This window comes from Podarcis liolepis (assembly GCF_965112155.1).
Source record: "Podarcis liolepis genome assembly, chromosome: 18".
NCBI lineage: Eukaryota > Metazoa > Chordata > Lepidosauria > Squamata > Lacertidae > Podarcis > Podarcis liolepis.
The window spans coordinates 4,866,419-5,150,309 of NC_139572.1; the positions used below are offsets into that span (position 1 = coordinate 4,866,419).

General features: G+C 49.6%; 6 protein-coding genes and 1 long non-coding RNA gene across 13 annotated transcripts in view; 1 reads left to right on the forward strand and 6 right to left on the reverse strand.

Annotated features, from left to right (window-relative positions):
* The first annotated feature begins 23,872 nt into the window (after window positions 1–23,872).
* FBN3 (fibrillin 3) lies at window positions 23,873–178,093 on the forward strand. 5 transcript variants are annotated; one of them, XM_083483535.1, is made up of 65 exons: window positions 23,873–23,961; window positions 38,609–38,877; window positions 42,709–42,791; window positions 46,244–46,342; window positions 48,550–48,645; window positions 57,360–57,455; window positions 82,107–82,304; window positions 83,502–83,627; window positions 88,638–88,763; window positions 95,548–95,700; window positions 96,172–96,369; window positions 97,743–97,886; window positions 98,570–98,689; window positions 100,553–100,678; window positions 101,837–101,959; window positions 103,552–103,827; window positions 104,881–104,934; window positions 105,507–105,632; window positions 106,524–106,649; window positions 106,911–107,030; window positions 108,282–108,419; window positions 109,666–109,716; window positions 110,961–111,086; window positions 112,554–112,781; window positions 113,765–113,890; window positions 114,527–114,655; window positions 114,966–115,091; window positions 116,491–116,616; window positions 118,341–118,463; window positions 119,761–119,886; window positions 121,046–121,171; window positions 122,814–122,936; window positions 125,083–125,205; window positions 127,134–127,259; window positions 128,527–128,649; window positions 131,682–131,804; window positions 132,506–132,667; window positions 133,299–133,367; window positions 134,489–134,614; window positions 135,129–135,254; window positions 136,331–136,480; window positions 137,981–138,052; window positions 139,542–139,667; window positions 140,915–141,040; window positions 142,282–142,407; window positions 143,522–143,638; window positions 146,205–146,333; window positions 148,722–148,841; window positions 150,669–150,794; window positions 151,407–151,559; window positions 153,785–153,850; window positions 154,212–154,337; window positions 155,758–155,877; window positions 156,547–156,669; window positions 157,598–157,729; window positions 159,282–159,407; window positions 161,001–161,207; window positions 162,384–162,509; window positions 164,715–164,837; window positions 168,247–168,363; window positions 169,738–169,866; window positions 170,715–170,834; window positions 172,301–172,532; window positions 175,281–175,452; window positions 176,122–178,093. In XM_083483535.1, exons 2-65 carry the CDS (start codon window positions 38,702–38,704, stop codon window positions 176,494–176,496), a joined length of 8,631 nt encoding a protein of 2,876 aa, XP_083339661.1. In that variant the 5' UTR covers window positions 23,873–23,961; window positions 38,609–38,701; the 3' UTR covers window positions 176,497–178,093. The 5 variants fall into 5 exon arrangements, with proteins under 5 accessions (XP_083339661.1, XP_083339665.1, XP_083339662.1 ...); XM_083483536.1 differs by lacking the exons at window positions 23,873–23,961; window positions 38,609–38,877; window positions 42,709–42,791 and adding an exon at window positions 43,709–43,723; XM_083483537.1 differs by lacking the exons at window positions 23,873–23,961; window positions 38,609–38,877; window positions 42,709–42,791 and adding an exon at window positions 43,847–43,854.
* A 7,700-nt stretch (window positions 178,094–185,793) lies between these two features.
* On the reverse strand, window positions 185,794–186,212 carry CTXN1 (cortexin 1). The gene has a single exon (XM_083484281.1). The coding sequence runs from the start codon at window positions 186,199–186,201 to the stop codon at window positions 185,881–185,883; it is 321 nt and encodes a 106-aa protein (XP_083340407.1). The 5' UTR covers window positions 186,202–186,212; the 3' UTR covers window positions 185,794–185,880.
* Window positions 186,213–186,234: 22 nt separating this feature from the next.
* LOC310697589 lies at window positions 186,235–197,137 on the reverse strand. The gene is made up of 3 exons (XR_014521061.1): window positions 196,764–197,137; window positions 187,791–187,900; window positions 186,235–186,319 (listed from the first exon to the last, which is right to left on the reverse strand). It is a non-coding gene; the product is annotated as an uncharacterized lncRNA (long non-coding RNA).
* Window positions 197,138–216,181: 19,044 nt separating this feature from the next.
* TIMM44 (translocase of inner mitochondrial membrane 44) lies at window positions 216,182–235,320 on the reverse strand. The gene is made up of 13 exons (XM_083483976.1): window positions 235,186–235,320; window positions 233,584–233,688; window positions 232,705–232,878; window positions 230,615–230,695; window positions 228,400–228,549; window positions 227,570–227,709; window positions 225,822–225,907; window positions 224,867–224,959; window positions 223,829–223,953; window positions 223,247–223,297; window positions 220,453–220,542; window positions 218,732–218,842; window positions 216,182–217,042 (listed from the first exon to the last, which is right to left on the reverse strand). Exons 1-13 carry the CDS (start codon window positions 235,213–235,215, stop codon window positions 216,923–216,925), a joined length of 1,356 nt encoding a protein of 451 aa, XP_083340102.1. The 5' UTR covers window positions 235,216–235,320; the 3' UTR covers window positions 216,182–216,922.
* Window positions 235,321–237,639: 2,319 nt separating this feature from the next.
* HNRNPM (heterogeneous nuclear ribonucleoprotein M) lies at window positions 237,640–262,801 on the reverse strand. Of its 2 annotated transcripts, XM_083483837.1 has the most exons (15): window positions 262,599–262,801; window positions 260,798–260,970; window positions 257,535–257,587; window positions 256,140–256,241; window positions 254,973–255,173; window positions 252,964–253,117; window positions 251,394–251,443; window positions 250,295–250,355; window positions 248,815–248,916; window positions 246,601–246,645; window positions 245,798–245,872; window positions 243,079–243,177; window positions 240,939–241,741; window positions 240,348–240,399; window positions 237,640–238,321 (listed from the first exon to the last, which is right to left on the reverse strand). In XM_083483837.1, exons 1-15 carry the CDS (start codon window positions 262,760–262,762, stop codon window positions 238,158–238,160), a joined length of 2,298 nt encoding a protein of 765 aa, XP_083339963.1. In that variant the 5' UTR covers window positions 262,763–262,801; the 3' UTR covers window positions 237,640–238,157. The 2 variants fall into 2 exon arrangements, with proteins under 2 accessions (XP_083339963.1, XP_083339962.1); XM_083483836.1 differs by lacking the exons at window positions 260,798–260,970; window positions 262,599–262,801 and having other exon boundaries at window positions 256,140–256,233; window positions 256,704–257,587.
* A 3,086-nt stretch (window positions 262,802–265,887) lies between these two features.
* On the reverse strand, window positions 265,888–280,354 carry MARCHF2 (membrane associated ring-CH-type finger 2). 2 transcript variants are annotated; one of them, XM_083484180.1, is made up of 5 exons: window positions 280,135–280,354; window positions 274,252–274,480; window positions 269,515–269,710; window positions 267,750–267,959; window positions 265,888–267,207 (listed from the first exon to the last, which is right to left on the reverse strand). In XM_083484180.1, exons 2-5 carry the CDS (start codon window positions 274,425–274,427, stop codon window positions 267,049–267,051), a joined length of 741 nt encoding a protein of 246 aa, XP_083340306.1. In that variant the 5' UTR covers window positions 274,428–274,480; window positions 280,135–280,354; the 3' UTR covers window positions 265,888–267,048. The 2 variants fall into 2 exon arrangements, with proteins under 2 accessions (XP_083340306.1, XP_083340307.1); XM_083484181.1 differs by lacking the exon at window positions 280,135–280,354 and adding an exon at window positions 279,987–280,108.
* A 3,271-nt stretch (window positions 280,355–283,625) lies between these two features.
* The window catches only part of RAB11B (RAB11B, member RAS oncogene family), a 28,912-nt gene continuing 28,646 nt past the window's right edge, over window positions 283,626–283,891 (reverse strand). The window contains exon 6 of the mRNA XM_083484215.1: window positions 283,626–283,891. This exon is cut by the window's right edge and continues 4,849 nt beyond it. The gene's annotated coding sequence lies outside the window, so the exon portion shown is untranslated.

Below are 283,891 nucleotides of genomic sequence, written 5' to 3' on the forward strand. Positions count from 1 at the left end.
CGACCTGACTGGAAGAATCCGCGGTCAGGAAGAAGAGGAGATACAAGAGGATTGCAAGAAATTTAAAGAATATTTAGCTAAATATTGTGATGTAAGAGAAATAGAAAATTCTTGGAAGTAATAAATAGGCTTAGGGGTAGAATAAGAATGTTGTTGCTTAGTCGTTTCGTCGTGTCCGCCTCTTCGTGACCCCACGGACCAGAGCATGCCAAGCACTCCTGTCTTCCACTGCCTCCCACAGTTTGGTCAAACTCAGGCTGGAAGCTTCGAGAACACTGTCCCACCATCTCGTCCTCTGTCGTCCCCTTCTCCTTGTGCCCTCCATCTTTCCCAACATCAGGGTCTTTTCCAGGGAGTCTTCTCATGAGGTGGCCAAAGTCTTGGAGCCTCAGCTTCAGGATATGTCCTTCCAGTGAGCACTCAGGGCTGATTTCCTTCAGAATGGAGAGGTTTGATCTTCTTGCAGTCCATGGGACTCTCAAGAGTCTCCTCCAGCACCAGAATTCAAAAGCATCAGTTCTTCGGTGATCAGCCTTCTTTATGGTCCAGCTCTCACTTCCATACATCACTACTGGGAAAACCATAGCTTTAACTACACGGACCTTTGTTGGCAAGGTGAAAAATCAGACAGCAGAGAATAAAAATATGTGGTAGTAAATATTAAGGATCAGAATATTAATAAAGGAGAAAGGTAAAGGTACCCCTTCCCGTTTGGGCCAGTCTTGCCAGACTCTAGGGTTGTGCGCTCATCTCACTCTATAGGCCGGGAGCCAGCGCTGTCCGCAGACACTTCCGGGTCATGTGGCCAGCGTGATGAAGCTGCATCTGGCGAGCCAGTGCAGCACACGGAACGCCGTTTACCTTCCCGCTGGTAAGCGGTCCCTATTTATCTACTTGCACCCGGGGGTGCTTTCAAACTGCTAGGTTGGCAGGCGCTGGGACCGAACGACGGGAGCGCACCCCGCTGTGGCGATTCGAACCACCGACCATGCAATCGGCAAGTCCTAGGCGCTGAGGTTTTACCCACAGCGCCACCCGCGTCCCCCAATAAAGGAGAAGAGGTTAGTAAATGAAAGGAATCCATATACTGTAATTAGAAATATGAATTTGGAGAACTATTATATAGGTGATATAATGAAATTCAGTTAGAGGGGTTTTTAGGAAGTCTGTTAGCAATGTAGTGAGAATTAGGTATTTGAAGAAATAATGTTTCTTTGCCTTTAGTTTATTGTTGTAATGTGTGTTTTTCTTTGTCGTGTGTTTTGGTACGTTTTTTCTGTGATAAATGTTGAAAATCATTAAAAAAATGGGGGGGGGAGTAATTTCCCGCGGAATGGGGGTGAGAAATGGCTCCTGCTGCCCCTGAGGTCTGCTGAGATATCACGGCGCACCTCCAGGTGGAATTGCAGAATCGTAGAAACGTAGAACTGGGAAGGAACCCAATGGCCACTGGGCAATGCAGGTGTGATGGCCTGGGATTCGGACTCGGAGGCTGAACCTGAGGAATCCCCGCCTGCACAGGAGTCCCCGCCTCCAGAACCAGCAGAGCCGGGGCTGGGGCTTGAGCCTGAAGGGTCCTCACCTGTGCTGGGTCCTCAGGTGAGTCTGCTCTGGCCCCTGAGGTGATGGAGGACCCATTGCCTGCAGGTGCTCCACTCTCAGCCCCGTCAGGGGAAGGTGAGGTTGCCTCTGGGTCCGGGAACCCTCCAGCCTCTCCTGAGCTGCAGAGACTCAGGGCAGAGAGGCAGAGGGAACTAAGTTCCCGCAGGAGGAGTGCTCGCCTCCAGGCCAGGAGAAGCGATTCACCTGTGGACCGGGGCCGCCCTATGCCTCAGGGCAGATAAAAGCCGGCCAGCCCCAGCCCCAGGTTGCGGGAGCAACATTGTTGGTTGCTAGTTCCTGCCTGAACCCTGTCTCGCTCTTCTGCCAGAGTTCCTGACCTCACCGGACTCCCTGCCTTGGACCCAGCTACAGCTTTGATGGACAGCCTCCATACCGCAGTCTCAACCTCGGACTGGATTTGGACCTTGCCGCACGGTTAGCCCCTGCGACCAGCACAGCAGGAATCGCAACTTGGGCATCCATGACGGATGGCCAGCCACGGTCTTTCTGTCTGACCTGCCCTAGAGGGTTGTTGTGAGAGAGGAACGTAGGAAGGGCAGAACCATGTTGCCTCCTTGAGCTCCTGGGAGGAACAGCAGAACTTGCAAGTGTCCGTCTTTTCCAGGGACAGTCGCAGATTTACAGAAGTTGTCCCGGTTTCTGATTGGATCCTGGAATGTCCCACTTTTTCTTGGGGAAATGTTGGAGGGTATGGAATAGGATGTCCCTATTTTCATGTGAGAAATGTTGGAGGGGATGGAATGGGATGTCCCTATTTTCATCAGAGAAATGTTGGAGGGGATGGAATAGGACGTCCCTATTTTCATCGGGGAAATGTTGGAGGGGATGGAATGGGATGTCCCTATTTTCATGGGAGAAATGTTGGAGGGGATGGAATAGGACGTCCCTATTTTCATGGGAGAAATGTTGGAGGGGATGGAATAGGACGTCCCTATTTTCACGGGAGAAATGTTGGAGGGGTGGAATACGACGCTCCAATACTTTGGCTACCTCATGAGAAGAGAAGACTCCCTGGAAAAGACCCTGATGTTGGGAAAGATGGAGGGCACAAGGAGAAGGGGACGGCAGAGGACAAGATGGTTGGATAGTGTTCTTGAAGCTACCAGCATGAGTTTGACCAAACTGCGGGAGGCAGTGGAAGACAGGAGTGCCTGGCATGCTCTGGTCCAGGGGGTCACAAAGAGGCGGACACGACTAAATGACTAAACAACAACAACATTTTCACGGGAGAAATGTTGGAGGAGGTGGAATAGAATGTCCCTATTTTCGCGGGAGAAATGTTGGAGGGGGTGGAATGGGACAGGGGCCAGCAAACCTTTTTAGCCGTGGGCCGGTCCACTGTCGCTCAGATCTTGTGGGGGGCCAGACCATATTTTGAAAAAAAATAATGAACGAATTCCTATGCCCCACAAATAACCCAGAGTTACATTTTAAATAAAAATACACATTCTACTCATGTAAAAACATGCTGATTCCCAGACCGTCCACAGGCCGAATTGAGAAGGTGATTGGGCCGGATCCGGCCCCCAGGCCTTAGTTTGCCTACCCATGAAAGAGGACGTCCCTATTTTCATCAGGGAAATGTTGGAGGGGATGGAAGAGCGATATAGAAATGTAATAATAATAATAATAATAATAATAATAATAATAATAATTTGGAAAACTTTAATTCACTCATGATGTGAAATCATACATATAATTAAGTACGTGGATGGATTAACAGTATGTAATTGTTTATTGCCGTAATAAGTGCCATTATCAGGGGTTAAGGTCCTCCTGACCTGTCTGGCGCAGCCTTGATCTGAAGCCAGGACATACCCATTAAATCTCTTCTCAAACAATAAAAGTTTATAGGACTCTGTTTACCAGGCCAGACGCTCTTCTCACCAGAGTTTGCTTTTGAGCGGAGAGACAGTTTACAAAAGGCTTCTTAGGTGTTTCTCGGAGCTAAAGGGCGGAGATACGGAATCTGTTAAATAAATAACGCTCATGAATAAATAAGGAGAGATTATTATTGGATAGCTTCCAGGAACACCATTGTCTTGGCTGCGAGAGAGAGGCGAAATCGCTGGTGAGCAAACTTATCCCGGGGAAGCAGCTGAAGGTTGTGTCTGCTACTGATTGAATCGAGACTGATAACAGAAGCTGCAGCGTTCCAGCTCTGTTTTTTTCATTCAAGGATGATTTAAGTGGATGCAAGGTTTTGTCTCGTTTGAGCATCCACTACAACATTTCTCCGATGAAAATAGGGACACCCTATTCTCTCTATAGGGACATGGGTGGCGCTGTGGGTTAAACCACAGAGCCTAGGACTTTCCAATCAGAAGGTTGGCGGTTCGAATCCCCGCCACGGGGTGAGCTCCCGTTGCTCGGTCCCTGCTCCTGCCAACCTAGCAGTTCGAAAGCACGTCAAAGCGCAAGTAGATAAATAGGTACCGCTCCGGCGGGAAGGTAAACGGCATTTCTGTGCACTGCTCTGGTTCACCAGAAGCGGCTTCGTCATGCTGGCCACATGACCCAGAAGCTGTACGCCGGCTCCCTCGGCCAATAAAGCGAGATGAACGCCGCAAGCCCAGAGTCGGCCACGACTGGACCTAATGGTCAGGGGTCCCTTTACCTTTACCTTATTCTCTCTATAGTTCTGGTTTTCCCAGTAGTGATGTATGGAAGTGAGAGCTGGACCATCAAGAAGGCTGATCGCTGAAGAATGGATGCTTCTGAATTCTGGTGCTGGAGGAGACTCTTGAGAGTCCCATGGACTGCAAGAAGTTCAAACCTCTCCATTCAGAAGGAAATCAGCCCTGAGTGCTCACTGGAAGGACAGATCCTGAAGCTGAGGCTCCAAGACTTTGGCCACCTCATGAGAAGAGAAGACTCCCTGGAAAAGACCCTGATGCTGGGAAAGATGGAGGGCACAAGGAGAAGGGGACGACAGAGGACGAGGTGGTGGGACAGTGTTCTCGAAGCGACCAGCATGAGTTTGATCAAACTGCGGGAGGCCGTGGAAGACAGGAGGGCCTGGCGTGCTCTGGTCCAGGGGGTCACGAAGAGGCGGACACGACTAAATGACTAAACAACAACAGCTATATATTCCACACCTCTTCACACCATTCTTGTATTTTATATTCTGCTGGCCCCTTCTACTTCCTAGCTATCATAATTCGTGAAGCTGTCAATAAATTTGTGAGCAAGCCCTTCATGGGGTGAAGGTTCTCCACTTGGTCGCTAGAGGGCAACCCAAGCCCTCGGCTAAATTCTTGCAGTCCAGGTGAAAGAATTTGAGGACTGGAAATGGGATTTAAGAAGGCTTTTAAGTGGTTTAAATCCATTGCCTCATTTACACCTGGTATTGCCTCAGGTTCAACAGGCTGTGCACAGGGCCAGATTTAGGATTGATGAGGCCCTAAGCTACTGAAGGTAATGGGGCCCTTTATATGTCCAGCTGTCAACAACAAATTGTCGTTGTTTGGTTGTGTTGAATATAACCACTGTGGCACTTGGGCTTGCCGATCGAAAGGTCGGCGGTTCGAATCCCCACGACGCGGTGAGCTCTCATTGCTCACTTCCTGCTCCTGCCAACCTAGCAGTTCGAAAGCACGTCAAAGTGCAAGTAGATAAATAGGTACCGCTCCGGCGGGAAGGTAAAAGGCGTTTCCATGCGCTGCTCTGGTTCGCCAGAAGCGGCTTAGTCCTGCTGGCCACATGACCCGGAAGCTGTACGCCGGCTCCCTCGGCCAATAAAGTGAGATGAGCGCCGCAACCCCAGAGTCGGTCATGACTGGACCTAACGGTCAGGGGTCCCTTTACCTTTTTAAAGGCATTTGCACATAACAAAATAACCAGTCCATGCAGAATGTAGGCACCCTATATATAGAAAGGAGCAGATCAGTGATATTTTAGGGAGCAGGCGAGCAGGCGGGCCCATGACTTACATCAAAGGAGCCTACACAACACAACACACTGTTGCTGTATGTAGGTTTTATTGTGTTTGTTTTTTATCTTATATTTTGGAAATGTATATCCAGGTTTTTTTTCCTTTAATTTTTTTGGGGCCCCCAAGGGAGCAGGGCCCTAAGCTATAGCTTGTTTAACTTATAAGTGAATCTGGCAATGGCTGTGCAGCAGTGTGTTCCAAAAATTGGGTCTCCAACTTTTGGGGGGGACTACAAATCCCATCATCCCGAGCTAGAGAGAAATGTTGGAGGGGATGGAATAGGACGTCCTATGGTGCTGGAGGAGACTCTTGAGAGTCCCATGGACTGCAAGAAGATCAAACCTCTCCATTCTGAAGGAAATCAGCCCTGAGTGCTCACTGGAAGGACAGATCCTGAAGCTGAGGCTCCAAGACTTTGGCCACCTCATGAGAAGAGAAGACTCCCCGGAAAAGACCCTGATGTTGGGAAAGATGGAGGGCACAAGGAGAAGGGGATGACGGAGGACGAGATGGTGGGACAGTGTTCTTGAAGCTACCAGCATGAGTCGGACCAAACTGCGGGAGGCAGTGGAAGACAGGAGGACCTGGCGTGCTCTGGTCCAGGGGGTCACGAAGAGTCGGACACGGCTAAACGACTAAACAACAACAATTTTCATCAGAGAAATGTTGGAGGGGGTGGAATAGGACGCACCTATTTTCATCGGACAAATGTTGGAGGGGATAGAGTTATCCGACCCCCGAGCCATCTGAACATAGGCCTGTGTGGGGAAGTTTTAAAATGTTTTATCATGATTTTATATATGTAGGAAGCCATCAGAGTGGCTGGGGCAACCCAGTATAAATAGTAGAAGTATTATTATGGAATCAGACGTTTTCGTCAGGGAAATGTTGAAGGACATGCCTTCACAAACAGTGCAACTTCTAGGATGCTGTTTCAAAGTGCTACGATCCTGCCTTAAATGTATGGTGTTGTGGTGCGGTCTCAATTCTGGACTCCCTTGACTGAAAAAGAGCCTTACAGTTGGCCAGAAAAAGACCCCCCTTCCTTTACTGACCCCCTTCATCCCTCTCCCCATCCTGTCCCAGGGAGCTAGGCTTGCAGGAATTTTTATTTTATTTTATTTTTTTGCGGAAATCCTGCTGGAGTTTCCAGCGGGTCTTCACCTCTCCGGGTCACAGGGAATTCATTACTGGAGGATTATAAGGGTGAAACCCCCCCGCCTTACAAAAAAACAACCTCCGTCCAAAGAAAATCCTAGAGATTATTCTGAGGCTGCGCTTGAGGCCCCACATTTCAGGAGGGGCTGAATTCTGATCCACAGCTGGCTGAGAGAACGGCACACGTGGGGCATTTTCTATGGGGCAGAACGGCCGATACATTCGCCCCATCGAGGGAAGTCGGGGGATTCCGCCAGGAACCAAGACAGAGGCAGGAAAATGGCCACCGTTCCCATTCAAGGCCAGGAACAGAAATCACACCAGGATGATTTGCTGTCGCTGTTCCTTTCCGCCCGCAAATGCTACCTAAATTATTTTCGTGACTTCTCACAACCCACCAAAAAGATCCGCACTCCACACCTTCAAAAAAACCCCCGGATTCTGCAACAGACAGGTTGCAGAAAAAAAGAAACGGGAGGAAAATTACCGTATTTTTCGCTCTATAACACGCACTCGACCATAACACGCACGTAGTTTTTAGAGGAGGAAAATCTGTAGGCATGCCACCCGTAGGCATTCCCTCCATAACAAGCACAGACATTTCCCCTTACTTTTTAGGAGGAAAAAAGTGAGTGTTATGGTGCAAAAAATACGAAAATATGTCGCAAAGATGCTATTATGGGGTGTTTAATAACATGTTGCCAAAGGGCTGTGAACACTTCTTTGCTGTTTGGTGGGTTTTATGATACAGGGCTCAGCAAACTTTTTCAGCAGGGGGCCGGTCCACTGTCCCTCAGACCTTGTGGGGGGGCCGGACTATATTTTGGAAAGAAAAAAAAAGAACGAACTCCTATGCCCCACAAATAACCCAGAGATGCATTTTAAATAAAAGGACACATTCTACTCATGTGAAAACACGTTGATTCCCGGACGGTCCGCGGGCCAGATTGAGAAGGCGATTGGGCCGGATCCGGCCCCCGGGCCTTAGTTTGCCTACCCATGGTTTTATCTAATATACAGCAAAGGACTCCACACACACACACACACACACACACACCGAAGTCCAATATGAAATTTGGCTTTCCAGATGGTCTTAAGCACTTTACTGACCTAATATTCTCTCCTGGATAGAGGGTGCTGGGTTTTTGGTATTTCTGTTATTTGTGTTTTATTGTTTGATTTGTTTCAATAAAGAAATGGGTGGCGGGGACATAAAAAACCCCAAATACATATAAGGAAATATAGGAAATGGCTCTGCGATTTCCTGAACTGATATATTAGTACAGTCGTACCTTGGTTTTCGAACAGCTTAGTTCCCAAACGTTTTGGCTCCTGAATGCCGCAAACCCGGAAGTGACGGTTCCGGTTTGCAAACTAATTTTGGAAGTCGAACGTCCGACGGGGCTTCCGTGGCTTCCAATTGGCTGCAGGAGCTTCCTGCAGCCAATCGGAAGCCGCGCTTTGGTTTCCGAACGTTTTGGAACTCGAACGGACTGCTGGAATGGATTCCGTTCGACTTCCGAGGTACGACTGTCAATGGGAATCTGAATGGGATGGCTCCAACAAAATATTAAAAACACAATTAAAAAAACCCCATCATTAAAAGCTGCCTTTTAAAAGCCAGATAGTTATACAGTGGTACCTCTGGTTATGTACTTAATTCGTTCCGGAGGTCCGTTCTTAACCTGAAGCTGTTCTTAACCTGAAGCACCACTTTAACTAATGGGGCCTCCTCCTGCTGCTGTGCCGCTGGAGCACGATTTCTGTTCTCATCCTGAAGCAAAGATCTTAACCTGAAGCACTATTTCTGGGTTAGTGGAGTCTGTAACCTGAGGCGCATGTAACCTGAAGCGTATGTAACCTGAGGTACCACTGTAAATATATGAGATATATATAAAGGACTGAACTGAAATTAAAACTGAATTGAATTAAAAACCACCCACGTTCTCCTGCAAAATAAACTTAATTCACATACAGTTCACCCAGAAATGATCACTACTTTCATGTGCAATTCAGAAGGCATTTTTTAAAATAACAGTAAGAAGGCTGATCGCCGAAGAATGGATGCTTTTGAATTCTGGTGCTGGAGGAGACTCTTGAGAGTCCCATGGACTGCAAGATGATCAAACCTCTCCATTCTGAAGGAAATCAGCCCTGAGTGCTCCCTGGAAGGACAGATCCTGAAGCTGAGGCTCCAAGACTTTGGCCACCTCATGAGAAGAGAAGACTCCCTGGAAAAGACCCTGATGTTGGGAAAGATGGAGGGTGCAAGGAGAAGGGGACGACAGAGGACGAGATGGTGGGACAGTGTTCTCGAAGCTCCCAGCATGAGTTTGACCAAACTGCGGCAGTGGAAGACAGGAGTGCCTGGCGTGCTCTGGTCCAGGGGGTCACAAAGAGTCGGACACGACCAAACGACTCAACAACAACAAAATCATCATGATAATAATAATTCAGCGAATGTGTTGTTTTGTGATGGCCCGGTTGCGAAGAAACGTGTTTGCTCTGCGGCAGCGACCGTCTGCAAGCATCCTCCATCCCTTCGCTTTTGAAGCACCTGAACCTAACTTGAGCTTCTAACCGGACAGCAAAGGACAGCAAACCATGGCAGGAGCGATGGGGTGGAAGGCGTTTACTCGAGAAACTGTAAGCCAGTGTTCCAGCTCCCCATGAGCCCATGACTCATATGTACCCCCCTCCTCATAAGTTATTTCCTGAATTCGGGGAGGGGTCCTTCCCCTCGAAATCCCGCCGGAGGGGGGAAGAGACGCCTGGCTAAGTTCACCCCGACGACGTCGGCCCCTTCTGGCACGGTGTGTTCTAAAGAAAACAGCCCCACGGTCCTCTCCGCCCGGGAACAGACACAACAGGAAAAGACTATGGGGTAAGCCAGGTGCCAGAAGACCTCCTTTAGTTGGGGGGGTGTGGAAGGGGGGGAAGCACCGTGCGGCCCACACCCCTCATTGGGCTGAGCGAAAGCTGGCTGGGGAAAGAGAGGCGTTTTTCACTTCCATGGCGTGCCCAGCACCTGGAAACATGGTTCCAATCAGTCTCCGGAGGGCCAGACAGGAAGTGATGTCATCTGCCTCTTCCACCCACACCTCTCCCTCGGCGTATGACATCACTCCCCAGCGCTGGGGTTTCATGAAATGCTCCTTTGATCTCTCTTAGTATCTCCGCCTCCAGAAATCTCGGGTTGCAACTGCCGTGAGTCCCATTCCGTCGGGGAAGTTCAAACCTCAGCATTTCGGTGCCAGAGGGGCAAACGTATATCCAGTGCCGGTCCTAACGTTTGTTGTTGTTGAGTCGTTTAGTCGTGTCCGACTCTTCGTGACCCCCTGGACCAGAGCACGCCAGGCCCTCCTGTCTTCCACTGCCTCCCGCAGTTTGGTCAAACTCATGCTGGTAGCTTCAAGAACACTGTCCCACCATCTCATCCTCTGTCGTCCCCTTCTCCTTGTGCCCTCCATCTTTCCCAACATCAGGGTCTTTTCCAGGGAGTCTTCTCTTCTCATGAGTTGGCCAAAGTATTGGAGCCTCAGCTTCAGGATCTGTCCTTCCAGTGAGCACTCAGGGCTGATCTCCTTCCGAATGGAGAGGTTTGATCTTCTTGCAGTCCATGGGACTCTCAAGAGTCTCCTCCAGCACCAGAATTCAAAAGCATCCATTCTTCGGCGATCAGCCTTCTTTATGGTCCAGCTCTCACTTCCATACATCACTACTGGGAAAACCATAGCTTTTACTATATGGACCTTTGTTGGCAAGGCGATATCTCTACTAACGTTAGGGCGAGGCAATTGTAGAAGCCGCCGGGCCACTTTTGCACCTGAGCCTTCTGGTCGTTCACCTCTGCTGGAGATCTGAGCGATGGGTTGCATGCTAGTGTACTGGAAGAAGCAAAGATCACCCGTGTCGAAGCGATGATTCTTCAACATCGACTTTGTTGGACCAGTTATGATGTGGGGATGCCTATCGTCTTCCAAAGCAACTCCTCTATTCTGAACTTAAAACTGGAAAACATAATGCTGGTGGTCAACAAAAGAGGTTCAAAGACTCTCTCAAGACAAATCTTAAAAAATGTAGTGTAAACACCAACAATTGGGAAACACTGGCCTGCGAGCGCTCCAGTTGGAGAACAGCCTTTACCAAAGGGGTCGTGGGCTTGGAAGATGCTCGAACTCAGGACGCAAGGGAGAAATGTGCTAAGAGGAAGGCACGCTTGGCAAATCCGCACTGGATCAACTCCTGCCCAGAAACCTTTGTCCCCACTGTGGAAGGATGTGGGGATCCAGAATCGGCCTCCACAGTCACTTACGGACTCATTGTTAAAACTGTGCTTATGGAAGACATTCTTACTTGGCTACGAGGGATCGCCAAAGAAGAATATCCTACAACATTTCTCCTGGGAAAATAGGGATTTCCTATTCAATAGTAGGGGATGCAGGTGGCGCTGTGGTCTAAACCACAGAGCCTAGGGCTTGCCGATCAGAAGGTCAGCGGTTCGAATCCCCACAACGGGGTGAGCTCCCGTTGCTCGGTCCCTGCTCCTGCCAACCTAGCAGTTTGAAAGCACATCAAAGTGCAAGTAGATAAATAGGTACCACTCCGGCAGGAAGGTAAAAGGCGTTTCCCTGCGCTGCTCTGGTCCACCAGAAGCGGCTTCATCATGCTGGCCACATGACCCGGAAGCTGTACACCGGCTCCCTTGGCCAATAAAGCGAGATGAGCACCGCAACCCCAGAGTCAGACACGACTGGACCTAATGGTCAGGGGTCCCTTTACCTATTCAATAGTAGTAGTATTAGTAGTAATAATAATGATATTTATACATCACCCATCTGACTGGGTTACTCCAGCCACTCTGGGCAGCTTCCAACATATATAAAAACATAATAAAACATTAAACATTTAAAAACCTACCCATCCAGGGCTACTTTCAGATGTCTTCTAAAGGTTGTATAGTGACATCTCCTTGGCTCAGGGCTCGCATAACTCTAGGCCCTCCAACATTTCCCTGATGGAAATAGGGATGTCCTAAGGGAAAGTGGGACATTTCAGGATCAAATCAGAAACTGAGACGGCTTCTGTACATATGGGGCGTTTCCTGGAATATAGGGACACTTGGAGGGTTTGTTGTAGGGAATGTTAGTCGAACTAAGACGAAACCCATCAAAATTAATGGGCGTGGTCTGCCTTAGGTCAATCAATGGTTCTACTGGGAGTAGAATTTACAACCCTGCTGATCCGTGTCTGTTATGTACTGCAGCAGTCTGATTGGTCCTAGAACAATAGGATTCAGAATGCAGCAGTCTGATTGGTCCTAGAAGAATGCAGCAGTCTGATTGGTCCACAGGAGCCACCCAATCCAGCTCCAGGTGGAAGTGAATCCACAACATGATTGGACTATAGGAGAATCCTGGAATTAGCCAATCCCGTGCAGCCCATTGTGTAAATAATGTACAGTGGTGCCCCGCGAGACGAATGCCTCGCAAGACGAAAAACTCGCTAGACGAAAGGGTTTTGCGGTTTTTGAGCTGCTTCGCAAGACGAATTTCCCTATGGGCTTGCTTCGCAAGACGAAAACGTCTTGCGTTTTTTGCAAGTTTGTTTCCTTTTTCTTAACACCCTTAATACAGTTGCGACTTGACTTCGAGGAGCAACTCATAGAACGCGGTGTGGTAGCCTTTTTTGAGGTTCCAAAACTTTTCCGACACCGTGTTTCGCAAGACGAAAAAGTCGCAAGGCGAAAAATTCGCAAGACGAAAAAACTTGCGGAACGAATTAATTTTGTCTTGCGAGGCACCACTGTATATAATGCAGATATTGTGGGGGAACTTCCATTCCTCCTCACCACTATGAGCTGAATAAAGAGTATGAAATCCACTCTCGACTCCAAGTATATTTCAGTGTCAATGAATAACCCCCACAAAATTCCAGTGCCGCTGTAGACATGGAAGATTGGGATGACCTGGTTCACGTGGTGGAGAAGGAAACAAACTTATTCCCAGAGGGATTGCAGAGGACAAGGCAGGACTAATAAGGGGGTGGGAATGGGCAGCAAGCGGCAGAAAACTCACAAATTAATGCGTGCAATTTGCATAATTGGCAGCAGATTTGCATAATATGCAAACCAGGCTTCCCTTTTCTTTTTTTTTTGCAAGGATACAGGACTTTCGCTTGCTGACCTTGCAATCCGTTCCTGCCCGGAGTTCAAGGCCAAAGTCAATTGTGATAAAAACTAGGAGCCGGGCTGGCTCAAAACCAAGTTTAGAAAGGCCCGATGGATGAGAAGAGAGTTTATTGGTGGCCTTTCTCACAGTTTCTTTCCCTTTCCCCCCTTGTTTTGACATCCAGCAGTTCAACCAGCCTCGGTCCTCTCCCTCACCCCTTCTTCGTACTTTGACTCATTCCCTCTCGCATAATACACCAGGGTTCCTTCCAACTCCTCACTTCTATACTGCTCTTCTATAGATAGCTTGATAGCTTCTATGGATGCTTCTGAATTCTGGTGCTGGAGGAGACTCTTGAGAGTCCCATGGACTGCAAGAAGATCAAACCTCTCCATTCTGAATGAAATCAGCCCTGAGTGCTCACTGGAAGGACAGATCCTGAAGCTGAGGCTCCAAGACTTTGGCTACCTCATAAGAAGAGAAGACTACCTCGAAAAGACCCTGATGTTGGGAAAGATGGAGGGCACAAGGAGAAGGGGACGACAGAGGACGAGATGGTTGGGCAGTGGTCTTGAAGAAACCAGCATGAGTTTGACCAAACTGCGGGAGGCAGTGGAAGACAGGAGTGCCTGGCGTGCTCTGGTCCAGGGGGTCACGAAGAAGCGGACACGACTAAACGACTCAACAACAACAACACGGACACGGGTGGCGCTGTGGGTTAAACCACAGAGCCTAGGACTTGCCAATCAGAAGGTCGGCAGTTCGAATCCCCGCGACGGGGTGAGCTCCCGTTGCTCACTCCCTGCTCCTGCCAACCTAGCAGTTCAAAAGCATGTCAAAGTGCAAGTAGATAAATAGGTACCGCTCTGGTGGGAAGGTAAACGGCGTTTCCGTGTGCTGCTCTGGTTCACCAGAAGCGGCTTAGTCCTGCTGGCCACATGACCCGGAAGCTGTACGCCGGCTCCCTCGGCCAATAAAGCGAGATGAGCGCCACAACCCCAGAGTCGGTCACGACTGGACCTAATGGTCAGGGGTCCCTTGACCTTTAAACGACTCAACAGCAACAATAGATAGCCAGGGCACATCAGAGTCTGTCCTGAGCTCCGGCAGATGACTTTGCCCACTGAGCTGCAGGTTGCCGGCTCAAGAGGAAGGCAGAGGATTCCATGAGTTGAAAGCAGAGGACTTCAGAATTAAGACAATACACCACACCACCCATGCGCCTGTCAAGCGCAACATTTGCAGGTCGCGGCATGTTTCGAGAAACTCCGCCGACTCAAACCAGAGAAAACCACAGCTCTGTTTACATAGCAGCAATCAAAGACACATTAGATTTAATCGCATCGCAGGGGTTTGGCTGATAGGCAAATACCAATAAAATTGTCCGTTGGCATCATGAAAGGCACTTGGGAGGAGGAAGAGGAGAAAACCCCCATGTTTGCCAGACATGTTTTGACCCGCAGGGCCCTTTTAAAGGGCCACATTCCCCATCTTCCCGGCTGGAAAGCACAGGCCGTAATTAGCCTGGCGGTGTTAGAGCTGAGCCAAAAATTCTCAGAAGAGATATTCCAACCCACCACCCCCAGGAATTTCCCCTCCATCTCAGGGCCCGAATCTTCTCTCCTCCCTTGACCCTCTTCAAGCACAGCCATGCTGCGAAATTCCCAGAAAACAGATGGCTGTCTGCTCCAGCTGCCCTGAGGCTGGCATTCCTCAGACCAAGGAAGAGAGACTTGTTTTTAGCTGAAGGGCTTCAGTTCCACACCCTCCAAGTAGCCCGGTTTTCCAGGGGCAGCCCCAGAATCACAGAAGCCGTCCCAGTTTCTGATTTGATCACGGCATGCCCTGCTTTTCCTCCCCTCCATGTTTCTGAAAACAATTAAAACGGGTGTAGGTGTGGGCTAAACCACAGAGCCTAGGACTTCCCGATCAGAAGGTCGGCGGTTCGAATCCCCGCAATGACGGGGTGAGCTCCTGTTGCTCTGTCCCTGCTCGTGCCCACCTAGCAGTTCGAAAGCACAAAGTGCAAGTAGATAAAGAGGTACCGCTCCAGCGGGAAGGTAAACGGCGTTTCCATGCGCTGCTCTGGTTCGCCAGAAGCGGCTTAGTCCTCCTGGCCACATGACCCGGAAGCTGTACGCCGGCTCCCTCGGCCAGTAAAGCGAGATGAGCGCCGCAACCCCAGAGTTAGCCACGACTGGACCTAATGGTCAGGGGTCACCGTACTTGCACTTTGACGTGCTTTCGAACTGCTAGGTTGGCAGGAGCAGGGACCGAGCAATGGGAGCTCACCCCGTTGCGGGAATCTGAACCACCGACCTTCCACTTCGCAAGCCCTAGGCTCTGTGGTTTAGACCACAGCGCCACCCGCGTCCCTGATGGAGAGTAGAATGGTCCTATATTCCTCAGAGAATCTTTTGGACATCCTTTAGCTGTGATTCCGAAACATTCCAGAGGGTTGGACTAGATGAACGTTGGGGGTCCCTTCTGTGATTTTATGTTTCGGTGGGCCTGCTCCGAGTTTGGCTCCTGCTTCCACCATGTGGTACAGCCCCACCCGCTTGCAGGCTCGTCTCTCTCCTGAAGAACCACGTTGCGACATCACATTCCTTTTGTTTTCTAGGAATCTGACTCCGGCACGGAGGGGAAACCACAGCGAAACGATTTCAGTCTGGGGCTCTGATTGAACAAACTGAAAGTATGAGGGCGGTTGTGGGGGGGGGGGGAGAAAGAGAGAGAGAACGAGAAAGAATGATGGATAACTCGCAGCAGCAGCAGCCAGCCAGCTCTTTCATTCCAAACTTCTCCCCCCCCTCCTTCCCCTCCCCTCCTTTTTCCACACTTGGTTTGGCACAGACACCAGATCCCATGTCCAGATCAAAGCCAAGTGGGGGAAGGATCCAGACCGGTCCATTTGGCTGTGATCTGGTTCGTTTAAAAAACACACAACAGCTTGGGAGATGCAGATTAAATCGCGGTGGGGGGGAAAGGAGCCCTCCCTCTACGAAACAAAAGCAAAGTCTTGCTTTCTTTTAATAAATAATATCACCCAACGTCTGTCTGTGATTAATTCAGCTCAGCACGCTTTGGAGAAAAGCTTTGAATGGATTGTCCGTGGGCATGTGCCCAATTCTCCGTTGGGTCTGAATTTGCCTGTTTCCAAATCTCCCATTCTTGAGACCACAACAGATGTCTTCCTAGGCAAACCCAAACACATGCGCCTGAAAGTTAGCCAACTCCTGGAGGATGTGCACAATTTGACCCCTTCCAATCGGGTTTCAGGCCTTGCCGTGGGACTGAAACCGCCTTGGTCACGCTAGTCGATGATCTCCGGCCGGCTAGGGATGAAAACGGTTTCCTGGTCCTGCTGAATCTTTTGATCCTGTCGACCACGGTATCCTTCTGGACCGTTCTAGGAGGGCTGGGAGTTGGGGGTACTGTTATGCAGCGGTCCCGCTCCTTCCTCCTGGGTCGTGTCCAGAAATTTGTGGTGGGGGATAAATGTTCGGACCACAATGTACACATGTTACGTCACATGGCAGTAGGAAGAAGTGAGGTCAGCCGCAGCTGCAGGGACACCCAGCAGGGCCTGGTGGAACTCGCTGCAGCCATGGGATGGCCAGATGGGGCCTGCCACAGTGAGGCCCCCCAAGGCCCAGTCCCTCAAGATTGGGGGGCCTCAACCCCATCCCAAGACCAGTTCTCCAATCTGCTGAGATGGGGCTCGCTTTGCACTCTAGTACTTGCCCATGGGTGCCGCTGTGGGTTGAACCACAGAGCCTAGGCCTTGCCAATCAGAAGGTCGGCAGTTCGAATCCCGTTGCTCAGTCCCTGCTCCTGCCAACCTAGCACATTGAAAGCTTCCGGGTCATGTGGCCAGCAGGACTAAGCTGCTTCTGGCGAACCAGAGCAGAGCACGGAAACGCCGTTTACCTTCCCACCGGAGCGGTACCTATTTATCTCCTTGCGCTTTGACGTGCTTTCGAACTGCTAGGTTGGCAGGAGCAGGGACCGAGCAACGGGAGCTCACTCCGCTGCAGGGATTCAAACCGCTGACCTTCTGATCGGCAAGTCCTAGGCTCTGTGGTTTAACCCACAGCGCCACCCGGGTCCCCTACCCGTTTTTCATTAGGATGTCCCTATTTTCATCGGAGAAATGTTGGAGGGGATGGAATAGGATATCCCCAATTTCCTTGGAGAAATGTTGGAGGAGATAATAATAATAATAATAATAATAATAATAATAATAATAATAATAATTCCTTTGTACCCCACCCATCTGGCTGGGTTTCCCCAGCCACTCTGGGCGGCTTCCACAAAGACCAAAAATACACTAAGATGTCACACATTAAAAACTTCCCTGAACAGGGCTGCCCTAAGATGTCTCCTGAATGTCAGGTAGTTGTTTGTCAGGTAGTTGTGGGAGGGAGTTGTTTGTCAGGTAGTTGTGGGAGGGAGTTCCACAGGGCGGGTGCCACCACCAAGAAGGCCCTCTGCCTGGTTCCCTGAAGCTTTGCTTCTCGCAATGAGGGAACCGCCAGAAGGCCCTCAGCGCTGTATCTCAGCGTCCGGGCAAAACGATGGGGGTGGAGACGCTCCTTCAGGTATGGCATAGGACGTCTCTATTTCCATCGAAGAAATGTTGGAGGGTATGAAAAATGCGGGCAAAGGTTACTAAATGCATCAACCGCTAAGTAATTAAACCGTTTCCCCCATCAACAGATGGAGAAGAATCTTCCTGTTTCAAAATTCAGGGCGTGTAGCCGGTGCCAACGATCTCGTGGATGAAACGAGGCTCCCCCCCCCCCCGCAATCCCCAGGGAAGTCCTGAATTAAGCCTCACGTCCAGTTCCAAGCCCAGGAATCGAGGATCGTCACCGCTTCCTCCTTCCAGGCTGGGGCAGGCGGTTAGAGACGAGAGCATAACGAAATCCAGATTATTTCTGGCCAGCCCGAGGCAAACTGACATTGGGAGAAGTTCCAGGGCAGAGGCTCACTGGGTTCCGGGGCAGCCGGCCAAACACAAATGTTCTTAACTGGCTGCAGAATGCGAGGAAAGCGGGGAAAGGTTTTGAGGGGGGGAAACACACACACACAAAAAACATGAAAGCCAAGTTTGGAAAGGCAGAATCAAGTGCTCGAATTGTAGCAGAAGGAGGGCTTTGTTGCTGAGTCGTTTAGTCGTGTCCGCCTCTTCATGACCCCCTGGACCAGAGCACGCCAGGCCCTCCTGTCTTCCACTGCCTCCCGCAGTTTGGTCAAACTCATGCTGGTAGCTTTGAGAACACTGTCCAGCCATCTCGTCCTCTGTCGTCCCCTTCTCCTTGTGCCCTCCATCTTTCCCAGCATCAGGGTCTTTTCCAGGGAGTCTTCTCTTCTCATGATGCGGCCAAAGTCTTGGAGCCTCAGCTTCAGGATCTGTCCTTCCAGTGAGCACTCAGGGCTGATTTCCTTCAGAATGGAGAGGTTTGATCTTCTTGCAGTCCATGGGACTCTCAAGAGTCTCCTCCAGCACCAGAATTCAAAAGCATCCATTCTTCGGCCATCAGCCTTCTTTATGGTCCAGCTCTCGCTTCCATACATCACTACTGGGAAAACCATGGCTTTTACAATACGGACCTTTGTTGGCAAAGAAGGAGGGCAGGGATATCCTATAGTTCCCCCTTAGGGTATGACTTTTTTGGGGGGGTCGTAGGCTGGGTTTGAGGGATTTCACGCACACACCCCGTGAATTTAAGCAGCAGCAAAATCTGGACCCCTTCAGAAATGCCTCTCACACGAGGCTATGGAAAACATACCTGAAATTTACGGCATGTTCCTCAATGAAAGGAAACTACGGAGGTACCTTGGCTCTCAAACTTAATCCGTCCCGGAAGTGCGTTCCAAAACCAAAGCGTTCCAAAACCAAGGTGTGCTTTCCCATAGGAAGCCATGCAAAATGGATTAATCCGTTCCAGACTTTTATAAAGAACCCCTAAAACAGCCATTGAACATGAATTTTACTATCGAACGAGACCATCGATCCATGAAATGAAAGCAATAAACAATGTACTGCAGTCACACAATCAGTCAGTCGGTAGCTGAACTGGGTTCCACACAGTCACAAAACAAAACGAAAAAGCCGCAGAAACAAAAATGCAAAATAAATAGCAAAAGCAGACAGACCTCAGCGTAACACTCAAATCGGAAGTGTGACACTCAGAATGGAGCACATTTGGCTTCTGAAAAATGTCCGCAAACCGAAACACTTATTTCCGGTTTTGCAGTGTTACACTACAGTGGTACCTCGGGTTACAGACGCTTCAGGTTACAGACTCCGCTAACCCAGAAATAGTACGTCGGGTTAAGAACTTTGCTCAGGATGAGAACAGAAATCGTGCTCCAGTGGCAGCGGGAGGCCCCATTAGCTAAAGTGTTGCTTCAGGTTAAGAACAGTTTCAGGTTAAGAGCGGACCTCCGGAACGAATTAAGTACTTAACCTGAGGTACCACTGTATTTACCACTGTAAAGTAGAGACAGCACCTTGCCAACAAAGGTCCATATAGTAAAAGCTATGGTTTTCCCAGTAGTGATGTATGGAAGCGAGAGCTGGACCATAAAGAAGGCTGATCGCAGAAGAATTGATGCTTTTGAATTCTGGTGCTGGAGGAGACTCTTGAGAGTCCCATGGACTGCAAGAAGATCAAACCTCTCCATTCTGAAGGAAATCAGCCCTGAGTGCTCACTGGAAGGACAGATCGTGAAGCTGAGGCTCCAAGACTTTGGCCACCCCATAAGAAGACAAGACTCCCTGGAAAAGACCCTGATGCTGGGAAAGATGGAGGGCGCAAGGAGAAGGGGACGACAGAGGACGAGATGGTGGGGTAGTGTTCTCAAAGCTACCAGCATGAGCTTGACCAAACTGAGGGAGGCAGTGGAAGACAGGAGGGCCTGGCGTGCTCTGGTCCAGGGGGTCACAAAGAGGCAGACACAACTAAACGACTCAACAACAACAACCACTGTATTTGCACAGATGCTGATGCCCTTCATCTTCGGGCTCGCAACGTCTTGGAAGATCCGTGGGCAGAACTTAGACCCATCCCTGCTTCACGGGGCGGCAGACCGGATCCCGACCGAATGTTGCTGCTCCCTCTCCAGCTCAGTGGAATCCGACTTCCTGTGAGCACCAGGCAAAGTCTCTCCTTGTGTCCAACAGGAAAAGCAAAAGACCCCGAAAGCGACAGGCTGCGCAGACAGGCTCCCTCCGACTCTCCAAGCAGTGACCTCATGCTAGATTAATGTGGAACAGCCTGGATTGATGGTGCTTGATGGAGGAGGCCAGGGGGAGAGGAGAAGGAGGGGGAGATTTTGCAGCTGAGATGTTCATCGTCCCGTTCCCCCCTGCATTGTGCAACACTCGGGGCCTTGCAGGATCTTGGTCCCAGGATCTGGTCTGAAGGCACCGCCTAAGCAGGTCCCAGATGGGTTGGTTCCTGGATGGGAAACCTGGGAACCACGTGTTTGCTGCCCTGGGGTGTCCCGCGACGGAGGAATGGGGTAATAAAATTATTGGCCGTGTTGCAATGTTGATTGAGTTAAACAGACGTACACAGGAGAGGGAAACTCACCTTTGGTACCCTGTGTCTTGGTTGTAGGGTGATCCTTTTCGTGTGGAGGTTAACCACAGTGCATCGATGTGCATGCGTAAAACAAACGCAACACAAGATTCTTGACACCAGCACATGGATGGTCCCCAGAAGCAACAGACTATCACACCAAGGTGGGACGTGGGTGGCGCTGTGGGTTAAACCACAGAGCCTAGGGCTTGCCGATCAGAAGGTTAGCGATTCGAATCCCCGCAATGACGGGGTGAGCTCCTGTTGCTCGGTCCCTGCTCCTGCCAACCTAGCAGTTCGAAAGCACGTCCAAGTGCAAGTAGATAAATAGGTACCGCTCCGGCGGGAAGGTAAACGGCGTTTCCGTGCGCTGCTCTGGTTCGCCAGAAGCGGCTCAGTCATGCTGGCCACATGACCCGGAAGCTGTACGCCGGCTCCCTCGGCCAATAAAGCGAGATGAGCGCCGCAACCCCAGAGTCGGCCACGACTGGACCTAATGGTCAGGGGTCCCTTTACCTTTACCCCTGACCGTTAGGTCCAGCCGTTTGTTAAAGGTACTGGGAATTGTAGCTCGGTAAGGGGCAAACTACAGTTCCCAGCGTTATTTGGTAGGAAGTGATGTGCTTCAGATGTTCAACCCCTGTCTGTCGGCTCCTTAGACTGCACCCATGGCTTTCTGTGTGCAACTCGTTCTGCGTCACCCCTACCTGCTCCCCCCTCAAATAAGGTTTTTATTTGAGGCTTGTTGCACCCAGGACTACCTCCTTGCAATGCTGTTTGCATCGAGGGAAATGAGTCTTAATTCCTGATTTTTTCAGGAAGCAGGGGATTTGGGGCTGCGGCAGAGAGCACGCAGGAGCCTGCCTTCCATCTGCCCAACTGCGTCTAGCAAAGAGAGAAGGAGCCTGAACACAAACTTTTCCTTTGCTTCAATCTTCCCCCCCCCCAAAACCAACTCTTTCTCCCCATAAAAAAATTCCTTCCAGTAGCACCTTAAAGACCAACTAAGTTAGTTCTTGGTATGAGCTTTCGTGTGCATGCACACTTCTTCAGATACTCTTTCTCCCCATGTGGCAGAGCAGCCAATCGTACCATTCTGCCACCTACATGTGCAGGCAAATATGTCCATTTCAGGATTTCTCCCAGGGATTCTGGCCTCGGCATTCCCACATCTTTCTGCAAATTAGGGACCCACGGGTTGGCTTTGAGACCTGAATTGCAAAATTCGGGAAAGGCGGAATTAGGAAAAAAACCATGGCTGAATTTTTGTTTGCATTGGGTTTTAGAAAATGCAACCAAACTGTAAAAAGGTAAAGGGACCCCTGACCATTACGTCCAGTCGTGGCCGACTCTGGGGTTGCAGCGCTCATCTCGCTTTACTGGCCGAGGGAGCTGGCATACAGCTTCTGGGTCATGTGGCCAGCATGACTGAGCCGCTTCTAGCGAACCAGAGAGGTGCACGGAAACGCCGTTTACCTTCCCGCTGGAGTGGTACCTATTTATCTACTTGCGCTTTTGACGTACTTTCGAATTGCTAGGTCGGCAGGAGCAGGGACTGAGCAACGGGAGCTCACCCCGTCACGAGGATTCGAACCGCCAACCTTCTGATCGGCAAGTCCTAGGCTCTGTGGTTTAACCCAGAGCGCTACCCGCGTCCCAGTGCTACCCGCGTGCTGTATGGGATGCAAATTGTATCAGATTTCCCTCCTGTCATAGAATCGCGGAGGTGAAAGGGGCATCCAAGAGTTCTCTAGTCCAAACCCCCCGGAATGGCGGAATCTCAGCCAAATCTGCCTCCTGGGCACTGGCAACCCACGCTATGTCAACCCAACAGGCACTGGCAACCCACGCTATGCCACTGGCAATGCCGGTGACTGCATGCAAACCACGGCAGACTTTGGACAGCTAAAGTTTGGGGTTCCCCACAGCCTCTAACACTCAATCCTACAGCAGTTGTCGTAGACAAGGGTGTCCCAAACTTGGGGGTCTAGTTGTTTTTGGGAACTACAAGTCCCATCATCCCTAGCTAGCAGAACCAGGGACCAAGGATGCTGGGAACTGTGGTCCGAAAACAGCTGAGACCCAGGTTTGGAAAACCCTCTTAGACAAGTTTGGGAAACCCTCGTAGACAGTACTGGAGCCAGTGACCCAACTTAGCATACTGTTCCCATTTAGGCCCTTCGATTCAGAACCATGGGGACTAGAAAATTGCTTTGTTTTTAGGGAACACAAATCATAGCTCATAGGGAGAGCTCCTCCTCCTCGTTCCGCCAGGCATCGTTTAATACCAGTCTATGTAGGTCGACGGCAGAGTGCGCAAACTTAAGGGACGGGGGTGTTGGTGTGGGTTAAACCACAGAGCCTAGGACTTGCCGATCAGAAGGTTGGCAGTTCGAATCCCCGTGACAGGGTGAGCTCCCGTTGCTCGGTCCCTGCTCCTGCCAACCTAGCAGTTCGAAAGCACGTCAAAGTGCAAGTAGATAAATAGGTACCACTCCGGCGGGAAGGTAAACGGCGTTTCCGTGCGCTGCTCTGATTCGCCAGAAGCAGCTTAGTCCTGCTGGCCACATGACCCGGAAGCTGTACACCGGCTCCCTCGGCCAACAAAGCGAGATGAGCACCGCAACCCCAGAGTCGGTCACGACTGGACCTAATGGTCAGGGCTCCCTTTACCTTTTTTATGTAGGTCGGCGGCAGAGTGCACAAACTTCCCAGTTTCACAAAACGCTTCCGCCTGATGAAGAGCTTTGTGGAACCCTGAGGCTGGCGCCCACGAAAAGTTCCCAACTATTTAGAAAAACCTCCTCTCCGGCCTCGGGAGCGCAGGCAGGCGGGGGTTTCGCCACCGCCCACCAGACTTTCCCTGTACCCATTTAAGGGGAACAATAGACAGGCCAAATTGGCTTTCTCTCGTCTTTCATTCATTCCTCTCTCCTTCTTCCCACTGCAAGGCCCTTTGAAGTCGAGGGATGTGTTATTAATTTCCCCCCTCTGCCACCCACAGCCTTTCACGCCTGGGAGTCGAGGAGCTGTCATGGGGAGGGGAAATTGGGGGGGGGTGAAGGAGGGAAGGAGGCAGGCGTCTGTCCGGGGGTCTCCAGACCCAACAGAACCAGGGTGCCAAGGAGACATTAGGGAGATGGCAGTCCCTGCTTTTGAAAGCCCACCACCACTGGCTAAACCCCTCCACCTTATGCCCCCCCCCCCGACTGCCTTCAACCAAGCCTTGAAGTTAAAAACTTTTGGCTGAAGAATGCAGCCTTCCTCCCTCTCTGCCCCCTCCTCTTCTCCCTCCTCCCCACCCAGCACCCCTTCTCAAGCTGCAAGGACCTCCCCTTGCCCGATTTGGAGGTCTCTCTCTTCCTTTTCTCCAAAAAGGCTGCGATTTCCCCCCCCCTCTTTCTCCACCCCCCCTCCTGCCCGGCTCAGAACTTAAACAAAGAAATCCACGGCTCATCTTTGGAATTCTAGGACCAAGAAGGTATCTGTAAAACTTCTATCTATTCTTTTTGTTTAAAACATCGCTCCAGATTATTGCAATGGTTTTGGGTTGGGGGGGGTTGTTGGCGGCGGAGGGGGGACGGGACGGACACCCGCCAGGAAAACTATTCCAGTGACTTTTGCAAATGGTGCGTGTGGGTTTTCCTTCGCAGCTCTTTGCTGCGCCGTCCTTTGTCGCCCCTCTCCCTTCTCTCTGCCCCCCCCCCGTTTTCTTTGTTCACTTCTGACATTCCTTAGCCCATGGTCTTTCTTCCCCGATCCCACCCAGGAGAAGGCTAGCAACCTAAGTGCTCCCACCCCCGTTCTCTCCACTTTTGGGGGATGAGTTGGGGTGCTTTTGGGAATGACAAGAAAGCGCCATTCTCTCATCCCCCCCCGCAACTACTCAAAACTTTCTAAGGGGGCTAGGAAAGAGTTTCCCACGGACACCAAAAAAAAGAAACCTCGCGCTCGCGGCGGGATTTTCCGTCTTCTTGTCCCGGATCGCAGGAGTGAGTCTGTCTGCTTTCAAAAAAAAATTAATTTTATTTTTTTTAAAGCCAGCCTCCCTCTCTCCCGTCCTCTCCCTCCCCGCACCATTGGCAAGGAGGTTAGATTCGGTTCTCTCTCTTCCGGGCGTGATCGCGGAGACCTAAGCTGAGATTTCGAATGGGGATGTGGCGGGACACAACCGCTTCCCCCGTGCAAGTCCATCTGGATGCGCGTCGTGCGCCCTGGCGCACGGCTCCCATTCATTGCGCGGGGAACTCTTGTGCCGGCGTGTGTGTGTGGTTGTGTTGCTCGCTTGCGTGGAGTTGCTGCATGCCCTGCCTACCTTAGATTGCTCTGGGGGTGCCGCACCCACACCCCCATTCCCCGTGGTGGCCCCGGATCGCGCGCCACCCCCGAGCCCTGGAGCATAGCGGGGCAAGGCAGATCCAGAGGGGTCTCTTTGTTCCTCTTCACGCTCCCTCCCCCTGCTAATTTTTAGGAGGGGGGGTGGGTTAAGCTTTCTCACATGTTGCTCCGAGAGCCTCTGGCATGCCTACCCCCCCCCGGTGCTGCTGGGAGAGGTTTGCAAAATGGGTGACACCTCCCCCGGTTCCCTGGGAGTTGTATATGCGGGAACTGTTCTGTTTGCAACTTGAATAAAATATTTTTTTCGGGGGGCAATTAAGCCCCGCCCTGCATGATATGGTGCACGCACACCATTGGAACGGCAATGCCCACTAACTTTGGGGGTCCCAGCACCCTCAAATATTTTATTGGGGAGGGCCGAGGCGTTGCCTTCTATGGTTTGCGACATCGACTAGTTTTGTTTCGGGGGCGCGTTCTTGGTGAGTTGGGGGGGGGAGAGGAGAGGTTGGGGGTTTGATGGGGATGGTGGGGGTTCCATGCTTCTGATGGGTTGCACATCAGGAGCAAAGTTTGTGGGGGAAGAAAGGAGCTCCGAGGACATTCCTGCGCTCCTGCTCTGCCCGCCAACCGCCCCACATGTCCAGGGTGTGGGGAGATTCTCACATGACGAGGCTCCCATGCGTGGAGTACCCTTGTGGATCAAACTGGAAGAGGGGCATAGCCCAGTGTGTGTGTGTGTGTGTGTGTGTGTGTGTGTGTGTGTGTGTGTGACTGAGGAGGTATTGATTTTCATCACAGCATCTCTGGACCAACAATCTGACTCAGTCTAAGACAGCTTCTGAATCACTCATGAGGACTGGAACACAGGTAGGCAAACTAAGGCCTGGGGGCCGGATCCGGCCCAGTCGCCTTCTCAATCCGGCCCACGGATGATCCGGGAATCAGTGTGTTTTTACATGAGTAGAATGTGTCCTTTTATTTAAAATGCATCTCTGGGTTATTTGTGGGCCATAGGAATTCGTTCATCCCCCCCCTCCAAAAAAAATATAGTCTGGCCCCCCCACAAAGCCTGAGGGACAGTGGACTGGCCCCCTGCTGAAAAAGTTTGCTGACCCCTGGACTAGAAGCTTAGGTCACTCCTGGGCGATCTGTTCCATGAGCATACAGCCTGATAAAATAATAACATGACATAACAACAACAACAACAACAACAACAATAATTTATAAAAAAAAACTCATCTGGCTGGGCTTCCCCAGCCACTCTGGGCGGCTTCCAACAAAATATTTAAATACAGTAATCCATCAAACATTAAAAACTTCCCTAAACAGGGCTGCCTTCAGATGTCTTCTAGTATCGTTCACCTTCCTCCGTTGCCTTCTGGTTGGGCTCATCACCAGCTCTGCCTCCTGCAGCCAATCGGAAGCCGTGCCTTGGTTTCCGAACATTTTGGAAGTCGAATGGAATTCCGAAGCGGATTCTGTTTGACTTCCAAGGTACCACTGTAGTCCAATCATTTTAAAGTCCTCTTTCATTGCAACTACTTCCCATTTCTGTGTGTACAGAATTCTGGCTGCAGTGGCAGCAATACGTAAACAATATAACCAGCTTTTTGGGGGACCACGTGACCTTCGTCTTGGCAAAGGCGATCCCATCCTTTCACCTTCCTTTAGCATAGGCTTTGGCTCACTTCCTTGAGCAACCTTGGATTTACCGTATTTTTCGCTCTATAAGACGCACCAGACGACAAGACGCACCTAGTTTTTGGAGGAGGAAAACAAGAAAAAAATATATTCTGAATCTCAGAAGCCAGAACAGCAAGAGGGATCTCTGCGCAGCGAAAGCCGCAATCCCTCTTGCTGTTCTGGCTTCTGGGATAGCTGCGCAGCCTGCATTCGCTCCATAAGACGCACACACATTTCCCCTTACTTTTTAGAAGGGAAAAAGTGAGGCTTATAGAGCAAAAAATACGGTACTCGGATTACTATGCACTGTCTCAGACAGTCGTTAGGGCAGTAGGCCAGGGCCTCGGTTCAAATCTTCATGTAGGTATGAAGATCCCTTCGCTAGGTGATCTTGGCTGAGTCAGGCTCTCAAAGGAATCTAATCTGCCCTGTAATATGGCTTCTCTCCCCCCTAAAAAATTAGTTTTTTGTCTGGGCAATTAGTGTCGGAAAAAAATCAACTTGCACCTAGACATTTTCTGATGCCCTAGAGAGCCATCTAATTTAGCATGTTTACTTTACTTGCATTTTGTAAACAAAGCTAAAAGCTACGGGGAGGGGGATAAAAGGCTTTGTGTATGATTGTTTGTGCAGTTGGAACCCATTCTTTGTTAATTATGACATTGATTCCTCCCTCCTCCACTGGAAAAATTAACGGCTTGGGGAAATGTCCGGAAAATTCTCAGTTTGGGAAAAGCGACCACCCTGCAGAATGAAGCCTAGCTCACAAGTGATGAAAAAACATACTTTTTTTTGTTTGCAAGAGAAACTATAGTCTGTTTTATCATTGCAAACAAACAAAGCAGACTGCCGTCTTCTATGGGTACAGAGTCAAGCCATTGGGCTGTCTATACCACACTGAGGCTGACTGATCTTTCTCTCTCTCTCTTGGCTTAGGAGAGACCCCAATTGGTCTCTAGCACAAGGCGGGTGGCGCCGTGGGTTAAACCACAGAGCCTAGGACTTGCTGATCAGAAGGTCGGCGGTTCAAATCCTCGCGACGGGGTGAGCTCCTGTTGCTCGGTCCCAGCTCCTGCCAACCTAGCAGTTCGAAAGCACATCAAAGTGCAAGTAGATCAATAGGTACCGCTCTGGCGGGAAGGTAAACGACGTTTCCGTGCGCTGCTCTGGTTCGCCAGAAGCGGCTTAGTCCTGCTGGCCACATGACCTGGAAGCTGTACACCGGCTCCCTCGGTCAATAAAGCGAGATGAGCACCGTAACCCCAGAGTCGGTCACGACTGGACCTAATGGTCAGGGGTCCCTTTACCTTTACCTTTACATGTCTCATTTAGTACAACCTGCAAAGCATAAACCTCCATCTTCCACCATCTTCCGAGGATGTCCGTTCCACTGTTGAACAGCTCTTGCCATCAGAAAGTTCTTCCTGGAATCTTATTCCATGTAACTTGAAGCTACGGGTTCGAGTCCTCCCCTCCAGACCAGGAGGAAACAAGCTTGCTCCATCTTCCATGTGGCAGCCCTGTAGATACTTGAAGATGGGTCTCATATCTCCTCTTTTCCAGGCTAAACATTCCCAGCTCCTTCAACTGTTCCTCATCAGGCTTGGTTTCCAGACCCTTGATCACCTCAGTAACCCTCCTCTGCCCACCTTCCAGCTTGTCAACATCCTTCTTAAATTGTGGTGCCCAGAATTGGACACAGTATCCCAGGTGTGGTCTGACCAAGGCAGAATAGAGGAGGACTATGACTTCCCTTGATCTGGACCCTAGACTTATGTTGATGCCCCCTAGAATAACATTAGGGTTTTTTTGCTGCTGCATCACACTGTGGACTCATGTTAAAGTCATGGTCCACTAAGGCCCCCAGATCCTTTCAACATGTACTGCTAGAACGCCAGGTGTCACCAATTTTATATCTATGCAACTGGTTTTTTTCTGTTTAAGTGTAGACTCTGACATTTGTCGCTCTTGAAGGTCACCTTGAATTCTGATTCTGTCTCCTGTGGCATCAGCTACCCTTCCCAGTTTAATAGTAGTAATAATAATAATAATAATAATAATAATAATAATAATAATAATAAATTTTATTTATACCCCGCCCTCCCCAACCAAGACCGGGCTCAGGGCGGCTAACACCAGATATAAAACAATTGATTGAAATACAGTGGTACCTTGGGTTAGGTACTTAATTCGTTCCGGAGGTCCGTTCTTAACCTGAAACTGTTCTTAACCTGAAGCACCACTTTAGCTAATGGGGTCTCCTGCTGCTGCCGCACCGCCGGAGCACGATTTCTGTTCTCATCCTGAAGCAAAGTTCTTAACCCGAGGTACTATTTATGGGTTAGCGGAGTCTGTAACCTGAAGCGTATGTAACCTGAAGCGTCTGTAACCCGAAGCACCACTGTACAACTTAAAAATCAAGATTAAAATACAACATTAAAATGCAGCTTCATTTCAGCAGAAACTCAAGTACCTTTTTGGGGATGAAAATGTCAAGTCTTCACCAAGGCTAACTATCCAGACTGGTCCTACGTGGGCCAGAAAAAAGCCAGGGAAGTCCCCAAGTAGGAGTTCCATCACAGAAGGAAAAAGGAAAAAAGAAAGAGGGAGAGGGAATCAAATTGACTCCAAGCCAAAGGCCAGGCGGAACAACTCTTACAGGCCCTGTGGAAAGAAATCAGATCCTGCAGGGCCCTGGTCTCATGAGGCAGAGCATTCCACCAGGCCGGAGCCAGTGCTGAAAAGGCCCTGGCTCTGGTTGAGGCTAATCTGACTTCCTTAGGGCCCGGGACCACTGTTGTTGTTTAGTCATTTAGTCGTGTCCGCCTCTTCGTGACCCCCTGGACCAGAGCACGCCAGGCACTCCTGTCTTCCACTGCCTCCCGCAGTTTGGTCAAACTCATGCTGGAAGCTTCGAGAACACTGTCCCACCATCTCGTCCTCTGTCGTCCCCTTCTCCTTGCGCCCTCCATCTTTCCCAACATCAGGATCATTTCCAGGGAGTCTTCTCTTCCCATGAGGTGGCCAAAGTCTTGGAGCCTCAGCTTCAGGATCTGTCCTTCCAGTGAGCACTCAGGGCTGATTTCCTTCAGAATGGAGAGGTTGGATCTTCTTGCAGTCCATGGGACTCTCAAGAGTCTCCTCCGGCACCAGAATTCAAAAGCATCCATTCTTCGGCGACCAGCCTTCTTGATGGTCCAGCTCTCACTTCCATACATCACTACTGGGAACCGGGACCTCTAGGGTGTTGCTCTTTATGGATCTTAAGGTCCTCTGTGAAAGTGAGCCAATCTAAAATCAGCTGAGGAGGGTATCCTGATCGGTGCCCCCCAGGTCAGATCTGTGCTGTTCTGCCTTCACAGGAAAGCGACTTCCCCATGCCTCACACCATCTCTGTCGGGGTCTCCGTCTCGCTGAGGTCTGGGAGCTAAGCCCCTCTCAGATTTCCTTTCCTTGGGAATCCAACCTAGCCAGAGCTACGATGATTGACTGGAATGGCCATTCGTTTTTCGTTTCCTTTCTTCTTAAATGCACTCTTCCATGCTCCCTGTCACGTTAATCCCAATTCAGAGAGGCGCGTCTTGAGCTCAAAGGGATTCCACAGCAAGATAAACCGGGGAAGAGTAGTGGAGATGTTTACTACGGTTGCCCAAATTGGGAAGAGGGAACGGACAGGCATGTCTAGAGCAGATAACCAGAGCTTCTCAAAAATGCGTTTGACTGTGATAGTGGCCCCACGTGACCGAGAGCGGCTGATGAGATCCATTTAAGAGGGGGACGCGGGTGGCGCTGTGGTCTAAACCCCTGAGCCTCTTAGGCTTGCCGTTTGGAAGGTCGGCAGTTCCCGTTGCTCTGTTCCAGCTCCTGCTAACCCAGCAGGTCGAAAGCACGCCAGGGCAAGTAGATAAATAGGTACCACTGCGGCGGGAAGGTAAACGGCGTTTCCATGCGCTTTGGTTTCCGTCACAGTGTTCTGTTGCACCAGAAACGGTTTAGTCCTGCTGGCCACACAACCCGGAAAGCTGTCTGCGGACAAACGCTGGCTCCCTCAGCCTGAAAGTGAGATTAGCGCCGCAACCCCATAGTCACCTTTGACTGGACTGAACCATCCAGGGGTCCTTTACCTTTTACCTTACCTTTTAAGAGAGAGAAAGAGAGAGACTTTTGATCTTCCAGTAGCACAGGGCAGAAAACTATATATAGTGGTACCTCAGGTTACAGACGCTTCAGGTTGCAGACGCTTCAGATTAGATACTCCACTAACCCAGAAATAGTACTTCGGGTTAAGAACTTTGCTTCAGGGTGAGAACAGAAATCGTGCGGCAGCAGCAGCAGGAGGCCCCATTAGCTAAAGTGGTACCTCAGGTTAAGAACAGTCTCAGGTTAAGAACGGACCTCCGGAACGAATTAAGTTCTTAACCCAAGGTACCGCTGTATTATTATTATTATTATTATTATTATTAATTTCATATATATATATGAACACACACACACACACACACACACACACACACACACACACACACACACACACAGAGTGGTACCTCAGGTTACATACGCTTCAGGTTACAGACTCCACTAACCCAGAAATAGTGCTTCAGGTTAAGAACTTTGCTTCAGGATGAGAACAGAAATCATGCGGCAGCAGCAGGAGGCCCCATTAGCAAAAGTGGTACCTCAGGTTAAGAACAGTCTCAGGTTAAGAATGGACCTCCGGAACGAATTAAGTTCTTAACCCAAGGTACCGCTGTATTATTATTATTATTATTATTATTATTAATTTCATATATATATATGAACACACACACACACACACACACACACACACACAGAGTGGTACCTCAGGTTACATACGCTTCAGGTTACAGACTCCACTAACCCAGAAATAGTGCTTCAGGTTAAGAACTTTGCTTCAGGATGAGAACAGAAATCATGCGGCAGCAGCAGGAGGCCCCATTAGCAAAAGTGGTACCTCAGGTTAAGAACAGTCTCAGGTTAAGAATGGACCTCCGGAACGAATTAAGTTCTTAACCCAAGATACCACTTTATATGGAGAATTGTAGAATTGTAGAGTCGGAAGGGACCTCGTGAGTCATCTAGTCTGACCTCTGCAATGCTGGCGTCTTTTGCCGAAGGTGATTCTTGAACCCATGGGCCTAAGAGCCTCATGCTCGACCAACAGAGCTAAATAATGATATGTGACTTAGAGCTCCTGATGAGATCAATTTACGAGAGAGAGAGAGAGAGAGAGAGAGAGAGAGAGAGAGAGAGAACCTCTGAGGAAGGAGACTCCATCACTTTCCGAGACAGCACATAGAATCATAGAATCATAGAGTTGGAAGAGACCACAAGGGCCATCGAGTCCAACCCCCTGCCAAGCAGGAAACACCATCAGAGCACTCCTGACATATGGTTGTCAAGCCTCTGCTTAAAGACCTCCAAAGTAGGAGACTCCACCACACTCCTTGGCAGCAAATTCCACTGTCAAACAGCTCTTCCTGTCAGGAAGTTCTTCCTAATGTTTAGGTGGAATCTTCTTTCTTGTCGTTTGGATCCATTGCTGTCTTCTTCGGTTATCAGGGATGCTTTAACTGAGATTCCTTCCTTGCAAGTGGTTGGACTAGATGCAGACCCTCCAAGTATCCCTATTTTCCAGGGACAGTCTTGGATTTACAGAAGCTGACCTGGTTTCTGATTGGAGTGCCCTGCTTTTCCTTAAAGGTAAAGGGACCCCTGACCATTAGGTCCAGTCGTGGCCAACTCTGGGCTTGCGGCGCTCATCTCGCTTTACTGGCCAAGGGAGCCGGCGTACAGCTTCCGGATCATGTGGCCAGCATGACTAAGCCGCTTCTGGCGAGCCAGAGCAGCGCACGGAAACGCCGTTTACCTTCCCTCCGGAGTGGTACCTATTTATCTACTTGCACTTTGATGTGCTTTCGAACTGCTAGGTTGGCAGGAGCAGGGACCGAGCAACAGGAGCTCACCCCGTCGCGGGGATTCGAACCGCCAACCTTCTGATCGGCAAGTCCTAGGCTCTGTGGTTTAACCCCCAGCGCCACCCGTGTTTTCCTTAGGACGTCCCTATTTTCATTAGAGAAATGTTGGCAGGTAGGGAGTTTTGCAACCCCTGAAACGAGGAGATGGAGTAACTATACAACCACTGCTTTTTAATTGGGGCTTGCTCCCAGGGAGGAATGGGCGAATCTCTCAATTTCTGATTTTCTCTGTTTCTCATTTCTCCACACTTTAAGTTAGAGCTGTCCTACATTCGGATTTTCTTGGACACAGCCAGTGGCGTAGCGTGGGTTGTCAGCACCCGGGGCAAGGCAAGTAATTTGCGCCCCCTAACCCGTGGATTTGCGCCCGCTAACCCTAACCCCCAGGTGTTGCGCCCGGTGCGGCCAGCCCCCCCTGCACCCCCCACGCTACGCCACTGGACACAGCCAGAATATGGCAGTCAGAAACAGTCTCTGGGTGGAAATCACTGAAATGTCCAGGAAAATCCGGACGTATGGCAACCCGTGTTGGAAATCTAGACTTTTGTGTCCAGATTTTCCCTTTTTTTGAAATGTGGCAACCCTGCTTTAATTTTGCTTCTCCGTTTTTCCACATCAGTCTGCAAACTTCTTTTTTTAAAGTCCCCATAAAAACCCAGCACTCCTCTAGCAACAGTGCTACTGAAAATGCACGCTTTTGCAAAGAAATTTCTCCTGGTTATAGTGCGTTATTGCAATAAGGTTATGAATGCAAGTAGGCGCATTTCTAAGCATGGCTGTACACATTTACTTGACTGGAGATGTGCATTGCAAAATTCAGGAAACTGCGAATTGTCGAAGGCTAGCAATGTTTGTGCATTGTTGCGGAGAGACAAATTATAGTCTGTTTGCTTGTAATTGCAATCTGAATTGAGTTTCTCAGCCATCTCGCCATGCACAGAATTGCAGGCGAAGACTCTAAGGGGCTTGAGACGCCTTTGTTTCGGATGCCATCCAGGTTGTAAACTCGTTGGGTGGTCTTCAGGTGGAATAACAAAGCGTCTTCCAGCTGGAATGTAAGCTAAGGAGGGGTTGGGCCATATGGCAGGAAAACACTAGGCTGGGTGCTTTAACCCAGGCACATAGGGAGTTGCTTTAGAGCAGCTCGAAGTATTTGTCCAACTAGCCCCTACTGCAACTCGCTCTACGTGGGGCTACCTTTGAAGGTGACCCGGAAACTGCAATTAATCCAGAATGCAGCAGCCAGACTGGTGACTGGGAGCGGCCGCTGAGACCATATAACACTGGTCCTGAGAGATCTGCATTGGCTCCCAGTACGTTTCCGAGCACAATTCAAAATGTTGGTGCTGACCTTCAAAGCCCTAAATGGCCCAGTATACCTGAAGGAGCGTCTCCACCCCCATCGTCCAGCCCGGACACTGAGGTCCAGCACTGAGGGCCTTCTGGCGGTTCCCTCCCTGCGAGAAGTGAGGTTGCAGGGAACCAGACAGAGGGCCTTCTCTGTGGTGGCGCCCGCCCTGTGGAACGCCCTCCCTTCAGATGTGAAGGAAATAAGCAGATATCCTATTTTTAAAAGACATCTGAAGGCAGCCCTGTTCAGGGAAGTTTTTAATATTTAACGCTGTATTGTTTTTAATACTTGATTGGGAGCCGCCCAGAGTGGCTGGGGAAACTCAGCCAGGTGGGCAGGGTATAAATAAATTATTATTATTATTATTATTATTATTATTATTATTATTATTATTATTACATATTGTCTGCTCTGACTGGCAGCCGCTCTCCAGGGATGCAAATGGGGGACATTCTGTATTTGGAAATGCCAGGGATCTTCTAAACCCTAAACCCAGGCACATAGCGAGTTGCTTTAGAATAGCTCGAAGTATTTGTCCATCTAGCCCCCATATTGTCTGATCTGACTGGCAACCGCTCTCCGGGGATGCAAACAGGGGATATTTTGCACTTGGAAATGCCAGACATCTTCTGTACGCAAAGCTGGGCTGCAGCCTATTCCAGATAGCAATAATTCACAACAAAAATGTTGATGAGTTTTCATGAGGATGTCAATAATAATAATAGAAAAATAAACCATCAACTAATGGGGCGCTGCAAGTAGATAAATAGGTACCACTCTGGCGGGAAGGTAAACGGCGTTTCCGTGCGCTGCTCTGGTTTGCCAGAAGCGGCTTAGTCCTGCTGGCCACATGACCCGGAAGCTGTACGCCGGCTCCCTCGGCCAGATGAAGCGAGATGAGTGCCGCAACCCCAGAGTCGGCCACGACTGGACCTAATGGTCAGGGGTCCCTTTACCTAATGTAGAGATGTAGAAATCTAAACTGAATTTAAGGCTGGGTGAATGAGAAACAGAACGAAACCCAAGCTGGCAGATCTGCAAAATTCCCTAGTTAGGGTCTTTCCCCCTGAACATGGCTCCCTCTTGCACCACCTGATTTCAATGTCAAAAGTTAATTTGACAATCAGAGTGTGGGTTGCTTGCCACAGGCTTCTGTTCCTTTGCTTCTTTCCCCTTCCACATGGCTGATGTGCAGTCATGCGCATTGATGTGCTCCTATGTGCAGCGGGTTGGACTAGATGACCCCGGGGTCCCTTCCAACTCGTCTATGACTCTTTTTCTGATTGCAATGAGACCCCTTTGTGCGGCATTGAGCTGGTGTGTATACAGTGGTACCTCGGGTTACAGACGCTTCAGGTTACATACGCTTCAGGTTACACACTCCGCTAACCCAGAAATAGTGCTTCAGGTTAAGAACTTTGCTTCAGGATGAGAACAGAAATTGTGCTCCAGCAGTGTGGCAGCAGCGGGAGGCCCCATTAGCTAAAGTGGTGCTTCAGGTTAAGAACAGTTTTAGGTTAAGAATGGACCTCCGGAATGAATTAAGTACTTAAGCCGAGGTACCAAAATGGTCAAAGGCCTGGAAACGATGCCTTATGAGGAACGGCTAAGGGAGCTGGGCATGTTTAGCCTGGAGAAGAGGAGGTTAAGGGGTGATATGATAGCCATGTTCAAATATATAAAATGATGTCACATAGAGGAGGGAGAAAGGTTGTTTTCTGCTGCTCCAGAGAAGCGGACACGGAGCAATGGATCCAAACTACAAGAAAGAAGATTCCACCTAAACATTAGGAAGAACTTCCTGACAGTAAGAGCTGTTTGACAGTAGAATTTGCTGCCAAGGAGTGTGGTGGAGTCTCCTCCTTTGGAGGTCTTTAAGCAGAGGCTTGACAACCATATGTCAGGAGTGCTCTGATGGTGTTTCCTGCTTGGCAGGGGGTTGGACTCGATGGCCCTTGGGGTCTCTTCCAACTCTATGATTCTATGATTCTACCACTGTATATGCTCCCACACTCTGGCAAAACACCACACCCCAAAATCATCTTGTTACAACCATATTTGTTGTTGTTGAGTCATTTAGTCGTGTCTGACTCTTCATGACCCCCTGGACCAGAGCACGCCAGGCACTCCAGTCTTCCACTGCCTCCCACAGTTTGGTCAAACTCATGCTGGTCTCTTTGAGAACACTGTCCCACCATCTTGTCCTCTGTCCTCCCCTTCTCCTTGTGCCCTCCATCTTTCCCAACATCAGGGTCTTTTCCAGGGAGTCTTCTCTTCTCATGAGGTGGCCAAAGTCTTGGAGCCTCAGCTTCAGGATCTGTCCTTCCAGTGAGCACTCAGGGCTGATTTCCTTCAGAATGGAGAGGTCTGATCTTCTTGCAGTCCATGGGACTCTCAAGAGTCTCCTCCAGCACCAGAATTCAGAAGCATCCATTCTTCAGCGATCAGCCTTCTTTATGGTCCAGCTCTCACTTCCATACATCACTACTGGGAAAACCATAGCTTGAACTATATGGACCTTTGTTGGCAAGGTGATGTCTCTGCTTTTTAAGATGCTGTTTAGGTTTGTCATTGCTTTTCTCGCAAGAAGCAGGCGTCTTTTAATTTTGTGACTGCTGTCACCATCTGCATTGATCATGGAACCCAAGAAAGTAAAATCTTTCACTGCCTCCATTTCTTCACCTTCTATTTGCCAGGAGGAGATGGGACCAGCAGCCACGATCTTAGTTATTTTGATGTTGAGCTTCAGATCTTTGTTCAAAAAACCCTACGTTAGCCAGGACTTGTTGCACACCACACAGCCAAGGATGCGCCCCATGCACCCCAGGATGTGCGCCACACACCCTGCGGGTTGTGCGCCATTCCCCCTGGGACATGTGCCATGCCTCCACGGACGCGCGCCAGCTATGTCCCCAGATGTACGCCGCTCCTGGTGCTGGAGCAGGTAGCTTCGCCACTGGTTTACAGCAAGGGTTTTAAACCATTGTGCAGTGGCACCCTGGGGTACCTCTAAGGAAGAAAGATCTTCATCGGCTCCCAGTACGTTTCCAAGCACAATTCAAAGTGTTGGTGTTGACCTTTAAAGCCCTAAACGGCCTCCGTCCCCTATACCTGAAGGAGCGTCTCCACCCCCATCGTTCAGCTACTGAGGTCCAGCTCCAAGGGCCTTCTGGTGGTTCCCTCCATGCGAGAAATGAGGTTACAGGGAATCAGGCAGAGGGCCTTCTCGGTGGTGGCACCTGCCCTGTGGAACGCCCTCCCGCCAGATGCCAAGGCAATAAACAACTATTTTACTTTTAAACGACAAGTGAAGGCGGCTCTGTTTAGGGAAGTTTTTAATGTCTGACGCTGTACAGTGGTACCTCGGGTTAAGTGCTTAATTCGTTCCGGAGGTCTGTTCTTAACCTGAAATTGTTCTTAACCTGAAGCACCACTTTAGCTAATGGGGCCTCCTGCTGCCGCTGTGCCGCTGCTGCACGATTTCTGTTCTCATCCTGAAGCAAAGGTCTTAACCTGAGGTACTATTTCTGGGTTAGCGGAGTCTGTAACCTGAAGCATATGTAACCCGAGGTACCACTGTATTGTTTTTAATATTCGGTTGGAAGCCGCCCAGAGTAGCTGGGGAAACCCAGCCAGATGGGCAGGGTGCCCCCGATGGCACCCGAGGCGAACCGCTCCCCCGCCCCCTTCGTCCGCCAGTGCCCCAAACCGTGGTTTATTAAACCATAATGAACCAGGCTGTTGTGTGTTTTTGCCAGCGATTTTATCAACACAGAACCAAATTGTATATTGATTCACGTCAACATTCCTCTCTCTGTTAGACGGTGTGTTTATCGATGCGCAGATGTGCATGATTAAGGAACTGCCGAGAGGGAAATACATGCATTGTACAAGATTTGGAATATATATATATATGCAACGGGGTGGATTCCTCTTCTATGAGCTCCACTTCCAAAGCAAAACCAGTTATTTAGATAAGGCAAAGTCCACAGCAACACCACATATTTAAAGCACTAAAAGGTCACTTTAAGGGACGCGGGTGGCGCTGTGGGTTAAACCACAGAGCCTAGGACTTGCCGATCAGAAGGTCGGCGGCTCGAATCCCCGCAATGACGGGGTGAGCTCCCGTTGCTCGGTCCCTGCTCCTGCCAACCTAGCAGTTCGAAAGCACGTCAAAGTGCAAGGAGATAAATAGGTACCGCTCCGGCGGGAAGGTAAATGCGTTTCCGTGCGCTGCTCTGGTTCGCCAGAAGCGGCTTAGTCCTGCTGGCCACATGACCCGGAAGCTGTACGCTGGCTCCCTCAGCCAATAAATATATATATACTACTGCTTTAGGTCCAGTAACTTGAGTGGGTCTCCTCGGAACAGAACTCAATTTTTGGAACCATCAAGCCAAATGTAGTTATGATTTTGTAAGAGCTGTGCAACTGCAAAGAGAACACACATACAGTGTTACCTCGGGTTAAGTACTTAATTCGTTCCGGAGGTCTGTTCTCAACCTGAAACTGTTCTTAACCTGAAGCACCACTTTAGCTAATGGGGCCTCCTGCTGCTGCCACGCCGCCGGAGCACGATTTCTGTGCTCATCCTGAAGCAAAGTTCTTAACCTGAGGTACTATTTCTGGGTTAGTGGAGTCTGTAACCTGAAGCGTATGTGACCTGAAGTGTATGTAACCCGAGGTACCACTGTATAAAGAAATCATGGACCATGAAGCCCTCGAGAAGTTTGGGACCTTATCTGATTTCTTTTCCCTTCCAGCTCAGAAAAGGAAGCTCCGATTTCCTGCTGTTGAGCTGCAGAGACCCTCCTGCTGGACCCAAGGTGTTGGTGGCCTGATTTCTTGCACCCATTATGGGACCCCTGTGGGTGACCCGCTTCCTCCTGGGGTGCACGTCCCTCGCCTTCTACCAAGAGTTCGCCAGCGGACAGCATGACGGAGACCTCCAGCCCGACAGATTTGCAAGCAGCTACGAGAGCAAGCAGCCCCCTAGCCGAGTGAGGCGAAGAGGCCATGACACTTTGAGAGGGTAAGCGATTGGTAGGCAAACTAAGGGCCGGGGGCCGGATCCGACCCAATCGCCTTCTCAATCCGGCTTTTAGCGGCTTATCATTTTATCGGATCAGCTGATAAGCGGCTTAGCGGCTTAGAAAAAGGGGGGGAGGGGAAAAAAACCCCACAGGAACTCGCAAGACATTTTCGTCTTGCGAAGCAAGCCCATAGGAGATTCGTTTTGCGAAGCACCTCCGAAACGGAAAACTCTTTCGTCTAGCGAGTTTTCCGTCTTGCGAGGCATTCGTCTTGCGGGGCACTACTGTATTTTAAGCATTCGTGGAATCATAGAATTGCCCCTTGGCTGAGAAAGCTGGGCAGAGTGCGTTAAAAGCATTAAAGGAAGACCAGCTGTTAGATGGAGGCATCAGAATCCATTAATAAACTTGACAGACAGGGTCGTGGGTGGCTTATCCTTTGCAACAAAAGGTGGCTGTTTTTCCTTCCATGTGGTGCTGCAGCTGGCGAGGTGTCGTGTGATCTGCTCTCTTCTTCCCCCAAATGCGCTTAAATTGGTTTGCTTGAGAATTTCCTGCCTCGGGTGTCTTGTTCCCCCTGCATTCTGTCGCATTTACGGATTGCTCCCTGCAAAACACACTGGGACCTCGGTTCTCAAACAGTACTGGAAGTCCGTTCCATAACCAAATCATTCCAAAGCCAAGGTGCGCTTTCCGATAGAAAGCAATGCGAAACGGATTAATCTGTTCCAATTTTTTAAAAACAAGCCCCCAAACAGCAGTTTAACATGAATTTTACTATCTAACAAGACCACTGATCCATTAAATGAAAGCAATAATCAATGTAAGGCAAAGGTAAAGGGACCCCTGACCATTAGGTCCAGTTGTGGCCGACTCTGGGGTTGCGGCGCTCATCTCGCTTTATTGGCTGAGGGAGCCGGCGTACAGCTTCCGGGTCCTGTGGCCAGCAGGACTAAGCCGCTTCTGGCAAACCAGAGCAGCACACAGAAACGCCGTTTACCTTCCCGCCGGAGTGGTACCTATTTATCTACTTGCACTTTGACATGCTTTCGAACTGCTAGGTTGGCAGGAGCTGGGACCGAGCAACGGGAGCTTACCCCGTCATTGCGGGGATTCGAACCGCCGACCTTCTGATCGGCAAGTCCTAGGCTCTGTGGTTTAATCCACAGCGCCACCCACGTCCCATATATTTCATTTAAACAACCTTAAATCAATGACTTCCCTTCTTCTCTTTCCGTACTTCCTTTTGCATACCATCCATCCCTGCATATTTTAAATAAACTAAACCATTCCGTGTTCCATTGTTACATCCATCAAAACTTATCTGCACTGTTGAATTTATCTTAATGCTACAAGCGTTTTGAAATGTGCACCATTTTCACCCATATAATCAGTAAACATTCTCCAGTCTTTTTTTAAACATACGTCCTTCTCGTTCTCTTGTTCCATATGTTAAATCTGCAAGCTGCACGTATTCCATTAGTTCAAATTCTTTGGCTGGGACCTCTTTGGTTTTCCATTTTGGGGGCTAACAAATCACGGGTGTCAAAAAAGACTATTTATTTCTGCTACTGCTGCGGCCCGTGTTTTGATGAATTCTGCTTCCTTGTAGGTTTTTAAGCAGAGGTTTACAAGCCATCTGTCATGGATGCTTTAGCTGAGATTCTGGCATTGCAGGAGTTGGACTAGATGACCGCTGGTGTCCCTTCCAACTCTACAATTCTACACTTTTACATAAATCACATAACTCGTATTCATTTGATAAACGTCAAAGCAATGGCTTTGCATCCGTTAGTCCTTCACTATAAGCATGTTCTGTCGTTCTTGGATGTGCGTGTTTGTGAGAGAGAAACCCCCCCTCCTAACCCCCACCTCCATCCCATAATGTAAACATATAGCAGATGTATTGATACAAGAACTCTGAGCAAAGGTATGTCTGAGGCTGAGGTCCAGCCCACACACATCTTGGGACGAAGCCTCGCTGGAACTGGCGCTGCTCACTCCGCAGCAAGCTTTTCCAGGGTCGTGCTGCTGTGCAATGACTCGTTCCCAGGCTTTTTCTTGGCTTGGAGGTTAATCCACGTTGAGTTTGAGGAGGTTTAAAAAAGTAAAGGGACCCCTGACCATTAGGTCCAGTCGTGGCCGACTCTGGGGTTGAGGCGCTCATCTCGCTTTACTGGCCGAGAGAGCCGGCGTACAGCTTCTGGGTCATGTGGCCAGCAGGACTAAGCCGCTTCTGGCGAACCAGAGCAGCGCACGGAAACGCCGTTTACCTTCCCGCCGGAGCGGTACCTATTTATCTACCTGCACTTTGACGTGCTTTCGAACTGCTAGGTGGGCAGGAGCAGGGACCGAGCAACGGGAGCTCACCCGTCGCGGGGATTCGAACCGCGAACCTTCTGATCGGCAAGTCCGAGGCTCTGAGGTTTAACCCACAGCGCCACCCGTGTCCCTCTCAAGGAGGTTTACTCCCAGGTAAATGCGGGCAGTGGGGGGCCTTGCTGTCAGGGGAGTCTGCACAGCATCGTGAGCTAAGTCAGACGATCACAGCTAGGGATGCAAGAGGAATTTGATTCCAATTGCATCTGAAGGCCTGGTTTACTCTTCCCAGAACAATACAGGGAACTGAAGCGCAGGAAAGATGGAAGGAGATGGGTATGTTCGGTCTGGAAAAGAGGAGGGAAGCTTTTAATGTTTGATGAATCCTTTTTAGGGAAGCTTTTAATGTTTGATGTATCACAGTATTTTAATATTCTTTTGGAAGCCGCCCAGAGTGGCTGGGGAAACCCAGCCAGATGGGCGGGGTATAAATAATAAATTATTATTATTATTATTATTATTATTATTATTAGAGAGCCATCTTCAAATATCTAAAGGACTCTCACATAGAGGATGCAGCGAGCTTGTTTTCTCCTGCTCTGGAAGGGCAGGACTCGAACCCGTGGCTTCAAGTGACAGGAAACTCAAGATCAGGAAGAACTTTCTGACAGTGAGAGCTGTTCGACAGTGGCACGGTCTCCCTTGGGATGTGGCGGACTGCCTTGGCCATTTGTCGTGGGTGCTTGAGTTGAGCTTTCTTGCATTGCAGGGGGTTGGATTAGATGACCTCTGGGTTGCCTTCCGACTCTACGGTTTTATGATTCTGTCTTCCCGAAATTCACACTTATTTCTTATCATCTTTTTAAACTTTTCAAAAACAAATAAATTAACACATACGTTTCAATACATAGTAAAACCGTTATTTTTGTTGACTTCCCACCCCCTTTTCCATTCTGTTTTTATTTCTCTCCCTCTGCTGAACCCTGTCCTCCCTCTCTGATGTCTCAACAGTGCTGCTATAATCTTTAAGTTCTTCTGTTGCTCATAGAACGGAAGGGACCCAAAGGTCATCCAGTCCAACCCGCTGCAATGCCACGAATCACAGCTGACCAATCCCTGGCAATGGGTTCAATGGCATGCAACAGGTCCTAGGGTCCCATCTCCAGGTCAGAGTCGGAAATTGCCTTTGCCTGAAATCCCAGGAAGTCACTGCCAATCAGATCAGCCTCCGCATGAATCCAGCTCCACAAGGATCTCAGCTGCAAGTTTGGGAAAGCCCACAATCTGCCTTGAGACTTCAAAGAGCTCTTGCTGATCAGTGTAAGTGATGCTAAAGTGGACGGTGGTCTCACTCAGCGTCAGGGAGTTTCAGGTGTTTTGCAGTTGCTCCAAACAACCCCAGAGACAGGGAGCATCCAGGTAAACGCCATAATCTGCCCCATCTACAGGTTTGTTGGCCGTTGCAAGCAGGGAGCAAATGTTCAGCTTGTGACTCTCTCGTTGACTTTCAGGCCCAACGTCTGCGGATCCCGGTTCCACTCGTACTGCTGCCCCGGATGGAAGACCCTCCCCGGTGGGAACCAGTGCATTGTCCGTGAGTATGAGCCAGGGTTATGTCTCCCAGTGCATTGTCCGTGAGCATGAGCCAGGGTTATGTCTCCCCGGTGGGAACCAGTGCATTGTCCATGAGTATGAGCCAGGGTTATGTCTCCCAGTGCATTGTCCGTGAGTATGAGCCAGGGTTATGTCTCCCCGGTGGGATCCAGTGCTTTGTCCGTGAGTATGAGCCAGGGTTATGTCTCCCAGAGCATTGTCCGTGAGTATGAGCCAGGGTTATGTCTCCCTGGTGGGATCCAGTGCATTGTCCATGAGTATGAGCCAGGGTTATGTCTCCCAGTGCATTGTCCGTGAGCATGAGCCAGGGTTATGTCTCCCCGGTGGGAACCAGTGCATTGTCCATGAGTATGAGCCAGGGTTATGTCTCCCAGTGCATTGTCCGTGAGTATGAGCCAGGGTTATGTCTCCCCTGTGGGAACCAGTGCATTGTCCGTGAGTATGAGCCAGGGTTATGTCTCCCAGTGCATTGTCCGTGAGTATGAGCCAGGGTTATGTCTCCCAGTGCATTGTCCATGAGTATGAGCCAGGGTTATGTCTCCCAGTGCATTGTCCGTGAGTATGAGCCAGGGTTATGTCTCCCCTGTGGGAACCAGTGCGTTTTCCATGAGTATGAGCCAGGGTTATGTCTCCCTGGTGGGATCCAGTGCATTGTCCATCAGTATGAGCCAGGTTTATGTCTCCCTGGTGGGAAACAGTGCAATGTCTGTGAGTATTGGCCAGGGTTATGTCTCCCCGGTGGGAACCAGTGCAATGTCTGTGAGTATGAGTCAGGGTTATGTCTCCCCTGTGGGAACCAGTGCGTTGTCCATGAGTATGAGCCCGGGTTATGTCTCCCCTGTGGGAACCAGTGCATTGTCCGTGAGTATGAGCCCGGGTTATGTCTCCCCTGTGGGAACCAGTGCATTGTCCGTGAGTATGAGCCAGGGTTATGTCTCCCAGTGCATTGTCCGTGAGTATGAACCAGGGTTATGTCTCCCTGGTGGGAACCAGTGCATTGTCCATGAGTATGAGCCAGGGTTATGTCTCCCAGTGCATTGTCCGTGAGTATGAGCCAGGGTTATGTCTCCCCTGTGGGAACCAGTGCGTTGTCCATGAGTATGAGCCAGGGTTATGTCTCCCTGGTGGGATCCAGTGCATTGTCCATCAGTATGAGCCAGGTTTATGTCTCCCTGGTGGGAAACAGTGCAATGTCTGTGAGTATGAGCCAGGGTTATGTCTCCCTGGTGGGATCCAGTGGCCAATAAACCGAGAGGAGCTCCATCGGCCAATAAACCGAGAGGAGCACCGCAAGCCCAGAGTCGGCCACGACTGGACCGAATGGTCAGGGGTCCCTTTACCTTTACCTTATACCTCTGCTTTCTAAAACGTTCCATATTAAGTTGGTTTTGCACAAGCAGCGTTAACTCTGGGGCATGAAATGGTCTTAAAATTGCCGTTTTCACGGCTTTGCTTTATTGGGGTGAAACGTTTCGGTTTGATGTTTCTACCTACAAGTGTGAGCTGTCCTTGGGATCAAAACAAGCACTCAAACAAATGAAAAGCTCCATCTAGATTTGTCCCCGCCCCCCATGAGGATCCTCAAATTACACAACCAGAAAAGTTGGTTTTGCAAGAGCTCTTTCGTTTCAGCTGCTTGAAAGCTCCTTCCAGGGCTAAATTATAAAGAAGTTTAACAATTGGTTTGCAAGCCTGGTATACCTCCCACTTAACACAGCGTTATGGCCTTTTAAACAGTCGCGGCTCCACCCAGTGAGTTCTGGAAATTGTAGTTTCCTAGGAGTGCTGGGCGGACGCGGGTGGCGCTGGGGGTTAAACCACAGAGCCTAGGACTTGCCGACCAGAAGGTCGGCAGTTCGAATCCCCGCGACAGGGTGAGCTCCTGTTGCTCGGTCCCTGCTCCTGCCAACCTAGCAGTTCGAAAGCACATCAAAGTGCAAGTAGATAAATAGGTACCGCTCTGGCGGGAAGGTAAACGGCGTTTCCGTGCGCTGCTCTGGTTCGCCAGAAGTGGCTTGGTCATGCTGGCCACATGACCTGGAAGCTGTACGCCGGCTCCCTCGGCCAATAAAGCAAGATGAGCGCCGCAACCCCAGAGTCGGCCACGACTGGACCTGTGGTTTAGACCACAGCGCCACCCGCGTCCCTACTGATGGTGAAGGTAAAGGGACCTCTGACCATTAGGTCCAGTCATGACTGACTTTGCGGTTGCGGCGCTCATCTCGCTTTACTGGCCGAGGGAGCCGGCGTATAGCTTCCAGGTCATGTGGCCAGCAGGACTAAGCCGCTTCTGGCGAACCAGAGCAGCGCACGGAAACACTGTTTACCTTCCCGCCGGAGCGGTACCTACTGATCTACTTGCACTTTGATGTGCTTTTGAACTGCTAGGTTGGCAGGAGCTGGGACCGAGCAATGGGAGCTTACCCCGTTGCGGGGATTCGAACCGCCGACCTTCTGATCAGCAAGCCCTAGGCTCCGTGGTTTAGACCACAGCGCCACCCGCGTCCCTACTGAAGGTGAAGGTAAAGGGACCTCTGACCATTAGGTCCAGTCATGACCGACTTTGGGGTTGCGGCGCTCATCTCGCTTTACTGGCGGAGGAGCTGGAGTACAGCTTCCAGGTCATGTGGCCAGCATGACTAAGCCGCTTCTGGCAAACCAGAGCAGCGCACGGAAACACCATTTACCTTCCCGCCAGAGTGGTACCTATTTATCTTCTTGCACTTTGACATGCTTTCGAACTGCTAGGTTGGCAGGAGCTGGGGCCGACCAATGGGAGCTTACCCCATTGCGGGGATTCGAACCGCCGACCTTCTGATCAGCAAGTCCTAGGCTCCGTGGTTTAGACCACAGCGCCACCCGCGTCCCTACTGAAGGCGAAGGTAAAGGGATCTCTGACCATTAGGTCCAGTCATGACCGACTTTGGGGTTGCGGCACTCATCTCACTTTACTGGCCGAGGGAGCTGGTGTATAGCTTCCAGGTCATGTGGCCAGCATGACTAAGCCGCTTCTGGCGAACCAGAGCAGTGCACGGAAACGCTGTTTACCTTCCTGCCGGAGTGGTACCTATTTATCTACTTGCACTTTGATTTGCTTTTGAACTGCTAGGTTGGCAGGAGCTGGGGCCGAGCGACGGGAGCTCACCCCGTCGCGGGGATTTGAACCGCCGACCTTCTGATCGGCAAGTCCTAGGCTCTGTGGTTTAACCCACAGCGCCACCCGCGTCCCTTGCCTTCAGTGGCTTAGGGCCTCATCAAACCTAAATTCAGCCCTGGTGACCTTGTGAGCTCCCAGGCCAGCCCACCTCACAGGGTTATTGTGAGGCCAGAATGGAGAGGAAGAGAGCCTCATTGGAGGAACGTTAGGGGAGGGATGAAAGGTCATGGCCTTTAAACTCCTTTTCTCTTTCTCTCCCCCCTTTCCCCCAACAGCCATTTGCCGGAACTCCTGCGGAGATGGGTTCTGTTCCCGACCCAATATGTGCACCTGTTCCAATGGGCAGCTGTCTCCAAACTGCGGCTCCGGAGGAGGTGAGGAGACAGGGGGACTTTGTGTGAGATGCGCATGTGTGGTAGGATGCTCCTTCAGGTATACTGGACCGAGGCCGTTTAGTTTCCGGGCCCAATTCAAAGTGTTGGTTCTGACCTATAAAGCCTTAAACGGCTCACGACCGCAAAACCCTCTTTTTTTTTTTTTTTTTGGTGCAATGCGCTTTTTACAGCATCTCTCCCCCCCCCCACCTTAATATGTTGTTGTTTAGTCGTGTCCGCCTCTTCGTGACCCCCTGGACCAGAGCACACCAGGCCCTCCTGTCTTCCACTGCCTCCCGCAGTTTGGTCAAACTCATGTTAGCAGCTTTGAGAACACTGTCCCACCATCTCGTCCTCGGTCGTCCCCTTCTCCTTGTGCCCTCCATCTTTCCCAACATCAGGGTCTTTTCCAGGGAGTCTTCTCTTCTCATGAGGTGGCCAAAGTCTTGGAGCCTCAGCTTCACGATCTGTCCTTCCATTGAGCACTCAGGGCTGATTTCCTTCAGAATGGAGAGGTTTGATCTTCTTGCAGTCCATGGGACTCTCAAGAGTCTCCTCCAGCACCAGAATTCAAAAGCATCCATTCTTTGGCAATCAGCCTTCTTTATGGTCCAGCTTTCACTTCCATACATCACCACCTTAATATACATGAAGCCCCTTCTGCTCTCAATTTCACTGTGATGGAGACCCCAGATGTTAGCAATCTCCTCAGCTATGTAAGGAATTCAGGCTTGGGGAGGGGCTTTGGGAAAGGGGCTACATTGCCTGCATTCCGGTGGTCCCTGGGGGGTCGCTGGGGGAGGGAGGCGGGGGGGGGGAGTTAAGATTTCACAAGGCATTTTTTGGGGGGGGGGCTGCCTCCACAACAGGGTGTGAGGCCAGATGGAGAGAGCAAAGTGGATGTCGGTTTCCTATGGCTGAACTTTGGAGAGGTTCAAAGCTTTTTGGAAAGCAGTAAGGGGCACAAAAGGATGTGGGTGGCGCTGTGGGTTAAACCACAGATCCTAGGACTTGCCGATCAGAAGGTTGGCGGTTCGAATCCCCGCAATAACGGGGTGAGCTCCCGTTGCTCGGTCCCTGCTCCTGCCCACCTACCAGTTCGAAAGCACGTCAAAGTGCAAGTAGATAAATAGGTACCGCTCCAGCGGGAAGGTAAACGGCGTTTCCGTGCGCTGCTCTGGTTTGCCAGAAGCGGCTTAGTCCTGCTGGCCACATGACCCGGAAGCTGTACGCCGGTTCCCTCGGCCAATAAAGCGAGATGAGCGCCGCAACCCCAGAGTCGGCCATGACTGGACCTAATGGTCAGGGGTCCCTTTACCTTTATTAGGGGACACAAAGGTCTTCTCTGCTGTGTTGTATCAGTGGGGAAATTATTGTCAGGTGTGGAAACAGCTGGGGCAGTTTTTCTCTCCCCCCCTCCCAATAATATTTATTAAGTTTCATATAAAAACATATCTTTAACATAACCGAAAAAGAAAAAAACAATAATGAGAAAAAAGAAAGAAAAGAAAAGAAAAACCAAAGAAGTACCAACCCCACATAATACCACCACATATATAAATACAATAAAGCTTAATTAATTAAAATTCAACTTCATAAACATATTACTTGACTTCCTCTAATCTCTTCCATCTGAATTTCTTTGTCATTGAATGTAGCAGTTTCCAATATCGTTATTTCTTAGAACAATCATCCTGTCACAATCATATTTCCTAACTTTCCTTATGGTATTGTTTCTTATTTATTTATTTAGTCCTGATTTAATCCTCAGCCTAATTAATTCTTTCAAGTACAGTGGTACCTCGGGTTAAGTACTTAATTTGTTCCGGAGGTCCGTTCTTAACCTGAAACTGTTCTTAACCTGAAGCACCACTTTAGCTAATGGGGCCTCGCGCTGCTGCCACGCTGCCGGAGCACGATTTCTGTTCTCATCCTGAAGCAAAGTGCTTAACCTGAAGCACTATTTCTGGGTTAGTGGAGTCTGTAACCTGAAGCGTATGTAACCCGAGGTACCACTGTAGTTACCAATCTTTAATATTACAATATTCAAATAGTCTTTAAATTTCTTGCATTCTTCTTGATATTCCTCTTCTTTCTGGTCGCGGATATTATTAGCTTCACCGTTAAACTCTCCGCCGTTGCATCTCTCCATTCTCCTTCTGCTCCTCGGCTGCCTCCATAAACCTGCCTCCTTCTTCCTCCCCCAGTTCAGTCCTGCAACGTGAGATGTATGAATGGCGGGAGCTGCAACGAAGAAGCTTGTCTGTGCCAGAAGGGATACACTGGGACCTACTGTGGCCAGCGTGAGTACCGGGGTGTGCATGCTGTGAGCATGGAAAAAGGCAAAAGAGCAGCCCTGAGCTGAGATTTAGAAGGCGATTGGGCTGGATCCGGCTCCTGGGTCTTAGTTTGCCTACCTATGCTCTTGGGCTTACCGATCAAAAGGTCAGTGGTTCGAATCCCCGTGACGGGGTGAGCTCCCGTTGCTCTGTCCCAGCTCCTGCCAACCTAGCAGTTCGAAAGCACACCAGCGCAAGTAGATAAATAGGCACCACTGCGGCGGGAAGGTAAATGGCATTTCTGTGTGCTCTGGTTTCCGTCACGATGTCCCATTGCACCAGAAGCGGTTTAGTCCTGCTGGCCACATGACCTGGAAAGCTATCTGTGGACAAACGCCAGCTCCCTCCGCCTGAAAGCGAGATGAGCGCCGCAACCCCATAGTCGCCTTTGACTGAACTTAACCGCCCAGGGGCATAGCTGTCAATGTTTTCCTTTTTTTAAAGGGAAATTCCCTTATTCCGAATAGGATTCCTCGCAAGAAAAGGGAAAAGTTGACAGCTATGGCAGGGGGAGCCAATGCCAGGCCTTGCTAGCATGGCCCGTAGTTGGGAAAGATGGGAGACAAACTAACAGAGTCAAATGATTAAGGCAGGCGATTCTGACTCAACATCAGGAAGAACTTTCTGATTTTGTATGCCGAAAATGCATAAACCAGGAGAAACGCACATGGAAATTCTCCCGATTCCCTGTGCCTTTCCTTCCTATATACATAGAAACGTAAGGCTGTCGACACGGTGCAATACACAAGGCCACCAAAAGGCGGCTACTGCAACTCCCGTGTGAAGGCAGATTCTCAGGAGGTTTTTTTTTTTTTATAATAATTTTTATTGCGTCTTTTTCCAGATTACAAATATAACAGTAACAAAGAATAAAAGAGCACAAAAAAGAAAATAGAGAAAAAAAGAAATAAAAAGAAACAAGCACAGCAAAACCAGACCATTTCATCAACTTATTTCAGATTTCTATCGGACTTCCCCACATCTCCCCGTAATGCATTCTTGGCAATAAAATTATCAGCAAGTTATAACCTTGTTTCACGTGTTTTTTGTACTTTCAATTGCTATTTAAGTTTAAGTTTAAATCTCTTATATTCCAATTAGTTTAAAAGTCTTACAATATTTCTTTTTACCCATTTAAACTTTGATTCTTTCATAGGTAATTCAGCTTTCATAAATGATCCACTTATATTGCTGGGGCTGACATTTCAAATCATGCGACATCTTAAGATTCATATAGTTTATAATACTTTTGCAAATAGTCCTTAAACTTTTTCCAGTCCTCCTCCATCGCTTCTTCTCCCAGATCTCGGATCCTTGCAGTCATCTCGGCTAATTCCATGTAGTTCATCAATTGCGTCTGCCACTCCTCCAGTGTGGGCAAATCTTGAGTCTTCCAATGTTTAGCGATAAGAATTCTTGCTGCTGTTGTAGCATACATAAAAAAAGTTCTATCCTTCTTTGACACCTTCTGGCCGACAATGCCCAGAAGGAATGCCTCTGGTTTCTTAGGAAAGGTGTATCTAAACACCTTTTTTAACTCGTTATAGATCATCTCCCAGTAGGCCTTCAATCTTGGGCAGGTCCACCAGAGGTGAAAGAATGTCCCCTCAGCTTCCTTACACTTCCAACATTTGTTATCGGACAAATGGTATATCTTAGCCAGCTTGACCGGGGTCATGTACCACCTGTATACCATTTTCATAATGTTTTCTTTCAAAGCATTACATGCAGTGAACTTCATACCGGTGGTCCATAACCTCTCCCAGTCTTCAGACATGATATTGTAACCAATGTCCTGAGCCCATTTTATCATAGCTGATTTAACTGTCTCATCCTGAGTGTTCCATTTAAGCAGCAAGTTATACATTCTCGATAGTAATTTGGTCTTTGGTTCTAACAACTCTGTCTCAAGTTTCAATTTTTCCACCTGGAATCCTATTTTTTTATCTAACTTAAAAACCTCATTGATTTGGGCATAATGTAACCAACCTTGCACCATACTTTGTAATTTTTCAAGGCTCTGCAGCCTCCATTTACCTCCAACATTTTCTATTATTTCCCAATATTTCGGCCAGTAGGCCTCCATATTGGGTTTTTTCCGAGCTTTGGCCTCTATTGGTGATAGCCACCTCGGAGTTTTACTCTCCAATAAGTCTTTGTATTTTTCCCAGACCATAAATATTGCTTTTCTGACAATATGGTTTTTGAACATTCCAAATGTTTTTGCCTTGTCATACCACAGGTACGCATGCCACCCTAACGAATTGTTAAAGCCTTCCAGATCTAAGACATCGGTGTTTTCTAACAAAAACCAGTCTTTCATCCAACAGAAAGCCGCAGCTTCGTAATATAACCTTAAGTCCGGCAGGGCAAACCCCCCTCTCTCTTTTGCATCAGTTAGTATTTTAAACTTTATTCGGGGCTTTTTGCCCTGCCAGACAAACTTAGAAATATCCTTCTGCCACTTTCCAAAACAATCCACTCTGTCCACAACCTGCAAGGCCTGAAACAAAAACAACATCTTTGGCAATACGTTCATTTTTATAGCTGCAATTCGACCTAACAAGGATAATTTCAATCGTGACCAAATTTCTAAGTCTTTTTTCACTTCTGTCCAACATTTCTCATAATTATCTTTAAATAAATTCAAGTTCTTGGAAGAAAGATTGACCCCCAGGTATTTCACTTTTTTAACAACGTTTAGTTCTGTTTCCTTCTGAAACCCTTCTGTTTCGTCAACTGTCAAGTTTTTCCCTAACACCTTGGTTTTTTGTTTATTCAACTTGAAGCCCGCCACCCGACCAAATTTCTGAATCAATTCCAAAACTCTTTTTGTACTAGATTCTGGCTCCTGTAATGTTAGAACCAAGTCGTCTGCAAATGCTTTCAGTTTATATTGTTTCGCTCCGACCCGAATTCCTTGTACCTGCTGATCCCTCCTTATCATGTTCAGCAGCACCTCCAGGACCGAAATAAACAACAAAGGGGAAAGGGGGCACCCCTGACGTGTCCCTTTTTCAATATGAAGTTCTTCTGTCACCACATTGTTCACTATCAACTTAGCTTTTTGTTCTGAATAGATTGCCTCTATTCCATTCTCAAACCCCTTTCCCACTCCCATCCCTTCCAAATTTTTCTTCATAAATTTCCAAGAAATATTGTCAAAGGCCTTTTCCGCGTCAATAAAAATTAACACAGCTTTAGTGTTAATATTTGTTTGTAAAAGTTCCAAAATGTCAATGATATTCCTAGTATTATCAAACAAATGTCTACCTGGGAGAGAGCCCGCTTGGTCCTTATGAATTACTTCGTTTAATACTTTTTTGAATCTATTAGCCAAAATATCTGCAAATATTTTGTAATCCACGTTTAGGAGTGAGATGGGACGATAGTTCTTAAGTTGAGTCTTTTCAGTTTCCACTTTGGGTATCAGTGTGATGAATGCTTCTTTCCACGTATCTGGTGCTCTCCCTCCCTCCATAACCTGGTTACAAACCTCCAGTAATGGTTGTAACAAGCAGTCTTTTAATGTCCTGTAATATTTGGAGGTAAGTCCATCCGGGCCTGGAGATTTGCCTAACTGCATATTTTGAATGGCATCCTCAATTTCCTGTTGTGTTATTTTACAATTCAAGATTGACCTCTTCTCTTGAGACAGTTCTGGTAGGCCATTGTCTTTCAAGAATTGTTCAATCTCATTTGCTTCCTCGGGTTCTTGTGTATACAGTTTTTTAAAATATTTCTGGAAGCACTTCCTAATTTCCCCCGGTTTCTGGATACTTTTCCCTTCAACTTCTAGATTGGTAACATAATTTAATTTTTGTCTCTTTTTCAACTGCCAAGCTAGCAGTTTCCCACATTTGTTCGCAGATTCAAAAGATCTTTGTTTCATTTGTTTGATTTTCCATTCCACTTCTTGGTTTATCAATTTCGTATATTGCGATTGGTGGAATTTGATTTCTCTTAAAATCTCTTTTGATTTTGGATTCGATCTTAATTTTTTCTCTCCTTCTCTTATCTTCTCTAATATCTTATCCTTTTTCCCGTTCCAGAGTTTTTTCTTAATCGTATTCTGTTGTATCAGAAACCCTCTCATAACCGCTTTACTTGCATCCCAGATTATTCTTTTTTCCACCGAGGTATTCAAATTAATTTCAAAGTAGTCCTTTATAGCTTTTTGGGCCTTCTTTACAGTCTCTTGATCTCTTAGCAGGTTGTCATTCATTTTCCATCTAAAGGAATCAGCAGTAGTAAATCTCATTTCCATTTTCAAAGCATTATGGTCGGAGCAAGTCTTTGGGCAGATTTCTACTCTTGTAGTCTTAGGTGCCAGCCCTCTAGATGTCCAGATTTGGTCGATTCTTGTCCATGACAGGTGGGCCTCAGAAAAGAAAGTTCCTTCTTTACCTAAGGGGTTTCTTGTCCTCCATAGATCAATCAAATCCATATTGTCAGTCAGTTCAAAAAAGGTTTTTGGTAGTCTTCCATCTTTAGTCAAGTTCTGGTTCTGTGACTTATCCATAAGAGTAGAGACAACCCCATTCATATCTCCCATCATAATGATATTAGAATAGTCCAGATAGTCCAGTAATGTCTCATGTAGCTTCTTGTAAAATTCTGATTTCCCCTCATTCGGTGCATAAATTCCTAAAATCAAAACTTTTTCTCCTTGGGTTTGTATTTCAATTGCCAGGATTCTTCCTTGTTCATCTTTGAACAAAAATTTTGGTGATAAATTCTCCTTTGCATAGATCACCACGCCTCTCTTTTTAACTCTGTCTGATGAAACAAATTCTTGGCCTAGTCTTTTATTTATTAACACCTTCCTGTGAAGCCTGGTCACATGTGTTTCTTGCAAGCATATTATGTCCAAATTTTCTTTCTTTAAAATATGAAATATCCTTTTGCGTTTTTCCGGGGAATTTGCGCCATTAATGTTCCAACTATATAGCTGCAGAGACATCCTGTATCAATCTGTTGTTGCTCTTATGGGGCGTCTTCTTTTTTATCCAAATCCGAGGGTGCTGGTTCTTTTCCAGACTCTGGTGGAGGCCAAAGAGTTGCTGTTCCTTTCTGCAGGTCTTCTCCGTGGTCGTGTAGAAACTTCTGGCAGTCCTCTTTCGTTTTGATTTTAATCTTCTTTCCTTTGTAGTTGAATGATATACCTTGTGGAAACTCCCACCTGTACGATATTCCGTTACCTCTCAAAGATCCAGCTAGGTCAGAATAGTTAGATCTGAGATCCAATAATTGTTTAGGAATATCTTTGTAAATTTGTGCTCTTCTGTCCTGGATCTCAAGTGCTTTGTTAAAATGTAGGTCCAGTAGCTTGTCTCTCTCCTGCTTGGCCCTTAAAATGATCAAACAGTCTCTGGGCCTGTCTTTCCTGGTGACTCTTCCCAATCTAAATGCAGTTGTTATCTTGAAGTCTGTATCTTCCTTTATACCCCAGAATTTAGAAAATTCTGCTGTCAAGAAGCCAATCAAGTCCTCTTTCTCAATCTCTGGGATAGAACGTAATCTTAAATTATTTTCCCTGTTTCTCAGTTCCGCTAAAGCCAGGTAGGCCTGCTGGTCACTAATCTGTTTGTGCAACGGCCTTACCTCTCCTTTCAATTCCTCCACTTTCTGAATTGCTTCACCTGCTTTTTCATTCGCAGCCTCGGCCAATTTCCGATTTTCAGATGTGGCGTCCTTTAAATTTCCAATATCTTGTGAATGCTTGGCCACCTGTTCAGAAAGTTTAGTAATTGAAGATATGGCTAAGTCAACTTTTGCCGATTGGTCGTCAACCTTTTTATTCAAAATTGCAAATTGTTGTAACATTTCCTCTAGAAGGGTATTAGAACTCCCTGCTGCCATGTCCTCCGCTGTTGGCTGTTCAGCTTCCTTGGAAGAGGCTGCTGTTGTTAGTGCAGTTCCCTGTAAAACAGCAGGGACTGAAGATCTACGAGCCTGAGAAATCAAAGTTGTTTGTACCAATTGTCCTTTCCCTGCTTTCGATGCAGCTCTTGTTTTTGGTGGGCCACTCATTCCACACCTGTCTTTAGATTCAAGGTCAAGCTGTCAAAAGTTCCATGGGAAAGACAAGCTTCAAAGTAAACAACCAAGCCACAGAGAGTCAAAACAAAGTTGGTTCCCAGCAAGTTGTAAATCCCAAAGCCCACTAGAGGGAGTATTGTTGCAATTCAGGAAAGAAGGAACAAAGTTTCAGTCGCCATTAAAGTTCCTGCAGTTAAATAAGTAAACAATATTCCTTAGAGAAGACTTTCTCCCCTCTGGCAGAGCCCTCTCAATATTGCCACAAGGTTTATCTTGAGGTGCAAGATACAGTCATTAATTTGTATCCACCAGTGCTGCCTCTATGTATCCAGTTCAACTTTGTATTTGTATCCGCAAAAAAGCCTTTTTCCCCCTGCAAGTCCGAGACTGGGGTTCTCGACGTTTTAAAAGTCCAATAAAGAGGATAGTCCCCACATAAAATAAACACAATGACAGAAAGAGTAAAAGTCACTTGCCTTTCCCTTCAATTGCTAACTTCAGCAGACGCATGTATATCCCGATTTAAAGCCTTTTTCTATTGCTTCCAGCTTGACAGTTCCTTTGCCTTTGATCACTAAGCACCACCGGGAGACGGACTTCCTTTTTCTCGTCTCCCGCTTTCAGCCAAATTCACAGATTTGTAATCCAATTTCGAGTAAATCTTACTCACGAGTAGTCGATTTGTAATCCAATGTTAAGGAAGAAAGGTCGGCGCTCATCAGTAACAGCCGCGCGGCTTCACTCCCGCAGAAAGAGCGATGAATCCACAGCACCGCTTCCCCTCCGCGCTTCCGGAGCCCCTTACGGGGTCCCTTCTTCGGTTTGGGGGTCGCTCTTGGTGCCCGCCGGATCCCACGGCCACGAGCTCGCTCTGCTCGTGGTTTTTCTTAGTGGGTCGTCGCTTTGCCGCAGCGAACGACCCTTTCCTGCGGAGCCCCTCTTCGCAGCGCAAAGAGGACCGCCATTACTTGTTTCGCGCCGCCTCCGGAAGTCGATTCTCAGGAGGTTTTTAATCAGATCTGCCATGGATGCTTTAGCTGAGATTCCTGCATTTCAGGGGGTTGGACTAGATGACCCGCGGGGTCCCTTTCCAACTTTCCGATTCTACAGTTCTACGGTTCTCTAATTCGCACACAGACCCCCCTCCCAGCCCCTTGAACAACCAATGCAGATGACCAAAAGGTGGGCGTTTTTAGATTGGAAGAAGTTTAAGGAATATTTGAAAAAATACGTTAATATTTAAATCTTAGAATTGCTTTGGAAGTGGATATAGGCGGTAGGGTGAGAAGTAGAAGACAGTGTATTTTATAAGTGATAAAAGGTGAAGTTTTTATGGTTGAAGTAAGTGGAGGGGGAAGATGGTTAGACATTATGATATATGTAAACTGCTAAAGAGGACGCTGGTGGCGCTGTGGGTTAAACCACAGAGACTAGGACTTGCCAATCAGGAGGTCGGTGGTTCGAATCCCCGCCACGGGGTGAGCTCCCGTTGCTCGGTCCCTGCTCCTGCCAACCTAGCAGTTCGAAAGCACCTCAAAGTGCAAGTAGATAAATAGGTACCGCTCCGGCGGGAAGGTAAATGGCATTTCTGTGTGCTGCTCTGGTTCGCCAGAAGCGGCTTAGTCCTGCTGGCCACATGACCCGGAAGCTGTACGCCGGCTCCCTCGGCCAATAAAGCGAGATGAGCGCCACAACCCCAGAGTCGGCCACGACTGGACCTAATGGTTAGGGGCTCCTTTACCCCATTACCTTTTTAAACTGCTAAACATGAAGTAAAATGGAAAACAGATAGGTAGGACTTGGGGAGGCTCACTTAACAATGTTTAGAAAAATAAGGATACAAGAATTTGTTTGTCTTTTCTGTTTGTGTTTTTTATTTGTGTTACAAAAAAAATGGGGGGGGGAGGTGGGCATTTTTCTCCTCATCACATCACAGCGCTGGACTGAGCGGAACGGTTTAAATCCCTTTTCCTGCCGTAGCGCCACTCTGGGAAAGGAAAGCCAGACCGTCTCTGCTCTTCAGATGATTGATATTACCGTATTTTTCCCTCTATAAGGCGCACCAGACCACAAGGCGTACCTAGTTTTTGGAGGAGGAAAACAAGAAAAGAAATATTCTGAATCCTAGAAGCCAGAACAGCAAGAGGGATCGCTGCGCAGTGAAAGCAGCAATCCCTCTTGCTGTTCTGGCTTCTGGGATAGCTGCGCAGCCTGCATTCGCTCCATAAGACGCACACACATTTCCCCTTACTTTTAAGGAGGAAAAAAGTGAGTCTTCTAGGGCAAAAAATACGGTACCTATTGCTGACAATTTGCTTGGCGTTGGGGTCAGACATGGCCTCTGGAACGCTTCACCATGTCTCCTTTAAGCCCCCCGAAGACCCTGCCTCTCAGGCAAGGCTCACCGCGTCTCATGCAGGATTTTACCCCATTTGGATGACTTCCCGCCCCACCGAAACAGCCTCCCATCGCTTTTGGCTCTTCGAATGTCCCGAGCGGCAGAAAGGAGGAGCGGAGACGTTGGCTGGGCTCCCGATTCCCCACCGTACGACGGCATTTCCTGGAGAGATCTACTTGATTCCTGGCCAATTCAAACTCTGTCTTTCTCTCTCTCTCTCTCTCTGCTCCCCGCACAGCTGTCTGCGAAAGCGGCTGCCAGAACGGAGGTCGATGCATTGGGCCAAATCGCTGCGCTTGCGTGTACGGATTCACGGGGCCCCAGTGCGAGAGAGGTAAGTTGTGGCTGCTTATGCATCTTGCATGTCGTCCGTGAAGACGGAGGCCCTTCGTACTTATGTGGGACTGTACCCAACATCCTCTGCCCGCCAAAGCTCTTGCGCTAGCAGACAGGTGAGTTTTAATACAGTGGTACCTATGGGACGCGGGTGGCACTGTGGGTTAAACCACAGAGCATAGGACTTGCCAATCAGAAGGTTGGCGGTTCAAATCCCCGCAACAGGGTGAGCTCCCGTTGCTCGGTCCCTGCTCCTGCCAACCTAGCAGTTCGAAAGCACATCAAAGTGCAAGTAGATAAATAGGTACCACTCTGGCGGGAAGGTAAACGGTGTTTCAGTGCGCTGCTCTGGTTCGCCAGAAGCGGCTTAGTCCTGCTGGCCACATGACCCGAAAGCTGTATGCCGGCTCCCTCGGCCTATAAAGCGAGATGAGCGCCGCAACCCCAGAGTCGGTCACGACTGGACCTAATGGTCAGGGGTCCCTTTACCTTTACCTCGGGTTAAGTACTTAATTTGTTCCAGAGGTCCGTACTTAACCTGAAACTGTTCTTAACCTGAAGCACCACTTTAGCTAATGGGGCCTCCTGCTGTCGCCACGCTGCCGGAGTACGATTTATGTTCTCATCCTGAAGCAAAGTTCTTAACCTGAAGCACTATTTCTGGGTTAGCGGAGTCTGTAACCTGAAGCGTACGTAACCTGAAGCGTCTGCAACCCGAGGTACCACTGTATTCTGCAACCACGGAATCCAATGCTAGAATGAACAAATGAATTTTCATATTTCGGTCACAGACCAGTTCCACCCCACATACAATATCAAGGAAGTCATAAAACGCGATAGGGATACATTTGAATTTGCAATTAGGTATAACAGGGACAAGTGACGCGGGTGGCGCTATGGGTTAAACCACAGAGCCTAGGGCTTGCCGATCAGAAGGTCGGCGGCTCGAATCCCCGCAACAGGGTGAGCTCCCGTTGCTCGGTCCCTGCTCCTGCCAACCTAGCAGTTCGAAAGCACATCAAAGTGCAAGTAGATCAATAGGCAACATTTATTTATATCTCTCCACATATTATTAGCCTTCATGTCTTTCTTCGGTTACTCGCATTTCAAATCCAGCTTGCGTTTTCATGCAACTATAATAGTTCTTTATAGTTCGACTTCCAAAACGTTCGGAAACAAAGGCACAGTTTCTGATTGGCTGCAGGAAGCTCCTGCAGCCAATCAGAAGCCCCGTTGGACGTTCGGCTTCCAAAAATAGTTCGCAAACCGGAACACTCACTTCCGGGTTTCGATCGTTCGGGAGCCGATTTGTCCGGGAGCTGAGGCATTTGAGATCCAAGGTACGACTATATCTGCTCTGAGGAGCTGTCAAGGAGTTGGGAGGTTTTGCCTGTTTCTTAGAAAGGGACGCTGGTGGCGCTGTGGGTTAAACCACAGAGCCTAGGACTTGCCGATCAGAAGGTCGGCAGTTCGAATCCCCGTGACGGGGTGAGCCCCCGTTGCTCGGTCCCTGCTCCTGCCAACCTAGCAGTTCAAAAGCACGTCAAAGTGCAAGTAGATAAATAGGTACCGCTCCGGCGGGAAGGTAAACGGCGTTTCTGTGCACTGCTCTGGTTCGCCAGAAGTGGCTTGCCGGCTACATGACCTGAAAGCTGTACGCCGGCTCCCTCGGCCAATAAAGTGAGATGAGCACTGCAACCCCAGAGTCAGTCACAAATGAACCTAATGGTCAGGGGTCCCTTTACCTTTATGTCAAGACAGAGGCCCTTTGCACTTGTGTGGGACTGTACCCAACGTCCTCTGTCCGCCAAGGCTCTTGCACTAGCAGACAGGTGAGTTTCAATATTGTGCAATCAAGGAATCCAATGCTAGAGTAATTCACTGGATTTCGGCTGTGCCACAAAGTTCCCAGCAACTTCCTCACACGTTCTTTTCTGCGCAAACATGCCCTTCGGCGCAAACCATTTTGCCAGCGGAGCAAGGGTGGCGTTGACTGGCTACGACTTAGCTCTACGGTGGCTACAGCCCAAAAACCTTCCGAAGCCATCACTCAAAGTCAGAACCTGGACAGCACTGAACATCGTCTCTGGGACAGAATCAAGAATATACGCTTTCAGGTTCCCGAAATAGCATCAACGCTGAGTTTGGCTGCAGCCGTCGGGGTTGAAGCCAGCTAAATTCTTCTCCGAATCAGTCCGCTGAAATTTAACAGGCACGTCTCATTTAGGCAATTAATTTCCGCGGGGTCTACTCTGGTGTAGTCCAATTCTGTGCACCACAGTTTAAGAAGGATGTGGACAACCTGGAGGGTGACCAGGATGATCAAGGGTCTAGAAGCCACGCCTGATGAGGAACAGTCGAGGGAGTTGGGTATATTTAGCCTGGAAAAGGTGGAGATGTGATAGCCATCTTCAAATATCTCAAGGGCTGTCCCATGGAAGAAGGAACATGCTTGTATTCTGCTCTGGTCAGACCTCACCTGGAGTACTGTGTCCAGTTCTGGGCACCACAATTCAAGAAGGACACTGACCAACTGGAACGTGTCCAGAGGAGGGCAACCAAAATGGTCAAAGGCCTGGAAACGATGCCTTATGAGGAACGGCTAAGGGAGCTGGGCATGTTTAGCCTGGAGAAGAGGAGGTTAAGGGGTGATATGATAGCCATGTTCAAATATATAAAAGGATGTCACATAGAGGAGGGAGAAGGGTTGTTTTCTGCTGCTCCAGAGAAGCGGACACGGAGCAATGGATCCAAACTACAAGAAAGAAGATTCCCCCTAAACATTAGGAAGAACTTCCTGACAGTAAGAGCTGTTTGACAGTGGAATTTGCTGCCAAGGAGTGTGGTGGAGTCTCCTACTTTGGAGGTCTTTAAGCAGAGGCTTGACAACCATATGTCAGGAGTGCTCTGATGGTGTTTCCTGCTTGGCAGGGGGTTGGACTCGATGGCCCTCGTGGTCTCTTCCAACTCTATGATTCTATGATTCTAAGGTTCTGACAGTAAGAGCTGTTTGACACTGGAGATGACTGTGGACTCTCCTTCCTTCAAGGTTTTTAAGCAGAGGTTGGATGGGCATCTGTCATGGATGCTTTAGCTGAGATTCCTGCACTGCAGGGGGTTGGACTAGATGACCGTTGGGTCCCTTCCAATTGTACTATTCCATGCTTATGTGGCTGTAACTTAGCTCTGCGCTGGCTATGCTACCCTAAGTTCTTCTGAAGACATCACTTGTCAGAACCCGGATAGCACTGAACATTGTATCTGGGACGGAATCAAGCATATAGTTCCAAAAATATCATAAACACTGCCTTGGCTACGATCGTCGGGGCTGAATCCAGCTAAATCCTTCTCTGAATTGTCCCGCTGAAATTAACAGGCACGACTAATGTAGTCCATCGATTTCAGCGGGTCTGCTCAAACCTAGACAGCACCTTAAAAAGCAGAGACATCACCTTGCCAACAAAGGTCCGTATAGTTAAAGTTACGCTTTTCCCAGTAGTGATGTATGGAAGTGAGAGCTGGACCATAAAGAAGGCTGACCGCCGAAGAATGGATGCTTTTGAATTCTGGTGCTGGAGGAGACTCTTGAGAGTCCCATGGACTGCAAGAAGATCAAACCTCTCCATTCTGAAGGAAATCAGCCCTGAGTGCTCACGGGAAGGACAGATCCTAAAGCTGAGGATCCAAGACTTTGGCCACCTCATGAGAAGAGAAGACTCCCTGGAAAAGACCCTGATGTGGGGAAAGATGGAGGGCACAAGGAGAAGGGGACGACAGAGGGCGAGATGGTGGGACAGGGCTCTCAAAGCTACCAGCATGAGTTTGACCAAACTGCGGGAGGCAGTGGAAGACAGGAGGGCCTGGCGTGCTCTGGTCCAGGGGGTCATGAAGAGGCGGACACGACTAAACAACTCAACAACACTCTGAGTACAACTTTGTTAGCTGCAACCCAACTTTCAAGACTGCGTCATGGAATTCTCCTCTGAGTTTGCAAGCAGAGAAAAACTGAGACACACACACACACAATTTTACCTGATTTTCTTCAGAGAGGAGAAATCCCCCAACAGTTTCTCAGGGGTGGAGCTCAGGCTTAGGTTTTTTTAAAGCACCGTCGTACGTATTGCGAGTTGCATTTAATGTTAGTCATGTTCAGTGTTGACCCGTTGACACAGGTGGCACTGTGGTCTAAACCACTGAGCCTCTTGGGCTTGCCGATTGGAAAGTCGGCGGTTCGAATCCCTGCGACGGGGTGAGCTCCCGTTGCTCGGTCCCAGCTCTTGCCAACCTAGCAGTTTGAAAGCACACCTGTGCAAGTAGATAAATAGGTACCGCTGCAGCGGGAAGGTAAATGGCGTTTCTATGCACTCTGGTTTCCGTCACGGTGTCCTGTTGCACCAGAAGCGGTTAAGTCCTGCTAGCCGCAGGACCTGGAAAGCTGTCTGTGGAGAAATGCCGGCTCCCTCGTCCTGAAAGCAAGATGAGCGCTGCAACCCAGTAGTCACCTTTGACTGGACTTAACCATCCAGGGGTCCTTTACCTTTTTACCTTTTGACCAGTTGAAATCAAAGGTTGTGACTTGCATTCCGGGATCAAATCAGAAATCAGGATGGCTTCTGTTAATCCAGGACTGGCCCTGGAAAATAGGGACGCTGCCAGAAACCATCTACAAAGGTCTTCACATCCTTTCTTCTCTAATTTTTATTAAAACATTTAATAAAAGGCTCTACAACCTGAAAAGAGAGACGATTCACGTACTTTTGCAAAGCTTTAATAAAAACCTATTTAAAAAAAATAAGAGGAGAAAATATTTATTATTTTATTTATTGAATTTAGATACCGCCCTATACCCAGGGGTCTTCAGGGTGATTCACAGAATAAAATCAAAACCACGAAATACATAATAAAAAATAAAAACAGCAACCCAATACCACCCCTCCTTAAAAAACCCCACATTTTAAAAGGGCATAGGATGTATATCAGATCAACCAAAGGCCTGGTTAAAAAGGAACGTTTTTGCCTGGCGTCTAAAGGTGTATAATGACGGCGCCAGGTGAACTTCCCTGGGGAGAGCATTCCACAGACGGGGAGCCACTGCAGAGAAGGCCCCGTTCTCGTGTTGCCACCCTCCGGACCTCTCGAGGAGGGGACACACGAAGGAGGGCTTCAGAAGATGATCTCAGGGTCTGGGTAGGTTTATTTATTCAAATAAGATCTGATGCGTAGCAACATGTTGAAAGAAGGCAGCCTGAGATGTATTCAAGTTGTGACATTTAAACCGGATCGAGAGGCTCATAGATTTGATCCCGGAGTGGATCCTAAGCGCATGGCAATCGTCGTTGCTCTGCACCTGTTCCCTGCCTCGGGCCAACTTTGGAGGGATCTTGTACATAGCTGTCAACCATCCCTTATTTGGCGGGAAAGTCCCTTATCCCAGCGCCATGTCCCGCTGCTGTCCCTTATTGATGATGTCCCTTAAATTTCCCGGGTTTCAAAGGAAGCAGCTCCTCTCCCTCCCTCCCTGCCGGCCAGGGAGGAGGGAGGCTCCAACTGTGTTGCTTGGCTGCGTTGCTCACCCAATAAGGAGTCTAAGAACGACTGGGGGGTGGAGCTTGCATGCCTTGTGCCGATCAGATCGGCCGCGTTGCCTGGGGACTCGCCTTTGCTCAGCGCTTCCCAGCGGAGAGGTGACGGTGGTTTTCCTTGCTGCATCCCCTTTGCTGGGTTGCTGCGCTGTGGGAACCACCGCTTGAGGCTTCGTTTGGCTGCTGGCTGGGCTTTCTGCCTTTGGCTCGGAGGGGCTCAGAAGTTGAACATACCTGTGCTTGGAAAATCCCTTATTTTGGCTGCTGGTCCCTTATTTTTGAGGCTGCTTGTCCCTTATTTTCAAATCTGTAAGTTGACAGCTATGATCTTGTAAGGTAGAAAAGCCTTGAATCAAACGCTCCTCCCTCCCTCTTTCGCTTTGTGGTGAATGGATTTGGCTCAGAGCTGGGGATGAAACAAGCTTCGCAGCTGTGTCTACACACCGACTCGCCCCGGCCAAGACAAACAGAGGGCTTGCTGTGTGTGCAGCAGAGATAGGATAGAGTTTCAAAGCGCCCTCTCCCTGCCAGCCTTGCTCTCGGCTTCCAGCAACGAAGAACCAACAGTCCCCCACAGATTTCCCCCTCCCGGGGGTATGGTCCGCTCCCTTTGTTGTGGATTCCTCCAAAACCCATATCCCCAGAGTGATGCTCACCTGTCAATCAGCTGTCAATCCCTGGGTTCTGTAAACTGGTGCATAATGATGTACAGTTCTGTGTAGACTGCGTCTGTTATTCTTTTATTTATTAAGTATTTATGTATTTATTGAGGGTTTCCCCCCAAAAAAGAAAATGTTTACAGTGGTACCTCGGGTTAAGAACTTAAATTGTTCCGGAGGTCCGTACTTAACCTGAAACTGTTCTTAACCTGAAGCACCACTTTAGCTAATGGGGCCTCCTGCTGCCGTGCCGCTGGAGACGATTTCTGTTCTCAACCTGAAGCAAAGTTCTTAACCTGAAGCACTATTTCTGGGTTAGTAGAGTATGTAGCCTGAAGCGTATGCAACCTGAAGCGTATGTAATCTGAGGTACCACTGTATTTGGTTATCAGAAGCTTACATTCTGCGCCATCAACAATACCTTTACTTTATTCATCGACTTCCCATCTCGCTCCCACCCCCCACGGTGTTCTGTGTTTAATGTTGTGTATTTTAATTTATATCTCTCCACATATTATTAGCCTTCATGTCTTTCTTCGTTTACTCGCATTTCAAATCCAGCTTGCGTTTTCATGCAACTATAATAGTTCTTTAGATAGTCTACGACGTTTCGTCATTTTGATCTCAAAATTCTCAGGTTTTTGATTGGCGCTTGGACAAATTCTTTTCCGCGGGAGACGTTAAAGGAGAAGAGTACAGTTGTGCCTCGGAAGTCAAACGGAATCCGTTCCGGAAGTCCGTTCGACTTCCAAAACGTTCGGAAACCAAGGCGCAGCTTCTGATTGGCTGCAGGAAGCTCCTGCAGCCAATCAGAAGCCCTGTTGGACGTTTGGCTTCCAAAAATAGTTCGCAAACCGGAACACTCACTTCCGGGTTTCGATCGTTCGGGAGCCGATTTGTTTGGGAGCTGAGGCATTTGACATCCAAGGTACGACTATATCTGCTCTGAGGAGCTCTCAAGGAGTTGGGAAGTTTTGCCCGTTTCTCAGAAAGGGACGCTGGTGCCGCTGTGGGTTAAACCACAGAGCCTAGGACTTGCCGATCAGAAGGTCAGCGGTTCGAATCCCCGCGACGGGGTGAGCTCCCGTTGCTCGGTCCCTGCTCCTGCCAACATAGCAGTTCGAAAGCACGTCAAAGTGCAAGTAGATAAATAGGTACCGCTCCAGCAGGAAGGTAAACGGCGTTTCTGTGTGCTGCTCTGGTTCGCCAGGAGCGGCTTAGTCCTGCTGGCCACATGACCCAGAAGCTGTACGCCGGCTCCCTCGGCCAGTAAAGCGAGATGAGCGCCGCAACCCCAAAGTCGATCACGACTGGACCAAATGGTCAGGGGTCCCATTACCTAGAAAGGAAAATAAATTTCTGGACTGGGCATTTGGTGCACACACACACACACACACACACACACACACACACCACTCCTCCGCTCCTGTTTGTGTGCTTTTTAAAAAGGCAAAAGCAAATGACTGCCAAATTTCCCCTCCCGCGGACCCTACATGCCAAACCCACAAAGACCCTCACAGTGGGGGATAGACAGAGAGACAGAGAGAGACGTCTTTGTTAAGAGAGGAACTTGGCACTCTGATTGCGGTACCCACTTCAGAGGCAAATCGCTTAATGAGGAGGGTTGTGTCAATTCCCACTTGGATCATTTCCTGCCCCTAACAGACACCTTTTTTGTGTAGTGGGGGAGCTGGAAGAAGGGGGCTGGCTTGCACATCCGTATCGAAGCTGCTCCAGCCACATTTGGGAACCTACCGTATTTTCCACTCTATAAGACGCACCAGACCACAAGACGCACCTAGTTTTTGGAGGAGGAAAACAAGAAAAAAAAAATTCTGAATCTCAGAAGCCAGAACAGCAAGAGGGATCGCTGCGCAGCGAAAGCAGCAATCCCTCTTGCTGTTCCGGCTTCTGGGATAGCTGCGCAGCCTGCATTCGCTCCATAAGACGCACACACATTTCCCCTTATTTTTTAGGAGGGAAAAAGCGAGTCTTATAGAGCAAAAAATACGGTAACTGCTTGAGAGCGCAAGGGATCTGGAAGGCAAGGAAGTGGGTCTTGAGGACCAAAGGATCCTGGGAATTGTAGTTTGTTAGGGCTTCTGGGATTTGTAGGTCTGGGAGGAGGAGGAGAAGAAGAAAAGGAGTTTGGATTTGATATCCCGCTTTATCACTACCCGAAGGAGTCTCAAAACGGCCAACATTCTCCTTTCCCTTCCTCCCCCACAACAAACACTCTGTGAGGTGAGCGAGGCTGAGAGACTTCAGAGAAGTGTGACTGGCCCAAGGTCACCCAGCAGCTGCAGGTGGAGGAGCAGGGAAGCGAACCTGGTTCCCCAGATTACGAGTCCACCGCTCTTAACCACTACACGACACTGGCTCAAATGGCAAATGAAGGCATCATAGCCTCAAGTCTCCGTCATCACTAATGGGGTTTGGTTGAGGTTCTTTGGAGAGTTGTGGGGAGAAATTTCCTCCATTCAATTTGTACTTCCTGAACCAGTGCTTCCCTTCGAAAACCCACATCCCTCCGAATTTTTTTGCTTCCCCAAGAAGCACATGACTTCCCCAGGAACGAATGGATGAATCTTTATTTGTGTCAGCCATCGGACATAGCAATAAAATAACGATGCGATATACAGTGGTACCTCAGGTTAAGAACTTAATTCGTTCTGGAAGTCTGTTCTTAACCTGAAGCACCACTTTAGCTAATGGGGCCTCCTGTTGCTGCTGTGCCGCCGGAGCACAATTTCTGTTCCTATCCTGAAGCAAAGTTCTTAACCCGAGGTAATATTTCTGGGTTAGCCGAGTCTGTAACCTGAAGCGTATGCAACCCATGGTACCACTGCACAAAGAATACAATTTTTTGTTATTTAGACGTTTAGTCGTGTCCGCCTCTTCGTGACCCCCTGGACCAGAGCACGCCAGGCCCTCCTGTCTTCCACTGCCTCCCGCAGTTTGGTCAAACTCATGCTGGTCGCTTCGAGAACACTGTCCCACCATCTCGTCCTCTGTCGTCCCCTTCTCCTTGTGCCCTCCATCTTTCCCAGCATCAGGGTCTTTTCCAGGGAGTCTTCTCTTCTCCTGAGGTGGCCAAAGTACAGGAGCCTCAGCTTCAGGATCTGTCCTTCCAGTGAGCACTCAGGGCTGATTTCCTTCCGAACGGAGAGGTTTGATCTTCTTGCAGTCCATGGGACTCTCAAGAGTCTCCTCCAGCACCTGAATTCAAAAGCATCCATTCTTCGGCGACCAGCCTTCTTTATGGTCCAGCTTTCACTAAGAATAGAAGTAAAAAGTCAATTATCTAAAATACATTTCAGGGTATTGAATCAATAGTCAAATAGTGGATCTTATTCTGATTGCCCCAGCTAAAAACCTTGCCACCTTTGCTGTTGCCTTCTCATCTTGATCTGCCAAGAGAAAGGACGCTGTGGCAGTGGTTGGGCGACCCGGAATGGGCAATAAAAGAAGGGTGATAATCTCATTCCTCAAGTCTTTATAAAGAATGCAAGCCAGAAGGGCATGCGCCACCAATTCACGACTGCCATCTCCACAGGAGAGAAGCGTTTTTCGTGTGGAATTTGTTGGAATCACATCTGAGGTCATATCATAGTGCTTTTAATGTCTGAGGCAGAGACCTGGCCGTAGTACAGGGGTCAGCAAACTTTTTCAGCAGGGGGCCGGTCCACCGCCCTTCAGAACTTGTCGGGGGCCGGACTATATTTTGGAAAAAAATAATGAACGAATTCCTATGCCCCACAAATAACCCAGAGATGTGTTTTAAAGATAAGCACACATTCTACTCATGTAAAAACACGCTGATAACTGGACCATCCGCGGGCCGGATTGAGAAGGCGATTGGGCTGGATCCGGCCCCCGGACCTTAGTTTGCCGACCCATGCCATAGCATGACTAACTCTTCATCCAAGCCTTGTTTGTTAGCATGCAACAAAGGAGAAATTCTTTACCGGCTGCTTCCTAACACAAGGGTTCATTGTTCTTTCTCGGAGTCAAGTGTTATTGTTCAGAAATAGGCGATGCAAATGAGCCCATAAGTGTATCAGCTGAAGGAGCAGATGTGTCAGGCGCTTTGAGAAGTGACTGCAAACGCAAACAGGCACTTCAGGAAGTTCATTAAGAGTGCAATTCTGTGAGCTCATAAGTCCGTCTTTACTGCGTTTGATCAGAGCGAACCCAATGTGAATGATGGAGATGACTAGCTTGGGTCCGTTAACTTCAGTGGGGGTTATTCAGTGAAGCACTTCTGCTAGTGGAGATACTCACATAGCAGAAGTTAATAATAATAATAATAATAATAATAATAATAATAATAATAATAATTATTATTATTATTATTATTATTATTATTATTATTATTATTATTTCCTTCCCTCCCTCCCTTTCTTATTTTCTCCTTCCTTCCTTCCTTCCTTCCTTCCTTCCTTCCTTCCTTCCTTCCTTCCTTCCTTCCTTCCTTCCTTCCTTATTTTCTTCTTTCTTTCCTTCATTCCTTCCTATTTTCTTCTTTCTTTCTTTCTTTCTTTCTTTCTTTCTTTCTTTCTTTCTTTGCATACATAAAACACAACACAACATCACACATTTAAAAACAGAGTCTCCTATACAGGCATCAAACCAACCAATAAATCAATGGAAACTAATAATAATAATAATAATGATGATGATGATGATGATGTCCCCAGAATTGCTGCAGAAATGTGGATAAGTGAATCCAGGGCAGGGAACCAGAGGGACAGAGAAACATGAAATTTGTTCATCTCCTGCTAAGGCTGAGACGCGCGCACAGGCCACCTCTCCGCTCCCTTACCTCATTGCTCAGGGAATCACATTCCCGTGTTTTGGTTATTTGTAGAAAGGGAAAATCTGGCCGGCTTCCCTTTGCAGGGCCAGACATTCCAAGGGCTGAAAAAACACCCAAGAGGAAATCGAAGAGCGAGACGCAATCTTGCTGGCTTTTCGGCCGGCTGGATTTACAGTTTCCTGATGGCAAACGGGCACTACCATGAAACCCAAGCTCCGGCCATGTGGACAGCTTTTCTGTCGCTGCAGCATTTAAATTTTCGGGGAGTGCGGGGACTAAACGCAATTCCTTACGTCTTTATTATTATTATTGTTTAATTTATTTAATCGTTTTTTTCAGTACATACAGCAGCCACCAAAAACACATACAACGAAAACCACAATAACACTCATAACACAATTTAACAATTCAGATTTGAGTACTGATATGCCTATAACTACACCCTTTTAACAATATTTCCAGACCTCTCGTCCCCCTACTTCCCACCACTGTCCGCCTTATCGCTTACGTATTCCTTCCAGATTTCTTCATATTTATCCATTCTTAATTTGCGTCGATATGCAATTCGTTCATATGTAACTGTAGTGGATCTAGGGGTTGCTCGTGCGTAAGCCGGTGCAAAAACCTGGCTGAGTTGCCTGAGTGAACCTTTTCTGTCCGGACAGCCACTCACCCGTGGCTGTCTCAATCGGTGGCAGAATCCGTCAGTGGGCGTTTCTTAAACTTCTTCCAGCAAAGAAGCTCTTTGACGCCTAGTCTCCTCCTACTCTCTCTGCGCGAAAGCCTTCTGCGCAAGGAGGGCGTAGGCAGCGGAGGACCCTTACTCTCCCTGATGGTCCCAGGCAAGGAGTCATGGGACCGCCTCGCCGCTTCCCCCATCTGCCCCCCTTCTCCACTGGTGCTACGCTGATTCTCTTCCCCAGAAGATGGGCTGCCTCTCCCAATCCCGGGACGCTCTCTGGAATCCCTCTGGATCTTGCTCTCTCCCTCCGGCACTGATGGCAGTTCCCTGACAGTAACTTTGTTGTTGTTGAGTCGTTTAGTCGTGTCCGACTCTTTGTGACCCCCTGGACCAGAGCACGCCAGGCACTCCTGTCTTCCACTGCCTCCCGCAGTTTGGTCAAACTCATGCTGGTAGCTTCGAGAACACTGTCCCACCATCTCGTCCTCTGTCGTCCCCTTCTCCTTGTGCCCTCCATCTTTCCTGACATCAGGGTCTTTTCCAGAGAGTCTTCTCTTCTCATAAGGTGGCCAGAGTATTGGAGCCTCAGCTTCAGGATCTGTCCTTCCAGTGAGCACTCAGGGCTGATTTCCTTCAGAATGGAGAGGTTTGATCTTCTTGCAGTCCATGGGACTCTCCAGAGTCTCCTGGTCCAGGGGGTCACAAAGAGGCGGACACGACTAAACAACAACAACAAGAGACCTGATTTGCAGCCGGTTGGGCTGGATGACCCTCAGGGTCACTTCCAACGCTGCGATTCCCTGGTTCCTGGAAAGCGGGGAGTATGGGTTAATTCTGAAGAGAGCCAGTGTGGTGTAGTGGTTAAGAGCGGTCGACTCGTAATCTGGTGAACCAGGTTCGCTTCCCCGCTCCTCCACCTGCAGCTGCTGGGTGACCTTGGGCCAGTCACACTTCTCTGAAGCCTCTCGGCCCCACTCACCTCACAGAGTGTTTGTTGTGGGGCAGGAAGGGAAAGGAGAATGTTAGCCGCTTTGAGACTCCTTTGGGTAGTGATAAAGCGGGATATCAAATCCAAACTCTTCTTCTTCTGCAGTGGCAAGGTGGGTTCCGGGTTGGGACGCTCCTTGCCAAGAGGGCAGTCTTCCCACAACGGCCTCGGACGGGCCTTCAAGGGCGGCCTGTACCCCACTGACCTCCTTTCTGCCGGCCGGAGAGCCTGCCAGCCGCATTCCCCCGCTCTGTTTGGAGAGGAAAACCTCCCAGCGCTGTTGTGGGAAAGGAATCCGATTTGAGGGAGGTTTGGCTGGCCGGCCTGCTTGTTTGTTTAAGGAAGGAAGGGAAGAAATCCTTTGGACCTCTCTCCTTCTCTCTCGTGCTCTCTCTTTCTCTGAAAAAATAAAACCTGGCCAAATGGCATGCAAGGAGGAACAGGCTGAGCCCCAGGCAAGCTGGAGCGGCAGAGATCTGTGCCATGAAGGGAACGAGTGCCAATCTCCACCGCGGGCATCCGTCTAAACGTAGCTCGGTCTTTATTATTATTATTATTATTCATTTATTTGATTTAGATCCCTCCCGGCATCAGAGGATCCCGGGGCGGTCCGCGAGATAGAAACGCGACTTAAAAGCACAAATAAATAACATGGAAAAAGAAGACGTTCTTGCCAAAGAGGAACGGATAAGTAAGATAATGGACAGGGCAGAACTGGGGGGAATTAACAGCAGAATTAAGGCCATCTAATAAGGAGCGTTTTATGGAAGAATGGATGCTTTTTTCCGGACCATCTAGAGCAGGCGTCCCCAAACTCGGCCCTCCAGATGTTTTGGGATTACAACTCCCATCATCCCTGGCTAACAGGACGATCATGAAAACATGCAGAACTGGACTTAAGACCGGAAGAATGATAACCAACATCGATGGATCTTCCCATCCCTGCCATAGACTTGATGGTGTTTATAGAAGAAGAAGAAGAAGAAGAAGAAGAAGAAGAAGAAGAAGAAGAAGAAGAAGAAGAAGAAGAAGAAGAAGAGTAGTAGTAGTAGTAGTAGTAGTAGTAGTTTGGATTTGATATCCCACTTTATCAGTACCCTAAGGAGTCTCAAGAAAGGGACGCGGGTGGCGCTGTGGGTTAAACCACAGAGCCTAGGACTTGCCGATCAGAAGGTCGCGGTTTGAATCCCCGTGACGGGGTGAGCTCCCGTTGCTCAGTCCCTGCTCCTGCCAACCCAGCAATTCGAAAGCACGTCAAAGTGCAAGTAGATAAATAGGTACCAATCTGGCGGGAAGGTAAATGGCGTTTCCGTGCGTTGCTCTTGCTCGCCAGAAGCGGCTTAGTTCTGCTGGCCACATGACCCGGAAGCTGTACGCCGGCTCCCTCGGCCAATAAAGCGAGATGAGCGCCGCAACCCCAGAGTCGGCCACGACTGGACATAATGGTCAGAGGTCCCTTTACCTTTACCTTTACCTTTACCTTTACAGAGTCTCAAAGCAGCTAACAATCTCATTTCCCTTCCTCCCCCACAACAAACACTCTGTGAGGTGAGTGGGGCTGAGAGACTTCAGAGAAGTGTGACTGGCCCAAGGTCACCCAGCAGCTGCATGTGGAGGAGCGGGGAAGCGAACCCTGTTCACCAGATTACGAGTCCACCGCTCTTAACCACTACACTGGTTTAACTCTTAACCACTACACTGTGTTTTGATTCGGAAATCTAGCCAGCCATTCCTGCTGGAATTGGGGAGTCCGTTCCTCTCATTCTACGGCATGGGGCGCTTCTCCCTCAAACGGCGCTACAGTTCCCAGAACGGTTGAACCAGTCGGCTCACTCTTCCCAGGCAATTTTGGGAACTGAGAGAGCTTTCCTGGCAACTCTCAGCACCCTTTGCGGACTGAAGTTCCTAGGAGTCTTCAGCGGAGAAGCCGCGACGGTTTAAAGCGGTATGGAACTCCTTTCCATGTGAGGACGGCGCCTTGAGACGCGTCCGGATCCAGCGCCCGGTTTCCTCAGGAGTAAAGCTTCCCTTGTTCCCTGGGGCAAACCCAGTGGGTCGACTTTGGACAGACGAGACCTTCAGAAAGGCGAATTTCGGAGTCGACATGCAAGAATGTGGGGAGGCGGTTCCTTGGGTCCTTCCCACAGCTGTTGGGGAGGTGGACTGCGCTCCAAACATACCTGGGGTCAGAGCCCAGCCCCCCCCTTGGGCACAGAAGTGGGGTGGGTGCGCAGGAATCACGTCCCCGAGCCTTAATAAAGTTTGATTGGAGCCTCATTAAATCTTTAATCATATGACCCATTAAAATCAGGCCCAGATGCTTCCTGGCAAAAAGCCAACCTGCCCTGGCCTGTCTGCTTCAAACTCACAAGCTGCTTTGGCGCTGTTCCCTTCCTAGGCTTGGAAACGAAATCCGAAAAAATCTATTTTTGGCGATTCCCGGCCCCCCTCCCTCCTTCGCACGAGTCTGCTTCTCCCCCGCCCTCCGTCTCTCGCACACTCTGTCTTTCTCTTTTGCACTACTGCGGAGACGTTTTCCTTGCAGTGTGGGGGCTTTCTTTGTGATTGGAGGTGGGGTTGGTTCAAATGGTGAGGGCGCTGAATGAATGGTTGTGTGTGTGTGTGTGTGTGTGTGTGTGTGTGAACGAACATAAAAATGGAAAGCGTAATGCTGGTGGTCAACAAAAGAGGTTCAAAGACACTTTCAAGGCAAATCTTAAAAAATGTAGTACAGTGGTGCCTCGCAAGACGAAAAGAATCCGTTCTGAGATTCTCTTCGTCTAGCGGTTTTTTCGTCTTGCGAAGCAAGCCCATTGACGGATTAGCGCTATTAGCGGCTTTTAGCGGCTTATCTGCTGATCGGATCAGCTGATAAGCGGCTTAGCGGCTTAGAAAAAGGGGGGAGGGGAAAAACCCCCACAGGAACTCGCAAGACATTGTCGTCTTGCGAAGCAAGCCCATAGGAAATTCGTTTTGCGAAGCACCTCCAAAACGGAAAACTCTTTCGTCTAGCGAGTTTTCCGTCTTGCGAGGCATTCGTCTTGCGGGGCACCACTGTTTACAGTGGTACCTCAGGTTACAGACACTTCAGGTTACATACGCTTCAGGTTACAGACTCCGCTAACCAAGAAATAGTACCTTGGGTTAAGAACTTTGCTTCAGGATGAGAACAGAAATCGGCCTCCGGCAGCAGCGGGAGGCCCCATTAGCTAAAGTGGTGCTTCAGGTTTAGAACAGTTTCAGGTTAAGAACGGAACTCTGGAACAAATTACAGTGGTACCTCGGGTTAAGTACTTAATTCCCAGCAATTAGTAATAATAATACATTTATATTGTTATGATTAAATATTTTTATTAGGTTTTCAAATACATAAAGCAGAGTGAGTTATTGTTGGAAGTAAGCAGATATAATTATGCTTCCCTCAGTCAGTAAACAAACATACACAGAACTACTATAACAAATAAACGAATTCACTGAAAACAACCTAAATCCCACCCACAAACTAAAGACCCTTTGGTTCTAAGTACAGTGGTACTTTGGGTTAAGAACTTAATTCGTTCCAGAGGTCCATTCTTAACCTGAAACCATTCTTAACCTGAGGTACCACTTTAGCTAATGGGGCCTCCTGCTGCTGCCGCGCTGGCAGGGCACGATTTCTGTTCTCATCCTGAAGCAAAGTTCTTAACCTTTCTGGGTTAGAGGAGTCTGTAACCTGAAGCGTCTGTAACCTGAAGCATATGTAACCTGAGGTACCACTGTACACACTGACAACTGGGAAACACTGGCCTGCAAGCGCTCCAGTTGGAGAACAGCCTTTACCAAAGGCGTCGTGGGCTTTGAAGACACTCGAACTCAGGATGCAAGAGAGAAACATGCTAAGAGGAAGGCATGCTTGGCAAACCCTCACCGGGATCAACTGCCGCCTGGAAACATAGATGTCACATAGAGGAGGGAGAAAGGTTGTTTTCTGCTGCTCCAGAGAAGCGGACACGGAGCAATGGATCCAAACTACAAGAAAGAAGATTCCACCTAAACATTAGGAAGAACTTCCTGACAGTAAGAGCTGTTTGACAGTGGAATTTGCTGCCAAGGAGTGTGGTGGAGTCTCCTACTTTGGAGGTCTTTAAGCAGAGGCTTGACAACCATATGTCAGGAGTGCTCTGATGGTGTTTCCTGCTTGGCAGGGGGTTGGACTCGATGGCCCTTGTGGTCTCTTCCAACTCTATGATTCTATGATTCTAACCTAGGTCCCCACTGTGGAAGAACGTGTGGATCCAGAATTGGCCTCCGCAGTCACTTATGGACTCACTGTTAAAACCGTGTTCATGGAAGGCAATCTTACTCGGCTATGCAGAGTAAGGAGAAGGGGACGACACAAGGAGAAGGGGACAACAGAGGACGAGATGGTGGGACAGTGTTCTCGAAGCTACCAGCAGGAGTTTGACCAAACTGCGGGAGGCAGTGGAAGACAGGAGGGCCTGGCGTGCTCTGGTCCATGGGGTCACGAAGAGTCGGGCACGACTAAATGACAACAATAATCAGTACTGTTTATGTGCCCTTCACTCCAGAGTCCCTGGGCAAGGACAGATCCTGAAGCTGAGGCTCCAGGACTTTGGCCACCTCATGAGAAGAGAAGACTTCCTGGAAAAGACCCTGATGTTGGGAAGGATGGAGGGCACAAGGAGAAGGGGACGACACGAGGATGAGATGGTGGGACAGTGTTCTCGAAGCTACCAGCAGGAGTTTGACCAAACTGCGGGAGGCAGTGGAAGACAGGAGTGCCTGGCATGCTCTGGTCCAGGGGGTCACGAAGAGGCGGACACGACTAAACAACAACAAATCCTTCCTGGTAGCTATTCTACCATTTCCTCTCAGACCCTTTTCCTCAACCATTTCTAAGCCTGCGGTAGAAGAGACACGCTATCAGGGTATGTCAAAGCCCAGAAGAGGCATCCCTCTGGAACATCTGCCTCGATTGCTCCAGATTCCAAAGCACAGACTCTCTCGCCCAGCACAGGACATTTCACGATGGATGGATAATTCCACCCCCCTGCTAGTTTTAATTACGTTTTCTGTTTGGAAGGAGGGGGAGACCAACTGTTCCACATTATGAAAAGATTCCGTTTTAACCTCTCTCTTTTTTGGTAGAATGAGCTAAACGGTTACACATGACGTTTGGGTCCTAATGAGCTGTAGAGACGTCGCGGGGCTGCAAAATAGGGAAGAGAACCACGTCCCGCAATCTGTTTCCGATCACCCGGCAATCCCCTGTAGAAAATATTTGGCCTTGTTTGGGTTGTGTGGAAATACATGAGGCCTTTGGAGGAAAAAAGCAGTCGCTCTCATCCCAGCTACGCTTTTGGGTTTCCTCGGGAGAGCTCATACCCTCCGATGTTTCTCCGGCGGAAGTAGGGACGTCCTAAGGAAAAGTCGCGAAATTCAGAGACGCCTGCTTCTTGTGAGAAAAGCGATGGCAAACCTAGACAGCATCTTAAAAAGCAGAGACATCACCTTGCCGACAAAGGTCCGTCTTGTTAAAGTTAATACTAATAATAATAATAATAGCAAAGACATCACCTTGCCAACAAAGATGCGCATAGTTAAAGCTATGGTTTTCCCAGTAGTGATGTATGGAAGTGAGAGCTGGACCATAAAGAAGGCTGATGGCCGAAGAATGGGTGCTTCTGAATTCTGGTGCTGGAGGAGACTCTTGAGAGTCCCATGGACTGCAAGAAGATCAAACCTCTCCATTCGGAAGGAAATCAGCCCTGAGTGCTCACGGGAAGGACAGATCCTGAAGCAGAGGTTCCAAGACTTTGGCCACCTCCTGAGAAGAGAAGACTCCCTGGAAAAGACCCTGATGCTGGTAAAGATGGAGGGCACAAGGAGAAGGGGAGGACAGAGGACGAGATGGTGGGACAGTGTTCTCGAAGCTACCAGCATGAGTTTGACCAAACTGCGGGAGGCAGTGGAAGACAGGAGTGCCTGGCGTGCTGTGGTCGAGGGGGTCACGAAGAGTCGGATACGACTAAACGACTAAACAACAACAAAAAGGAAAAGCGGGATGTTCTGAGATCGAATCGGAAACCGAGACGGCCTCTGGGAATCTGGGACTGTCCCTGCAAAATAGGGACACTTAGAAAGTTTTGACATCTCTCTCTTTTACGCTTGTATCGCCTGCTGAAGTTGAAATTGCCTACCTTTGGAATTCATTCACACACCCCCCCCCCAAGATTTTATTAATTTTCCAAATTTATAACAAACAGATAAGAAAAAGAAAATCAAAACAAACCAACAAACATTTATGCTGAATATAATAATTCCACTTTTGTTAACATTGTTAGGTGACTTTCTTTAATCCCCCTGGCTGAGTTTCCATATAAATCTTTTTAACAGTTTTCCAAAACTATTTCCCCATAAAATTTACTTGGCCAATTAATATCTTACTTTCTTTTCATTTTTAACCTTAACATAATATTTTACACATCACATTTTCAAATCCGAGGCCTATTTGGTACTTGCAAGTAATTCTAATTATATTATCTTAAGATATTTAGCTAAATAGTCTTTGAATTTCTTCCACTCCTCTTCCTCATCCCTCTGGTCACGTACTTTTCTGGTCAGGTTGGCTAGCTCCGAAATTCCATCATCTGCCTACCTGTGGAAGCAGGTAGAAAGCAGGAAGGAAACATGATTTAAGGGAGCTGGGCATGTTTAGCCTGGAGAAGAGGAGGTTAAGGGGTGATATGATAGCCATGTTCAAATATATAAAAGGAGGTCACATAGAGGAGGGAGAAAGGTTGTTTTCTGCTGCTCCAGAGAAGCGGACACGGAGCAATGGATCCAAACTACAAGAAAGAAGATTCCACCTAAACATTAGGAAGAACTTCCTGACAGTAAGAGCTGTTCGACAGTGGAATTTGCTGCCAAGGAGTGTGGTGGAGTCTCCTACTTTGGAGGTCTTTAAGCAGAGGCTTGACAACCATATGTCAGGAGTGCTCTGATGGTGTTTCCTGCTTGGCAGGGGGTTGGACTCGATGGCCCTTGTGGTCTCTTCCAACTCTAGGATTCTATGATTCTTCTATGATTCTATGATTCTATGATCTACGGCAAAGTAGGTTGACCAGGTTGGAAGCTGATAGACGATGGGTTCTATTCAGTGTTAGCCGTACTCTGAGGAGATGGACTGAAATCAACGGACTACTGCTTTAGGCCCAGTAATTTGAGTGGGTCTCCTCAGAACAGAACTCCATTTTTGGAACCGTCAAGCCGAATGTGGATATGATTTTGTAAGAGCTGTCCAACTGCACAGAGAACACACATACAGCGGTACCTCAGGCTAAGTACCGTATTTTTTGCTCTATAAGACGCACCAGACCACAAGACACACCTAGTTTTTGGAGGAGGAAAACAAGAAAGAAAATATTCTGAATCTCAGAAGCCAGAACAGCAAGAGGGATCGCTGCGCAGCGAAAGCAGCGATCCCTCTTGCTGTTCTGGCTTCTGTGATAGCTGCGCAGCCTGCATTCGCTCCATAAGACGCACACACATTTCCCCTTACTTTTTAGGAGGGAAAAAGTCTTATAAAGCAAAAAAATACGGTACTTAATTCGTTCCGGAGGTCCGCACTTAACCTGAAACTGTTCTTAACCTGAAGCACCACTTTAGCTAATGGGGCCTCCTGCTGCTGCCGTGCCGCCGGAGCACGATTTCTGTTCTCATCCTGAAGCAAAGTTCTTAACCTGAAGCACTATTTCTGGGTTAGCGGAGTCTGTAACCTGAAGTGTATGTAACCCGAGGTACCGCTGTACAGTCATACCTCGGGTCGAATGTGCTTCGGGATGAGCGCATTCTGCAGCAACCCGGAAGTAATGGAGCGCGTTACTTACGGGTTTCACCGCTTGCACATGCGCAGACGCTCAAAATGACGTCATGCACATGCGCAGAAGCACCGAAACATGACCCACGCATGCGCAGAAGCGCAGACACGGGTTACGTTTGCTTCTAGGTGTGAACGGGGCTCCGGAACGGATGTTTGTACATGTTTTGTAGCTTGGGGGTTGTCCTGAATCCTTTGCTGGCTTGGTGTGCCTTCCATTGGTCTGGAGTGCCTTCCATTGGTCTGGAGTGCCTTCCATTGGCTTGGTGTGCCTTCCATTGGTCTGGAGTGCCTTCCATTGGCTTGGTGTGCCTTCCATTGGTCTGGAGTGCCTTCCATTGGCCTGGAGTGCCTTCCATTGGCCTGGTGTGCCTTCCATTGGCCTGGAGTGCCTTCCATTGGCTTGGAGTGCCTTCCATTGGCCTGGAGTGCCTTCCATTGGCTTGGTGTGGCTTCCATTGGCCTGGTGTGCCTTCCATTGGCCTGGAGTGCCTTCCATTGGCCTGGAGTGCCTTCCATTGGCCTGGAGTGCCTTCCATTGTCCTGGAGTGCCTTCCATTGGCCTGGAGTGCCTTCCATTGGCCTGGAGTGCCTTCCATTGGCCCGGAGTGCCTTCCATTGGCTTGGTGTGCCTTCCATTGGCCTGGAGTGCCTTCCATTGGCTTGGTGTGCCTTCCATTGGCTTGGTGTGCCTTCCATTGGTCTGGAGTGCCTTCCATTGGCTTGGTGTGCCTTCCATTGGTCTGGAGTGCCTTCCATTGGCTTGGTGTGCCTTCCATTGGTCTGGAGTGCCTTCCATTGGCTTGGTGTGCCTTCCATTGGCCTGGAGTGCCTTCCATTGGCCTGGAGTGCCTTCCATTGGCCTGGTGTGCCTTCCATTGGCCTGGAGTGCCTTCCATTGGCCTGGAGTGCCTTCCATTGGCCTGGTGTGCCTTCCATTGGCCTGGTGTGCCTTCCATTGGCCTGGAGTGCCTTCCATTGGCCTGGTGTGCCTTCCATTGGCCTGGAGTGCCTTCCATTGGCTTGGAGTGCCTTCCATTGGCCTGGAGTGCCTTCCATTGGCTTGGTGTGCCTTCCATTGGCCTGGAGTGCCTTCCATTGGCCTGGAGTGCCTTCCATTGGCCTGGTGTGCCTTCCATTGGCCTGGAGTGCCTTCCATTGGCCTGGAGTGCCTTCCATTGGCTTGGTGTGCCTTCCATTGGCTTGGTGTGCCTTCCATTGGCCTGGAGTGCCTTCCATTGGCTTGGTGTGCCTTCCATTGGCTTGGTGTGCCTTCCATTGGTCTGGAGTGCCTTCCATTGGCTTGGTGTGCCTTCCATTGGTCTGGAGTGCCTTCCATTGGCTTGGTGTGCCTTCCATTGGTCTGGAGTGCCTTCCATTGGCTTGGTGTGCCTTCCATTGGCCTGGAGTGCCTTCCATTGGCCTGGAGTGCCTTCCATTGGCCTGGTGTGCCTTCCATTGGCCTGGAGTGCCTTCCATTGGCCTGGAGTGCCTTCCATTGGCCTGGAGTGCCTTCCATTGGCCTGGTGTGCCTTCCATTGGCCTGGAGTGCCTTCCATTGGCTTGGAGTGCCTTCCATTGGCCTGGTGTGCCTTCCATTGGCCTGGAGTGCCTTCCATTGGCCTGGAGTGCCTTCCATTGGCCTGGTGTGCCTTCCATTGGCCTGGAGTGCCTTCCATTGGCTTGGAGTGCCTTCCATTGGCCTGGAGTGCCTTCCATTGGCTTGGTGTGGCTTCCATTGGCCTGGTGTGCCTTCCATTGGCCTGGAGTGCCTTCCATTGGCCTGGAGTGCCTTCCATTGGCCTGGAGTGCCTTCCATTGTCCTGGAGTGCCTTCCATTGTCCTGGAGTGCCTTCCATTGTCCTGGAGTGCCTTCCATTGGCCTGGAGTGCCTTCCATTGGCCTGCAGTGCCTTCCATTGGCCCGGAGTGCCTTCCATTGGCTTGGTGTGCCTTCCATTGGCCTGGAGTGCCTTCCATTGGCTTGGTGTGCCTTCCATTGGCTTGGTGTGCCTTCCATTGGTCTGGAGTGCCTTCCATTGGCTTGGTGTGCCTTCCATTGGTCTGGAGTGCCTTCCATTGGCTTGGTGTGCCTTCCATTGGTCTGGAGTGCCTTCCATTGGCTTGGTGTGCCTTCCATTGGCCTGGAGTGCCTTCCATTGGCCTGGAGTGCCTTCCATTGGCCTGGTGTGCCTTCCATTGGCCTGGAGTGCCTTCCATTGGCCTGGAGTGCCTTCCATTGGCCTGGTGTGCCTTCCATTGGCCTGGAGTGCCTTCCATTGGCCTGGAGTGCCTTCCATTGGCCTGGTGTGCCTTCCATTGGCCTGGAGTGCCTTCCATTGGCTTGGAGTGCCTTCCATTGGCCTGGAGTGCCTTCCATTGGCTTGGTGTGCCTTCCATTGGCCTGGAGTGCCTTCCATTGGCCTGGAGTGCCTTCCATTGGCCTGGTGTGCCTTCCATTGGCCTGGAGTGCCTTCCATTGGCCTGGAGTGCCTTCCATTGGCTTGGTGTGCCTTCCATTGGCTTGGTGTGCCTTCCATTGGCCTGGAGTGCCTTCCATTGGCTTGGTGTGCCTTCCATTGGCTTGGTGTGCCTTCCATTGGTCTGGAGTGCCTTCCATTGGCTTGGTGTGCCTTCCATTGGTCTGGAGTGCCTTCCATTGGCTTGGTGTGCCTTCCATTGGTCTGGAGTGCCTTCCATTGGCTTGGTGTGCCTTCCATTGGCCTGGAGTGCCTTCCATTGGCCTGGAGTGCCTTCCATTGGCCTGGTGTGCCTTCCATTGGCCTGGAGTGCCTTCCATTGGCCTGGAGTGCCTTCCATTGGCCTGGTGTGCCTTCCATTGGCCTGGAGTGCCTTCCATTGGCCTGGAGTGCCTTCCATTGGCCTGGTGTGCCTTCCATTGGCCTGGAGTGCCTTCCATTGGCTTGGAGTGCCTTCCATTGGCCTGGAGTGCCTTCCATTGGCTTGGTGTGCCTTCCATTGGCCTGGAGTGCCTTCCATTGGCCTGGAGTGCCTTCCATTGGCCTGGTGTGCCTTCCATTGGCCTGGAGTGCCTTCCATTGGCCTGGAGTGCCTTCCATTGGCCTGGTGTGCCTTCCATTGGCCTGGAGTGCCTTCCATTGGCTTGGAGTGCCTTCCATTGGCCTGGAGTGCCTTCCATTGGCTTGGTGTGGCTTCCATTGGCCTGGTGTGCCTTCCATTGGCCTGGAGTGCCTTCCATTGGCCTGGAGTGCCTTCCATTGGCCTGGAGTGCCTTCCATTGTCCTGGAGTGCCTTCCATTGTCCTGGAGTGCCTTCCATTGGCCTGGAGTGCCTTCCATTGGCCCGGAGTGCCTTCCATTGGCTTGGTGTGCCTTCCATTGGCCTGGAGTGCCTTCCATTGGCTTGGTGTGCCTTCCATTGGCCTGGAGTGCCTTCCATTGGCCTGGAGTGCCTTCCATTGGCTTGGTGTGCCTTCCATTGGCCTGGAGTGCCTTCCATTGGCCTGGAGTGCCTTCCATTGGTCTGGAGTGCCTTCCATTGGCTTGGTGTGCCTTCCATCGGCTTGGTGTGCCTTCCATTGGCCTGGAGTGCCTTCCATCGGCTTGGTGTGCCTTCCATTGGCCTGGAGTGCCTTCCATTGGCCTGGAGTGCCTTCCATCGGCCTGGAGTGCCTTCCATTGGCTTGGTGTGCCTTCCATTGGCTTGGTGTGCCTTCCATTGGCTTGGTGTGCCTTCCATTGGTCTGGAGTGCCTTCCATTGGTCTGGAGTGCCTTCCATTGGTTTGGTGTGCCTTCCATTGGCCTGGAGTGCCTTCCATTGGCCTGGAGTGCCTTCCATTGGCTTGGTGTGCCTTCCATTGGCCTGGAGTGCCTTCCATTGGTCTGGAGTGCCTTCCATTGGCTTGGTGTGCCTTCCATTGGCCTGGAGTGCCTTCCATTGGCCTGGAGTGCCTTCCATTGGCCTGGAGTGCCTTCCATTGGCTTGGTGTGCCTTCCACTGGCTTTTCAAGATTTTGATTCAAAATCATAAACATACCCCCTTTCTTGTTCCTCTTCTAGATTACCGCACGGGCCCCTGCTTCAGCCAAGTCAGCAACCAGATGTGCCAAGGGCAACTCAGTGGCATCGTTTGCACCAAGACCATGTGCTGCGCCACCATCGGGCGGGCATGGGGCCACCCTTGCGAGATGTGCCCCGCCCAGCCCCACCCCTGCCGCCGTGGCTTCATCCCTAACATACGCACCGGCGCTTGCCAAGGTAAGTTCCTTCACGACTCACCCAGCCCCTACTGGAAGCTCAGAACCAGTGCCATGATTGACGGGGCCTTTTCGGTGGCGGCATCAAAGCTGCTGGACGCTGCCCTTTCGGAAAGAGTCCTGCTCAAACGGGCCTTTCATAGCCGTTGATGTTTCGAGCGGCTTTAAGCGCTGCTTTTCAAGGGAGATGGAATCAAAAGGACGTCCGATAAAATACGTTTCTCTCCCTTGAGCCCAAGAGAGGGTTTTCTTCCTTCTAAAACTCCTTTGAAGCAGTCAAACTAGGAGTCCCCAAACAGAAAAAAATGGGGTTGTTGGTTTTTTTGCTGATTTGATGTCACACAAAAGCAGATGAGCAGCTACAAAGCACAGTTTCTCTCAGAGCAGGGACTGGCAAGTATTACCTCGCTTGGGCCGGTCCACTCCAGCGGAGATTCCTCCGTGGGCTGGATTCAGCGTGCACACCTGTGATTTCTGGCTTCTGCACAGATGTGACTTCTGGCACCTGCGCAGGCACGATTTCCGGTGCTGTGGGTTAAACCACTGAGCCTAGGACTTGCCGATCAGAAGGTCGGCGGTTCGCAACGGGGTGAGCTCCCATTGCTAGGTCCCTGCTCCTGCCAACCTAGCAGTTCGAAAGCACGTCAAAGTGCAAGTAGATAAATAGGTATCGCTCCGGCGGGAAGGGAAACGGCGTTTCCGTGCGCTGCTCTGGTTCGCCAGAAGCGGCTTAGTCCTGCTGGCCACATGACCCGGAAGCTGTACGCCGGATCCCTTGGCCAATAAAGTGAGATGAGCGGCACAACCCCAGAGTCGGTCACGACTGGACCTAATGGTCAGGGGTCCCTTTACCTTTAAGGAGTCTCAAAGTGGCTAACATTCTCCTTTCCCTTCCTCCCCCACAACAAACACACTGTGAGGTGAGTGGGGCTGAGAGACTGCAGAGAAGTGTGACTACCCCAAGGTCACCCAGCAGCTGCAGGTGGAGGAGCGGAGACGCAAACCCAGTTTGCCAGATTACGAATCTACTCCTCTTAACCACTACACCACACTGGGAGGTCCGGTGTAGATAGCGTTCCGAACAATGGTTTGTGCAAACCAGGGTTTACTGTGCCGCAGACCTGGCAAAATGAAGGTGACCTTCACCTTCAGCATTCTCAGCTGTCTTCATTTGTGTCTCCTCACTTCCTCCCTGCAGATGTGGACGAATGCCAGGCGATCCCCGGGCTTTGCCAAGGAGGAAACTGCCTCAACACGGTGGGGTCCTACGAGTGCAAGTGCCCAGTGGGCCACAAGCAGAGTGAGACGAGCCACAAGTGCGAAGGTGAGCGGGGGAGAGAAAGGGGCCAGAAATTTCCAATGGAGAAACATGTGGGAATGTTCAGGGTGGCAGGAGAGGATATATTGCTTATTAATGTCCTTCCTAACTTGTGGCGCTGTGGGTTAAACCACAGAGCCTAGGACTTGCCGATCAGAAGGTCGGCAGTTCGAATCCCCGCAATGACGGGGTGAGCTCCCGTTGCTCGGTCCCTGCTCCTGCCCACCTAGCAGTTCGAAAGCACGTCAAAGTGCAAGTAGATAAATAGGTACCGCTCCGGCAGGAAGGTAAACGGCGTTTCCGTGCGCTGCTCTGGTTCGCCAGAAGCGGCTTAGTCCTGCTGGCCACATGACCCGGAAGCTGTACGCCGGCTCCCTCGGCCAATAAAGCGAGATGAGCGCCGCAACCCCAGAGTCAGCCACGACTGGACCTAATGGTCTGGGGTCCCTTTACCTTTACCTTTTTAATATCCTTCCTAACTTGTGCTAGCAAGTTCCTTTACTTAGCAGAGTTTACATTCCCCTTCTCACGCACAGCAGATAGCTGGTCGCAGGCTCGTGTTAGCCTCTCACTATGATACAACTAAGCCTGTCCCAGACTGAATTGTATGTTCCTGGTAAATTCCCTTTAAAAATGTAACAGTAAAGGACCCCTGATAGTTAAGTCCAGTCACAGACGACTCTGGGGTTGCGGCGCTCATCTCACATTACAGGCCGAGGGAGGTGGCGTTTGTCCGCAGACAGAGGGGCCTAAAAAAAAAAATTGGTTGTAATAAAAAAAAAGGGGTTGTAATCCAAAAAAAAGGGACATGCACTTCTGGGTTTGACGTGGTTGTAATCCAAAACAGTTGTAATCCAAAGCGGTTTCAAACCAGTGGTACCTTGGCTCTCAAACTTAATCCATTCCAAAAGCAAAGCGTTCCAAAACCAAGGTGCGCTTTCCCATAGAAAGTCATGCAAAACGGATTAATCCGTTCCAGACTACCCCTAAAACAGCAATTTAACATGAATTTTACTATCTAACGAGACTATTGATCCATAAAATGAAAGCAATAATCAATGCACTGCAGTCACACAATCAGTCAGTAGCTGAACTGGGTTCCACACAGTCACAAAAACAAAAAGAGCCGCAAAAAACAGAAAAGCAAAATAAATAGCAAGAACAGACAGACCTCAGCGTAACACTCAAAACGGAGCATGTTCGGCTTCCGAAAAAGGTTCGCAAACCGGCTCACTTAGAGTGGTACCTCAGGGTAAGTACCCAATTCGTTCCGGAGATCCGTTCTTAACCTGAAACTGTTCTTAAAGCACCACTTTAGCTAATGGGGCCTCCTGCTGCCGCTGCTCCGCCGGAGCCCGATTTCTGTTCTCATCCTGAAGCAAAGTTCTTAACCTGAAGCACTATTTCTGGGTTAGCGGAGTCTGTAACCTGAAGCGTATGTAACCCGAGGTACCACTGTACTTCCGGGTTTTTGCGGTGTTTGGCTTCTAAGTTGTTTGAGTGCCAAGGCGTTTGAGAACCAAGGTACCGCTGTACTGGAGTGAATATTTCCAGCCTTCCGCAAAGCTCATATCCACCCCGTCTCTCTCCTCTTTATGAGAAAAGGCTTTCCAGGGTGTGTTGAGAGCGGGGGGGAATGTCGCACATTCCCAGATGTGCTGCGGTTGAAATGCTTTCCCCATCAGGTTCAGCTGCGGCGTCTCTCTCAGAAAAACGCATTTTCCCTCCCCCAAAGGGCTTGTTTAACGCTCTGGAATGTGTCAGCGAAAAGAATATTCGTTCCAGAGGTTCGTTCTTAACCTGAAACTGTTCTTAACCTGAAGCACCACTTTAGCTCATGGGGCCTCCCGCTGCTGCTGCGCCGCCGGAGCACGATTTCTGTTCTCATCCTGAAGCAAAGTTCTTAACCTGAATCACTATTTCTGGGTTAGCGGAGTCTGTAACCTGAAGCGTATGTAACCTGAAGCGTATGTAACCCGAGGTACCACTGTACAGTGGGTGCTCGGGTTGCGAACCTGATCCATGCGTGATGCGCCTTCGCAACCCACAGCGGCGCGTCTGCGCACGCGCGGGTTGCGATTTGGTGCTTCTGTGCAAGCGCCAAGCGCGATTTAGCACTTCTGTGCATGTGTGACCCCCAAAAATAGTGCTTCAGGTTAAGAACTTTGCTTCAGGATGAGAACAGAAATCATGCTCCGGCGATGCGGCAGCAGCAGGAGGCCCCATTAGCTAAAGTGGTGCTTCAGGTTAAGAACAGTCTCCGGTTAAGAACGGACCTCCGGAACGAATTAAGTACTTAACCCGAGGTAGCACTGTAGCTTGGTTCTCAAATTTAATCCATTCCGGGAGTCCGTTTGACTCCTGAAACAGTTCAAAAACCAAGGTGCGGCTTCCGATTGGAGTTTCCTGCAGCCAATCGGAAGCTGCGCCGGACGTTCAGCTTCCAAAAAACGTTCGCAAACCGGAACACTCACTTCCGGGTTTGCGGATTCCGGGAGCCGATTTGTGCGGCAACTAAGGCGTTTGACTACCGAGGTACAGTGGTGCCTCGCAAGACGAAATTAATTCGTTCCGCAAGTCTCTTCGTCTTGCGAGTTTTTCGTCTTGCGATGCACGGTTTCCCATAGGAATGCATTGAAAATCAATTAATGCGTTCCTAGGGAAACCGCCTTCAGACCAGGTCCGGGGGACAGTCTGTCCCCGGACCTCTTCTGAAGGCTGGGGGGGGGGACAAGGGCTTTTCTTCCCACCCCCAGCATTTTAAAAAACCCCGGGACAGCGGAGGACTTCTCCGCTGTCCGGGCGATCTTAAAATGCTGGTGGGCGGCATTTTAAAATCGCCCCGGGACAGCGGAGGACTTCTCCGCTGTCCGGGGCGATTTAAAAGCCCCTGGGAAGGCAGGCAGGGGGGACAAAGACTTTTGCCCCCCGCCAGCCTTCAGAAGAGGTCCTGGACCTCTTCTGAAGGCGGGCGGGGGGTGAAAGTCTTTGCTCCCCCCCCGCCTGCCTTCAAAAGCCCTCCGGGACAGGCAGGCAGGGGGGAGCAAAGACTTTCGCCCCCCCGCCCGCCTTCAGAAGGTGTTCCCGCCCCACCGCCCGGCTTCGGAGGAGCCTTCCGAAGCCCGGCGGCGGCGGGAGGAGGTGTCCCCGCCCCGCCGCCAGGCTTCGGAGGAGGTCCGAGGACAGTGGGGAAGACGCGCTGCGCTTCCCCGCTGTCCCGGAGATTTCCCTATGGGCTGTCATCTTGCGAAGCAAGCCCATAGGGAAATTCGTTTTGCGAAGCGCCTCCAAAACGGAAAACCCTTTCGTCTAGCAGGTTTTCTGTCTTGCGAGGCGTTCGTCTTGCGGGGTACCACTGTACGACTGTGCATATGAAATCGTCAGAAAGCAGCAGCAGAAGACAATATTTGCCAAAGCAGAAGTCTGGGGAGGGATTGTTCGGTTTTCTAGGGAAACAAACTCACCCATTCAGGGAGCCCACTAAACCCAGTATAGCCTTGGAACTGGGGTTGGAGAGACCGGCTGATTGCTGAATGGGATACAGCTGCAAGCAGCCTGGGGGAACCTCAACATCCACCATGGGGCTTGCCCGTAAAAAGGGAGTTTGCGGTGATCTCAGAGGTTTCCAGGAACCCTCTTCTTCGCGGGGGTTTGTGGGCGAGGTGTGAGTTTCGCTGGGAGCTGGGCGAGAGCCAAGATGGACGGGTGGAGCCCTGGGCGAGAGCCAGGAGGCCGTGAGGGGTGTCTGGAGGAGAAGGAGCTGAATCGAGTCTATCAAAGAATTGAAAGAGTTGGAAGGGACCATGTCAAGGAGTGAGAAGTGAAGCTACAGGGGACCAGGCAGACGTCCACACCTGCCTTGCGTAACAGCCCTCCCATCAGATGACAAGGAGATAAAGAACTACAGTGGTACCTCGGGTTAAGAACTTAATTCGTTCCGGAGGTCTGTTCTTAAGCTGAAGCTGTTCTTAACCTGAAGCACCACTTTAGCTAATGGGGCCTCCTGCTGTTGCCACGCCGCCGGAGCACGATTTCTGTTCTCATCCTGAAACAAAGTTCTTAACCCGAGGTACTATTTCTGGGTTAGCGGAGTCTGCAACCTGAAGCATATGTAACCGGAGGTACCACTGTATACAACTTCTAGAAGACATCTGAAGGCAGCCCAGTATTAGGAAGTTGTTGTTTTTTAATTAAAGTTCTTATATCACATATGTATACATTATCATATTACATTACAGGGCATATTATAATATAATTTCCAACATGTACACAAAGTTTATATACCAAATTAATGTACCTAAAGCAAGAAAAAAGAAAGAAAAAGACATAAAGCCATTTCAAAATAATTTTTTCTACCAACACTACAGACTCAATCTCGTTGTGTATTCTTTTTTTACAAATGAATGTACTCCTATTATTGTATATTTCTTTACAGTTTATCTAATACATTCCTATATCAATATGTACCCGTATCAGGAAGCTTTTAACCCTTCTCAACCCCCCCCAATTTGGCCCTTCTCAACCCCCCAATTTTGCCACACACACACACCCTCTGCCTGGTTCCCTGTAGCTTCACGTCTTGCGTTGAGGGAACCGCCAGAAGACCCTCGGAGCGGGACCTCAGTGTCCAGGCTGGACGATGGGAGTGGAGATGCTTCTTCAGGGATAAAGGGCTGAGACAATTTAGGGCTTGAATAGGCAACCTTAGGCCCGGGGGCCAAATCCGGCCCAATCGCCTTCTCAATCCGGCCCGCGGACGGTCTGGAAATCAGCGTGTTTTTACATGAGTAGAATGTGTCCTTTTATTTAAAATGCACCTCTGGGTTATTTGTGGGGCATAGGAATTTGTTCATATTTCCCCCCCAAAAAAAATATAGTCCGGCCCCCCACAAGGTCTGAGGGACAGTGGACCGGCCCCCTGCTGAAAAAGTTTGCTGACCCCTGGGCTACAACACTCAGGTTACTACATCACCAAACCAGTCCACTCTCACGGTTCTTGCAATTGCTCTTTCCTAGATGTTGACGAATGTACCAGCGTCTCAGGAGTTTGCGACGGCGGCGAGTGCACCAACACGGCCGGGAGCTACGTCTGTGCCTGTCCCCGGGGTTTCATGACGAGTCCGGATGGCTCCCGTTGTGTGGGTAAGATGGAGAATCGGTTGCTCAATTCGCCATTGCCGCTGTGGACCTACTGGGTTGTTTCTTTTCAAACCATAGCTGTCAAGCGTCCCTTATTTGGCGGGACAGTCCCTTATCCCAGCGCCGTGTCCCGCTGCTGTCCCTTATATTTCCTGGGTTTCAAAGGAAGCAGCTCCTCTCCCTCCCTCCCTGCTGGCCAGGGAGGAGGGAGGCTCCAACTGTGTTGCTTGGCTGCCCGGCCCGCCCCCCTCCGGCCTCCTCTCACCAGCCTCGGCCCCCGGGAACCCCTCCCCGCCGGGACTGGTGGGAGCCTCGGGCCCTTCTGCCTCCATCCTCCTTGCGGCTGCCGAACTGAGCGACTCTGCCTGGGGCCTCCCCTCTGCCCGTCACCGCCGCTCCCACTAGGCCATACTGCAGCTGCGCCACCAAAGGAACCAGATGAGATGGTCAGCCTGGCATGCAAGCGCTTCTCCCGTAGATTTGTAGTGGTAGACTAGCATAGATGGTCTGATCTGCGGGTTTACTTTGGTTCGCCAGAAGCGGCTTAGTCCTGCTGGCCACATGACCCGGAAGCTGTACGCCGGCTCCCTCGGCCAATAAAGCGAGATGAGCGCCGCAACCCCAGAGTCGGCCACGACTGGACCTAATGGTCAGGGGTCCCTTTACCTTTACCTGTACAGTGTTTTGTGTTGTGTAGGCTCCTATGATGTAAATCATGGGTTTAACCCACAGCGCCACCCACGTCCCTTACTGTTGCTGTATGTAGACTTTATTTGTTCTTTATCTTATATTTTGGAAATGTACATCCAGGGTTTTCCCCCCCTTTACATTTTTGGGGGGGGGCCCAAGCGAGTGGGGCCCTAAGCTATAGCTTGTTTAGCTTATATGTAAATCCTGTACTGCGGGGTTTACAAGATGGGGGGGAGGGGGGGAGAGAGAAAGAAGTCGCTTTCTTTTTTAGGATGGCACATATGGACGCTAGCATCCTTTTGAGGCTGCCAGAAAAGACCGAGCAAATTTAATTAAAGATCCTGGTTGTTGTTCTTTAAGAAAAATAGCTCGCCTCTCCCAGTGGGAACACTTGCAGTGCTGGCTGGTTCTTACCTTGGCTATGTCATGCGTTGGGGCTTCTTTTTCCCTGCCTCCCCCCCACACCACCCAGAGTGAACATGTGCCGTAAATGTGCCGTCACTCGCTGAGAGGAACAATATTTTCTCTGGCCGGGGAGGCCTGCGTCCCAGTGGGTCCTCAAATTACGTCCTGCTTTCTGAAAGGTTCCTTTGTTCCACCGGACGGGATGAGAATTCCTCGCAAGGCGGAGCGCGCTGGACGTTCCCAAGGCTTCCCTTCCACCCCGTAGACGAGCGGCGATTATGTATTTATTTTTAAAACACAACCCAGCTATGAATAGTTCAAAACATCCCAGCATTGCTAGGAGTTATTCGCGATCTGCCAGACATGGCCAAAGCAGTTTCCCAACACTCGGAGCAGGAAATAACTCCATTTACTTTTTAAGTGTTTTTCTTTTTTCCCTTTCCTTTTTTGAATAGCTGCAGTCATTTCTCCTCTCTGCGCATTGCGGATTGGGTTGTAGCCAGCCCTGTTTTTCCTCAAGAGTAGACCCACTGAAACGAACGGACCTGTTTTAGCTGCGTTTATCCATTTCAGCCGGTAATGCTTAGTTGAACCAAACCCAATATTGGTCCTGCGCAAAGTAGGCCCTTTGAAATGGCTTAACTAAGAGCAATTACCGTATTTTTCGCTCTATAAGACGCACCAGACCACAAGACGCACCTAGTTTTTGGAGGAGGAAAACAAGAAAAAAAATATTCTGAATCTCAGAAGTCAGAACAGCAAGAGAGATCGCTGCGCAGTGAAAGCAGCAATCCCTCTTGCTGTTCTGGCTTCTGGGATAGCTGCGCAGCCTGCATTCGCTCCATAAGACGCACACACATTTCCCCTTACTTTTTAGGAGGGAAAAAGCGAGTCTTATAGAGCAAAAAATACGGTAATCCGTCTGAGTAGAATTCAGTTGGATACAACCCATAAACTATCATCACCATCATCATTATTATTAATTAAATTTTTATAACGCCTGCTTCTTGGGAGAAAAGCAATGACAAACCTAGACAGCATCTTAAAAAGCAGAGACATCACCTTGCCAACAAAGGTCCGTATAGTTAAAGCTATGGTTTTCCCAGTAGTGATGTATGGAAGTAAGAGCTGGACCATAAAGAAGGCTGATCACCGAAGAATGGATGCTTTTGAATTCTGGTGCTGGAGGAGACTCTTGAGAGTCCCATGGACTGCAAGAAGATCAAACTTCTCCATTCTGAAGGAAATCATTTCTGAGTGCTCACTGTAAGGACAGATCCTGAAGCTGAGGCTCCAAGACTTTGGCCACCTCATGAGAAGAGAAGACTCCCTGGAAAAGACCCTGATGTTGGGAAAGATGGAGGGCACAAGGAGAAGGGGACGACAGAGGACGAGATGGTGGGACAGTGTTCTCGAAGCTACCAGCATGAGTTTGACCAAACTGCAGGAGGCAGTGGAAGACAGGAGGGCCTGGCGTGCTCTGGTCCAGGGGGTCACGAAGAGTCGGACACGACTAAACGACTAAACAACAACAACAAGAAGGCCCTATAACTGCGAACCCACCACCAGTAACAATAGTTCTCTGGGTGATGTACATTTCTCCAATGAAAATAGGGACATCCCAACATTTCTCCAATGAAAATAGGGACGCCTTAGGAAAAGTGGGACATTCCGGGATCAAAACAGGATTGTCCCTGGAAAATATGGTCCCTTTCACAGAGCTACGATTCCCAGAGCAGTTTAACAATCAATCCCTCTTCGCAGGGAACTCTGGGAATGGTAGTTCAGAGGGTGGGATATAGAGGCCTCCTAAGAGGTCTTGGAGGGACGCGGGTGGCGCTGTGGGTTAAACCACAGAGCTTAGGACCTGCCGATCAGAAGGTCAGCGGTTCGAATCCCCGCAATGACGGGGTGAGCTCCCGTTGCTCGGTCCCTGCTCCTGCCATCCTAGCAGTTCAAAAGTACATCAAGTACAAGTAGATAAATAGGTACCGCTCCGGCGGGAAGGTAAACGGCGTTTCCGTGCACTGCTCTGGTTCACCAGAAGCGGCTCAGTCCTGCTGGCCACATGACCCGGAAACTGTACGCCGGCTCCCTCGGCCAATAAGCGAGATGAGCGGTGCAACCCCAGAGTCGGCCACGACTGGACCTAATGGTCAGGGGTCCCTTTACCTAAGAGGTCTTGGAGCTCTGGACAAACAGCTCCCAGAATTCTTTGGGAGAAGTCCTGGTTGTGAATGTAGTCCACTTGCTACCCAGAAAGCCTCCTTGCCATTTCCAGATCTTCCTTTTGAAGGAGCATCTCTGGGACCAAGCTCTCAGGGGTTGGTTTGGGGGCCTTTATAGTGGGGAAAGGCCCAAAGGGTTTGGGGGTCAGCAGAAATGTGGTCCACGGCTGCTGCCCCCTCCGTGCCAACGCTTTTGCAGGCAATCTGCTCTGTGTACCTGCCGTGAAAGCAATAAGTTCAGCCAAGAGATGGGGGGCGGGCGGGGGGTGCTGAGAGGGAGGGAGCTACAAGCTGAAAGAGCCCCCTGTTTTTTCCCAGCCGCCTCACGGCGAGGTTCGTGTCAGATCAACCGAGCCGCCGGCAGAAATGGAAGTTTGTGACCTTAATTCTGAGAGGAGAGTCAACAAGCGGCCTCAGGAATTTGCGGGAAGCATCTGAGTTTAATCAAAAGGAGATGTCAAAGTTAATGAGGACCAAGAGGCACATCGCCCCTCCCTCTCTCTTCCCCCCTGCAGACCCGGTTGCGCAAAGGCATATTTATCGCACGCAGCATAGAACATTACAGTATGGCCACAGCGTCAGGGCCTGTCCATTTAACTGTTTCTTCCCAACGAATCTTGGCTTTGCGCTCCCATCCATCAATATCTCTGTTATGTACTGAGTTGAATAGGATCCGAATGCAGCATTCTGATTGGTCCTAGAACAATAGGATCCGAATGCAGCATTCTGATTGGTCCTAGAACAATAGGATTCAGAATGCAGCAGTCTGATTGGTCCTAGAACAATAGGATCCGAATGCAGCAATCTGATTGGTCCTAGGACAATAGGATCCAAAATGCAGCAGTCTGATTGGTCCTAGGACAATAGGATCCAGAATGCAGCAGTCTGATTGGTCCTAGAACAATAGGATCCAGAATGCAGCAGTCTGATTGGTCCTAGAACAATAGGATCCAAAATGCAGCAGTCTGATTGGTCCTAGAACAATAGGATCCAAAATGCAGCAGTCTGATTGGTCCTAGGACAATAGGATCCAAAATGCAGCAGTCTGATTGGTCCTAGGACAATAGGATCCAAAATGCAGCAGTCTGATTGGTCCTAGGACAATAGGATCCAAAATGCAGCAGTCTGATTGGTCCTAGAACAATGCAGCAGTAATGACTGGTCCGCAGGAGCCACCCAATCCAGCTCCAGATGGAAGTGAATCCACAACCTGATTGGCCTACAGGAGAATCCAGGAATTAGCCAATCACGTGCGGCCCATTGTGTAAATATGGATATACAGCAGATATTTTGGGGGAACTTGCATTCCTCCTCACCACTATGAGCTGAATAAAGAGCATGAAATCCACTCTCAACTCCAAGTATATTTCAATCTCTTTGGCCTGCAAGTAATATTGCCAACTTATCATGACTATCTGTGCTCCTCTGCCTTTAACAGCTCCTTGACATGCAGAAATTCGGCAAGTCAAGTTTTCATGGAGCGGCTAATCGCGAAGGCCTGAACTTTGGCAGCCCCGAGTTCAAATCCCGTTTACCTTCCCGCCGGAGTGGTACCTATTTATCTACTTGCACTTTGACATGCTTTCGAACTGCTAGGTTGGCAGGAGCAGGGACTGAGCAATGGGAGCTCACCCCGTCGCAGGGATTCAAACCGCTGACCTTCTGATCGGCAAGTCCTAGGCTCTGGGGTTTAACCCACAGCGCCACTCGCGTCCCTTTGAGACATGCAGAGGTACCACTGTATAATTATTTGTCCCCCTCAAAAAGTTCCGTTCCCAAATAGGGCGGGGGATTTGGAGAGAGACCACCCATCCTTTGCTCGAGGTTCGGGCTTGCTCAGATATGGCGGTCTTCGCCACAGAGGGAACTTTCTGTAGAGAGGAGCATTCCAGTTCCCTGCATGTAGAAGATCAATAATAATAATAATAATAATAATAATAATAATTTATAATTTATACCCCGCCCATTTGGCTGGGCTTCCCCAGCCACTCTGGGCGGCTTCCAAAAAAATATTAAAATACTGTAATACATCAAACATTAAAAGCTTCCCTAAACAGGGCTGCCTTCAGACGTCTTCTAAAAGCCTGGTAGTTGTTGTTCTCTTTGACATCTGGTGGGAGGGCGTTCCACAGGGAGGGAGCCACTACCAAGAAGGCCCTCTGCCTGGTTTCCTGTAACTTGGCTTCTCACAGTGAGGGAACCGCCAGAAGGCCCTTGGAGCTGAACCTCAGTGTCCGGGCAGAACGATGGGGGTGGAGACGCTCCTTCAGGTATACTGGACTGAGGCCATTTAGGGCTTTCAAGGTCAGCACCAACACTTTGAATTGTGCTCGGAAACGTACTGGGATCCAATCTAGTATGTCAGGGGGCTTCCTGGCACGCTGGTTGTCTAAGTGCAGGGTTTGGTTGCCCAACTCCCCTTCCCTGCCGCGGCGCCTCCCTCAAAGGGTTCCCGCTGAGCTCTGTGTTTGTGAACCAGGCCTCAGCATGGGGGAAGGAAAGCTGGAAAGGTTCCTCGTGAAACGTCCCGGGAATGGTGGATTTCTTGGGCTGTGACTCACGGCCATCTGGGAGGTGGCTGCGAGGAAATTCCCTCGCAGCCAGAGTCCCACCCAAGGCTTCATTAGCCTTTTGACGTTTGCATCCCGGGCTGTTAATTGCGAGCTTTTCCAATGGAGGGGTTGCGAGAGCGGATGATGAAAGACGGCGTTTCCAGGGCTGGCCAAACGGTGCAATTAACAGCAAGCACTTTGCAGGGGGGGCCTCATCATCCACCTCTCCTTTGGCGCACAGGCACCCCAGACGAATGAGTCATCCAGGGTTGTATATCCTCCTCCCCTTTCCTCAATTTCTTTGCCAGTGGGGAGTTTTGTATCTGATTTCTCGCAAGAAATCCGTTTTTCTTGCCATGCTTTCTAGGACTTCGCCGCTGGTGTCTTTGCGGGTGGGGAATGTGGATTTGGAATTCCCCCTTCCTAGGGAAGCTGGTTAAAAGCCAGAGCGAAATGCGCTTGGATATGCTGTTTTACCTATCTATACCTGCAAGGGAAGCGGGTGGCGCTGTGGGTTAAACCACAGAGCCTAGGGCTTGCCGATCGGAAAGTCGGCGGTTCGAATCCCCGCGACGAAGTGAGCTCCCGTTGCTCAGTCCCTGCTCCTGCCAACCTAGCAGTTCGAAAGCACGTCAAAGTGCAAGTAGATCAATAGGTACCACTCCGGCGGGAAGGTAAACAGCATTTCCATGCGCTGCTCTGGTTCGCCAGAAGCGGCTTAGTCATGCTGGCCACATGACCCAGAAAAACTGTCTGCGGACAAACGCCAGCTCCCTTGGCCAGTAAAGCAAGAGGAGCGGCGCAACCCCAGAGTCGTCCGCGACTGGACTTAACTGTCAGGGGTCCCTTTCTCTGATCTCATGCACAAAGCAGGCTCTGCGCATCAGTGACACCTCTCATTTCTCATTCCAGACCAGCGAATCGGCACTTGCTTCTCGGCACTCATCGGCGGTCGGTGCGCTGGGGAGCTACCCGGGCAATACACGAAAATGCAGTGCTGCTGTGATTCTGGGAGATGTTGGGCCATTGGTCAAACTCCGGAAATGTGCCCTGTGAGGGGGTCAGGTGAGTGAGCCGGAGGCAGGGGGAAGACTAAGGGGACTCAGCGTCAGAAGAGTCTAGGAAGGGCGAGACCCCAGCTGACAGGCGGAACCAGAGGAGGAAGGAGCAAAGGAAGAGGTGGAGCAAGGCTAGAGTCTTAAACTGGTGTCTGGGGGGGAGGAGATTCAGACGGAGCTTCGGCGGTCTAGAGTTTCAGACGTAGAGCTGCACGCTACGGCTGTGGAAGTGAAACTGAACTTCAATAAAGACTTTTGTATATCACAACGAACTGGCGTTGGTCCTTTGTGAGCTGGGACCTCGGGCAGCTCTGACAGAAATGATTTTGGAATGTTGCATTATTTTATTGTTGTTAGCCACCCTGAGCCTGACTTCGGCTGGGGAGGGCGGGATATAAATCAAATTTATTATTATTATTATTATCCTTCCACCTTAAGCGGGAAATGACGATTTGGTTCTCTGCTTTGCCCTCCCCAGATGAATATCGCCGGCTGTGCATCGAAGGCCTCCCAGTGGTTCCGGGCTTCCCTGGATCATTTCCCGGGGTTCCTGGCTTCGGCCCCAACGGCGTTGGACCAGGAATTAGTGGTCCCGGTGCCTTTGGCCCAAATGGCGCAAACGGTCAAGGTGGGATCCCCGGACTGCCTGGAATGGGGCCCGGAAGTTCAAGCATCGGTAAGTGAGGAAAACGCACAACACACAAGTTTCTAGACCTCATGGTTGAGTGGGAAAGGCCTGCCTTATAGCCCGAGAGACGCTGGAGATTTAACCTGGGATTTTCCACCAGGCAAAGCAGTACCGTGGTACCAAGGCGCGCTTTCCCATAGAAAGTACAGTGGTGCATCGGTTTAAGAACAGTGCGGTCTAAGAACGATTCAGTTTACGAACGCTGCAAAACCGGAAGTAGTGTCCCAGTTTGCGAACTTTACCTCTTTAACAGAATAGAACAGAGGGACAAGGGTGGTGCTGTGGGTTAAACCACAGAGCCTAGGACTTGCCGGTCAAAAGGTCGGCGGTTCGAATCCCCGCAATGACGGGGTGAGCTCCCATTGATTGGTCCCTGCTCCTGCCAACCTAGCAGTTTCCCCAGCCACTCTGGGCAGCTCCCAACAGAATATTAAAATACAATAACCTATTAAACATTTAAAGCTTCCCTAATCAAGGCTGCCTTCAGATGTCTTCTAAAAGTCTGGTAGTTGTTGTTCTCTTTGACATCTGGTGGGAGGGCGTTCCATAGGGTGGGCGCCACCACCGAGAAGGCCCTCTGCCTGGTTCTCTGTAACCTCGCTTCTCGCAGGGAGGGAACCGCCAGAAGGCCCTCGGAGCTGGACCTCAGTGTCTGGGCTGAACGATGGAGGTGGAGACGCTCCTTCAGGTCTACTGGTCCGAGGCCGCTTAGGGCTTTAAAGTTCAGTACCAACATAGAATCATAGAATCATAGAGTTGGAAGAGACCACAAGGGCCATCGAGTCCAACCCCCTGCCAAGCAGGAAACACCATCAGAGCACTCCTGACATATGGTTGTCAAGCCTCTGCTTAAAGACCTCCAAAGTAGGAGACTCCACCACACTCCTTGGCAGCAAATTCCACTGTCAAACAGCTCATACTGTCAGGAAGTTCTTCCTAATGTTTAGGTGGAATCTTCTTTCTTGTGGTTTGGATCCATTGCTCCGTGTCCGCTTCTCTGGAGCAGCAGAAAACAACCTTTCTCCCTCCTCTATATGACACTTTGAATTGTGCTCGGAAACGTACTGGGAGCCAGTGTAGTTCTTTCAAGACCGGTGTTATATGGCCTTGGCGGCCGCTCCCAGTCACCAGTCTAGCTGCCGCATTCTGGATTAGTTGTAGTTTCCAGATCACCTTCAAAGGCAACACCACATAGAGCGCATTGCGGTAGTCCAAGAATGGACCTGCGCCTCCATGGACAGCTGTTGAGCAAAAGATCCCTCCGTTGGAGGGGGTCAGATTAAATGACCCACAGATGTCCCCCCCCAACTCTTCCCCGCTCGCAGCAGCAGCAGCAGTAACCACCCCTGGTGTTTTTGCAGGAACAGCCACCCTCAACCAGACCATAGACATCTGCAAGCATTTCACCAACCTCTGCTTGAACGGGCGCTGCATTCCCACCCCATCCAGCTACCGCTGCGAATGCAACATGGGCTACAAGCAAGACATGCGGGGAGAATGCATTGGTGAGTTGGGGGGTCCCGGGACCAAGGGTGCATGCATGCGCAGCCTTGGCTGACGGAGCAAAGCTCACGCTAAGAGAATTCTTGCCGCAATTGTTGCCATAGCTGTCAACCGTCCCTTATTTGGCGGGACAGTCCCTTATCCCAGCGCCGTGTCCCGCTGCTGTCCCTTATTGATGATGTCCCTTAAATTTCCCGGGTTTCAAAGGAAGCAGCTCCTCTCCCTCCCTCCCTGCCGGCCAGGGAGAAGGGAGGCTCCAACTGTGTTGCTTGGCTGCGTTGCTCACCCAATAAGGAGTCTAAGAACGACTGGGGGGTGGAGCTTGCATGCCTTTGCCAATCAAATCGGCCGCGTTGCCTGGGGACTCGCCTTTGCTCAGCGCTTCCCAGCGGAGAGGTGATGGTGGTTTTCCTTGCTGCGTCCCCTTTGCCGGGTTGCTGCGCTGTGGGAACCACCGCTTGAGGCTTCGTTTGGCTGCTGGCTGGGCTTTCTGCCTTTGGCTCGGAGGGGCTCAGAAGTTGAACATACCTGTGCTTGGAAAATCCCTTATTTTGGCTGCTGGTCCCTTATTTTCGAGGCTGCTGGTCCCTTATTTTCAAATCTGTAAGTTGACAGCTATGGTTGTTGCATACATGAACGGTCTTCTATCTTCCCTTGGTATCTCTCTCCACCTTTCCTTGCCAAGACATGGACGAGTGTTCGAGTAGCCCCTGCCTCCACGGCGATTGTGTGAACACGCCCGGCTCGTACCACTGCAAGTGCCACGAGGGATTTCAGAGCACCCCTACCAAGCAGGCTTGCATTGGTAAGTTCGGGGAGAAGCTGAGTGCCATCTTGGGGAACCAGGGCAAAAAAATCCCCCTTTCGGATTGGTGATTATTGTTATAATAAAAAAAATTGCTCCTTTATCCCTTATGGGTAGCCAAGAGCCTGTATAGAGTCCTTAAGTAGGTTTTCTATCGGTAGGAGAAATTAAGAGAGGCCTTTAAGTAAAAGAAAAGAATAAGGGAAAATTAGATAAAAACAAGGGAGAGGATTTGCTGAAACAAATTTGGAAATTGGGATGCAGAAAGGGGAGTTACGGGGAAGTCGGTGAAGTAAGGTTTAAGAAAAAAGGATTTGAAATTATACATGTTTGTTTATGTGTTTGTTTGTTTGTATTGTGCATTGTTTGTGTTTATACAAATTGTGAAAAACCAATAAAAATTTTATTTAAAAAAAAAAGAAATTAAGAGAGGCCTTTCAGAATTGCGTTCGACCGAGCGACTCCTCCAGTTGAGTCGCCTCCGACATGATTAACGACCTGAGCCTTTGATCAGACTCCAAGCACGTTCCCCATTCCGCAGAGTATCCTGCACAGGGAAGAGACGAGAAGTTTGAGCTACATGGCTAAAGAGCGTTTTATTCCTAACTACGCAGACAGAAAAGAAACATACATGCTCTCTCTGCGAGAGCAGAGAGCAACTGAACAACAAAGTAACATCACATCCGTCTCCTATCTTCTGTGAGACTTCCGACAGCCTGGAATCTCTGGAATGTAAACAGAGTTTTGCGACTCAAAACCACTGCACAGTGGGAACACACAGAAACCAACATCCTCCCCCTTTCTGTGAATACCACTGGGCAGTGTGTCATGTACAATCTCAGTACAAGCCCAGTTTCTGTACATAGGTACAGGGTTGATCCTTCGGAACAACCTTGGACAATAAAGGCCCACCAGAGAATATTGAGAAGCAAAGCAGCTAGTAAGCCTGATCTTTATTCAAGGAGCTGTTGCAACAGGGTCCTCCGCTCATCGCACGCAGGAGAGAGGAGAACCCTGAACAATGGTGTGCAAGCCCTTATATAGACTTTTGAAATTGCCTGCCCTGTAGCTCAAGACCAGCCCCCAAATGAGCAAAATGGTCACAAATCCAGTACTTTATGGATTGGCGCAGTCCATAAAAATCCAGTTACAGGCAGGTAGCTGTGTTGGTCTGCCGTAGTCGAAACAAAATAAATTAATTTAAATTAAAAAATTCCTTCCCGTAGCACCTTAGAGACCAACTAAGTTAGTTATTGGTATGAGCTTTGGTGTGAATGCACGCTTCTTCAGTTGCAGTACTTACAACTTTAACATTATGGGATAGAGTGGTACCTCGGGTTACATACGCTTCAGGTTACAGACTCCACTAACCCAGAAATAGTACCTCGGGTTAAGAACTTTGCTTCAGGATGAGAACAGAAATCGTGCTCCGGCAGCATGGCAGCAGCAGGAGGCCCCATTAGCTAAAGTGGTGCTTCAGGCTAAGAACAGTTTCAGGTTAAGAAGGGACCTCCGGAACGAATTAAGTACTTAACCCGAGGTACCACTGTATAGAACACCACACCAGAACAAAGTGAGGAGAAGAGAAAGTAAGACCCAGATTCCTTCTGGCCTATTATAGTCAGTATGTCCTTGACAGACAGATAGGAGAACCCGTTAAAACCAGCTGTACGCCACTTCCCGGAAGGAATAACCCAAACAACAGAAACCTCCGGCCTGTTTCTTTCACGTAGAAAGAAACCTTCCAGAACCCTCTTGAATTAATCAGAACAGGAGAGATCTCTACACATCAGATCAATACTTTCTGTACTAAGAAATGCAATCGGACAGTTCTGACTTAACGCCTTTTTGGTTCCCCGCTAGACATCGACGAGTGCATCATGAACGGACTGATGTGCCGGAACGGGCGTTGTGTCAATACCGACGGCAGCTTCCAGTGCATCTGCAACGCCGGCTTTGAAATCACTCCGGACGGGAAGAACTGTGCTGGTAAGGATTAGGCCCTTTTTGTCATGGGGTGGGGGTGAGGGGTGGGGCATGCGAGGCCCTCTGTCTGGTTCCGTCAGGGCAAAGGGAGCCCAGAGAGGAGGAGGAGGAGGAAGGGTGAGGGAAGAACAAGATGGAGTAGAGAGCCAAAATGGATGGGTCTGTAGGGGTGGGGGAGCAATCAGTTGAAGCCTCTGGGAAGACCTAGCGAGGGAGGAAAAGGTGAGGGGGAGAAGGGAAAAGGAAGGAAGGAAGGAAGGAAGGAAGGAAGGAAGGAAGGAAGGAAGGAAAGAGAGAGAGAGAGAAAGAGAGGGAGGGAGGGAGGGAGGGAGGGAGGAAGGAAGGAAGGAAGGAAGGAAGGAAGGAAGGAAGGAAGGAAGGAAAGGGGAAATACAGAAAGAGGAAGGAAGGAAGGAAGGAAGGAAGGAAGGAAGGAAGGAAGGAAGGAAGGAAGGAAGGGGAAAATACAGAAAGAAGAAGGGAGGGAGGGAGGGAAGGAGGGAGGAAGGAAGGAAGGAAGGAAAGAAAGAAAGAAGGAAGATGAAAATGAAGAAGGAAGGATGGATGGATGGATGGAAGGAAGGAAGGAAGGAAGGAAGGAAGGAAGGAAGGAAGGAAGGGGGAAATACAGAAAGAAGAAGGGAGGGAGGAAAGAAGGAAGGGGAAAATAAAGAAAGAAGAAGGAAGGAAGGAAGGAAGGAAGGAAGGAAGGAAGGAAGGAAGGAAGGAAGGAAGGAAAGAAGGGCAAGTGGGGGAGAAAGAGAGCCCCCTTTTGGCTCTCGCCTTTCCCATCACTATTTTCATCTGCCTGTGCTACAAAGGAACCTAGACAGCTGCTGTTGACTGTCAGGCCATTGGTCCATCTATCTCAGTCTACACTGACTGGCAGCTGCCCTCCAGAGATTCAGGGGGGAGCCTCTCCCAACTCGTGGGGCAGACGCTCCACCGCTGAGCTATGGCCCTTCCCCAGATAAGCTCCCGGGAGATTTTTCTCAGCTGGAGAAAGGAAGGGGGGGAGGTTCCCTGCTCCAGTTTCCGCAAATCCTCTGCCCCCCCCCCACCTTGGGAAGGGGCTTCCCCGAGCCAGTGATGCCAGGGGAGGCCGTGGCGGGTAGGGGGAGAAATCCCCATGGTAAATTGCTCCCTCCCTTCCTCCCGCAGATCACGACGAATGCGCCACCACCAACATGTGCCTCAATGGGATGTGCATCAACGAAGACGGTAGCTTCAAGTGTATCTGCAAGCTGGGCTTCATCCTGGCTCCCAATGGGCGATATTGTGTCGGTGGGTAGACTGCGGAAAAACTCTACCAGGGATCGCGAGCGGGGGAAGTTTTTTTTTTTTTTTTAAGATATTTATTAGAGTTTCCAATTTTTTACAAACAAAAGAAAAGACAAACATAAAAATATTAAAAACACTTAAATTTCACAACTTATTTTCTTGTAACTTATTCCCCCGACCTCCTCATACCTCCCCTTCTTGTATACCCAGTTTAAGTTGTTTGTACAGCAAATCCTTATCTCAACATCTTAAATTATTGTAGCTTTAAATTCTTGCTTACAGAAAGAGAGTCGTTTTATCGTAGTTACAGCTTGAAACCACTTAATTTCAATCCAGCATCATTCAACATTCCTTAATTTTACAATATTTTTGTAAATAGTCCTTAAATTTTCTCCAATCTTCTTCTGCCGACTCTTCTACCTGGTCCCGGATTCTGCCAGTCCCATACAATCAATCAGCTTCATCTGCCAGCGAGCGGGGGAAGTTTACATTTCCAAAAACATGAGCAAAGTCTTTGCCCTCCGCTTGCAACAACCCTGATCAGGTGTTCTCCCGATGGTTTTCCGGTTTGTTAAATCTGCACACGGCTTTATTGCGGTCCGTAGACCCACAATACAGAGTGCGGCATAGTATACCGTATTTTTCGCTCTATAGGACGCACCCGACCATAGGACGCACCTTGTTTTAAGGGGGAGAACAAGAAAAAAATAATTCTCCCCCTCTCTGCTCAGCGCCCCTTCAGCGAAGCGGCAGGAGAAACGGAGCCCCTTCCATTTCTCCTCCCGCTTAGCAGAAGGGGCGCTGCGCAGAGAGGGAAAGATGTGCGGCGCTTCTCCAGCGAAGCGAAGCCAGGAGAGCAGGAGGGATCGGTGCACACTGACCCCTCTCGCTCTCCAGGCTTCAGCGAAGCAACCCGAAGACTCCAGAGCATGGGGGGAGCGCTCCCTATGCGCTTCGGAGGCTTCACGTTGCTATCACCGAAGCCAAGGAGCCGGCATTCGCTCCATAAGATGCACACACATTTCCCCTTAATTTTGGGAGGGGGGGAGTGCATCTTATAGAGCGAAAAATACGGTATATATCAACATTAAAGTTATTAGTCACCAGAGGAGCTTTAGCCTGTACTAGGGCTGACAAACGTCCAGAATTTCCCAGACATAGCCAGGATTTGCCTGCCAAAAATGGCACATGGCAGCTAATAATAATAATTTACTATTTCTACCCCGCCCTGGGATGCGGGGGGCGCTGTGGGTTAAACCATAGAGCCTAGGACTTGCTGATCAGAAGGTCGGCGGTTCAAATCCCTTGAAGGGGTGAGCTCCCATTGCTCGGTCCCTGCTCCTGCCCACCTAGCAGTTTGAAAGCACGTCAAAGTGCAAGTAGATAAATAGGTACCGCTCCAGCGGGAAGGTAAACGGCATTTCCGTGAGCTGCTCTGGTTCGCCAGAAGCGGCTTAGTCCTGCTGGCCACATGACCCGGAAGCTGTATGCCGGCTCCTTCGGCCAGTAAAGCGAGATGAGCGCCGCAACCCCAGAGTCGGCCACGACTGGACATAATGGTCAGGGGTCCCTTTACCTTTACCTTTCCCTGGCAGACATCGACGAGTGCGAGACCCCTGGAATCTGCATGAACGGCTGGTGTATCAACACAGAGGGCTCCTTCCGCTGCGAGTGCCTGGGGGGGCTGGCCATCGGCGTGGACGGGCGGGTCTGCGTCGACACCCATGTCCGCAGCACTTGCTATGGCGGCATCAAGAAGGGCACCTGCGCCAGGCCTTTCCCCGGCGCCGTCACCAAGTCCGAGTGCTGCTGTGCCAACCCGGACCACGGGTTCGGGGAGCCTTGCCAGCCTTGCCCGGCCAAGAACTCAGGTGAGTTGAAGAAAAGCAATTTGTACGTGCCGATAAGGATTCTGGGAATCAGGTTCCTCCTTGCCCCCATGGCAGTAGATAAGAAGTCCAACGAAAGGAAGAAGAAGAGTTTGGATTTTATATCCCGCTTTATCACTACCCTAAGGTGTCTCAAGATGGGACGTGGGTGGTGCTGTGGGTTAAACCACAGAGCCTAGGGCTTGCCGGTCAGAAGGTTGGCGGTTCGAATCCCCACGACGGGGTGAGCTCCCGTGGCTCGGTCCCTGCTCCTGCCAACCTAGCAGTTCGAAAGCACGTCAAAGTACAAGTAGATAAATAGGTACCGCTCCAGCGGGAAGGTAAACGACGTTTCCGTGCCCTGCTCTGGTTCACCATAAGCGGCTTAGTCATGCTGGCCACATGACCTGGAAGCTGTACGTCGGCTCCCATGGCCGATAAAGCGAGATGAGGGCCGCAACCCCAGAGTGGGTCACGACTGGTCCTAATGGTTAGGGGTTCCTTTACCTTTACCTTTAAGGAGTCTCAAAGCGGCTAACAATCTCCTTTCCCTTCCTCCCCCACAACAAACACTCTGTGAGGTGAGTGGGGCTGGGAGACTTCAGACTAGCCCAATGTCACCCAGCAGCTGCATGTGGAGGAGTGGGGAATCGAACCCGGTTCACCAGATTACGAGTCCACCGCTCTTAACCACTACACCACGCTGGCTCATTTCTAACTGGAATGTCTTACCACATTCCAGCGCCACAGACCACAGCACCACCCGCGTCCCACAAGGACAATAAGGACCATAAGGTCTGAGCATTCTCAGTGTCCATGGAATACAGCCAGTGGCGTAGCGTGGGGGGTGCAGGGGGGGCCGGCCGCACCGAGCGCAACATCTGGGGGTTAGGGTTAGGGGGCGCAAATCCACGGGTTAGGGGGCACAAATTACTTGCCTTGCCCCGGGTGCTGACAACCCACGCTACGCCACTGAATACAGCGACTCTTTCAGCACATGAATCTAAAAAGCCTTAGAATCGCTGAGTTGACAAAGACTTGTGTGTTTTTTTGCAGCTGAATTCCAAGCTCTCTGCAGCAGTGGCATCGGCATCACAGCTGACGGAAGAGGTAAGTTTCGAGGAAAGTGACCCCCACCCCACCCTTCAGCAGCTTGTGGGGGGTTGTGAAAGGCTGGGGCCTCTGCAGAAACTCAGTCCTGATGGTGTTAAATGTTAAAAACTTCCCTAAACAGGGCTGCCTTCAGATGTCTTTTAAAGATAGGATAGCTGCTTATTTCCACATCTGAAGGGAGGGCGTTCCACAGGGCGGGCGCCACCACCAAGAAGGCCCTCTGTCTGGTTCCCTGTAACCTCACTTCTCGCAATGAGGGAACCGGCAGAAGGCCCTCGGCGCTGGATCTCAGTGTCCGGGCAGAACGATTGGGGTGGGGAAGCTCCTTCCGGGATACAGGACTGAGGCTGTTTAGGGCTTTAAAGCTCAACACCAACACTTTGAATTGTGCTCGGAAACGTCCTGGGAGCCAATGAAGATCTTTCAGGACCGGTGTTATATGGTCTTGGCGGCCGCTCCCAGTCACCAGTCTAGTTGCCGCATTCTGGATTAGTTGCAGTTTCCAGATCACCTTCAAAGGTAGCCCCACGTAGAATTATTAATTCCCAAATCCCCCCTCTTGTGTCCAGATATCAACGAGTGTGCTTTGAACCCGGACATCTGCCCCAACGGGATGTGCGAGAATCTACGGGGAAGTTATCGCTGCATCTGCAACCTGGGCTACGAGTCAGACCCCACGGGCAAAAACTGTGTGGGTGAGTGATTTCGCGGGGTCGCGGAGGGCTCTCAGGGGGCCGTCTAGAGATCGACGTAACCTCGAAACACATGCGCAGACAAGCCTGTGGCATGCGCAGTTTGAGCTGTGAAACGGAACCGCTGTGGAGCTAGTTTACAGCAACAATGTTTTGTGTTGTGTAGGCTCCTAGGATGTAAGTCCAGGGCCCCGTCTGCTCCCTAAAACATCCCTGGTTTGCTCCTTTCTATATATATAGGGTGGGTCCCTTCTATATAAAGGCACACAGGTGGCGCTGTGGGTTAAACCACAGAGCCTAGGACTTGCTGATCAGAAGGTCGGCGGTTCGAATCCCCGCGATGGGGTGAGCTCCCGTTGCTCGGTCCCTGCTCCTGCCTACCTAGCAGTTCGAAAGCACCTCAAAGTGCAAGTAGATCAATAGGTACCACTCCGGCAGGAAGGTAAACGGCGTTTCCATGCACTGCTCTGGTTCGCCAGAAGTGTCTCAGTCCTGCTGGCCACATGACCCGGAAGCTGTACGCCAGCTCCCTAGGCCAATAAAGCGAGATGAGCGCCGCAACCCCAGAGTCGGTCGCGACTGGACCTAATGGTCAGGGGTCCTTTTACCCTTTACCTATATATAGGGTGCCTACATTCTGCATAGACCTGCTGCATGGCAACATGGGCAAATGGCTTGAGATACCTATTAGGTCCATAAATGACCATATAGCATATATTCAACACAAAAAACAGTGGCAATTTGTTGTTGAGAAAGGACAGCTGGACATAGAAAGGGCCCCATTACCTTCAATGGCTTAGGGCCTCATCCAACCTGAATCCGGCCCTGGGCGCTGGGTGCTGTAACCCGGCCGGCCTCCATGCGCAGCTCACGCTCGTGCGACTCTCTCTCCAGATGTGGACGAGTGTGCCGTCAACCGGCTGCTGTGTGACAACGGCCTGTGCCGCAACACTCCAGGGAGCTACAGCTGCAGCTGTCCCAAGGGGTTTGTCTTCCGGACTGAGACGGACACCTGCGAGGGTAAGTGTTTGTGCCCGGTGCCGGCAAGAAAGGGAGCGGATCTCTGTTGTCGGCGAAACTGGCTCTTTAATTAAGGTTTTAGCGCCAGCCAAGCTGGCACCTTTGCCTGTCCTTTGAGAAGTTGGGATGTTGGCGAACGTCCCGTGGCTTCCCACGAGGGAGAGGCGACACAGGTAGGACTAAGAAGGCTGGTTTCAGGATCTGTGCGGGATAAATTCAGCAAGGTTCTAGCCGCGGCGACTGAATTATCTCTCCTTCCAGATATCAACGAGTGCACCTCCAACCCGTGTATTAACGGCATATGCAGGAATAATGCTGGCTCTTTCGCCTGCGAATGCTCCCCGGGAAGCAAGTTGGATTCCAGCGGCACCATCTGTGTTGGTAAAGAGCCTCTCTTTTTTCGTAATTTTTAAAAATTGATTTCCATACCGTTTAACAAATTCAATTCAGTTTCAGTGTGATACGCCCTTTGCCTTTCTCCTTCCTATACTTACTTCCATGATGTTTCTCTTCTGCTTCTGTTCAAATCCCTTTATCCTTACATGTCCTTAAATTCCTTAAAGTGGGAGGGATACACAGGGAAATGCAAAAAAATAATAACAGCAAAAAGCAAATTGGAAGAGGAGGAATAGCAAAAAAAAAAATGCATTATAATGGGGAAATTCACACTGAAATGCAAAGAATAAATATAATAGTGAAATACAAATTATTATTATTATTATTACAACATTTATTTATTTATTTATTTACTTACTTACTTACTTACTTACTTACTTACTTATTTACTTATTTACTTATTTACTTATTTACTTATTTACTTATTTATTTATTTATACATACCCTGCTCATAGAATCATAGAATCATAGAGTTGGAAGAGACCACAAGGGCCATCGAGTCCAACCCCCTGCCAAGCAGGAAACACCATCAGAGCACTCCTGACATATGGTTGTCAAGCCTCTGCTTAAAGACCTCCAAAGTAGGAGACTCCACCACACTCCTTGGCAGCAAATTCCACTGTCAAACAGCTCTTACTGTCAGGAAGTTCTTCCTAATGTTTAGGTGGAATCTTCTTTCTTGTAGTTTGAATCCGTTGCTCCGTGTCCGCTTCTCTGGAGCAGCAGAAAACAACCTTTCTCCCTCCTCTATATGACATCCTTTTATATATTTGACCATGGCTATCATATCACCCCTTAACCTCCTCTTCTCCAGGCTAAACATGCCCAGCTCCCTTAGCTGTTCCTCATAAGGCATCATTTCCAGGCCTTTGACCATTTGCTCATTTGGCTGGGTTTCCCAACAGACTATTAAAAACATGACAAAACAGGTTTCCGGGTCACCTTCAAAGGTAGCCCCACATAGAGCGCAAAGTACATTATATTGAGGAAATTCACACTGAAATGTAAATATATATATAATCGTAAAATGCAATCTGTCTATCCATCTGTCATATGTCTATCTATCTATCTATATCTACCTATCTACCTATCTATCTATCTATCTATCTATCTATCTATCTATCTATCTCTATCTATCTATCATCTACCTACCTACCTACCTACCTACCTATCATAGCAACAACAACAACAACAACAAACGCCATCTGACTCAGCTGTTCTGCTTTCCTCCCCTAGACAGCATGAAAGGGACTTGCTGGCTGAACATCCAGGAAGGCCGCTGCGAAGTCAACATCAATGGCGCCACGCTGAAGTCCGAGTGCTGTGCCACCCTGGGCGCTGCCTGGGGCAGTCCGTGTGAACGCTGCGAGATTGGTAAATGTCTGTCCGAACGCCCTGCTTTGGAACTGGCCAGATTGCAGCATGCAAGGGGGTGTTGGTCTCCAAAGCACCTTTGGGTCTCCAAGTTTACTCAAATTGCAGTTTACTCCGAGTTTACTCAAAACTGTGTGAAATACTTGATTTAATAAGCCAAGATAAGAACAATATATAATTGGCTGAACCAGCTCACTGTATCAAGTTTGTGTGTATAGGTAGAACGACACAAACCCTCAAATTTAAAATAAAAAAATTCCTTCCAGTAGCACCTTAAAGACCAACTAAGTTTTGTCTAACTTCATCTGCTGGGTATTTTAGTTCTAAAAAGGTTTGCTGTAGATCTCTTAGGTGAGAGTCTCTGTCTGTAGAATTGGAACAGATGCGGCTGTAACGTAGTGCCTGGCTATATACAATGGACTGTTTGGTATGTTTGGGATGGTAGCTAGAGGCATGTAGATATGTTTGTCGGTCAGTTGGTTTACGGTATAAGGTGGTGTCTATGCGCCCATCCTGTATTTTTATAGTAGTGTCCAAAAAATGTATTTCTATAGTAGTGTCCAAAAAATGTATTTCTTGCATAGATTGATTCATTGTTTAAGGTGCTACTGGAAGGAATTTTTTTATTTTGACTATGGCAGACCAACACGGCTACCTATCTGTACCTCAAATTTAAGGAAGTCAATTAAAAAACAAAGCTGGTAATTCTGGCATCAAGTGCAAATAGAAATGTGCTTGCACAAAAAGTCATCAGATATTAATGGCAAAACTGACAGAACTGCTGTTGATCTGTTTGCCAATTTATTTATTGGAATACTGCCCTTAAGTACCCATGGCACTTATAAACAAAATTATAAACAAAACAATGCAAAATCACAACAAAAAATAAAAATAAGCAATTTATTAGTTCCACATGGAGAAGTTGGGTTCACTGTTCACACAGCTTGTGATATTTTGGCATCTGAAGTAACAACCTCTGGTAAAAAAACAAAACACTTTGGCTGCAATCAGCTTATAATTTAAGTCAACAGGGAATAACTCAAGTTAATAAAAGTAGAGTTTATTCCACTGTAGTAAATTATTAGTTGCTAGAGCATTTGCTTCTTTTATCGGGGCTTCATTCCTCATCTCTGTGTTAGTGGTGAACTGGCCAAATTGCAGTGTGCAAGGGGTCTTGGTCTGTCTCCGAGTTTGGCAAAGTCTCGTGGTTCTCAGGCTGCTATCTCACTTTCTTTTTTTGCCACAGACACCACCTGTCCGAGGGGTTACGCCAGGATGAAGGGGGTCTCCTGCGAAGGTATGGGGCGCTCTGACAGCTTGTATCCTTGGGGGGGCCTACCAAGGAAACCCCAATCCCCTCCCCACGAAACAGGAGCGCCCTTGTGTCTTTGATAGCTCCTCCCTTGAATTTGCCCTGCTCAGGGGCAACATACCGTATTTTTTGCTCTATAAGACTCACTTTTCCCCTCCTAAAAAGTAGGGGGAAATGTGTGTGCGTCTTATGGGGCGAATGCAGGCTGCGCAGCTATCCCAGAAGCCAGAACAGCAAGAGGGATTGCTGCTTTCGCTGCACAGCGATCCCTCATGCTGTTCCAGCTTCTGAGATTCAGAATATTTGTTTTCTTGTTTTCCTCCTCCAAAAACTAGGAACGTCTTGTGGTCTAATGCGTCTTATAGAGTGAAAAATACGGTAATTTTGGACAAGGCAATGTAAGCCTGCCTGCCTCAACACAGCAGCCAGGTCTTTAGACTTGCCACTTTGCCATCTGCGGGTGGCGCGGGTGGCGCTGTGATCTAAATCACCAAGAGGGCAGGGGTCAGCAAACTTTTTCAGCAGGGGGCCGGTCCACTGTCCCTCAGACCTTGTGGGGGGCCGGACTATATTCTGGAAAAAAATATATATGAATGAATTCCTATGCCCCACAAATAACCCAGAGATGCGATGGGGTGAGCTCCTGTTGCTCTGTCCCAGCTCTTGCCAACCTAACAGAAAGCACGCGAGTGCAAGTAGATAAATAGGTACCACTGCAGCGGGAAGATAAACGGCGTTTCCATGCGCTCTGGTTTCCGTCACGGTGTCTCGTTGTGCCGGAAGCAGTTTAGTCCTGCTGTCCACATGACCCGGAAAGCTGTCTGCAGACAAATGCCAGCTCCCTCAGCCCGAAAGCGAGATGAGCGCCACAACCCCATAGTCGCCTTTGGCTGGACTTAACCGCCCAGGGGCATAGCTGTCAACGTTTCCCTTTTTTAAAGGGAAATTCCCTTATTCCGAATAGGATTCCTCGCAAGAAAAGGGAAAAGTTGAGAGCTATACCCCTTTACCTTACCATCTGTGAAATGGGTGTTCGGAGGAACTGTGTGTTTCCAAAGGAGGGTTTTTGTGCTTTGAGGGTGCAGAACCCACCTGTGTTTTGTGCTCAGGATCTGCTGGCCTTTTCTTAGACCCCAAAATGGATATTTTGCCGCTAATCCCCCCTTCCAGTCCCCACCTGCTGACTAACAGACCCTGCAATGACCCTCACGACGTTTTTCTGTTCCCAGATGTGAACGAGTGCGAGGTTTTCCCGGGGGTCTGTTCCAACGGCCATTGCGTGAACACAGTTGGGTCCTTCCGTTGCGATTGTCCCGAAGGCTTGACTCTGGACGGCTCTGGCAGGACGTGCGTTGGTGAGGATGGAGAAGAGGAATGAGCCATGCGGGCTCCCGGTTCCCCTTTCCCCGCGTTCCCCATGACATCCTAATTTCTCATCTTCCATGGGAAGGACCTTGCTACGTCTCGGGGGTGGGGAGAGCCCCCGTGCTGGAGGCAAAGCGAAACACGGAGGCAAAGCGATACACTTTAAAGCCCTAAATGGCCTCGGTCCAGTATACCTGAGGGAGCGTCTCCACCCCCATCGTTCAGCCCGGACACTGAGGTCCAGCTCTGAGGGCCTTCTGGTGGTTCCCTCGCTGAGAGAAGCCAAGCTACAGGGAACCAGGCAGAGGGCCTTCTCGGTGGTGGCGCCCGCCCTGTGGAATGCCCTCCTGTCAGATGTCAAGGAAATAAACAACTATCTGAGTTCTAGAAGACATCTGAAGGAAGCCCTGTTTAGGGAAGCTTTTAATGTTTAATAGACCATTGTATCTTAATATTCTGTTGAAAGCTGCCCAGAGTGGCTGGGGAAACCCAGCCAGATGAGCGGGGTATGTATAAATAAATACAGTGGTACCTCGATTTAAGTACTTAATTCGTTCTGGAGGTCTGTTCTTAACCTGAAACTGCTCTTAACCTGAAGCAGCACTTTAGCTAATGGGGCCTCCTGCTGCCGCTGCGCCGCCGGAGCATGATTTCTGTTCTCATCCTGAAGCAAAGTTCTTAACCCAAGGTACTATTTCTGGGTTAGCGGAGTCTGTAACCTGAAGCGTCTGTAACCTGAAGCGTACGTAACCTGAGGTACCACTGTACTACTAATTTATTATTTATACCCCGCCCATCTGGCTGGGTTCCCCAGAGATTCTGGGAGGCTCCCAATAGAATATTAAAAACATGATTAAAAAAATAATCAAGCATAAATAACTTCCCTAAACAGGACTTCCTTCAGATGTCTTCTAAAAGTCAGATATAGCTGTTTATTCCCTTGACATCTGATGGGAGGGCGTTCCACAGGGCGGGCGCTACCACCGAGAAGGCCCTCTGCCTTCTAACAACTTTTAAAAAGCTCTGCAACTTTGCCAAAAAAATCCAAACTCATAACTGTTGTGTCTTGATTTTCACACGTGTGTGTGTGTGTGTGTGTGTGTGTGTGTGTGTGTGTGTGTGTAGAGAGAGAGAACCTCTTAGAGGTTTCATTTATCATTTTAAACAGCATACGAATTTTGTTACGCTGAATCAATCAATCAATCAATCAATCAATCAATCAATCAATCAATCAATGTCTCCTCTTAATCTTCTCAAGAGGAGCCCAGTCTCGGGGTTGAACCCAGCTAAATTCTGCTCAGAGTAGACCAGCAGACCTCCGCCAGCCATGTCCCTTAATTTTGATGGCTCTGTTTGGGCTACGATTAGCGTGGCACGCAGCCGCCAGCCGCTAGCAAAACCTTCGAGATGGCGTCTTCCTCACTGCCCCCCGCTGACCTTCGCCTTTCCTCCCCCAGACGTGCGACTGGAGCAGTGCTACATGAAGTGGGCCGAAGACGAGTGCACGGCGCCGCTGCCGGGAAAATACCGCATCGACCTTTGCTGCTGCTCTGTCGGTGCGGCTTGGGGTTTTGACTGCGAGGAGTGCCCCAAGCCGGGCTCCGCTGAATACAAAGCCATCTGCCCAAGAGGACCTGGTTTTGCCAATCGGGGAGATGTCTTATCCGGACGGCCTTTTTACAAAGGTGAGTTGGGGTGTGTGTGATGGAGAACATCGTCCCCAGGTGTGCAGAGGAGAGGGGCAAATCACAGTCTGGAACCCCTGGGCAGATGGTCCCCAAATAGACAACTTACTGGCATTCATTGCCGTTGCACCAGAGAAGCCTGTGATGGAATGTAATTCCCAAATATTTGAATTTGAATACCTAGTGGATGGGTTTACCACCAAATACCCCTGGATGCGGGTGGCGCTGTGGGTTAAACCACAGAGCCTAGGACTTGCCGATCAGAAGGTCGGCGGTTCGAATCCCCGCAATGACGGGGTGAGCTCCCATTGATTGGTCCCTGCTCCTGCCAACCTAGCAGTTTGAAAGCACGTCAAAGTGCAAGTAGATAAATAGGTACCGCTCCGGTGTTTCCGTGCGCTGCTCTGGTTCGCCACAAGCGGCTTAGTCATGCTGGCCACATGACCTGGGAGCTAGCTGCGGACAAACTCCCTTGGCCAATAAAGCGAGATGAGCGCCACAACCCCAGAGTCGGTCACGACTGGACCTAATGGTCAGGGGTCCCTTTACCTTTACTACAATCCACGGCTCCAGCCCTTCCCAGATTTAAAGCTGGCTGTCATATTGTCTCTTACAAGTACAAGTAGATAAATAGGTACCACTCCAGCGGGAAGGTAAACAGCGTTTCCGTGCGCTGCTCTGGTTCGCCAGAAGCGGCTTAGTCCTGCTGGCCACATGACCCGGAAGCTGTACGCCGGCTCCCTCAGCCAATAAAGCGAGATGAGCGCCGCAACCCCAGAGTCAGTCACGACTGGACCTAATGGTCAGGGGTCCCTTTATCTTTAACACAAGGCTGAGGAACCTGTGGCCCTGTAGATGTTTCTGAGATCCGTTCATCTTCCAGCCGTCAAGGATGACGAGAGCTGGGCCTTAGGTTCCCACTTCTGCCACCAATCAACTTCTCGGCAGGCTGCAATGAGAGCTTTTCCTTTTCGACCCTCTAGATGTGAATGAGTGCAAGGTATTCTCCGGCCTCTGCACGCACGGGACCTGCCGCAACACCATCGGCAGCTTCCGGTGTCTCTGTGGCAATGGCTTTGCCCTGGACGCTGAGGAGAGAAACTGTACAGGTAAGCGGCATAGCTATCAACCGTCCCTTATTTGGCGGGAAAGTCCCTTATCCCAGCGCTGTGTCTCGCTGCTGTCCCTTATTGATGATGTCCCTTAAATTTCCCGGGTTTCAAAGGAAGCAGCTCCTCTCCCTCCCTCCCTCCCTCTCCGCCGGCCAGGGAGGAGGGAGGCTCCAGCTGTGTTGCTTGGCTGCGTTGCTCACCCAATAAGGAGTCTGAGAACGACTGGGGGGTGGAGCTTGCATGCCTTGTGCCGAGCAAATCGGCCGCGTTGCCTGGGGACTCGCCTTTGCTCAGCGCTTCCCAGCGGAGAGGTGACGGTGGTTTTCCTTGCTGCATCCCCTTTGCCGGGTTGCTGCGCTGTGGGAACCACCGCTTGAGGCTTCGTTTGGCTGCTGGCTGGGCTTTCTGCCTTTGGCTCGGAGGGGCTCAGAAGTTGAACATACCTGTGCTTGGAAAATCCCTTATTTTGGCTGCTGGTCCCTTATTTTCAAATCTGTAAGTTGACAGCTATGGTAAGCGGGCCAGCGTAAACACCCTTCTCAGAAGCCAGTCCCACTCTCGGACAGGGCTTCCCCCCCAGGGAGACTCGCTGTGCCCATGGTGTGACCTGAACCTCTCTTCCGCCCCTCGCAGATATCGACGAGTGCCGGATCTCGCCCGACCTGTGCGGCCACGGCTCCTGCGTCAACACACCTGGCAGCTTTGAATGTGAATGCTTTGAGGGCTACGAGAGCGGGTTCATGATGATGAAGAACTGCATGGGTGAGACGGATTTGGGAAAGGGGTTGGGCCAAATGTGTTTTATCTGGAGCTCAGGAGGAGGCGATGCTCGTCCGTAACGAGGCCGCGAGGGAGCCGTTGCCTCTCCACGACCGCCGCTGCTCTCTTGGAGAAAGAAGAAAAGCGGGGTTTTGGGTCCCATTTCAAACTGACTGCACAGGAACCCATTCCTTCAAAGGGAGCCGTGGACTCGAAAGAGGTTGAAAACCACAAGGCGATGCGTTTATAGAGTCATTCGCTGCATACGGTGCGCTGAACTTCTGGGTCTTTTTTCCTTCTTCCTTCTTTTCAGACATCGATGAATGCGAGAGGGACCCTCTGCTGTGCCGAGGAGGAGTCTGCGTCAACACCGATGGCAGCTTCGAGTGCCTTTGCCCCCCAGGGCACGAGCTCACCTCAGAGGGCAATGCCTGTGTGGGTAAGTTCACCAATCGGGGACTTCTGGACCCCCAAACTGAATTCCTTCTTAAAGCATTCTCCTTGGCCTATGGCCATTATCCGTGATTGAGGCTGATGGCTGCTGGAGCTCAAATAACAACAACAACAATTTATTATTTATACCCTGCCCATCTGGCTGGTTTTCCCCAGCCACTCTGGGTGGCTCCCAACAGAATTTTTGTTGATGTTTAGTCATTTAGTCGCGTCCAACTCTTCGTGACCCCCTGGACCAGAGCACGCCAGGCCCTGCTGTCTTCCACTGCCTCCCGCAGTTTGGTCAAACTCATGCTAGTAGCTTCGAGAACACTGTCCCACCATCTTGCCCTCTGTCGTCCCCTTCTCCTTGCACCCTCCATCTTTCCCAGCATCAGGGTCTTTTCCAGGGAGTCTTCCAGGGAGTTAACAGAATGTTAAAAATAATAATAAAGCGATAAGACATCAAACATGAAAAATTTCCCTAAACGGGGTTGCCTTCTGATGTCTTCTAAAAGTCAGATAGTTATGTATTTCCTTGACATCTAACAGAAAGGCGTTCGACAGGGCAGGTGCCATCACCGAGAAGGCCCTCTGCCTGGTTCCCTGTAACCTCACTTCTCGCAATGAGGGAACCACCAAAAGGCCCTCGGAGCTGAACCTCAGTGTCCGGGCAGAACGATGGGGGTGGAAACACTTCTTCAGGTATACTGAGCCATTTAGGGGTTTAAAGGTCAGCACCAACACTTTGAATTGTGCTTGGAAATGTACTGGGAGCCAATGTAGGTCTTTCAGGACTGGTGTTATATGGTCTCAGTGGTGGCTCCCAGTCACCAGTCTAGCTGCCGCATTCTGGATTAGTTGTAGTTTCCGGGTCACCTTCCAAGGGAGCCCCATGGAGTGCGCATGGCAGTAGTCCAAGCGGGAGATAACCAGAGCATGCACCACTCTGGCAAGATAGTCCATGGGCAGGTAGGGTCTCATCCTGCATACCAGATGGAGCTGGTAAACAGCTGCCCTGGACGCAGAATTGACCTGTACCTCCATGGACAGCTGTGAGTCCAAAATGACTTCAGGGGCACAGTTGCCCCATTCATGGAGTCCTGCCTGCCCTCTGGAAGACTATATCCCCAGTTTCAGAAAAGGCAATCCCCCTTTCAATTAAAACTTTCCAGTTTCCAGACTCAGGGGAGGTGGTTGATAGCTCTGTCAGTGGAGAGGGAGACTCGAGTTCCACATTTGGCCAAAGATTCCTTCGTTGCAGGGTATTAACAACCCTAGGCCGTCCCTTCCAACTCTATGTCCTCGCATGCCCAGCTGCCCTCGTACGATCTGCACAGCAATGTTATGAGACTGCTTCTTTTCTGGTTGATTCCTTCCTTGAACTTTCTCTTCCTTCTCCTCAGATATCAACGAATGCTCACTCAGCGACAATTTGTGCCGCAACGGACGCTGCGTCAACGTTATCGGGACCTACCAGTGCCTGTGTGACTCCGGGTTCCAGGCCACGCCGGACCGCCAAGGCTGTGTCGGTGAGTTTCATGGTCGCTCGTCTCTGATACCCTAAGTCTTGGTCTTAAATGATGGGCATATTAGTGGGAGAGAGTTCAAATCTTTCTCAAGGAACAGGGGTGGCCTTGCGTGTGCTATCATGTTGCGTTCTGAGGCCAAAGGAAGGACTGGACCCTGATTAAAATAAGACATGAGGCTTTGACCAACAAGGCTCTCTGAGAAAGTGCGTACCAGGCGAAGGTTTCAGTTTTGGAATAGTCAATTTTCAGAGTAGTTTTTATAGTTATATATATCAAAAATTACTGATTTGGTTATACTGTTAGAAATACACATTTTTATTTTTCCAATTCATCAGGATCGGGTTTTTTGCCCTGGTCAGGGCGTCACATAGAGTCCACTTGTATTGTCTTTTTCGTAAAGTTCCACATGCTGGGTGTATATAATTCAAGAGGATATTTTGCTCTGTAATTGTAAGGTTGTTCCGTACAGTTCTGGGGATAATTCATTAATATTTTTTTTGAGAAGCAATAAGAATTAATTGGCAAGGGGGGGAAACGGGTTTAACCCCTTGCAAATCAGCTGGAGATAGAAATGGGGTATTCTGGAGGGAGACATGCCTGGCTGGCTGGCTGCCTGGCTCCGTATGTGGCGGACTCCCCATGTCCTGGCAGCTGCTCTGTGCCTTCTAGCCTCCCTCTCAGCCTCCCCGGGTGCCCAGCCACTGATTATTCTTCCCTTGCAGCTGGAGATGGAATGGAGTGTTCTGGAGGGAGACATGGCTGGCTGGTTGGAGTCCTCTACTGTATGTGACGGACTCCCCATGTCCTGGCAGCTGCTCTGTACCTTCTAGTCTCCCTCTCAGCCTCCCCAGGTGCCCAGCCCCTGATTATTCTTCCCCTTGGAGCTGGAGATGGAACAGAGTGTTCTGGAGGGAGACGTGGCTGGCTGGCTCGCTGGTTGGAGTCCTCTACTGTATGCGGCAGTCTCCTCATGTCCTGGCAGCTGCTCTGTGCCTTCTAGCCTCCCTCTCAGCCTCCCCGGGTGCCCAGCCCCTGATTATTCTTCCCCTTGCACTTGGAGATGGAATGGAGTGTTCTGGAGGGAGACGTGGCTGGCTGGCTGCCTGGAGTGCTCTACTGTATGTGGCAGACTCCCCGTGTCCTGGCAGCTGCTCTGTGCCTTCTAGCCTCCCTCTCAGCCTCCCCGGGTGCTCAGCCCCTGATTATTCCTCCCCTTGCAGTTGGAGATGGAATGGAGTGTTCTGGAGGGAGACGTGGCTGGCTGGCTGGCTGGCTGGCTCGCTGGTTGGAGTCCTCTACTGTATGTGGCAATCTCCTCATGTCCTGTCAGCTGCTCTGTGCCTTCTACCCTCCCTCTCAGCCTCCCCGGGTGCCCAGCCCCTGATTATTCTTCCCTTGCAGCTGGAGATGGAATGGAGTGTTCTGGAGGGAGACATGGCTGGCTGGTTAGAGTCCTCTACTGTATATGGTGGACTCCCCGTGTCCTGGCAGCTGCTCTGTGCCTTCTAGCCTCCCTCTCAGCCTCCCCGGGTGCTCAACCCCTGATTATTCTTCCCCTTGCAGTTGGAGATGGAATGGAGTGTTCTGGAGGGAGACATGGCTGTCTGGTTAGAGTCCTCTACTGTATGTGGCGGACTTCCCAATTCCTGGCAGCTGTTCTGTGCCTTTTAGCCATCCTTTCAGCCTCCCCGGGTGCTCAGCCCCTGATTATTCTTCCCTTGCAGATATTGACGAGTGCACCATCATGAACGGGGGCTGCGACACCCACTGCGCCAACTCAGAAGGCAGCTATCAGTGCAGCTGCAGCGAGGGTTATGCGCTGATGCCCGACAAGCGGTCCTGCACAGGTGAGCAGAGCATCTTTTTGCCCCCCCCCTCCGCCCATCATCCTCAAAGTAGCATTGCTGTGCAGCCGGCAGGTCCTTAGCTGTGATTCCCACATTCCAGAGGGTGGGACCAGGCAACCCTTTGGGCCCCTCTCAACTCTACGGTTCTGTGAATCTAAGATCGGAAGAACGAGGAAATTGTAGCGTTGGAAGGGCCCCCCCCATGGTTATCTAGTCCTACCCCCCTGCAATGCAGAAATCTCAGCACGCGGTCTCCCATCCAATTTGAAACCGCACCGGACCCTGCTTAGCTTCTCACACATGCTATCCGTTTTATTGACAGGCTGTCCCTTCCCTTGTCTGGATATTGTTTCATTTCAAATAATTTTATAAGTTGTGTGTCTTTGTTTCTTAATCTAATCCTTTTAAATTATGTTTTCTACGATTTGTGGCATTTTATATATTGCGATTTGCAGCTGTTTATTATTATAGATGAGCAATTCTTTATTGCAATAAGTGTGAACTGTCTCATTATTACTTGTCGGTGTTTAATTTCAGTGTTTACTATTGGATTCGAATGCATTATTGCGTATTTCTTTATTTGGTATAAGTTGTTTATTTTATTTTAAAGTTATTGTGACTTTTTTTTATATAGGATCTGATTGTCACTATTAATGTTTGATGTTTTATTATTGATTTTTTTTGTGTTGGAAGCCGCCCAGAGTTGCTGGGGCAACTCAGCCAGATGGGCGGAGTATAATAATAATAATAATAATAATAATAATAATAATAATAATAATAGTATGGTGCCTCTCCACTTCTGAGTGCTGCTTCCCCGAGGGCTTGTGCCTAGCAGGTGGGTCAAATAACCCACCCCCTGCAATTCAAGGTGTTGGTGCTGACCTTTAAAGCCCTAAACGGCCTCGGTCCAGTAGACCTGAAGGAGCGTCTCCACCCCCATCGTTTTGCCCGGACACTGAGGTCCAGCTCCAAGGGCCTTCTGGCGGTTCCCTCACTGCGAGAAGCCAAGTTACAGGGAACCAGGCAGAGGGCCTTCTTGGTGGTGGCGCCCGCCCTGTGGAACGCCCTCCCGTCAGATGTCAAAGAGAAAAACAACTACCAGACTTTTAGAAGACACCTGAAGACAGACCTGTTTAGGGAAGCTTTTAATATTTGATGTATTACAGTATTTTAATATTTGTTTTGGAAGCCGCCCAGAGTGGCTGGGGAAGCCCTGCCAGATGGGCGGGGTATAAAGAATAAATTATTATTATTATTGGGAAGGAGGAAAATCTGTTTCTCCATGCCTCCTCTCCAGATATCGACGAATGCGAGGACAACCCAGATATCTGCGATGGCGGACAATGCACCAACATTCCGGGGGAATACCGCTGCCTTTGCTTTGACGGATTCATGGCGTCTTTGGACATGAAAACTTGCATCGGTAAGACCAGGGCCATTCGCCCATCCATCCCAATATTGTCTGCTCTGACCGGCAGTAGCTGTCTGGGGTTCCAGGTGACAGCCTCTCCCAGACTTACCTGAATATGCCAGAAGCTGGGACCTTTTGCTTACAGAACATGTGCTCCACCTCTGACCGACATCCTTCCCCTAAAAGAAAAATAAAATGAGATTATAATCCTCATATCTCTGGAGCAGAAACAGGAGAAGCATATTCCCTAAGTTTTTGCATCCGTTCTTCTTTCGCTGGGGCTTTCACGGTTTCCTCGCCGAAGATCCAGGACAAACCTTCCTACATGACAAAGTTTGTAAGGGGGGAAAGGAATAAAATAAATAAAAATATCTACAAAATGAAACACGACAACAATAAAGATAAGAGTGTAAAATAAGTTCAAGCATCGACGGAAGTCATATTTTAGTTAAAAATTTGTTATAAGTCAAGGTGGTGGGTGGGAAAGGGGGGGATGTTTGGTTTGGTCTGTGATTTATATATATATATATATTTCTGTATTTTTATTTTTAATTCTGTTTTTACTTCTTGTTTCTTCTGTTTTTTTGTGGGGGGGGGGTTGGTTTTTGGAAAATTAAAAAATAATAATAATTAACTTCCGGAATTTCCCCCCAGATGTCACTTCCGCCTTTGATATCCCAGTAATGTCCGGGGAAATCGCAGGTGTATGGCAGCCCTACAGTGATGGATTTAAGCATTTCCAATTTCTGTTCATTAAATCATTATACAGTGGATGCTCAGGTTGCGAACGTGATCCGTGCGGGATGCATGTTCGCAACCCGCAGTGGTGCGTCTGCGCATGTGTGGGTTGCGATTTGGCGCTTCTGCGCATGTGCGACCGCCGAAACCCAGAAGTAACCCATTCTGGTACTTCCGGCTTTCGGCAGTCCGTAACCCAAAAAAAAAACGCAATATGACTGTACTTAACATAGCAGCGGCCTTTAGAGGTCTTTCCCTGCCGTACTCAAAGGTACTGGGGATTGAATCCTGAACCTTTTGCACACCGATTGTGCTCTGACAGGGAGGTTACAACCTCCCTGCTTCCTAGACAAAGGGCTGCTTGAAGTTTGGGGTGAGCACAGGCTTTGGAAGAGGGGTGTTCTGAATACTTCCCTCCCTCTTCCCCCTGCAGATGTGAACGAGTGCGACCTGAACCCCAACATCTGTCTTCACGGAGAGTGCGAGAACACCAAAGGATCGTTCATTTGCCATTGCCAGCTGGGCTACTTTGTCAAGAAGGGCACCACCGGTTGCACAGGTACGTCACCAGGTGTTCCCGGCTAAGCCCTGCTCTGCTTCTCCTTTGCCTCGGCAGGTGAGGCAGTGGAAGTGCTGGACCAGTGCCTTGCGTCCGTAACGGACTGGATGAGAGTGTTGTTTTGATCAACGTTGAATAAAGCTGTAAATATGCCCTCCTGGCTGAATTTTCCGTTGTGGAAACTCTGGAGGTCTTGAAATCTTTGCAGATGCTAGTTTTGGAAGTGACACCACGGATGCTGCAAGCACTTCTGGAGTATGCTACATGTACAACCACTGTCTGTTTGACTGGTTGTGCAAAAAGCGGACGACAGTAAGCCTAAGTTCCTGTGAGGCAGAACTCAATGCTCTGTCATTTTCACTCATGGATTGTGACTGGTTGATGCAACTGTTTCAGGACATCAGAGTTTCTGTGAAATGTCCTATACAGTGGTGCCTCGCAAGACGAAAAGAATCCGTTCTGTGATTCTCTTCGTCTAGCGGTTTTTTCGTCTTGCGAAGCAAGCCCATTAACGGATTAGCGGATTAGCGCTATTAGCGGCTTTTAGCGGCTTATCTGCTGATCGGATCAGCTGATAAGCGGCTTAGTGGCTTAGAAAAAGGGGGGAAAGGGAAAAAACCCAGCAGGAACTCGCAAGACATTGTCGTCTTGCGAAGCAAGCCCATAGGAGATTCGTTTTGCGAAGCACCTCCAAAACGGAAAACTCTTTCGTCTAGCGAGTTTTCCATCTTGCAAGGCATTCATCTTGCAGGGCACCACTGTACAAGTGTATCACGACAATAGATCATGTTTGGCTTTGCTCAACTCAGAGAGTTGCAAGCAAAGAACCAAATACTTGCAGATTAAGTTACATTGCGCAAGAGAGTGTGTTCAGAAAGGACTCATGCAGGTGTCCTGCATGCCAGGAAATGAAATTCCTGCTGATCTGTTGTCTAAGGTTGTTAACAAAGAATAACTTAAGGTTTATGTACAGAGGTTGCAATGGGGTTGAACCACAGGTACTACAGGTTACATGGAAAGGGGGAGGATGTTAGGATATAGTTCCGTTGAACCTTAAATAGTCAGGCATGATTGTTGTGTATCACATGCCAGTTTACTTCCTGCTCACTGGGAGTTTCCGTTTTGTATATACCGTATTTTTCGCCCTATAGGGCGCACCGGCCCATAGGGCGCACCTAGTTTGGGGGGAGGGAAAATAAAGAAAAAAATTATTTCCCCCCCAGGCACAGGGCTGGGGCGGGGGAACCCCGAGCTTCCCCCGACCTGCGCTCCCCGGGTTTCGGGCTGCAGGCTGCTGTCCACAAGCCTTGGGAGCCCGGCGGGAAGTCACGCCGGGCTCCCAAGGCTTGCGGAGAGCTGCCTGAAGCCTGGAGAGCCTGCATTCACCCCATAGGACGCACACACATTTCCCCTTCATTTTTGGAGGGGGGGGAAGTGCATCTTATAGGGCAAAAAATACGGTACAGTGGTGCCTCACAAGACGAAAAGAATCCGTTCTGTGATTCTCTTCGTCTAGCGGTTTTTCGTCTTGCGAAGCAAGCCCATTGACGGATTTTTAGGCACCAGGCAAAAACGTTGCTCTTCAACCAGACTTTTTAAAAAATAAATAAAATCCACCCTTTCCCTCCTCGCCCCCTTGCAGATATTGACGAGTGTGAAATTGGAGCTCACAATTGCGACATGCACGCCTCATGCATCAACATCCCCGGAAGTTTTCGGTGTAAGTGCCGGACAGGCTGGCTCGGTGATGGGCTGAAATGCAACGGTGAGTTTCGCCATTTCTGCATATTCCATACATTTTTGTATCCATTCTTCCTTCGATGGGACTTCTGCTTCTTTACACATACATACATACATACATACATACATACATACATACATATATACATCATGCGAAAGGCTGGACTGGATGAATCCCTAGCCTGAATTAAGATTGCCGGAAGAAATATCAACAACCTCAGATATGCAGATGACACAAAATTGATGGCAGAAAGTGAGGAGGAATTAAAGAACCTTTTAATGAGGGTGAAAGAAGAGAGCGCAAAATATGGTTTGAAGCTCAACATAAAAAAAAAATGAAGATCATGGCCACTGGTCCCATCACCTCCTGGCAAATATAAGGGGAAGAAATGGAGGCAGTGAGAGATTTTACTTTCTTGGGCTCCATGATCACTGCAGATGGTGACAGCAGTCATGAGATTAAAAGACGCCTGCTTCTTGGGAGAAAAGCAATGACAAACCTAGACATCTTAAAAAGCAGAGACATCACCTTGCCAACAAAGGTCTGTATAGTTAAAGCTATGGTTTTCCCAGTAGTGATGTATGGAATAGTGAGAGCTGGACCATAAAGAAGGCTGATCACCGAAGAATTGATGCTTTTGAATTCTGGTGCTGGAGGAGAGTCCCATGGACTGCAAGAAGATCAAACCTCTTCATTCTGAAGGAAATCAGCCCTGAGTGCTCTCTGGAAGGACAGATCCTGAAGCTGAGACTCCCATACTTTGGCCACCTCATGAGAAGAGAAGACTCCTTGGAAAAGACCCTGATGTTGGGAAAGATGGAGGGCACAAGGACGACAGAGGACGAGATAGTTGGACAGTGTTCTCGAAGCTACCAGCATGAGTTTGACCAAACTGCGGGAGGCAGTGGAAGACAGGAGTGCCTGGCGTGCTCTGGTCCAGGGGGTCACGAATACATTACAAACTCCAAATATTTAGCCAATTTTAAATTTTTGTTGGGGGTTCCCATGTTTTGAGTTCAGAAAGGGTCCAATCATCTCATATTTCTGCTGCTTTGATGTTCACAAGTCCCATCTTTCCATCTCTTTGTTGTTATCCTTTACAAATCCCGTCTTCCAATCTTCTTGTTGTTATCATTTTTTCTTCCTTTATAACCTCTGGGAATATCTCCACAAGTGAGTTGAAGCAAACATTATTATAGTCCTGTGTGGATTTTCATGCTGATCCAAAAGTTCTATTCAAACGGCAGGCGCCATTTCAGCAGTTCCCGTAAGATACAGTCTAAGCGTCTGCTCATTAACTTTCCTAGACCAGTTGCTCCATAAATCAGCCTTTTCAGGGGAGTTCTTGCCAAATCAAACGTAGAATTCAGATATGATAACAGAACCGTGGCTCCGTCCCCCTTTGACTGTAAATCTTGCAACAAAGCCTGTCTCATAATGGCAGTTCCTTTTCCTGTGATTTCGGCAGTTATGCCAGAAAACAATTATTCGAGGCCCTAAAATTTAATAGACAGATTTTCACACAACCAACTGTTCAGGACCTGCTGGCGGACAGCGATGATCAAATTACATTAATAGCGGCTGAATTTTTAAGTGCTGTCCATGAAGAAAGAATGGGCCATGGTAAAGAGACTTAGTGGTTTTTTAATAGTAGGTGATGTTGCTGTGTTGTATTATATTATCTTTGTACATCGATTCATTTCTTGGAGTTAAGAATAGGGCTAGGATAAATTGTGTTCGTTGACCCCGTATTTTATACAGTCTGTATATGATGTTTGTTTGTTAATGTGTGGTGTGTTATGCCTAATAAAGGATTTTGAATTGAATTGAATAATGGCGGTTCCCAATTAGAACTGCGTCATCCAAAAGCCTTTCGTTTCCTTTCCAGATCTTCCGCACAACAGAGCCTTTAGTTAATCATTTTATTTCCACACAGTTTATTTTCCTATCTCACTTGCTATCAGTCGTGTGGCGGTTCTTCTTGGGGAGGGGTTGTTAGGTAAATCATATTGAAAAAGAGAAAAGTCCCCCCCCCTTTCCAATCCGTTTCAACATACCAACATAGCTGTGATTCTTTGATGTAGTCTTCTGTTCAGTCCAACCCGTCACTCAGCTTCTCAGAGGTCGATTTCATTAGCAATCAGTACAACACTGTCTCTTTCCTTCCCAGACCTGGACGAATGTGCCACAGAGGCGCATAGCTGCAACCTCAACGCCAACTGCCTGAACACACCGGGGTCTTATCGGTGCGCATGCCGAGACGGTTTCAACGGCGATGGTTTCTCGTGCTCTGGTAAGACGGCTGGGCTGGGTTGTGAAGGAGCCTTGGAGCCCGGGTTTTTGCAGGATCCGTTCCCGCAGCGGCCAGACCGGGGCTTGCGGGAAAGGACTTGGCTGGAGTGTGTGGGACGAGCAATTCTCTCTTTTTTCATATATAATAATTTTTATTACGTTTTCCATTTTAACAATCCAATCCGATCACATTACGTATTCCAAATTATACAAATACATATCATAAAGTCCAAATATTTTGCCAAATTATAAATTTTTGTTGGGGCTTCCCGTGCTTCAAGTTCAGTGGGGTTCTAATCATCTTATGTTTCTACTACCTTGAGTTTCCAATAGTTCCTTCTTTAAATCTTCCTGTTTTTATCCTTCCTTCTTTCATGGCCTCTGAGTTGTTTCCACAGGCAAGTTGAAGTGAGCAATAATATACTTTTTTGCAGCTGGTAAGTCTATTATTAGCAGTATATCCTCACACGCTGGTGTTTATGCCGAATCAATCCAAAAGTCCTCCTCTGGTGGCAGACGCCATCTTCTCTCAGTTCCGATGAAATAAAATCTAAGCGTTTGCTCATTAATTTTCTCAGGCGGGTTGCATCAAACATTAGTGTTTCCAGGGGAGTGTAATGTACTGAACTTCTCACCCTGGGCCAGCAGGGGGATACTGTAGATAGTTATGCAAATGAAGGATCGGAGGTGACGTTCAGTGATTGGATAGTTTGTATGCAAATGAAGGATCGAAAGTGACATTCAGTGATTGGATAGTTTCAGAAAGTTGCCACAGTTACGTTGTACTGGAGCTCTATATAAGCAGGCTGGCTGAGCCCTTCAGTTCAGTTCTGTCCTGGCCTTTGAATAAACAAGAGCTGTTTGAAGAATCGCTGTGTCGTCTGATATGTTCGCCCACAACTTAAGAGGGAGGTTTGCCAAATCGGACTTGAAGTACAGATATAATAACAAATTAAGAGCTTGCCTCCCCCTATGACTATTTATCTCTGCAGTACATGTGAAGCAGTACATGTGAGCATGAGAGCAGTACACGTGAAAAGGATCTAGGAGTCTTGGTTGACCACAAACTTGACATGAGCCAACAGTGTGACGCGGCAGCTAAAAAAGCCAATGCAATTCTGGGCTGCATCAATAGGAGTATAGCATCTAGATCAAGGGAAGTAATAGTGCCACTGTATTCTGCTCTGGTCAGACCTCACCTGGAGTACTGTGTCCAGTTCTGGGCACCCCAGTTCAAGAAGGACACTGACAAACTGGAACGTGTCCAGAGGAGGGCAACCCAAATGGTCAAAGGCCTGGAAACGATGCCTTATGAGGAACGGCTAAGGGAGCTGGGCATCTTTAGCCTGGAGAAGAGGAGGTTAAGGGGTGATATGATAGCCATGTTCAAATATATAAAAGGATGTCACATAGAGGAGGGAGAAAGGTTGTTTTCTGCTGCTCCAGAGAAGCGGACACGGAGCAATGGATCCAAACTACAAGAAAGAAGATTCCACCTAAACATTAGGAAGAACTTCCTGACAGTAAGAGCTATTCGACAGTGGGATTTGCTGCCAAGGAGTGTGGTGGAGTCTCCTCCTTTGGAGGTCTTTAAGCAGAGGCTTGACAACCATATGTCAGGAGTGCTCTGATGGTGTTTCCTGCTTGGCAGGGGGTTGGACTCGATGGCCCTTGTGGTCTCTTCCAACTCTATGATTCTATTCTATGATTCTAACTCGGTCTATCCCATAATGGTGGATCCCAATTAAATAGTGCGCCACAGGAGAGTCTTTTATCTTCTTCCAAATATTTCAAAGGCTTTAGTTAGTATTATTATGTCCACACAGTTTATATTTTCCGATCTCACTTGTTGTAAGTAATGTCGACGGTTCTGGGACGAGCGATTCTCAGCCCAAGAAAAACGCCTGACCTCTCCTTGCCTCTCCCCAGATGTGGACGAGTGCGCCGACAACGTCAACCTCTGCGAGAACGGGCAGTGCCTCAACGCCCCCGGCGGTTATCGTTGCGAGTGCGAAATGGGCTTCAACCCCACCGAGGACAGCAGGGCATGTCAAGGTAAGCGGGGGAGAGAAGTTATCTCCGCTTGCAGCCTAGCAGAGCAGCCTGGCTGGAGCCAAACACTTTGCAAGACCTCAGTTCCTCGCCGGCTGGTGCTGGAGAGGCGATTCCCAGCTGAGGTGAGATTTGAACCCAAGACTCGCCAGCAGAGTCTTAGGTTTGGCTCTGTGAGAGTTCATCTGAGAGATAACACCGGTTCTGAGAGATCTGCATTGGCTCCCAGTACGTTTCCGAGCACAATTCAAAGTGTTGGTGCTGACCTTGAAAGCCCTAAACGGCCTCAGTCCAGTAGACCTGAAGGAGCGTCTCCACCCCCATCGTTCTGCCCGGACACTGAGGTCCAGCTCCGAGGGCCTTCTGGCGGTTCCCTCCCTGCAAGAAGTGAGGTTACAGGGAACCAGGCAGAGGGCCTTCTCGGTGGTGGCACCCACTCTGTGGAACACCCTCCCTTCAGATGTGAAGGAAATAAGCAGTTATCCTATCTTTAAAAGACATCTGAAGGCAGCCCTGTTCAGGGAAGTTTTTAATATGTAATGCTGTACTGTTTTTAATACTTGATTGGGAGCCGCCCAGAGTGGCTGGGGAGACTCAGCCAGATGGGCGGGGTATAAATAATAAATTATTATTATTATTATTATTATTATTATTATTATTATTATTATTATTATCCACACATCTGTTTGCCTCATTGTTTACCTCCAGGAAAATCCTAATAATAATAATAATAATAATAATAATAATAATAATAATAATAATAATTCGCCCTATCTGAGAATTTCCCTAATCTCCATTTAGAGCCGTCCGACTCGGCGCCTGTCGCTACCATTTATGGGAGCATGTCCTCTTTTTCGTCTGCTATGAATCATCCGACTTTCAGCTTCCTTCGGATAATAATAATAATCATAATAATTCATAATAATAATTTCTCATTTATACCCCGCCCATCTGGCTGGGTTTCCCCAGCCACTCTGGGCAGCTCCCAACAAAATATTGAAAGCGCAATAAAACAACGAACATTAAAAACTTCCCTAAACAGGGCTGCCTTCAGATGTCTTCTAAAAGTCAGGTAGTCGTTTTATAGTAATAATGCCCCATCATTCTCATATAAGATGAGAGCGAGGCCAGCTTTTCTCTTCCTGCTTTCTCCACGCCCCTTAATGGCTCACAGATTTATCATGGGCGATGTTTTTGTGGAAGAGCCATCGGGTACTTGACTCACCCCAAAGAGTGTTGATTTCATTTGTGATTCTCTCACGCCCCACAGATATCGATGAGTGCACCTTCCAGAACATCTGCGTGTTTGGCAGCTGCCAGAACCTTCCAGGGATGTTCCGCTGTGCGTGCGATGATGGATATGAGCTGGACAGGAGTGGAGGGAACTGTACAGGTGAGTTGGGAGGGGAAAGACCAGCAAGGGCACACAGTGCATTATTATTAATTCTTCTTCCTCTTCCCCTTCTTCTTCCTCTTCTTCTTTCTCCTCTTCCTCTTCCTCTTCCTCTTCTTCTTCCTCTTCCTCTTCCTACTCCTTCTTCTTCTTCTTCCTCTTCCTTTTCCTCTTCTTCCTCCTCTTCTTCTTCCTCCTCCTCTTCCTCTTCTTCTTCATCGTCTTCTTCTTCCTCTTCTTCTTCTTCCTCTTCTTCTTCTTCTTCTTCCTCTTCTTCTTCCTCCTCTTCTTCCTCTTCCTCTTCCTCTTCTTCTTCCTCTTCGTTTTCTTCTTCTTCCTCTTCTTCTTCCTCCTCTTCTTCTTCCTCCTCTTCTTCCTCTTCCTCTTCCTCTTCTTCTTCCTCTTCCTCTTCCTCTTCTTCTTCCTCTTCTTCGTCTTCGTTTTCTTCTTCCTCCTCTTCTTCCTCTTCCTCTTCTTCTTCCTCTTCCTCTTCCTCTTCTTCTTCCTCTTCTTCTTCTTCGGCGGCGATCCCTCGTAGCCGAGTAAGATTGTCTTCCATAAACACGGTTTTAACATTGAGTCCGTAAGTGACTGTGGAGGCCAATTCTGGATCCCCACATCCTTCCACAGTGGGGACATCAGTTTCCGGGTGGGTGTTGATCCCAGTGAGGGTTTGCCAAGCATGCCGTCCTCTTAGCAAGTTTCTCCCTCTCGTCCTGAGTTTGAGTGTCTTCAAAGCCTACGACACCTTTGGCAAAGGCTGTTCTCCAACTGGAACACTCACAGGCCAGTGTTTGCTAGTTGCTGGTGTTGATACTACATTTTTTTAGCTTTGCTTTGAGACAGTCTTTGAACCTCTTTTGTTGACCACCAGCATCACGCTTTCCATTTTTAAGTTTGGAATAGAGTGGTTGCTTTGGAAGATGATAATCAGGCATCTGAACGACATGACCAGTCCAACGAAGTTGATGTTGAAGAATCATCACTTCGACACTGGTGATCTTTGCTTCTTCCAGTACACTGGCATCAGTTCACCTGTCTTCCCAAGTGATGTGTAAAATTTTATGGTGCATGTACCACCCTGGCGAGACAGTGCGCAGGCAGGGAGGGTCTCAGGCAGGGCACCAAATGGACACAGAACTGACCTGCACCTCCATGGACGGCTGTGGGTCCAAAATGACCCCCAGGCTGCGCACCTGGTCCTTCAGGGCCACAGTTACCACATTCAAGAGCACCATTCCTCTATCACCATGGAGGCAATTAGTTAAATTATTATGCAGTCTCTTCTTCTTCTTCTTCTTTGGTGATCACTCATAGCTGAGTAAGTCTATGCTTGGTCCTGTTATAAGCAAAAACTGCTCCCTTTCCCTTATGGGGTATTCTGGAGCCCATATAGAGTCCTTAAGTGGGTTCCCTATCTGTAGGAGAAAATAAGAGAGGCCAACCAGAGAATATTGAGAAGCAAAGCGGCTAGTAAGCCTGATCTTTATTGAACTGTTGCAACAGGGTCTCCACTCACCACTCGCAGGAGGGAGGAGGAACCCTGAACAATGGTGCGCAAGCCCCTATATAGACTTTTGAAATTGCCCACCCAAAAGCCCAAGACCACCCCCCTAAACATCATACATACATCACAGAAGGAGACAGACTGCAGCAGAAATCCTGCCTGCCAGGATACCTGATAACGGTCACTGATTGCATTTCCTGGGCAGCCTGGTCATTCTTTTTTTAGCTCCTGAGTCCAGGTCACAGGCTCACCCTATCCATACACAAATACGCCCTTAAGACAGGATTTGCAAGTGGAAAAGACAATAGGAAGGCTTTCCCCATTTGCCTCCCTTTCTGCAAAGGAATATTTGGGAGAGTCAGAATGGCTTCAGGATCACTCTCCCATACAATTTCAGACACATGGTTCATATATTTAGATATGTGTGCATATATAATACAGTGGTACCTCAGGTTAAGTACTTAATTCGTTCCGGAGGTCCGTTTTTAACCTGAAACTGTTCTTAACCTGAAGCACCACTTTAGCTAATGGGGCCTCCCGCTGCCGCCGCGCGATTTCTGTTCTCAACCTGAAGCAAAGTTCTTAACCTGAAGCACTATTTCTGGGTTAGCGGAGTCTGTAACCTGAAGTGTATGTAACCTGAAGCGTATGTAACCCGAGGTACCACTGTAATAATAATAATAAATTTTTATTTATACCCCGCCCTTCCCGGTTCAAAAACTGGGCTCAGGGCGGCTAACAACAAATTTAAAACACTTAATTGTAAAAGCAGCATAAAATACAGTATAAAAACATGAAGAACAATAAAAATCAAAAATCAATTTAGGGGAAATTTATGAATGTTTCTACTATACAGTGGTACCTCAGGTTAAGTACTTCATTCGTTCCGGAGGTCTCTTCTTCACCTGAAACTGTTCTTAACCTGAAGCACCACTTTAGCTAATGGGGCCTCCTGCTGCTGCCACACAATTTCTGTTCTCATCCTGAAGCAAAGTTCTTAACCTGAAGCACTATTTCTGGGTTAGCGGAGTGTGTAACCTGAAGCGTATGTAACCTGAAGCGTATGTAACCCGAGGTACCACTGTAATAATAATAATAAATTTTTATTTATACCCCGCCCTTCCCGGTTCAAAAACCGGGCTCAGGGCGGCTAACAACAAATTTAAAACACTTAATTATAAAAGCAGCATAAAATACAGTATAAAAACATGAAGAACAATAAAAATCAAAAATCAATTTAGGGGAAATTTATGAATGTTTCTACTATACAGTGGTACCTCAGGTTAAGTACTTCATTCGTTCCGGAGGTCTCTTCTTCACCTGAAACTGTTCTTAACCTGAAGCACCACTTTAGCTAATGGGGCCTCCTGCTGCTGCCACACAATTTCTGTTCTCATCCTGAAGCAAAGTTCTTAACCTGAAGCACTATTTCTGGGTTAGCGGAGTCTGTAACCTGAAGCGTATGTAACCCGAGGTACCACTGTATTTGAGACCTTAAAATTCTTATAACGCTTTCACCTTTCAGACATCAACGAGTGCGCCGATCCGGTGAACTGCATCAACGGGCTTTGTGTCAACACACCTGGAAGTTACCTGTGCAACTGTCCCCAAGACTTTGAGCTCAACCCCACGGGAGTGGGCTGTGTAGGTAAGTCTGACCCCCGACATTCGGAGCCTCTCCTCTTCCAGGTTTCGCCCGGCAACCAGATAGCACCGTTTCCGTTGGGGTTTGGTCACTGTTGGCAAATAAGTCCGCTCAACGGGATCATATTTCTTTTGTGTGAAATATTTTTATTTGCTTTCATTATTTCAAATTTACATCCAAACAGCTTGTATAATCGTTTTGTGAGATTCTCCGAATCTCATAGCTTCTCCCCATCCCGTACATGGGTCCTTAAATTAGAATTTAAAGCTACATATCAGTACATTCTCCACAATGTCCATTTTTCCAAATTATCCATAGTCTTTGTTACTTTACAAGTGTTTCTTAAAGTCCAGCTAAAGTTTTAATTTACTAACAGTGGTCTCCTAGGTAAATTATACATTTTCCCCATTTATTTATTTTTAAGCCCTTGTCGTCTTAATTCCTCTTTCTTTCTTTCTTTCTTTGTTTTTTTGCTATTATTTAAAAAAATTATTCACATAACATACATTCTTTACAACAAACAACTCCAAAATAAGCAGACAACTCCAAAATAAAATTATATGTAACTATTAAAACTCTCGTCTTTCCCTACAATCCCTAACAGAAATGCTTCAGGTTTTTCAACAAATGTTAAATGGAACATTTTCTTCAATTGGTTGTAAATCATTTCCCCAAATTTTTCCTCTTCATCCTTCATGTTCCAGATACTCGCGTCGGGAACTGCTTCCTGGACACGCAAGATCGGGGCGACGGCGGGATCTCTTGCAGCGCGGAAATCGGTGTGGGGGTCACCCGGGCTTCATGTTGCTGCTCGCTCGGCCGGGCATGGGGCAATCCTTGCGAGCTCTGCCCGCCAGCCAATACCAGTGAGCAGAGTCCATCTATGTTGTATTGTTTTAATGTGTCGTAAACCACTTTGGAAGGGACGCGGGTGGCACTGTGGGTTAAACTACAGAGCCTAGGACTTGCTGATCAGAAGGTCGGCGGTTCGAATCCCCACGACGCAGTGAGCGCCCGTTGCTCTGCCCCAGCTCCTGCCAACCTAGCAGTTCGAAAGCATGAAGTGCAAGTAGATAAATAGGTACCACTCTGGCGGGAAGGTAAACGGTGTTTCCGTGCGCTGCTCTGGTTTGCCAGAAGTGGCTTACTCCTGCTGGCCCCATGACCCGGAAGCTGTACGCCGGCTCCCTCAGCCAGTAAAGCGAGATGAGCGCCGCAACCCCAGAGTCGGCCATGACTGGGCCTAATGGTCAGGGGTCCCTTTACCCTTTACCTTTAAACCACTTTGAGGTTTTTCCCATTAAACTATAAAGTGGTATAGAAATAATAATAATAATATATGTCACTTGTACAACTTGGGGGAAAAGGTGTCATATAAATGTAATCAATATGCAAAATATAATCAATATGCAAGAAAGGGGAGCGGGACGGACAAGGCCTGCAAGCCCTCTCGGCTTTCCAGAATCAAATCTCAGTAATGTGCATCTTCCTCTACAGCGGAATACAAGACTCTCTGTCCCGGCGGCGAAGGATTCCGTCCAAACCCCATAACAGTCATTCTGGAAGGTAAGGACAGCCAAGATCCTTGCTCACGGCTGGGTTATTCTTCCAGGTTCAAATCCCTGCGATGGGGTGAGCTCTTGCTGCTCTGCCCAGCTCCTGCCAACCTAGCAGTTCGAAAGCACACTGGCGCAAGTAGATAAATAGGTACCACTGCAGTGGGAAGGTAAACAGTGTTTCTGTGCGCTCTGGCTTCCATCAGTGTCCCGTTGCACCAGAAGCAGTTTTGTCCTGCTGGACACATGACCCGGAAAGCCATCTACGTACAAACGCCGGCTTCCTCGGCCTGAAAGCGAGATGAGCGCAACAACCCCATAGTCGCCTTTGACTGGACTTAACCATCCAGGGGTCCTTTACCTTTTACCAGTGTACAGTGGTACCTCGGGTTAAGAACTTAATTCATTCTGGAGGTCCGTTCTTAACCTGAAACTGTTCTTAAATGTTCTTATTTTAAATTGCAAAACAGAAAATTTAGGGACGTGGGTGGCGCTGTGGGTTAAACCACAGAGCCTAGGACTCACTGATCAGAAGGTCAGCGGTTCGAATCCCCAAGACGGGGTCAGATCCCATTGCTCGGTCCCTGCTCCTGCCCACCTAGCAGTTTGAAAGCACGTCAAAGTGCAAGTAGATAAATAGGTACCACTCCAGCGGGAAGGTAAACGGCGTTTCCGTGCGCTGCTCTGGTTCGCCAGAAGCGGCTTAGTCCTGCTGGCCACATGACCCGGAAGCTGTACGCCGGCTCCCTTGGCCAGTAAAGCGAGATGTGCCCTGCAACCCCAGATTCGACCACAACTGGACCTAATGGTCAGGGGTCCCTTTACCTTTACCTATATATATGGACATGGCTGAGTTGGGTCCATTCACTTCAATGGGCCTACTCTTCCTCAATTTTGGCAATGCCCCTGGTTTCTACCCCACCAGTCGCAACAGGCACTAGCCACCACTGGTCAGGTGGGTAGCTTAGGGGGCAAAAGATAAGCCACACCCAGCTCTGCCCTCTGGCACGCTTGCCACCACTCCCCACCCTCCGGTTTTGACCACCAGAGGCAGCTGCCCCACTCTGCCAAACGACAGGGCCGGCCGTAACCATCGACACCCTTTTTTTGTTCCTTTTCTCTCCCACACAGATATCGACGAATGTCAGGAGTTGCCGGGCCTCTGCCAAGGCGGAAACTGTGTCAACACCTTTGGAAGTTTCCAGTGTGAATGCCCCTTGGGCTACTACCTGAATGAAGACACACGCATTTGTGAAGGTACACCCCCAGAGCAAACGGTGCCGAAGGAGTGACTGTTGTGGCTGGGCTTGTGGAGAAAACAAATAATAATTCCCTTGTTAAAATGGGAAGCTGAGGTGTTCCCTCAAACTTCGGGGCACTCCACTGTCTGTCTGTGGAGAAGCTAATAATAATAATAACAACAACAACAACAACAACAACAATAATAATAATTTATTATTTACCGTATTTTTCGCTCTATAGGACGCACCAGACCGCAAGACTCTCCTGGCTTCAGCAGAGAGGGAGAGCTGCGCAGCGCCCCTTCAGCGAGGCGGGAGGAGAAATGGAAGGGGCTCCGTTTCTCCTGCCGCTTTGCTGAAGGGGCGCTGAGCAGAGAGGGGGAGAATTTGTTTTTCTTGTTCTCCCCCTCTAAAACAAGGTGCGCCCTATGGTCGGGTGCATCCTATAGAGCGAAAAATACAGTATTTAAACATCGGGACCCTCCCATTGGCTTTCTCCCTCTCACCTCTCTCTCTCTCTCTCTCTCCAGACATTGACGAATGTTCGGCTCACATTGGAATCTGCGGTCCGGGGACCTGTTACAACACCCTGGGGAATTACACCTGCGTTTGCCCACCAGAGTACATGCAAGTCAATGGAGGAAACAACTGCATGGGTAAGAAGGAAGGGATTGCCTACCACAGAGGGGAAGGGAGGTGGGTGGCGCTGCGGTCTAAACCCCGGAGCCTCTTGGGCTTGCCGATCGGAAGGTCAGCGGTTCGAATCCCCGCAACGGAGCGAGCTCCCATTGCTCTATCCCAGCTCCTGCCAGCCTAGCAGTTCGAAAGCACGTCAAAGTGCAAGTAGATCAATAGGTACCACTGCGGCGGGAAGGTAAACGGCATTTCCATGCGCTCTGGGGCTGCAGGGAAAAGGGAAATAGGACGCAGCGCTTAAAAGAATTGAGGACTCGGTCGCAAGGACGTCCGGAGACCCTATCGGGCTAAGGGGCATTCACCTTTGGGTTTATAAATCATTTAATGTGTCAAGAGGAATGGATGTCATTAATATTGCCGTTACAGTGGTACCTCGGGACTCTCAAGACTCTCCTCCAGCACCAGAATTCAAAAGCATCCATTCTTCGGCGATCAGCCTTCTTGATGGTCCAGCTTTCACTTCCATACATCACATTGTGGTTGCTTGGACACCCACAATGGTGTGATTGCGGGGGCCAAGCACCCACAAAGTCAATAAGAGACAGGCAGCCTCTGCAGTGCTGCCTCAGAGAGGAAAGCGGTTCAGCTCTGCAGCCAGCCAGCGAGGCATCCTTTTTCGGAGCGGGGGCGGCTCAGATGCCGAGGCAAGTGTCTCCCTGCTTCCGAGTCTGAGATCATATCCGTGGAAAAGGGTGCCTTGCTGGCTGTGGAGAGAAGGAGGGAGAAAAGGTGCCACCAAAATGCAGACTTGCGCCAGCCTGAACGAGTGTTGGATGAGCCAGTGTGGTGTAGTGGTTAAGAGCGGTAGTCTCGTAACCTGGGGAACCGGGTTCGATTCCCCGCTCCTCCACCTGCAGCTGCTGGGTGACCTTGGGCCAGTCACACTTCTCTGAAGTCTCTCAGCCCCACTCACCTCACAGAGTGTTTGTTGTGGGGGAGGAAGGGAAAGGAGAATGTTAGCCGCTTTGAGACTCCTTAAAGGGAGTGAAAGGCGGGATATCAAATCCAAACTCTTCTTCTTCTTCCGCCTCTCCAGATATGAGGAAAAGCCTCTGCTACCGGAACTACAATGACACCTGCGAGAACGAGTTGTCTTTCAACATGACCAAGAAGATGTGCTGCTGTTCATACAACATCGGGAAGGCCTGGAACAAGCCCTGCGAGCCCTGCCCCACACCAGCCAGCTGTAAGCCAGCAGCCCCACACGACATGTTCTCGAAAACCACACACCAAGTTTTCCGTGGCTTCCCCGGTCACCGAAATCTCCCATAGCGTCTTGCTTAGAGTTACCGGTCATCTCTCACACCTAGCACTGCAAGAAGTAACTTTGTCCTTGCAGCTAGTCACAGCGGGGAGACATGGATAATCCATTGGGGGACAGGGGGTGGGCGGGTGTGGGGGACTCCCTTGTCCTGACTGGGGTAACCGTGCCCCCGAAGGACCGGGTGTGCAGCCTGGGAGTCATTTTGGACTCACAGCTGTCCATGGAGGCACAGGTCAGTTCTGTGTCCAGGGCGGCTGTCTACCAGCTCCATCTGATACGCAGGCTGAGACCCTACATGCCTGTAGACTGTCTCGCCAGAGTGGTGCATGCTCTGGTTATCTCCCGCTTGGACTACTGCAATGCGCTCTATGTGGGGCTACCTTTGAAGGTGACCCGGAAAGTGCAATTAATCCAGAATGCGGCAGCTAGACTGGTGACTGGGAGTGGCCGCCGGGACCACATAACACCGGTCCTGAGAGATCTGCATTGGCTCCCAGTACGTTTCCAAGCACAATTCAAAGTGTTGGTGCTGACCTTTAAAGCCCTAAATGGCCTCGGCCCAGTAGACCTGAAGGAGCGTCTCCACCCCCATCGTTCAGCCACTGAGGTCCAGCTCCAAGGGCCTTCTGGTGGTTCCCTCCCTGCGAGAAGGTTACAGGGAACCAGACACTACCGAGAAGGCCCTCTGCCTGGATCCCTGTAACTTGGCTTCTCACAATGAGGGAACTGCCAGAAGGCCCTCGGTGCTGGACCTCAGTGTCCGGATAGAACCATGCGGGATAGTCCAAGCAGGAGATAACCAGAGCATGCACCACTCTGGTGAGACAGTCTGCGGGCAGATAGGGTCTCAGCCTACATACCAAATGGAGCTGGTAGACAGCCGCCCTGGACACAGAACTGACCTGTGCCTCCATGGACAGCTGTGAGTCCAAAATGATTCCCAGGCCGCGCACCTGGTCCTTCAGGGGCACAGTCACCCCATTCAGGACCAGGGAATCCTCGACACCTGCCCGCCTCCCGTCCCCCCAAAACAGTACTTCTGTCTTGTCAGGATTCAACCTCAATCTGTTAGCCACCATCCATCCTCCAACTGCCTCCAGACACTCACACAGGACCTTCACCGCCTTCACTGGTTCTGATTTGAAAGAGGTAGAGCTGGGTATCATCTGCATACTGATGGATACCCAGCCCAAACCCCCTGATGATCTCTCCCAGCAGCTGCATGTAGATGTTGAAAAGCATGGGGGAGAGGACAGAACCCTGAGGCACCCCACAAGTGAGAGCCCAGGGGTCTGAACACTCATCCCCCCCCCACCACTTTCTGAACATGGCCCAGGAGGAAGGAGTGGAACCACTGTATGACAGTGGTTGTAATGTAATGAGGTGTATGAGCAAATCTTTCTTTACCGCTTCCTCTTGTAGCTGAATACCAGATCCTATGTGGCAATCAAGCCCCTGGATTCATCATTGATATTCACACTGGGAAACCAATTGGTAAGTCAACCCCAAACCCCAGCCTCCTCTGTTCATATTTTCTGCTGATAACATTCTCCTTTGGGCTTTTAAATGTGCGAATCTTGTCTCTTTGCCAAAACGGAGCTAGCAGGAAAAGCAGATCTTGCGTCATCAACTCTCGAAAAGTGTGCTTTTGCAGGGGGGAAAGTCAAAGGCAATACCTATATATATATATATATATATATATATATATATATATATATATATATATTTGCTTTCGTAGATTTTCACGGGTACAGGAATGCAGGTTTTGGTGTCTTCGGGTGTCTTCCCGTGTAAGAGTTGGGGTGTCTAGGCGACGTTTCGACGAGGTCTCACTTGTCATCTTCAGGCTGGTGCTTTCGGCTTCTTGTTACTGGAACAGAGCAGGATCTCAGTGTTTGAGTTCCTATAAATACTGTTGAGGGGGTGTGGTGTATATAATTTTCAGTAAATAAGCATAATACGAAAGAATTAACAGTAACAAAAACAAACAAAAGATAAAACCGAAAAAAAGATAGAAAAAAGGAAAAAATAAAAACATACAATACAGGATAATGCCACTTAATTACCATATTTTTTGCTCTATAAGACTACTTTTTCCCTCCTAAAAAGTAAGGGGAAATGTGTGTGTGTCTTATGGAGCGAATGCAGGCTGCGCAGCTATCCCAGAAGCCAGAACAGCAAGAGGGATTGCTGCTTTCACCGCGCAACGATCCCTCTTGCTGCTCTGGCTTCTGAGATTCAGAATATTTTTTTCTTGTTTTCCTCCTCCAAAAACTAGGTGCGTCTCTGCCCTGTAGCCTGACCAGTTATGACTAGTTGGAGTCAAAGATCTAAAAAAAGAAGAAGTGTAGTTTTGCACCCTCTGACCAGCTTCTGTCATCATCAATCCAGAGACCCAACAAATCATTACAAAGCAATGCACAATTCAGACAGCCTACCTCCAGGTTAAACAAGCATTTTGTTCAGAATATAGGGATCATTGGTTCTTGCGACCACCAATAAAAACTTTGCCACTGCTAATGTTCTAGCGTTTGTCCGGTCTTCCAATAGGAACCTGACATAGCGAGCCTCTGATTTTGCCGAGAAAGATACCAGCAAGGGTAATATCAGTTCAGCCCTGGCTTGCTCATTTTTTCACAGTGCAGCAAAATATGTTTTATGGAATCGATGTCTTGAGCACGCGAGCAAAGTCTGTCCTGGTAGGGGACTCCTCTCAACCTGCCAGCCAACACTGCAGAAGGAAAGGCGTTTAGTCTGGCTTTGGTGAAAAGCCTTCGATAATTTGGTACTGTCAGGTTTTTAATGTAAGAGACCAGCTTCTCTTTTGATTTGAAATCTTCGTTTTGGGCTTCTCAGAAGTATGTAAGGGCAAGAAAAGGCTGGAGGGGGTGAACGCTGGACCGCAATGGTGCCCACCCGAGAGGGGCCATAACTGCGGTCCGGCACGCTCCAGCTGGGGAAAAAATCACTGCCTTTCCTGCAGATATTGATGAATGCAGCGAGATCCCCGCCATTTGCACCAACGGTGTCTGCATCAACCAGATCGGCAGTTTCCGTTGCGAGTGCCCCATTGGCTTCAGCTACAACAACATCCTGCTCATCTGCGAAGGTAAGGGCTGTGGTTCACGGGGAATGAGACCTATGGGGCTAGGTAGATAGATAATTTATTATGGTCGGAGATCAGCTTATGAAGCACACTTGAGGGTACAGTTCCAGAAGGAAAACAGACAATTAAAACAACGTACAGTGGTAGGGATGCGGGTGGCGCTGTGGGTTAAACCACAGAGCCTAGGACTTGCCGATCAGAAGGCCGGCGGTTCGAATCCCCGCGATGGGGTGAGCTCCAGTTGCTCGGTCCCTGCTCCTGCCAACCTAGCAGTTTGAAAGCACGTCCAAGTGCAAGTAGATAAATAGGTACCGCTCTGGCGGGAAGGTAAACGGCGTATCCGTGCACTGCTCTGGTTCGCCAGAAGCGGCTTAGTCCTGCTGGCCACATGACCCGGAAGCTGTACGCCGGCTCCCTCGGCCAGTAAAGCGAGATGAGCGCCGCAACCCCAGAGTCAGCCACGACTGGACCTAATGGCCATGATTCCCTTCACCTTTACCTTACAGTGGTACCTCGGGTTAAGTACTTAATTTGTTCTGGAGGTCCGTTCTTAACCTGAAACTGTTCGTAACCTGAAGCACCACTTTAGCTAATGGGGCCTCCCTCTGCTGCCACACCACTGGAGCACAGTTTCTGTTCTCATCCTGAAGCAAAGTTCTTAACCTGAAGCAGTATTTCTGGGTTAGCGGAGTCTGTAACCTGAAGCGTATGTAACCTGAGGTACCACTGTACAACAATAAATTTATAAATGCGATGAGCGTATAGACACTTAAAACTTTGAGATAAACTACGGCAGATCCAGAGTTACCCATGGAATGAATTTTGGGGGTTTTCTTAACGAACTAGTTTGAGTCGGGAGATGGTCTACGCCTACAGATCTGTACACAGAATCTAGCAACCATCCGGGTCGTCTTCTGATCTTTGCCTAACAGGAAAAGGTCAAATTTTTGCTTTTCCGGGAGGTCAGCGAGCCTCACCAGCAGCGGATCAATGGTCTTACTACGTGCCTCTTCATAAAAGGGACATCTGAAGAACAAGTGCTCTGGGCTTCCTATCTCCAGGGTCGGTGGCGTGCTGGTTCCCCAGTTTGGGGGGTGGGGGACAGAGGTGGCAGAAAGGGCAGCTGGAAACATGAAGGCACTGTCACTGCGCATGTGCTGGCGAGCGCATTGCTTGGAAGAGCCCGTGCCCCAGACAAGTGGGATGAATCATGTGTTGCATCTGGCCGCCCCCTTTCCAATCCCTTGCAGACATCGACGAGTGCAGCAGCGGCGAGAACCTCTGCCAGAGAAACGCCGATTGCCTCAACAGCCCGGGAAGTTACCGGTGCGAGTGCTCTTCCGGATACAAGCTCTCGCCCAGCGGAGCCTGCGTGGGTAAGTCGGGAGGTGTTGCTTTGCACCCCGGACCCGGGAGCGGGGGGCTTCACTTGGGGTAGTCGAACAGCCACCTTCCCTTTAACTCCAGGCCTGTGCGATCTCCCTGGAAGGAGAGAAAAGGAGGCAGAGAGCAGCTTGTCAGGGGCCGGACTGAGGAGGAATCCTCCTATACTCCCCAGAGAAGAAGGAGACAGTATAGATTTAGAACAGTGGTTTGCAGAAGGGCACAGTTCAGAGGCTGCAGAGAGGAGAAGCTAGGAAATATTGGGAGAGGAACATCAGGAAGAAGAAGAAGCACCAGGGGAGAGACAGTTAACAGATTCAGTGTCTCTTGGAAGCATTCCTGATCCCTGCCACCCTCTCCCAGGACCCAGCGTGCCTTGAGAGTAGCAGAACAGAAAGCTCAGAGGCTGAAAGTGCAGATCAGCCAGTGCAGGGGTGACGTAGAATAGGAGGGACTGAGGGGGTGGGACGTTACTCAGAGCAATGCCATTATCTAAGAGAGACCTCATTCCTTCCTGTCTCTCTGTGAATATTGAATAAACTACATGGTAAGAACTCTTTTTGTTTATCTGCTTCTTGGCACCCCACAGTGAGAGGGATAGGATTCCCTGAAGCCTTGACACAACCTCTTGATCCCCTTACACACACGCACACACACACGTGGATCTAGCCCATGTTGTTGTTGTTTAGTCATTTAGTCGTGTCTCACTCTTCATGACCCCCTGGACCAGGGCACGCCAGGCACTCCTGTCTTCCACTGCCTCCCGCAGTTTGGTCAAACTCATGCTGGTAGCTTCGAGAACACTGTCCCACCATCTCGTCCTCCGTCGTCCCCTTCTCCTTGCGCCCTCCATCTTTCCCAACATCAGGGTCTTTTCCAGGGAGTCTTCTCTTCTCACGAGGTGGCCAAAGTCTTGGAGCCTCAGCTTCAGGATCTGTCCTTCCAGTGAGCACTCGGGGCTGATTTCCTTCCGAATGGAGAGGTTTGATCTTCTTGTAGTCCATGGGACTCTCAAGAGTCTCCTCCAGCCCCAGAATCCAAAAGCATCCATTCTTCGGCGATCAGCCTTCTTGATGGTCCAGCTCTCACTTCCATACATCAGGATCATCCTACACGAGAGTAGGATGATCCTAACAGCAGGTTGCCCTCTGCATTCCAGAGAGGTCGTACCTGAGATGCTGGCTTCTCTCGGTCACTCACCTGGGCTGTCTGTTTCCTGCCCTTGTTTCCCCAGGCCGCAACGAGTGCCAGGAGATCCCCAACGTCTGTAGCCACGGCGACTGCGTGGACACGGAAGGGAGCTACCTCTGCATCTGCTTCAACGGGTTCAAGGCCACTGGGGACCTCACCATGTGCATGGGTGAGTAGGGATCTTTGGGCAGAAGGAATCCTCTTCTCCCTCTGGCCTGTCTTCATGCTGCCGATTTTGCAGTTGAGCAGGGGAACTCACTGCCACATGACGGCCACCAATTTGGATGGCTTTGAAAGAAAAAGAAAGAAAATGAATTGGACGGAAAATGTGTAAAGAAAAGAAGAAGATTGGCAGAATGAATTATTGAACTATGCAGGGCAAATTATTATCCCAAAAAGGGCAATTGTTTAAAGCATATTTTTTAAGCTTTGTGTACAGATTTGTTTCCCTACTATAACTTGTAATAAGATGAAGAAGGTTTTAAAATTGGATTGTTAAGTATATAAGGTTTTATGGAAGTGCATAAACAAGTATATTATAATGGAACCAAGAGAGGGAATGGAGGGAAGTTGATCAAAATTTATGGTTTGATTTAGTTATGGGTGTTGTTGTTGTTTTTTTTGGTATTGTTATTTTTGGAAGATCAATAAATTGTTATCAATTGTATCTCAGGCCATTTGCCCATGTTTCCATGCAACCAGTCCATGCAGAATGTAGGCACCCTATATATAGAATGGAGCAAACCAGTGATATTTTAGGGAGCAGGCTAGCAGGCGGGGCCCATGACTTACATCCTAGGAGCCTACACAACACATGTTGCTGGATGTAGGTTTTATTTTATTTGTTTTTTATCTTATATTTTGGAAATGTACATCCAGTGTTTTTTTTGGGGGGGGGGAGATTGGGGCCCTAAGCTTGTTTAGCTTATACAGTGGTACCTCAGGTTAAGTACTTAATTCATTCCGGAGGTCCGTTCTTAACCTGAAACTGATCTTAACCTGAAGCACCACTTTAGCTAATGGGGCCTCCTGCTGCCACCGCGCCGCCGGATTTCTGTTCTCATCCTGAAGCAAAGTTCTTAACCTGAAGCACTATTTCTGGGTTAGCGGAGTCTGTAACCTGAAGTGTATGTAACCTGAGGTACCACTGTACATAAATCTGGCACTGGCTGTATACAATGCAGAGTTAATCATTCTGGGTTGTTCTTAGGATTGCTTCAGCGGCTCTGAAGTGCATCAATCGACGTCACATCAATCCCCTCTCGCTGTTTTTGCATCCACAGACATCGACGAGTGCGACCGCCAACCCTGCGGGAACGGGACGTGCAAGAACACAGTCGGCTCCTACAATTGCCTCTGCTTCCCCGGGTTTGAGCTAACCCACAACAACGACTGCATGGGTAAGAGCAAGGGCAGGGACCCAAGGACCGAGTGTGGCCCTCCAAGCCTTCCCGCCTGGCCCTCAGGACTCTCCACAGGCCACACCCCCTTTCCTAAGCCACACCCCTCGCTGATCCAGCTTCACATCCTCCTCGGACGTTTTTTTCTGGAATAGAGTCGCAGAAACGTAGGCCTATAGAGTTATAGACTCATCAAACTGCAGACTTGGAAGGGATAATAATAATAATTTATTATTTGTACCCCGCCCATCTGGCTGGGTTTCCCCAGCCACTCTGGGCGGCTTCCACAAAAACAAAAAATACACTAAAATATCACACATTAAAAACTTCCCTGAACAGGGCTGCCTTAAGATGTCTTCTGAATGTCAGGTAGTTTATCGCTTTGACATCTGCTGGAAGGGCGTTCCACAGGGCGGGCGCCACCACCGAGAAGGCCCTCTGCCTGGTTCCCTGTAGCTTTGCTTCTCGCAATGAGGGAACCGCCAGAAGGCCCTCGGCGCTGGACCTCAGCGTCCAGGCAGAAGATCCATAGGGTCATCCAATCCAAACCTCTTTAATGCAGGAATCAATAATAATAATAATTTATTACTTGTACCCCTTCCATATAACTGGGTTCCCCAGCTGCTCTGGGAGCCTTGCAGCAAAACATAAAAGAACACAACAAAATCTCAGGCATTAAAAGCTTCCCTATACAGGGCTGCTTTCAGATGTCTTCTAAAAGTCAGATAGCGGTTTATTTTCTTGACATCTGGCCTTCCACGAGAAGGGTGCCACCACCGAGAAGGCCCTCTGCCTGGTTCCCTGTAACCTCACTTCTGGCAGTGAGGGAACCGCCAGAAGACTCTTGGAGCTGGACCTCAGTGTCCGGGCTGGATGATGGGAGTGGAGACGCTCCTTCAGGTATACAGGGCCATTTAGGGCTTTCAAGGTCAGCACCAACACTTTGAATTGTGCTCGGAAACGTCCTGGGAGCCAGAGCATAGATCCTTTAGGACCAGTGTTACATGGTCCCAGCAGCCACTCCAAGTCACCAGTTTATCAGCTGCAATCGGGATTAGCTGTAGTTTCCAAGTCACCTTCAAAGGCAGCACTCAAAAGCACATCAGTGCAAGTAGATAAATAGGTACCACTGTCGCAGGATGGTAAACAGCGTTTCCGTGCGCTGCTCTGGTTTCCGTCACGGTGTCCCGTTGCGCCAGAAGCGGTTTAGTCCTGCTGGCCGCATAAACCAGAAAGCTGTCTGCGGACAAACACTGGCTCCCTCGGCCTAAAAGCGGAGATGAGCACCGCAACCCCATAGTCGGACTGGACTTGACTGTCCAGGGGTCCTTTACCTTTACCTTTGATGATGATGATGATGATGATAATGATAACAACTAGGACTAGCCGCCTCAGAAACAGTTTCTATCCAAATGCAATTTTGGTTTTAAACGCAGTGTAAGGTAGTCTCTGTGGGAGTATATTGTATTCAATTATGGGGTATCAGAGTTTTTAGGGGTTAACCAGGCTGGGATAGCAGGCTTCTTGGTTTTTGAATGTCTGATGTAGATTTTTTTCAATTTCGTTGTTCTGTATGGGACAATGATAATGATAATAATAATAATAATAATAATAATAATAATAATAATAATAATATCCTGCCCATCTGCCTGGGGTTCCCCCAACCACTCTGGGTGGCTTCCAATATCTATAAAAACATAATAAAACATGACACATTAAAAATCTTCCCCTTCAGGGCTGCCTTCCAATGTCTTCTAAAGCGAATGAATCAAAGCTAATGCGATTCTAAACTCCCAGAATGCCTCTGGATAGAGGATGCAGAGATTTGTGTAGAAACCAGTAGGTTTTCCCATCGATCCCTTCCACCTTTGCCTCTGGCCTCGCCCGCCCCAGCTCACGGCCCTCGGGAGGATATGTCAGCCCTTGGGTTGTGAACCATAGCTGTCAAGCGTCCCTTATTTGGCGGGACAGTCCCTTATCCCAGTGCTGTGTCCCACTGCTGTCCCTTATTGATGATGTTCCTTAAATTCCCCGGGTTTCAAAGGAAGCAGCTCCTCTCCCTCCCTCCCTGCCGGCCAGGGAGGAGGGAGGGTCCAGCTGTGTTGCTTGGCTGCGTTGCTCACCCAATAAGGAGTCTAAGAACGACTGTGGGGGGTGGAGCTTGCATGCCTTGTGCCGATCAAATCGGCCGCGTTGCCTGGGGACTCGCCTTTGCTCAGCGCTTCCCAGCGGAGAGATGGCGGTGGTTTCCCTTGCTGCATCCCCTTTGCCGGGTTGCTGCGCTGTGGGAACCACCGCTTGAGGCTTCGTTTGGCTGCTGGCTGGGCTTTCTGCCTTTGGCTCAGAGGGGCTCAGAAGTCGAACATACCTGTGCCCGGAAAATCCCTTATTTTGGCTGCTGATCCCTTATTTCCGAGGCTGCTGGTCCCTTATTTTCAAATCTGTGACAGCTATGTTGCGAACTGCTCTAGATTCCTGCGGCAGGAGGTGGCTCGGCTCTTACGGGGACGCACTTTGCCGGCACAGCTCCTGCTCACGTTCTCTCTCTCCCCCCCCCCCCCCGCAGACATCGACGAATGCTCCTCTCTGGCAGGGCAGGTGTGTCGGAACGGTCAGTGTATCAACAACATCGGATCTTTCCGGTGCCTCTGCCAGGAGGGCTACGACCACACGCCGGACGGCAAGAACTGCGTCGGTGGGTGTCTTCTGGTTCCTCTCCCTGGAGGCCCCCCAGGAAGGGTGGGGTGGTCCAAGCAGGGTGGGACGTTCCCAGAGGGAATCCATCCCACCAACCAGCAACAAGGACATCTCTTTCTGGAAGAGGGCAGGGTGGCCTCTTCGCTTCCAGACTCTCGAACGAGGCATAGGATCACAACAATGAGAAATCGAGCCTTTAGTGTCATTGGCTCAGTCCTGCGGAACTCCCTGCCACTCGAAATTCAGCAGAGCTTTTGTTATATTCCATTTGTTTTATTCATTTATAATGATAAAAAATAATGACCGTATTTTTCGCTCTATAAGGCACACTTTTCCCCTCCTAAAAAGTAAGGGGAAATGTGTGTGCGTCTTATGGAGCGAATGCAGGCTGCGCAGCTATCCCTCTTGCTGTTCTGGCTTCAGCGATAGCCGCGCAAAGACTCTTTCAACAACATTTGATTCAGAATATTCTTTTTCTTGTTTTCCTCCTCTAAAAACTAGGTGCGTCTTATGGCCGGGTGCATCTTATAGAGCGAAAAATACGGTATATACTGCAGTGTCTTTAAAAAATATATCAGAGCGGTTTACAGCAATAAAATATAACAGTACAATTTAAAAAAATATATATTTAAAAGGTCAAAAATAGACACCGTTGTGGAGGGATGCATTCTTAAGCGCCTACATCGCAGAAGAGTTTCCAGCAGGAGTTTAAAAGCTGGCAGAAAAGGTGCCTCCTGAATTTATAGTGGCAGGGAGTTCCGCAGGACTGGGCCAATGACACAAAAGGCTCAATTTCTCATCGTTGTCCAGTGAACTTCACCAACTCAGGGAAAGACCCAAGGGTATTCCTGCATCTCTGCGATCGAACTGGGATGTAAGGGATCAGGCAATTTGTTGAGGTACCCTAGCCCTAAGTGTCCAGGGCTTCCTAAATGAATGCAAGGGCTTTTAATCTGACCAGCTGTCATGGAGGCAGAGGTGGGGTTGGAGGGACCAGCCGGGGAAACCCCACGGAAACCCCCAGGGGAAGAAGGCTCAGGGCCCGGGGACTGGTGGCAGGACAACGACGAATGGTCAGAGGCAGAAGGAGGAACAGACTAGGAGGAATAGGTGTCTGTGTCGGAAATCAAGCCTATCTCGGGAGTAACTGGCAACACTCCCAGGCACCCGGCTTGGTCTCCTGTTGACCTCCCTGGCTGCATTCCCAGCAAGATCCAGGCTAGGTCGCGATAGGCGATTCTTCTCAGCGTGAGAAGAACACACCCCCTCCCTCCTGCTCTCCTTGCAGGGAAAAGGAGATAGACAGAAAACGTTTTTACATGCTTTTACAGTGGTGCCTCGCAAGACGAAATTAATCTGTTCCTCGAGTCTCTTCGTCTAGCGGTTTTTTCGTCTTGCGAAGCAACCCTATTAGCGGATTAGCGCTATTAGCGGTTTAGCGGCTATTAAAGGCTTAGCGGCTATTAAAGGATTAGCGGATTAGCGGCTAAAAGGCTATTAGCGGCTTAGCGGCTTAGAAAAATGGGGGGGAAGCGGAAAAAAATCGGAACACTTGCAAGACGTTTTCGTCTTGCAAAGCAAGCCCATAGGGAAAATCGTCTTGCGAAGCAGCTCAAAAATGGAAAACCCTTTCGTCTAGCGGGTTTTCCGTCTTGCGAGGCATTCGTCTTGCGGGGCACCACTGTATTTCTGTCTTTGAAGCATTACAGAAAACATGACTGCTCTCTTCAAGCTCCAGCAGTCGAGAGACAACAGCTTCTTGTACTTCCTGTACAAGAGCAAGAGGAAGAGCTCATATTACACTCTGAGCTAATTCCGGTGCATCGCCCTGTGTTTTGACTGTCCCTCTGTTTCCCACGGAACAGTTCCAACATTCCATCATGTGATGTTTTCAAGCTAGCAGTCGGAAGGTGATGTGTGAACAGGGTTTAGTGAGAAGTCTAGAATCAGAGGGATGCGGGTGACGCTGTGGGTTAAGCCACAGAGCCTAGGATTTGCCGATCAGAAGGTCGGCAGTTCGAATCCCCGCGACAGGGTGAGCTCCCGTTGCTCGGTCCCTGCTCCTGCCAACCTAGCAGTTCGAAAGCACGTCAAAGTGCAAGTAGATAAATAGGTACCTCTCCAGCGGGAAGGTAAATGGTGTTTCCATGCGCTGCTCTGGTTCGCCAGAAGCGGCTTAGTCCTGCTGGCCACATGACCCGGAAGCTGTACGCCGGCTCCCTCGGCCAATAAAGCGAGATGAGCGCCGCAACCCCCGAGTCGGTCATGACTGGACCTAATGGTCAGGGGTCCCTTTACCTTTTAGTAGAATCAGAGGCAGAAGCTGGAGCCCCATTAGGTGACTCCCAACATCTCCACACTGACCCTCTTTCCTTCTTCCTCCCAGACATCAACGAATGTGTCAGCCTTCCCGGGACTTGCTCTCCGGGGACCTGCCAGAACCTCGAAGGCTCCTTCCGTTGCATCTGTCCGCCGGGTTACGAGGTGCAAAACGACAACTGCATCGGTAAGTTTCATTTTTGAAGCTGTCCCAGAAACTCCAGCGGGTGCAGAATGCTGCAGCAAGGCTCCTCACGTGGTCTCTGCCATGGGAGCATATTCACCCAGTGCTTTTCCGGCTGCACTGGCTCCCGGTAGAGTACAGGGTCAGATTTAAGGAGCTGCTTTTGACCTTTAAAGCCGTTCACAACTTAGGACCCTCGTAACTACGGGACCGCCTCTCCCGGTATGCCCCACGGAGAGCCTCAAGGTCCATAAACAGCAACACCCTAGTGGTCCCGGGCCCTAAGGAAGTCAGATTAGCTTCAACCGGAGCCAGGGCCTTCTCAGTGATGGCTCCGGTCTGGTGGAACGCTCTGTCTCATGAGACCAGGGCCCTGCAATATCTGATTTCTTTCCGCAGGGCCTGTAAGACAGAGTTGTTCCACCTGGCCTTTGGCTTGGAGCCAATTTGATTCCCTCCCCCTCTTTATTTTTCCTCCTGTGATGAGGCTCCATCTTAATATTTTAATGTTTCAATATTTTAATGTTGTATTTTAATCTTGTTTTTAAGTTGTATTCATTCAACTTGTTTTTATTATTGCTTGTTACCTGCCCTGAACCCGGCCGTGACTGGGAAGGGCGGGGTATAAATAAAAATTATTATTATTATTATTATTCAAAGCTCTTTCTTCGCTGCTTCTCCACGGTTTGTTGTGGCTGAAGCCGCGCTTGGTAAACCTTGGTTTGTTTTTGCTGCAGAACATCTTGGGGAGTTTGAATAAGGCAAAATCGACGAGATATAAATTGTTGTGCCCAATTAAATTCTACTAACTGAAATGAGTGGATCTAAGTTAAGAACGTGGGCAGCAGCTGCCTAGTCCATCTACCTCAATGTCGTCTACACAGACTGGCAGCTGCTCTCCAGGGTTTCAGGAAAAGGAACATTCCCAGCACAGCTGGAATCGAACCTGGAGCCTTCTCCATCCAAAGCCTTACCACCAAGCTGGGCACCCAGTTAGTCATGTCCTTTAATTCCACCGGGTCTACTCTGAGTAGGGCTAACACTGGACACATCTGCCAAAATAAGCTGGGGAAATGATTTGAAGAAAACTGGTCCATAAATACACATACAGTCGTGAATTGGATCTCAAACGCCTTGGCTCCTGAACAAATCGAAACCCAGAAGTGAGTGTTCTGGCTTTCAAAGGAATTTCGGAAGCCGGATATCTGGCGCGGCTTCTGATTGGAGCCAATCGGAAGCCGTGCCTTGGTTTTTGAATGGTTCCAGGGGTCAAATGGAATCGTGGGACGCATTCTGTTCGAGACCAAGGTAATAATAATAATAATAATAATTTATTATTTATACCCCGCCCATCTGGCCGGGCCTCCCCAGCCACTCTGGGCAGCTTCCAAAAAAAATACTAAAATACTGCAATACATCAAACATTAAAAGCCTCCCTAAACAGGGCTGCCTTCAGATGTCTTCTAAAAGTCTGGTAGTTGTTGTTCTCTTTGACATCTGGTGGGAGAGCGTTCCACAGGGCAGGTGCCACCACCGTGAAGGCCCTCTGCCTGGTTCCCTGTAACCAACTTCTCTCGGGGGGGGGGGACCGCCAGAAGGCCCTCAGCACTGGACCTCAGTGTCCAGGTAGAACGATGGGGTTGGAGACGCTCCTTCGGATACGGCTGTATATTTGTGTTGCAGCTGACTCACCTCTGACCAGAGTAGACCTGTTGGTGTCAATGGACCCAAGGCACCCTTTCATTTCACTTTGAGAAGGACTAACATTGGAGACAACCCGTTGTTTCTTAAGCTGCTTTAACCAGACGCCTGTTTTGTTGGTGCGAACAGATATCAACGAATGCGAGGAGGAGCCTAACATCTGCCTCTTCGGGACCTGCACCAACGCACCTGGAAGCTTCCAGTGCATCTGCCCACCTGGGTTTGTGCTCTCCGACAACGGCCGACGCTGCTTCGGTGAGTGGCTAGCCAGTGGCACGGCTTTCCCCATCCTGCCCTGGCCGGATGTCCATCCACCCCCCCTCCTCTGGGACCATACTATCCTCTTGGTGGTTTTTAAAGGTAAAGGGACCCCTGACCATTAGGTCCAGTCGTGACCGACTCTGGGGTTGCGGCGCTCATCTCGCTTTACTGGCCGAGGGAGCCGGCGTACAGCTTCCGGGTCATGTGGCCAGCAGGACTAAGCCGCTTCTGGCGAACCAGAGCAGCGCATGGAAACGCCGTTTACCTTCCCGCTGGAGCGGTACCTATTTATCTACTTGCACTTTGACGTGCTTTCGAACTGCTAGGTTGGCAGGAGCAGGGACCGAGGAACGGGAACTCACCCCGCCATTGCGGGGATTCGAACCGCCGACCTTCTGATTGGCAAGTCCTAGGCTCTGTGGTTTAACCCACAGTGCCACCCGTGTCCCAGTAATAGGTTTAATAATAATCATAAATAATAATAGTAATAGGTTTAATAAGCCCTAATAGGTTTACAGAAAAGATTAAAGAATGAAATTATCACCAGGGGCGGGAATGAACAGCAATAATATAGGGCCCATGCCCTGCTTTTCCTCCGCCCTGCAGACACCCGGCAAAGCTTCTGTTTCACCCGCTTCGACAACGGCAAATGTTCCGTGCCAAAGGCCTTCAACACCACCAAGGCCCGGTGTTGCTGCAGCAAGATGCCCGGGGAAGGCTGGGGAGACCCTTGTGAGCTGTGCCCGCAGGAAGGCAACGGTAGGTGACGCAGCTGGGCTGGCCTGGCATGGAGAGAGTTTGCAGGTGAACTGGATTTAGGGCCGGCCCACCTATCAGGTGGTGTGAAGCAGCTGCCGCAGATGGCATAATCCCAAAGGTCAGCACCCCACCTGCCAGTAGAGAAGCAGTGCGCACAGCTCACAGACCCTCCAGGTTCCCCTGTTTTCCAGAGACAGTCCTGGATTTACAGAAGTTGTTACGGTTTCTGATTTGATCCCGGAATGTCCTACTTTTCCTTAGGACGTCCTTATTTTCATCAGAGAAAGGTTGGAGGGGATGGAATAGGACGTCCCTATTTTCATGGGAGAAATGTTGGAGGGGATGGAATAGGACGTCCCTATTTTCATCGGAGAAATGTTGGAGGGGATGGAATAGGACGTTCTTATTTTCATCAGAGTAATGCTGGAGGGGACGGAATAGGTCAGGACATCCCTATTTTCGTTAGAGAAATGTTGGAGGAGATGGAATAGGACATCCCTATTTTCATGACAGGAGTGCCTGGTGTGCTCTGGTCCATGGGGTCACGAAGAGTCGGACACGACTAAATGACTAAATATCAAAATTTTCATGGGAGAAACATTGGAGGGGATGGAATAGGACGTCCCTATTTTCGTTAGAGAAACGTTGGAGGGGATGGAATAGGACGTCCCTATTTTCATCAGAGAAATGTTGGAGGGGATGGAATAGGACGTCCCTATTTTCATCAAAGAAATGTTGGAGGGGATGGAATAGGACGTCCCTATTTTCATCGGAGAAATGTTGGAGGCGATGGAATAGGACGTTCTTATTTTCATCAGAGAAATGTTGGAGGGGATGGAATAGGACGTCCCTATTTTCATCAGAGAAATATTGGAGGGGATGGAATGGGATGTCCCTATTTTCATCGGAGAAATGTTGGAGGGGATGGAATAGGACGTTCTTATTTTCATCAGAGTAATGCTGGAGGGGACGGAATAGGTCAGGACATCCCTATTTTCGTTAGAGAAATGTTGGAGGGGATGGAATAGGACGTCCCTATTTTCATGACAGGAGTGCCTGGCGTGCTCTGGTCCATGGGGTCACGAAGAGTCAGACATGACTAAAAAACTAAACAACAAAATTTTCATGGGAGAAACGTTGCGGAGGGGATGGAATAGGACGTCCCTCTTTTCATGGGAGAAATGTTGGAGGGGATGGATTAGGACGTCCCTATTTTCATGGGGGAAACGTTGGAGGGGATGGATTAGGACGTCCCTATTTTCATCGGAGAAACATTGGAGCATATGGAACATTGGAACATCCCTCTTTTCATGGGAGAAATGTTGGAGGCTGTGGAATAGGATGTCCCTATTTTCGTCAGGGAAATGTTGGAGGCTATGAGCTCATGTGATCATTCGCAGAGACAGACAGGCAGATGCAACCAACCAAGCCATACTCAGAGCTGACGATTGAGCTGAATGCATTTAAAGTCTAGACTCTAGCGATTTCAGCGGAGCTCTTCTGAGTTTGGCTTAACATCAGCAAGCACACAATGCTGGCATCTTCCGTGTGCACCTAAACAACCTCAGACTGGCCTCTTCTATGATTTCCACTGGTAATTCATTCCAGAGAGCCAGAGCTGCAACACGAAAAGCCCAAATAAGATTTGTTGTTGTTTAGTCGTGTCCAACTCTTCGTGACCCCCTGGACCAGAGCACGCCAGGCCCTCCTGTCTTCCACTGCCTCCCGCAGTTTGGTCAAACTCATGCTGGTAGCTTCGAGAACACTGTCCCACCATCTCGTCCTCTGTCATACCCTTCTCCTTGTGCCCTCCATCTTCCCCAACATCAGGGTCTTTTCCAGGGAGTCTTCTCTTCTCCTGAGGTGGCCAAAGTCTTGGAGCCTCAGCTTCAGGATCTGTCCTTCCAGTGAGCACTCAGGGCTGATTTCCTTCCGAATGGAAAGGTTTGATCTTCTTGCAGTCCATGGGACTCTCAAGAGTCTCCTCCAGCACCAGAATTCAAAAGCATCCATTCTTTGGCGATCAGCCTTCTTTATGGTCCAGCTCTCACTTCCATACATCACTACTGGGAAAACCATAGCTTGAACTATACACACCTTTGTTGGCAAGGTGATAGCGGCAGATAAAAGCACCATGGGTTTTCACAACTGAGCCCTGCTCAGAGTAGACCCATTGAAACGAAAGAGCAAAACAAGCATACTTCATTTCCCCTCTCTCTCTGCAGTTGCTTTCCAGGAGCTGTGCCCGTACGGTCACGGTGCGATCCCTGGACCCGGGGATACCAGGGAAGGTGAGTAACAAAAAAAAACAGGGCCTTTGCGGTGGTGGCTCCCCGATTATGGAATGCTCTCCCCAGAGACACTCGGCCTTTTAAGCAGAGGCCAAATGGGATTCCTTAGCTGTGATTGCAGGGGGGTTGGACTGGATGATCTGCAGGTCATCCCTTTAAAACTGTGATTCTACTCATCGAGTAGGAATCCCATTTCTCGCCACTTGAATCCCTCGGTTCGGGTCCTGGCCCTCTGATCGTGGATCGGGAAGCCTGTGGCCCCCAGGATCCGTGCGTGTTTGTCCCCAACCACGGGCCACGTTGAGCACGGAGCAGGCAGAGGACTTTATTGAGCCGTTCACGGTGTTGCTCCCTTTTCCAGATGTGAACGAGTGCTCCGAAAACCCGGGCATCTGCATCAACGGGAACTGCATCAACACGGACGGCTCGTTCCGTTGCGAGTGCCCGTTTGGCTACAACCTCGACTACACCGGAGTGAACTGTGTGGGTGAGTGGGGGGGGGAATGTATATGGGGTGCAAAACAGGTAGGGGTGGAATACCTAAATACCACTTCATCACCTTTCCCCATTTATACAGTGGTCCCTTGGTTCTCAAACTTAATCCGTTCCGGAAGTCCGTTCCAAAACCAAAGCATTCCAAAACTGAGGCATGTTTTCCCATAGAAAGTAATGCAAAATGGATTAATCCGTTCCAAACTTTTAGGAACAACCCCTAAAACGGAAATCGAACATGAATTTTGCTATCTAACGAGACCACTGAGCCCTAAAATGAAAGCAGTAAACCAGGCTGCAGTCTACTGCATATCATATTACCCTCCATTTATCCATAAACTTCTGTTTCCTCCTATACAGTGGTACCTTGGTTCTCAAACTTAATTCATTCTGGAAGTCCGTTCCAAAACCAAAGCGTTCCAAAACCAAGGCGCGCTTTCCCATAGAAAGCAATGTAAAATGGATTAATCCGTTCCAGACTTTTAAGAACAACCCCTAAAATGGCAGTTGAACACAAATTTTGCTATCAAATGAGACCATTGATCCATACAATGAAAGCAATAATCAATGTACTGTACTATAAAAGAAATAAGACGGTATTGTAGATGATAAAAATTAAAATATTTGTTTTTCTTACCTGCACTGATGATAGTCATTGTTTGGATGCGGGGCTTTTATCCATTTCTACAGCCACATAATCAATCAATCAGGAGCTGAACTGGGTCACAAAAACAAATGAACTGAAAAAGCCTCAAAAACGAAAACACAAAATATATAGCAGAAACAGAAGCGCCAAACTTAATCCGTTCCGGAAGTCCGTTTTGCCTTCCGAAATGTTCGAAAACCAAGGCGCAGCTTCTGGTTGGTGCAGGCGCCCCGGAAACAATAGCCGACAGCTACCTCAGACGATCCAAAAAACGTTTCCAAACCGGAACAGTTACTTCCGGGTTTTTTGGCGTTTGGGAACCAAGGTACACAGACAGCACCCCACGCCCCCAGGACGTGTGCCACACCCCTGTGGGCAGCGTGTGATGCCCCGGGATGCACGCCAGCCACACACCCGCCTGCTCTGTGCCCCCACCCCCTTGCTGGAACTTGAAGCTCTGCCACTGCCAGGATCCATCTTGGGCAGGCTGGCCGAAGGCTGGCTGCGCTACTGTGGGGGACAAGCCCCTCATGAAATAAGCATGCTGTAAGATCTGGGCTCCCTCCGTGCAGACGGAAGGAGTAAATAGGTGAACAAAGCATATTTCTGAAAGCTACGGCAGTCTCGGCCGCGTCTCAATTCTCCAAAGGACCACAGACCCCGGGTGAGTGCCCGGGACCCCCTGGGCTCTTGCCACCGCTCTTGCCAATATTGACTAATGTTCCCCCTGATGTTTTCTTTTTTTCCTCTTCCTTCCCTACCACCCCAGACACGGACGAGTGCTCCATCGGGAACCCCTGCGGCAACGGGACGTGCACCAACGTGGTGGGGGGCTTCGAGTGTGTTTGCGGGGAGGGGTTTGAGCCGGGACCTATGATGACCTGTGAAGGTTAGTGGGGACTTGGCAGGGAGGCGGGTTTTTGCTTGAGGGTTTGACGCTGCTTTTATAGGCATGTTATTATGTGACAGCTGCATATTCTTGCATTGCCAGGGGTTGTATTAAATCGGGGGTCATCAAACATTTTCAGCAGGGGGCCGGTCCACTGTCCGTCAGAACTTGTGGGGGGCCAGACTATATTTTGGAAAAATAATAATGAATGAATTCCTATGCCCCACAAATAACCCAGAGATGTATTTGAAATAAAAGGGCACATTCTACTCATGTAAAAGCACACTGATTTCCGGACCGTCCGCAGGCCGGATTTAGAAGGTAATTGGGCCAGATCCGGCCCCCAGGCCTTAGTTTGCCTAAAGGTAAAGGAACCCCCTGACCATTAGGTCCAGTTGCGGACAACTCTGGAGTTGCGGCGCTCATCTCGCTTTATTGGCCGAGGGAGCCGGCGTACAGCTTCCGGGTCATGTGGTCGGGGTCCATTTACCTTTACCTGTGGTATGCAAAATGAACCACGGAAGGAGAAGAAGGGAAGTCATTGATATTTTAAGGTTGTTTGAATGAATATTTTGAAATATGAAGTAGAAAATTTAATCAGAATTGTACATTAAAAAAATGGCTGTGGCAATCCCTTTTAACTGACCCCTATCCCTCTCTCCTGCACAGATATCAACGAGTGCGCCTTGAACCCGCTGCTCTGTGCTTTCCGCTGCATCAATGCCCTCGGCTCCTACGACTGCACCTGCCCGTCCGGCTACACTCTGCGAGACGACCGGAGGATGTGCAAAGGTGAGACGGAAGCTCAGCAAAATGTTCCCTAGATCGGTTCTGCCTGTCCCATTCCTACATCTAGTTCAGTGTTGCCTGCACTGGTTGGCAGTGACCCCCAAAAGAGTTCAGGCAGAGGACATTCCCAGCCCAATATTGACGATGGCGGGGATTTTGAACCCAGGACGTTCTGTGCACCAAGCTGATGTTCCGCCTCCGAGCCTATGCTCTTGTGCGTCTCCAACCCCATCGTTCCGCCCGGACACTGACGTCCAGCACCAAGGGCCTTCTGGTGGTTCCCTCACTGCGAGAGGCCAAGTTACAGGGAACCAGGCAGAGGGCCTTCTCGGTGGTGGCGCCCGCCCTGTGGAATGCCCTCCCACCAGATGTCAAAGAGAACAACAACTACCAGAGTTTTAGAAGACATCTGAAGGCAGCCCTGCTTAGGGAAGCTTTTAATGTTTGATGTATTACAGTATTTTAATATTTTGTTGGAAGCTGCCCAGAGTGGCTGGGGAAGCCCAGCCAGATGGGCGGGGTAATGGTAAAGGTAAAGGGACCCCTGACCATTAGGTCCAGTCGTGACTGGCTCTGGGGTTGCGGCTCTCATCTCGCTTTACAGGCCGAGGGAGCCGGCGTACAGCTTCCAGGTCATGTGGCCAGCATGACTAAGCCCCTTCTGGTGAACCAGAGCAGCGCACGAAAACGCCGTTTACCTTCCCGCCGGAGCAGTACCTATTTATCTGTTTGCACTTTGACGTGCTTTCGAACTGCTAGGTTGGCAGGAGCAGGGACCGAGCAACAGGAGCTCATCCCGTTGCGGGGATTCAAACCGCCGACCTTCTGATCGGCAAGTCCTAGGCTCTGTGGTTTAACCCACAGCGCCACCCGCGTGGGCTGGGTATAAATAACAAATTATTATTATCATTATTTATCCCTTTCCCTGCAGATTTGGACGAATGCGCCGAAGGCATGCACGACTGCGAATCTCATGGGATGATGTGCAAGAACCTCATCGGAACTTTCGCCTGCATCTGCCCCCCCGGGATGCAGCGTCGGCCTGATGGCGAAGGCTGCACAGGTGGCCCCCTTTTCATTGATTTCTTTTCAAAGAAGCCACAGCATTCTAGTCCTCATTACTGCGATGGAAACACGCAGGCAGGACCCTGAATTTTTGGGTCCAGAAGGGCCCTTTATTTATTTGCCTATTTCATTGACATGAAGTCCTTCCACCTCGCCCCTCTTTACTGAACGAAGGGATATTTGGACGGAACTTTGGGGGCATCTCGTATCACACTTGACCACAACTGCATACATAACGTACAGGCTACATAAAAAAATTCCTTCCAGTAGTACCTTCAATCTCCCAGGACATTCTATACAAGATCTCAAAGTAGCTGTTTTACTACAAAGGAATTTCAGAAATAGACTGGAAAGAGAAGCTGCTGAATTGCAACTCATTACCAAACTTAAAACCATGGAGAGACCTGGTCTGAACAGAGACATTGGATTCTTATCTCATTATACATGACTAAGCCATTTCTCACCTTCTCACCCCTTGCCTTTTCCTGTAAGACCTATTGCAGTCGTTAAGAGTCGTCAACAGGCTCATCTCAGCTATCTGCCAATCTCCCATTCCCACCACCCTTCTGAGTAATACCCCTCCCCACCTTCTCACTATATAGAAGGGTCTGGCAACTTCTGTTTCAGTGTATCTGAAGAAGTGTGCATGCACACGAAAGCTCATACCAAGAACTAACTTAGTTGGTCTTTAAGGTGCTACTGGAAGGAATTTTTTTATTTTGACTATGGCAGACCAACACAGCTACCTATCTGTAAAGGCTACATTTAAAGAAACGGGCACTTGGTGGAATATAAATGTCTTCTTTCTACCTTTTGCCTTTGGGAAGTTCTGTATAATTTCATATCATCATCAATCTTTATTCCGCTCCAGAGACCCAACAAATCATTACAAAGCAATACACAATTCATATAGCCTACCTCCAGGTTAAACAAGCATTTTGTTCAGAATATAGGGATCATTGGTTCTTGCAACCACCGATAAAAACTTTGCCACTGCTAATGTTCTAGCGTTTGTCCGGTCTTCCAATAGGAACCTGACATAGCGAGCCTCTGATTTTCCTGGGAAAGGTACCAGCAAGGGTAATATCAGTTCAGCCCTGGCTTGCTCATCTTTTGCACAGTGCAACAAAATATGTTTTATGGAATCGATGTCTTGAGCACACGAGCAAAGTCTGTCCTGGTAGGGAACTCCTCTCAACCTGCCATCCAACACAGCAGAAGGAAAGACGTTTAGTCTGGCTTTGGTGAAAAGCCTTCGATAATTTGGTACTATCATAACGGAGCGCGTTACTTCTGGGTTTCGCTGCTCGCACATGCACAGACGGTCAAAACGATGTCACGCGCATGTGCAGAAGCGGCAAATCGCGGCCTGCGGACGCGGGTTGCGTTCGCTTCTGGATGCAAACGGGGCTCCGGAACGGATTCCGTTCGCATCCAGAGGTACCACTGTATAGTTCAACCTTGTGGCCACTGAACCGGCCCATAACAAATGTGAAGCTCACTCTTTCTCCCACTTCTAACCTCTTCCTTTCATTCCTTGCTGCCCTCAGATGAGAACGAGTGCCGGACCAAGCCAGGGATTTGCCCAAACGGACGCTGTGTCAATTCCGTGGGCAGCTACCAATGCGACTGCAACGAAGGCTTCCAGAGCAGCCCCTCCGGCACCGAGTGCCTTGGTAAGCGATAACGGTTCTCGCCCGGCAGCTTCCCCTTAAGCTTTCGGTTGCAGTCGTCTCGTGGTGGCCTCGATGAGGCGGCTGCAGTCGTCACAGGATAGCCTGGTCGCGTTTCCAGCTCGTAGGCGTTGCGTTGGAAGCACTGGGGGAGTTTGACCTTCTCCTCTTCCTGAGGGGAGAGAATTGAGGGCAGAGGCAGATTTGGGAGGGTTGAGAGGATTGTGCCATTGGCTCCACCCCCTGCGACATCAGGCTCCGCCTCTAAGCCACCAGACATAATGAGGCTCCGCCCATCAGTGTCACTCTCCCATGGGCGCCACTAGACAGCACTGTAGGGGGTTGGGCTAAAGGTAAAGGTAAAGGGACCCCTGACCATTAGGTCCAGTCGTGGCCAACTCTGGGGTTGCGGCGCTCATCTCACTTTATTGGCCAAGGAAGCCGGCGTACAGCTTCCGGGTCATGTGGCCAGCAGGACTAAGCCGCTTCTGGCAAACCAGAGCAGCGCACAGAAACGCCATTTATCTTCCCGCCGGAGTGGTACCTATTTATCTACTTGCACTTTGATGTGCTTTCGAACAGCTAGGTTGGCAGGAGCAGGGAGCGAGCAATGGGAGCTCACCCCGTCACAGGGATTCAAACCACAGAGCCTAGGACTTGCCGATCAGAAGGTCGGCGGTTCGAATCCCCGTGACGGGGTGAGCTCCCATTGCTCGCTCCCTGCTCCTGCCAACCTAGCAGTTCGAAAGCACATCAAAGTGCAAGTAGATCAATAGGTACCGCTCTGGCGGGAAGGTAAACGATGTTTCTGTGCGCTGCTCTGGTTCACCAGAAGCGGCTTAGTCCTGCTGGCCACATGACCCGGAAGCTGCACGCCGGCTCCCTCAGCCAGTAAAGCAAGATGAGCGCCGCAACCCCAGAGTCGGTCACGACTGGACCTAATGGTCAGGGTTCCCTTTACCTTTTTACCTATAAAGAATTGCAATACCAGCATAAAAGGCCAGGTCTCCTTTTCTCTTTCGCTGTGTTTTACCCGCCCCCAGTAAATATGAGCTATTCCTGCACAGCAGGGGGGTGACCAGAGGACCCCTTGGTTCCCTCCCATGCTCTCCCCAGCTCTTATCCCATCTAGAGTTTGGTCCCACTGCAGGTTCGGTGGCACACTCTGCTAACAGCCTACAGTTGCCTAGCGTGGGTTGCTGGTGCCCGGGACAGGACCAGTATTGTTCTGCCAATCTGTAACGGCACCGGCTTGGCAACTGCAGCCTGCCCACCTTCTTGATCAGCCCCCGCCCTCCATTTCTCCCTTTCCAACTTCAGTTTGATGCGGATAGCAGCCATCGGAAGAATTTGAAAACAAAACAATAATATAAACACCCGAACAAAATATGTGCCTTTGACCTGATGGAAGAACCGAAGGTTTGGGGAGGGGGGAAAGAGTGGAAATTGAGGGACTCCCTGACTCTTGAGAGAGGCACAGACGGAGGGCGTGCTGTTCCCCCCCCCTTTTGAAATTTTCGCTCCTGGTAATTTTGTGCCTGGGGCACACACCACGCTACACCACTGACTGCCGATCTCTTCCTCTCCCCTTCCCAGACACCCGCCAAGGATTCTGCTTCACCGAGGTGCTGCAGACCATGTGCCAGATGTCCTCGACCAACCGGCACCAGGTCACGAAATCGGAGTGCTGCTGCAACGGAGGGCGGGGCTGGGGCCCCCAGTGCGAACTCTGCCCCTTTCCTGCCACCGCCCAGTACAAGAAAATGTGCCCGCATGGGCCAGGCTATGCAACCGACGGGAGAGGTGAGCCTGTCAAGCTGGGCGCGGGTTCCGCGGGCCCCTGGGGGTCTTCCCCTAGCACCCGCAACGTCTCTGAGCCCCCCCCACGCTCCCCCCCCGACCACAGCTGGCTATGCATTGGGGATGATCCTAACCTAAGGTTATCAGATCTTTTTCAAAGAATCTGGGGACACTTTTTTTTTTGAAAAGAGAGAAAAACAGTTATTAAAAAAAGTTGTGTTTTTTTTAAAAGAAATAATATCTTCTCCTCTGCGGCCAGTTGGCCGGGTGGCGGGGCGCGCTCGATTTGGGTTCTGGGGGGGTCAGCGGTTCCCCCAGTTGACATGCCGGGCGTCCCCGGTTCCCCCTTGGCAGTGGCAGCGGCAATCTCAGCAACCCGGAGCCAGCCTGGTAGCGCAGTTGGCTCTGGCTGGCTTCAAGAGCTGCTCGCTGCCGTGGCGCCATTTTGCCTCACCGGAAGTCCCCATCTGATGTGTCTTGTGCCGTTGAACCAATCACACAACATTCATTCCCTACCTACGGGACCGCCTCTCCCGGTATGCCCCACGGAGAGCCTCAAGGTCCATAAATAGCAACACCCTAGTGGTCCCGGACCCTAAGGAAGTCAGATTAGCTTCAACCAGAGCCAGGGCCTTTTCAACACTGGCCCCGGCCTGGTGGAACGCTCTGCCTCATGAGACCAGGGCCCTGCAGGATCTGATTTCTTTCCGCAGGGCCTGTAAGACAGAGTTGTTCCACCTGGCCTTTGGCTTGGAGCCAATTTGATTCCCTCCCCCTCTTTCTTTTTTCTTTTTCCTTTCTCCTCCTGTGATGAGGCTTCATTTTAATATTTTAATGTTTGAATATTTTAATGTTGTATTTTAATCTTGTTTTTGTTGTATTGATTCAACTTGTTTTTATTATTGCTTGTTAGCTGCCCTGAGCCCGGCTTTGGCTGGGGAGGGCGGGGTATAAATAAAAATTATTATTATTAGTATTAGTATTATTATTATTATTATTATTATTATTAAATCTATAACACTTAAAATATAAATCCGGGGACATTATATGAAATCCGGGGACATTCTGGGGACGGATTCTGTCCGGGGACAGATTTGTAAATCCGGGGACTGTCCCCGGGAAATGGGGACATCTGGTAACCATATCCTAACCATCGGCTCCTTTCCTCTCCCGCTGCAGACATTGACGAGTGCAGAGTCCTGCCCAACCTCTGCAAACACGGCCAGTGCATCAACAGCATGGGTTCGTTCCGCTGCCACTGCCGGCTAGGCTACACCAACGATATCACCGGCACATCTTGCCAGGGTAAGGGTTTTCGCGGAAGCAGGCAGCCTGGCTCGAGCCAGCAGCCAGATTGTCCTTCCCTCTGCACCCACAAAATACAAACCAGATTCCTAGAAAGTCCCTGGCAATTTGAGAGCAATCTTCATGTGTGGGTGTCGGGATCAGGTCAGCGATAACTCACAAGGTGGCTGCGAAGTTAACTCTTCACTCAAAGAAACCAGAACAGGCCTAGTGATCGCAGCAACTCTCCCCAATGAGGACTTTCCTGTCGCTCTCTAAGGCCCTATCTCGGCCGGTTCCCTCCCAAGCAATCTGAGACGTCTCCACCTTGCCTGCCTTTCCTCCTCCTTCTTCATCCCTCTTCTGGTTCTGGGAGACCGTGAGGGAGAGGAGCTGGTTGAAGCAGGAGAAGGAGACACCCTGAATTCATCACCAGTCTGCCTCATCTCTGTCTCTTGGCCTTCCTCCTCTCCAGCCCCTAATTCTGCACTGCTGTCTGGCACAGAATCTCCCTTCTCACTAAACCCTGTTACCCCTTCAGCTTCCAACACCTCCAGTTTTCTCCCTCTTCTCCCTCTGACCACTCCTCATGGTCCCACCACCACTCCCTGGGCTCTGAGCCTTCTTCCCTTGGGGGTTCCCCAACTGGTGTCCCCCCACACTCCTCTGCATCTGGCCAGCCCATGACAGCTCCCAACAACACCGAACACTTCTGAAGGCTGGGCTCCAGATAGGGGGCAAGAGATAGGAAAAGATTAGAACAGGCATAGACAAACTCGGCCCTCCAGATGTTTTGGGACCTGACCACTGGTCCCTGACCACTGGTCCTGTTAGCTAGGGATGATGGAAGTTGTAGTCCCAAAACATCTGGAGGGCCAAGTTTGCCTATGCCTGGATTAGAAGCAGCAAAAGGCACCTCTTGGGTCTGCGTTGCTCCGGGGACAGGAGGAAGGAAGTCAAATGACACCCAGGTTGGTTCAAAGAAAGAGTTTATTCTGCTCTCTGGATAGCAGAAGGCACTTGTATGATCAAGTCCACAGCAAGTCCAAAGAAATGAGAAGTTTCATGCAGTATATATATATCCTCCAGACACCCTCTCCCCCTTCCCCAGCCACGTCAGCTTGTACACGCAGGTTGACATCACAGATGTTCCTGCTCCGGCACTCTTAACCATAAAAGGGATTTCCTTCCTGCACTCCTGACCATAAAAGGGTATTCCTGTTTCTACTCTTATCTTGGAGCAAGAGGTCACCATCTCCGAGAACACACTCTGGCGCTGTTCCCAGACTGGGTCTGTGGTCTTTGTGGTCAGGACATAAGATAAGGCACAGACGTGTCTTCTCTGTTCTACTGGTACAGTCAAGGCCATACTTGCCGTCACAAACTGATAAAGGAGAGAGCTTTGAGCACAGCCGGGTTTTTGTTTCTACATTGACTCAGAGCTCAAGTTAATGGATTTTAGCTAAGGAAAAATAGGGATTTTGGTGCAGTTTAAAACTGCCTGCACAGTCAGTTTTGGGTTTTGGGAAACCCATTCCTTCAGTCCGGCTGGTCAATTTAGATAAAATAATAATAAAATAATGGGAATGCGGAGAGGGCCTTCTCGGTCGTGGCTGCTCCCAGGGAACTATGGAACTCCCTGCCTAGAGAAGTTAGACGGGCTTCCTCTTTGTTGTCCAGCCAGGAGCTGAACACCTTTTTATTCCAACATGCCTTTAGGAACGGACTCTTTTTAAGGAAAGGGCTGCTGCTGCGATGTTTTCATTGCTGTTTTTAGCTGTATTTTTCATGGGTCTGTCATATACAGTCGTACCTCGGAAGTCGAACACCTTGCGAGTCGAACGCTTTGGCTCCTGAACACCGCAAACCCAGAAGTGAGTGTTCTGGTTTGCAAACGTTCTTTGGCACCCAAACATCCGACACGGCTTCCGATTGGCTGCAGGAGCTTCCTGCAGCCAATCGGAAGCCATGCCTTGGTTTCTGAACGTTTTAGAAGTCGAACGGTCTTCCAGAAAGGATTCCGTTCAACTTCCGAGGTACAACTAATTCTATTGTTGTTTGATTGCACTTTGCTGTTTCTATGTTTTCATCTTTTTCTGTTTTGTCGTTGGTTTTGTACTTTGGAAACTGCCTGGGGGAAAAGCAGGACATTATTATTATTATTATTATTATTATTATTATTATTATTATTATTATTGCTGTTATATCATATTTGCTTCACCGTAGACCTAGACGAATGCAACCAGTCGCCCAAGCCATGCAACTTCATCTGCAAGAACACGGAAGGAAGTTTCCAGTGTTCCTGCCCCCGAGGTTACATCCTGCAAGAAGACGGAAAGACCTGCAAAGGTAACTAAAATTTGGGGGAGAAGCTGGGGTGCCAAATGGATTTGATCTTTGCAAACACCAGCTGCCTCTGGAAGGCCCTAGGATCCACACTATAGCTGTCAAGCGTCCCTTATTTGGCGGGAAAGTCCCTTATCCCAGCACCATGTCCCGCTGCTGTCCCTTATTGATGATGTCCCTTAAGTTTCCCAGGTTTCAAAGGAAGCAGCTCCTCTCCCTCCCTCCCTGCCGACCAGGGAGGAGGGAGGCTCCAACTGTGTTGCTTGGCTGCGTTGCTCACCTGGTCCCCTGTAGCTTGGCTTCTCGCAGTGAGGGAACCACCAGAAGGCCCTTGGTGCTGGACCTCAATGTCTGGGTAGAACAATGGGGGTGTAGACGCTCCTTCAGATATACTGGACCAAGGCCGTTTAGGGCTTTCAAGGTCAGCACCAACACTTTGAATTGTGCTCGGAAACGTACTGGGAGCCAATGTAGGTCTTGCAAGACCGGTGTTATATGGTCTCAGCAGCTGCCCCCAGTCACCAGTCTAGCTGCCACATTCTGGATTAGTTGTAGTTTCGGGTCACCTTCAAAGGGAGCCCCACATAGAGCGCATTGCAGTAATAGCTTTTCAACAGCGCAATGGTCTTCCTCTGGAGGTTGTGGACTCTCCTTCCTCAGAGGTTTTCAAGCAGAGGCTGGACGGCTGTCTGTCAGGGGTGCTTGAGCCGAGATCCCTGCCTTGCAGGGGGTTGGACTAGATGACCGCCGGGGTCCCTTCCACCTCTACAATTCTATGATTGTCAAAAGTGCACTTACAAGTTAGGAAAAGGCATAACCACTCGTCAGAGACCAGTGGCGGCATCAGCGGCTTCAGCAGCTGCCCAGAGTGTTAGAATTCCTGCTCCGTGATTGCAGTCACGGGATTGTTGTCTATCACATGACGGTGTATGCTTTGACTCCACAGAGTGGGAAGTGACGGAGACAGGATGTTTGTATTACTGTGTTCCGTGAAGTGGGACTATTGTCCTTTTTTCTTTTTCTCTTTGCTGTCTGATGCTAGAGAGAGAGGGAGCCATGTTGCAGTGCTCCGTGTGTGTTTATATGTAAATAAAGTAGATTAGCCAAAATGCCGAGTTGCTGAGGTCTGTTACGCAAGCTGTGCAACGGATCCCTAAGTGTACCGATGTCGGTTGGCATCAGTCGCTGTGATATTCGGGCAGAAGAAAGCTTTTGAAGCTCCCAAACGATCAACCAGGAGGGACAGAACATGCCAGTTGGGCATGTGTCTCTGCCAGGGTCCTACTCAAGTGTAGGAAGAGATCTTGACACAGAGGACTCCCCAGGACAGGGGAGAAGAGAGGAGGCCGAGGGAACGCTCCACAAGGGCGGGTGTTCGAAAAAGGGGTGAGGGGCTGCCAGATCTGCAGGCAAGTGGGGACATAACTGGGCTCCTGAGCCCCGCAGGGGTGCCAACACTGGCCTCTGTCCCTCTTTCCTCCTTCTTCTGATGCCCTCTGGCGTCTCTGTCTCCCAAAGGCTTGCACAGCTGTTTGTTGCAGCAGCCCTGGCTGCAAGCTCCCCTCTGGAGCTGGCCAGGAGTTGCTGGGTGCCAGGAGCTGAGACGGCCTTGGAGTAAGCAAGCAAGCGGGCGAGGGAGCCCAGTCCACCAGCCCTTGCTGTTGGGAATGGGCAGACATGTCTGTGGGCCGGCGCAAGGAGCTGTCTCTCTTTGGGGGGCAGCTCAGAGACCAGGGGCAGCAGCAGCGGCTGCCCAGAGGACTCCCCAGGAGAGGGGAGAGGAGAGGAGGCTGTTTGAAGAGGGGTGTGGGGCTGCTAGCTCTGCAGGCAAAGGGGGGCAAAATTGGGCTCCTGAGCCCCACAGGGGTGCTGCAGAAAGAAAGTTCAAGGGAGCCATGAACTCAAAAAGGTTGAAAACCTCTGCATTAAAGGGTACCATCAATATCAGTCTCTTGGTCACTGTTAGGGTGTCCTCGTTGTCCTTTTCCCAGTCTTGAGAAATTCCTTCCAGTAGCACCTCAAAGACCAACTAAGTTAGTTCTTGGTATGAGCTTTCGTGTGCATGCACACTTCTTCAGATACACTGAAACAGAAGTTGCCAGATCCTTCTATATAGTGAGTTGCAACTCAATACCAAACCTAAAACCATGGAGAGACCTGGTCTGAACAGAGACATTGGATTCTTATCTCATTATACATGACTAAGCCATTTCTCACCTTCTCACCCCTTGCCTTTTCCTGTAAGACCTATCACAGTCGTTAAGAGTCGTCAACAGGCTCATCTCAGCTATCTGCCAATCTCCCATTCCCACCACCCTTCTGAGTAATACCCCTCCCCACCTTCTCACTATATAGAAGGATCTGGCAACTTCTGTTTCAGTGTATCTGAAGAAGTGTGCATGCACACGAAAGCTCATACCAAGAACTAACTTAGTTGGTCTTTAAGGTGCTACTGGAAGGAATTTTTTTATTTTGACTATGGCAGACCAACACGGCTACCTATCTGTAACCAGTCTTGAGAGGTAGGGAAGTTGACAGATTCGTCCCTCTGTAGTCTCGCCTCAAGCCAGCCTCTGTAGGGTGAGGGCGATAACACCAGAGAGGGCGTGGTGCAGGAAAAACAACTTACTCCTTAACTTAAAGAAAACAAAAGAGATCTTTGTGGACTTTAGGAAATGTAAATTGAATATTTAGCCACTTATTACTGAGGGGAAGTGCATGGAGCAGGTCTCGGTGTTTCGATTTCTGGGAATGGAGTTGAGAGACGACCTAACCTGGGGAGAAAACAGCAAAGACCTGGTGAAGAGAGCACAGCAGAGGTTATATTTTCCGAGAATCCTCCGGAAAAACAATCCCTCAAAGGACCTGTTGATGGCATTTTACCATTGTACTGTGGAGAGCGTATTAACTTATGGTCTGTGTGTGTGGTTTGGCAGCTGCACGGCCGGGGGAAAAACAATGCTGTCCAGGGTTGCAAAGACTGCGGAGAGAATAATTGGGTGCACTCTTCCCACCTTGGATCAAATCTACGCTTCCAGGTGCCATAAGAAAGCGGCAGAGATAGCGCAGGATAGTGCGCACCCCAGAAATTATCTCTTTCAGCTTCTGCCTTCTGGAAGAAGGTACAGGGTTATAAAGGCCAGGACTAGCCACCTGAGAAACAGTTTCTACGCAAATGCAATTCTGGTTCTAAACGCAGCATAAGGGGTCTCTATAGTATAGCGTATTTTAAAATGGGGTTTCAGAGTTTTTAGGGGGTTTTGAATGTTTTATGTAGTTTTTATGTAGTATTTATGTAGATTCATGTAGTTTTTCAATTTCATTGTTCTGCATGGGACAATGACAATAAAGATATCATATATCGTATATATATCGTACATCGTAACTCAGCTCGTTTTCTTTACGAATCCAGACCTCGACGAGTGTTCCACAAAGCAACACAACTGCCAGTTCCTCTGCGTCAACGTCATCGGGGGCTTCAACTGCAAGTGCCCCCCTGGTTTCACCCAGCACCACTCTTCCTGCATCGGTGAGTTCCCCTGGTGCTCTCCCAAAGGCAAGAGCGAACCTTTCCTGGGAAGCCGGTTCACAAAGAGAAATAAATCTGCAGGTCTCTACTGCACACATTTGCACGTAGCCTGTAGTTCACCCCTCGGCCCCCTGATTCCTGGACTTAACCATCCAGGGGTCCTTTACCTTTGACCTTTTTATCTGCCCCCTGCTGGCTTCAGGTCCATTCACCTGCCCCTACCCTATAATACAACCTCTGCGAGGCATTCCACCCACACGCCAACAGCATGAGCAATGCAAGAGTGCTTACCGGGAAAACATACTGTATTTTTTGCTCTATAAGACTCACTTTTCCCCTCCTAAAACGTAAGGGGAAATGTGCGTGCGTCTTATGGAGCGAATGCAGGCTGCGCAGCTATCCCAGAAGCCAGAACAGCAAGAGGGATTGCTGCTTTCACTGCGCAGCGATCCCTCTTGCTGTTCTGGCTTCTGAGTTTCAGAAATTTTTTTTCTTGTTTTCCTCCTCCAAAAACTAGGTGCGTCTTGTGGTCTGGTGCGTCTTATAGAGCGAAAAATGCGGTATATCTCAAGCAAGCGAGCCAAGCCGCACGCTCCATTACGAAGCCACAGATTCCCCACTGCCACCGCACTGCAGTCCAGTTTGGCAACCCTTTGCAATTGGGCCAATACGGGGGCTTTGTTGGACTGTGCTTGTGTCTACTATAGATGGGGCTAATACAGTGGTGCCCCGCAAGACGAACGCCTCGCAAGACGAAAAACTCGCAAGACGAAAGGTTTTTTCATTTTCGAGTTGCTTCGCAAGACGAATTTCCCTATGGGCTTGCTTCGCAAAACGAAGCTTGCCCCCGCACCCTGGACCTCTTTTGAAGCAAGGGGCAGCGGGGAGAAGATCGCTTCTCCCCGTTGCCAGCCCCGCTATCTCCGGGGACAGAGGAGAAGGCGTGCGCGTGCCTTCCCCTCTGTCCCCGGACCCCTTTTGAACCAAGGGGCGGCAACGGGGAGAAGCGATCTTTTCCCCTCCGCCCCTTGCTTCAAAAGAGGGGACAGAGGGGAAGGCGGGCGCGCGCCTTCCCCTCTGTCCCTGGACCCCTTTTGAACCAAGGGGCGGCAATGGGGAGAAGCGATTCTCCCCGCTGCCCCTTCCCTTGCTTTAAAACAGGTCCCCTCTGTCCCCGGACGGTCTCCATAGGAACGCATTGATTGACTTTCAATGCATTCCTATGGGAAACCGTGCTTCGCAAGACGAAAAACTCGCAAGAAGAAAAAACTTGCGGAACGAATTAATTTCGTCTTGCGAGGCACCACTGTACGTGCCTTTTTGTTGTTTTTCATGAGATCTCTCTTCTTTGGCCCCCTCCTTCTCCTCCTGCAGATAACAACGAGTGCACAGCGCAGCCCACCTTGTGCGGGGTCAAAGGGCAGTGCTTAAACACCCCTGGGAGCTACAACTGCGAGTGTCAGAAAGGGTTTGCCCTCGACACCGCTGGAAGTAGTTGCGAAGGTATGTGTGGACACAGGGAATGGTCTAAAATCCCATGGCAATAACACACAAAGCTAGACCGTTTTCCCCATGCTAAGCCAACCCAAACTCCGGGGAAAACAAAGAGAATTCCATGCTACGGATCATGAGAAAAGGAGCTGAAAATATAGCTGCCGATATTTTGTGCAAACCTACAGTGAAGTCAATTTTGGTTGCTGTTGTTTTCCCAATATCACTTTCATTCTCCAAAAGTGTTTCAAAGTATTTATCATTATATACTTTTTTTAAAAAAAAACCACCCAATTGTCTTCGGCCCAATATATCATTGCTGACCGTCTCATGTTTTGTTTCCCGTTCAAACAGCAGCTTATACGATTTAGAAATAAATCTCTCGTGGTTTTCCAACCATCTCATTTCAAAATCAGACCTCTGAACAAAGGTGGAGCCACCGTTCTGGTGGTCTCAGAGAAGGTATCGAGGCGTAGAGGAAGCATAGATCAGAATAATCTGGGGCCTTGTTGTGTGAAACTGCCGGGCCACCGAAAATTGCACAACCTGACTTTGCGATCAAATCACACCTGAAAACACAGGCAGGCTGGAAGTAGCCAGAGACATTCTCCCTCTGTCAGGAACCACCCAGTGGAACTGGAAATTCAAGACAAAAGGGGGGGGGTTGGTAAATAGTCCTCATCACTTCCTGCTGTGGTGAGTTCCACAGGTTAACCACGTGCTGCCTGACTTCTTCCTCAGTGGCTAGAATGTCCCACCAACCAGCACTCCAATTTGTTGTAAAACAACCACTACAGGCCTATGAGTCTATGATTTTCCCCACCTAAAGCATGATCTCTCTCTCCCTCCTCGGTGCGCAGATGTCGACGAATGTGACGGGAACCACCGGTGCCAACACGGGTGTCAGAACGTCCTGGGAGGCTACCGCTGCGGCTGCCCCCAGGGATACGTCCAGCATTATCAGTGGAATCAGTGTGTAGGTAAGAGAACCACTGGGGGCTGGGTGGAAAGGGACGATAAGGGAGGCTCAACACACCTTGAAAGCCCTAAATGCCCCCTCAGCCCTGTAGACCTGAAGGAGCGTCTCCACCCCCATCGTTCAGCCCGGACACTGAGGTCCAGCTCTGAGGGTCTTCTGGCAGTTTCCCCCACTGCAAGAAGTAAAGTTACAGGGAATCAGGCAGAGGGCCTTCTCGGTGGTGGCGCCTTCCCTGCGGAATGCTCTCCCATCAGACGTCAAGGAGATAAGCAATTCGTTGACTTCTTAGAAGACATCTGACGGCAGCCCTGTATAGGGAAGTTTTAAAAGTTTGATGTTTTGTGGTGTTTTTATATGTGCTGGGAGCAACCCAGAGTGGTTGGGGCAATGCAGTCAGATGGGCGGGGTACTAAGAATAATAACAAACAACATAATATACTAAACATAAACATAGTAGTAATAATAATAATAGTTGTTCTCGTGTTGTTGTTTTGTTAAGATAAAATAAAATAAAATTATTATTATTATTACTAGTATTATTATTATTATTATTTTCCAACATGTGTTTGGAATATTTGTAGACATTTTTGCTAGTTCAAGCGGTGTTAAGTACCACCTAAATATTGTTTTCATCTAGCTGTCTTTCAAAGTGTAAAGGTAAAGGTCCCCCTGACCATTAGGTCCAGTCGTGGCCGACTCTGGGGTTGCGGTGCTCATCTCGTTTTATTGGCTGAGGGAGCCGGCATACAGCTTCCGGGTCATGTGGCCAGCAGGACCAAGCCGCTTCCGGCAAACCAGAGCAGCGCACAGAAACGCCGTTTACCTTCCCACCAGAGCAGTACCTATTTATCTACTTGCACTGTGTGCTTTCGAACTGCTAGGTTGGCAGGAGCAGGGGCCGAGCAACGGGAGCTCACCCCGTCACGGGGATTCGAACTGCCGACCTTCTGATCGGCAAGCCCTAGGCTCTGTGGTTTCGACCACTGCGCCACCCGTGTCCCTTTTCAAAGTATAACATGCAGCAAATGCCAAACCTTCCGTCGTCTCTCCCATGAGGTAATCATCATTATCATCATCATCATCATCATAAACCACACTCATCTGATGAGTGGCTTCCAGCATATATAAAAACGTAAGAAACCATGAAACATTAAAAAAATTGCACCAGTCGTATTAGTATTATCAGAGAGCACCTGCTTAGTGTGCAGAAAACAGGGCCTGCCCAACCGATTTCGCCGCCTGAGGCAAAACCGGAAGGTGCCACCCCTGCCGAAGCCTTGTGGCAGCAGCTTCCAAGTTTTGGCAAGGTTTTGTCCATTAATCACCACTTCTCTGACGGGGCCCCTTGGATTCCAACCCCAAAGGCGGATGCCTCGGTCCGCCTGATGTGTGGGCCGGCCCTGCCAGAAGGTCCTGGGTCAAGGGGCCCTTGTATAACCAGCCTTATAACCACCCTTTCGGCTGCAGACGAGAACGAGTGCTCCAGCTCCACGGCCTGCGGCTCGGCCTCTTGCTACAACACCCTGGGGAGTTTCAAATGCATCTGCCCGTCCGGCTTCGACTTCGACCAGGCCTTCGGGGGCTGCCAGGATGTGAACGAATGTGCCGCGGGCGGGAGCCCCTGTAGCTACGGCTGCTCCAACACAGAAGGCGGCTACTTGTGCGGTTGCCCAACCGGGTACTTCCGGGCAGGGCAGGGGTAAGTTCAGCAACGCCAGCAGCCTCCGATTCACGGAGCAAAACGATGGGAACTACAAGCGGGAGTCTTGTCCCTGTGTTTGGGGGTGGAGTTTGGCTTGCTCCGACCTTAGCCCCTCCAAATGGAGGGCCGAGGGATCTTGCAATGCGCTCCATCATACAGTGATCGAAGGTCAATGTCAGGGATGGGCCCAGCGAAGGGGAGTTGTGGGCAGAACCCACCAGGGACATGGATGATGGGAGCTGAAGTGGTTTGTGGGAAAGGGGGGAAACTGAAGTGGACCTAGAATCATAGAATTGTCGAGTTGTCGACCCTGAGGGTCATCCAGTCCAACCCCCTGAAATGTAGGAATCTCAGCTAAAGCATCCAGGACAGATGGTCATCACAGATGGCCTCCAAGGAAGGAGAGTTCACTGGCTTTCAAGGCAGTTTGTTCCACTTGCTGTCAGAAAGTTCTTCCTGAAGTTTAGCCTTCACCTCCTGCCTTGTCATTTGAATCCATTGCTTCGGGTCCCGTCCTCCAGAGCAGGAGAAAACAAGCTTGCTCCCTCTTCCGTATGACAACCCTTGAGATATTGGAAGATGGCTCAAATATCTGTGCTGCGCCCGGGGGTATCCCGAGTAACGCAGTCCAGGTCTGGTCCCGAATCCAAGGGTTCCACGAGGAGTCGGTCCGACAGGACGCAAGGCAGTAAACCAGGCAAGGTCAGGTACAGGATCTTAGGCAGGTTCTGGCAAACATCAACGTTGCTCCTGCAACCTGGGACAGGGTCCAGCAGCCTTTTATCTCTGTCGGGGTAATGGCCGGTCCTGATCCCCCGGCGACTCACCTCCCTGTCTTGCCCGAAGGCAAGCACTCCTCTTGCAAGAACTCAGGTCTCTCCTCTCTCAGACCTCAGTCTCTGCAGCTTGGGAGACGTCGTAGGTCACTAGACCCAGGGGCCACCTCAGCCTCCCCTGACCCAACCGGTAGTGGAGCAGCCGTAAGTGATGGCCCAGCTGAAGGCAACGAGGGAATCCCCACATCCGGAGCCAGGGCAGGCTCAGACCCCTGACTCAGCCCAGCTGGTGTTTTTTGCAGGGGAACCTGCGCAGACTGGGGCTCTTCAGGATCAGGCCCCAGACAAGGTTCAGATGAGGCAAAGGATCTGGTGCGGACTGAGACTCCTCTGGCTCTGAGTCCAAGCCCGAGTCCTAGGCCATCACAATATCTCCCTCTCAGTCTCCTCTTCTCCAGGCTAAACATACCCAGCTCCTTCAACCGTTCCTCATCAGGCTTGGTTTCCAGATCCTTGATCATCTTGGTCGCCCTCCTCTGAACACCTTCCAGCTTCTCAATATCCTTCTTAAATTGGGGTGCCCAGAACTGGACACAGGACTCCAGGCAGGGTCTGACAACAGAAGAACAGAGCAGGACTATTACGTCTGGACACTATACTTGTGTTGATGCAGCCTAGAATAGCATTAGCCTTTTTTGCTGCTGCATCACACGGTTGACTCATGCTCCGCTTGTGGTCTGGAAACCAAGCCTTATGAGGAACGGTTGAAGGAGCTGTTTAGCCTGGAAAACATTTCAACGTCTGTTTCATTTTAGTTTCACTTTCATTTTACATCATTTTAGTTTCACTTTCGTTTTACATTCACTTCTGGTTTATGCACTTCTTTTGGCTGCCCTGATTTCTTTTCTTTTTTTTAATCATCTTTATTAATTTAAATTACACACATATACAACGAATTTACAATCTCATATTACAAAAAGAAAATTATAGGGGGGAAAGCAATTAAGAAAGAAAAAAGAAGAAAATACAAAAGAAGAAAAAAAGAAAAAACAGATTTACATGCATTAAAAAAGCATAATCTTCCTTGTTAACACTTAAAAAAACACCTAAATAAAAAGACTTCTGACAAGACGAGGCTGCCCTGATTTCAGTGGGAAAGCCCAGCCTGCCTTCTGCTGCCTCGCAACGTCGGTGTTTTCTATCCAAATATTTGCAGGCCTTTCTGAGACCCCCCCGGGGGGACTCCAGCTGACAAATGTCAGGGGAAGAGAAGCTGTTTAATGCACAGTTTCTCAAAAGAGTTACACCCTGTCCTCTTGCCCTTACGTTAAATGGTGGGACCGCCTCGCTGTTCAGAAAAGCACAGTTTGGAAAGACGGAAGCGAGTGTGAGTCCCTGACATAGCTGTCAACCGTCCCTTATTTGGCGGGAAAGTCCCTTATCCCAGCGCCGTGTTCCGCTGCTGTCCCTTATTGATGATGTCCCTTAAATTTCCCGGATTTCAAAGGAAGCAGCTCCTCTCCCTCCCTCCCTGCCGGCCAGGAAGGAGGGAGGCTCCAACTGTGTTGCTTGGCTGCGTTACTCACCCAATAAGGAGTCTAAGAACGACTGGGGGGTGGAGCTTGCATGCCTTGTGCCGATCAGATCGGCCGCGTTGCCTGGGGACTCGCCTTTGCTCAGTGCTTCCCAGCAGAGAGGTGACGGTGGTTTTCCTTGCTGCGTCCCCTTTGCCGGGTTGCTGTGCTGTGGGAACCATCGCTTGAGGCTTCATTTGGCTGCTGGCTGGGCTTTCTGCCTTTGGCTCGGAGGGGCTCAAAAGTTGAACATAACTGTATTCAGAAAACCCCTTATTTTGGCTGCTGATCCCTTATTTTCGAGGCTTCTGGTCCCTTATTTTCAAATCTGTAAGTTGACAGCTATGGTCCCTGACAGTCCCCTCTCTGCTGCTTGCTTGCTTTTTGAACTGCAGGCACTGTGTATCTGGGCTAGGGTTTGGCAAGGAAGCTTACCTCCCAGCGCCCCTGGAGGAGGAAGATGAGGAGAATCTGCTGTCGCCCGAAGCCTGTTACGAGTGCAAGATCAACGGCTACCCCAAGAGAGGGCGTCACCGGAGGAACGTCAATGACACCAACGAACACCAGGTATTTGGGGAGGGGAAGGTGGCGGGCGGAGGGAGAGAGATGGGGCACCTCATAGCCGAGCAGAGATGCTCTTGGGACTGGCCTTCCCAAACTCGCCTGCTCTCGCTTCCAAAGTGGAACTGGCGCCCGAGGAATATTGCAGATACAGCGGTACCTCGGTTTTCGAACGTAATCCGTTCCGGAAGACTGTTCGACTTCCGAAACGTTCGAAAACCGAAGCATTTACTTCCGGAAGCGTTTACTTCTGGAAAACTCAATACGGAAGCCGCGTGGCACATTCGACTTCTGAAAAGCGGTCAAAAACCGAAGCAGTTGCTTCCTGGTCTTTGGCGTTCGAAAGCTGAAATGTTCGACTTCCGAGACGTTCGAAAATCGAGGTGCCGCTGTACAGTGGATGCTCGGGTTGCGAACGCAACCTGCAGCGGCGCGTCTGCACACATGCAGGTTGCGATTCGACGCTTCTGCACATGCGCCTCTGCCGGAAGCCAGAAGTAACACGTTGTCAGCTCTTTTCAAAAGTAAACATTGAACATATTGCAGTTGCAATACTTTCATTGCTTTATCTTTTCCACAACCGAGCTCGGCATGAACTTTATGAAATAAATAGCCCCTCCCTGGCCTGCCTCTGACCTCTCTTCTCCTCCCTTTCCTCCCTCCCCTACCGTGCAGAAACCGGGCGTCAGCTTGGCCAGCATCGACGTGGCCTCGCCGGTGGTGGTGGCTCTCAACCTCTCCGGCCTGGGCCACAAGGAGCACATCCTGGAGCTGCTGCCGGCCGTGGCGCCGCTGGAGAACCGCGTCCGCTACGTGATCGCCCATGGGAACGAGGCGGGCCACTTCCACATCCACCAGCAAGACGGGCTCAGCTTCCTCCACCTGGCGCGCAAGCGGGCATCGCCTGGCACCTACCAGCTGGAGATCGTCAGCGTCCCGCTTTACCGCAAGCGCGAACTGCAACACCTGGAAGCCCTGAAGGATCACGACTACCTTGCCGGGGAGCTGGGCGAGGCCCTCAAAATGAGGTTGCAGCTCCGCCTCTTTTAACCCTGCCCTTCCCGAGAGACACCAACGAAGCCAAGAGCTCAGGCTGCGCACCACCAACGACACACCCCGGGAGAATCTGCGCCTCCCCCCTTGCGCCGGTACCCCCCCACACACCTTGCTGCCGTGGTGAAAGGGCTTCAGGGCAGCCCCCGATCTGGACCACAACGAATCCTGTTCTCCAAAACAAAAACGTTTTTCAGAGGGCTGTTCTCGCCTCTGCCACCACCTCCTGCCCCACAGGTGGCCTCCGCCGTGCAGCCTCCGGGGAACGGCAGCGGTCCAGACCCGGCAGGCGAGGAAGCCCCCCCTCCCTCCCTCGCCTTGGGTCCCCCCCTCGTTTTACCCCTCGCCTTGGCATCCCAGTGGCCCCCCTCCTCCTCCTCTGCGAGCACTGAGGACTTATTCACCTACCTTCGTGTCAGAAGGGAATGGCAGCTTCCGGTCTCCACTGTGCGTCCGGCCCGCTATTACACTGGACTCCGGGGTTTCGTGTGCGGGTGCTTCGCCTGTCGGCAGCGGTTGGGGGAAGGCAGCCAGGCCTGCACCGGATCCAACCTCTGCAGGGTCTTCCAAAGTGCACTAGAGTTCCTTGGACAGCATTGAAGTGCACTGCGCCGCTTATGGGGACCAAAGCTAAGAAGCAGAGCTGCTGTGTTTCCATGCATCTTGGTGTCACATACCTGGGCGAGGGGCGGATGTTGAGAGGCAGGCTAGCTTTTCTCCTTCTCTCAGCATCGTATATTGCCTGCTTTAAACCTAACTGGACCTAACGCTGCTGCTCTTAAGCGTTAGATGCATGCTGTGTCACCCCTGCAGAGCTGGCATGCACTAGAGTTAATTGAACAGCAGTGATGTGCATTGCGCAGCAAGGGAAACCATTGCCTTGTTACCTCCGCAGCAAGGAATGTGCTCGACCCTCTGCGCAAAGGGAAGAAGTTGCAAACAGGGGGCCAGTTGTTCTTGCGTGGTGGGGACAAGTTTGAAACTGTGACACACATCGTGAGCAAGAGTCACACCAGGCCCCTAAATCGAGGGAGTTTAATACGCCTCCATCTGTTTCCTTAACGCAGAGAGCGCTAGATGTCACACAGCAGAGAGAAGTTAATGTTGTCTGCTCCCCCGCTTGGGTAGAAGTTACCAGGGGTCTGTCGAAATCCAGATGTTTGGAAAGAAATCATATAGCCGTTGTGTCCTGGGTGGAAACAAGGGAGCAGACTTCATAGATCATAAGTTGGAAGGGGCTCTGAAAATCATCTAGGCCAGGCATGGCCAAACCTGGCCCTTCCAGATGTTTTGGGACTACAGTTCCCATCATCCCTGACCACTGGTCCTGTTAGCTAGGGATGATGGGAGCTGTCGTCCCAAAACAGCTGGAGGGCCAAGTTTGGCCATGCCTGATCTAGGTCAACCCCCCTGCAATGCAAGAATACCCAGCGGGGAATATCCATGCTGGGATCGAACCTGCAACCTTGGCGTGATTCGCACCAAGGTCTAACCAACTGAGCCAGACAACGCTTTGAGCAGGGGCAGGCACCGAACCCCACTGGTGCCCTCATCAGGAGCATTCCTGGACTCCCAGAAACCATCTACAAATATATTTTTTAGTGAGCTTTCAAGGTGCTTCATGTACGTTATCTCAGTGAAACCTCACAACAGCCCTTTAGAGTAGGTCGGCGTTATTGTACTCTGCTGTGGTTGAGGGGAAACGTGAATTAGGCCCCTGGCAAGTCAAAGAATGCTAGAATTGTAGAGTTGGAAGGGGACCACCAGGGTCATCTAGTCCAGCCCCCTGCAATGCAGAAATCTTTTGCCCAAGGTAGGACTCGAACCCAAGTGTGCTGGTCCCGGGGGGAGGTTACCGTGAGGCGTAGTCAGAGTCCGGTCCTGGGTCAAGGGTCTGGAGACTGTCCACCAAGGGGGAAGCGGCGTCCGAAGCAAGAAGCCGGGCGTGGTCGGGAACTCTGGAAAAACAGGTCTGGGTGCTGGCCGAAACAGGTTTCCAACGACGTTGCTCCCGCAACCTGGGACCGGGCTGACTGGCCTTTATCTTCTCTGAGGCCAGGGGCTGCCCCGGTCCACAGGTGACTCGCCTCTCCTGGCCTTAAGGCGAGCACTCGTCCTGGGAAAAACCAGTTCCCTCCGCCTCTCTGCCCTGAGCCTCTGCAGCTCAGGAGAGGCTGGAGGGTTACTGGACCCAGGGGGAGACTCACCTTCCCCTGACAGGGCTGGGAGAGGCGCACCTGTAGGCAATGGGTCCTCAGTCACCTCCGGAGCCAGAGCGGATTCATCTGGTGTCTGCTCCTGAGGATCCGGCACAGGTGAGGGCCCTTCAGGCTCATGCCCCAGCCCCGGCTCAGCCGGCCCTGGAGGCGGGGACTCCTGTGCAGGCTGGGATTCCTCAGGTTCAGCCTCTGAATCAGATTCCCAGGCCATCACACCAAGACTCTGAGTTGAAGAGCCTTGTGCCCTGCCAACTGAACTATCCCAGACTCAAGCAACCTCTCGCACGGGGCTTCAATCTTATTTTGCGGCTCTGGTTGCATTCTCACCACCCAAAACACATTTAAAACACAGAGAGAATCCTAGGAAGCGTAGTCAGTTGAGGGTGCTGGGAACTGCGGCTCTGTGAGGGGTGAACTACAGTTCCCAGGAAGTGCGCTTTGAGCGCATGGTGCAAATGTGACCTCTCTGCTGCTGCTGCTGCCACTGCTGCTGCTTAAGTCAGCGTCCGATTGCCAACGCGAAAGAATATGGGGGGTAACGGGAACCATTTCGGACAGAAGCTGTGGGAGTTGTAGTATGAAACATCTAGGGGGAACCAGGATTAGAGAAAGCTGACCTGAACCCTTCTGTGCAATCGCACCTCTTTAAGGCTTACCTGCGAACGCACCCGATGAGAAACTAGCAACAGCGGCCTAATATAAGGAAGGAGAGTGTCAAGGACTCTCACTGTCTCGTGGTGTGCCCCATCTGAGCAAATGGGGGGGCCTGCTCCGCCAACCTCAGTCCGCCCCCAGCTAGCCTCAACCTGCCTGCCTCCTTGCTGCCAGTCTGGGCTTGGCTCCACCTCCCTCGGGCTCTGCCTCTTGCCTCTGGCGCCACCTACTGCTAGCCTCCCTCCTTGCGGCCACCTGTTTCATAGCGGGGTTACTGAATTTGTAGTGGGAAATGTGGCTCCAAGAGGGGTCAGAAGACACCCCCCCACGCCACCCGCAAGGCCTCTGCCCCCACCCCGAGCCCTTGACATGGTTGTGCCCGACACAGACCCCCTGGATGGAGACCGGCAGACTCAGGCGTTAACCCGGATGTGCCATAGGGCACCATCTTCTCATGCAGCTATATTTTTCATCCTCCTCCTCTTCCAGCAAGAATGTCTCTCTGATGCCTCAGGAACCTCAATGTGCCTCAGCGGAATAATGGGTAAAAATAACGGCTGCCATACAGCGATGGCAGGGGCCACACAAATACAAATTGATTCATTCACAAAATTCATTCACAAAATTCATTCACAAATTCGTTCATTTACCAAATTCATTCACAAAATTCATTCACAAAAGCCCCCAGCCATGTCAGTCCGCGTGGATTTGAGGGTGTGGGAGCAAGGTTGTGAAACGCCTGCTTTAGGTTTTGCCATGGCAATACCGCAGCTGTTTTAATTCATTGCCACAAAAACCGGACCTGAAACAGTGGCCGTTCTCCAATTCGGAGTTCCAGGGGTGCAATCTTGCTCAGGTGTTCTTTTTCCCCTTTTGTGCTCGTCCTCTGACCGCTTGACACCTCTTCAGTTGTCCCCTCTGCCTTCCCTCCATTAGGTCTCCTGAGGTCCACACAGGCCTAGCGATGTGGGGTAAGGGAAGAAATTTCAATTCCGTTGGCATCTCAGCGAGCGCCAATACCGTGAACCGAAGCAGGGCCATCCTTTGAAATCCGCGCATCTCCCAATTTTGCAACCGTTCTCCAGGCAAATCGTGCGTGCGAATATGCACGCGGTTAAGCGGAAACAGCCCAAACAGCAACCAAAAACCAAAACCCACTTCACATGAAGTGGAAGCGCTTTCGAAAACGTGCCTGTTAATTGGAACAACGGGCAAAGCTAGGTGCAAGAAATTTGCACCGAAACGCTGGTGAGTTTTCACAAGGGGCTTTTAAAAAATAAACGAAGTTGCAAACGGCTGCAGAAATACGGAGAACTGGATTTAAGATTGGGGGGAAAGAGAGAGGGGGACTGAAAGTGACAGGTTCACCCACCCCTGTTGGAACTGAGCGACGCTGTGGCATTACCGGAGGGGCAAATCCTCCAGGACAGCGGTTCTCAACCTGTGGGCCCCCAGATGTTGTTGGACTACAACTCCCATCATCCCTGAGCTCTGGCCTTGCTAGCTAGGGGTGATGGGAGTTGTAGTCCAACAACATCTGGGGACCCACAAGGTTGAGAAGGGCTTTCCTAGGAGGAGGTGGCCGGTCCTCTTCCTGTTCTGGATTCTTCCCATTCCTTCCCTCCCCTTGTTGTTGTTGTTTAAAAAGTATGGATGTCAGGAGGTGGACTTGGGCTCCTTTAAAACTTGAAACCCCTGGACCTCCCCAGCTCAGTCCACAGCGGGCTTGGGGAGGGACCCCAAGCCAGACTTCTCAACACGACATCCTCTCTCATAACCAATCTTTCCTGCCTTGATTCGTCTCCCGTACTTGTTTTTGGGTTTTGCCAAATGGTGCTTTTCCCCCTCCCTCCGATTCTTATTAATATTATTATTATTATTATTATTGATGATGGTGGTAATCCATTAGCCAAGGGGCGTGGTGTTTGCGTGTTGTGGTCCTGATCTCCTCCGCCCCACGACCGTGACTTTCCTTCCGTGAAACGGTGGAGGGGGAGCGGGGGAGGGGTCGGCCACACACGGCACTGAGACCGAGACCCGGCCGCCGGGGGGGGGGCAACTTTTTCATTTTGTATCATGAGCGACGGCAGCAATAAAGTTATTTTGGGTTAAAGGTCTGTGGCACTCTCTTTGTTTCCCAAACGGTTGGACTTGACATCTCTAAAATAGGCTCTGAAGACGAGGTGTGTCCACGCTCTCGCTTAAAGGTAAAGTGACCCCTGACCATTAGGTCCAGTCGTGTCTCTATTTTCCAGGGACAGTCTCAGATTCCCATAAGCCGTCCCGGTTTCTGATTTGACCCCGGAACATCCCGCTTTTCTCTGTTTTCATTGGAGAAATGTTGGAGGAGATGGAATGGCCTTAGGGGTACACGAATCAGCTAGCAACGTTACTAACGGAGAAAAACAAATAGGTGCACTGGGGGGGGTGGAACTCAGGAAAATTAAGGGTCATCACAGAAAAGCAACTTCTGGGCAATAGTCTAGGAGCAGAGCCGCCATTGCCAAATTGTGACCAATTTGCCTGAGTTCTACATTCAGGTAAGTAGCCATGTTGGTCTGACGCGGTAAAGGTAAAGGGACCCCTGACCGTTAGGTCCAGTCGTGACCGACTCTGGGGTTGCGGCGCTCATCTCGCTTTATTGACCAGGGGAGCCGGAGTACAGCTTCCGGGTCATGTGGCCAGCATGACTAAGCCGCTTCTGGCAAACCAGAGCAGCGCACGGAAACGGCGTTTACCTTCCCGCCGGAGCGCTACCTATTTATCTACTTGCACTTTGACGTGCTTTCGAACTGCTAGGTGGGCAGGAGCAGGGACCGAGCAACGGGAGCTCACCCCGTCATGGGGATTCGAACCGCTGACCTTCTGATCAGCAAGCCCTAGGCTCTGTGGTTTAACCCACAGTGCCACCCGTGTCCTTTGCATCGCTATGGACTGCCTCTATTAACACACACATATATATTTCAAAGTAGGATTATTCTGGCTACTGCAAGCTGGCAGTGGCATTCCACGTGCATCTACCTCTATTGTTTTTCTGTCATATTTGCCAGTTTTCAAATGGGGAGGCAGAGAGACAGCGCACGAGAGCCCTTTTGAAACATTGCACGTATCCACAGGAGGGCAGGCGTGAAATATCTCCGCAACGGCTGGGTGTGCGGAGATCAAAGAGGAGGCGACAGGCAGCTTTAGCAACAAAAGGCAGCCTTTATTTCATGGCGAAAGAGGTGCTGTTACCCTTCTTATAGAAATAGCTCCCTGTCCGCAACACACAGCACAGAAGAGGCCCGAATACTCCGCCTCAAAGGTGAACTGTGGCCTGCACAATTCTTCCCAGAGCCCCTCGGGAAGGGGCGTTTGCAGGATACTAAACCCCCTCCCTTCCACAGCCCTGTCCCAGTTTTCTGCCACGGCCGAAGGAATCTACTCCCTAACCGTCCCTGTGACTCCTGTTCCTTCCCCGCCCTTCCCATTCAATTTTTATTGTGTTTCACCGTTTCTTAAACAAATGAACCTCAAATTTGATACCCATTTAAACATTGACCTTTCTTCCGCGGTGTTTCCACTTCCCCCTTCCACGCTGCATTGTACTTTCGTCTATTCTGCAATTCCTTCATTACAATTATAATCGCATTTCTTCCGCTGCTCGTATTTTAATTCTGCTGGCGATTCCATTTAACATAGGATATTTTCCAAACAAACTCATTCTTCAGTATAAAATTCAGTGCTTGACCTCTTCTTTTGCTTTCACCTTTGCCATTTCCAATACAGCCGCGCGTCAGAAGCAGTTCCGGAAGTCCGTTCAACTTCCAAAAAATTCGGAAACCAAAGCACGGCTTCTGATTGGCTACAGGAAACTCCTGCAGCCAATCGGAAGCCGTGGAAGCCCCGTCGGACGTTCGGGTTCCAAAGAACGTTCGCAAACTGGAACACTCACTTCCAGGTTTGCAGCGTTCGGGAGCCAAAACGTCTGAGTACCAAGGCGTTCCAAAGTACGACTGTAGTCCGTAAGTTTTAAAAGTTTTTCCTATTTTATGGAGACGACTTCTTTTTTTCCATTCTGTGTGCGTAAGACTGGCCGACGGAGGCTTCTCCCTAACCATCCCTATGACTCATGTTCTAAGATGGATTTCGCTGGGGCAAGAGAACTTTCCCCACACATAATAATAATAAATAATAATAAATAAATAATAATAATAATAATTTTTATTTATTTATACCCCGCCCATCTGGCTGAGTTTCCCCAGCCACTCTGGGCGGCTCCCAATCAAGTGTTAAAAACAATACAGTATTAAATATTAAAAACTTCCCTGAACAGGGCTGCCTTTTAAATATAGGATAGCTGCTTATTTCCTTCACATCTGAAGGGAGGGCGTTCCATAGGGCGGGCGCCACTACCGAGAAGGCCCTCTGCCTGGTTCCCTGTAACCTCACTTCTCGCAATGAGGGAACCGCCAGAAGGCCCTCGGTGCTGGATCTGTGTCCGGGCTGAACGATGGGGGTGGAGACGCTCCTTCACACACTCCCCAAGCCCAGAGTGCAGAGACGGTTTGGGCTGCCTGGACACCACAGACTCACACATGACATACCAGGGTCAACGCAAAAGCAAGCTGGTTGGGACAAGAGTTATGGGTGGAAGAGAAAGCTGGAGACAAGGACTGCCTCACAGCATGATTGGGAGGCTGAAACACTCCTACTTTCGGGCGCAAGCTAGGGTTTTTGTTTTATTTGGAGAGCCGGAACCACATGGATTACTGTATTTTTTGCTCTATAAGACTCACTTTTTCCCTCCTAAAAAGTAAGGGGAAATGTGTGTGCGTCTTATGGAGCGAATGCAGGCTGCGCAGCTATCCCAGAAGCCAGAACAGCAAGAGGGATTGCTGCTTTCACTGCGCAGCGATCCCTCTTGCTGTTCTGGCTTCTGAGATTCAGAATATTTTTTTTCTTGTTTTCCTCCTCCAAAAACTAGGTGAGTCTTGTGGTCTGGTGCGTCTTATAGAGCGAAAAATACGGTACTTGTCTTTCCTCTGCTTCCTGAATTCGGTCTTCTGAATAGCGCTTAAGCAGAGACATACAAGCAGTGGCTTTATATCAGCATGGACCATTCGTCCGCCAAGATACACCGGGGCCAGCTGGCATGGCACATTCCGGATGTGGCTGCACTACAACTCCCAGCAGCCAGTGCGGCCAATGGTCAAGGAGGATGGGAGTTGTAGTTCATCCAGGTCTGGAGGGCCACAACTCCTCCATCATTTTAGACTCACAGCTGTCCATGGAGGCACAGGTCAATTCTGTGTCCAGGGCAGCTGTCTACCAGCTCCATCTGGTACGCAGGTTGAGACCCTACCTGCCCGCAGACTGTGTGGCCCGAGTGGTGCATGCTCTAGTTATCTGTATTATTATTATGGAATAAATGTCCATTAGGTCCAGTCGCGGACGACTCTGGGGTTGCGGTGCTCATCTCGCTTTATTGGCCGAGGGAGCCGGTGTACAGCTTCCAGGTCATGTGGCCAGCAGGACTAAGCCGCTTCTGGCGAACCAGAGCAGCGCACGGAAACGCCGTTTACCTCCCTGCCGGAGCAGTACCTATTTAGCTACTTGCACTTTGACGGGCTTTCGAACTGCTAGGTTGGCAGGAGCAGGGAGTGAGCAACGGGAGCTCACCCCGTCATTGCGGGGATTCGAACCGCCGACCCTCTGATCATCAAGTCCTAGGCGCTGTGGTTTAACCCACAGCGCCACCCGCGTCCCTATTATGGAATTGGAGATCCCTATTTCTATCAGAGAAATGTTAGAGGGTATGGATGTTGACAGCTTTGATTTGTCTCCAATCCAAACCAACGCCCTTCCTCGCTCCAGACCTCAGAGCTCTCCTCCGCCCCTCGCTGCCAAAACATTCCTTCGCCGCCACCCCATGGCATTTCCCCACCCTTTGCCCCCCCCCCAGCCCACCCCCCTGCAACTCCCTACCCCCCCCCACAACACAAGACATTTCAGGTCACAGCAAAGGGGGCACCTGCCTCTTCCCCCGTCCAGAGACACAGAAAACGGGCAAGGAGTTGGATCAGATCTGAGATTCTTGGCCTCTCTCTGGCGAAGCGGATTTCAAAGGAAATTCCGAACAGGTTTTCACATACACACACCCAATTTGGATCAGAGCACTTTTCAGTTTGTCCCGAAACCGTGTGGTTTAGCATTTATTTCACCTGCGCTGAGAAGCTCGGCGGATGTGCCGTGTTTGAAACATAGCTGTCAACATTTCCCTTTTTTATTATTCCGAATAGGATTCCTCAAAAGAAAAGGGAAATGTTGACAGCGATGGTTTGAAACGGGCACCTTCCCGTGGTTGCTTACGACGTCACGAAACTGAAAACTCTCCTGCCCGCACCCAAATAAAAACCCCACCCCCTACCCACCAATCCCTTGAAAACAGCGACTTCGCTTCCCCTGGAAACCCTACTCCAGAAGATGCCAAGGCTTTCCCCGCTTTTGGACATCAGGCTCGCCCGAGCTATACCAGGGCATAATCAAACTGCCCCCTCTCCAGTCCTTCCTTGTGGTCGGTCCAGGATGAAGCAGGCATCCGACTGTAAGGGTCTAGCAGGATGCGGAAGCAGCGGACCATCAACATGACCAAGAACGCCAGCAGGAGGATGACGAAGGCAAAGACCGTCTTTTGTTCCGCGTCCATCCCGAAAGGGCTGGGGACGGGCTCCACTCGCCCCGGGGACAGGAGCTCGTAATCCAGAGTTGAGGCGTTGTCCATCGCAGAAGTACGACGAAAACTCCTCGCCAGGGGTGGTGTCAGGCAGCAAGCATCTTCCAAGATCATGTGTGTGTGTGTGTGTGTGTGTGTGTGTGTGTGTGTGTGTGTTTTGGGGTGAGGAAGTTTCCTTTCCAGAGATCTACTCCATGACGATGCCGCGCCTCTGACCAAACACCCCTTTCGCCTGCGGAAATAGGAGGGTTGTTTTTTATTATTATTATTAAAGTGACAAACCTAGACAGCATCTTAAAAAGCAGAGACATCACCTTGCCGACAAAGGTCCGTATAGTAAAAGCTATGGTTTCCCCAGTAGTGATGTATGGAAGTGAGAGCTGGACCCTAAAGAAGGCTGATCGCCGAAGAATGGATGCTTTTGAATTCTGGTGCTGGAGGAGACTCTTGAGAGTCCCATGGACTGCAAGAAGATCAAACCTCTCCATTCTGAAGGAAATCAGCCCTGAGTGCTCACTGGAAGGACAGACCCTGAAGCTGAGACTCCAAGACTTTGGTCACCTCATGAGAAGAGAAGACTCCCTGGAAAAGACCCTGATGTTGGGAAAGATGGAGGGCACAAGGAGAAGGGGACGACAGAGGACGAGATGGTGGGACAGTGTTCTCGAAGCTACCAGCATGAGTTTGACCAAACTGCAGGAGGCAGTGGAAGACAGGAGGGCCTGGCGTGCTCTGGTCCAGGGGGTCACGAAGAGTCGGACATGACTAAACGACTAAACAACAACAAAAAAGTTTTCTTGGAAGGAGGGGCTTTTTACCGTATGTGGTGGTAAAAGCTTTCTGGGAAATGATATCTGGTATCTTCAGATATCTGGTACTGGCAACTGAAGAAGTGTGCATGCACACGAAAGCTCATACCCATAACAAACTTAGCTGGTCTCTAAGGTGCTACTGGAAGGAAGTTTGGAAATCTTAAAAGGATTGTAAAACTAATGAAATGTATAAACTTTAAATAAATAAATATATATAAACTTTTTTTAAAAAAAAATGAAGTTGCAAGCAGGATTCGAAATCTGGGCAGCGGAGGAGAATTGACCACAATTGTAACAGGTAAAAGAAGTATGAGATTTAGATTTATGCTACATAATGCAGTGGGGGGGGGGTGTGGAAATAAGGGTGTGAAACAAGGGGGCAGCTGCCCCCCCCCCCAATCAATCAATATCAACACAAATCAATACAAATCTGAGGTTCTGTCCCCACTCTTAAGTTGTGGGTGAACATATCAGACGACACAGCGATTCTTCAAACAGCTCTTCTTTATTCAGAGGCCAGGACAGAACTGAACTGAAGGGCTCAGTCAGCCTGCTTATATAGAGCTCCAGTACAACATTACTGTAGCAACTTTCTAAAACTATCCAATCACTGAACGTCACTTTCGATCCTTCATTTGCATAACTATCTACAGTATCCCCCTGCTGGCCCAGGGTGAGAACTTCAGTACATAACACCAACCCCAACAAAAACCTGCTCCCCCTAACAAAATTCCTGGCTAGACCCATGGTGGGAAGTCAAACCGTTAAGAGAAACACGTACAGGTATTAATGTTGATTTGTTAAAATTTCTGAAAGGTAATAAAAAAATCAATATAAAAAGAAAGGAGGAAAGGAGAGGGGGGGGTGAGGGGAGATTACATGCCCTCATACCTTCCAGTTGCGGTTCCAGAAGGCTGGCAACTCTAGAACCAGAGGAAAAATTACTGCGTCCAATCCCTTCTTCTCCAACATCAGTACAACATCGTTGTTAGGCTGAGAGGCTGCAAAAGAGACAATGAATGGGTTGTAAGACACCGTAACTGTGTCCCTGAAGAACATAGTCATTTCGGTTGGAGAATGGATGGTGGCTAGCAGACTGAGGTTGAATCTGGACAAGACAGAAGTACTGTTTTGGGGGGACAGGGGGTGGGCTGGTGTGGAGGACTCCCTGGTCCTGAATGGGGTAACTGTGCCCCTGAAGGACCAGGTGCGCAGCCTGGGGGTCATTTTGGACTCACAGCTGTCCATGGAGGCGCAGGTTAACTCTGTGTCCAGGTCGGCTCCACCTGGTAAGCAGTCTGAGACCCCACCTGCCTGCAAACTGTCTGGCCAGAGTGGTGCATGCTCTGGTTATCTCCCGCTTGGACTACTGCAATGCGCTCTATGTGGGGCTACCTTTGAAGGTGACCCGGAAACTACAACTAATCCAAAATATGATAGCTAGACTGGTGACTGGGAGTGGCCGCTGGGACCATATAACACAGATCCTGAAAGACCTCCATTGGCTCCCAGGACGTTTCCGAGCACAATTCAAAGTGTTGGTGCTGACCTTAAAAGCCCTAAACGGCCCTGTATCCCTGAAGGGGTGTTTCCACCCCCATCTTCCAGCCCAGACACTGAGGTCCAGCTCCAAAGGCCTTCTGGCAGTTTCCTCCCTGCGAGAAGTGAGGTTACAGGGAACCAGGCAGAGGGCCTTCTTGGTGGTGGCGCCCGCCCTGTGGAACGCCCTCCCATCAGATGTCAAGGAAATACACACCTATCTGACTTTTAGAAGACATCTGAAGGCAGCCCTCTTTAGGGAAGTTTTTATTGTTTGACGTTTTATCGTGTTTTTAATATTCTGTTGGGAGCCTCCCAGAGTGTTAAGAAACCCCCGATTTAAAGGCGAATTCTCCAACGGCTAATGAAAAGCATATATAATACCTTTTTCCCCCAATCGCCCACTCAACTCCTCCTTTCCTTAAATTTTCATTTTGTATTTCACGGAATAAATAGTTCCTTTGCCAGCAAGAACTTCAGCTTCATTTTGTTTGAAATACTCAATTTCATTCGCGTTTATTAAAAGTCCTGTTCCCTTAGTAACTTAAAAAAAAATAAATGATATTAATGACAGCATAGGACGGGGAGGGAGACAAAGAGAGACAGAGAGATGGAGATAAGGGAACACAATTAAAATGGGTTGCATGTGTTTCCAAAAGGAGATGTTTTTCAGGGTAGGAAAGAGGGAGAGAGGGGTTGCTATAAGAAGGTTGTTATATAGAATAAATATTCATAAATGCACACATATCTAAATATATGAACCATGTGTCTGAAATAGTACAGGAGAGCCAATTTGACTCTCCCAATGACCTCAAATATTCCTCTGCAGTAAGGGAGTATTGTATTGTATTTTTGCTTGCAAATCCTGTCTTAAGGGCATATTTGTATATGGATAAGCTGAGTCTGGTCTGAAGGTCAGCATCAAAAAAACTAAGATCATGGCCACTGGTCCCATCAGCTCCTGGCAAATAGAAGGGGAAGAAATGGAGGCAGTGAGAGATTTTACCTTCTTGGGCTCCATGATCACTGCAGATGGTGACAGCAGTCACCAAATTAAAAGACGCCTGCTTCTTGGGAGGAAAGCGATGACAAACCTAGACAGCATCTTCAAAAGCAGAGACATCACCTTGCCGACAAAGGTCTGTATAGTTAAAGCCATGGTTTTCCCGGTAGTGATGTGTGGAAGTGAGAGCTGGACCATAAAGAAGGCTGATCGCTGAAGAATGGATGCTTTTGAATTCTGGTGCTGGAGGAGACTCTTGAGAGTCCCATGGATTGCAAGAAGATCAAACCTCTCCATTCGGAAGGAAATCAGCCCTGAGTGCTCACTGGAAGGACAGATCCTGAAGCTGAGGCTCCAACACTTTGGCCACCTCATGAGAAGAGAAGACTCCCTGGAAAAGACCCTGATGCTGGGAAAGATGGAGGGCACAAGGAGAAGGGGACGACAGAGGACGAGATGGTGGGACAGTGTTTTCAAAGCTACCAGCCTGAGTTAGAACAAACTGCGGGAGGCAGTGGAAGACAGGAGTGCCTGGCGTGCTCTGGTCCAGGGGGTCACGAAGAGGCAGACACGACTAAACGACTAAAGTATGGAGCTAGATCGAAGAACAGTCTGACTCTGTTCAAGGCAACTTCTCATGCTCCTAACGCCGTGTGAGCAGCAGGGGGTTTCAAACCATAACCTTTCGATGTCTTACCGGGAAATGCCACAGACTGGACCTTCTACACGCAAAGCAGCTGTCCTTTTGCTCTTCTATCTCACCCTCCATGTCCCAACCCCGCCAGAGTCGATCTTATCGGCATGCAAAGCTTAACATCCCCAAACCTCACCACGATTTGCTGCCGTCCTTGCGAAAGAACCCTAAATCTTCCACGGGGAGAGCAAACGCTTTTCCTAAGCGTTGCCCAGGGTGCAGGAGGGATGCTTAAAATCCAGAATTTAAGCCGCCTCCGCCGCCTCCAGCTCAGATCGCCCTCATGGCATTTCCTTATGAGAACAGAGTTTACCATCTCTAGAATCCTGCCGCCCCTCGCTGTAATCCTTCTGTTGCGTTAATCTATAATCCTGACCTTTGGAGATAGACAGCGCTCCGGTTTATGGGATTAAGGTTTCGTTTCAAGGAAACACGGCAGCTGATTGAAAACACCCGCTGAGTCGGAATAGAGATCCATCCTATCAGGGATAAGCTCCCCGAGTGCCTCTCAGAGAATCGTGAAGTTGAAAGGGGGCACCACATTTTATTTATACCCCGCCCATCTGGCTGGGTTTCCCCAGCCACTCTGGGCGGCTCCCAACAGAATATTCAAACCACAGTAAAACATCAAACATTAAAAACTTCCCTAATCAGGGCTGCCTTCAGGTGTCTGCTAAAAGTCAGATAGCTGTTTATTTCCTTGACATCTGATGGGAGGGCGCCACCACCGAGAAGGCCCTCTGCCTGGTTCCCGGTAACCTGGCTTCTCGCAGGGAGGGAACTGCCCTAAACAGGGCTGCCTTCAGATGTCTTCTAAAGCTACCTCTGAAGGTGACCCGGAAACATCAACTAATCCAGAATGCGGCAGCTAGACTGGTGACTGGGAGCGGCCGCCGAGACCACATAACACCGGTCCTGAAAGATCTACATTGGCTCCCAGGATGTTTCCAAGCACAATTCAAAGTGTTGGTGCTGACCTTTAAAGCCCTAAACGGCCTCGGTCCAGTAGACCTGAAGGAGTGTCTCCACCCCCATCGTTCTGCCCAGACACTGAGGTCCAGCTCTGAGGGCCTTCTGGCGGTTCCCTCACTGCGAGAAGTGAGGTTACAGGGAACCAGGCAGAGGGCCTTCTCAGTGGTGGCGCCCGCCCTGTGGAATGCCCTCCCATCAGATGTCAAGGAAATAAACAACTATTTGACATTTAGAAGACACCTGAAGGCAGCCCTGTTTAGGGACGTTTTTAATGTTTGATCTTTTATCGTGTTTTTAATGTTCTGTTCGGAGCTGCCCAGCGTGGCTGGGGAAACCAAGTCAGATGGGCGGGGTATATATAAAATTATTGTTATTATTACATCCAATTCAACCTCTTGCTTGGTACAAGCTGCAAACATAGGATCCCTGGCCAGCAGATACCAAGTTTCAGCTTGAAATATCTGCGGTGAAATATTGCACGCCCCTGTCCACTGCCTGACAGCTCTTACCATTAGGGACTTTCTAATATTCAGCCAATCAGAAGGTCGGCGGTTCGAATCCCCACGACAGGGTGAGCTCCCGTTGCTCGGTCCCTGCTCCTGCCAACCTAGCAGTTCGAAAGCACGTCAAAGTGCAAGTAGATAAATAGGTACCACTGCGGTGGGAAGGTAAACGGCGTTTCCGTGCGCTGCTCTGGTTCGCCAGAAGCAGCTTAGTCCTGCTGGCCACATGACCCAGAAGCTGTAGGCCGGCTCCCTCGGCCAGTAAAGCGAGATGAGCGCCGCAACCCCAGAGTCGGTCACGACTGGACCTAATGGTCAGGGGTCCCTTTACCTTTACTTTAATATTCAGCCAAAATCCCAAACACACCCAATTTTTCCACCCCTCATCACCCTGGCCACCCTCCTGTGGACTCGCCCTGGACGTTCCATGTCCTCTTTAAAACGGGGCACCCAGAACTGGACATGAGAAACCAGGGGAAACTGCCTGGCCAGCGTAGAGAGGAAACATTATTTCTAACCACCGGGACCCTGCCTTTCTGTTGGCATTAGTTATTTTTGCAGCCGAATCGCACTGCTGGCTCACAGGTCAGTTTATGCCCTGTTAGGACAACCAAGTCCTTTTCCCCGTACTTGTGGCCTTGAGATATTCCATTTTATCCCCCTAAATGCAGGATGTTTTATCTCGCTCCTAAACAGGGGAGTTAAATGCACGCAGACAGAACAAGGCTACGGTTAGCAACACTGTTTTGTGAAGGTTGTGAAGTTCCGAATTATCTAGTCTTCTTCTGCAGCAGAAGTGACACATTCCTCTTTTTTATTTTTTAAAAAATGCAAATTTTGGTGCAGAGTCTTTTTTTCTATGTAGCATGTCCTCCGCTCTTCCCCCATACGAACATTACTGACGTTCGGGCATGAATCATTAGAAAGCCCCATGCAAGCCTGAATTGATCACTTTTCGCACAGTGTGGGAGTTCGGTTTTTTGGCCGATCTTCGCGTGTGAACCAGGACTCAACAAGCCCCATTTGGTGCAAAGGCAGGAGGTGACGAGGAGCAAATAAATAAATCGAAATGGCTCTCTGCTCCGTGACAAGCCAAGATTTCAATGACACATGCAGATCAGATTATTAAAAACAGGCAGAATTGAAAGCACAAAAAGTGATTTTGATTCAGCCTGAGGCCTGATTGTTTGGAAGATGGAGACCCATCGGGAAAGGGCCCCAAGTAACAGAAATGGTAGTGGGAGCTACCTGACGTTTTCTGAACCGCTTGCTGCACTGGAAAAAAGGTGAACGTGGATTCGTGGGTTTAAGAGTAGGCAACAGGCACCCTCCTCCAAAGGAACGCAGGTGGCGCTGTGGGATAAACCACAGAGCCTAGGACTTGCCAATCAGAAGGTTGGCGGTTCGAATCTCTGCAATGGGGTGAGCTCCCGTTGCTCGGTCCCTGCTCCTGCCCACCTAGCAGTTCGAAAGCACGTCAAAGTGCAAGGAGATAAATAGGTACCGCTCCGGCGGGAAGGTAAACAGTGTTTCCGTGCGCTGCTCTGGTTCGCCAGAAGTGGCTTCGTCATGCTGGCCACATGACCCGAAAGCTGTACGCCGGATCCCTTGGCCAATAAAGCGAGATGAGCGCTGCAACCCCAGAGTTGTCCACAACTCTAATAATGGTCAGGGCTCCCTTTACCTTTACCTTACCCTCCTCCAAGGACAAATATTCCTGTTGCCTCTGCTCAAAGAGGGTCTGAGCAATGCCTTCTTACCCTGCCGAATTACTCAACCCGGAAGAGGTGGCATCTTAGAATCATAGAATCATAGAGTTGGAAGAGACCACAAGGGCCATCGAGTCCAACCCCCTGCCAAGCAGGAAACACCATCAGAGCACCCCTGACATATGGTTGTCAAGCCTCTGCTTAAAGACCTCCAAAGGAGGAGACTCCACCACACTCCTTGGCAGCAAATTCCACTGTCGAACAGCTCTTACTGTCAGGAAGTTCTTCCTAATGTTTAGGTGGAATCTTCTTTCTTGTAGTTTGGATCCATTGCTCCGTGTCTGCTTCTCTGGAGCAGCAGAAAACAACCTTTCTCCCTCCTCTATGTGACATCCTTTTATATATTTGAACATGGCTATCATATCACCCCTTAACCTCCTCTTCTCCAGGCTAAACATGCCCAGCTCCCTTAGCTGTTCCTCATAAGGCATCGTTTCCAGGCCTTTGACCATTTTGGTTGCCCTCCTCTGGACACGTTCCAGTTTGATTTTGTTCTGGTTCTGCTCAAGGCAGCTCGGGCGTTTCAGTACCACGGACAGGTCCAAGTGAGACACTTGCTCCCACCAAGGTTAAGAGCAACGGAGGGCCAGTTCCTTCACTCCGAACCCTGGACAAGTGGGCGACCACGCCCACCTGTCAATCACCCGGCGCCATGGCGGCATCAGGTGCTGCTGCGCTTTGAAGCCCCCCAAGTGCAGCGAGGGGCTGTTTGCAAAGGGGCCCTTTCTCTTGGAACCTTTCTGGGCATGCGCAGGGAACACGCCGGCAACACAGAATAGAACCCTTCGCTTGTTAGCTATAATAATAATAATAATAATAATAATAATAATAATAATAATTTATTATTTATACCCCGCCCATCTGGCTGGGTTTCCCCAGCCACTCTGGGCGGCTTCCAAAAGAATATTAAAATACTGTGATACATCAAACATTAAAAGCTTCCCTAAACAGGGCTGGCTTCAGATGTCTTCTAAAAGTCTGGTAGTTGTTGTTCTCTTTGACATCTGGTGGGAGGGCGTTCCAACAGGGAAGGCACCACTACCGAGAAGGCCCTCTGCCTGGTTCCCTGTAACTTGGCTTCTCGCAGTGAGGGAACCGACAGAAGGCCCTCGGTGCTGGACCTCAGTGTCTGGGTAGAACGATGGAGGTGGAGACGCTCCTTCAGGTATACTGGACTGAGGCCGTTTAGGGCTTTAAAGGTCAGCACCAACACTTTGAATTGTGCTCGGAAACGTACTGGGAGCCAATGTAGGTCTTTCAAGACTTGCTGACTTGTGGAGGGTCGTAAATCGCTGGCCGCGGGGGTCTACTTCCCCGGCGTGTTCCCTGCAGGGAATGCACCCCAGCAGGATTGAACCCCGCCTTCCCATCACCCAGTGATGTCGGCGGATGAACCGGTGGGCGTGCTTTGGGAGAAATGGCATTGCGGGGCAACATGGAACCCTTGGCAGGCCAAAATTGGCCCACAAACCAGAAGTCCCACACCCCTGGTTAAAAGCAAGTGGGGTGTGCTGGTCCCGAGGGTTAATCGTGAGGCAAGGTCCGAGTCCAGTCCGAGGTCGAGGGTGCAGTAGGGAGACAGTCCGTCAAAGCTGAAGCTGAGTCCAAGGCAGGGAGTCGGGTGGGGTCAGGAACTCTGGCAGAAGAGCCGGACAGGGTGCAGGCAGGAACAGGCTACCATCAATGTTGCTCCCACAACCTGTGACTGGGGCTGGCTGGATTTTATCTGCCCCGAGGCATAGGACGGCCCCGGTCCACAGGTGACTTGCCTCTCCTGGCCTGGAAGCGAGCCCTCCTCCAGCAGGAACTTAGTTCCCTCCACCTCTCTGCCCTGAGCCTCTGTAGCTCAGGAGAGGCTGGAGGGTTACTGGACCCAGAGGCAACCTCAGCTTCCCCTGACGGGGCTGTGGGTGGAACAGCTGCAGGCAATGGATCCTCCATCACCTCAGGAGCCAGAGCAGACTCAGCTGGTGCCTGCATCTGAGGATCCTGCACAGGTGAGGACCCTTCAGGGTCATACCCCAGCCCTGGCTCAGCTGGTTCTGGAGGCGGGGACTCCTGTGCAGGCTGGGATTCCTCAGGTTCAGCTTCCGAGTCCGAATCCCAGGCCATCACATGGAGTCTCTCTCCCCAGACTACCTCTCCTAGACCTTGGGGGGTAGAGGAAGTTAGTTTCTTTAAGGGCCAACACTCTGGTCTGAGGACAGGCACTCTTTACATGCTCCACAGCATCCCACCTGGTCCTCTCTCTGTGTCACTGGACTGGCAATCAGGGGAATGCACATGTGAAGGACCTGGAAATATCCTGCGCCTCGGTTCTGCAGGAGGTGGTTCTGTGGGATCCCGTCTGCGAGCGTCAGGGCTCAGGCCTGGCTCCTCAACACTTTCAGCACAAAGGACAGCTCCAAGTGAGACGCTTGATCCTGCAAGCGATTCCCCCCCAAAAAGCACTGTTTTCAGGGCTGTGACCTCGCACAAAGCTCCTAAATGTGCATTTTTTGGTGCTGTGCCCCAAAAAGCGTCCTTTTTTTTTAGGGGAGACTACTTCAGAGCAAAAAATCATTCAGGGATGCAACAAGCAACCTCCCGCTTTAGGAGTCCCAGAAACTTTTTTTTTTTAATGGAAAACATTTCTTCCTTGCAGTAATCGAGCCATTCTCTCATGCCCTGGCATGCATCTCAGGAAATTGCTGTCATATACGGCTTGAGTTGGACAGATCAGTCTGTTCCCAATCCAAGTCAATCTTGCAAGCGTCCGTAGCTTCACTCCGTTCCATGTCCAAATTAATAGTGTGTGTGTGTGTTTTCAACAACAAAAAAGGACAGACAAGATTTATATTCAAATACATATTTCATCACAAAAAGTCAAATAAGCTGCAGTCAAATCAGTCCTCCTCAGAGTAAACCCATTGAAGTTAATAGGCATGTCTAATTTGGCTTAATTCCTTTTAAAGGTTCTTATTAGCCAGCTGGATACAACCCCAGGCATTTAAAGACATATTTTGCGCGGTATCCCGCTAAATTATACTCGGAGTACAGCCGCTTAAATTAGCGAGCACGCCAATTAATTTCAATTAGTCCTAATTAGTGCTACTCGTTTCAGTGGGTAGTCTTAACATCAGAAACTGCCTGGATACATAAATGGCTGGAAACCTAACTATTTCTCAGTATTTATCATAAAATAGGGGGGGAGTGTGCAGAACTGCACATTCTTTCGTCGCAAAATTCAGAGAGGTGCAAAATTCCAAAAACGACGGCGTTCCGATCCGCTTCTAGCCCATCGCGTGGCTCTGCTTAAAATACGGACCAAACCGGGTTCTCCTCCGCCCACCTCCCTCTATTGCCCAAAACTTCTGGAGGGCGAGAAAAAAGTGTGGTACGTACCTGTTGGCCAAGGCGGTGCCCGTCCATCAGCCTCGTTACCCGTCGCTTGTCATCTTGGGGATGAAGGAGGTGCCGTTTTTCCCTGGAGAAGACCGTACGGAAGAAAACTGTCCTTCTCCGACGGTTCCTATGGAGACACAAGCATCAATTGCAGAAGCAAAAAGGTGGCACTGGGAGAAGAAAACTCATCTTTGCAGAACCGGGAGAGGGAAACGGTGGCTGCTGCGTCGCCCAGGGCTGAGTCGTGACTCTGGTGGGCAACACAGAAAGCCCGTGGACGAGAAAAAGAGAGGAGGGGGTGGCGTGTCATTTGTGGCAGCAGTGATGCTGAAGCCCATCTGTCGCTGCTCAAAAATTGGGAGTTTTTTATGGGGGGGAGAAGAGTTTCATCCGCCTTCTGCTGGCATGACGAAGCCCACGACTCAGTTAATCCAAATTAGTCAGTTTGGGTTGGTTGTCTTGCGGATTTCATAAGCTATAAATGGCCATTATTTTATCAGCAGGTCGCATCCTGCAACCTCTTTCTGCTGTTCCTTAATTATTGTTATTTTTACATTTCCTGCATATTCTAAATTAACTTATTCTTTTCGTCAACTGCTTTAAATGTACACTCTTTTGAAACTGCAGGTTATTACAATAATCCTGCCAAGGTCCTTATCTGTTTACGGTGTGTTTGTAAATATTCAATAAACCATTTCCATTCTTTTATAAAAGTTTGCTATCTTGATTTCTTATTTTTCCCCAGTAGGTTTCACCATTTCTGCATATTCCGTAAGTTTTTGTATCCATTCTTCTTTTGCTGGGACGGCTTCTTCTTTCCATTTTGGGGCAAAGAACATTCTTGCCACTGTAGTCGCACAAATGAATAAATTTGGGTAGTTCTGGCCCTATAATTCCCAAAAGGAAAGCTTCTGGGTTTCGTTTTTTACAAATGTTATTTTGAACAATGTTTTCCATTCATTATATATCATTTCCCAGTAAGCCTTAACCTTACAAGACCACCACATATGACTAAAAAAAATACCTTCATTCTCTTTGCATTTCCAACACTTATTTGATTTGGATCTGCCAATTTACTCGGTGTTTAGATACCATCTATATAACATTTTCATGTGCTTTGAAGTTAATTCAGCACCTGGTGGGAAAACCCCACCCCAATCCTGTATTTTGCCCAAACAAAGTTGGCAAAGCTACCAGTGAAGACTTACACTTTCCCCCCAAAATCCTGGGCACTGCACTGCGCCCCTCAGAGACCTCCATTTCCCAGCGCCCTTTGCAAACTACAGTACCCAGAATTCTTTGGGGGAAAGTACACAGACTGAGCATGCTCAGCTGCCACAGAACAGTGCCTGTTGGAGGAGGGGTGGAAAGGGGGAGGTGAAATGGAGCCTCTGGGGGGGGGGGTTGGCAGGCTGGACGGCATCCTAGACCAGCAGTTCTCAAGCTGTGGGTCCCCAGATGTTGTTGGACTACAACACCCATCATCCTGGACCATAAAGAAGGCTGATCGCCGAAGAATGGATGCTTTTGAATTGTGGTGCTGGAGGAGACTCTTGAGAGTCCCATGGACTGCAAGAAGATCAAACCTCTCCATTCGGAAGGAAATCAGCCCTGAGTGCTTACTGGAAGGCCAGATCCTGAAGCTGAGGCTCCAAGACTTTGGCCACCTCAGGAGAAGAGAAGACTCCCTGGAAAAGACCCTGATGTTGGGGAAGATGGAGGGCACAAGGAGAAGGGGACGACAGAGGACGAGATGGTGGGACAGTGTTCTCGAAGCTACCAGCATGAGTTTGACCAAACTGCGGGAGGCAGTGGAAGACAGGAGGGCCTGGCGTGCTCTGGTCCAGGGGGTCACAAAGAGGCGGACACGACTAAACGACTCAACAACAACAACAATTGATTGGTGATGTGGTAAAGTTGTGTTGTATTATTCATGCAAATTGGTTTTCTCTGGAGAAGAACTATCAGATGCAACATTTTGTTGCGTGCACACACGTCCTGGTATCGTTTTGCAACAAGAGTTAATCCAAGCGCCACCTCCGTCTGTCCGTCCTGAAGAGCAGGTGGAAGGACAATTCATTCTGGCACAAAAGAATTTAATCTGATTGTTTCTGGTGTGCCTCCATCTGCTCCCTTTGCAGAGCAGGGAATTTTGCTTTTGTTGACACTCCTCTGACATGGCGAACGACCCCCTGCCACCCCATCGCTGCCTGCAGTCCTAATGCACAACTGGGAAAGCTTCTTATTTATGTCTTTGCAAATTGTTTTTCTTGATTTCCCGTAATTTTTAACAAATTGTCACCAAATTAATGCAAATTCAATACAAATTTAAGAGCTGACTCCCCCCCCCCAGCAAAATGTCCCCTCTATTTTCCTCCCTCCATTGCATGCTCCCAATAAAGTAACTTTTCCAAATATCATTTCAAAATACTGTATTTTTTGCTCTATAAGACTCCCTTTTTCCCTCCTAAAAAGTAAGGGAAATGTGTGTGCGTCTTATGGAGCGAATGCAGGCTGCGCAGCTATCCCAGAAGCCAGAACAGCAAGAGGGATTGCTGCTTTCACTGCGCAGTGGTCCCTCTTGCTGTTCTGGCTTCTGAGATTCAGAATAATTTTTTTCTTGTTTTCCTCCTCCAAAAACTAGGCGCGTCTTGTGGTCTGGTGCATCTTACAGAGCGAAAAATACGGTACATTCATCCCTTCTCCCTACACATCACCAGTTCAATTACCAATTTCTGCTGTGGCTTTTGTACATCGTTATAACCTGCCCTCAAAATAGTTCAGTAGGGTAGAATCATAGAATCCTAGAGTTGGAAGAGACCACAAGGGCCATCGAGTCCAACCCCCTGCCAAGCAGGAAACACCATCAGAGCACTCCTGACATATGGTTGTCAAGCCTCTGCTTAAAGACCTCCAAAGGAGGAGACTCCACCACACGCCTTGGCAGCAAATTCCACTGTCAAACAGCTCTTACTGTCAGGAAGTTCTTCCTCATGTTTAGGGGGAATCTTCTTTCTTGTAGTTTGGATCCATTGCTCCGTGTCCGCTTCTCTGGAGCAGCAGAAAACAACCTTTCTCCCTGCTCCAGAGAAGCGGACACGGAGCAATGGATCCAAACTACAAGAAGGAAGATTCCACCTAAACATTAGGAAGAACTTCCTGACAGTAAGAGCTGTAAATCCTCTTCTATCCATCGATAATAGTCGTTCACATCGGTTTTCAAACATTTCCTGCCGATACCTGTTGAGTAACACTTTGCCAGAGGAAAATAGATCTTCCACCCAGAGAATATACACACATTCCGTCCCAACATGGCCTATCTGACATTTGGCCACAGTAATCAAGAACTGACCCTCACTGGTGCAGCCTGCAGGGGGTGAAAATGAAACCCCTAGAATTTTTTTTATATATAATACAGCGTACCTTGGTTCCCAAACGCCAAAAACCCAGAAGTAACTGTTCCGGTTTTCGCACGTTTTTCAGAAGCCAAACGTCCAATGCAGCTGTCGGCTATTGTTTCCGGGGCGCCTGCACCAATCAGAAGCCGTGCCTCGGTTTCCAAACATTTCAGAAGTCAAACGGACTTCTGGAACAGATTAAGTTTAACGCTTTTGTTTTTGCTATTTATTTTGCGTTTTTGTTTCTGAGGCTTTTTCGGTTCCTTTGTTTTTGTGACTGTGTGGAACCCAGTTCAGCTACTGATCGATTGATTGTGTGATGGTGTGATTGTGGAAATGGATATCTACAATAATGTCTTATTTCTTTTATAATACAGTACATTGATTATTAGGGACATGGGTGGTGCTGTGGGTTAAACCACAGAGCCTAGGACTTGCTGATCAGAAGGTTGGCGGTTCGAATCCCCGCGATGACGGGGTGAGCTCCCGTTGCTCGGTCCCTGCTCCTGCCAACCTAGCAGTTCGAAAGCACGTCAAAGTGCAAGTAGATAAATAGGTACCGCTCCGGCGGGGAAGGTGAGCAGCGCTTCCGTGCGCTGCTCTGGTTCGCCAGAAGCGGTTTAATCATGCTGGCCACATGACCCAGAAGCTGTACGCCGGCTCCCTCGGCCAATAAAGCGAGATGAGCGCCGCAACCCCAGAGTCGGCCACGACTGGACCTAACGGTCAGGGGTCCCTTTACCTTTACCTTTACCAGAGCACTGTGAGCCTGAGCTGCTGGCACAGAGATATTTCCAAGGCTGCAGAGTCTTGCTTTGGAGACCAGCAAAGCAATTTCAAACGCGGTTGGTGGGAGAGCCGGTGCCGAAAACTCTTGCTTTGAAGGCAGGCCAAGCTTCTCAGATGCAAGGAGATCTTTGCCGATGGATTTTGCCAGGTCAATTACAGCGTTGGAGATGCAGAAGTCATTTCCCTAAGGCCTCATTTCAAGCAAGTGGGGAGGAGGACAGGGGGCTGAGGCATCAGAAACAGAGTGGGAATTAAAGGAATATTGGACCAGCCTCCATCCCTAACTGTGGCCTCCTTCCAAACTCTCTGCACATGCTTTATTCTTCACCCTCAGTTTAATTATAAACCTCCTTTTTAAAAAAAAAATTATTGGCAATTTCAACACAATAATCTTATCAAAAATACATCATTATTATTAATCCCTCCATTCCCCCCTCCCTCCTCCCCCCCTAAACAAAAAAAAACCCCGCCCCCATTGTTCTGCCCAGACACTGAGGTCCAGCTCCGAGGGCCTTCTGGCAGTTCCCTCCCTATGAGAAGTGAGGTTACAGGGAACCAGGCAGAGGGCCTTCTCGGTGGTGGCACCATAGGCGCCGACTCCATGGGGCCTGAGGGGGCTCGAGCCCCCTCAAAAAATTTTTTGGGGGGGCTCAGCCCCCCCAATAATTTCGGGCGCCCTTCCAGCAGAGCGCCGCCGCCGTCCCTCGCCAGCCAGCCAGCCAGCCAGCCGCGCACCCTAGTCTGAGAGCCCCGGCCGTCCCCCGCGAGATTAGGGAATCCCTGGGGGCGGGGGCTCCTGCCTCGCTGCTTCGTTTCAGCTCCCGCGAGAACAGGGGAATCCCGACTGGCCACACCTCCCAGCCAGCCAATCGGCTGGCTGGAGGGCGTGGCTTGCCCTATTTGGGGCCGGAGCCACTTTATTTGCATATTCATGAGCTTATTTATTATTCATGAGCTTTCCCGGGCCCCCCCAATATTTTTTCTAAGTCCGCGTCCCTGGGTGGCACCCACCCTGTGGAACACCCTCCCATCAGATGTCAAGGAGATAAACAGCTCTCTGACTTTTAGAAGACATCTGAAAGCAACCTTGTTTAGGGAAGTTTTTAATGTCTGATGTATTTTTTATATTCTGTTGGGAGCCGTTATTATTCCAGGAGCGAGTCTGCAGGCTCTGGGTTTAGGAACAGAATCCAAACAACCTGCTTAAGGGGTTCTCCGCATCTCAGTCGTTCTCTGGGATACCTGATCTTCTTTTTCCAACACCACCTACGCAATTGCAATGGGACGTTCCTGCCCCCTCTTCACTTTTGAGCCCTGCTGAGCCGGCAGAAAATCTCCGCTGCTTTCAGTTCACATCGTTGCGGCCGCTTCCTGATTTGGCTGAGTGCACACGGGCCGTGATTGAATCCTGAAAGGAATCCTAATGCGATGACGGCAGGATGCCATTGATTCTTTTCTGAGCTGGGTTTTAATCAATATACCTGTGATCCCCCAGTGTCACTGTTAATCTGAAAGGAGAGAAATTCTTTCTTTCTTTGAACCGAAAACTCCTGCAACTTGTTCCTGGGCCAATTCTAACTTAATCCTTTAAAAAAAAAAAAATAATCTGGCAAGCAGGAGAAATAGAGAGCGGTGCAATCAATGTGGCAATAATGAAGTGGATCTGATGAAACTCATCTGCATAAAACTGCCATAAGATAAAGGTAAAGGGACCCCTGACCATTAGGTCCAGTCGTGCCCGACTCTGGGGTTGCGGTGTTCATCTCGCTTTATTGGCTGAGGGAGCCGGCGTACAGCTTCCGGGTCATGTGGCCAGCATGACTAAGCCGCTTCTGGCAAACCAGAGCAGCTCACGGAAATGCCGTTTACCTTCCCGCTGGAGTGGTACCTATTTATCTACTTGCACTTTGATGTGCTTTCGAACTGCTAGGTTGGCAGGAGGTGGACCGAGCAACGGGCGCTCACCCCGTCATTGCAGGGATTCGAACCGCCGACCTTCTGATTAGCAAGTCCTAGGCTCTGTGGTTTAACCCACAGCGCCACCCGCGTCTCTCAGGTGAAGAACAGTTTCAGGTTGAGAACAGACCTCCAGAACGAATTAAGTTGTTAACCCAAGGTACCACTGTACAATATTTCCACTCTGCCTGGCGAAGATTCCTATGTGGTTGACTCATATCCACCCCAACACAAGCCCTCCCCAGGTCATTTGGATTCTATCCCTAACTCGGCAGACTCATACCTGGAAATCTTGTTTTTAACTAGCTGTGTTTTAGCACCCAGGGAGAATAATTCTTCGCCGCCTCCCGAAAGGGAAAATGCATGTATATAATGCATAGGGGTGCGCATATAAAAACACAAGCGAGTAATGGATAATTCTAAACGCAAGCACACCCACAACACACCCCCTGGTGGTTTTTCATCTGGGACCAACCAGTGGGTGCTGTGTTTCAAAAATGCAGAATAAAAAACACACAGCCCACACTTCAAGGAACAGGCTGCTTCAAGTACAGCAAAAGAGACGAATTGATTCGCAAAGGATCTCTTTCGCCCCCAGGTAGGTTTTTGCCAAACTCCCCCGAGTTCTTAATGGGATTTGTTCGTTTCTTTTGTGTTTCTAATGAGTGCGGCAGTAGAAATATGTTCCATTGTGGGAGCTGATCCTGGAGGGAGCAAGTGTCATGTGTGTGAGCCCTGACAGAGGTTGATGGAGAGGGGAGCTGATCTTTGCTGATTCATAGATATCTTTCTTTCTCTCTCTCTCTTGCACACACCTTCATCTGCAAAAAAACCCATGATGTTGACAGATGCCCTTAGCAACCAGCAGAGGGAAGTGGGGCGGGTTGTGGAGGAGCGTGGGGACCTGTCAGAGCACCTAGATTCTGGCACTGCCCAGAGTTTCAGGCAGGGGACATTTTCAGCCCTAACCTGGGGGGAACCAGGGACATTCTGCAGGCAGGCAGGTGCGCCTATGATTAAGCAAATAATTAATAATTAATAATAATAATAATAATAATAATAATAATAATAATAATAATAATAATAATGTTTATTTATTTATACCCCGCCCATCTGGCTGAGTCTCCCCAGCCACTCTGGGCGGCTCCCAATCAAATGTTAAAAACAGTATAGCATTAAAAACTTCCCTGAACAGGGCTGCCTTCAGATGTCTTTTAAAGATAGGATAGCTGCTTATTTCCTTCACATCTGAAGGGAGGGTGGGCGCCACCACCGAGAAGGCCCTCTGACTGGTTCCCTGTAACTTGGCTTCTCGCAGCAAGGGAACCACCAGAAGGCCCTCGGTGCTGGACCTCAGTGTCCAGGCTGAACGATGGGGGTGGAGACGCTCCTTCAGGTATACAGGACTGGGGCCGTTTAGGGCTTTGAAGGTCAGCACCAACACTTTGAATTGTGCTCGGAAACGTACTGGGAGCCAATGCAGATCTCTCAGGACCGATGTTATATGGTCCCAGCGGCGAGTCCCAGTCACCAGTCTAGCTGCCGCATTCTGGATTAATTGCAGTTTCCGGGTCACCTTCAAAGGTAGCCCCACGTAGAGTGCATGGCAGTAGTCCAAGCGGGAGATAACCAGAGCATGCACCACTCTGGCAAGACAGTCCACAGGCAGGTAGGGTCTCATCCTGCATACCAGACGGAGCTGCCCTGGACACAGAATTAACCTGCACCTCCATGGACAGCTGTGAGTCCAGAATGACTCCCAGGCTGCGCACCTGGTCCTTCAGGGGGACAGTTACCCCATTCAGGACCAGGGAATCCTCCACACCCACGCGCCTCCTGTCCCCCAAAAACAGTCCTTCTGTCTTGTCAGGATTCAACCTCAATCTGTTAGCCGCCATCCATCCTCCAACCGCCTCCAGACACTCACACAGGACCTTCACCGCCTTCGCTGGTTCTGATTTAAAGGAGAGGTAGAGCTGCGTGTCATCTGCAAATGTAGTTCCCCAGGTAAGCCTGGACAACTTGAGAAGGAGCTACAGCCTCTGCCTGGAAAGTAGGGTCACTAGGGCACCCCAAGAAGCCAAGCCAAGCATCCAAATTAGAATGAATAATCTGAGCACATGGTTAAAGATCTAAAGGGAGAAGTTTTGGGGGGAGGGAGGAAGGGGGGGAAATTAGGATAAATGAGTAGGGACAAAAGTATATACTGTTATGTATAACTAATAGGTATGGGACGCAGGTGGCGCTGTAGGTTAAACCACAGAGCCTAGGACTTGCCGATCAGAAAGGCGGCGGTTCGAATCCCCGCAATGACGGGGTGAGCTCCCGTTGCTCGGTCCCCGCTCCTGCCAACCTAGCAGTTCAAAAGCATGCCAAAGCGCAAGTAGATAAATAGGTACCACTCCGGCGGGAAGGTAAACGGCGTTTCTGTGCACTGCTCTGGTTCGCCAGAAGCGGCTTAGTTATGCTGGCCACATGACCCGGAAGCTGTACGCCGGCTCCCTCGGCCATAAAGCGAGATGAGCGCCGCAACCCCAGAGTCGGCCACGACTGGACCTAATGGTCAGGGGTCCCTTTACCTTTATAACTAATAGGGGGGTGATTTTGATGCATGTTATTGTTAGATTTTCGAATGAATGGTTTTTTTAAAAAAAAATATTTGGTAAGTTATTCGACATCCCTGGATGAAAGTGTGATCATAAAGAATGGGGGGGGGGAATAAATTAAAGAAAAGGAAAGAGACTAGGGCACCCCAAAAAAGTGCCATTTGGGTGCTGAGAGTGCGTCTGTCTTCCCCATGGGTGCCAACGGAAACTTTTACTTTCTCTTCCCAGTGTCAATTCACCTTCCTTCTTCCATCCTTCCCCCCCAAAAAAGGAATACACGTTGTGCCAAATCAACCACTGTGGGCTGCATCCTTTGAAGGGAGTTGAGGTCCCTTGATCACCCCCCCAAAAATATATATTTGAGTGGGTGGGGTCCCCCCCCAAAGTGAATTGCCATTCAAATGGTGTGCATGTGCCTTGCGATCAGTTATGTGATGTGGGGGTTACTTGCGCCGCCCCTCCCCATTTTTTAATTCAAGTCTGCACTGTGTCAGAGTTCGGTCCTGCTCAGAGGTGACCCAGTGAAGTTGGCAGGAGTGGAGAAACTTGTGTCTATCCATAGAAGCCCCCCAGTAAAATATTGGATGGGACCAGTTCTCCCCCCCCCCCAACCTCACCCAAGTTGATGGGCACTGCCATTCAAATGTTGTGCATACGACTGATTCACAGCTGTCAACTTTCCTCTTTTCTTGCGAGGAATCCTATTCGGAACAAGGGAATTTCCCTTTTTTTAAAAAGGGAACAGTTGACAGCTATGGACTGATTATGCAGGGCGGGGCTTCTCCGTTTGCCCCCCACCTACACACACACACACCAAATCTTTTTTTAAAAAAAAAATCGTTTTTTTACAAATTGGCCACTAGTTAAAGCAAATTTAGCATCCCTCCGCCGGCCCCGGCCCCTAAATATTTCATTCAGGTTGCCCCCCCCCCCATCAATTCCACTGGGTCTCCCTACATACATTAAGCAAAATAGAAACATCGCCAACCGACCCCACCCCATCCCACCCATCGTCCACCCCTCTCCCCTTTTCCTTCCTAATTTCTCAACAAATGAAACTGATTTGTAAAAATGTTACATGGGAAGAAATACAAGAGAGAGAGAGACATTAGGCATACTTCTGTAAATCAAGAAACCCTTTAATAAAAATACCAAAAAAAAAAAAAAATTCGCTGGGTCTACTCTGAGCAAAAACTTGCCCAGCCTCTTCTCACGCTCAGCCCAGGCTCTGGCTGGCAGCGTCCTCTGCGTCTCCGTGCTGCCTTCCCAAAAACTGGGTGTGCCCGGCGTGGCTGGCACCCGGCACCCCTCTCCCTCTCCTGGCACCCTGCTTGCTGCACCCTCCAGCCCGGACTTCGTGCTCCCTCCCTGGGGGCTCCTTAGCCAAAGCCACAGAGCATCCCTACTCACCTTTCCCTCTGGGAGGCGAGGATGCTACGTGCGCCCACCTGGGCGCGGAAGGAGCGGGCAGGTGTCTCCGCGCGGCGCATCCCCGGCTCCTCAAGGCGCCCTTGCCGCCGTCTCCGCCCGGCCAGACCGCATCTCCTCCGGCTCCATCATCTGCAGAGGAGGCGCCCTCGCCCTTCGCAGGTGCTAGGCAGGATTTTTGAATTCCACCCGGCCTTCCCCATTGGACGCGGAGTTGCCAGGGGGCGGGGCAGGGAAAGGAGTGATGGAAGGGGGGGGAGAGAGGAACAATGTGGACTAGCAGCTTGCCGGGAGAATGCGCTTTCTCCGGACGCGTGGCTGGTTGGTTGATAAGCAAAGGAATGGAAACATTGGCAGGATTTCAGTGGCGTAGCGTGGGTTGTCAGCAGCCGGGGCAAGGCAAGTAATTTGCGCCCCCTAACCCGTGGATTTACGCCCCCTAACCCGTGGATTTGCGCCCCCTAACCCTAACCCCCAGATGTTGCGCCCGGTGCGGCTGGCCCCCCCCTACACCCCCCACGCTACGCCACTGCAGGATTTGCAATCAGTGCCGGATTTACCAATAATAATAATAATAATAATAATAATAATAATAATAATAATAAATTTTATTTATACCCCGCCCTCCGCAGCCAAGGCTGGGCTCAGGGCGGCTAACACCCAGCTCTACCTTTTACCTAAATCTGGCCCTGGTAGCAAGCAAAGGTAAAGGTACCCCTGCCCGTACGGGCCAGTCGTGTCCGCCTCTAGGGTTGCGCGCTCATCTCGCTTAAGAGGCCGGGAGCCAGCGCCGTCCGAAGACACGTCCGGGTCACGTGGCCAGCGTGACGAAGCTGCTCTGGCGAGCCAGCACCAGCGCAGCACACGGAAACGCCGTTTACCTTCCCGCTGGAGTGGTACCTATTTATCTACTTGCACTTGACGTGCTTTCGAACTGCTAGGTGGGCAGGAGCAGGGACCGAGCAACAGGAGCGCACCCCGCCGCGGGGATTCGAACCGCCGACCTTCCGATCAAGTCCTAGGCTCTGTGGTTTTACCCACAGCGCCACCCGCGTCCCCTAGTAGCAAGTACTAGGGAGATAAAGGAGTTATATGAAATAGGGGTTATTGAAAAAGCTGCAGTAGAAAAGGTTAATAATAGGACCCACAGAGGGGAAAGTGGGAAGTCCAGATATTCAGAGGACTCCTTAAATGTCCATGTATATGGTTGTATTGTTATACTTTTATACTTGTAAAATAAAATAAAAATATTTGGGAGGGGGGATAAGCAAGCAAGCAAGCATTTTATATTTTATTTGATTTATTTTCTGAATAAACAAAATAAGCTAGACACAAAGGAGCGTAAAGAAACACAGCCACAGCAGGCGAAGAGAAGCACAATAAGGTTGGGCATTGCTGCTGAACTTCATGTTCTGAAAAGTTACAAAAAAAAAATGAATACAATTTTTTTCCATAAATTAGTTTGGGTTTTCCCCCGTGGTTGTTGTTCCTGTTGATATTGTTATTTTGTGCTTTTATATGGTGTTTCTTGGTTGTGAACAGCCCTGACATCTGCAGATGAAGGACAGTATATTATTATTATTATTATTATCAATAATAATAATAATAATAATCCAGAATGCAGCAGCCAGACTGGTGACTGGGAACGGCCGCCGAGACCATATAACACCGGTCTTGAAAGACCTACATTGGCTCCCAGGACGTTTCCGAGCACAATTCAAAGTGTTGGTGCTCACCTTGAAAGCCCTAAACGGCCTCGGTCCAGTATACCTGAAGGAGCGTCTCCACCTCCATCGTTCTGCCCGGACACTGAGATCCAGCGCCGAGGGCCTTCTGGCGGTTCCCTCCTTGAGAGAAGTGAGGTTGCAGGAAACCAGGCAGAGGGCCTTCTCGGTGGTGGCGCCCGCCCTGTGGAACGCCCTCCCACCAGATGTCAAAGAGAACAACAACTACCAGACTTTTAGAAGACATCTGAAGGCAGCCCTGTTTAGGGAAGCTTTTAATGTTTGATGTATCATAGTATTTTAATATTCTTTTGGAAGCCGGCCAGGGTGGCTGGGGAAACCCAGCCAGATGGGCGGGGTATTATTATTATTATTATTATTATTATTATTATTATTATTATTATTACTATTATTATTAATAATAATAATAATAATATCAACAACAACAAGCAGGAAGTCCACACAACATCTGTATTGGGAGAGACTTTGGTGATACGGCAGCATGAGCAAAACAAAATTTGGTACCCTTCCCTTAAATAGTTATTATTTTCTCAATTATTTCTTTTGGTACAGTTGCTTTTTTTAATGGATCTTCTCAGTAGGTACGCTCAGAATTTTAAAGTTAGCTGTGTTTTATTTATTTTTTGGGTGACTATTGACTGCAACCATCTTTCGGACATTCTTAAATGCCTGTCCTTATAATGTTAATGTTTTTGGAAACCACTTACTGGTTTTTCTTCCGGTTAAGCAGCATAGAGATTTTGTTCGATAAATCAAATAAATCCGCCGAACTCTGGCAATACCCCTCGCTTGCCTGGATAGAGGGCTGTGTACAATGGTCATATTTGCATTCGTTGCCCCGCCCACTTTGGCCACTGGCCCCACCCACCATTGCTAAGCGGCCCCTGGAAAGATGTTCAGGAGGGAACAGTGGCCCTCAGCCTGAACTGAGAAAGGTTCCCTGGCCCTGATTTTAATTCTGTGTTTGGGGAAAAATCTAAGCACTGGGATATATTCTTCATAGAATCACAGAATTGTAAAGTTGTAATCCTCAGGGTCCTTTCCAATTCTGCAATTCTATGATTCCATGCACCAAACATCCTAAATTTCATCTCCTGGGTGCACACCAGTGGTTCCCAGTTCAGCCCAGTTCAGTTCAGCTGGGAACTGGCTAAGTAGACTGCCTTCTCATTGTAATAACCAAACATGCCGAAAAGCATCTTGTTTCGTTTTGCCTGTTGCCTTACAAATTAATTCCCGGGGTGCCTGCGTTCTAGCAGAGAGGATCTTTGCATTCCTCCACCGACCTAGGAGCAGAGTCCAGAGGATGCTGCAGGAGGGTCTCCATGGCAACCGCCTCCCGGGCCAAAGGGGCCAGCCAATCAGCTGAGCCTAGGGATAAGGATGCTACAGGCAGCCACAGGGGACCAGAGTTACAGGAGAGCTGGCTGGCATCTTGAGCAGATGTGGTATTGGCATGTCAGGAAACCCCCCCGCAGAGTTTCTGGGCTGTGTCCAACTCTGTCTTACTCAGAGTAGACCTAAGTCAGTCGTGCCTGTTCATTTCAGGGGTCCCATTCCGGGTAGGGCTAACGTCTCTTGCTAACGTCAGCAAACTTTTTCAGCAGGGGCCGGTCCACTGTCCCTTAGGCCTTGTGGGGGGCCGGACTATATTTTGAAGGGAAAAAATGAACGAATTCCTATGCCCCACAAATAACCCACAGGTGCATTTTAAATAAAAGCACATGTTCCGCTCGTGTAAAAAGATGCTGATTCCTGGGCTGTCCGCGGGCCGGATTTAGAAGGCGATTGGGCTGGATCCGGCCCCTGGGCCTTAGTTTGCCTACCCATGGTCTAACGACAGCAACAAAAAGGGTTTTTCCCCCTCCCTAAAAAAGAGCTGAACCCCCCCAAAAAACAGGGGAAGATCACAGCCAGTTTTTAATTCTGAAAGTAGATCGCAGTCTCTTGAGAGTTGGCCACCCTGATCTAAAGGATCTACTTTGTTGTTGTTGTTGAGTCGTTTAGTCGTGTCCGACCCTTTGTGACCCCCTGGACCAGAGCACGCCAGGCACTCCTGTCTTCCACTGCCTCCCGCAGTTTGGTTAAACTCATGCTGGCAGCTTCGAGAACACTGTCCCACCATCTCGTCCTCTGTCATCCCCTTCTCCTTGTACCCTCCATCTTTCCCAACATCAGGGTCTTTTCCAGGGAGTCTTCTCTTCTCAGGAGGTGGCCAAAGTCTTGGAGCCTCAGCTTCAGGATCTGTCCTTCCAGTCAGCACTCAGGGCTGATTTCCTTCAGAATGGAGAGGTTGGATCTTCTTGCAGTCCATGGGACTCTCAAGAGTCTCCTCCACCACCAGAATTCAAAAGCATCAATTCTTCGGCGATCAGCCTTCTTTATAGTCCAGCTCTCACTTCCTTACATCACTACTGGGAAAAACCATAGCTTTTTTTTTTTTAATTTTTTTTTTTTTTTTAAAGAATGGCAAACTGCCACATGCAGCGCCTTACTTGGATGTGTCTGGAGTCTTGGAAGCTTGACTACCCTACGTTCTCCTACAAATGGACCTTGAGCTTGTTTGGAGGTTCTAGCAGGGGAGCGCAGCTATCGTATACCCTTGACCGAAGAACGGTACACTCCTTCTATCTGGGATGGTCGTCCTCTTCCACCGAGCGCGCAGCTTCGGGAGGGACGCACATGGAGCGGTGAGGGAGGAAGGGGACACCCGCCTAGCCAGCCAGATCAGCCGAATCAACCCTGGCGATCAATGGGGTGACAGATGTCGCAGCCAGATCGCCCTCACATCCAAACCATAGCTTTTACTATACGGACCTTTGTCGGCAAGGTGATGTCTCTACTTTTTAAGATGCTGTCCAGGTTTGTCATTGCTTTTTTCCCAAGAAGCAGGCGTCTTTTAATTTTGTGACTGCTGTCACCATCTGCAGTGATCATGGAGCCCAAGAAAGTCAAATCTCTCACTGCCTCCATTTCTTCCCCTTCTATTTGCCAGGAGGTGATGGGACCAGTGGCCATGATCTTCATTTTTTTGATGTTGAGCTTCAGACCATATTTTGCGCTCTCCTCTTTCACCCTCATTAAAAGGTTCTTTAATTCCTCCTCACTTTCTGCCATCAAGGTTGTGTCATCTGCATATCTGAGGTTGTTGTAGCTTACAACAATCTAAAATAAAGTTTAAAACAACTTGCAATCAGGGCGGGTCCTTTAAAAAATGTACATCTCAGGTGTCAAAAGGTCTTAGGGTGTGTCTTCCACATTTGCAGAAAACTGTAAAAGTTTCCAGGCAGAAATTCCCCTTTTGCCCCATTGCACTTAATTATTATAGGTTTTAACAAGCGACATTAAGAAAACAGCAAGGCGCAACTTGACAAAGTCAGCAGATCGGTGCAAATGCAGGAGCGTAGTTTACCTAATGCAGCTGGAAAAAATACAGAGAGCATTAAAGAAGGAGTTAATTAATTCCTGAGGCACCCATTCTGAGCTGATGAATCATACCTCTTTTGCGATCGTGTCTTTCAGGGGCTTAATGAACAATCATAAAAAGTTTTTTTTTATGCAGATGGAATCTGCTTCTTGAAGAAGAAAAGCAAGACATTTCCTACCCCCCCCCCCATGTAAAGTGTGAGAAAGGAGAAGTGATAGATGAGCAGAAAATGATGCACAACATCTAGAAATATTTTTCTCCCTCGCTTAAGACACTGGAATTATCCACCTGTCCCTCCTTCTGAATGATCTATCCCTCGCTCAGAATTATCACTATGACACTGGGATTATCCACCTGTCCCTCCTTCTAAATGATCTATCCCTCACTCGGGATTATCACAGTGACACTGGAATTATCCACCTGTCCCTCCTTCTAAATGATCTATCCCTCACTCGGGATTATCACAGTGACACTGGGATTATCCACCTGTCCCTCCTTCTAAATGATCTATCCCTCACTCGGGATTATCACAGTGACACTGGGATTATCCACCTGTCCCTCCTTCTGAATGATCTATCCCTCACTCGGGATTATCACAGTGACACTGGGATTATCCACCTGTCCCTCCTTCTGAATGATCTATCCCTCACTTGGGATTATCACTATGACACTGGAATTATCCACCTGTCCCTCCTTCTGAATGATCTATCCCTCACTCGGGATTATCACAGTGACACTGGGATTATCCACCTGTCCCTCCTTCTGAATGATCTATCCCTCACTCAGGATTATCATTGTGACCCTGGGATTATCCACCAGTCCCTCCTTCTGAATGATCTATCCCTTGCTCGGGATTACCACTGACACTGGAATTATCCACCTGTCCCTCCTGAATGATCTATCCCTCGCTCGGGATTATCACCATGACACTGGAATTACCCACTTGTCCCTCCTTCTGAATGATCTATCCCTTGCTCAGGATTATCACTAGGCGTGCCGACTCAGGAGGGAGATTTGGGGGGCTGATGTTGCACGTCACATCCACGGGTCTTGCGCGATGTCGAGCATGATGCCCGGTGGCTCCTGCACCTGTCATGGAGCGGAAGCAACCTCTGGCCCCTGGCAGTTGCAAGAGAAGGTGTAGCCACATTCTTGGGCATTGCACGCAACAGAGCGGCGATGTGACATGCAATGCCCAGACGAACATTGTGGAGGCTCATTCCCCCTCTAGCAAATATTGGGGGGCTCAAAGGGGTTCAGCCCCTCTGAATCAGCGCCCCCAGATTATCACCCCCCCCCTAGATGTAGCTGTGTTTGGCTCTCCTTTGGACCGAGCCCACGCTCTTCCTCCCCACGAAGAGCTCCAGGATTCTCTGGTAACAGGTCCAGACAATTTATGCCGTCAGCGGGCAGCTATTGCATGTTACGGAGGAGTTGGCCGACGAAGATTAAACGATCAAATGAAGATTTAATAAGGAAGTTGGCAGAAGAGAACATCTGGTCTTCCCAGGGCAAAGCAGTCACTGGGATTTTTGGGGGGAGGGTGGGGGGAAGGCAGGCAAGGGGGAGAAGTCGTCCCTTAAACACTCAGCAAATTGCTTTTCAGCGTGAGAGTGTCTCGTTTTGCTGATAGCAGGAAAAGAGAGCAGAGTAGCTCAAGAGCAACATGGCAAAGTCCAGCAAGTTACTGACATATTTATGACTCGGCTGGCTGGGTGGAGAAAGGATGGTGTTTAATAGCCGGGGGGGGGGGGGGAGCAACAAAGCTGCAGAACAAAACAATTTGGCGGGGGCACCGGGCTTGCTGGGCATAAACAACCGCTATTTCATGATCGATAGCAGGAATCACAAGTTTTACAGGAGTGAGCGCATGGAGGGAAAAGGTTCTGGAGGACGCCGTCGGAGGATTAAAACCTTGGGAAGCAGCTATTTTTGAGTTGCACAGCGGCCAGCAGAATTTATCTGTTTTTACACTTGGCCCCGCGGCGGGGTGCGCTCCCGTCACTCGGTCCCAGCGCCTGCCAACCTAGCAGTTAGAAAGCACCCCCGGGTGCAAGTAGATAAATAGGGACCGCTTACTAGCGGGATGGTAAACGGCGTTCCGTGTGCTGTGCTGGCTCGCCAGATGCAGCTTGTCAGGCTGGCCACGTGACCCGGAAGTGTCTGCGGACAGCGCTGGCTCCCGGCCTCTAGAGTGAGATGAGCGCACAACCCCAGAGTCTGGCAAGACTGGCCCGTACGGGCAGGGGTACCTTTACCTTTACCTCCAAGATTTCAGGTGGGAGTTTTTCTCCCAGCACCAACTGAAGGTGCCAGGGCTGGGTGTTCATCAGAATGCGGATGATACCCAGATTTACCTCTCTTTTAAATCAGAACCAGTGGAGGCGGTGAAGGTCCTGTGTGAGTGTCTGGAGGCAGTTGGAGGGTGCCTGAGTTCAGATCACCAGTGTTGAAGCAATGATTCTTCAACATCAACTTCGTTGGACTCGCCATGTTGTGCGGATGCCTGACTATCGTCTTCCAAAGCAACTACTCTGTTCCGAACTTAAAAATGGAAAGCTGGTGGTCAACAAAAGAGGTTTAAAGACTCTCTCAAGGCAAATCTAAAAAAATGTGGTGTAAACACTGACAACAGGGAAACACTGGCCTGCGAGCGCTCCAGTTGGAGAACAGCCTTTGCCAAAGGTGTCCTGGGCTTTGAAGACACTCGAACTCAGGATGCAAGGGAGAAACGTGCTAGGAGGAAGGCATGCTTGGCAAATCCACACCAGGATCAACTCCCGCCCGGAAACCAATGTCCCCACTGTGGAAGGACGTGAGGATCCAGAATTGGCCTCCTCAGTCACTTATGGACTCACTGTTAAGACCGTGTTCATGGAAGACAATCTTACTCGGCTACGAGGGATCACAGGAGAAGGAGAAGGAGAAGGAGAAGGAGAAGGAGGAGGAGAAGAAGAAGAAGAAGAAGAAGAAGAAGAGGAGGAGGAGGAGGAGGAGGAGGAGGAGGAGGAGGAAGAAGAAGAAGAAGAAGAAGAAGAAGAAGAAGAAGAAGAAGAAGAAGAAGAAGAAGAAGAGGAGGAGGAGGAGGAGGAGGAGGAGGAGGAGGAGGAAGAAGAAGAAGAAGAAGAAGAAGAAGAAGAAGAGGAGGAGGAGGAGGAGGAGGAGGAGGAGGAGGAGGAGGAAGAAGGAGGAGGAGGAGGAGGAGGAGGAGGAGGAGGAGGAGGAGGAAGATGAAATAGGAAGAAGATGAAGAAGAAAAGAAAGAAGAAGAAATAGGAAGAAGAAGAATAGAAAGAAGAATAAAAGAAAGAAGAAGAAACCATGGAGGGAAGGAGATCTGAAGCTTCGAAAGAAGCTTTTATTTTAATGTTTGAAATGGACAAAAGTTTAAATGCATAGAGCACGAGATTCTTAGTTTCAGGGCTCTGGGTTCAAGATTCCTGCACTATACATCCTTTCCAACTCTACGATTCTCTGAACGTACCCCCACAACACCACCAAAAGAAAAAGCTTCAAAATTTTTCAAAAGTTTCAAAACCTCTTGGCAGGACTCCCACCCCGCTTCTAAAACGCCATGACAGAATGGGGGACTTCCTGCCTGCCTGTAAAAAAAGGTAAAGGACCCCTGGACGGTTAAGTCCAGCCAAAGGCGACTATGTGGTTGCGGCGCTCATCTCGCTTTCAGGCTGAGGGAGCCGGCGTTTGTCCGCAGACAGCTTTCCGGGTCATGTGGCCAGCGGGACTAAACCGCTTCTGGCGCAACGGGACACCGTGACGGAAACCAGAGCGCACGGAAACGCAGTTTACCTTCCCGCCAGAGTGGTACCTATTTATCTACTTGCACTGGCGTGCTTTCGAATTGCTAGGTTGGCAGGAGCTGGGACAGAGCAACAGGAGCTCACCCCGTCGCGGGGATTCGAACCGCCAACCTTCGGATCGGCAAGCCCAAGAGGCTCAGTGGTTTAGACCGCTGCCTGTATGTGGAGGGAGCCCCATGGCAGGCCAGCTGGTCAAGTTGCTCGCTCTGATCCCCCCACCCCCACCATACAAAGACACTGGAACAAGCAAGCTGGTTATACGTATTTAATTTACAGAGGTGGTAGAAGAATCTATTGCCATGATACCACGTGCCCAGATCAGGCCAAATCCGAGTGTTTGGGGCAGGCAGGGTGCGTGTGTGTGTGTGTGTCTTGGGGCTGAGGGCCGTCACAACCCCTCACAGCTGCAGCCCCCACCCAACCGCTCCATGTGCCAAGCTTGCAGCGGAAGGACAACTGTGGGGGGACGACGACAGGACCCTCCATTCCCCGGAGCAGCAACCCAAGATGAAAGACCTTCCCCTGCCGCATAGAGCCATTCCCCTTCCTCCGCAACCGTAGTTCGGGCCTTTGACATCCACCTGCAAAAAACAGGGTGGCGTGGCAAACGAGCGCCTCTTTGGTTCTGCTGCCGGGTGGGCACCGCGAAGGCCAGGTTGCCGCCTGAAGCGCAGGGGGAATGGGGACATCGAGCCGGGCTGCTTTGGCAAAGCGCACCTCGGACTCCTTAGCGCCGCAATCCGAAGCGGGGGTCTTTCCTCGCTTGTCCTCCCCGAGAACGAAGAGTTTGGCACACTGCTCCAGTGTCAAGGAAACACCCCATGCCCGACTGCTGGCAGGGGGGCCCACAAGTCTTTCGGCCTTGGAGTTGGCACTCCCGCGTCCCCGGCAAAGCGGCGCCACACCCGTGTTGCCCTCCTGTCCGGCCTCCGTGCGAGGAAAGAAGCGCTGCTCCCCTGTTCTGGCAGAGGCGGGCAGAGGAGACGCCGAGCTCATAAAATCTGCTCAGTGCTTGATGCAGAAATGTCCAGCAGTCTCCAGGCGGCGTAAGGGTTGAGCTCGTCCGGGTCTCTGCAGAGGGCCCAAACGTACAGCATCCGTAGAACTTTCTCCTGCAACGGGGGGGACATTCAGAGTTAAGGCCAGTTCACATCGCGGCATGGGGACTAGGGTTATAACTTTTTGACTCCCTCCCCCCAAAACCCCCACACACAATTTCCTGTATCAGAAACACTGGGAAAGGGACTACCGTATTTTTCGCTCTATAGGACGCACCAGATGATAGGACGCACCTAGTCTGGGGGGGGGGGGAGGAAATAAGGGGGAAAAAATTCTGAATCCCAGAAGCCAGAACAGTAAGAGGGATCTGGCTTCTGGGATAGCCTCTTGCTGTTCTGGCTTCTGGGATAGCTGCTGGGATAGCTGGTCTAGCTTTGCGCGAAGCCTCCGTGCCCTGCGGAGGCTTCTGGGACAGCCCGCGAAGCCTCCGGAGGGCAGCAGGATGAAGGCACCCCGCTGCCCTGCGGAGGCTTTGCGCCGCTAACCCCGAAGCTAGAACAGTCAGATGGAGCGCTGCACAGCGCTCCGTCTCACTGTTCTGGCTTCTGCGGCAGCCCGTGAAGCCTCCCTCTCCCTGTTGTGGCTTCTGGCTTAGCCGCGCAGCCTGCATTCGCTCCATAAGACACACACACACATTTCCCCTTACTTTTTAGAAGGGAAAAAGTGCATCTTATAGAGCAAAAAATACGGTAGTTCTTCTCAGTTGTGAAAAAAGTCACTCCGGAATGAAAAGCTAGAATCGCCATGCATATAACTCATAAGTATTTTTTAAAACTTTATGGAAATGTTTAGAACTTTTGCAGCTGCCTGAGACTTCCTAAACCTGTACTGGGAGAATCGCCGGAAGCAGGAGCCATCCTACTCTGGATTCCCAAGAAGTAATCGGTGCGCGCAGAATGCGCAATCCAAGGGAGGCGGGAACATTGCGTCGAATGCAACGGAAACAAAAGACAAACCGCCACCTCGGTTTAATCTAAGCAATAATAGGCGATGTACGATGTGCAAAGCGCCGTACAGGTATTAGAAAACTTGCAAGCTCTGCTTTTCCTGTACGCATGCTACGCACATTGCATAATACGGTTACATATACAAAAATTGGTTCATTGATTTCGGGGTGACCTTCCCCCCCAAAAAAAAAAAAGATTTGGAAATGACGGTTAATTCCTTTGTTTTTAGGCAAAAGTTCATCTAACTAAGCTACAGAAACATGAGGTTGTAAAGAGGTTATAATCCTAACGGGCAGCGCCCTGCTATTTGATAATACCGTACCTTTTCGTCTATAAGACGCACCCATGTATAAGACTATTTCGGGGGACTCAAATTTAAGAAAATGGGGGGAGATGGCCCAGAGTTGTTGAACTTTTCGTAGGGGGATTGCAAAAAATCAGAAAATCCACCTCCCATCGCCAACAGAAGCTGCCAATCGCCCGCCCCACTGCCGGAGCGTCAACCAATCAACATCACACACTGACGCAGCAACCAATAACACGCACAATAGCCGCTGACAGCCGCGGCAGCAGCCAAGCAAATGTCCACCCTATGAACTGTCCATGTATAAGACGACCCCCACTTATTAGCATGCTTTTTAAAGCAAAAAACATAGCCTTATACATGGGAAAGTACGGTAATCACAGTTGCTTTGGGAACCCATCTGTCTAGCCTAGCCCAGCAGGTTGGATACAACAGAAGGTTAAATAAAGGCAGCTAACAAGACCTGAGTGCGCAAGGCAAATTTTACTCACCGGGTCTCCTTCCACGACTTCCCCTTTCTGGTTTTTGATCACCATGACTAACTGAGCTTGGAAAGTGATGATTAAGACGGGTCCCTGCTCCATCATCTTGCCCATCGCGAGCTGCAAAGCGGAGAAAAACTTCAAGTTACTAGTCCATAGCGGTGCTGGGTAGCTCGGTCGATAGAGCGCAAGGCTTTTTTTTCTTCCAATTTTTTTTTTAATAAATTTTCAAAATTTCAAAACAAATAAACATACACACACACACACAAACAAACATACATACATCCTGTTTAAATCTTGGTAACATTATTAAGTGACTTCCTCAAATCCCCTTGGCTGAATTTCATTATATATCATTTTAACAGTTTTCCAAAATTGATTTTCTCAAAAACCTAACATCTTTCATTCTTTCTAATTTACGGTAACTTTAAACATCTTAAATCTTATGCTTACATATTTAAATCCTAAGCCTATCTATTATTTGCAAGCTTTTCCAATTAAGTTATCTTAACATATTGAGCTAAATATAGGTAAAGGTAAAGGGACCCCTGACCATTAGGTCCAGTCGTGGCCGACTCTGGGGTTGCGGCGCTCATCTCGCTTTATTGGCCGAGGGAGCCGGCGTACAGCTTCCGGGTCATGTGGCCAGCAGGACTAAGCCGCTTCTGGCGAAGCAGAGCAGCGCACACAAACGCCGTTTACCTTCCCGCCAGAGTGGTACCTATTTATCTATTTGCAGTTTGAGGTGCTTTCAAACTGCTAGGTTGGCAGGAGCAGGGACCGAGCAACGGGAGCTTACCCCGTCGCGGGGATTTGAACCGCTGACCTTCTGATCAGCAAGTCCTAGGCTCTGTGGTTTAACCCACAGCGCTACCCACGTCCCATGAGCTAAGTGTAGTTCAGTGATTAAGAAAAAAACATGGCGTCAGTGCGGTTAGCTCTTTATTCAAAGAAGGCAAGACAGCGCAAGCAACTGTTCCCAGTAGGTGTTGGCCTAATAGGTAAAAGGACCTCTGGGCGGTTAAGTCCAGTCAAAGGCGACTATGGGGTTGTGGCGCTCATCTCGCTTTCAGGCTGAGGGAGCCTGCGTTTGTCCACAAACAGCTTTCCGGGTCATGTGGCCAGCAGGACTAAACCGGTTCTGGTGCAATGGGACGGAAACCAGAGGGCATGGAAACGCCGTTTACCTTCCCGCCGCAGTGGTGCCTATTTATCTACTTGTGCCAGTGTGCTTTCGAACTGCTAGGTTGGCAGGAGCTGGGACAGAGCAATGGGAGCTCACCCTGTCGCGGGGATTTGAACTGCCGACCTTCGGATCGGCAAGCCCAAGAGGCTCAGTGGTTTAGACCACAGTGCCACCCGCGTCCTAATGAGGCTATTGCGCTCTTCCAGCTCTCCTCCTCTCCAGGCTCTGCTATCAAGACTCTGCCACTGGACAGGAGGGAGCGAAAGAAGAAGAGGAGGAGTTTGGATTTGATATCCTGCTTTATCACTACTCAAAGGAGTCTCAAAGCGGCTAACATTCTCCTTTCCCTTCCTCCCCCACAACAAACACTCTGTGAAGTGAGTGGGGCTGAGACCATGGTCACCCAGCAGCTGCAGGTGGAGGAGCGAGGAATCGAACCCGGTTCACCAGATTACGAGTCCTCTGCTCTTAACCACTACACCACACTGGCCCTTTGACTGCCAGATGTCCCAGTCCAGGCCAAGAAAGGGGGGCAGGCACTCACGTCTACATTGTCGACGTCCAAAATCCTGGAGTGGAACTGAAGCCCCATCGCTTTCCCTTGCTGAATCGGGTGGGCCAGCTGGCTGTAAGTCTGAAAGAAGTTTTTCCCGTAGTATTATTTATTAAATTTATATATATATAACCCTTTCCTTCAAGGACCTCAAGGCGGCGCACTTGGGTCTCTCCCGCCCCCCAATCGCCCATCGCTGGGCAATATCAGTTTTTCAACACTGTGGAACAAGCAGCAGCAGCCCAGCAGCCACCAGGGCCGGAAGGAGGCAGCTGGTTTTTCCAGATCTGCCCCCTTTCTCAATGGTTTCTTCCTGTAATGACTGCAGCCAACCAACAAAAGAGAGACAACAGGGGAAACTACCGTATTTTTCACTCCATAAGGCGCACCTAGTTTTTAGAGGGGGAAATCAAGGGGGGAAGCCTGTCCGCTTCTCCCAGAGCTTCTCAGGGCTGCCGGGGGAAGCCCGGGTCCCCCACCCCCACCCCACCCCAAAGAGCGAAGATCCATCCTGCTGGCTGTCTTGGCTTCCTCTTTAGCCGCGTGCAACCTCTCCAGCCGGGAGAGGCTGCGTGCGGCTATGGCAATTCCCCCACCTCCCGCAAAAGCCCACAGGAGCCGCACACCCTTTAAGGAGCTAGCGGCTCCTGCGGGCTTTTCTACGAGGAGGGAGAAGGGATTGACTGGCCGCGTCAGTCCCTTATCCCTCCTGGGGAAAAGCCCCCAAGAGCCGCACGGAGCTTGGGGCTTTCCCTGCCTGCCTCCCCCCTGCCTTCGCTCCATAAGACGCACACACATTTCCCCTTACTTTTTAAGAGGGAAAAAGTGTGCCTTATGGGAGCGAAAAATACGGTAATTTTCTGGGTCTCTCCTGGTCTCTCAATTTGTCTGATCTCGCTCCCTCCTTCCATTGTTTCTGCTCAAAAATGGGTGCCACCAAGCAGCAGGGCAGAAACAAGCAAGGAAAAACACGGAAGAAAGCAAATTAACTCTGCGGTGTTTATAGTGAAGTTTGGGCATAATTCCTTGTGTGCGGATATATGAATTTTCACATACTGAGCAGGAAGACAGCGGGACCTGTGTACAGTGGTGTAGCCTGGGTTGCCAGTGCCCGGGACAGCATAGGAGGAAAAAGGACTGAGTACGCATGCACATTTAACAGCCTAATGGTGTCTGCGCCACACCGATCGCAGCTGCAGAGGTTGTCGGCTCTGCATTTCTTAGTGCAGAAAGTATTGATCTGATCTTTCCCATTCTACTTAATTCACGAGGGTCCTGGAAGCTTCTGTGTGAAAGGAACAAGCAGAAGGTTCGTGATGTTTGGGTTATTCCTTCAGAGAAGCGGAGTACAGCTGGTTTAAACTGGTTCTGTTACCTCTTCTGTCAAGGTCATGCTGACTATAAGAGTCAGGCCAGAAGGAGACTGTGTTTCACTTTCTGTTTCTATCTCTTCTCCTTCTGGTTTGGTGTTCTGTACATAGTATGCTTAGTGTTAAGGTTTCAGTCTTATTATAAGTTATTGTAAGTTTAAGTCTGCTGCAACTGGGCCAATTTCTTATGGACAGGGCCAATCCTGAATGTATTGGATTTGTGACCATTATGGGCCTCGGTCCAGTATACCTGAAGGAGCGTCTCCACCCCCATCGTTCTGCCTGGACGTTGAGGTCCAGCGCCGAGGGCTTTCCGGCGGTTCCCTCATTGCGAGAAGCACAGCTACAGGGAACCAGGCAGAGGGCCTTCTGGGTAGTGGCGCCCGCCCTGTGGAACGCCCTCCCAGCAGATGTCAAAGAGATAAACAACTACCTGACATTCAGAAGACATCTTAAGGCAGCCCTGTTCAGGGACGTATTTAATGTGTGACATCTTAGTGTATTTTTGGAAGCCGCCCAGAGTGGCTGGGGAAACCCAGCCAGATGGGCGGGGTATAAATAATATATTATTATTATTATTATTATTATTATTATTATTATTATTATTAGTCTTCAGTAGCAGTAACGCCCTGCTGGGTGAAATACAATTGCCTCTAGTCTGTTTTGGGGAATCATACACAACATGTTTTAAGTTTTACTCTGCTAGCTATACGTCAGAGTTCTGCTCTGGATCAATATTGAGTAGAATTCCTTGACAAGAGGTAAGAAGAGCTGTTCTGTTGCCAGAAGACGTCCCTGGTTCACATGGAGAAGCCGTTTTCAACGGAACCCAGCTGTATGGAGGCAGCGCCGGGTGTTGAATTTTTGCGCCCCTGACAATTCTGCCCCTGGGGCAACTGCCCCGGGGGCCCGCCACCACGCTTCGCCACTGCCCATGCACACGAAGTTAAAAAGAGCAACCCTGGATGTAATCTGGCAACCTACCGTATTTTTTGCTCTATAAGACTCACTTTTCCCCTCCTAAAAAGTAAGGGGAAATGTGTGTGCGTCTTATGGAGCGAATGCAGGCTGCGCAGCTATCCCAGAAGCCGAAACAACAAGAGGGATTGCTGCTTTCGCTGCGCAGCGATCCCTCTCGCTGTTCTGGCTTCTGAGATTCAGAATAATTTTTTTCTTGTTTTCCTCCTCCAAAAACTAGGTGCGTCTGGTGGTCTGGTACGTCTTACAGAGCAAAAAATACGGTACCTTCTTTTAGAGGCTAGCCGGGAGCCTCTGGGAAGCGTGCGAGCAAGGTGTGAGCTCTCATGTCCTCGCAATGTTTTCTGGGACACTCCTGAATGTCAGGATGGAAAGATGGCCACCACCCACGAACCCCGCCAGGACCAACCACGCCATCTCCCGGGGCAAACACTCACCGCCTCGTAACACCAGTCCTTGAGGATGTCCAGGTCTCCGGTTATAATGGCCTAAAGAAAGGAGGAGAGGCGACAGAGCATCACACACAAGGAGCTGTGACCACAGAGGGACAAGCAGAAGGACAACGGAGAGCACATGAAGGGCCTAAGGGCTGTAGGCTCGGAATAGAGGAACTGAAGACATCTTAAGGCAGCCCTGTTCAGGGAAGTTTTTAATCTGTGATATTTTACTGTATTTTTGGTTTCTATGGAAGCCGCCCAGAGGGCTGGGGAAACCCTGCCAGATGGGCGGGGTACAAATAATAAATTATTATTATTATTATTATTATTATTATTATTATTATTATTATTATTATGCAATAAAGGCCAAGCCTACAGGCTGCTGTTTTGCTCCAAGTTATCCTGGTTGGTGTCTTTGTTTTTGTCCAAGGGAGCCCTCGAATTTCTCCGCTTTAACAGCTGTGATGCCAGGGCCACTTCCCACACTGCCGCCTTTAAGCGACCCACCCCTCCCTCGCTGCTTAGGCACACAAGACACCCCCGCACCCCAGCCGCCTCTCCCCACCCGCACCCCAGACCTGCCTCTAGGATGTTGGGGATGATGTCGTCCTCGCACTGCTTGAGGAACCGGTCCTTGTCGAAGTTTGGGTCGACGCGGAGGATCTCGGTCAGGACCCCCGACATTTCAGTCTTGGAGAACAACCCGCCTGCAGATACAATCAGAGGCAACAGAGGGTTGGCATTTGGAGGGGATTCAGAGTGACGTTGGGGGGGGTGTGTGTGAGAAAAAGGGCCAGGGCTTCAGGAGGATCCAACATCATGGAATCCTAGAGTTGGAAGAGACCACAAGGGCCATCGAGTCCAACCCCCTGCCAAGCAGGAAACACCATCAAAGCACTCCTGACATATGGTTGTCAAGCCTCTGCTTAAAGACCTCCAAAGGAGGAGACTCCACCACACTCCTTGGCAGCAAACTGCACTGTCAAACAGGCTTTGTTTACACTGCTCAGCCTCCCCGCTGTCTAGTAGCTGAAACGTGGGGTAGCGCAACAGCCGCAGCCTCCTTTCCACTCCCCCTCCGGTCTCCAGTCAGCCCCAGAGCTTCAACTCTAGTCAGAGAGGGAGTTGTGAGCAGAGAGAGGGGGGTGGGGAGCCATTTACTTTGTGAACCATATGGAGACCTGGTGGCAAAGGTAAAAGGTAAAGGACCCCTGGACGGTTAAGTTCAGTCAAAGGCGACTATGGGGTTGTGGCGCTCATCTCGCTTTCAGGCCGAGGGAGCCAGCGTTTGTCCACAGACAGCTTTCCGGGTCATGTGGCCAGCAGGACTAAACCGCTTCTGGCACAACAGGACACCGTGACAGAAACCAGAGAGCATGGAAACGCCCTTTACCTTCCCACCACAGTGGTACCTACTGATCTACTTGCTTTCGAACTGCTGGTTGGCAGGAGCTGGGACGGAGCAATGGGAGCTCACCTCACCTCGTCGCAGGGATTCGAACTGCCAACTTTCCGATTGGTAAGCCCAAGAGGCTCAGGGGTTTAGATCACAGCGCTACCGGCGTCTCTATAGGGCCAGCCAGCGGCACTTGAAGGGGAAAGGCAAGGAGAGAGACTCACCGATGAAGTCTGTCATCTTGTCCGTCACAACGCGCGAGGCCCGGATGATGGCATTGTCGCTCTCGTCGTATTTCATTTTCATTTCGAAGAACCCTGCGGGGAGGGGGACAGAATCAGCAGCGGCCTCAGCCCCATTCCCTCCACACACCCCCAAAAAAATCCACTCTGCATGGGGGCATTCCTCCAGGTGAAGAGGCCTTACTTACTTACTTACTTCCTGCCCATTTGGCGGAGTTTCCCCAGCCACTCTGGGCAGCTCTCAACAGAATATTAAAAACACGATAAAACTTCCCTAAACTGGGCTGCCTTCGGACGTGTTCTAAAAGTCAGAGAGTTGTTTATTTCCTTGACATCTGATGGGAGGGTGTTCCACGGGGCGGGCGCCACCACCACCGAGAAGGCCCTCTGCCTGGTTCCCTGTAACCTCACTTCTTGCAGGGAGGGAACTGCCAGAAGGCTCTCAGAGCTGGACCTCCGTGTCCGGGCAGAACGATGGGGGTGGAGACGCTCCTTCAGGTATACTGGGCCATTTAGGGCTTTCAAGGTCAGCACCAATACTTTGACTTGTGCTCAGAAATGTACTGGGAGCCAATGGAGGCATAGCTGTCAACTTTCAGGTTTGAAAATAAGGGATTAGCAGCCCTACCTGTCTACAGGATATCTAACAATCCGGGATAGCAGTGGGAAGCGGTGCTGGAATAAGGGAATTTCCCGCAGGGAGGGCGCCACCACCGAGAAGGCCCTCTGCCTGGTTCCCTGCAACCTCACTTCTTGCAGGGAGGGAACCGCCAGAAGGCCCTCGGAGCTGGACCTCAGTGTCCGGGCTGGACGATGGGGGTGGAGACACTCGCCTCCCTCACGCATGGCACTGGGCCTTGCCTAACTCAGCCTGCGTTTACAGGACCAGGCAGGGGAGAAGCCGCGGGGAGGAGCTCTCCCTGCAGGCGCCACTTACGGTTGAACACCACGTTGTTGTCCTTGAATTCTTTCCACTGCTGGTACCATTTGGAGTCCTTGTGGAGAACCACGCCCATCGCCTCCCTGGGAGAAGAGGAGGAGCCAATGAAGGGGAGGGAGGAATAAAAATTAATATTTTTTGGCAGTTATATATGTGCCATATATTATATGCAGCATAAGAACTGTAACGAGGCTGTAATAAGAAAAACTAAAGAATAAATCAAAACAGGATTTTGTTTCAAAACGGGAGGTTTTCAAAGAATATTTGAAAAATAGATATAGTAGTTTAAATTCTGTTGCAGCATTCGAGGAACTTCAGTAATAGCTGCAAGGCAGATATAAGAAATTAGATATTATTTAGAAAAAGTTTAATTATGATAAAAGTGTGCATTGGCAACAAATAATACGAAATCGAAATATGGAATAGACGGGAGGTTGGGTCTTTAGTGTGAAGACCAATATATGGTTTATTGTTTGTTAAGAAAATTATGTGTCTGTTGTTATTCCTGTGTGTAATTTGGTATTTGTGTTTTTTCTTTTCTTTTTTTGCTGTATCAATAAAAATTTAAAAAGGAAAAAAAAGAACTGTAAAAAAATTTTTTAAATATTTTTTATTATTTTTAAATTTCCATGCCGCCCTACACTTGCAGGTCTTAGGGCGGTTCACAGCATAAAAAAAAACAATGGAAAAGCACACCGTGCATAGCAAAAATGAAAAAACCAGAGCAACTCAGCAATCCCTTCTTTACCCCCAAAATGTTTTAAAAGGGGCATCGGATGTCAATCAGCCTGGTTAAAGAGGAACGTTTCTGCCTGGTGCCTAAAAGAGTATAATGAAGGCGCCAGGTGAGCCTCCCTGGGGAGGGAATGCCACAGACGGGGAGCCACCACGTAAAAGGCCCTGCTCTCGTGTTGCCACCCTCCGAACCTCTCAAGGAGGTGGCACAGGGAGCAGGGCCTTTAGACAATTGCAGGGTCCGTGTAAGTTCAGAATATGCATTTTGTGTTTTTATATTGTGGTTTTATGCTGTGAACCTGAGCCCCGAGGGTATAGGGGCGGTGTGCAGATTAAATAAATGAAGTGCCAGAGACTGGACCTGGGGCTTTCTCTACGCAAAGCGCTTGAGCTTCTCCCCACCCCGAGAGGAGCTGCCTTTCAACCACAACAACAACAACAACAATAATAATTTATTATTTGTATCCCGCCCATCTGGCTGAGTTTCCCCAGCCACTCTGGGCGGCTTCCATAGAACCCAAAAATACAGTAAAATATCACACGTTAAAAACTTCCCTGAACAGGGCTGCCTTAAGATGTCTTCTGAATGTCAGGTAGTTGTTTATCTCTGACAACTGGTGGGAGGGCGTTCCACAGGGCGGGCACCACTACCGAGAAGGCCCTCTGCCTGGTTCCCTGTAGCTTTGCTTCTCGCAATGAGGGAACAGCCAGAAGGCCCTCGGCGCTGGACCTCAGCGCCCGGGCAGAACGATGGAGGTGGAGATGCTCCTTCAACAAGTCACAGCCCCCGTCCATCTGTTTCAGCCTTGCCTACCACGACCAGCAGCAGCCGTAACAGAGGGGCTCCTAGCGAAGACCCTGTTAGAGCAATACTAGGGTCCAGAGCTTGCCCCCGGGCTCCATCGACCCCCATGCTCTACTGCACGCTGCCAGGCTTCCGCCTTCAGGGAATCAACTGGCAGAACCCAGACACCCCCGCAAACCGCACCCCCTTCCCAGCCATCACTCACTCGTTGGCTTCAAATACCCTCTCTTCCTTCAGCCTCTCGCCAGCAAACTCTGTCCGCTTCCGGAGCCTCTCCGGCCGCTTGTAAGGCCCCGTCTGGCCCAGGACACTCTCGTCGATCTCTTTCTTGACCGTCTCCACGCCCTGGAAGAGCAAGAGGCGGTTACAGCAGAGAGGGCAGGACTCCCGCAGACTCTGGGAGTAACTGGACAGAGAACACCTGAGCTGGCAAACCCAACCCTGTAGGGTGTGTTTGTCCATCCCGTCCCCCAACCACAACCGGTCTGGTGTTTCACTGAGCGGCCCGAGAAAAGCCCTTTTCTGCTTTGGCTGGCTTTAAAAAAATTAGATAGATCTGCATTTCTTTTCTTCTTCTGTTTAAATAATTGTTATTGAATTTTGCACAAATTTTCCAACACAACAACTCCGAAACCACATAACAAATATTTTAAAAACGGCCTGCTGTGTGAATGCAGGGAGCAATTTACTGTATTTTTCACTGAAAAAGACGCATCTAGTTTTTAGAGGAGGAAAACAAGATATTCTGAATCAAATGTTGTTGAAGAAGCTTTGCGCAGCTATCCCTGAAGCCAGAACAGCAAGAGGGATTGCTGCGCAGCCTGCATTCGCTCCATAAGACGCGCACACATTTCCCCTTACTTTTTAGGAGGGAAAAGGTACGTCTTATAGAGCGAAAAATACGGTATCTTACAGCACACCTAATTGGCAGTCACAGTACCCATGCACTAAGCGAGGGTATCTGATAACACCAGGTTATAGGTGGCCTTACTTGGGAGTAAGGCAGCAGCCTGCCACAGGCAGAGCACAGCGTACCTGGGAAATGGCCTTGAACGCTGCCGTCCGTCCCAGCTTCTCTCCTCCTCGGGTGACCGATTCCGCAGACTGCTTCGCAGTTTTGGTGGCTTCTTCCATACCTTCCTTTATCTTCCGGCCGATATCGCTCTTACTGACTTCGTCAAAGCTCTGCAGCCAAAGGGGAAGAAGGCCTTTAACGAGGCATGCCCAAAGAGGGGAACATAGGGGCACAAGCCCCATCAAACAACAGCCTTCACCGTACTAGTGGTGAGCTCCCAAATATAATTTTCCATCTTCTGTATACCAATACGCCACTGGTACACAAGAGAGGTACCGTATTTTTTGCCCCATAGGGCGCACCGGCCCATAGGGCACACCTAGGTGGTTTTGGGGGGGGGAATAAAGGGGGGGAAATTATTCCCCCCCCCCCAAGCCCAAGCTTCCCCTGACCCCAGCCCCCAGAACAGGCTGCTATCCGGAAGCCTAGGGAGCCCGGCGGGAAGTCGTGCCGGTCTCCCCAGGCTTGCAGATATCTGCCCGAAGTCGCGCAGCTCTCCCACGGCTTGCCGAGAGCTGCGCGAAGCCTGGGGCACGCTGAGCTCAGCGTGCCCGAGGCTTCAGGATGCAGACTTCGCGCCGGGCTCCCACGGCTTGCGGATAGCTTCCTGAAGCCTGGTGCGCACCGACCCCTCTCGCATTGAGATTATCAATGCAATACAGTGGTACCTCGGGTTAAGTACTTAATTCGTTCCGTTCTTAACCTGAAACTGTTCTTAACCTGAAGCACCACTTTAGCTAATGGGGCCTCCCGCTGCCGCCACGCCTCCGGAGCACGATTTCTGTTCTCATCCTGAAGCAAAGTTCTTAACCTGAAGCACTATTTCTGGGTTAGCGGAAGCGTATGTAACCTGAAGTGTATGTAACCCGAGATACCACTGTAAATGATTACATAAAACCTGAGGCTTGCTGAACTACCAGGTATACTTGGCCCAGTATACCTGAAGGAGCGTCTCCACCCCCATCGTTCTACCCAGACGCTGAGGTCCAGCGCCGAGGGCCTTCTGGCGGTTCCCTCACTGCAAGAAGTGAAGTTACAGGGAACCAGGCAGAGGGCCTTCTCGGTGGTGGCACCCGCCCTGTGGAACGCCCTCCTATCAGATGTCAAAGAGATAAACAACTACCTGACAGGGAAGTTTTTAATGTGTGACATCTTAGTGTATTTAGGGTCTTTGTGGAAGCCGCCCAGAGTGGCTGGGGAAGCCCAGCCAGATGGGCGGTGTAATGGGTATGAGTTACTCGTGTGTAAACTGGTGCCTTTCTCGGATAATTTGCCTTGTTAAACCTTTCTGACTGCACAGCCCCTTCTCATCGTGGCTGCCTCAGTCGCTGGCAGAATCCGTCAGTGGGCGTTTCTTGAACCTCTTCCAACATAAAAGTTGTTTGACACCCAGTCTCCTCCTCCTCTCACTGCGCGGGAGTCTTCTGCGCAGGGAAGGCGTGGGTAGCGGAGGACCTGGGCTCTCCTCACTGATGTCCAGTGAAGAGTGCTGGAGCCCTCTCTCCAATTCCCCCGTCTGCCCCCCTTTATCCCTGGTGTTGCGCTGATTGGCTTCCCCCTCTACTGAGCTGTTTCTCCCCCTGCTGCTGGGTCCTTCGCCAGCATCATCTGGGAGCCTCCCCTTCGCCTCTCGCTCCGATGTCAGTTCCCTGACATCCAGGGTACAAATAATAAATTATTATTATTATTATTATTATTATTATTATTATTATTATTACCAGAAAAGGTCCATGTGGCTCTAAAAAGTTTCAGTGAAAACTGAAAATGTAAGCAGCACAGAAATCCGACAAACTGTGGGAGGGGCAGGCGAGTGGGAAGGAAGAAAATGGAGAGGAAGGGAAAGGGCAGAGCTGACTGGCGGGCACCCTCAGCAGGGTGACTTCACACTCCCAACGATTTCTTGCAGACGCTGCCTGCCTTTTCTCATTCCAGCCTTCCTTGTTATCTCCCTTTGATACTTCCCCTCCCCAATCTCTGGGACAGGGAATAGTCAGAAATGTAAAACAAAGCCAGGAGCTGAAGAGCTGTAGCCAACTAAGTCTCGTTCGAAAGCAGACCTGTGGAAATGTACGGACCTCCGTTGGCCATGCCCATCCATATCAGTGGGTCTGCTCTGAAATATAAGCAACACCAGGCATAACCCTAAATATCCATCGTATACGAACACATACTTACGTCTTTGACAGTGTCCGTGATTTCTCCAAATTTCTTTTTAAGGACTTCAGAGGTCTTGACTGTCTCAGACTCTATTGTTTTCTGCAGCGGAAGGCAAGACAACAGAAGCAAATCAAACTCTCCCTCTTATTATCGTCTATTATTATTTTACCAAAGCGTCCTGTGGTTGTTACGGGGGGATTACATTGTATGTTCTTGTAACGACCAATCGGGATGGATGTCTTCCCTGTCTCCTTTTTATGTTGTTGTTATTTACTTTGCATTTTGTTTACTTTGAATCATTGTCTTTTAGTCATTTGATTGTATTCACACTGTTTTGCCGCTAGCTGTCCTGAGCCCCAATGTGGCAGAAAGGCTGGATGCAATTTATTTATTTCTACGCAAACAAAACAATGAGGACTTAGAAATCTTCCCTGTCGTAAACAAAGACTGCATTTCGCTGGATGCAATAGTAAAGGTGAAGGGACCCCTGACCATTAGGTCCAGTCGTGACCGACTCTGGGGTTGCGGCGCTCATCTCGCTTTACTGGCCGAGGGAGCCGGCATACAGCTTCTGGGTCATGTGGTCAGCAGGACTAAGCCGCTTCTGGCGAACCAGAGCAGCGCACGGAAACGGCGTTTAACTTCCCGCCAGAGCGGTACCTATTTATCTACTTGCACTTTGACATGCTTTCGAACTGCTAGGTGGGCAGGAGCAGGGACAGAGCAACGGGAGCTCACCCCGTCATTGCGGGGATTCGAACCGCCGACCTTCTGATCGGCAAGTCCTAGGCTCTGTGTTTTAACCCACAGCGCCACCCGCGTCCCTTGGACGCAATAGTACAGGCCAATTTACAAGGCCGAGCTAAGATCCCTCAACTCTAATATAAGCCCCTAAGTGCGGTAGGAGACATTACTTTGAAACAATGCCTTTCTCTCCTATCAATCAGAAGCGCCTGTGGAGCTGAGCCACTAGAAAGCTGTACTGCTAACCAGGAAACCCCTGGCTCCTTGTGGACTTAAGCAGGACTTTGGGTGAGCCCGACACAATACAGGAATTAACACACTGAAATATTATAAAGACAGCTAATGTGTAGTGTCTGGACTCCCAAGAAAATTCATGTAGAGCACTGTGACCATTTCAGCTGCTACATATTATTGACGCAGCCCATGTGTCCCTGTGTACTTAAAAAGAAGAGACATCACCTTGCCAACAAAGGTCCGTATAATAAAAGCTATGGTTTTCCCAGTAGTGATGTATGGAAGTGAGAGCTGGACCATAAAGAAGACTGATCACTGAAGAATTGATGCTTTTGAATTCTGGTGCTGGAGGAGACTCTTGAGAGTCCCCGGGACTGCAAGAAGATCAAACCTCTCCATTCGGAAGGAAATCAGCCCTGAGAGCTCACTGGAAGGACAGATCCTGAAGCTGAGGCTCCAAGACTTTGGCCACCTCATGAGAAGAGAAGACTCCCTGGAAAAGACCCTGACGTTGGGAAAGATGGAGGGCACAAGGAGAAGGGACGACGGAGGACGAGATGGTGGGACAGTGTTCTCAAAGCGACTAGCATGAGTTTGACCAAACTGCGGGAGGCAGTGGAAGACAGGAGGGCCTGGCGTGCTCTGGTCCAGGGGGTCACGAAGTGCCAGACACGACTAAGCAACAACAACAACAAGATGTGTCCCTGGACTACACAACTCCCACCCTCTTCCCTGACCACTGGCCAGGCTGACCGCTGAGACTGCTGGGAGCTGAGGTCCAACAGCAATGTCGAAAGAGCAACAGGCTCCCTGATCCCTGCCCTAAGATGCAAGCCGCTTTCTCATATGAGAATGCCTCTTCCAAACAGAGACACCAGCTCCTATCTTTTGCAGTCGGGGGGAAGGTTGCCTCTTAAAGCAAGGGCTTTAAACCTGCCCTCCCCCCCAGTCTCACTGGGCAACGACTCACATCATTGCTGGGCACTGGGGGCCCAGCAACTTCGGAAGGGGCAGTTTCCCCACCTTGCTCCTCAATTCCAGTCCTTCTCTTTTGCTCTGGTCTGCAATTCCCAGGAAGAGGAACGCACCGGAGAAAGCAAGCCTCAACTGCATGAAGGAAACAGACTCACGTATTTCCGCCTCGCTTCCTGCAGGGCCTCCGACTCTTCCAACTTCTTCGCTTCGTCTCTGAACCTTTTAATACTTTCCTTCATCTCCTTGTTTTTGGCCAGCTCCTGTTTAATATTCTCCACAAAGCCAGAGATAAAACCTTTCCGGCCTCCGGAGGAGGAGGAACATCGAGCCTAAAGAGAAGGTTTCTGGCGTTAACAGTGTAAAGCAACTTCCTTTTCAAATTGGCCCTTTTATTCAGAACCACGAGGTCTGGAATCTTACTTTTTTTCTAAAGGGAAGGGCCATAGCTCAATTGCAGAGCGTCTGTCTTGCATGCAACAGGTCCTAGGTCCAATATCCAGGTAGGAAAGATCCATTGTTTAAAAACCTAGAGAGATGCTGCCAGAGTATTTATTTATTGCTCTCCGGGGAGGGTTCCTCCCTCATAGAATCATAGAATAGAATCATAGAATCATAGAGTTGGAAGAGACCACAAGGGCCATCGAGTCCAACCCCCTGCCAAGCAGGAAACACCACCAGAGCACTCCTGACATATGGTTGTCAAGCCTCTGCTTAAAGACCTCCAGAGAAGGAGACTCCACCACACTCCTTGGCAGCAAATTCCACTGCCGAACAGCTCTTACTGTCAGGAAGTTCTTCCTAATCTTTAGGTGGAATCTTCTTTCTTGTAGTTTGGATCCATTGCTCCGTGTCCGCTTCTCCGGAGCAGCAGAAAACAACCTTTCTCCCTCCTCTACGTGACATCCTTTTATATATTTGAACATGGCTATCCCTCCCTCCCTCCCAGCCTGGCAGTTCTTCCTCTGCAATGCCTAACTCTCAGCAACTGCCTCCACTCCAATTATGCACAAAAAGGTTTGATTTGCAAAGCATACCTGGTACAGCTCCAACGCAGGTCTGCCAGTTTGATGCACGAGGAAAGCATGGCGCAAGGGGCCTGAGCTTCGTCCGGATACAAGCCATATATTTAAAAGGCATTTCTAGGAGGAGAAAGATAAGGTGCTCTTGTTTAATAGTGCGTAGCCCCCTCCCTCTGCTTGCAAAACAGTTATAGCAAAGAGGACAAGCCTCCAAACCTCATTACCTTTCCCTAGCAGAAACAATCAGCCACATGAGACCCAGTAGTTAATTTTTTAAAGGAAGAGGTGCTGGGGCTGCGTTTGTCTGCACCTCCAATAAAATAACAACAACAACAACAACAACAACAATAATTACTTATACCCTGCTCAACAACAATAATTTATTACAGATAGGTAGCCGTGTTGGTCTGCCATAGTCAAAATAAAAAAAATAAAAAAAAAATCCTTCCAGTAGCACCTTAAAGACCAACTAAGTTAGTTCTTGGTATGAGCTTTCGTGTGCATGCACACTTCTTCAGATACACATAATTTATTACTTATACTCTGCCCAACAACAACAACAACAATAATAATAATTTATTACTTATACCCTGCCTGTCTGGCTGGGTTTCCCCAGCCACTCTGGGCGGCTTCCAACAAGAGATTTAAAAAAACTATAGAGGGAGAGAGAGTTCTCATCTTTAACACTGGATGGGTGTGTGGGCTCTGGGGCTGTGCGTCAAACGAGCAGGGGATCCCCTCTGCACATGCGCAGGGGCGCCACCTCCTTCCTCGCTGTGCCCGAACCTCTCTCTCCTCGGCAGCAGAGACGGTAGGGCGCTCTGCACGTGCTCAGGGGCTATGGGGCTGTGCGTCAAACGAGCAGGGGAGCCCCTCTGCACATGCACAGGGGACCACCTCCCTCCTCGCGGTACCTGAGCCTCTCTCTCCTCGGCAGCAGGGACGGTAGGGCGCTCTGCACGTGCTCAGGGGCTATGGGTCAAAGGAGTAGGGGATCCCCTCTGCACATGCGCAGGGGCACCACCTCCCTCCTCGCTGTGCCCGAACCTCTCTCTCCTCGGCAGCAGGAACGGTAGGGCGCTCTGTACATGCTCAGGGGCTACGGGGCTGTGCGTCAAACGAGCAGGGGATCCCCTCTGCACATGCGCAGGGGCACCACCTCCTTCCTCTCGCTGCCCCAGCCTCTCTCTCCTCGGCAGCAGGGACGGTAGGGCGCTCTGCACGTGCTCAGGGGCTATGGGGCTGTGCGTCCAACGAGCAGGGGAGCCCCTCTGCACATGCGCAGGGACACCACCTCCCTCCTCCTGTGCCCGAACCTCTCTCTCCTTGGCAGCAGGGACAGTAGGGCGCTCTGCACGTGCTCAGGGGCTATGGGGCTGTACGAGCAGGGGATCCCCTCTGCACATGCGCAGGGGCACCACCTCCCTCCTCGCGGTAACTGAGCCTCTCTCCTCGGCAGCAGGGACGGTAGGGCCCTCTGCACGTGCTCAGGGGCACTCTTTCCTTCGAAATGGGGCTCGAGTCAAATTACCAGGCCTTGGCCCGGGGAGGTTGGGGGAAGGAACTTGGGGAGCCCCCCTCCCAAGACACACAGGAACGCGCCCCGTCCCCGCTTACCCGGCAACCCCACAGCGCGGCCGCCGCCATCTTTCCAAGAGGGAGGGAAGGAGCGGGTCGACCTTCCCGCCGGCGCCTCCCGATGACGTCAGGGGTCGAAAGCGCCGGGCGTCGCCCAGAGCAGCAGGCGCGGAGAGGCGCTCGCGCCCCGTTCGTTGTCCCGGTTGCCGTGGCAACGGTCATCCGGGTCTTTCTCGAGACGCTCTTCATTGGCTGCCTTGAGGAGCGTTTACACCCGCCCCCCCCCTGAAGCTCACGAGGCGGTCACAGGACGTGACGTCATCTCAGAAGGTTCGCTTTGGACATGCTCAGGAGCTATATGCTTAGTCTATTAATTCTATTAATGTTATTATATTATATTATATTATATTATATTATATTATATTATATTATATTAGGAAGAACTTCCTGACAGTAAGAGCTGTTTGACAGTGGAATTTGCTGCCAAGGAGTGTGGTGGAGTCTCCTCCTTTGGAGGTCTTTAAGCAGAGGCTTGACAGCCATATGTCAGGAGTGCTCTGATGGTGTTTCCTGCTTGGCAGGGGGTTGGACTCGATGGCCCTTGTGGTCTCTTCCAACTCTAGGATTGTATGATTCTATGATACTGCCTAGATGGGCAGTAGGCTCTAACGACCACTGGGTCATAAGAGGGCACACAACTGTTTGTATGTTTCTCCTCCTATTTACTGTTAATGAGACGGGAGTCGTGTTCACTTGAGTCATGATGTCCTGGTAAATGGATGTTCAGCCAGCCTAGATCAGAAACAAGGAGGTGTACAAGTGGGACCTGCAAGTCAATGTTGCAGGGTGCTGTTCAGGGAGCCAGCCAGCAATGCTTTTTTCCTAGGATAATTCCTCCATGGTATTTCCATTTGCCCAGCCTGGTAAATGGATGTCCTGGTAAATGGATGTTCAGCCAGTCTAGATCAGAAACAAACAGGTGGGTGCCACTACCAAGAAGGCCCTCTGCCTGGTTCCCTGTAACTTGGCTTCTCGCAGTGAGGGAACTGCCAGAAGGCCCTCAGCGCTGGACCTCAGTGTCTGGGCAGAATGATGGAGGTGGAGACACTCCTTCAGGTATACTGGACCGAGGCTGTTTAGGGCTTTAAAGGCCAGCACCAACACTTTGAATTGTGCTCGGAAACATACTGGGAGCCAATGTAGGTCTTTCAAGACTGGTGTTATGTGGTCCCGGCGGCCACTCCCATTCCCCAGTCTAGCTGCCGCATTCTGGATTAGTTGCAGTTTCCGGGTCACCTTCAAAGGCAGCCCCAAGTAGAGCGCGTTGCAGTAGTCCAAGCGAGAGATAACCAGAGCATGCACCACTCTGTCGAGACAGTTTGCGGGCAGGGAGGGTCTCATCCTGCGTACCAGATGGAGCTGGTAAACAGTGGGGTGACAAAATGCAACTTGACGCTGCCTATGGAACCAAGCAGGGTTGGGCTGCATTGCGATGCGTCCCCGGTGATCAGCCAGGCGCTCCCCACCTGCCCCGCCCTTGGGGGGGGGACACTGCCTTGCCTCATGAGCAGCAGCACATCTTCGAGCACAGCCACACACAGAGAGGGGGGGTGACATTCGGCCCGCCGCCCGCCCACGACTCCCAAGCCTACCCAAAGCCGTTGCACTTGTAACCTGAGGTCCTTCTCTATGTCCCCCATCGTAGAGAGTTTTGGAGGGTGGCAACAAGAGAAAGGGCCTTTTCTGCGGTGGCTCCCCGATTGTGGAATAGTCTCCCCAGAGGTTCGTCTTGGCACCATCATTACATGTCTCTTTACTGAGGCCTTTGACCAGTACGTTTCCGAGCACAATTCAAAGTGTTGGTGCTGACCTTTCAAGCCCTAAATGGCCTCGGTCCTGTATACCTGAAGGAGCGTCTCCACCCCCATCATCCATCCCGGACACTGAGGTCCAGCACCGAGGGCCTTCTGGCGGTTCCCTAATTGCGAGAAGTAAGGTTACAGAGAACCAGGCAGAGGGCCTTCTTGGTGGTAGCGCCCACCCTGTGGAACGCCCTCCCGGCAGATGTCAAAGAAATAAACAACTAATTTACTTTTAAAAGTCATCTGAAGGCAGCCCTCTTTAGGGAAGTTTTTAATGTTTGAAGCTGTACTGTTTTTAATATTCAGTTGGAAGCCGCCCAGAGTGGCTGGGGAAACCCAACCAGATGGGCGGGGTATAAATAATAAATTATTATTATTATTAAATAATCTATGGCCTGTGAAAGTGGGGCGGGGGGGGAGAGGATTGTTTATTACTTTGAGCTATTTTACTATTAGACTGTATGATATTCACTATGCTATCCAGTTATTCCCAGACACCATCCTGGCTCCCGGGCATCACCAGTGGCCAACAGGCAGGTGCAAAACGCGCCTGGCTAATTTCAAATACTGGCATGAAGCTTCTGCTCACAAATCAGTGTTGCAAAATGCACAGTGGCAACCAAGACAGGACTCTTTGTCAGCCACAAGAGAACACTTTTAATATAGACATCGACTTCATACAAGACATGTGGTTTTGGTTTGACTCATGGTCTAGTTGTAGATTCTCCAAGAAAAAAACAACCTTAAAAAAACTTTTCATAAATTCACAGAAGTGAAGCAACATGACTTGCTTTCTTCAGAGGGTCTTTCCAAAGAGTTTCTCTAACCAGGGAAAGGGTGGGAACAAGACTTGATAGCCACCCGCCACTGGCGTTTATTTACCAAAGACATAGTGTAATGCGACGCCACTACATAGAACCAGATTGTGCATGTTAAAACACAGTTTCAATTCAAAAACAAAAGCCCAGGACAGTAAAATGGGGGGAAAACAAATCTTATTTTTAAAAAGGAACTAAAATTACTCCAAAAAGCAACTGAGTTGTCTTACCATTTTCACATCCAATTTTTTTAAAAAATCCCAACAAGAAAGTACAATCCCCAAGCGCTCTCCCTTCGTATTTAAAAAGGCCCCTGCCAAAAAAACAAAACTTAGGCATTCCTGTCAATCCGCACGTCTATCTCCCTGCCACGAAGCTGTATCCCGTTCATCATACGGCAAGCTCTTTCAGCGACTTCCGGGGATTCAAATCGGACCACGCCGCACCCTTTGGACTTGCCGTTCTCCATTTTGATGTCTGCATACATGACGTGGCCTGTGGGAGAAGAAGGCTCGCTTTAGCCCAGGTCTGTCCTCCTTACCCAAACTGCATTCCTTATCTGTTATAGCTCCACCTTATCCATTTTTCTGCACCATGTTATTTTGATACCGGCTCTCGTAGGAACGCCTTGGTTTCAAGTCTGAGAGTTGGACTGGAAGTCTGGAGCAGCAGAGAGATGCTGGCACGTAGGCCACTCTGCCTTTTATTGGGTAAAAAGGTACAGTGGTGCCCCGCAAGACGAAATTAATTCGTTCCGCAATTTTTGCTGTCTAGCGAATTTTTCTTCTTGCGAAGCACGGTTTAAACGGTTTAACAAAGTCGCAAGACGTTTTCGTCTTGCGAAGCAAGCCCATAGGGGAATTCGTCTTGCGAGGCAAATCGCGAATGAAAAAACCTTTCGTCTAGCGAGTTTTTTGTCTTGCGAGGCGTTCGTCTTGCGGGGCACCACTGTATAGGGGCCCCTGACTATTAGGTCCAGTCGTGGCAGACTCTGGGGTTGCGGCGCTCATCTCACTTTACTGGCCGAGGGAGCCGGCGTACAGCTTCCGGGTCATGTGGCCAGCATGACTAAGCCGCTTCTGGTGAACCAGAGCAGCACACGGAAACGCCGCTTACCTTCCCGCTGGAGCAGTACCTATTGATCTACTTGCACTTTGACGTGCTTTCGAACTGCTAGGTTGGCAGGAGCAGGGACCGAACAATGGGAGCTCACCCCGTCATTGCGGGGATTCGAACCACCGACCTTCTGATCGGCAAGCCCTAGGCTCTGTAGTTTAACCCACAGCGCCACCCGCGTCCCTTCTGCCTTTTATTAGTGGTACCCAAATGATTTCCTCAAACGCTCAAGCTGTACGACTGCAAACCTGAAGCTCAGGGTCATAGCACCTAATGTCTCAGGTCTGATCTCCAGGTAGGGCTCAGAAAGACTTCATGCCACCAAACCCCAGAGAGCCACTGCCAGTCGGTGTAGACCGGGGTTTCCCAAACGTGGGTCTCCAGCTGTTTCTGAACTACAATTCCCAACAGGCCTGACCACGGGTTCTGCTAGCTACGGATCAGGGGTGTTGTAGTACCAATGACAGCTGGAGACCCAAGTTTGAGAAAGCCTGTTGTAGACAATATTGAGGCGGGTGGACCTGTGCAAGGCAGCTTCCTATGTGGACAAACTTAATCAGCAACCCCCATGCAGAGTGAAGCTTTTTGCAAAAGTCTAACCCATGGGTAGGCAAACTAAGGCCCGGGGGCTGGATCAGGCCCAATCACCTTCTCAATCCGGTCCGGGAATCAGCATGTTTTTACATGAGTGGAATGTGTCTTTTTATTTAAAATGCATCTCTGGGTTATTTGTGGGGGCTGCCTGGTGTTTTTACTTGGGTAGAATGTGTGCTTTTATTTAAAATGCATCTCTGGGTTATTTGTGGGGCATAGGAATTTGTTCATTCCCCCCCAAAAAACAGCCCCCCACAAGGTGTGAGGGACAGTGGGCCAGCCCCCTGCTGAAAAAGTTTGCTGACCCCTGGTCTAACCCTTCGCCCCCTTAAAATGGGAGTGCCAAGCCTTCTATGATGGGGGAAGGAAGTGGCAAATCCCTCTGGCCCAATCAATGCTATATCATACGGTAGTAAGGAGATCTACCCTCACTCAGGTGCGTCAGGCAACAATCCTGGCCCCAGACGGCCCCTCCTGGCCCCCGGGTGCCTTCTCCCAACAAGAGAACAGGCGTCGCTACGGCGTTAAGCCTGACCTCTGCCTCTTTCCCACCTGCTCCATCAGAAGAGCCAGCCAAAAGGAAGAGCATCTGCCACACAGCCTGCTCTGGGAATTCAGAAGGAAGGAACTGGAGGAGTCTCCCTCCCACTTGGGAGAGGGGCATGCCCGATCTAATCCTGCCTAATAGAGCAATATGGGACGGACAACCCAGCCCACCCAATGATCCCCCCCCCCCCCCCGCAAGAGAATACACATAGCTCTCCCGTGTCCTTTGGGAATTTCCGGGTCGCTCCTGAATTGAGCTACTCACCACACTCATTGAACTTGTCTTTCAGCATTTTCCACGTGAAATCAAAAGGAAGCTGGGAAGAGAGACAAAAAAGTAGTCAGAATCATCATCATTTAGAAGACATCTGAAGGCAACACTGTTTAGGGAAGCTTTTAGTGTTTCATGTATTGCAGTATTTTGATATTTTTTTGGAAGCCGCCCAGAGTGGCTGGGGAAGCCCAGCCAGATGCGCAGGGTATAAATAAATTATTATTATTATTATTATTATTATTATTATTATTATTATTATTATCATCATCATCATCATCATCATCATCGCAGGGGCCCCCAACCACCACCCATGGGGGGGGGAGCACCACCACCCACCAGAAGTCAGGCACCTCCCCATTGCTAGGAAACTCAAAATGCTTTCCTACCACGATGCAGAAACTTTCCGCCAAAGACCTGTGCTACATCCAGCCACACAATCTATTAAGGTTTGAGCCTATGAAAACTTCCCAGCATGTTCAGTTCTCATTTCTCACAAGGGGACGGGGTGGGATGTGGGGTACTGGGCAAAGGGAGGAAAATCTACTTGGAGCACCAGCCCAAAGCCACCTTTCCCCCACTCACATTTCTCACAAAAATCTGGCAAGCCTTCCTGGCCACTCCGGCGGCAGCGGCAGGCCCTCCGGTCCCGAGGGCGCCGGCGAAGCTCCCGGCGGCAAAGTTCCCCCGGTCCATCTCCATCGTCCTCTCGAAGGTGCTCCCCATGGCGAGCCCCATCCTGTCTAGCCCTGCCCCCATGCCCTGCCCCATGGCGGGCCCCATCCTGTCCATGTTGGTGGCGGCAGCCCCCATGCGGTCGAGACCCATCCTGTCCATGTTGCTGGCCGCGATGCGGTCGAGACCTATCCTGTCGATGGAGGCCGCCCCGAGGCGGTCCAGCCCCGCGGGCATCCTGTCCATCACGGGGCCCATCCCTGCGGGCCCCATCCCCGCAGGGACCATGCGGTCCATGCCTAGGCCCATTCTTTCTATGCCGGAGCTCATGCGGTCCACGCCGGCGCCCATGCGGTCCATGGTTGTGCCGACGCGGTCCATGGCGGAGCCCATGCGGTCGATGCCGAACCCTAGCCCTGTGCCCATCCTCTCCATCCCAGTCCCCATGCGGTCTATCCCAGAGCCCATGCGGTCCATGTTGGACGCCAGGTGGTCTATCCCCAGGGGAGCCATCCGGTCCATGGCGGAGCCCATCCTGTCCACGCCGGAGCCCATGCGGTCCAGCACCAGCCCCATCCTGTCCATCTCGGAGCCCACTCTTTCTATGCCATGCCCCATGCCCGAGGGGAGCCTATCGATGCCCGTGGCCATGCGGTCGAGGCCGGGGGCCATGCGGTCGATGGTGGGGATGCTGGCCCCGCCTCCGCCGCCACCTGCGAAAGAGAAAGAGGAGAGGAGACACATCAGCAAGGGAAAGGCAGGTGCAAGCCCTCTAGAAAGGGGCAACTCAAGAGACAGACCCAAGCACAATTAGTGTAATTTAAATACAGTGGTGCCTCGCAAGACGAAAAGAATCCGTTCTGTGATTCTCTTCGTCTAGCGGTTTTTTCGTCTTGCGAAGCAAGCCCATTGACGGATTAGCGGATTAGCGGCTTATCTGCTGATCGGATCAGCTGATAAGCGGCTTAGCGGCTTAGAAAAAGGGGGGAAGGGGGGGAAAACCAGCAGGAACTCGCAAGGCATTGTCGTCTTGCGAAGCAAGCCCATAGGAGATTCGTTTTGCGAAGCACCTCCAAAACGGAAAACTCTTTCGTCTAGCGAGTTTTCCGTCTTGCGAGGCATTCGTCTTGCGGGGCACCACTGTATTGGCGTTAATTGCATTAACAGGTTCACCCACAGCCGCTTCCCCCAGCAGATTACGGACTCTGAGGTTTGCCTCCTTCCAGGCCCGCGGCCCCGTTCTTTAAATTTTTTATTTTACAATTTAGAATATTCATTTTAACAACCTTAAAGGTATCAGTGACTTTCCTTCTCCTATTATCAAGTGTACTCAATCCCCCCCCCCCATGTATTCAATCAACATTTTCCAATCTTCTTCAAACACATTCTTCTTGTTCTCTTATGTTAGGTCCGCAAGCTGAGCACATTCCATCAGTTTAAGTTGCCATTCTTCTTTAGGTGGGACCTCGCTTGTTTTCCATTTTTCATCATCATCATCAAACCTTTATTGGCATCACTTACAAACATTCTGAATAAATAGGCCACTGCGATCTCATCGCCATTTCAACAGCACAGTCATTTCCCAAAGGGAAGAAGAGGCAAGCAATCTATTTCACCTCTGTTTTTGGACTAACAGAACACATGCCACAGTAGTGGCATACACAAATACACTTTTTTGACGCCTGGGGATTTACGTCTGAATTATCCCCAGCAAAAAGGACTCCGCTGCCCCATTTCTCTGCCAGGCTCTGACTCGCTCCACACACTGGTGTGCATATCTATCGCAAGCTCACATTTTTGAACGAAACTTCAGAATACGGTGGGGTGTGCATTGTGGAGGGTGGCTGGGCAGGGAACTGACCTGGTTATCCTAATCACCATCTCCTTTCTCTTTGGTTGTCAGGCGAGTAAAGACAACAAGAAGAAAACGCCCTTTTCAAAGCGGGGGGGGGGGGGGAGATGGCGGTGGCTGCTTTGCTGAGCACACACAAGATCCAAGCCTAAGAAGGCTTTGTCACAGATGGGAAGACACAGAGCGGGCCACACTTACCCATCCCCCTGTCCAGGGTGTCCCCAAAGCTACGAGGCATCCCCATTTCGTTCCTCGGGAAGTCTCTTTCAAACCCGCCTCCGATCGCACGGTCCATTTCTGGGAACAAAGAGCAGTTTTTAGTCCTCTGCCAGGAGAGCGGAAAACACAAAGGCAACAGGCAAGGTAAACGCAGCTTCCCAGTCTATACTGACTGGCAGTGGCTAAGGACATTTTCATCCCTTACTAGAGACAGTAGGGATTGTTATCGCCATTGTGATAGGAATTTTGAGGTCTTAGATATATGGTAATGTTCATAACCGCACGTACATAGATCAGCACAGGAAGACCGACCTGAAGCCATTTGGATTCCTAAACTGATCAAATGTTTTCTCTGCAAGGTCAAAGTGGAAAAGCCTCCCCATTGTCTTTTCCTTCACAAATCCTGTCTTAAGGGTATGTCTGTGTTTGAACAGGGTGTGAGCCTGTGACCTGGCACAGGAACTAAGTATTTATCACTACAAAAGACTGGCCAGGCTCCCCAGGCAATCCAATCAAGTAACCTGCCAGACAGGAGATAAAACAAGGACAAGAGAAAAACAACATTTAAATTTCTGTTTAGACCACCTTTTCTGTGATGTAGGTATGATGTTTCTGGGGGTGGTCTTGATCTACAGGGTGGCAATTTCAAAAGTCTTTATTAAGGCCTTGCACACTATTTTTCTGGGTCCTCCTCCTTTCCTGTGTGTGAGGGGAGCACCCTGTTGCAACAGATGAATAAAGATCAAGCTTACTAGCTGCTTTGCTTCTCAATATTCTCTGGTTGGCCTCTGTTATTTTCTCCTACCAATAGGGAACCTATGTAAGGACTCTATATGGGCTCTTGGATACCCCATAAGGGAAAAGGGCAATTTTTGTTTACAACATCATGCAAAGGGAGCGCTCTTGAATCCTGGAACTCAAGTCGGTAGAGCATGAGTCTCTTGATCTCAACGTTGTGGGTTCGAGCCCCACGCTGGGTGAAAGACTCCTGCACTGAGGGGTTTTGACCCCTTCCAACTCAACAATTCTATGATTCTTCCACTAAGCTGCCACCCATCCCCAGAAACGAGCCCAGGACAACTTGCCTGGTACCAATACTCATCTTTTTGGCACCTGGCAAAGGCATGTCTATTCTCTCAGGCTTTGGAGCCCAATTTACCATGTTGTGCCAGGTAGGTGGGAATTTGCTACCATTTCTATGTTCAGGCATATGTGAGGGAGGGCATTTTTCTTGCATTTGATTATTGTGGATGAACACTTTTATCAGTTGCATTGCTTATAAGTGATGCATTTGTGGCAGATTTTATTATTGTGTTTTTACACTGCTGTAAGTTGCACCAACACTTTTTTCTTTTGCAGGAAGTGATGAATAGGCACACGATAAATAGTCTGTAGGAGGCGTTAATAGTTTGCTCCTCTTTTTTGTTTGTTTGCTATGTACCGTATTTTTCGCTCTATAAGACGCACCAGACCACAAGACACACCTAGTTTTTGCTAGTTTTTGGAGGAGGAAAACAAGAAAAAAAATATTCTGAATCTCAGAAGCCAGAACAGCAAGAGGGATCGCTGCGCAGCAAAAGCAGCGATCCCTCTTGTTCTGGCTTCTGGGATAGCTGCGCAGCCTGCATTCGCTCCATAAGACGCACACACATTTCCCCTTACTTTTTAGGAGGGAAAAAGTGAGTCTTATAGAGCAAAAAATACGGTATTTCGTATTCTCCTTTTGTATGTTGCATAAACCATCCTGTGGTCTTCGGATGAAGGGCAGTATACAGATTTAATTACTTTTTAATAAATAGTAATAAAAGCACCCAACAAAATAGGCCTGCTAGATGGAATTCAAAATCTACCACAGCCAGAGTAATGTTTCCAAGGGCCTTTCTCAAGCAAGAGCTCTCCTCTGTTGTCATCTGGCATTCAAAAGCATACAGCTGGACCACCTATCCGCCCCAGTCAATAATAAATAATAAATTTTATTTATATCCCACCCTTCCCAGCCGAAGCCGGGCTCAGAGCGGCTAACAACAGTAAATGATAAAACATTCTAAAATCATTTCATTATAAAATTAATTCCAATCAGATTAATGACAACCATTGGGCTAGAGTTCTGTGAGGATTGCCAAAGGAGGGAGTCAGGCTGTGCGCTCTTGTGACAGAGCGTTCCACCAGATCGGAGTCACAGCCGAAAAAGCCCCGGCTCTAGTTGAGGCCAGCCTAACCTCTCTGTGGCCTGGGACCTTCAAGACGTACGTTTCTCTGTGGGGCATACCAGGAGAAGCGGTCCCGTGGGTACGAGGGTCCTAGGCCGTATAGGGCTTTGAAGGTTAAAACCAGCACCTTAAACCTGATCCTGTACTCCACCGGGAGCCAGTGCAGCTGGTATAGCACCGGGTGAATGTGATCTCGCAGCGAGGACCTCGTAAGGAGTCTCGCCGTGGCATTCTGCACCCGCTGGAGTGCAGAAACTCAATGTCCAGGAATAACACGAGTCGCAGCCCATCAGTATTTGGAGGGCCGACCCCCAAAGGTCCCTCATATCCCTGTCAAGACTAAGTGAGGGAGAGATGATCATAATCAAAGGTTTAAAGAACCTCAGAATCGGTATTCTGAAAAACCTTGTGGGTTTCAGCACCATTCTCCTTCCCAAGCCCTATTAAGCGCAAAGCAGTTTATGAAGACTAGCAATCTTTTGTCTCACCGCTCATCCTGCCCAGGTTCATCCCAGACGGGAAACGACCCAGGTTCTCCATTCCGCTGAAAGGCCCTTCCATCCCTGAATAATAACAATAAAAGCAACAATGAACAAGTTCCCAATCCCTCCTGCCTTGCCAGCTAACCCATCTGTGGGATTTGAGAGGGCACCAGGCTCAGATTTCAAGAGCTCCAATGGCTCCTTCATTTTCAGACATTAGTGGTATGTAAGGCTTGGGACGCGGGTGGCACTGTGGGTTAAACCACAGAGCCTAGGACTTGCCGATCAGAAGGTCGGCGGTTTGAATCTCCGCGACGGGGTGAGCTCCTGTTGCTCGGTCCCTGCTCCTGCCCACCTAGCAGTTCGAAAGCACATCAAAGTGCAACTAGATAAATAGGTACCGCTCCGGCGGGAAGGTAAATGGCATTTCCATGCGCTGCTCTGGTTCGCCAGAAGCGGCTTAGTCCTGCTGGCCACATGACCTGGAAGCTGTACGCCGGCTCCCTCGGCCAATAAAGCGAGATGAGCGCCGCAACCCCAAAGTCGGTCACGACTGGACCTAATGGTCAGGGGTACCTTTACCTAAGGCTTGGGACTTTTGAGCTTTCCATCAGGTCAAGCCAACCACTGTCTGACCTACTCTGGAGATGCAGCATATGAACACATTAAATAAAAGTGTTGCAGAGACGGCCTGGGAATATGCACGGCAGAAGGACCTGCTTTGAGGTGAGGGTCGCATTAAGTATCACCAGGACCCCACTGCAATCCTGCCACCGTACACCAGTTCCTGCCCCCGTTCCACCACTTACCTCCCATTTTGTTCATTCCAAAGCCCAAGCCTTCTATGCCCATTCCTAAAAGAGAACAGACAAGACAAGTGGAAATTATAATAATAATAATTTATTATATATACCCCGCCCATCTGGCTGAGTTAAAAACTTCCCTGAACAAGGTTGCTTTCAGTTGTCTTCTAAAAGTCAGGCAGTTGTTTATCTCCTTGACATCTGATGGGAGGGCGTTCCACAGGGTGGGCGCCACTACCGAGAAGGCCCTCTGTCTGGTTCCCTGTAACCTCACTTCTCGCAGCGAGGGAACCACCAGAAGGCCCTCGGTGCTGGACCTCAGTGTCCGGGCTGAGGGGGTGGAGACGCTCCTTCAGGTATACAGGACTGAGGTCGTTTAGGGCTTTAAAGGTCAGCACCAACACTTTGAATTGTGCTCGGAAACATACTGGGAGCCAGTGTAGGTCTTTCAAGACCGGTGTTATGTGGTCTCGACGGCCACTCCCAGTCCCCAGTCTAGCTGCCGCATTCTGGATTAATTGCAGTTTCCGGGTCACCTTCAAAGGTAACCCCACGTAGAGCGCATTGCAGTAGTCCAAGCGGGAGATAACTAGAGCATGCACCACTCTGGCGAGACAGCCCGCGGGCAGGGAGGGTCTTAGCCTGCGTACCAGGTGGAGCTGGTAGACATCCGCCCTGGACATAGAATTAAATTAGAACCTGACAGCTTTAAGATTTGGAGGATTGATCCACCTGAGCTGGCATTGTCTGCCGTGGTTGGCAGCAGCTTCCTAAGGTTCCAGACACAGAGAACAGTCTTTCCCCGCTGCACAATCCTTTCACTGGAGATTGGAGATATAGGCCAAAAGTCTTCTTCCCTAGTCTAGCATCCCTTTTCCCACCAATTCTTCTTTAAAAGAGGACATGAGGATTAACATCCACGGGGCAACCCAGTCAGATAGGTAGAGTAAAAACAATAAACTTATTGTTATTAGCGTTGCCAGTGGCTGGGATTCAGGGGCAGACTGCCTCTTGCTCCTGCAGGCTGCATACAGTCATCATGCCAAGCAGTCACAGAGAACTGTTCTCCACAATGCGTTGGGTCTCCCTTCCCTTTTAAAGGGAAGGGCTATTGCCACTCCCATGGGCGTGGATTATCTAAGTGCCGTGTGAAGGAAATCAAAATCATTTCCAGCGTGTTGCCGCACTGCAGGGACACAGTGGACGGCAGGGACGGTTGCTTGCTCTCGATTTAGGCTCAGGCACCCTCTTTACTCCCAAGAGATAAAACTTGTTTGGGGCAAACAAGGCGGCGCCGACAGTTTGCAAACAAGAGACAGAGCAGCTTTCAGCTCCGTCAGCATTCTTCTGTATCAGATGATGCTGGACGACAGCTCCCTTTGTCCCTTTCCACTGGCCGTGCTGGCTAGGTCTGGTAGGAGCTGAGAGTCTAAACACACCTGAAAGGCCAGCTTTCCCATATATCTTTAAAGCCCTAAACGGCCTCGGTCCTGTATACCTGAAGGAGCGTCTCCACCCCCATCGTTCTGCTCGGACACTGAGGTCCAGCTCCGAGGGCCTTCTGGCGGTTCCCTCACTGCGAGAAGTGGTTACAGGGAACCAGGCACAGGACTTTCTCAGTGGTGGCACCCACCCTGTGGAATGCCCTCCCACCTGATGTTAAAGAGAAAAACAACTAGCAGACTTTTAGAAGACATCTGAAGGCAGCCCTGTTTAGGGAAGCTTTTAATGTTTAATAGACTATTGTATTTTAATATTCTGTTGGGAGCCGCCCAGAGTGGCTGGGGAAACCCAGCCGGATGGGCGGAGTATAAATAATAATAATAATAAGAATTATTATTATTAGAGCAGATTTAGCCGAATAGGGGGCTCTTCAGACACTGCTGGATTATCGTCCAAAACCAGTTTGAAGCCCATATTGTGATATCGTTTTCATAATCTTTGACCTGGCAATAGACCACGAAACATGATGCGTGTGTGATGCAAAAATCACAACGTGGGAGAAACCATGAAGCCAGCCAATTGCTCTACACAGCTCCCTCGTTACTGCAGACATTGTGATGTATCGGTGTATCGCGATGTTTAGCTGGCGATACATCACAAATTTTGAAAACCAGATCCATCCTTGTTTCAGACACCGGGATAGACCAGCACAGAAATCATGAGAGAACGCTAGGGGAGACTGCAAAGGAAAGAGCCCGGCCCCAGTTCCTCGCTCACCTCCGGGTCCCAGGTTGCCCATACCCAAACCCTTGTTCAAATGGTTTGCATCAATAGGTATTCCTCCTGGCCCCAGTCCCATGCCAATGCCTCCGAGTCCATCTGCAAAAGAAGAGAGGTTCAAAAACCAGCCATCAGTATCAGTGCGCATTCACCCCCGGCCTGGAATGAGAAGCCACGATAGCTCCCTCCCTGTTGCCCTTCCGTTGGCAAATGGAAACCTCGTTCCAAAGGGCTTTGGTAACTGACCGCTTTAAATGAAGTGGCTGGTGCTGTGCTGTTTTTCTTGTAACTACTGGTGTGTTTTAAACAGTTTTTATACATATACAGTGGTGCCCCACAAGACGAATGCCTCGTAAGATGGAAAACTCGCTAGACGAAAGAGTTTTACGTTTTGGAGGTGCTTCGCAAAACGAATCTCCTATGGGCTTGCTTCGCAAGACGAAAATGTCTTGCGAGTTCCTGCGGGGTTTTTTTCCTTCCCCCCCCCTTTTCTAACCCGCTAAGCCGCTTATCCGCTAAACTGATAAGCCGCTAAAAGCCACTAATAGCGCTAATCCGTCAATAGGCTTGCTTCGCAAGACGAAAAAACCGCTAGACGAAGAGACTCACAGAACGGATTCTTTTCGTCTTGCGAGGCACCACTGTATATAGCTTTAGTTCCCCTTCTTGGATCAGTGTCTTGTCGTGGCGAAGGGGCTTGAATAACTCAGAGAAGCTATGAGCTATGCCATGCAGGGCCACACAAGATGGACAGGTCATAGCCGTGAGTTTAGACTAAATGTGATCCACCTGGAGAAGGAACTGGCAAACCGCTCCAGTATTTTGCCAAGAAACTCCATGGACATAAAAAAAGGAGCAGCTTTGAGAAGAAAGTGAGAGTTTCCAAGGCATGCTCTGGTTCATGGGGTCATGGAGAGTCGGACACGACTAAGACAGCTAAACAACATAGCTTTAGTTGGTTTTTTATTCGTTTTTCCACATTTTAAGTCAGTTTTAAGCCACTGCAGGATATGCGCAAGTGGGGTTTTCGCTGAGCTCTGGGCAGAAGCTCCTATGTACACCGTGCCAGAAATGGAGGGGAGAGATTAGGAATCTGGAACATGACTGGGAGGCAGCAAGGAGGAGGAAGACTCAAGGAAAAGAGTCGTGGGGGGCAGAAAGAGAGAGGTGCAGGAAGATACGGTCTGAAAGTTAATTAAAGGACAGCCCCCCAGGGCTCCCCTGACCATACCTCAAGTCTCCACAGGGTGCCACGGCACACTGGTTGACAACCAATGTCGCATACTAATTTTAAAGTGCTCAGACAGCATAGCCCACTGACCATGAGAATTTAACTTTTTGCGGTGGAAAATAGCAGGAGAGCAAGCAAATCTCCCCGATGACAAGAACACACTGTTCCGCAGGGCAGGTGCGCGAGCTACTTCCCATGTGGAGTAACACAGCCAATTCTTGTGTAACCTTTTCTGGAGATACTTACGAGGAAGCTGCTGGGGCCGCTCCGGAGGGAAGAAGTCCCCTTTCGGCAAGGCTCGCTCGTCCTGAAATATCAGATGCAAAGATCAATTCAAAGCCGAACGCAGCGGAAGCCTGCTGTAGAATTCGATTTTGCACACAACTGTGGGACGCCCTCCCACCAAATGAAAATCATAAGCAGGCTTTTGAAGGCGGCCCTGCATAGGGAAGATTTTATTCCTTGGGTAGGCAAACTAAGGCCCGGGGGCCAGATCCAGCCCAATCGCCTTCTAAATCCGGCCCACGGACGGTCCGGTAATCAGCGTGTTTTTACGTGAATAGAATGTGTCCTTTTATTTAAAATGGATCTCTGGGTTATTTGTGGGGCATAGGAATTCAGTCACCCCCCCCAAAAAAAATATACCATATTTTTTGCTCTGTAAGACTCACTTTTTCCCTCCTAAAAAGTAAGGGGAAATGTGTGTGCGTCTTATGGAGCGAATGCAGGCTGCGCAGCTATCCCAGAAGCCAGAACAGCAAGAGGGATCGCTGCTTTCACTGCGCAGTGTTCCCTCTTGCTGTTGTGGCTTCTGAGATTCAGAATATTTTTTTCATGTTTTCCTCCTCCAAAAACTAGGTGCGTCTTTGGGTCTGGTGCGTCTTATAGGGCGCAAAATATGGTAGTTCCCCCCCCCCCAAGGGACAGTGCAACAGCCCCCTACTGAAATAGTTTGCTGACCCCTGCTTTAACGTTTGATGTTTTTCTATTTTGGTGGATTGTAGAGCTGGGCGACACACATCGTCCAAAACCCATTTGTGAAGTCCGTATCGTGATATCGGTTTCACAATTTTTGATCTGGCAATATACTGCGAATCGCGGGGTGCGCGCGCATGTGTGTGCTAAACACAAATCACGACGCACAAAAAACAACGTGAAGCCAACCAATGCAAGTTCCATCCTTATTTCAGACATTGTTATGTATCAATATATTGCGATGCTTAGCTGGTGAAATATTGCAATGTTGAAAGCCAGTATCACCCAGCCCTAGCTGAAAGCTGCCCAGTGTGTTTGGGGCATATACATTATGTGCACGGCATATAAATATTATTGTTGTTCTACTTACCATCTTCACATGCATCGGTCTGTCAAACAGCAGCTGCCCATTGAACATGGCTGTGATTTAGGTCAAGGAGCGTACGTCATGGATTAGCCCGACAAAGCCCCTAAGAGATGGTCCCTGCAAGCACCTGACAGCTTTTTGTTTAGTCTGACCAGATCCACCTCGTTCTCCAACCAGCAGCTGCCAAAGCGTGACACTCGAACCACAAGTCTATCGGCAGAGGCCATCAACCTTTTGGGACCCATGGGCATATTCAGAACGCTGAGGTTCTCTAGGTGCTTTTCTCCTACATTCCCCACCCCCATCTACACTGCTCCAGGTCTCGGTCAAAGTCAGAGCCGCTGGAATCAAAATGAACGCTCTTGAATTTGCATGACGGGGCTCCCAAAAAACCACCATCAAATTAAAGCTTACACCAGAAGATTGCACTGTTTTTTTAAGAAAGAAAAATACAGACTGATGCATGTCTGCACCATTAAAGTTCCAATTTTATGGAAGTGCCTTCAGGCTGAATTCAGACATGTGCCCGGTGGAGACTTTTTAATTTTCAGCAGATGTCTCAAGCCTTTCTGGTTAATTTTAAGTTTCTCTTTAGTAACAGCGCACAGCTTAGAAACGACGGTGTTAAGGGGCACGTAGAAATAAATAAACGGAACCACCAATAATCACTGAAGACATCTATGGACACAGAAGTGACCCTTGATTTGCTGGGTGATTTTGAGAGCGCCTCTTGAAAAAAATAATAATGGGTATCTGTGTCTCATGTCATGTTTTTGCACCACAACAACATTGGAAAATGCTATGTCTATGATTATTAAGGTTCAGAAAACAGAGGTATAGAATTCCATGGTGGGATGGTATAAAGACTGGAAAATATATGAAATTTTAAATAAATCAGCTTTACAATGTACACACCTAACTCTTCCTCAATACTTCAGCCACAGGTGGAGGGTCACATGGCAAAATCCTGAACCAAGTTTAAAAAGATTCCCTGCATGTAGAAAGCTAGCAGTTCTAGCCAAGAGATGGAGAACTTGTGGCCTGCCAGGTATTATCAAATTTCAACTCTCACCAGCCTCTAGGGGTCAGGGATGATGGAAGGGTACATCTGGAGGGTTACAGATTCCCCTACCCCATAGCTAACCTCAGCTTCTCATTGACATTAGTTTTTTTCTACATAGAGGAGATTGTGAGGTCCGTCCCCCCCACGCTCAGTGAACAGTGTGAGCCTCAAACAGCCAGTCCAAAAACAGATTCCCACCTCAAATGCTGTTTGTATGAACTAGCCCTTAGATCAGGGCTTCCCAAACCCGTGTCCCCAGCTGTTTCTGGACTACAACTCCCATCATCCCTAGCTAGCAGGACCAGTGGTCAAGAACGATGGGAGCTGTGGTCCAAAAACAGCTGGGGACCCAAGTTTGAAAAACCCAGCTTGGTTAAGGTTGGGACACAGGGGTGGACCACCAGCACCTCCACCAAAAAGCCCATCGATTATTCCCTGGGTGTACGTGCAGGAATTCTGCAACTTGTGCCCTCCTCGGCTATCACCCTTCCCAGCCCCAGAGAAGGATACAAATGGCCTGAACAGCTTCAATAGCCTGCTCAAAAGTCACTGTGCCGATGCCCCGGCTCTTCCCGTCTTTGTCTTCCAGGATGTCTGCTCGGACCACTACGCCAGCCATGCTGAACACCTCCTTCAGCTTCTTCCAGCCAACTTTGTAATCCAGCTGAAGGGGGAGAGGGAGAAGGGGTTAGTGTTTGTACGGAAATGTATTTTACAAAGAACAGATTGCATTGGGCGAAAAGGAAACCTATTGTAACAGCTGCAAATTTTGCGACTCCAATTCAAGGTCGCAGAAATGCTGAATCTGTTGCCTTGACCATTTGTCAACTCCCTGTTAAAGTGAGCAATCTGTGTCTCTGAGGTAGTGATAGGGGTGGGGGCTGGCTGGTTGTTTTGCCGTTGTTTTGTTGAGCATGGAGACGCTGTGTCCGGAAGGAGTTGGTGAGGACAGAGAAGCTATAATTGTGGACTGCTTCAAAGGAGTTTTAGAAGAAGCAAGAAGACCCTCTCTTGGGCTCAAGGGAGAGAAACACTTTGTACAGTGGTACCTCCGGCTGCGAACGAGATCCGTTCCGGAGGTCCGGCCGCATCCTGAGGAATTTGCAACCGGAGGTGCTGCTTCTACGCATAGAGCACTTCTGCGCAGAGGTGTGCGTATCTAGAGGTACTACTGTATTCGACCTGATATGCATAAATACTACAGCTCGTTAACAGTCGCCATCCTGCAAGCAAAGCGTCATCCTCAGAGTCTTGTGTCTACTTCATCGCTAGGGCTTTGAGGGTGAAACTGCTGCATCGCTCTGCACGACCCAGAAGAATAGCTAGCAAGAACACAGTGCTTAAGCGACAGAAGAGTGACCTTTAAGGTGAAAAGCCAACAAAGCACAGATAGGACTAAGAGTTAGCCTGAGGGGCCGCTTGTATCTCAGTATCAAGACCTGGGTTTTCACTATCATTCAGAAATATCTCTGAGCAGAATCAACCACAACACAGCATACAAATGAAGCTCAGCTGTGTTAAAAACACCCACAAGACCTGTTTCACATAAAGCAGGCATAGGCGAACTCTGGTCCTCCAGATGTTTGGGACTACAATTCCCATCATCCCTGACCACCGGTCATGTTAGCTAGGGATGATGGGAATTGTAGTCCCAAAACATCTGGAGGGCCAGAGTTTGAGAGAGGAACAGCTCTCAAGTGGCATTTTTACTGCATTAAATTAAGAGCTGACCAAGCTAAAAGTTAACCCGTTAGCTGGAAGAGTCCCCTGGGCACAAAATTAAGACACACCTTCCCACGCCTCACCCTGCCTTTTGTACGGAGTGGACAATGGTGCTTTTGAGAATCAGAAGAGCTCTCTGTTCCCACACTTTGCCGTGGTGATATATTATTGTTAACAAGGGGACCCTGATGTGTCCCTTTCCAACATACTCCATTCCTTCCCCCCAGTCAGTCAGAATGCCATTAGGTTTCTCTCTCTTTCTCCCTCTGATCTGTTTTCCCTAAAGGCATTTTCTACTTTGCAAAGCCAGGGATCTCAAACAGTAGGCGGTGCTGCTTTGGAGACATAAGGATCCAAACATGAAAAAGGGGAAAAGAAGAAGACGGCTGGTAGGATTAAATAGTTCGCTTGCTTTTTCCTCTATCCTCCCCATCTCTTCTTTCTTTTAGGGAGGGGTGGGGATCGCTTAGCAAATGCTAGATGCTTTCAAAAAAAAAAAAAAAACTATCAGTAGGGGTGTGGAGGTTCAGTGCAAGACCTCTAACGACCCTCACCATCACACTGCCTTTTGGGCATGAAGGAAAGCAGAGGAGGGATAAGAAAATGCACTCAAAATATCCACACTCAAAATATCCCACTTCATACAGGCAAAGGCATGTTAAAATGTTCAGCTAGAACCTTTCCCAAACAAATTCAAGATGCAAAAATTCCAAGAAGCTGCGAAACCACCAGGCTCCTTAAGGGACAACACAGACGACACAGTGCACGAGCCAAGGCAAGACCAAGGGGCCACTCACATTGGCCACAAAGACCGTGCTCCCAAGCCTGCCTGCCTGCAGGGCATGAATGATCTCGTTGGGGATGTTTGGGTTATTGAGGATGCTGGGAGGAATGTTGATCATCCCGGGGCCGCCGGGACCAGGGCCGATCCCCATCCCGCCACCAGATGCAGCCATAGCCTTCTGTACGGCTCTCCTCACATGCTCTCCATCAGGATCCTAGGACAGAAAAAAAGGGGGGGAGGGTTTAGGAAAGCTCTCGTCCTGCAGAGCAACCGGAAAGCCAACTGTCTAAGAAAGCTAGGGAAGCATTCGTGCTCAACCTTCATGCTGGTAGGATGACTTCCGATGTAGGCAAGAGCACTGAATCATGGGAGACCTGGAAGGGGGAAGTGACGCAGCCCAGACAGAGGTTGCTCAGCCCTGTGGTGTAGTGGTTAAGAGCGGCGGACTCGTAATCTGGGGAACCGGGTTCGATTCCTTGCTCCTCCACCTGCAGCTGCTGGGTGACCTTGGGCCAGTCACACTTCTCTGAAGTCTCTCAGCCTCCCTCACCTCACAGAGTGTTTGTTGTGGGGGAGGAAGGGAAAGGAGAATGTTAGCCGCTTTGAGACTCCTTCAGGTAGTGATAAAAGCGGGATATCAAATCCAAACTCCTCCTCTTCTTCTTTCGCTCCCTCCTGTCCAGTGGCAGAGTCTTAATAGCAGAGCCTGGAGAGGAGGAGAGCTGGAAGAGCGCAATAGCCTCGCAACTGCCTCATTAAGACGCTGGTGGCACTGTGGTCTAAACCACTGAGCCTCTTGGGCTTGCCGATCCGAAGGTCGGCAGTTCAAATCCCCGCGACAGGGTGAGCTCCCATTGCTCTGTCCCAGCTCCTGCCAACCTAGCAGAAAGCACACTGGCACAAGTAGATAAATAGGCACCACTGCGGCGGGAAGGTAAACGGCTCTCAGCCCCACTCACCTCACAGAGTGTTTGTTGTGGGGGAGGAAGGGAAAGGAGAAGGTTAGCCGCTTTGAGACTCCTTCAGGGAGTGATAAAGCGGGATATCAAATCCCAAACTCTTCTTCTTCTTCTTCCTTATGAGAACTATCCTGTGGCACTGGGATTCTTTTTTTTGGGGGGAGCCCTCCACTACAATGGGCAGGGGGAGAGACAGGCAGCTCCGGCCTCCACAGGCTCACCTCCTTCACTTTCAAGGGCCGCCCGCTGAGGCTGTGCTTGTTGAGAACTTCCACAGCCTTCTTCATGCTCTCTTCCATCTTGAACTCAACAACACTGCAGGGGGGGGGGGAGGGAGAAAAAAAGAAACCCAAACAGAATCACAAAGGGCTCCCGGGTGTCACCCATGCCCCCTGTTCCTTTTTTTTTATTTAAACAATATTTATTAAAAGTTTCACAAAAAATAAAGACTTTCAAAATTTAAACATATGAAGAACTTCAAGAATAAAAGCATACAGGAACAAAACATATAAAAAATACACAGTAACAAACCATTAGCAAAAGAAAGGAAGGAAAAAAAAGAAAAGAAAGAAAAGAAAAACCAAAAAAACAGAACAAAGAATAAATTTATATTTTCATCTCTTATAGTTCATTCACTAGTTTCTTGACCTCCTCATACCTCCCATTTTGTATCCCGGTTCAAATATTAAATTCAGCAAATCCTTACCCTCTAGCATTTATCCTTTATCAACCCATGCCCCCTGTTCCATGCCCAGTTGCTAAAATAAAGTGGTCCAGCTACTTACGCACATCCCTTTCGACGTGGAAATTTCATGTCAGGCAGGTAGGAGCAGAGCGCAGAGCAGGAAGGAAAAGGAACAGGTCAGTGAAGAGCCAGATGAGCTTAAGATATTTAAAAAGGATACTTGTTTGTCTTTACAGTCGTTAAGGTCAAGATTTTGCTGTTTTAACAAGCGGCAGAACTATTTGCCTGCATCCTAGAAGCTACATGGCTAGGGCTGACGCAAAAGGAGTAATGATGTGCAGACAAGACTCCCAACTTCTCTCAGAGACGTCACTCCTCGAGCTCCTACTTGCCTCTAGGACATCCAACCTCTAACCACTCTACCCCCAAAAGAAATCAGCCTTCAGGGAAGAGTCTGAAACTACCTTCCGCTGAACTGAAAAGCAATGGACGCCTGCAACAGCTATCTTCGTTTTTTTTACATTTAGACACAGACTGCCATGGAGTTCTGACATTTATGCAACCTCTCTCTTCCACACCGAGCTTACAAAGGTCAGCAACGAGAACCACGAGAAGCATTTAGGCTAAGGATTTGGACGTTCATGTACCAGTAAAGAAAGTACACAAGGACCCATGCGTAAGTCATACAGCCAAACACCAAAGGAGGGCAGCAGAGGGTTGCTGCTGCGTCTAACGTGCCCCATGTCCACCTCCTCCCCCCCTCCCCACACACCAAGCAGCTTTGGGGCAGCGCCGACGATAAAACCATACACACTACGCATCCCAAGTTCATTTGGTTCCACGCCGTTAACAGTTACATTATTTATTTTATCGTTATTTTTTTTTGGTCATGTAGTAAAAATCCACGGAAGAAATTCTCTCGGAGACTTACCCTTGACTTTCCTTCAGCGTCCATTAAGAGCTCCACGTATGTTACCTCACCAACTACAAATGAGATTCCAGACGGTACATAGACCAAGGGAGAAAGCCAAGAAAACAAGGGGGATTTAGAACAATCGTCAACAACCTTATATGGAGCCTTTGCCTTATTAAAAGCCCAGGAACACTCCACATTTGCTAGTCCACCGCAACTTGGCGTTACAGGTGTGTGATACGTGTCAAACCAGAGTCGAAGACGTATCCTTGATTTCCTCGCGCTAGGTTACCATGCCTTTCAGTTTCCCTCAGGCTTTGATGCCCGTTCATCTCTGGGGACCGAGACAAGAGATGGAAACCTCGCATGGGCTATTGTCGCCCTCTTTAGCTAAAGGCTCGAAACTAATTAACGCTTAAGAATATTAAGAAGGGCCCTGCCGGATCTAGTCCAGCACCCTATTCCCAGGGAGGCCAACTAGACAGATGCCTATGGGAGGCACACAAACAGAGCCACTCTCCCCACAATAGTGGAGGCAGCCTTCAGGGTTATCGTACCTGTTGGCAGCCTGATCCTCCGTTAACTTGTCTAAGCCCCTTCCTCATAGGGGAGTTTAGAGTCTATTTAACAGAAGACCAGGTTGGTTTTTTCTACTCCCAAGTTGCCCCTGAAAAAAATTCAGGATTCTATTTATGCCATGTGGCTAAATCTTGAATTTACAGGCATCTCCTACTTTTCCTGAAAGGAGCTACAGATAGTGCAAAAGGATTCGCACTTCAACCTGACTCCTCTCATCTAACTAGTACAACACATTAGCCCTTCCACATTTCTTTCTCCACAGTGACCAGATGCGAGTTTTACAATGCAGATTTTGCTTTGCGCTGCTTTTCAGCAATCGAAAAACCTGCAATTGTGGTTTCCGCCATTTGCTGCTGCTCCCCAAGTCTGGGTTAAAATAAGTGTCATGGGGGCGGAGGGAAAATACTACACTTCACGCTAGAAAGCATGTGATCTACTTAAATTATCGGGCTGAACTTCACAGCCCAAAACCCATTCCTCCCAAACAGTGTCCTAAGAGAGAGGCTTGAAACAGGTCCCATCCCACAAGGGGTCTAAGTCCAGACCACATCACTTTGCCAAAGCTCTTCTGAGTCAACACTGGGTCAGCGTTTGAAAGCAGCCAGGCGACAGTCGAATTTTGCATCTGGCAACCGGCCTTTTGCGACTGAATGGAGATGTCCAGGTACCACTTTTGGTAAGCTGGATCTCCACCTGCCTGTCCTGGTGAATAATCCAGTTCCCAGGAGCCACATGGCTCCTAAATTTTGTATCCCATTGCTCTGTGTACTGATTGAGGTGGAGGAATATCAAGAACACTGGCATAAAGTTAAATAATTAAAAAAAAGGATAACGTACCACACACCTGTAACGTTAAGTTTCACCAACAAGTGATAAAACTGAAATGACTTCACCGAGAGGAGGACACCATTAAAAACATTTCAAAGAGAGGCATCCAAAACACACCAGGTGAGATCTGAACAGACCACAACACTTAAAAGTCTTCTAAACCATACTTACTGGCACCAAAGATGCCTCTGGAGAGTTACTATTATTAAGGGCTTTATACATCCCACGGTTGTCGAGTGATGGAGCAGCAGTCTGTCACCTCAGTTTAGCTGCTGCTCCTAAACCTGAACCTGGGGGCCCTGTAGTAATTCTTACATACAAAAACCCAAAATGCTAACCATTTTTAGAGCCACATTCCTAGTTCTTGGAACTATGGTGACTTGCATCGAGAGTAATTAATTTGGACTGCCTTAAGCAATCGTTTTTGGTGAATGGGGCTGGGGGGGGGAGCGGCTTTAAGCAATGCCAGATTAATCAACTCTGGGCTGCAGTCACAAAACCCAAGAACGCTCTCGTCTGTACATAACACACTAAGCTATCTGCAGAGAGAACGAAGAGGATTTCTCTTTTTTTCCTCCCGGGGTCACCTGCCAGGATAAGCAGCTGAGCAGAGCAACAAGAGGAAAAGCGGTCCCACGTTAAGATTTTGGCATCCACGCGAGCTGAAGGAAAGGCCGAAACACACAAGCTCAGCGCAGGGCTTGCAGTGGGACACAGCTATGAACACACACGTTCCTATTCGCCAATATTTCACGCACGGCGTAGATCAGTAACTGTCACGTTCCAAAGCGGCGTTCCATTCAATGTAACGAAACCGTAGCTGGAAGGAGGACCGGACAGTTAGCCTATGAATCCACCATCTGTTGAAAGCTACTGAGATCTCTGGGGCTACCAACACGCACCACACTGAGTGCTGACATATTACGTGTGAAAGGGCCACACATCCCTTAACGGGGTTGTGCGTGTAATCCCCATTTGCCTCAAGGGAACCTTCCCTGCACTTCCTTAAGGCTCCTAAGCACGTTAGCCATCGTTCTCCACTTTAAGCCACGGGGACCCTAAGCTTCAAAGCACGTGACCCAAATTTATTTCCCAATTTATAATGCGTTTGCAGAGATGCCCTCCAGGAGGATGGATTCCCCCCCCCCTTATTTCCCCCCTAAATATTTGCTCTGTAGCTCATTATTCGGCTGTGAACAGATTATAGTTTGGTTCCAATTCTGTGTTGACTTTTTGGATGGAAAATATGACTGTGGGGGGGAGTTCTTTATTTGAAATGTGGTGGAATCGCTTCTTTTGGCCAAATTTCCCTCGGAACTGTAAATCTTTGTAAGGATTTAGGACAAAGCTATGACCAGAATGGAGGAGCCAATCAAGTCTCCCTTTGGGAAAGGTGGGGGAAGGCAACCCATCCTCGTTTGGAGTTCACTCTTAAACGGTCCAGGATATTCAACAACGAAAGCAAGATTGCATCAACCAGGAGGAAGGCTGCTCTCCCTTCTCCTCAGCAGCAAAACGTGTCCAGACCCATGAAAGGCTTCAAAAGCATTTCCAATATTTGAAAGGGGAAAAAAAGCTCACACCAGGCCCTGATGATAGAAGCCTCGCCTCTTCCAAGGGACTGCAAAGACTCTTTTGCTCTGAAGCCTTCTAGACAATGCCAAACACCTGCACACACAGGACGCATCCTGTGAGGGCACAGCAGCTAGCATGCACCGTCAGGGGAGCCTGTCCTCAAAAAAACCTTGCTTCTTCAACATAGCTACAGCTACCCAGAATCACCTCTGGCACGCTCCCAGCTTCAAGAGGAGGAAAAATTAACGCCACGGGGAAGGGCGCAACGTTGCAGCTCAGGCATGCGCAGAGCTGTTTACCTTTCTCTTTGACTAGATCTTTGAGGTACTGCCACTTCACATCGAAGGGGATGTTGGTAATGAAGGCTCGGTATCTTTTCGAAGGGCTGGCATAGGGCTCAAAGCGACTCCCTCCTCCACGCTTGGCACTTTTCTCCTTCCTTTTCTCGTTCTGGGTTGGCCGCTCGCCTTCACTGCAAAGAAAGAAAAGGGGCCTACAGTTAAGGTGTTTTAGAAGTTACCCAGCTCAAACCCTTCCAGCATTTAGCATCCAAAGCCCCCCAAAAAGTGGGGTATACACACACACTCAGTATATTAGTACAGTGGTACCTCTGGTTGCAAACGGGATCTGTTCCAGAGGTCCAGCTGGATCCCGAGGTTTTCACAACCTGAGAAACAGTACACTGCTTCTGCGGATGCACACATGGCAGCAGACCGCTTTTGCGCATGTGGCAAAACACTTCCGGGTTTGTCGCTTTTGCAACCTGAAATTTACATTACCCGAGGTGCTACTGTATATATATTAATGTTAGCTGTGCGTCCTGGAAAATGTGCTCCTTGCCTTGCAGGCCTTTTCTCACCAAGCCAGGGAGGAGAGGGCTAGGCTACAAAAGCTGAGGCTGCTGAACAGACTCTTAGACTGAGGTGTTGTTTAATGTTAGTAACAGCAGCAAAAAACGCCCAATTTTTTCTGGTATCTTCAGTTTTTAAAAGATTTTCCTGAAAATTCTAAGCTATGGAGAAATAAAACTCTTTGCAATGTAGCCATGAATCTCATCACTTCCGCATGCTGCTGGAAACTCTGCTGAATAGAATGTGCCTTGGAGCCTCATCAAAGGCTTGAGATCGTTAATTATTCGTCGGAGGCGATTTCGAAGGCTCGGCCGGAAGATGGAGCTTTATCAGCTTGGCCGAGTGGAGATTCCGACAGTAAGCCCCCGTCAAAAGACAACTGCAAAAAGCTTTTCCCATTTCCTTCCTCCTTGCAGAGAGATATTCGAGGTCAATTTGGGAATAGTCAGAATAGCTTCAGGATTGCTCTCCTGTACTATTTCAGGCACGTGGTTAATATATACTTATGTATGTGTTTGCCTTGTACATTAAGGAACATACAGTGGTACCTCGGGTTAAGTACTTAATTCGTTCCGGAGGTCCGTACTTAACCTGAAACTGTTCTTAACCTGGAGCACCACTTTAGTTAATGGGGCCTCCTGCTGCCGCTGTGCCGCCGGAGCACGATTTCTGTTCTTATCCTGAAGCAAAGTTCTTAACCTGAAGCGCTATTTCTGGCTTAGTGGAGTGTGTAACCTGAAGCGTATGTAACCCGAGGTACCACTGTATTTTATATATGTGTGTGTGTGTCGAAACGTCGCCTAGACACCCCAACTCTTACACGGGAAGACACCCGAAGACACCAAAACCTGCATTCCTGTACCCGTGAAAATCTACGAAAGCAAATATATATATATATATAAAGACCTCAGAATTCCTATATTATTTTTTCACGGAAAACCTCAACGACTTCTCTGCTAAGACCCATCCCTCTTGCCCCCCCCCAATTTCTCTCTCCTTTTCGTTTCGCGGATTTGGCGGGCGAAACCAAGCCAGGCCTTCCCTTCCAGGCGGGCTCGACTAGATGCCCCTCGGGAACCCCCTTACGGTTCCACTTCAGCCGAGTTAATGGCAGAGACAAGAGAATTGGGGGGGAAATGTCTCCCTTCCCGGATGTGGCGCGTCCACCCCGTGAGGGAAGGCAAATGCCTCTTTTTCCCCCCTTTTTCTGAGGCGCTCCTCGACCGCCTCCCTCCTTCTCCCCGCGTACCTCTTGGGGACGCCCTCCCCGACGCCGTTGCCAGCCCCGTTGGCCGCCGCCATCCCTCCTCCGGCCTCCGCCATCTTGGCGCCGCCTTCCGAAACCGCCGCCGCCACAGCCGCCGCCATTTTCTGCTCCTTCTCAGCCCGTCGCCCGCGCGAACGAGTGCGCATGCCTCGCCTCCGCGACGTCACTCCCTCTCTCTTCTTTCCCCCCCGCCCGCCGCCGCCGCTCCGCCTCAGCCAATAAGAAGCAAAGCCCCGGGGAAACACGCCCCCTCGGTTCATGGTCCGGGCGGGAGCCACGCCCCCTCTCCTCCTCCTCCCTCTCCTCACATTTCTCGAGATAACCACGCCCCCTCCTCCCGAGGGCCACGCCCCTTCTCTTCCTACCGAGAGCCACGCCCCTTTTCCCTCAGACCTCGAGAGGGAGAGCCACGCCCCCTCTCCAGAAACATCTCCCCTCGACTGCTGCTTCGCTACTAGGAGTGGGAGGACAGTAGAGATAAGGAAATGATAGAGCGGACTTCCGGGATTCTCTTCCCGTTGATAAACTTCAATTCCCGTCGTCCTTGAGCGTCGGCCTCCCTCTCTAGGGATGACGGGAGTTGTAGTTCATGAAATAGCCGGGCCTAGCCGCCTACGATAACTCTCTTCGACGCAAGGAGGCCAGCCTCGATGATTGATGCGGGGGACGCAGTCGGAATCCAGGAAGGGGCGGTCCTTTCCCCCGCAAATCTCTAGGAGAAGGGAGAGGACGCCGCTTTGCCGGCAGGGTCTCCATGGCAACGCGGAGGGCGGAGCCAGCACAGGGCCGCTCTGCCCCGCCAGTCTCTATGCTGCCCTTTGACCACAGCTGCCAAAAGAGTTTGAACTTTAGGCGCTCTCCCTATGGAAAGGAAGAATGTGCCATAAATAATTTCAAAATAGAATAAAATTTCAAAATAAAATAAATAAATAAATTTCAAAATAGAATAAAATTTCAAAATAAAATTAATAAAATAATTTCAAAATAGAATAAAATTTCAAAATAAAATAAATAAATAATTTTCAAAATAAAATAAAATTTCAAAATAAAATAAATAAATTTCAAAATAAAATAAATAAATTTCAAAATAAAATAAAATTTCAAAATAAAATAAATAAATAAATTTCAAAATAAAATAAAATTTCAAAATAAAATAAATAAATAAATTTCAAAGTAAAATAAATTAATAAATTTCAAAATAAAATAACATTTCAAAATAAAATAAATAAATAAATTTCAAAATAAAATAATTTCAAAATTAAAAAAAATCAGCAAACTTAAAGCGTGCAGTTCTTTTTACTTCTTCACTTTCTCCCTTTTCCCTTTGTGAAACAATATTATTTTAATTCATTTACAAACAAAACGTACAAAAACATAAAACCCAAAGAACGAAAACCGATAAAAAGTTTTAAAAGATCTATTTGGTTTCCAAACGGACTGGCTCCATTTTTCTACCTTGGCTGCAGGGGGTTGGGCTAGATGACCCTTGGGACTCATTCCAACTCTATGATTGTTCAGGAGATTGATTTTTGGTACCCTGGAGAACCAGAAACCAAAAAATAAAATAAAAAATTCCCTGGATGATACTGTGATAGGAATTTGAGGTCTTAGATATATGGTGATGTTCATAAGCGTACCAACCAAGCACGTACACAGATCAGCACAGGAAGACCGACCTGGAACCATTTTGACTCCTAAACGGAGCAAAAGTTTTCTCTGCAAGGTCAAAGTGGGAAACCTCCCCATTGTCTCTTTCTTCACAAATCCTGTCTTAAGGGCACATTGTGGGTAAAACCTCAGCGCCTAGGACTTGCCGATCGCATGGTCGGCGGTTCGAATCCCTGCGTCGGGGTGCGCTCCCGTCGTTCGGTCCCAGCGCCTGCCAACCTAGCAGTTAGAAAGCACCCCCGGGTGCAAGTAGATAAATAGGGACCGCTTACCAGCGGGAAGGTAAACGGCGTTCCGTGTGCTGCGCTGGCTCGCCAGATGCAGCTTGTCACGCTGGCCACGTGACCCGGAAGTGTCTGCGGACAGTGCTGGCTCCCGGCCTCTAGAGTGAGATGAGCGCACAACCCTAGAGTCTGGCAAGACTGGCCCGTACGGGCAGGGGTACCTTTACCTTTAGGGTGTGAGCCTGTGACCTGGGCCAGGAGCTAAGTATTTATCATTACAAAAGACTGGCCAGGCTCCCCAGGCAATCCAATCAAGTAACCTGCCAGACAGGAGACAAACAACATTCAAATTTCTGTTTTAGACCGCCTTTTTTGTGATGTAGGTATGATGTATTGGGGGGGGGGTCTTAGATTGCACCCCTTCTGTGATGTATGTATGATGCTTCTCGGGGTGGTCTTGATCTACAGGAGGGGAATTTCAAAAGTCTTTATAAGGCCTTGCGTGCCATTTTTCTGGGTCCTCCTCCTTTCCTGCGTGTGAGGGGAGCACCCTGTTGCAACAGATCAATAAAGATCAAGCTTACTAGCTGCTTTGCTTCTCAATATTGTCTAGTCGGCCTCTGTTATTCTCTCCTACCAATAGGGAACCTATGTAAGGACTCCATATCGGCTCTTGGATACCCCATAAGGGAAAAGGGCAATTTTTGTTTACAACAATACATTTTTTCTTTCCTCCACCCTTCCCAAGACATCTCTTCCCAGTTCATCAGAAAGCACCTGCATGAACTTCATGCAAAAAGGTTTTTCTCTCCCTTTAGCATCGAGAAAGCTTCCCTTTGCAAAAGCGGCTCTCCTCAATTGGCAGAAGGAGGGAGATAATGGAGCCAGGCCATCCATTCATTTATTATTATTTCATTTAAAAACCACCGTTATCTTCCAAGGATCTCGAGGTGGTTTCCATGGTTCTCCTTGTCCCTGTGAGGTAGGTTAGGCAACTGACTCCAAGGTCAGCCAGTGAGGTTCATGGAGATTCGAACCCAGCTCTCCCAGGGCCAGCCCAACACTAGCCATATCTCACCTCGGGATACTAAGGAAATCAGAGCACAGGGTATGTATAAATCCCTTGCGGGTTCAAACTCCAGGAATCCACAGCTGCTCTGTATTTTGTTGTTTAGTCGTTTAATCGTATCCGACTCTTCATGGCCCCCTGGACCAGAGCACGCCAGGCACTTCTGTCTTCCACTGCCTCCCGCACTTTGGTCAAACTCATGTTTGTAGCTTCGAAGATGCTATCCAACCATCGCGTCCTCTGTCGTCCCCTTCTCCTTGTGCCCTCCATCTTCCCCAACATCAAAAGAAAAACTTCTCCAGTCCCAACATTGGTTCAATTTTTTTTCTTTTTTTACTCCTCCTGGGATTATTATTATTATACTTCAAATCCATTCTCAAACGCACAGAATCCTCTGGCCGGGGAGAGAAACATCACTGACAAAGAAACAAGAGGGAAGGGGGGGGGAGAGGGAGGGGGCTCGGCGCTCCCCCACCCAAAAAATCTTTGTAGTGCAAAAACCGGAAAGGGGGCTTGGAGAGACCCCGAGGAAAGAAGGGCGCAAAAGGAGAAGAAACTTCCCTCCCACCCTCCGGTTCTTCGGAAGAGCACCAATTCATTCCCAAATGCGATCAGATGACAAGCAGATCTGCACATTGCTTTCCCCGCCCGCTTAGAAAGTCATTGCAAGTTCTTGAAAATACGCCCGGTGTGTTTCGCGGGGTGGATATTTATTGCAGAGGTGCCCTCAGCTTCTTCAGACATTTCCCTGCTGCTACCCACAGGGACAGCAGGTATTAAACCACTGGGGGTTAAGGACTCATCAATTCTCGAGCCTTCCCCGAAATGCGGCAGCCGCAGCGGTTGCCACATAGGAGAAGTCGGGCGGCGGCGAGAAACCTCCGCAGCAAATGCTCCACCGAGCGAAACCGACAAAGCGCAACGGCCTTGAGGTGAGGGGGTGGTGGGGCGTCGAAGCAGCAGCAACGGGCAGGTCGCCTCTCCGCCTCTCTCGCAGGGACGTTTGTCGGGACATAAAAAAAGGGGCCTGGACACAAACAGCAACAGCAGCAACAGCGACAACACCAGGCGTGGAAATTAAGAAGAGTGACAAAATTATAATAATAATAACAACAATAATTATGGTAATATAATATAGATATATGGATATAGGGAGAGGCTCTCTTTCTCCTTTGCTAGGTTTCGTCTTGAAGACGGAGCCTGGCCGGGGGGCACACAGGGCCCACCGCCAGCCAAGCTCATTGCACACACCCCTGGGGGGCTCGGTTGTCGTTCTGTGTTCTCGCCGTAGCGGAACGGGGCAAGTGGCAAGATTCCCCCTTTGGTCGGGCTGATTGTTTAGGCGAGTCTTTTGCTGCTGTGGGCGGGAGAAAGTGCTATCCTGCTCTCCTCTCTCTCTCTCTCCCTCCTCCCCGCCCCCCGCCCCGTGCGAGGGGAGGGCCCCCCTCGCCTACGGAGGGCCGCTCCTGGCTCATACGGTCGTCTCGTCGGCCTTCTTCTTCAGGAGCTTGGCGGAGAGCAGCGAGTGCGAGACAGGGTGCGGGTTCCTCGAGTCCGGGATCATCAGGCGGACTTTCTGATTGGTCCTTCGCCACTCGGAGTACAGCTGGCAATGGTAGCGGAATGAAACCTGGCCAGCGGGGTGGGAGGGGGGTCACAAGCGGGGTGGGGAAGGAGAGCAAGAATAATCAGGGTTAGGTTTGGAATTGCCCAAGGTAAAGGTAAAGGGGACCCCTGCCCATTAGGTCCAGTCGTGGCCGACTCTGGGGTTGCAGCACTCATCTCGCTTTATTGGCCGAGGGAGCCGGAGTACAGCTTCCGGGTCATGTGGCCAGCATGACTAAGCCGCTTCTGGCGAACCAGAGTGGCACACGGAAATGCTGTTTACCTTCCCGCCGGAGCGGTACCAATTTATCTACTTGCACTTTGACGTGCCTTCGAGCTGCTAGGTTGGCAGGAGCTGGGACCAAGCAACGGGAGCTCACCCCATCGCGGGGATTTGAACCACCGACCTTCTGATCAGCAAGTCCTAGGCTCTGTGGTTTAACCCACAGCGCCACCCGCATCCCTATCACTGACCCATAACCTGCCCCCAAATAATAGTAAGGAGGAGGAGCAGACAAATTTAGTGGAAGAAGAACCCCGAGAAGGAAAGCGGGCATGACCACTCACCAGTGTCCAAAGGACATAGATGGTAAAAAGTGCTATGGTCAGGGCAATCAGGCCGATGGCCTCCAGGCGGCTATTGAACTGCAGGTGGTCTTGGGCACCGCGGAGGCAAAGCCAGCCGGAGATGGCAGCCAGCGGGGTGATGAAAAGGAAACACACCATGTCGCAGAACAGCGTCCGTTTCTCATTGCGTGGGCCGGGGTCCTTCAGCCACTGGAGAGAAGGAAGGAAGAGACAGAGGGGGATTAATTTGTCAGAAAGAAGGGGAAAGAATCGCATGTTGAAAATGTTGTCTATGAGAATAAAAGAAAATTATTATAAATTACCGTATTTTTTGCTCTATAAGACTCACTTTTTCCCTTCTAAAAAGTAAGGGGAAATGTGTGTGTGTCTTATGGAGCGAATGCAGCTGCGCAGCTATCCCAGAAGCCAGAACAGCGAGAGGGATCGCTGCTTTCGCTGCACAGCGATCCCTCTTGCTGTTCTGGCTTCTGAGATTCAGAATATTTTTTTTCTTGTTTTCCTCCTCCAAAAACTAGGTGTGTCTTATGGTCTGGTGCATCTTATAGAGTGAAAAATACGGGTAGTTTGGAGATGGTATTTAACGCCAGTCACATTAGATAAAAACAAGAACGCTGACGGAGCTGAAAGCTCTGTCTCTTGTTTGAGAACTCTCAGAGCCACCTTGTTAGTACCAAACAAGTTTTATCTCCCGGGAGTAAAGAGGGTGCCTGAGCCTAAATCGAGAGCAAGCAACTGCCTGCGTTCCTGCTGTCCAGCAACACGCTGGAAATGATTTTGAAATCAAATAAACAAGGAATATTTGGTGTTATGTTGGAGGGGATGCGGGGAATTATGTTGACATGTGGTGGGGGTGTAAATATGTACATGGGGGGGGGGCAAAGGGTGCTTAAGGAGGTAACAGAAATCACTGACCGACAGTCCAGAGGTAGCATTATTATCCATTTACGATGGGGTGGAAGGTTCGCAGGCTATGATGGAGTTGCTCACAAATTTATTTGACAGCTGCCATTTGTGAGCTTCCAAGTATGTGTATCTGCCTATCCTACTGGTGTTTCTCTCTTTTTTATATAAGATATTTATTAAAGTTTCACAAATTATATAAACAAACACAGCAATACAAACAAGCACAAACAAGAGAAAGGAACAAGTATAATTTCAAAACCTTATTTTCTTAAAACTTACTTCACCGACCTCCCCATACCTCCTCTTTCTGCATTCCAATTTCAAATATTTAGTTCAGCAAATCCTCACCCTTAATTGTTAACCTTTCTTTTCTTTTAACTTAATCTTTACAACTATAATCCACTTACTTTCTAAAGCCGCATCATTTTAACACTCATTAATTTTACAATGTTTCTTAAGATAGTTCTTAAATTTCTTCCAATCTTCTTCCGCCGTCTCTTTTCCCTGGTCCCTACTGGTGTTTCTCATCAACTACCAGAAAGGGAAGACTGCTCCCACCATGGGCTGAGATAACTCCAGCCGCCCAGCCCCACTCCCTTGCCTTAGAGGATGTTAGAGAGAACCTCTGATGTGCAGAGGGCAGGGAGCGCTGCCTGATCTATCCGCTTCCATGGAGAGATCATGCCGTTCCTGCTCCTTTTATAACACCCGAGCACAGATTCGTTTTGAGACAAAGCAGAATGCAAGTGTTCCAAAGAAACAGATTTGTCGTTCTCTTTCCCACTCAAAGCCTCTAGCCTGGAGACCGTGCCCCGCGGCAAGCGAGGGAGGCGCAACCCACCTCAATCAGGGGCCTGGGCCGCCGCTCCACGACAAACTCGGTGTGGCACAGTTCGCAGTAGCTCGTGTTGGAGGAGGAAAGCCACTTCTCCAGGCAGCTCTTGTGGACGGTCCCCAAGGTGCCCGTGCAATCGCAGGGCGAGAGCAGGCCTTCTCCGCTTCCGCCTTCGTGGCAGATTCGACAGATCGGGCCATCGCTGCGAGGAGAAGGCAAAAGAGAAGGGGGCTTCAGCCACTTTCAGAAGACCGGGGTGGGGAAAGTGTGTATGGGCAAGGTATCCGGAAGAAAAATTATATTTCAAGGAGTTAGTGATCTGACATGGTTACTTTTCCTGCCTCTGTTCCGGTTAGGCTCGTTCTACTCATGTGTAGGACTCTGGCAGAGACACATGCCCGACTGGCATGTTCTCTCCCTCCTGGTTGATCGTTCGGGAGCTTCAAAAGCTTTCTTCAGCCCGAACATCACAGCGACTGATATCTGGAGGCATCAGAACACTTACGATCCTGCAGTATTGGCAGTTTGCGTAACAGAACTCAGTAGCACAGCATTTTGGCTAATCTACTTTTATTTACATATAACACACTCGGAGCATTCTGACTTAGCTCCTTCCTCTTTCTCATCAGACAGCAAAGAGAAAAGGAACAAAGGACAATAGTCCCACTTCACAGAACACAGTACGGTGGTACCTCGGGTTAAGTACTTAATTCGTTCTGGAGGTCCGTTCTTAACCTGAAACTGTTCTTAACCTGAAGCACCACTTTAGCTAATGGGGCCTCCTGCTGCTGCCACACCACTGGAGCACAATTTCTGTTTCATCCTGAAGCAAAGTTCTTAACCTGAAGCACTATTTCTGCGTTAGCAGAGTCTGCAACCTGAAACGTATGGAACCTCAAGCGTATGTAACCTGAGGTACCACTGTAATACCAAAACATCCTGTCTCCGTCAGTTCGCACACTGTGGAATGAAAACAGACACTGTCATGTGATAGACAACACATCCCATGACTGCAAACACGGAGCAAAAATCCTAACAGTTCCTTCCACCTCCCCTTGTCTCTTGCTAAGTTCTTTGATGGCACGAAGAACAGCCTTTATTGTCCTAATCAGCTGGGAGGAAGTGATAGTGCTAGGTACCTTCTTGATGTTGGACACTGTTTTGAGAAAGTGAAGCATTGGGAGTGGGTGGCTAATAAATGATCTGCACATAGCCAGTCAGACAAGCCAAACAGCCTACTAACTATAAATCGGATGGTTGCGGGCAGAGTTTTTGAGAAGCTCGTACACGGAGTGATCTGCCGCAGGGCCGTGCAAACTGAGGCTGCCTGGGGGACTCGCTTCGCCGTTTCTTGAAGGCTTACAAGTGGCAGATTGAAGTGCTTGGCGTTTTGTATTACTTCTGAATCTCATTTTGAAAGAACCACCTTGCATTTGGCAAGACAAAGGCCTGATGTCTTAGGCTGCGACCCGAAAACACCTCTGCTGCCTTTCGGGTTTCTAGGACCGTTGTATCTGCTAACCAAAAAAGATTCTGAACTTGATGAATTCACCACAGATCAGCCCTCATATGTTTCTTGGGGTTTGTGCATAATGGAGTACTTCCATCATGAAGAGCCATCATCATACTGAGAGCCAGTGTGGTGTAGTGGTTAAGAGCAGTAGAGTCGTAATCTGGTGAACTGGGTTCGCTTCCCCGCTCCTCCACCTGCAGCTGTTGGGTGACCTTGGGCCAGTCACACTTCTGTGAAGTCTCTCAGCCCCACTCACCTCACAGAGTGTTTGTTGTGGGGGAGGAAGGGAAAGGAGATTGTTAACCACTTTAAGACTCCTTAGGGTAGTGATAAAGCGGGATATCAAATCCAAACTCTTCTTCCGGCCAAGGGGTTAATTTGGCCATTTCTCCAAAACCACACCCACCTGTCAATCAACTCAAGTCGCCGTGTGACGTCGGATGATGATGGACAGGTGCTGGGGCTCAAATCTATGCTGGCTGCGACCCCCAGTTCCCCACAGAGACCTGGCACACAGCTGGAACAGCAGGATAACGCCTACTGATCAGCTGGTGAGCAGACCCAGAGAGTTTAGGATTGAACTCTCCAGCCACCAGCTGATGATAGAGTTCAATCCTGCTGCGTGCTGCTCTGGCAATACAGTGGTACCTCAGGTTAAGTACTTAATTCGTTCTGGAGGTCCGTTCTTAACTTGAAACTGTTCTTAACCTGAAGCACCACTTTAGCTAATGGGGCCTCCCACTGCCGCCGCGCCGCAGGAGCCTGATTTCTGTTCTCACCCTGAAGCAAAGTTCTTAACCTGAAGCACTATTTCTGGGTTAGCGGAGTCTGTAACCTGAAGCGTATGTAACCTGAAGCGAATGTAACCTGAGGTACCACTGTATGTAGGGAGCGTGCTGGGGAAGCAGGCCGCCCCCCCCCCCAGGTCAACTTGGACAGGTGGGCAGTCCTGCTCACCAATCAATCACCAGAAATCCTCGTGACATCAGATGATTGGCAGACGGGTGCCCCCCGTCCACCAGTTAAAGTTGGCCTGCAGGGGCAGGGAGATAAAGATCTGGCCCGCCAGGCCAAAAACACCCCCCCTTCCCTGATTGACAGCCTTGAACAGGCCTGCTTTTTCTCAGCCCTCGCGCAAAGACCGAGGGCATGAACAGGAGCAGGTGGGAAGGACGACTGCAGCTGCCTGCCTCTTTCCATCCTGTGACAACAAATGCATTCCGCTTCGTGGGTTCTACCTGAGAATGTGAGATAAATTCCAGCAGGCAGCAGCCGAAGCATCACAAAGGGTGTCTGGAGAGATTGTGGGCAGGGGGCAAGTGAGTCGGACTAACAGGAAAGAGCCACAGATAAGCTGCTCCAGCAGAGGAAGAAACACAGGAAGTTGTCTTCTGCAGAGTCAGACCACTGTCTGGCAGTGGCTCCCTGGGGTCCTTCAAAGCCCTATACGGCCTAGGACCCTCGTACCTACGGGACCGCCTCTCCTGGTATGTCCCACAGAGAAACTTACGGTCTTCAAATAAAAAACATATTGAAGGTCCCAGGCCACAGAAAGGTTAGGCTGGCCTCAACTAGAGCCAGGGCTTTTTCGGCTGTGGCTCCAATCTGGTGGAACGCTCTGTCACAAGAGACTAGGGCCCTGCGGGGCTTGACATCTTTCCGCAGAGCCTGCAAGACGGAGCTGTTCCACCAGGCCTTTGGCCAGGGCACAGCCTGACACCCTCCATCGGCAATCTTCGTGGAGCTCTGGCCCAATGGTTGTCATTGGTTTGATTTGAATTAATTTTATAATGAATGATTTTAGAGTGTTGTGTTGTACTGTTGTACTGTTTTATTGTTGTTAGCCGCCCTGAGCCCGGCTTCGGCTGGGGAGGGCGGGATATAAATTATTATTATTATTATTATTATTATTCTAGACAGGGAGATTCTCCCGACCGTACATGGAGACACTGGGAACTCAACCCGTGCTTCTGAACGCATCGTCCAAGTTGCATCCTTTCTTTCTCAAATCCCCATGCTAAAAATTCCCCAGTTGCCAGGCATGTTCTGCCCCTGGCGCTGGTCCAATCGCGACCAAGCGGAGATCTCTGAGTGCCAGGCTGGCGGCTGACATCTCCATCTGGCTGGCCCCTCCATCTTACTTAAGCAGGTCAGCAGAAGGGTTTGTTTACTAGAGCACTTCGGCTATGGGGCAGCTCTTTAGATTGAGTAGGTAAATAGGTATGGGGGGAAAGCAAAATGTCCCTTAGAGAAGCATCTGAAACATTTCCCTTTAAGCTTGATTTTGTTTAATTCTGCATTGTTTTACTTGATATTTTAAACTGCTTTGAGACTGTTTCTTTAAAATACAAAGCGGTATAGGTAAAGGGACCCCTGACCATTGGGTCCAGTCACGGACGACTCTGGGGTTGCGGCGCTCATCTCGCTTAATTGGCCGAGGGAGCCGGCATACAGCTTCTGGATCATGTAGCCAGCATGACTAAGCTGCTTCTGGCGAACCAGAGCAGCGCACGGAAATGCCGTTTACCTTCCCGCCGGTGCAGTACCTATTTATCTACTTGCACTTCGTGCTTTTGAACTGCTAGGTTGGCAGGAGCAGGGACCGGGCAACAGGAGCTCACTCCGTCGCAGGGATTCGAACCGCCGACCTTCTGATCGGCAAGCCCTAGGCTCTGTGGTTTAACCCACAGTGCCACCAGCATCCCTTACAAAGCGGTATAGATATGAAATTAATTCTTCTTCTTCTTCTTCTTCTTCTTCTTCTTCTTCTTCTTCTTCTTCTTCTTCTTCTTCTTCTGCTTCACTGGGGGAAAAATGGTACCTAGACATTCCATTGTGGCTACCGCAACCTAGGTTTAAGGTGCCAAAAAGAAGTGCCTAGACAACCAGCTGTGGCAACCGCAACCTAGGTTTAAGGTGCCATTTGGCGGTTAGCAAATATATCTGAGTTTCTAACACTGCTCAAACTACGTAGGATTCCAGTCCTCTGAATAAAAGGCTGTTTTAAGTGGGTAACAGGAGGAGGCACAGACTTGCGTATCATTATGTTTTTGCAGGTGTCCTTCCAACTCTGACCTTCCCTATCTCCCAGCCATCACTAAAAGACTTTCTGCTTCTTTGACTCTAAACTGAACTTGGCCCTTCAGGGTCAAAGGACGCCCCTCTTGCCGGCTAACCAGGCTCACACCCCCGAAGCAATCCGTCGCAAGCCCGGGGCGCCTCGGCCTCACCTCTGCGTCCCCAGGGCTTTGATGACAGTCGAGAGCAGCCGTCCGTCCTTGGCCGTGACTTGGGTGACGTACTGAGGACGCCCAAAGTCGGAATCTTCCACCGACTTGGACAACGCGGCGCTGCCCGGACAGTCACACAGCGAGCCCGGGAGGTGGCAGCAGTCGCCCGTTGTCATGGCAACCGAGGATGCGCTGGCATCAGCAGCCGGAGAGCAGAATCATGGTAGGCCTGAGGAAGAGACAGAAAGCGCTGGTCAAAGTCGGGCCCGACACAACTCGCGGCTTGTCGCTTTGCTGGTCAGTTGGCAATTTTCTGTTTTACAATCAAAAGTACCCAATTTTACATCCTTAAGATATCAGTGACTTCCCTTCTTCTCTTCCCGTGGTTCATTTTACATATCATAAATCCCTGCATATTTTACAAAAACTAAACCGTTCAGTATTCAATTATTACATCCATCAAAGCTTTTTTACACTGTTGAATTTATCTGAATGCTGCCAGCGTTTTCAGCTGTATATATATATATTTCCCATATATTCAATAAACATTTCCCAGTCTTCTCTAAATGTATGTTCTTCTTGTTCTCTTATTCTGTATGTTAAGTCTGCAAGCTGCACATATTCTGTCAACTTAACTTGCCATTCTTCTTTGATTGGGACCTCGCTCGTTTTCCATTTTGGGGCTAACGAAACACGGGCCACAGTAGTAGCATACATTTTTTGACCCCTGGGAATTTCAGTCTGAATTATGCCCAACAGAAAAGACTGGTTGGGGGGGGGGAAGTACTATAAAACATTTTTTCTCAATTCATTATGGATCATTTCCCAGCACTCTTTTACCCTTTTATGAAAGAACATTCCCTCAACCTCTTTGCACCTCCAGCACTAATCTGATTCAGTCTTATACGTCTCAGCAAGTCTACTCAGAGTTAAATACCATCTGTGAATCACCCCTGCTGCAATTACTTACCACTGAGTGTAAAATCGCAGCGTTAAAGGTCAAGAGCAGGCATAGGCAAACTCGGCCCTCCAGATGTTTTGGGACTACAACTCCCATCATCCCTAGCTAACAGGACCATTGGTCGGGGATGATGGGAATTGTAGTCTCAAAACATCTGGAGGGCTGAGTTTGCCTATGCCTGGTCAAGAGACTATATGGCATCAATGCTCCTTTTAAGACTTTCTGGCTCAGATGGGTCTTGATTGACAGGTAACATCTAAGCACAATGCAGTCAGGTCAGTGGGAGGACGCCTGGGGGCCAGAGGCTGAGACGCTCTGTGGATGGGTCATCCAGGTGAGAAAATGAGACTTTCTTCAGCTTCCGCGTCTCATTCATCAAGGCAAAATGGAGAAAAAGAGACACTGGCAATCTCAAAATGACAAATGACCATAAGTGAGGCCTGTACACACACTCTATCAAAAAGAATCATAGAGTTGAAAGGGACCCTGAGGATAACAGTGGTACCTTGGTTTTCGAACAGAATGCGTCCCGGGAGTCCATTCGACTCCCAGAACCGTTCGAAAACCAAAGCGCGGCTTCCGATTGGCAGCAGGAGAACACTCACTTCTGGATTTCAATCGTTCGGGAGCCAATTTGTTTGGGAGCCAATGCACTCGGATTCCAAGGTACGACTATACAAGCATATGCAGAGCTCAGTCCTTTTTTAGGGACTGAACCTGCAACTGTGGCGTTATCATTGGATTGAGGTTGAATCCTGACAAGACAGAAGTACTGTTTTTGGGGGACAGGGGGCGGGCAGGTGTGGAGGACTCCCTGGTCCTGAATGGGGTAACTGTGCCCCTGAAGGACCAGGAGCGCAGCCTGGGAGTCATTTTGGACTCACAGCTGTCCATGGAGGCGCAGGTCAATTCTGTATCCAGGGCAGCTGTCTACCAGATCCATCTGGTACGCAGGATGAGACCCTCCTTGCCTGCAGACTGTCTCGCCAGAGTGGTGCATGCTTTGGTTATATCCTGCTTGGACTACTGCCATGAACTCTCCATGGGGCTACCTTTGAAATGACAACTAATCCAGAATGTGGCAGCTAGATTGGTGACTGGGAGCGGCCGCCGAGACCACATAACACCGGTCTTGAAAGACCTCCATTGGCTCCCAGTATGTTTCCGAGCACAATTCAAAGTGTTGGTGCTGACCTTTAAAGCCCTAAACGGCCTCGGCCCAGTATACCTGAAGGAGCGTCTCCACCCCTATCGTTCTGCCCGGACACTGAGGTCCAGCGCCGAGGGCCTTCTGGCGGTTCCCTCATTGCGAGAAGCAAAGCTACAGGGAACCAGGCAGAGGGCCTTCTCGGTAGTGGTGCCTGCCCTGTGGATGGCCCTCCCATTAGATGTCAAAGAGATAAACAACTACCTGACATTCAGAAGACATCTTAAGGCAGCCCTGTTCAGCGAAGTTTTTAATGTGTGACATCTTAGTGTATTTTTTGTATTTGTGGAAGCCGCCCAGAATGGCTGGGGAAACCCAGCCAGATGGGTGGGGTACAAATAATAAATTATTATTATTATTATTATTATTATTATTATTATTATTAGCACCATGCTCTAACGTCTAACTAACTGAGCTATCCCAGCATGTCAAGAGAAATCACACACATCCTATTCTGCATTTGCACAGGCCCTAGATTCTCACAAACATGACATATTAGCAACAACACGGTTTTGAAGAAGGTGAAGGAATGCAATGTGTGTGTGGCGCAGGGGAGGAGACGGGCAACATACTCAGCGGACTTTGTATTTATGTCTTAGTTAATTACAGAACAAAAAGGCGGGGGAACGTCTCCCAAGAGGATCCCCATTGTTCAAGAAATGCGTGCGTCCTGCATCGGTCAGCAAATGTCCAGGAAGGAAGGACTGTTCCTGGAAAAATGAGCTGCCTTTGTGGTCTTTATCATTCTGAAAAGCAGTCGCTTGGATAATAAAACAGGGAACAGCTCCTCCCTTTTCATTTGGTCGATTTCTAAGCACCCGACCCAAGGAAGGCAACATCCCTTAAAACTTAGCCAGCGTGAAACTGGTCCCACAACCAGCTGAGCGCAAACTCTTCTCAAGAGTGAGGGAGAGTAACTTTGCCTGTGCATTCTCAAAACGCACACCTCAAAATCTTATTTTCCTCTTAAGATGTGTGTTGCACAGCCCCAAGGGAAAAGCAACGAAGAATATTGCGGCACCTTAAAGACTTTACCAGTTTATTGTGCCATGGACTTCTGTAGACCGCAGGCTACTTCAGCAAGGGTTATCCTAAAGTAGCAGGTATGGGGGGGGGCTGGAACTGTGAATTGTGTAGCATATCCTTCCAATGCAAATAGCAGCTTCAAAGGAGCTGGTTGCACAGAAGGGGAGTGAAGGGTTAACTCCCACCCTACACTTCTGCCTGCTCCAATCCAGTTAGTTATCAGCACCCGCTTTCCATTGGGCCCTATTCATTTTATTTTATTTTTTTTAAATGCATCTTACGTCTAGTCGGGTCCATAAACATACCGTATTTTTCACTCTATAAGACGCACTCTATAAGTGGGGGCGGGGGGAGGAATATCTCCAAGCTGTTTACAGCCCATTAGAGCATCAAAGAAAACAACCCAGAATGAAATGAATCCAAGCTTCCGGGAAAACATTTCAGATTCTTTTCTAAGCGACATTTCGCTTTCTCCATATTTTTTTTACCTATTGATTAATTTATAGAGCTTGTCCCATAGTGGAAGGACTCTAAAGAGCCAGTGCGGAGTAATGGTTAGAGTGACGGACGAGGGTCTGGGAGATCGGGGTTCGAATCCCCACTCCCGTCATGAAGCTCAGTGTGGGAAAGCTTAATTACCGTATTTTTTGCTCTATAAGACTCACTTTTTCCCTCCTAAAAAGTAAGGGGAAATGTGTGTGCGTCTTATGGAGCAAATGCAGGCTGCGTAGCTATCCCAGAAGCCAGAACAGCAAGAGGGATTGCTGCTTTCACTGCGCAGCGATCCCTCTTGCTGTTCTGGCTTCTGAGATTCAGAATATTTTTTTTCTTGTTTTCCTCCTTCAAAAACTAGGTGTGTCTTGTGGTCTGGTGTGTCTTATAGAGCAAAAAATACGGTATGTGGACTGTCCCTGGATCAAGTGACTTTTCTTCTATACCTAGCTCAAGGTTGTCATCTGAACTAGCCAGATGTTTAACTGATATTCAGTCAGAGTCAGTCCATCATTTGAAAAATAAGACCTTTGCAGTCTTGCCGCAAAATGACAAGTATATATTCTGTTTTGGCAACTGTAACCTTGGTTTAAGGAGCCATTTGGCACCTAGTTTATACACCTGAGTTTCTATCACAGCTCAGGGCTCCCAGCCACCTTCTTCCTTGGCTAAAGCACCCCCCCCCCCCCGCTGCCACTTCTACTTCACACAATGTTAAAGTAATGCAGAGCATTCACTGCCACAAGAGGTACAGAGGACTTTGGTCTTCGAGGTGTTGCTGAACTGCAGCTGCCATCACACCCACCAACCTTGGCCGTTGGCTATGCTTACCAGGGCTGATGGGAGATGCCGTTCACCAACATCTGGAGGTACAGGACATAGAATTTTCCATTGAATTATGGAGCAGTCCAGTGGGACGCGGGTGGCGCTGTGGGTTAAACCACAGAGCCTAGGACTTGCCGATCAGAAGGTCGGCGGTTCGAATCCACACGACGGTGTGAGCTCCCGTTGCTCGGTCCCTGCTCCTGCCAACCTAGCCGTTCGAAAGCACGTCAAAGTGAAAGTAGATAAATAGGTACCACTCCGGCGGAAAGGTAAACGGCGTTTCCGTGTGCTGCTCTGGTTCGCCAGAAGCGGCTTAGTCCTGCTGGCCACATGACCCGGAAGCTGTACGCTGGCTCCCTCGGCCAGTAAAGCAAGATGAGCGCCGCAACTCCAGAGTGGCCACGACTGGACCTAATGGTCAGGGGTCCCTTTACCAGTGCTCACACACCAACTGCTGAATTGCCTGGACCTTTCCTGTTATGGGTGACGAGTTCACTAGTTGGTACAGTGGTGCCCCGCAAGACGAATGCCTCGCAAGACGGAAAACTCGCTAGACGAAAGAGTTTTCCGTTTTGGAGGTGCTTCACAAAACGAATCTCCCATGGGCTTGCTTCGCAAGACGAAAATGTCTTGCGAGTTCCTGCTGGTTTTTTTTCCTCCCCCCCTTTTTCTAAGCCGCTAATCAGCTGATCCGATAAGCCGCTAAAAGCCGCTAATAGCGCTAATCCGCTAATCCGTCAATGGGCTTGCTTCGCAAGACGAAAAAACCGCTAGACGAAGAGAATCACAGAACGGATTCTTTTCGTCTTGCGAGGCACCACTGTAGTTACCTAGGTCTTCCCTTCCCCCTTTTTTTGAAGATGCAGGGACCTCCTTTTGGTTGGTAAGATCCAGTGGCGTAGCGTGGGTTGTCAGCACCCGGGGCAAGGCAAGTAATTTGCGCCCCCTTACCCGTGGATTTGCGCCCCCTAACCCTGACCCCCAGATGTTGCGCCCGGTGCGGCCGGCCGCCCCTGCACCCCCCACGCTACGCCACTGGTAAGATCCTTTCAAGAGTGGGAGGGTCTCCCCCGGGGGTGTGGTGGCCTCTCCCTTCTTCTCCCAGCAGAGGAAATCCCTGTCAGGGATGCCTTTAGCTGAGATTCCTTCATGGCAGAGGGGGTTGGACTAGATGACCCTTGGGGGTCCCTTCCCATGGAGCCTCCATACCCAGAGGCAGTGTACCTGCAGCCTTCCCCCTGGGGTGGGGATTTGGAGCAGGGTTCTGGGTGAGGCCGGCCTAGTCTGAGGCGGGGAGCGGGGAGGCGACCCCCCCTCCTGCCCCCTTCCTGGAGCGCCTGTCACTCAACGCCAAGCCCCGCCCCCTCCTTACCTGCGCCCCGCCCCTTCCGCCAGAGCCCCGCCCTTCCGCCGGCCCGTTCCTTGGCGCCTTCCCCTCAGGGCCGAGGCTCCGGCCGCCCCATCTCCCCAGGCTGGCGGGTGCTGGGGAAGAAGAAGCGCGGGAGGACGAGGAGGAGGAGGAGGCGGCCGCCGCCTCCGCCTGCCTCTGTCAGCGGCGTCCGCACCTGACTGAAAGCGCCCGGCACGCCCACTGCCCCCCTCCGCTCAGCCAATCAGCGAGGACGGCTTCGGGAAGCAGCCAATGGCGCGGCCTCCAGCGAAGCGGAGCCCGCCCCCTGCGAGGGGCCGCTGGCGCACGCGCAGCCGGGCGGCGCAGCGCGAGGCGTAACGGTCACGGCCCAGGCGGCCAATCAATTCGCTGCTGCTGTCCGAGGTTGGCGGGGGAAGAAGAGGGAGAAGGGGCGGGGCCTCTTGCGACGCCCAGCCACGCCTCCTGGTTGGATCTGCGCCAAACCAAAGGGGAAAGTCGAGAGATTGGCAGACGTTGATTTCAGGTTCCCATTCGAACAAGGATGCCGTTCCCTCTTTAGGTGGAGAATTACAGAGGGTGAAAAAGACCATCAAAATTGATTAGTTTTTTTCTGTCTTTCCGGATTTTAATGACGAATAAACTTCCTTTAAATAGCACTTTTAAAAAAATCCCAAAAGCAAACATTTAAGTGAAACTTAGCCTGCCCAACTGAGTGGGCATTTAAAAAATAATAATGCAAAAAGGACATAAAGGTAAAAGGACCCCTGACCGTTAGGTCCAGTCGTGGCCGACTCTGGGGTTGTGGCGCTCATCTCGCTTTACTGGCCGAGGGAGCTTCCAGCTTCCAGGTCATGTGGCCAGCAGGACTAAGCCGCTTCTGGCAAACCAGAGCAGCGCACGGAAACGCCGTTTACCTTCCTGCCGGAGCGGTGCCTATTTATCTACTTGCACTTTGACGTGCTTTCAAACTGCTAGGTTGGCAGGAGCAGGGACCGAGCAATGGGAGCTCACCCCGTCACGGGGATTCGAACCGCCAACCTTCTGATCGGCAAGTCCAAGAGGCTCTGTGGTTTAACCCACAGCACCACCCGCGTCCCGATAAAAAAAGGACATACCGATCTTAAAAAAAAACAAAACCTGATAGCTCCTGCTGCATCTGTAGGAACGGACTGTATTGGCACTTTGGAGGGGTATGGGTGGTCAACCTCTGCTCTCTGTCACCCCCACACCCCAAATCTCAGGCTGCTGGTCTACCTCAATTTCCATAATACGTACTGATCTGGCTAATGGGACCTGGAGTCCTTCAAAATCTGGAGGAGGAAACACGTCACCCACCCCTTTGGGGATCTTGAGATGCACGCAGGGATCCCGGGAAGAAAACTAGTGATGGTCAGAGATGTGATTGCACATTTCAGTTGTGGGGAAGCTTGCTCCATGGACTCAGCGGTGACAGGCCAGCCCCACCAAACCTCCTCTCCCCTCAACCACTCCATCAGGCTGTCCCAGTGGGAAAGATGGAAGCAGTAAGGCTCATTTCACCCGCTCTGCCAGACACCTCCTGCCCCTGAACTGTGCCAGCTGGGCAGCACAGGAACAGCCATTTAGAAATTGGTGTTTTGATTTTCCTCTTCCCTCCTTGTAGTGTGTTTGCTTTTGACTGTAATTCTGCAGTTAGGGACTGTCTTGTTTTAATTTCGTTGTTTGTAATCCACTCTGGGAGCCTTTTTGGCTAACAAGCAGGGTAAAAAGGTAAAGGACCCCTGACAGTTAAGTCCAGTCGCAGACGAATATGGGGTGGTGGTGCTCATCTCGCTTTACAGGCCGAGGGAACCGGCGTTTGTTCGCAGACAGTTTTTCCAGGTCATGTGGCCAGCAGGACAAAGCCGCTTCTGGCGAAACCAGAGCAGCACACGGAAACGCCATTTACCTTCCCGCCGGACGGGTAGCTATGTATCTACTTGCACTTTTTGGCGTGCTTTTGAACTGCTAGGTTGGCAGGAGAAGGGATTGAGCAACGGGAGCTCACCCCGTCGTGGGGATTCAAACCGCCAACCTTCTGATCGGCAAGTCCTAGGCTCTGTGGTTTAAACCACAGTGCCACGCGCGTCCCCTAAACAAGCAGGGTACAAGTGCTCAAAATCAGAGTTCCCCAAACTTGGGTCTCCAGCTGTTTTTGGACTACAGTTCCCATCATCTCTGACCACTGGTCCTGCAAGCTAAGGATGATGGGAGTTGTAGTCCAAAAACAGCTGGAGACCCACGTTTGGGGAACTGCTCTGAATAAATAGTAGATAAGCAAGTCTTCCTGCTTCCAGCAGAAGTCAGCTGATTGCCACATTCCCTTCCAAGCATTCCACTCCACAGAACAAATTATGTACTGTTTTTTAATTGATGGGGTTTTTAAATATGCCCAATAAACGTGTAACCAGAATTCCAGGCTTTTAAGGGGGTGAGAGCCGACCCAAACCATGGAGGTGGCGATCCATCCTGGACTCAGTGCAACATGGATGGGCCAATAGAGGGAGGGAGGTCTGTGGTCCCATTTCCTGTTGGGGGGTTGGCTGGAAACTGAGGAGTGGACAGAAACAGGGTGGGAGGCTGACTTGGAAGAAGGGATCTGTGATCTGGGGGAGCCTGTAACAGCTGGGAGGGGATAGTCAGAGGCAGGAGAAGCTGCAGGACTGGAGAGTGAGGAACAGGAGGAGGCAGAGATAGTTCAGGCTGGTGGAGAGAGAGCAAAGGGCTTCCACATCTCCTCCTGCTGCCCAACTGTCTCCCAGGACCAGGAGAGGGCTGAAGTGAGAGGAGCAGAAGCAGCAGGTTATACGCAGGCAGAGTCTCTGCCTGCTTGCAAGAGGGGGAGATACATAAGGTGAAGTCGGTGGTGGGGCCAAGTGAGCCAGCTTACCCTCACAATTAAGGGGGCCGTGGAACGTGATGGGTAGGATTGCTGTAGTTTTGGGTTTTTTCCTGGATGCCCAGCCCCTTTCCACCCCGTCTATTTATTCATTTACCATATTTTTTGCTCTACAAGACTCACTTTTTCCCTCCAAAAAAGTAAGGGGAAATGTGTGTGCATCTTATGGAGCGAATGCAGGCTGCGCAGCTATCCCAGAAGCCAGAACAGCAAGAGGGATCGCTGCTTTCACTGCGCAGCGACCCCTCTTGCTGTTCTGGCTTCTGAGATTCAGAATATTTTTTTTCTTGTTTTCCTCCTCCAAAAACTAGGTGCGTCTTGTGGTCTGGTATTTTGCCAAATGTGTAAAGATAAATGCACACGTTGAACACGCTTAAGTCACGAGTTACCTGTATACTATTGATGTTTACGACATCCCACGGTAACTCACTTCGGTTCAGCGTGCGACGGCAGACTTACAGAAAGTTCTACAATATTTGGTTGTTTAGCCCCCAATCCCTTTTAGCCATCTGTATGACTCCCTTTATGGGACAAGTAAAAAATGACTGAAATAATAAGGTGCCCACTCATTCAATTTCTTTGTTATTTCTTTATTGCCCCCTCCGTAATCATGCTTCCAAATAAACATATAGGATCACACTACATTCCACTGTGTTCAATGGCGCTTAAAAGAACCCAGGTACATATACATGGTATTGCAGCCTTTCCTAGATCCTGGGAAATATCCAAATTAGGAGACTTTTAAACATAGCAGAACAGCTGATGCCAGGTTCAGGCTTTCGTGGGGTTTTTTAATGTGATGATGCTTTGCAAAGATTGCTTGGGAAAACAGACTAATTG

Coding starts and splice junctions, on each gene's coding strand:
- FBN3 (XM_083483535.1), top strand. CDS start 38,702: ATGGGACCCCTGTGGGTGACCCGCTTCCTCCTGGGGTGCACGTCCCTC. Junction 100,679..101,836: donor GGACGGGAAGAACTGTGCTG/GTAAGGATTAGG, acceptor TTCCTCCCGCAG/ATCACGACGAATGCGCCACC. Junction 172,533..175,280: donor TACTTCCGGGCAGGGCAGGG/GTAAGTTCAGCA, acceptor TTTGAACTGCAG/GCACTGTGTATCTGGGCTAG.
- HNRNPM (XM_083483837.1), bottom strand. CDS start 262,762: ATGCGCACTCGTTCGCGCGGGCGACGGGCTGAGAAGGAGCAGAAAATG. Junction 253,118..254,972: donor GCACGGTCTTTGTGGCCAAT/GTGAGTGGCCCC, acceptor CTCCCCCTTCAG/CTGGATTACAAAGTTGGCTG. Junction 248,917..250,294: donor GCGGCCCCAGCAGCTTCCTC/GTAAGTATCTCC, acceptor CTTCTTTTGCAG/ATGGACTCGGAGGCATTGGC.
- MARCHF2 (XM_083484180.1), bottom strand. CDS start 274,427: ATGACAACGGGCGACTGCTGCCACCTCCCGGGCTCGCTGTGTGACTGT. Junction 269,711..274,251: donor AAAGCCCTGGGGACGCAGAG/GTGAGGCCGAGG, acceptor TTCTCCTCGCAG/CGATGGCCCGATCTGTCGAA. Junction 267,960..269,514: donor GGCCCAGGCCCCTGATTGAG/GTGGGTTGCGCC, acceptor CCTTCTCTCCAG/TGGCTGAAGGACCCCGGCCC.
- CTXN1 (XM_083484281.1), bottom strand. CDS start 186,201: ATGATCTTGGAAGATGCTTGCTGCCTGACACCACCCCTGGCGAGGAGT.
- TIMM44 (XM_083483976.1), bottom strand. CDS start 235,215: ATGGCGGCGGCCGCGCTGTGGGGTTGCCGG. Junction 232,879..233,583: donor CTGCGTTGGAGCTGTACCAG/GTATGCTTTGCA, acceptor CCTTCTCTTTAG/GCTCGATGTTCCTCCTCCTC. Junction 223,298..223,828: donor TCATCCCCAACATCCTAGAG/GCAGGTCTGGGG, acceptor TCCTTTCTTTAG/GCCATTATAACCGGAGACCT.